This window comes from Macaca fascicularis, chromosome 8 (genome assembly GCF_037993035.2).
Source record: "Macaca fascicularis isolate 582-1 chromosome 8, T2T-MFA8v1.1".
Lineage (NCBI taxonomy): Eukaryota > Metazoa > Chordata > Mammalia > Primates > Cercopithecidae > Macaca > Macaca fascicularis.
In genome coordinates this window covers 118668998-118899821 of record NC_088382.1, presented here as the reverse complement: position 1 = coordinate 118899821, position 230824 = coordinate 118668998, and the positions used below count along the sequence as shown (strand labels likewise).

Here is a 230824-nt window from a genome sequence, read left to right as displayed (position 1 = left end):
TATACGGCAACTGAAAGCCATTTTTTATCATTTAATTCTAGTGATCCCAGGCACAAAGGCGAGGCATTAATGGATGTGATAAGCACTGACACCAACTCCTGTACTCAAAATTACTTAATGAACAACGCAGCACCAGGACTGCAGGTTCTACATGCCTTAGTTTATTGACGTTTTTTACCATTGTAATCAAAAGTCAACATTCATTCAGTGGCCACAGGGTTTTGGCATAATATAAGGCTCTATTCATAGTGTGTGTGTGTGTGTGTGTTTTGATAAAGTGATGCAGATTTTAAAAGGAAAATATGAATATTATTACCTTTAAAAAAGTCTATGAGAAAGGTACAGCAAGGAAAATAAACACTGAAAATTATTTTTCTTTCATTTTCATTAAGAATTTACTATGCTTTTTATTATTATTGATAAAGTAAGTGAAATAGACTATTTCAGTAGCAGTGTATGCTATTTAAATCATCTTCTTGCTTGAATTGCTGAATTGACTTCAGAAAACGATCCCAGCTAAACAATATCTACATCACACAGTAGCTTCATCTTAATTTATACAAGAAGCACTTTCTGAAGTCCTCACATTAAGTTTTAATTCAGTAACACTTTCATCTTGAAAAAGCTGGCTGGCTGGACTGAATTGGAAGCGGATCTGTTTGAAAGAATACACAATTCAGTTAGAGCCCCAGGGAGGACCAAAATACTGGCTTCAAGTGCCCTCTTGTGGCTGATGACAGTATAATCAAATATAATTTGAAGCCTGGAATAAACTGGAACATGCCATATTTTTCTCTTTTGCACACTTACTTATCAGAAATTTATTAGACATTGCAAATTCAAAGATAAATAAGATGCAGTCCATGTCATAGAGAACTTCATAACAGAACAAAGGCAAAAATGACTAAGTGCTCTACTATAGTGATATTTATTCTATTTCAATCAAGTTATTGTTCATCTTCATTTTTGTAGATATTATGTTAATTAATATTAGGCATTCCTAAAAAATAAAAGTAGCTATTTTCCACACAAGTGTAATTCACGTACTGTATCTCTGAACAACTAGAAAACACATTGTAAATAATCTTATATTTTTAAATTATTTATAAAATAACTTGAATCCATATTACTTTTTGTTTATTCTATTAATAATATTTGTTTTATTATTTGCATTCCTTTCAGGTAAGCACTATCAGACATATTATGCAGATAAGGAAACTGAGGCAGAAGGGTCGGTCTTACCTGGTAATTCAGTACCAGAGATGAGACTAGAACCTGCATTAATTGCACCCATTAGTTTCCTTGGCAGATTCATCCAATGACTTTTGTGTGATTTCTAATGGTAAACATGAGGGGTTTTATGAAGTCATTGAGTAACATGAGTCATTTACAAGATGGGTTTTACACACACACACACACACACACACACACACACACACACAGAGGATCATTTCCAACATCAGCTACTGAACAGCTGTCATAGCTCTCTTCAGTTGGATGGAGCTTTTGATCAAGTTATGAAAAGTCCCATATCCAATTACCAATCCCCAGTATCACCATTTCCTGGTTTGGCACTGCTCAACCAAATGATACACTTATAATGCCAAAGCAAAGTGATTACATAAACAATTTAGTCGGGTCTTCTTTAATCCTATACGAGAAGCTTACAGTAATCCTAATTAGTATTTTACTCACCTGGTACAGTCATTTAACAATAATCCTATTGAATTTCCAACACTGAGCATGAAAGGGTGCAAGAATTTAAAGAATATATTCCTAGTTTACAGAAATCAATCATGTGAGTCAAGATGTTCACAAAGTTGGTTTATTTGAAAGATATAAGTGATTCTAGATACAAACTAGAGAACATTTGTAAGATGTCAAAGAAGCCTATAGGTGGTGGGGTAGCGGTGGGGAGTTCTCAGCACTATCATTTTAAAGCTATGCTCCTTAGTATTCTAAATTGCTGTGATGTTCTCAATTCAGTTATTTTTAAATCTCATTTTAAAATATTTTCATAATGTTTTCATTTTTATATATTTTTGAGGTAATAAAATAGCATCTCTATGAGCAAATTTGGTTTATTTCCATATACAGTACTGTGAAATAAGAACTATCCTCTATTTCTCACCTTTCCTGTGTACTATTTGATTGTTTTCATTGTGATGACAGGTAGCAGAATGATGAGCATCCCTATCACTTACTTTAGAACACTGTTTTACAAGAGATGAAGTGAAACAAAAAACTCATTTGGGTAGGTTTTGAGATTGTGTGCTTGTCTCAGGCTCAAAACTTTACATAATTAAACCCAGTTGGTTCAAAGACTACACTTTAAATTCATCAGAAAGATGAAATTGTGTTTGGAACAGTGAAACAAAGATCAATTTGAATCCTTTTCTCAGCTCTACCCAATTTATACCTTTCAATACTCCCATACTGTTCATTCACTTGTTTGTTCCTTCATTTGTTCCCTTGCCCATTCATCCACAAATAAGCATCATACAGTCAGAGAAGCCATTTCCTCCTCCCCAGGAGAGGCCTGCAAAAGTTCAAGAACTACTGTGTTGAAGAGGAATTACGCATAGCTGCTTCCTATAAAAAAAAAAAAAAAAAAAAACCCAGCGGGGGCGTGGGTTCTAAGTCAGATAGAGGAATGTCTGAATGTTTTAGCAACTAAAGCTGAACTTTGAAGGGCAAACAGGATGAGAAACAAATGAGAAAGCGAGCTTCTAGGTTGATGGATTTTCAAAGGTACTTAGGGATGAAACAACTTTATAGTGGGGATTCTTTAGTCTAACTAGAGAAACAAGATGTCAGATCAAGAAGGGCCTAGGTGTTAATGCTGAATGAGTTTCATTCTACATTGAGAAATTCCAAGCAGGGGAATAAAATAACCAGACTTGAATTTTACTAAGGCCACTTAGGCAACAGGGTGGAACAGATACTGGAGCAGGCACAAATCAACTACGGCAAAGAAATACTAAGTCTACTGCAATAATCTGGACTTGAAGTAAGACAATTATGAGGGCACGCAGTGGATAATTTAGAGCCTTGCTATACTCAAAAGTGGTTCTCAATCAGCAGCATGAGCACCAGTTGGGTACTAGGCAGAAATACAGAATCTGAAGTCATGCCCCTCATCTTCAGAATCAGCATTTCGGTAAGCTCCTCAGATAATCTATATAGGGAGGAGGTACCATCCAGAAATACGGAATATAGCATGGGCAGTTATTGCGGGAAAAAGTCATTATTTTAGGTAAGGTCAGTTTGAAGTGAGGATATCCTAAAAAGCTGATCCATAGCAGTTGGGTCTCTGGGTCTGGAGTCTAGGATGAAGTTTGGTTTGGAGACACAAATTTATCAACCTGTATTTGAAGTCACGGTCTGACGCAAGTTTCCTGGGATTTGCCCAGGAAAAGTATATCCAGTTAGTGAGGCAGAGGGCCCTGGAGGGAGCCCTAGGAAACACCATTATCTACAAGTCCCAGACAGCAAAAGGTACTCCACAAGAAATAGAAGGAACTTCCAGTGGTAGAAAAAGCAATGTGAGGAGTGGGAAGAGAGTTCCAAGTGGCAGGATGGTCAACATTCACATTTTCCAGCAGAAGTCACATAAGAATAGACAAGAGTCCATTGGATTTGGCAATCCTGATGTCAGGATAAAGCTAATGGGTGGAGATTACTTCCCATTAAGTTCTTTCTTGACCTTAGTATGTGGGGATGCAATTTAAAGATTCTGCATTCAAAGTTCGGATGAGTAGAGTATGTGGAAGGAGCTTGATATGGAGTCAACTTGCAAATGTTCTCTTCCATTAGATGGTAAATTCTTTGAAGCATAAGGAAGGCACATAAAGATGAGTACGACCCAGTCCTAACCCTCAGAGTTTATAAACAATACGAATAAGACAACTGTAGTACAAGATGGGGCATTACAATTTATAAAATATTATGGGGACTCAAAAGAGGAATACACCATATGCAGTCAGAAAAGGTTGCTTACTTCTCAGCTGTTAACACAGAGAACTGTACATACTAAATACTTACACTACATTAATTGCTCTTGCTCTCAACAAATTTGGTGAATTAGTAATAAAGACAAAGTCCCATTCATTTCAAAATCCAAGCAAACTTCAAACTCATTCATGAGATATTTATTAAAATAACACATTTAGGGAAAAAAATCAATACAATGTATACATCATTACTGAAAACTGTATACCATCATACAAAAAAGGATTTTATTTTGGGAAATTGTTTTCTAATTTATGGCAAGTTTTACTTTCAGAAATAAAACCACAACAACACAATCTAATTCAATCTTAAAGGCTGGCATGCTGAGCAAGGAATGTTCTTATTCTTTGTAGGAGCTCCTTCTTTACACTGTCAGGTACCAGGGCTGAAAAACAAAAATAAAAAAATAAGAGTAAGAAGGTTCCAATTAATACATGTCACTTTAAGATCTGACATTTTGCTCAGGGTAAACAACATAAGAATTTCATAAATAACCCTCATGGTCAATTAAAAAAGTAGGTAAAGTTATCTGACAAAGAAAAGTGTCTTCTTGCAATTCATTATTTTAAATGAACTATCCAATGCCTAAATGCACTGCATGTTGATGAAAGAAAACAGGAGAAAATTCTTTTAAACTAGGAGTAAAGAAGACCATTTTTAAATACAGAGGCTATAACAGATGGATGAATTTGATTAAAACACAGTAACAACTTATGCTTAATGAAAAATCACCATAAGCAAGGCCAAAAGATAAAAACTGAGGAAATGTTCTTACAGAAAAGGGCTGATCTTTCTACTATACAGTTGTTTCACACCAACAAGGAAAAGTTTAAAAGGCTAACAGAAACGTGAGCAAAAGAGATGAAGAAAAGGAGAGTTCTTGAACACAAAAGTGTCTGAATCTCAGAAGAGAAAGGAAATTAAAACCACATTCATATAGCGTATTTTACCAATCACAGGAAAAAATACAAAGGTCAATAATATACTGTGTTGGTTGGGTACGATGGCTTATGCCTGTAATCCCAGCAGTCTGGAAGGTTGAGGCAGGAGGACTGCCTGAGTACAGTAGTTCAAGAACAGCCTGGGCAACATGACAAAACCTGTCTCCACAAAAAATAAAATTAGTGGAGCATGGTGGTGTGTGTCTGTGGTCTCAGCTACTTGGGAGGCTGAGGCAGAAGGATCACTTAAGCCTGGGAGGTCGGGGCCAGTAAGCCATGATCATGCCATTGCACTCCATCCTATCTCAAAAAAAAAAAAAAAAAAAAAAAAAGGGTATATATATTTTTACATATATAAAAGCATACATATATTTAAGTATATATATACATAAAATATACAAACATATAAGTATATACATAAGTAAAAATATATATATGTATACATACACACTGTGTTGGCAATACTGTGTTGGCAAGACTACGGGAGCACTCTTATATTAGCTGGAGTATAAACTGGCATATGTTTTAGAAGGTAATCTGTATTTTACTGAAATAATACATTTATATACACTCCAAGCTAGTAAAAATCCAAAATATTACAACTGTTATATGCTATACTTTTGACCCATTTGACTATTATCTATTCAAAATATTAAACCATAAATGCAAAAAAAAAAAAAAGTGAGGGGGGGCAGTTAACTACAACTTCTAATGTATTTACTTGTGTTCCGGGGAAATGGAAAACTTCAGATACAGTTCAGTATCTCCATAAAAAAATTATACAAATCAAATAAGGCAGATATTATTCTTTATAAACTGTTTAAGCCAACCCACAAATCAAGACTACATAATTACTTCAAGTCCACTGAAAATGTAATCAATATGTATACTAAAAATAATTTTAATAAAAATTACGATGATTGAGAACAGGATCAGTCAGTTGCCTTGAAATAAGATGGGACTATAAAGGAATACCATGAGGTAGGTTTTGGTGGTGAGGGAACTATTTATTCTGTATCCTGACTGGTAGCTACATGAACCTATACATATGTATAAAGTTCACAGAACTGTGCACTATAAAAACGGCAATTTTACTGTATTAAAAAATATGTCTACTTTTAACAACACTAAGAAGACTAAGAACATAAATTAAAACATCTACTTTTACTTCTCTTTTATTTGCTCATTATCTAGCAGGGGAGCTACAAGACATTGAAATAGCCAAGGTTTAAGTATTAAAGGAGAAGCAAAGGGTAGTTTCTAACTTGTATAGCTGGTTCCTAAATAATGTTAACAGACTAAGTGTAAGTCACAGAAGAAAACAAACAAAAAAAAGAATTTAGAGAAATTTAAAAATATAAATTCATAAGGGGAACAATAATTATTATTATTATTTTTTTTTTTTGAGACGGAGTCTCGCTCTGTCGCTCAGGCTGGAGTGCAGTGGCCGGATCTCAGCTCACTCCAAGTGCCGCCTCCCGGGTTTACGCCATTCTCCTGCCTCAGCTTCCCGAGTAGCTGGGACTACAGGTGCCCACCACCTCGCCCGGCTAGTTTTTTGTATTTTTTTAGTAGAGACGGGGTTTCACCGTGTTAGCCAGGATGGTCTTGATCTCCTGACCTCGTGATCCACCCGTCTCGGCCTCCCAAAGTGCTGGGATTACAGGTTTGAGCCACTGCACCCGGCCAATTATTTTCAATAATTATTTTTTCCTTTCCCTGAGACATACTTGAAGAAAAAGTCATGTTTTCCAGTTGTAAACAGGCCTAAAGAGATGGCTGAAAAGAACCATGGGATTCTGTAGCTTATTCCCAGCAGAGAAGAGTTCAAAAATTCATGTTCTGTAGTAATAATTTTCAAACTTATTTACTTTTTACACTTAAATTCTTTTCACAATTTCTGTGTGACAAAACAACTTGGACCATCTAATTTATCTTCCAGTTACAACTCCTTTATCAAAGTAAATGAAAATAATGTAGTTATCTCTAAGATAACAATGATGTAGGTCCTGACATTTACTACACATCATCAGTTTTAATATAATATTTCCTATCTTAACTTTGCCTTCCGTAAACAAGGCATTAAAGGGTGAACTTAAGTAGACAGACCTTCGTTAATTTTTAATAAGGAGATAGAGGAGCGATGACTCAGGGGTTGGAATAAGACTTTGAATTATTAAATATTTAAGTAGAGTCATGCCACATCTGATAAAGTTTATAAATCCTAGCTTCATGTAATATTTGATGCTACAGAATCCCGTATTTTAAAAATTATTTGTTTAAACAACTGTATCAACTTGCACTGGTGCACCATCCTAGAGTGCAAGAACACTGAAACCTAGTATCTCATTTGTTACTCCCAGACTATGCTAGGAGGCAGGTAGGCAATTTTAACTCTTTACAAGAGGCAATGTAGGTAGCGCTTTTCCTTAAAAACAGAAAGAAAATCTGAATCAGCAAGGGATTTAAAAAAAATCACGTCTGCAGCATGTTTCCTTTAAAACACTCTGTATTCCTTACCTCTGCCTTTTGGAGTGATTTCAGCCACCAAGTCATCAACAGTAACGTGTTCTAGTCCTTTTTCTTTAATTACCTCTTATGCAAAAGCAAAAAACAAATCATATCATTTAAAATCATTATCTGTAAGAAAGATTTTCATAGAGGAAGGGTTAAGATCATGTTTTTAGAGTGTAGACTGGTTCTTTTAAAAAAAGGACACTGAAAATTTAGTTCAACCTTACAAACATATCAAATATTCTTTAGATCTAAAAGATAAAAGTCTGTTCATAAGTCTGGGCTAAATAACCTGCAACTTAATACGTAATTGTGACACTTAAAATAAACGTAAACTGTAATATTCAAATCTAACATCTGTAAAATGCTGAAAACTTGTGTTATAATTAATATTTACTAGATCTCTACAAGGTGCTTTACAACATTTAATATTCACAATGATCTAATGGGCTAGGCATTTTCCCACTTCACAGGTGAGGCAACTGAGGCTTAAAGATTAGTCATCCAGCCCTGAGTTGAAATCCAGCTCTATTCTTCCAGTGATGAACATCTATATGACCTTAAAGTCTATGCTTTTACTAATTTGTCGCATTGCCTTCTTACAGTTAACATATAAATAGTTTATTATTTTTATTTGTAGAAACTATTACAATACAATGGGGATTCATTAAAAATATCCAATTCCATTATATCAAAAGCTGAGACAGAAAGGAGGCTCCCCTTAGTGACATGCGTAATCTATCAAATGGTATCATCAACAATACCCAGTAATTTAATAAGCTTCCCTTCTACTTTTTTTTAAGTGCATTCTAAGAGGTTTCATAGATGAATTTTTCAAATTTTCACTGTTAAAGACAGGAGAGAGATAATTTCTATAAGTCTGCCAACCCTAAAGTGTTCCATTTGTTAAGTTAAAACACAAGAAACAATAAAGTTGCTGAAAGACATGAGATTCCATATTCTGATACTAGAGAAAATCTTAAGTGCTCATGTTTCACTTGTTTTAACAGAAACAGATAAAATTTCTAAAAATTGGGAATTGGGTCTACATATGCCACCGAGAAGAGGAAACCATTACAGGATTAAATTCCGTATTTGTTTAAAATCATGCTTGAGTACTCAATATACCTTAAAATAAGCAACCCCCAAACCAATCCTGATCAGAAAAAATGGGATTAGTTTATCTTCCAAATGAAACTGATTACCTTTACAGTGTGCCTTCAACTGATCCTTCCAGCCACATTCAATTAATTTAGCTCTCAGCAACTCTTTGAGGCTGTTGAAAAAGAAGTATTTTCAAACTGAACAATGTATAACATCTTAGACAGCAATGCGTAAAACAAAGCTTCAGTGTTCAACTAAAAATTCCCTGCCTTCCAGTTACAAAACTTTAACTGTGGCCTAATCTTGGGTCTATTGCTAAATAGTCCTTTGATCTTATGCAAGTACTTAAATTCTGGGCCTTTCATTTCATCTGGGTCTCATTTAATGAGTAAAATTAAATGAAGTGGAGGGGCTAAAATACTTTTCAAGGATCTCTATTCTTTGGCCACGTTACATACTTTCTACTGTACTCTACCAACAGGAATATCATGGGTCTTGTACAACATCTAGAGAGTATTAACTGAACTTGGAGCAGCTGCACCTCTGAAATCTTCAAATTCCAAAATCCATTCTTTAACCTCAACTTCTTATCCTTTAGCTCTCCTATTTCCCCCATTACCTTTAACTTCACAGGCTACCCCCTTCTTTGATCTCTATCAGGCCCTTCTAAACTACAAAACGACAATGGTATTTCATTGACTGTAAGACTGTTGTTCCCCCCACATTTTAATGATTCAGTAATTAGCATGCCCCTCATAATTTAATTGGCAGTGTTTTCTTTTTCTCAATGGCAAAAATGTGGCAGTGTATATGCAACTAATGGCATCACAGGTGCAATCAAATATTTTCTTATTCTTTTGCCATACCTACTTTTACAAATCTTCAATCCTCAACCTAAATCATTTAACTTCTCAGCTTAAAAACGTCACATCCCAAACAAATTCTCTTTCCCTGCAAACCACTTTCACTATCCCTAGACATCCACTATGTGACATTCTCATCTTGATATTTAATTAGGTCTTTCAACCTAATAGGGCCAAAATTCAACTTTTGATTCTCTACCACTTCATCCTGTTTGTTCTTCTTCTGAGAATGGTAATTCCATTCTTCTGGTTTCTCAGACTAGGAATCTCTGTAGTATCCTTCTGCTCAGCTGCCTTGTTGACACTACACATCCTATCTATGAGAAAATCCTATTGGGTTCAATTTAAAACATACACCTAGAATTCACCTTTCTCACTATCTCTGCCATTACTACCCTAGTTCAAGCCATCATCTCTTCTCTAGAATATTACCATAGCATTCTAGGTTGTCTCCCTGCTTCTTCCCTTGTACACTTAGTTCTCCTGCTGCTCAAAAACCTTCAGTGCCTTCCCAATATACTCAGAATAAAACTCTGAGACTTTATTACAGCCCACATGATCCTTCATGATCTGCCTTCTCCTCAGCTATGCCACTGACTTTATCTCCACTCTCCCTCACCCAATTTACTCAGTCTCCCTAGCATCCCTGCGCTCCTCAAAAATGAAAGGCAAGTTCCTATCTCAGGAACTTAAGAGTCCCTGCTCTCCCTCATATCCTTCTGATTTCTTTTTTCTTCTTTTTTTTGAGACAGAGTTTCACTCTTGTGGCCCAGGCTGGAGTGAAGTGGCACGATCTCAGCTCACTGCAACCTCTGCCTCCAAGTTCAAGCGATTCGTCTGCCTCAGCCTCCCGAGTAGCTGGGACTACAGCCTACCATCATGCAAGGCTAATTTTTGTATTTTTAGTAGAGATGGGATTTCACCATGTTAGCCAGGATGGTCTCAATCTCCTGACCTCATGATCCACCAGCCTTGGCTTCCCAAAGTGCTGGGATTATAGGCGTGAGCCACCGCACCAGCCTCCTTCTGATTTCTTCTTTGTTTTTTTCTATCTAAAATATTACACCTCTTTATTTTCTGTTTTATTGTTCCTCTAGTGCTCATCACCATCTGACATACTACACATTTTTATCTGTCTCCTCCCATTAGAATGCAAGCTCCATGAAAACACAGACTCCATTTCTGTCCACTACTGTTACCTCCAACACCTTAACAGGACATGGCACATGATAGAAACTCAGTAACTTGAAGCTGCATGAATGAAAAAACAAACAAAAAAACAACACACAATCCGTATTCCTTAAAAGCAGTACTATCCTCTAAAGCTACCCAAGGCAGTTACAGATGCCTCTTTCCTCATTTTGAGGGTTGCTGTTTCTACACTTGATTAAAATTCTAAGATATCCTTTCCATTTTTGGAGTTTTCCATTTTCAACCCTATATAATCTTCTACCTCATTTTTCTGCCATCTATCTTGTCCCCTTCAAGTCCAAGTTCCGTTTCAACAGAGTAAGATTCCTAAAGAGTAAACATGATCTAGTTTTTCCCTTTCTTAAAACCTTTTAATGACTCCCATGATCCAAAAATAAAGTCAGCAACAGATGTACTTCTTATTATTCTGTGAGCTCTTACCTGACCACCGTAATGCCCAGGTCGAGTTGAAAGATTCCCACTCTTCCTTATACATATTTGTCTTACTCACTTTATAACCCTGGCTCTGGGAGCCTTTCTTGATTCCTCAGCCCCTTCTTTGTACTTTTAAACCTGTTCATTCTGCAAATATTTACTTGGCCAATTATGAACCACACAAAAAATTAGATACTGGGTATATGATGTTTTTGGTGTTAACTTAGATTATACTGGAGGATACAAATAAGCCAAGTAGATTGTTAGAATACAGTGTTGATTAAATGCTATCATGGAACAAGGTATTTGGGACTTAAAAACATTCCTTGAAGACACAATATATAAATGAGACCTGAGAGATGAGCTAGAATTAGCTCAAAAGGAAGAGAAGGAAGAGTGTTTCAGAGAGTGGAAAGAGCCCTTGCTGCTTCAAGGTTGAGAGCCTGGTAAATGAAGCTGGTTCCACAACGTTGTCTCCCTGTTAAAACCCAGGTAACATTATGTCTCCAATTGTAATTTAGGTACTTTTTCTTCTCTGTTAAATTAAGAGCCATTTCTTGCTCATCTTTCTACATCAACATTTCCCTCCAAGTCCTGCAATACTTAACACACCTAAATTATTTTTTCCAGATATTCGGAATAGAAACTTTTTATAATGTCAATTGTAATTCCTTCCAGTGACGTTTTATTTCTTGTTTAGATTCTTAGAAGTAACTATTAAAGATGGTAAAATGTAATTTACTAACACAATCTATTACTTACCGTTCTCTTTCTCCAGTTTCTATCAACTTTTGGTTAATCGCTGCTCTCATCTGCGCATCTTTGTTCATCTTGCTAACCTGGACATCAACATGTATTTTCAGATATAGAACATTTACAAAGCATTTTCTTCTAAATCCTCTAGGCAGGCATCCTAACATATTTGCCATTCTATCAACTGAAGGGGTGATACATTTCAAGTGTGTGAACAATATCATTACTTTTCATTAAACACTTATGTGCTTGGCACTGGGCTAATGCTGTGGGGGTTTGCTTTTTTTTAAACATCACATTTAATTCCCAGAACGTATTGTTACATATTTATATTAATAACATAATCTGTATTTTACTGATGAGGAAACTGAGGCACAGAGATAGAAAGTGGAAAGGCAGATTTTGAACTCAAGTACTTTGACCCTAGGAGCTCCAAAACTGAACATAACTGCCGAACACTTCTGCACAGACTGCATCCAAAAATTGGGAGAAGTCATATAAACTAAATATCAAAAAAGATTAAACAGTATTAGTAAAAAAATAAAATTACCAGGCCGGGAGCGGTGGCTCACGCTTGTAATCCCAGCATTTTGGGAGGCCCAGGCAGGTGGATCACGAGGTCAGGAGTTCAAGACCAGCCTGACCAAGACGGTGAAACCCCGTCTCTACTAAAAACAGAAAAATTAGCTGGGCTTGGTGGCAGGCGTCTGTAATCCCAGCTACTCAGGAGGCTGAGGCAGGAAAATCGCTTGAACTCGGGAGGCAGAGGTTGCAGTGAGCCGAGATCGCGCCGCTGCACTCTAGCCTGGGTGACAGGGCAAGACTCCATCTCAAAAAAAAAAAAAAAAATTAATTAATTAAAAAAATAAAATTACTAGATAAGGCTCTAAGTGCTTTGCTTTACTCTTCATTAGGATGAACCCACAATTACAAGTGGTAAACGTAAGTGTGTGGATGTGTTTGTTTACACACACATTGCTGGTAGGATAAGGAGAAAACAAATCTCAAACTAATTCTTAACTTACAAAGTCCTCAATTTTCAGTAAAAAGAGGCAACTCAAACCAAAATGATGTTAAAAGGAGAGGAAAGTTAGGTTTTGAAAGCATTCAAGCCACTTAAAAGTTTAAATAAAACTTGGTGTAAACTAACGTTTTCCCACCTAATCTGTCACTAACTTCAGATTACTTTTGTTGTCTTCCATCTGGCCTATTGAAAATTCAGACTGGCAATGAGTTTTCAGAGTTGATTTTTTTTTCTTTTTTGAGAGGAACAGGGAAAAGGAGAAGTTGAGTAAGAACTAGGAAATGCTTGCTTTTTTAATTGGAGGTTAACATTTTCAAAATAACTACAAGGTCTAGTCAGTACCATTCCTGGAATATTGAACTTGATCTCCTCTTGGCCCCTAAAATACGGATAGTGACCTTGGACAAGTCACTTAATTCTTAAAGGCCTCAGTTTTCTCACTGGTAAAACACGGGCGCTAGGGTATCCCTCCCAGTTCAGACATTCTTAGGGAAAATAGAACAGGGCGGAGACAGCGGGAGAGGCGGGAGGGGAGGAGCCAGAAAACAAAGCGAGGACTGGCTTCAGGCCAACTCCGGTAGCACGCCCTGTCGGAGAGCCCTACAGGCCCGCGAGCGCGGGTCGGGGACGCTAACGAAAGACAGTACATCGAAAGGAGCCTGGGCTGGGCCCGGGTCCCGGCCCTGAGGACCACAGGCATAGCTCACCACCATCACCGCGGGCGAGGGCCGTCCCTTCCCAGCGACGAAATGACCCTTGCGCTGACGACCGTTACCTACCACACTCTTCGGCTGCCCGGACTTAGACCCTCAGTAGCTCGGGCACCTAAGCACACAGAAAGCTAGAACACGCATTTCCGGGGCGGGGTCTCGCCACCCTGCCTATAATGTGAGAATTTAACCAGCGCGGGCCGCCTCCTGGTCGCTAGGGCCTCTGGGTAAGATAGTTCAGACCTTGCCGTCGCGCGGGCGGTAAGTACCAGGAGAACTACATAGCCCAGCATGCAACAACCTCAACTTTTTCACGGACACTACATTTCCCAGAAGGCAGTTCGCACCGCAGTGTTTTCTGGGATGGGAACCACGCTGCTTCCCAGTCTCTGTGCGAGGCGTGAAGCGCGGACCTTTCAACAAGGGCTTTATTAATTCTCACGCTGCGACCCTGGAAAGCGATGGAGGTGGCGGCTAATTGCTCCCTACGAGTGAAGAGACCTCTGTTGGATCCCCGCTTCGAGGGTTACAAGCTCTCTCTTGAGCCGCTGCCTTGTTACCAGCTGGAGCTTGACGCAGGTGGGAAGCGGCAGCGCCTTTAGTACTCAGTTCCTTTCCCCTTTCGGTTGCCTCTGGCCCGACCCTTCCCGCAATTTCTTTCTTTCTGACGGGCAAGCGAAGCCACCGTGGCCTTCCTCAAGGCCGGTCCGGCTTGGGTGGACTCACGGAGGCCGCTGCTTCTGGGGAATGATGCCCATCCCAGAACCTGGTGGGAGCCGCCTTTGCGCGCTCTTCGGTAACGGGACCCTGGGCCCCCTCCGCTCAGCAGCCCAGCCTCTGAGGACTGAGAGCTGAGGGCTGAGGGCTGGCGTGCGGTTGCTGCCTGGGGCCCTGGCCGCTGTGTGTTCACAGCCTGGCTCCTGTTTCGGGGGACGCTGAGAACGTTCCTTCCTCCTGGAGCTTCCCTTGTGAACGTGTGCGTTGAGAAACCACACCTCCTTGGAGGACCCACAGCTCCTGTTTCCTCTGACCGAGAGCCGTTTCTTAGAAGAGAAACTACATTCCAGTCATAGCATTTTTAATTACTCAGTTCCTGGCACATTAAGAACTCTGTGGTAGAGAACGGCTCTAGAAGATAGTGAGGAAAAGTCGATTTACTCCCACGCTGCTACTCCTTGTTTTATCTGTAGCGGGGTAGAATATCCTTACTCTTGTTTTTACAACTTAACGGTGTCGTCGTTGTGATAGAACCCAGAGATTTGCATTTTAAAATACACACCCCTGCTGATTCTGAGGCATGTTTTCAGAGGTCACGCTTTGAGAAGCAGTGATCTGCAGTTAATTATAATAACAAACATTTAAGTGTAAAACAAGTTTTTGCTAATTGATTTATTAAATTCAGCACTATTTACTGAGTGCATGTTTTGTGTTACGTGCTGATGATATCAACATGAGCAAGACACCTTCCATAAGAGGACTATTAACTCGTTAGGAAGAAAATTGTAAACAGATAATTGTAAAACAATATGGGAAGGCAGTGATAGGGATATGTACAAAATACAATGATAGTACTTGAACATCTTTCCTAAACTAGCTTGGGGATCTGGGAAGGCTTCTTGGAGGAGTTAATATCTAAGTTGAGCTTTGAAGGGTAGGTAAGAGTTGACTAGGATGAGAGAGGATAAGCTTGATTTTTCTTTTTATTTGCTTCCTTTTCCTCTTTGCCACCGTGTTTCTTCCAGTCACCCCATGTGTCAGTAGATGGTATCACCATGTTTAGTTAGCTAGTGCATTGGAAAGTGAAGCCAAAACTCAGTGTCTCAAAACAAGAAGCCGTTATTATTGCTCAGAAGTCTACGGGTCTGTCAGCTGAGTGGTTCTTCTAGTCCTAGTTGGGCTCATTGATGCATCTTTGTTTAGTAATGGATCTGCTAGGAAGCTCTGCTCATTTGGCTGGATTTCCTCATATGTTTGGAGGGTGGGGGTAGGGCCTCAGACTATAGGCTGGTTTAAGATTCTTTCACATGGTCTCGTCTTGACTCTTCTCCTTGTGGTCTCTTATCCTTTAGCCTACTAGCCCAGCTTGGTTCCAACAGACACTTGTGCTGGAGTCATTTGGGGTTTCTCTCTTTTAGCCACTGTCTACTTGGTAGCAAGTCTGGTCAACTCCACATTTTGATATCTCCAGGCCTCCACCCTAGTCCAAATCAGAGTTCTCTCTTACCTGAACTGTAGTAGCCTCCTGACTAGTCTTCCTGCCTTCACTTTTGGGTTTCGTCATTGCATTCTCCATAAGAGAGTATTTATTGGCCTTTTAAATTCTATCTTGATTTGTTGTCTGTTTCCTCCACTAGACTATGAGTTCCTTGAAAACAGTGATGTTTTCCTTTTGCTCACTACCCTGTATCTAGTGCTTGGCACATAGTGGGTACTCAATAAATTGAGTATATGAAGAAGAGAAGAAATTGTTGAGGGCATTCCATTCATGGGAAAGTATGAGGAAAGGAAAATAATTAATAGGTTGTATGCTGGATATCCTTGCACTCTTACATTGCTGGAGCAAAACGTCTGGGAAAGTGAGAGGAGATAGATCAGTGACTGCCCTGTTTGCCTTTTTATTTCCGGTCATTCAGTGTTTCCCTGACATCTTTGTATTGAGCCATTATAATATAAAACTCAGCTGCCATAGTTCTGTCAACTTTTCTGTTTACTAGGTGGAGATGTTTCTTAAAAACTATCATGTACTCACCCATCTTTTCATAAACAAAAGGATATTTTAACACCAAAAAAGCAGGAAGCAAAATCTCACAATAAACAATCCATTGAATACTTTAGAAAAAACTCACAAAGTTGTCCTTATTCTATACTCATTTCATCAGCGTTAATCTTAGATTCTGTGTTTGGGACGTACAACTGGAGGATATCAGGTGCCATTTGAACATTTTTTTTTTTTTTTTGAGGCTGAGTTTTGCTCTGTTGCCCAGGCTGGACTGCAGTGGTGTGATCTCGGCTCACTGCAACCTCTGCCTCCCAGGTTCAGGCGATTCTCCTGCCTCACCCTCCCGAGTAGTTGGGATTACAGGCTCCTGCCACCATGCCCAGCTAATTTTTTTGTTTGTTTGTTTTTGTTTTGTTTTGTTTGTTTTTTGAGATGGAGTCTCACTCTGTCGCCCAGGCTGGAGTGCAGTGGCACGATCTCAGCTCACTTTAAACTCTGCTTTCTGGGTTCAAGCAGTCCTTTGCCTCAGCCTTTGGAGTAGCTGGGATTACAAGTGCCTGCCACCAAGCCCAGCTAATTTTTGTATTTTTAGTAGAGACGGAGTTTTACCATCTTGGCCAAGCTGGTCTTGAACTCCTGACCTCGCGATCCACCTACCTCAGCCTCCCAAAGTGCTGGGACTACAGGCCTGAGCCACTGCTCCTGACTGATTTTTTTTTCTCTCTGAAGTTCCGGGGTACATGTGCAGGATGTGCAGGTTTGGTACATAGGTAAGTGGTGTGCTGCACCTAATACCATCACCTAGGTATTAAGCCCAGCATGCATTAGCTATTTTTCCTAATGCTCTCCCTCCCCCGCCACATCCTCTGACAGGCCCCAGTGTATGTTGTTCCCCTCCCTGTGTCCATGTGATCTGATTGTTCAGCTCTCACTTACAAGTGAGAACATGTGATGTTTTGTTTTCTGTTCCTTCATTAGTTTGCTGAGGACAGTGGCTTCCAGCTCCATCCATGTCCCTGTGTAGGATATGATTATTTTCCTTTTTATGGCTGCATAGTATTCCATGGTATATGTGTACCATATTTTAAGTAAAAGGGCCTTTTACTTAAGATTTGGGAGTTGAGAAGCTTACCTCAGACTCTGTGGAGATTGAGTTTGGAAGATGAGAGTACTGCAGACAGCAAATAGCAGGCTTTTGCAATAGTTCACGTGGTGAGTTTTTCGTTAAGAATTACTTGAGGATGGTGAAAAAGAGATTATTTATTTTAAAAACTGTCATTTCTAGAGATAGTGAAGCATAATTGAGGAGCTCCTGATAATTTGATTTCTTTTATTCTAACTGAAGGAGTTCACTTTAGTTCCGCAAACCTTTGATGGGCACCTTGGCTACAACAAACACTGCATTTAAGATGTAAAGATAACATGGTCTCTGGTGTCAAGAACTTGATGCAATGAAGCTTATTCTCTTGTCTTAAATAATGTTATTAAGTTGTAGCAAAATTTCCTTTGCTACGGTAAGCAGTAAATGTCACTGTCTTTCTGTTCCAAAGAACTAAACAAAAAACTTATTTTTAATCAAATTGTAATTGCCTTTTGATCTGGCAGTTCCCTTCCTAGGCATTTATAAGCATCGTTTTCCTAGAACCTTCATTTAGTACATGTCTTTTTATATGTTTTTATATGTTTCCCACCTATATTTCATCTAGCTAATTCGTATTTCATTCTTTCATGTTGGCTTACATATTCCTCAGGGATTCCTTTCTTGGCTAGTTAGAATCTGCACTATAGAATCTGTACTATATGTTGTCATAGTAACCAGTACTTCATAGACTTTATCATACTTCGTAGCATCCAGTATGTTTTCTTTGCTAAGATTATTGATTTTGTATTGAAGGGTCCCGTGCCCATCATTTTCAATGCTTTATCTCCAGGGTTGGAGCATACCTGGTTAGTAGGAGATAAATTTGTCTTACAGATTAAACAACTTTATGAAGACATAATTGACAATAAACTACAAATTTAAAGTGTACAACTTAACAAGTTGTGATATATGTATACACCCGTGAAATCATCACCACAATCAAGATACTAAATTTAGCTGTCATCCCCAAAGTTTCCTCGTACCCTTCTGTAAACATCTCTCTGCTCCTTCTGCATTCTAGGTTGACAGTTTTTCTTTCAGTGCTTTAAAGTTAATAGCCTCAGTCTTCTTGCTTGTATTGTTTCTGATGAGAAATCTCACATTACCCTATCTTTGTTGCTGTATACATAACATGCCTGTTTTCTTCTGTTTTAAGATTTTTCTCTTTTACATTGGTTTTTAGCAGTTTGGTAATATTGTGCCCAGCTGTGGTTTTCTTTATGATTCTTACATTTGGGGTTTGTTGGGCTATAAACTGTGAACATATAGTTTTTGTCAAGATCAATGGCAATATTTTGGCCATTATTTCTTCCAATTTTTTCCCCCTGTTCTCTCCTTTGAAGACTCCAGTTACACATTTTTAGATCACAGAAGTTGGCCTCAGCTCATGAATGCCCGTTTCATTTTTTCTTTATACTTTTTTTCTGTTTTATTGCCAATAATTTCCATTTTCATGCCTTTAGTTTATCTTTTTTTTTCCACAATATTAATCTCTTGTTAATCCCATCTGATATATTTTTCATCGTGGACATTGCAATATTCACATCTAGAAGTTTGACTTAAATCTTTTGCATCATTTTTGCTTCTACTTATTTGTTTTGAACATACATGGAGTACACTTGGGAGTAATTGTTTTTACATCTTGTTCTGTGAATTGTAGCTTCCATGTCAGTTTTATATTGGCTTCTATTGATTGGTAATTCTCTTCATTATGGATTTTGTTTTCTTTCCTCTTTGCATACCTGGTAATGTTTGATTGGATGCCAGACATTGTGAATTTTACCTTGTTAGATGCAGATTATTTTTGTATTTTTATAATGTTCTTGAGATTTTTTTTTTTCTGGGATGTAGTTGAGTTACTTGGAAACAGATTAATTCCATTGGCTCTTGCTGTTATGATTTGTTAGTCTGGTCAGGAGCAGTGCTCAGTCTAGAGTCATTTCCCACTACCGAGGTAAGACTTTCCTGTGTACAGAAATTAAGGGTTTTCTCCATTCTGCTTATTGGGAACAGTTATGTCGCCTCAAACACATGCCATTAGTACTCTTGAGTACTTGAGGCAGACTCTCAGATCTCTGGGCTTCTCTCTGCATCTGTCTTTTCTCTGCTACACTGTCTCATGAACTATAGCTGCCTTGATCTCCCCAGGCAGCCCAGTTTCTTCAGCTCAGGGAGGTTGAAATCAACTCTACATACAAGTACTCTGTCCTTTTTCTTTCTACAGAGAAGTGGGAGGAAAAGCTAGTGAAGATTTACACTACAGTTAAAGGGAGGGAAAAGCCATGTAACCATTGTATTTATGTAAGGTTGACTATACATCACTTTCCCTTCTTTGCGCTGTGGTCTGGAAACTCCTCAAGGCAGTAAACTAGGTTGGTGGTAGGGCTAACCTCCTAAGTCTCCGTTGTTGCTTGACGTCTTATGTCTTGAAAACTGTTGTTTCTTTTAACTGTCTCTGGTTTATTTCATCTTATTGGATGTTTCTGGTGGAGAGATAAATCTGGTTCCTATTCTTCCATCTTGGCTGCGAACAAAAGTTGTTCAATGTATATTTTTAAGTGAAAAAAGGATTTCTGTAGAATGATAGAGCTAGAAACGATTGAAAAGGGCTAATGAAGATAGTGAGAAATTGGATGTATAGACGGCCTTTTAAAGAACTTCGAGAAGAATAGGGTAGGGGAGAGCTCTGCTTTAGTGGCCAGGCAGAGAAAAGGAAACCTTTTTTATTTGTTTATTTTGCGAGTGGGGAGGTTTCAGCCTATGTGAGTGGAGGGGAAACACCAGTGGAGACTAGGTAACTTCTGGCAGGAGGAAGTTGAATCATAAACACCTGTGTGGGAATTAGCCTTGGATGGGAGAAAAGGAACAGGGAAATCAATGCTTAATCTTATGTGCCATGCATTGATAGTAAATGCCTTGCATATTTCAATTGAAGCTTGTCAATGCTCTTGTATAATTAGTATTACTAGCCTTTATTATAGATAAGGAAATGGGCAATAAGATGAGCTAACTTAACCAAGCTGTTCATCAGTGGCAAAGCTGACCCTAAAGCTCATGCTTTTTCTAATGATCTTTGTGGTCACTCTGGCCTTTTTCTTTCTTCAGAGCAGGGGGAAGAAAAGCTGGTGAAGATTTGCACTACAGTTAGAGTAAAGGGAGGGAAAAGCCACGCAACCATTGTATTTATGTAGAGTTGACTATAAAACTCCTCTCTACCTTTATGGAGGAAAAGATGGGGAAGATAGCCACATGAATGTGTTACCAGAGAAGTATTGCATAAAATAATTTTATGGGAGCAGTGCTGTTAACTCTGGTCCTCCCGTGTTCTTTAAGTCTCGCTTTAGAATTTGTGGACTTGTACTTTTACTTTTTTACACCTTCAAAAACAAATAGCAAGCTCAGTAACTAGGTGAAAAGAAGATTTATTGAATTGATTCTAGAAGATAAGTGGTCCACGAAGTGACCTTTGTAAGTTAATGTTCTTTGCCTCTTTCTTCTCCCTTTTTAAAAATTATTGTACTTTGCCTACGTAAATATTAGACTGCATCATATTTAACTGGTGTCAAAGAGTTAAATATTGGCAGTATCATGTGGTTCGAGTAATAGAGTATTTTGAGAAGCCAAGAAACAGTAATGAATATCATTGTTAGCACCATTAGTGCAGGAGACAGGTCTTTTTATTCAGGAGACAGGTCTATTTTATTCACCTGTGTGTGCCCAATGCCAACCACAATGCCTGGTACATGTAGTAGATAGTCAATAAATAATTTATGAATGAAAAACTATAGGTCTTTGAGGTCCCATGAGACTTTGTGGTTTTCACATGAAAAACTAGGTTTTGAGGTTCGGTAAGGATTTGGGCAAATGTTAAGGGAGACTCTCTTCTTGTGAGGCCTTAAGTTCTTTTTAGAAGACTAATCCATATTGGATTTTTCAGCAAAGCTCTTTTATTTTCAATGCAAGATATCATTAAATAATAAAAATATTTACTACACTGGCTTCTCTGTAAAAAGTTCCTCTTCTTCAACCCTTACAAAGATCTATGCAGAGATGAAAGCCTCGCTGCGCCCTACTTCTTTTTTTTGGGAGAACTCTGCAAAAGAGCTCTGCCAGTAGCTAAGAACTGTCACATTCTGGAGACTGCTTTTCTACTTTCAGTTGCTCTGCGTCCAACTTTTATAGACAAGATAATTGATGTGGTCATCATCATGTGATAACTTTTCCTTTCTCATTTAGGGCTGGAGTGGTGTCCTTTTTCTGTGGCCTACAGGGCTTTTACAAAATAGCATGTAATGTGGCCTAGACTCACATCTGTGTCTTAATAACATATAAATTATCTTGTTGGAATGAAACAATCATGAAGTGTTGTAATAAGGCAGATGTTTAAGAAGCCTCCAGGTGGTTCAGGATTGCCTGGAGGTCTTTGCACAGATATGAAGAAAATGTATTTGTTGTATCATTGTCTAATATTACTGCTTCAGGCCCTTTTGTTACCATGCACATTTCCTGCAGTATCTAGTTTCATCCACACAGTGGTGCTAGAAAACCAAGAAATGATGATTGTTTTCCTCCTAATCAGTAGAATACATATTTTCTAACTGTTCCTTGTAAATAAGTTGTGTTATATGTTTCCTCAACCTCTATCAAATCTATCATAATTAGGATTTTTACCTGTGAAATGTTTCCATCATCTCTCAACCAGATTGCAGTAGCTTTCTAGTGGATCTTCCTGGATTTACCCTGCTTTATTCCAATTTGTTTTCCATATTATAGTTATAAGTACTTCTTTATAAACTCAAATCTGAACTTTACTTTCCTGCTTAAAAACCGTTAATGAATTCTTTTAAATTGAATTTGTCAACAAAAATAAACACAGGCCGTTCATAATCCAGTTCTTGCCGAGTTTTCGTTTATTGCAACCTTTCCTGTACAAGTGCCCTTGTTGCTCTGCATTTCAGCGAGTGTGGCCTTCTTTGAACAGTGTGGACGTCTTTGTGTTCTTTGAACCCAAGTTTTTCTTCCTACTTTTTACAGATTTTCCTTCTGTCTGGAATCAGTAGAGTTGTGGGTGTGCATGTATATACATGTATTTTTTATTTTAAAAATATATTAAATTGATACATAATTATGGGATTTTGTGTTATATTTTGATACATGCATACAGTATGTAATGATCAAATCAATATTTAGGGTGTTCATCACCTTCAGTATTTACCATTTCTTTGTGTTGGGGACATTTGAAATCTTCTAGCTATTTTGGTACTCGCTGTTTTGAAATATACAATATATTGCTGTTAACCGTAGTCACCCAACTGAGCTGTCAAACGTGAGAACTTAATCCTTTTAATTGTATGTTCGTACCCATTAAGCAACCTCCCTTCATCCCGCCACCCCTATCTTTCCCAGCCTCTGGTAACTATCTTTCTACTCTCCCCGTCCATGAAATCCACTTTTTTAGCTGCATATATGATGCCTTTCTGTACCTGGTTTATTTTATTTATTTATTTATTTATTTATTTATTTATTTTTGAGATGAAGTCTCGCTGTGTCCCAGGCTGGAGTGCAGCGGCGTGATCTCGGCTCAGTGCAATCTCTGCCTCCTGGGTTCAAGCGATTCTCATGCCTCAGCCTCCCCAGTAGTTGGAATTACAGGCATGCACTGTCACACCCAGCTAATATGGTTTTCATATTTTAGTAGAGACGGGGTTTCACCATGTTGGCCAGGATGGTCTCGATCTCCTGACCTCGTGATCCACCTGCCTTGGCCTCCCAAAGTGCTGGGATTACCGGCCTGAGCCACGGTACCCGGCCCTGTGTCTGGTTTAGTTCATTTAACTTAATGACTTCCAGTTCTATCTGTGTTGCTGCAAATGACAGAATTTCATTCTTTTTTATGGCTGAATGGTATCTCAGTGTGTGTATATACTACATTTTCTTTCTCTGTTCATCCTTTGATGACCACTTAGGTTTCCTCTATGTCTTGGCTTTTGTAAATAGTGCTGAAGTAATCATGAAAGTGCGGATATTCCTTTGATATACTATCTTTTGTTTTGATAAATATTCATTTGTGGGAGTGCCGATTGTGGTATAGTAGTTATAGTTTTAGTTTTTTGAGAAATCTCTTTACTGTTTTCCATAATGGCTGTACTAATTTATGTTCCCACTGACAGATTATGCATTCCCTTTTCTCTGTGTCCTTGCCAGCATTTGTTACTTTTTTTTTGTATTTTTTTGAAAATAGCCATTCTAACTAGAGGAAGATGATATCTCATTGTGATTTCGATTTGCATTTCCTCAATAATTAGTGATGTTGAGCATTTTTGCATATGCCTGTTGGCTATATATATATATTCTTTTGAGAAATGTGTATTAAGATCTTTGCCCTCTTTATACTGGGATTTTTTTTTTTTTTTTTTTTTTTTTGCTTCAACAGCAAAAAAAGTTTTTCATTCCTTATAACTGAATAGTTTGCAAATATTTTCTCCCATTCTATAGGTTGTCTCTTCACTAGGTTGTTTCTTTTGCTGTGCGAAGGTTTTTGTTTTGTTTTATTTTTTGGTTAAGTATAATCCCATTTGTCTTTTTGTTTTTCTTGCCTATGCTTTTGAGGTCTTAACCATAAAATTTTTGCATAGACCTATATCCTGAAGCATTTCTTCTCTGTTTTCTTTTGGTATTTTTATAGTTTTTGAGTTGATTTTTGCATATGGTGAGATTTTATTTTTATTTTAATTTTATTCTTCTGCTATGGATATCCAGTTTTCACACCATTTATTGAAGAAGGTATCCGTTTCCCAGTATGTGTTTTCACACCATTTATTGAAGAAGGTATCCTTTTCCTAGTGTGTGTTCTTTGCACCTTTGTCAAAAATCAGTTGGCTATAAGTACATGGATTTATTTCTGAATTCTCTATTCTGTTCCAGTGACCTGTATGTTTGTTTTTATACCAGCACTATGCTGTTTTGGTTATTATTGCTTTGTAGTATATTTTGAAATCAGTTAGTATGATGCCTCCAAATTTGTTCTTTTTGCTCAGTATTACCTTGGCTATTTGGGGTCTTTTGTGGTTCCATACAAATTTTAGGATTGCTTTTTTCCTTCCTGTGAAGAATGTTATTGGTATTTTGATGGGGATTGCATTGAATGTATAGATTGCTTCGAGTAGTATGGTCATTTTAACAATACTAATTTTTCTGATCCATGAGCATGAGATGTCTGTTTGTGTCCTTTTCAATTTCTTTCATCAGTGTTTTGTAGTTTTCTTATAGAAGTCTTTCACCTTCTTGGTTAAAATACTTTTCCTTAAGTTAATTCTTTCTTATCTTTTATATCTTGGCTCAAACCCTGGAAAGCTTTCATTAATCTCCGCAAGTAGAACTCTTACATTATGTGTTCTCATGTTACCCAGTGATGATTATTTATCACAATTTAATTATATAAAATTTATTTCATAAAAAATGTATACAATTTATATGATTATTTGACTAATGCCCATTTCCTCACTGTATCATAAGTGCTAATTGGCAAGATTCCATTCTTGGCTCATCACTGTGTCATCGATGCCTATTGAAATTTTATTTATTTATTTTTAAATTTTTATTAGTTGCTGTATAAATGAATATAAGTCAGGCAGGACTCAAAGTGGTATTGGAAGTAGGAACCGGTGAGCATTTGGGGGAAGAAGGAAACAGTTGCAATCAGAATACAGTAAAATGAGTTTTATATTAGGGAAGAAGAAAACAGTTGTAATCAGAATACAGTAAAATGAGTTTTATATTAGGGTAGGATATTGGCCCAGCATAATCCATTTATATGTTTCCTGTTGAGGCAGAAATTAAATCCAGATCAGGAGCAGTTCTGAGCCATAAAAGTTTCCATCTTCATGAAAGGGCAGGAGGAGTGAGAGGAAGAGATCACATTTGCTAGATTTAAACTTAGGGAAGCAGCTAATGCTTAAGTGAAGAAATCCCTGTTCTCTAAGCAGGAGATCTTGTATCTAGTCCAACTGTGATACTGTTTTGCTCTGTACCCTTGGAAAAGATGTAGTATAACGTTGGAGAAGTCATTATTTGTGTTTACATTTATTTATATAACTGTATAATGAGATTTTAAAAGTTAATTTCTTAAGGTGTATTAAAATGAATGAGATAATAGTATATAAAAACATTTTTAAAGTATATAAACATTTCATAAATTGGGCTTAACATTTTCCTGGAAATGGGAGATTCTTCATTTTAGAATTTCTATTCTTTTTATTCAAAATTATTAGAGGTGCCTAAAAGAGGGTCATGACATAAAATGCCCTATTTCCTGTGGCCACTGTATTGTAAGTCTTGTAAGGACATGGGACTGTATCAGTTTTACTTACTGTTTATCCTCTGTACACAGTACCCAGAAATTATCTTTGAAAGAATCATATACTGAATTGTCCTGAAGGCCTTTGTGACTGGCATTCTGTGGTTTCTTTGCCTTCTAGGCATTCTACAGAAAGAAACTATCTGAGGCAAAACTCTTGATGTTTATGTTTGCTTTCCTTGTATTTCAGCTGTGGCAGAGGTAAAACTTCGAGATGATCAATATACACTGGAACACATGCATGCTTTTGGAATGTATAATTACCTGCACTGTGATTCATGGTATCAAGACAGTGTCTACTATATTGATACCCTTGGAAGAATTATGAATTTAACAGTAATGCTGGTAAGAGAAACATGTATGTAATAATAAATATATGTATGTAATATTAAGCAAATTTGATAATTAAGTTTCCCTTTTGAATCTAATATCCAGAGAAGTGAGGTGCACATACTTGTAGTATATGGAATCCTATCTATGTAATACTCCATTTCTTATTTCAATTTTAATTTTTCTCTTTGATCTTGTTATCTACACTTACCTCCACTCTCACCATTGGGCAACAACTCTCATGTATTTTATATATTATTAATACTGATGTAACTGTGAGGTATTGTCCCCAACTATAATGGTGAATTTGCTTTTGTTTTAGTTTTTACTTTATGTTTTCTTTAACTATCTTAATTTGTACAAACATTTAGGATTGTTTTGTTTGTACTGAATTGATTCTTTTAGCATTATAAAGTGTCTCTGTTTATCTCTAGGTTCTGTGAATAATTTTTGTCTTGAAATCTTCTTTGGTATTAATACAGTTATTTCTGGCTTTTTGTAAATTAGTATTTTTCTTCTATCCTTTTTCTATTTATCAGTGCTCTTGTTTTTAAAGTATGTGTCATAAAGAGCATTTGGTTGGCTCTTATTTTTTCCATATGACAATCTCTCTCTTAATTGGAGGGCTTACATTTATACTTAATTTAATCTAGTTCCTGATATTCTTGGGTTGATATTACCATCTTGTTCTTCTCATTATGCCCTGTTTGTTCTTTGTTTCTTGGTGTCTCTGTTCCTACTTTTTTGCGGGAGGAATTAATCACAGTTTTTCTTTTTTAAAAAATGTCTTTAGAACTCGATTTAATTTCCTCCTTTGGCTTTTTATTTAAACCTGTTTGTATTATTTTTTAAATGGTTGATACAGAGATTATAGTGTTTTCCTTGACTTACCACAGTCTGCCTCTAATTAGTATTCTTTTACTTTAAAAACAATGTGAAAACCTTACAACAATATAATTCCTTTCACTTACCCTCTCACTGTTTGAGCTAATTTTGTCGTATGTTTTACCCCTTCGTATGTTGGAAACTCCACAATACATTGTTAATATATTTGCTTCAAACAGCCAATAATCTGTTAATAGCTTCCTAAGTACTCTATTCCGTCTAGCCCTCCTGTGCATTGCATCTACAGAGTAGTCTATCTAATTTGCGTGTTTATTACTATCACTTGCTGAAATTCTTTTAATATTTCCTTCATGGCAAAATCCATGTTTTTAATATGTAATTTAAAAATAGGCAATGTGTTCATGTAATTTAAAAAACAAAAAAGTTTTCAAAGGTATTTAGTGGAGCCTCTTTGATCCCATCTTTTATCTATCCTGTCTCCAGTGTCCATTATATCCCCTGCAATTTCTTTACTGGTTTTGTGTGTCTTTCCAGAGGTGGTAGGTTGTTTGTTGTTGTTTTTTGCAAGTATAAACACAAAATGATATATATGCTTAAAATAAACTTTTCATCTTTGCATATACGTTTATATGCCAAGTTTTCTCCAACCTTGCCTTACAGCACTTTGTATACTGCATTCTAGCCATACTAAACTCTTGCAATTCCTGAGACATGCGCTGTATCCTATTTCTTCTGGTCCTTTTCTCATCGATTAACTATCTGGAGCATACTTTTAATTCAGTGTCAGTCTACCTTGCAATCTTTACTTAAGTCCCAGGTAACCATTTTGTCATCTAGCATGCTTGCCCTGACATCTTACCTCTATTCCCCCAGGAATATTCACACCATTGGCTCTCGAATATACATGTGCTATGAATTTCATCTAGTCTAGAGGTTCATACGCTTTTTTGCACAAGGCAAGCTAATTTAGGCTTTGTGGGCCAGACAGTCTCTTGTTGCTCGCTTTTGCTGTTGTAGTGTGAAATCAGCCATAGATGTTTATACGCAAATGAATGTGGCCGTGTTTCAATTAACTAACCTTTATTAACAAAAACTAAATGGGCAGGAATTGGCTTGTGGACTGTAGTTTACCAACCCCTGGACGAGGCCATGGGTTCTAGCACCCAGCAGAAGACTTGATCAATATATTTGTTGAATGGATAATAGCTGTGTAAAGTTCGTTATTACTGTTGGGAGTTGGCTTTGCATTCTGAATAGGATCTTCCTCCTGTTACTTCTAATCCAAGTATTTGTATGAGTTCTGTATTGGCAATGCAGTGTTTATCTCAAAATGTTCGGAAAGGAGTTAGACATTTCCTGGTAATGATAAATATTTTCCTCCAGATGATTCCTAAAACAGATAGTATAAAATTCTGATTGTTTCTTGTTGGATCAGAGGAGATGCAGTCTGGCCTCTTACTCTCTTAGGTATTAGTTACTTTTTCTTGCTAGCCCCATGTTCTACCAAGAATTACTATCTAGGCCTAATGTGTATAAGCCAACTAAAGTGATAGGACATGCATGTTTATGAGTGGCTATGCTCTGATCTCTCTGATCAAATAGATTTTAATGATCAAATAGATTTTGATGTAGAGTTCTGTGTGTATGTGCATGAAAGTTTTTCCTTAATCCTTTTTGTGTTGATGAATAGGGCATTTGTTCATAGCATTTGCTGTACCATAAAGTTTGCCAATAACATTTATTCTACCGATTTTCTGACTCAGGAAGTCAAGATGACATTATGGTAGATCTGAAAGTGTTAAGTTTTTTAGTACCATCCATATTCATAATTTATTTTCTTTTCCATAGGTATCTTGTGGCACATGTGATGTAGCTCTAATACTTGTTAGGGAGGTAGGGTAGTTAGTTGAAAAGGAAGTAGACATTTAAGACAGACTTACCAAATGAGTTCATTTTCACATGTTTATTGAAAATCTGCTCCGTGTAGGACACTAATGTATAGGTTGGTGCAAAAATAATAGTTTTGCCATTACTTTTAATATGTTCAAGTACTTATATGTATAGTTATACATATAAGTTCAGGTAACTTGTATGTTATACTTTTTACGTGCTAATATGAGTGTATAGGTAACTATTACATGGTAATATGTAGCTGACAAAAAGGGTACAGCAGTCTCTATATATCCTTGGCTTCAGTTTCCTAGTAGAAAATAAGCATAATGATAAGATTTTTTTAGAAGTTAAAGCAAGATGTGTGAAGATGCTTTGAAAAGTGGAAGGCATTATGCAAATATGAAGAGATATTACTGGCATATGCCTTGGGGTATCACTTTATGGGAGACAAACACTGGCTGGGATTTTTGCACATATTCCTTCTTTGAGAGCAGTAGAACTGTATGATAAGAATAAATAATGTCAGGTAACTTTTATTGAGTAGAGATTATTACATATCAGAAACAATTCTAAACACTTTACACATACTGTTTAATCCACAGAACCGTGGATCCTGTGGATCCTATCTCATAGAATAATATCCTCATATTATCCTGATATACAAGATACTATTATTACCTTATAGTTGAGGAAACTGAGGCATAGGGATATTTCTAAGAGTCTGGATTTAAACTCATTTATTCCAGAATGCCACAGTACTCTACCGGTTCTCCTTATTTCTTGTTAATAGAGACAGATATTATGTGTTAATAGACACAGAGTTTCACCATGTTGCTCAGGCTGGTTTTGAACCCCTAGGTTCTACAGAGCCTGCCTCAGTCTCCCAAAGTGCTGGAGGATTACAGGCATGAGCAACAGCTCCTGGCCTCTGTTACCATTTTCAGTGCTAGTTCTCTAATCACCTGTTCAGTTTTTTGTGCAGTAATGGGTTTATTCAAAGTGTGTTTCTAGGGTAATTTTGTAATATGTATTTTATAATTTATTATTTTATCAAGCACCTCAGACGGTTTTGCTTGCGGTCCAGGGATGACCAGGTATTAAGAAATTCTGTACCTGGGATACAGAAGAATACTGCACTTATTTCTTATTTTTCTCATCAGCACAAATGAAATCAACCTACTCTTGAGTTTCTGTCAGGTGCAGGCCTGTAGAGAATGTTGACCACTGCCTAGACTATTGTCTTATAGCAGAAAACAGCTCTTCCAATATCCATTTTATTGTTTAATACGTTGTTTTGTTTTCTTTTATTTTCATCAAAGGCACACATGCACAAATCCTAGACAGGCTCCTTTTCTGTGACTGATGTACAAATGACCACCTTAGTTAAACCTGAACTGTTGTAGTCAAAGTGAATGCTGTGGGACCCAAGACTTGAAAACCATGAGTTGCTTGGTCTTCAGACTGTCTGGAGCCAGCAGGTGGCAGCAGGTCTACATACTGGTTTATAAAGACGGAATACACTACTTACAAGAAAATTTAACTTGTAGGTTTACAGTAGTTAATTTTAGAGAATGTCCCTTGGGAGGAAGTGTGCCAAGGAAGTAGAAAAGGCCTTGGGAAAGCAAAAAAGTGTTTAAAATTTGGTTTTTTAATATATCATTATTTTATATGATATTATGGCTCATTTTAAAGTAATGTGTTTCGTTTCTTAATATTTAGGAAATTATGTCATAATTCGTTTTCTATTTACCTGAAAAGCTAATTTGTTTCTGCTACTAAAAGAGTGTCATCTTATATTGCCTCTTTAATTTGTACTTAAAGGTCTAAGGGGCAGTTACTGGATTTCATTTGTAAGAATATACGTGTGAGACTACATCTTGGAGTGACAGGTTACAACCATTTGTTAGAGGAACTCAGTCATATGTCAGTATGTTCATCTCTAGGCCTGAATGTCAGCTTGTTTTCACAGTTGAGTTTATTATTATGGGACTGCTTACTTTACCTGTGTAGAGACAAAGGCAAAGTGTCCCCTTTATTCTTAGAAGGTTTGCTGAAAATCTCTTGACAAAAGGCAGATTAATATGAGAAAAAGGCATATAAATATATTTTAACGTGTACATGGCGGAATCCAGGAAAATGACTACCCTGTAATCCAGTGGGGTACAAATGCTTATATACCATTATTCATACCCTTCTTGTGCTTGATCAGTAGGGGACATGGGGGAAATGCGGGATAGCAAATGATTTTTAGGAAGAAATGAATGAATGGGCCTAATGATCAGATGATGATTAGTTAATACTTTTCTTTGGAAATTGAATGGGATGGAGAGCAGACAATGGTTTGTGACTAAGTTCATCTGAGCTGTAGGTGGGGTGTTCAATTTTCAGCCTCTTCCTTGTGATAGAAGTTTTAATCTTCTCTGGTTAATGAAATTTCAGGGAAAGCAATTGTGTTTCTCTTTGGCAGTTCCAGTTTATAGGTAGATGAAGGAACTTCAGAGAATAACTTCATCCTGTGCTTGGGAGAGACAGGAAGAGAAGGGAGGCCAGAAAGACGTTGAGGCTGCTTCATGTTGAAGTGCTATTATTTCGGAGTAACATTTTCTGAACTGCAATACCTGATTAAAGAAAAAATAATAATAAAGAGTGGGGTCAATTCTTAGAATTGTGCATTTAATACAAAAAAAGAGAAAAGGAAAAAGGAACTTTTTATATTCTTTCTTCCAAATAAAGTTAATGGTTATTAATGATGAAAAGACTTTCTCCAGAAAAAGATCACTTCCTTTTAAAAGGGCAAAGTTTTAAATGTCATTGTCTCATAATACTAGTAAATGGTATCCAATAATACTAGTAAATGGTATCCCCACTTGCTTATTTCTTTAAACTTGAGTAGCCCTTTCTATAAATCTATATATATTAGAAAAATACTTTGTTAGTTCAAAGATTCTCTACTTGTAGCTGCAACTAAGAGGGCCCCAAAATCTGTTTAAAGATTTTTTTTATAAGTATAGTTTTTGTATTATTTGTTTACTGTTTACAGTGACATTTATATATAATATATGGGCATTATAATTTTTAATTTACATCTATATTGACTCAGGAATCTGCATTAAAAATACTGTGTAGAGGCCTGAAGAAAAACTGAATATAGTAGTTACATTCAAGGTTGGTTTGGGGGGTTGGGGATGGGTATACTAAAAATTGCATTGAGAGCTGAAGTATTAATTTATTTAGAAAATCTTGAGAAGTGGTTTATTCTCAAGCAAATGTGGAGTAGGGGAAAGAAAATCAACTTTTGGAGGAGGGTTTATCAGGATTTTAATCTTGGCCCTGTCATTTTCTAGCAGTGGAGCTCCAGACAAATTATTTAATCTTTTTGAAACTCTCTTCTAAGTGTGGTTAATAATTTTAACTTCATAGAGTTTGGTGATAAATACATGATGTGTTAAAAAGTCAAAGCACTTATTTAATACGATTCTTGTACATTATAGTGATTCAGTAAGTATTCTGTTCATCACTGAAATTTTAATCCTGCATCAGCTGTGAAATGTTGCCTTTGAATGATTTTCAGTGTTAGCTCTTGAACGTAGTTACATTAACTTTTTGTGAGGAAAAAGAAAATGATTATGTGAGACCTGGACATTATAGATGTAAGCCTATAAAGTGTTGTTATGAGGGCATGTAGTGAAATTGTCAATAGAGGTTATTCAGATATAAGTAAATACTGTGTTTTAGGATTTACAGAAAAAGGTATTTTATTGCTTATAGTCCAGTTAAAATTAAACTGTACTTTGAAAATTAGATCTAAACAATCAAACATTTAGGTTACTTTTACTTTAACTGTCATTAATGCAGGTAAGAGAGCCACTATGTGTTTCTTTTTGTGTTTTAATTTAATTTTCACATTTAGATACTCAAGTATCTTAATCATTCTGTTGGATATTGTACCCATTTATCTGATTGATAATTAGACTTCTAGCAACCTCCGTCATGTAGAACCACGTATTTTAAAGAAAATGGCTTAAAATGCTCATAATTGTGTATGAAATGAAGAATAGTAATTTAACAAGTTTATCTCAACATTCTTCCCGGTAATGGTTTATTAGATTAAATGCAGTGTGGGGCATGTAGTAGAGACAACTAGAAACCTTTACTTTGAAATAACTGTTTTGAGGAAAGCATCCCATTTTATCTTACTAATACCTTTAAAATTATGTCTATCGCCCACAAGTTGCTTGGTCTTAAAAAAGTAATGTATTTGAAGCAGAAGGGGAAAATTTTCTCATACTCCTGATCTCCCCAACCACTACACTTCAGTCTTATTTTCCTAATGGTAAACTAGTTCTTAACAGGTCAGCGTGTGTCTGTCTATATTTTGTGCTGTTGTATCATAATGTTTGTTTTGGCATATATGGATTCATATTGTATGTATTCTGCGTCTTTTTAAAAAAAAATCAGTATCTAGGAGATCTTTTTATGTCAGTATTATTAATCCGCCTCAGTATATTTAACAGTTACTTGGTATTCTGTAGGGTGGATGTTCCATAGTTAACCATTCCTGCCAATGCTCTCCAAAGATACCAGGCAAGCATCTGTGGTTGAATGAGTTGGATTTGTTACTTTTGCGGTAAGGGAGAACACATACCATGGGAACCACAGACTGTTCAGTAAAAGGATTTAGAAACAGGATACTGTTATAAGGTTGGTCTTCTCTGCTGGGTGATTTTGGAGGAAGGGTTAAAGGAAGTGAGGCTTTATTCTGGATTGAATACTGTCAGGAAAGTGGTTGTTTATGTAATGGGTATCTTAATAAGTCTTATCTAGAAGGAGAGAAGACTAGACTGAGGCTCAGACCATAATTAGTAAGGAAGCTGCAGCTGCTTATATTGGCCTGGTCATATTTGTAGCCTTGACAGTGTTCCTGTTGTATCTGTGTTCAGATATCACTGTGAAGTGCTGCTGTTTTTGTCCTCCTCCATCACGGTCATTCAGAGGCCTTATCTGATGTTTACATTTTGTGAAACTATTCCTGTTCAATAGAACACTTGTTAGTGCCAATCCAGCTCATAACAGAACAAAGGCCTGGCTGATAGTGCTAGGCCTTTTCCGTAAGGTCAGGGGCTGCTTTCTTCTTACCTACTTTATTGATAAACAACTAGGTTGTTTTTCCTAGTTTTTATTGGCACAGTTTTTCCTTTTCATTATTAAAATAAACATTTTTGTTACATGGATCTTCATGTACATATGCAGGTATTCTTATTGAATAAATTTCTGTAAGTGGAATCATGTCAAAAGGCATATAAAACAAAAAACTTAATAAAAACATAGCAGTACCTCATAGCTTTACATTATCTCCAAAAAGCCTATAGTTATTTTTACTCCCACTGACATGGCATTTTAGCTAACAATAGTCATTACTAGTGTAAGATTGTTTTCTCTGGTCAATGAGGTAATTATATTCTATTAATCCATTATTTTATAATAGTGATTTGGGTTTTTTTGTTTGTGTTTGTTTTTGTTTTTGTTTTTGTTTGATGGTGTCTCGCTCTGTTGCCTGGGCTAGAGTGCAGTGTTGCGATTTCAGCTCACTACAAACTCTGTCTCTGGGTTCAAGCAATTCTCCTGCCTCAGCCTCCCGAGTAGCAGGGATTACAGGTGCCTGCCACCACACCTGTCTAATTTTTGTATTTTTAGTAGAGATGGGGTTTCACCATGTTGGCCAGGCTGGTGTTGAACTCCTGCCTCAGGTGATTCACCTGCCTTGGCCCCACAAAATGCTGAGATTATAGGCATGAGCCACCGTGCCTCGCCTACTTCTTTTAAACTGTAGTTTTCCTGTTCAAATACTTTCCCCATGTAACATTTTTTCATTTTTGCTTTTTAATTTTTTTATTTCCCTAGGTGGTTGGGGGAACAACAGATGGTGTTTGGTTACATGAGTAAGTTCTTTAATGGTGATTTGTGAGATTTTGGTTCAGCCATCACCTGAGCAGTATACACTATACCCTATTTGTAGTCCTATTTGTAGTTGAATTTTACCCCTCACCCCTTCCCACTCTTTTCCCAAGTCCTCAGAGTCCATTGTGTCATTCTTATGCTTTTGCATCCTCATAGCTTAGCTCCCACTTACGAGTGAGAACATACAATGTTTGGTTTTCCATTCCTGAGTTACTTCACTTAGAATAATAGTCTCCAGTCTCATCCAGGTAACTGTGAATGCCATTAATTCATTCCTTTTTATGGCTGAGCAGTATTCCGTCATATATATACACCACAGTTTCTTTATCCACTGGTTGATTGATGGGCATTTGGGTTGGTTCCACTCTTTTGGAGTTGCAAATTGTGCTGCTATAAACATGCGTGCGCAAGTATCTTTTTTGTATAATGACTTCTTGTCTTCTGGGTAGATACCCAGTAGTGGGATTGCTGGATCAAACAGAGGTTCTGCTTTTAGTTCTTTAAGGAATCCTTATACTGTTTTCCATAGTGGTTGTACTAGTTTACATTCCCACTAGCAGCACAGAAGTGTTCCCTGTTCACAGCATCCACACCAACATCTACTATTTTTGATATTTTGATTATGGCCATTCTTGCAGGACTGAGGTGGTATCACATTGTAGTTTTGATTTGCATTTCCCTGATCGTTAGTGATGTTGAGTGTTTTTTCATATGCTTTTTGGCCATTTGTATATCTTCTTTTAAGAATTGTCTATTCATGGCTGGGTGTGGTGGCTCACGCCCATAATCTCAGCACTTTGGGATTACAAGGAGGCCGAGGTGGGTGGATCACAAGGTCAGGAGATTGAGACCATCCTGGCCAACATGGTGAAACCCCATCTTTACTAAAATATAAAAAATTAGCCGGGCATGGTAACGTGCGCCTGTAGTCCCAGCTACTCGGGAGGCTGAGGCAGGGGAATCACTTGAACCCAGGAGGCAGAGGTTTCAGTGAGTCAAGATCCCACCACTGCACTCCAGCCTGGCAACAGAGCGAGACTCCATCTCAAAAAAAAAGAAGAAGAATTGTCTATTCACATCCTTACCCTACTTTTTGATAGGATTGTTGGTTTTTTTCCTTGCTGATTTGTTGGAGTTCGTTGTAGATTCTGGATATTAGTCCTTTATTGGATGTATAGATTGTGAAGATTTTCTCCCACTCTGTAGGTTGTCTGTTTATTCTGCTGCCTGTTCCTTTTGCTGTGCAAAAGCTCTTATAGTTTAATTAAGTCCCAGCTATTTATCTTTGTTTTTAATCTCATTTGTTTTTGGGTTCTTGGTCATGAAATCCTGGCCTTAGCCAATATCTGGAAGGGTTTTTCCAATGTTGTCTTCTAGAATTTGTATAGTTTCAGGTCTTAGATTTAAGTCCTTAATCCATCTTGAGTTGATTTTTGTGTAAGGTGAGAGATGAAGATCCCGTTTCATTCTCCTACATGTGGCTGGCCAGTTATCCCAGCACTGTTTGTTGAAAAGGGTATCATTTCCCCACTATATATTTTTGTTTGCTTCGTTGAAGATTAGTTGGCTCTAAGTATTTGGGTTTGTTTATGGATTCTCTCTTTTTTTCCGTTGGTCTATGTGCCTATTTTTATACCAGTACCATGATGTTTTGGTGACATGGCCTTATAGTATAGGTTGAAATCAGGTAATGTGATGCCTCCAGATTTGTTCTTTTAACTTAGTCTTGCTTGGGTTATGCAGGCTGTTTTTTGGTTACATATTTTTTTTTTCTAATTCTGTGAAGAATGATGGTGGTATTTTGATGGGTATTGCCTTGAATTTGTAGATTGTTTTTGGCAGTATAATCATTTTCACAGTATTGATTCTACCCATCCATGAGTGTGGGATGTGTTTCCATTTGTTTGTGTAATCTATGATTTCTTTCAGCAGTGTTTTGTTGTTTTCCTTGTTTAGGTCTTTCATCTCCTTTGTTTAGGTATATTCCTACGTGTTGTGTTTTTGTTTTTTTTTTTTGCAGCTATTGTAAAAGGGGTTGAGTTCTTGATCTGGTTCTCAGCTTGGTGGCTATTGGTATATAGAAGAGGTACTGAATTGTGTACATTAAGTTTGTATCCGAAAACTTTTACTGAATTCTTTTATCAGTTCTAGGAGCCTTCTGGAGGAGTCCTTTAGGATTTTCTAGGTAAACAGATATCATCAGCAAACAGCGGCATTTTGACTTTCTCTTTACTGATTCGGATGCCCTTTATTTCTTTCTCTTGTCTGATTGCTCCAGCCAGGACTTCCAGTACTATTTGAAGAGGAGTAGTAAGAGTGGGCATGCTTGTCTTGTTCCAATTTTCAGAGGGAATGCTTTCAACTTTGCCCCATTCAGTATTATATTGACTGTGAGTTTGTCATAGATGGCTTTTATTACATTGAGGTATGTCCCTTGTATACCGATTTTGCTGAGAGTTAATCATAAAGCGATGCTGGATTTTGTTGAATGCTTTCTCTGCATCTGTTGAGATGATCATGTGATTTTTGTTTTTAATTCTGTTTATGCAGTGTATCACATTTATTTGCTTGTGTATGTTAAACCATCTCTGGTATGAAACCCTCTTGATCATGGTGGTTATGTTTTTGATATGTTGTTGGATTCGGTTAGCTAGTATTTTGTTAAAGATTTTAGCATCTGTGTTCATCAAGGATATCTGTCTGTAGTTTTTTTTTTGGTTATGTCCTTTCCTGGTTTTGGTATTAGGGTGATACTGGCTTCATAGAATGATTTAGGGAGGCTTCCCTCTTTCTCAGTCTTGTGGAATAGTGTCAATAGGATTGGTACCAGTTCTTCGAACATCTGGTAGAATTCTGCTGTGAATCTGTCTGGTCCTGGACTTGGTTTTTTTTTTTTTTTTTTTGATGGAGTCTCGCTCTGTCACCCAGGCTGGAGTGCAGTGGCGCTATCTCGGCTGGTTGCAAGCTCCACCTCCTGGGTTCACGCCATTCTCCTGCCTCAGTCTCCCAAGTAGCTGGGACTACGGGTGCCAGCCACCACACCCAGCTAATTTTTTTTTTATTTTTAGTAGAGACGGGGTTTCACCTTGTTAGCCAGGATGTTCTCAATCTCCTGATCTCGTGATCTGCCTGCCTTGGCCTCCCAAAGTGCTGGGATTACAGGCGTGAGCCACTGCGCCCAGCCTGGTCCTGGACTTTTTTTAATTGGTAATTTTTAAATTGTAACATCTCCCATTTTGTTACTTATTGATCTTATTTGGATTTTCTCTCTTCATTTCTTGATTAATCTTGCTAATGGTCTATCCATTTTATTTATCTTTTCAAGGAACTAACTTTTTGTTTCCTTTATCTTCTGTATTTTTTTGTTTGTTTCAATTTCATTTAGTTTTGTTCTGATCTTGGTTATTTCCTTTCTTCTGCTGGTTTTGGGTTGGGTTTGTTCTTGTTTTTCTAGTTCCTTGAGGTGTGACCTGAGACTGTCTATTTGTGCTCTTTCAGACTTTCTGACATAGGTGTTCAGGGCTATGAACTTTCCACTTAGTACTGCCTTTGCTGTGTCCCAGAAGTTTTGATAGGTTGTGTCACTGTTGTCTTCAGTTCAAATAATTTTTTAATTTCCATCCTGATTTCATTTTTTGACCCAATGATAATTCAGGAGCAAGTTTTTTTAAATTTCCATGTATTTACATGGTTTTGAATAGAATGTATATTCTGTGGTTGTTGGATGAAATGTTTTGTATATATCTGTTAAGTCCATTTGTTCCAGGGTATAGTTTAAATCCATTGTTTCTTTGTTGACCTTCTGTCTTGACCTGTGTAGGGCTATTAGAGGAGTACTGAAGTCCCCCACTATTATTGCGTTGCTGTCTATCTCATTTCTTAGATCTATTAGTAATTGTTTTATAAATTTGGGAGCTCCAGTGTTAGGTTGTTATGTGTTTAGGATTGTGATAGTTTCCTATTGGACAAGGCCTTTTATCATTGTATAATGTCCCTCTTTGCCTTTTTTAACTGCTGTTGCTTTAAAGTTTGTTTTGTCTAATATAAGAATAGCTACTCCTGCTTGTTTTTGGTGCTATTTGCATTAAATGTCTTTTTCCACCCTTTTACCTTAAGTTTATGTGAATCTTTATGTGTTAGGTGAGTCTCTTGAAGACAGCAAATGGTTGGTGAATTCTTATCCATTCTACAATTCTGTATCTTTTAAGTGGAGCATTTAGACCATTTACATTCAATGTTACTACTGAGATGTAAGGTACCATTCTAGTCATCATGCTCTTTGTTGCCTGTATACATGTTTTTGTTTTTTAATTGTATTTTTTTATAGGTCCTGAGTGATTTATGCTTAAAACAGGTTCTGTTTTGATGTGTTTCTAGGATTTGTTTCAAGATGTAGAGCTCCTTTTAGCAGTTCTATAGTGGTGGCTGTCACACGCATCCATGTAAAGAGACCACCAAACAGGCTTTGTGTGAGCAGCAAGGCTGTTTATTTTACCTGGGTGCAGGCGGGCTGAGTCCGAAAAAGGAGTCAGCAAAGGGTGGTGGGATTATCCATTAGGTCTTACAGGTTTGGGATAGGCATACAAAGTATATTTTTAAGGGCGGAGAGAATATTACAAAGTACCTATATTACAAAGTGCCAGGACAGGAAGAATATTACAAAATGCCTTCTTAAGGGCAGGGGAGAATATATCCTATCAGTTAGGGTGGGGCAGGAACAAATCACAATGGTGGAGTGTCATCAGTTAAGGCTATTTTCACTTCTTTTGTGGATCTTCAGTTGTTTCAGGCCATCTGGATGTATATGTGCAGGTCACAGGGGATATGATGACTTAGCTTGGGCTCAGAGGCCTGACATTCCTGTCTTTATATTAATAAGAAGACCAAAATATAATAGTGGCAAAGTGTTGGGGTGGTGAAAAGTTTTGGGGGGTGATATGTAGAGATAATGGGCGATGTTTCTCAGGGCTGCTTCGAGCGGGATTAGGGGCAGTGTGGGAACATAGAGTGGGAGAGATTAAACCGAATAAAGATTTTCCTGGGGTAAGGGGTGATATTGTGGAGTTGTTAGAAGGAGCATTTGTCGTATAGAATGATTGGTGATGGCCTGGATGTGGTTTTGTAGGAATTGAGAAACTAAATGGAAGACACAAGCTCTGAATAAAAGAAGGAGGAAAACAGGTATTAAAGGACTAAGAATTGGGAGGACCCGGGACATCCAATTAGAGAGTGTCTGGTGGGGGGTTCAATGTAATTATTTTCTTGGTTGGCGAGGTTTTGGGCTCTATCCTTGAGTCTTTTTTTATGTTGTCATATACCAGGCCAGATTGATTTAAGTAAAAACAACGCTCTTCATTAAAAAATTGTGCAAAGTCCCCTCTTCTTAGCAGTGAGTAAATAGAGGCCTCGGCGATTTTGGAGGAAAGAGAAATGCAAAGCCAGCAATGTTTGTTAAAGAAGGATTAGAAACTGCTAGGAGAGAGTGAATGAGATTGATAGTGTGCTGGAGATAGCTGGGGAGAGGTAGACGGTGGCATAAGAATGGGAAGAAGAATAAGAGTGAGTATAAAAGTAAAGAATAAGACTTCATCAGGGTGAAAGTATTGGAGTGTACCCTGTCAGCAAAGATCATCCATCCACTTCAAGAGGGAGTTAAGAGTGGTGGATTGGGGATAGTACCAGAAGATGTCCACTATGATGGTTTGGAAGAAAAGTGTAAACTGGCAGTGTAAACAAGGGTGGGGCATTTATGAGTAGTTGAGAATGGTGAATAGGAGTATGACTGGACAGAAGATAGTAGGGATGACAAGTTTTCGGGGTGCAGTCCAAGTAGTGAGAGTGACTGCGTAAAACCGTAAAGCCCTGTTGCAAAAAGTTGGGTAAGGACGAGTAGACCTAATAGAATGAAGGGATGTATTAGGCTTATAAGGGTAATTACTGTTCTTCAGAAATGCGAGTGAGTTTAAGGGAAGCAGGGGAGAGTACTTGCGACTTCCAGGAGGAAGAGGAGAAATCAGGCTGACTGTCTGATGGGCACAGTTTTACTCTGGAACTATGAACCTAATGGGGGGTCCTGCAGACGAACAGCCATTGGGATACTATAGATGACTAATGGGGTCCGGTCCACCGAGGTTGTAGAGTTTGAGGGGTCAGTTTTTTAATAAGATTTGCAGCCTGACGAATTTCCTGTCTAGCCTCCTGGAGGACTGGAAGATAGTTGCCTAGAGGGCTAGTGTTTGGGGTGAGGTTGGGGCTGAACAAGAAAGTGTGTCCATATAAAAGTTCAAATGGATTGTACCCTGTAGCATCTTGAGGGCAGGCTCTAATTTTGAGAAGGGCAAGAGGTAAAATTACTGTCCAGTCCTTTTTAAGTTGGAGGCTGAGCTTGGTGAAGGTGTGTCTTTAAAAGACCCTTAGTCTGTTCTACTTTTCCTGAAGATTAAGGACAGTAAGGGGTATGAAGTTTCCACCGAATACCAAGAGCCTGAGAAACCGCTTGGGTGATTTGACTAATAAAGGCCATTCCCTTATCAGACTGTATACAGGTAGGGAGGGCAAACCAAGGAATTATATCTGACAAAAGGGAAAAAATTACCGCGGTGGCCTTCTCAGACCCTGTGGGAAAGGCCTCTACACATCTGGTGGAAGTGTCTACCCAGATCAAAAGGTATTTTAGTTTCCTGACTCGGAGCATGTGAGTGAAGTCAATTTGCCAGTCCTGGGCAGGGACAAATCCCTGAGCTTGATGTGTAGGGAAGAGAGGGGGCCTGAACAGTTCCTGAGGAGTAGTAGAATAGCAGATGGAACACTGAGAAGTGATTTCCTTGAGGATAGATTTCCACAATGGAAAGGAAATGAGAGTTCTAAGAGACAGGCTGGTGGCTGGTAACCTACATGGAAGAGGTTATGAAATGACGACAGAATAGAATGGGCCTGTGAGGCTGGAAGGAGATACTTTCCTTGGTCCAAGACCCATTTGCCTTGTGTGGGAGGAGATTGATAGGTGAAGTTTCAGTGGGAGAGTAGGTGGGAATGACCGATTAGAAGGAGAAAAACTGGCGCTGAGGGACAGAAGTTGGAAGCTGGCTGCTTTAGCTACCTTATCAGCATAAGTGTTGCCCTGAGTGATCGGATCTGATGCCTTTTGATGTCCCTTGCAGTGAATGACTCCAGCTTCCTTTGGAAGTAAAGCGGCCTTGAGAAGAGTTTTTATTAAAGAGGAATTAATGACCCTTGCATAGAGAGGAAACCTCTTTCAACCCATATAACAGCATGGTGGTACAGGATATGGAAGGCATATTTAGAGTCAGTATAAATATTGACGTGTAGTCCCTTTGCAAGAGTGAGGGCCCGAGTTAAGGCAGTGAGTTAGAATTGCTGAGAGGTAGTGGAGTGGGGCAGAGCAGTAGCCTCAAGGATAGATGTGGAAGATACTATAGCATAGCCTACCTTTGCTGGTGAGTGGCGATTAGGCCTGGTGGAACTGTCATCAATAAACCAAGTGTGATCAGAGTGAGGAACAGAAAAGAAGGAAATATGGGGAAATAGAGTGAATGTCAGGTGGATCAGAGAGATACAGTCATGGAGGTCAGGTGTGGTATCAGGAATAATGTGGGGGCTAGCCCAGAACAGTAAGGTCAAGTTGTTTGGAAAGAAAGGCTACATGGTATGGCCCTGGCTCTCGTGTAAGCATTCCGACCACGCAGCCCTGCACTTCAGCTGTGTGTAATGAAAAAGGTTGAGATGAGTTAGGGAGAGTTAGTGTCGGAGCAGCTTTTAGGGCTGTTTTTTAAGGAATGGAAAGGGGAGTGGGGAAAGGATTTAGGATTTATGGAGTCAGCTAGGTTTGTCTAGAACAGAATAATGGGTTGTGGAGGGAGGTATTGAGGATAGGAGAGTATATGGGTTTGGCACTACAGGGTGGATAGGTAAGATAATTAGGTTGATAAGGTGCAGATCCTGAACTAACCTGTAAGACTTGTCTGGTTTTTGGACAGGTAAAGTGGGGGAATTATAAGGAGAGTTTATAGGCTTTAAAAGGCCATGCTGTAGCAGGCGAGTGATAACAGGCTTTAATCCTTTTAAAGTGTGCTGTAGGATGGGATATTGGCATTGAGCGGGGTAAAGGTGATTAAGTTTTAATGGTATGGTAAGGGGTACATGATCGGTTGCCAAGGAGGGAGTGGAGGTGTCCTATACTTGTGGATTGAGGTGGGGAGATACAAGGGGAGGATGTGAAGGAGGGTTTGAACTAGGGGAAAAGGCAGCAATGAGGTGTGGCTGTAGCCTAGGAACAGTCAGGGAAGCAGATAATTTACTTAAAATGTCTCGACCTAATAAGGGAGCTGAGCAGGTGGGGCTAACTAAAAAGGAGTGCATAAAAGAATGTTGTCCAAGTTGGCATGAGAGTTGGGGAGTTTTAAGGGGTTTAGAAGCCTGGCCATCAATACCTACAACAGTTATGGAGGTAATTTATGCCCTTGAAAAGAAGGTAATGTGGAGTGGGTAGCCTCTGTATTGATTAAGAAGGGAACGGACTTACCCTCCAGTGTAAGAGTTACCCAAAGCATCTGTGATGGTCCTGTAGGCTTCCAAGGTGATCGGGCAGTGTCAGTCTTTAGCCGCTAAGCCAAGAAGATCTGGGAAGCCGTCAGTCAGAGAGCCTTGGTCCAGAGTTCCAGGGGCTCTGGGAGTGGCTGCTGGGCAAGTTGGATAGTCCGATTTCCAGTGGGGTCCTGCACAGATGGGGCACGGTTTAGGAGGAATCCCAGGCTGCGGGCATTCCTTGGCCCAGTGGCCAGATTTCCGGCACTTGAAGCAAGATCTTTGGGGAGGCGATCCTGGAGGAATGCCTGGCCCCTGCAGTTTAGGCGTTTTGAAATTCTTGTGTGCTGGAGATGTGGCTGGGGTTTCTTTCACAGCGGAGGCAAGTAATTGCAACTCTTCTCTATTATTGTACACATTGAAGGTGAAGTCAGTTAAGTCCTGTTGTGGGGCTGATGGCCAGAATCTAATTTTGGAGCTTTTTTTAATGTAGGGAGCGGGTTGGGTAATAAAATGCATATTGAGAATAAGATAGCCCTCTCGCCCCTCTGGGCCTAGGGCGGTAAAGCGTCTAAGGGTTGTTGCCAAACGGGCCATGGACTGGACTGGGTTTTCATATTTGATGAAAACGAGCCTAAAAGCTAACTGATTTGGGAGAGTTCTGATAAAGAAAGAGGAGCATTATTAACCTTGGCTATGCCTTCAGCTCCAGCCACCTCTCTAAGAGGAAATTGTTGAGCAGGTGGGAGAGGGCTAGTCACAGAGGGAAACTGTAAGCCAGACTGGGTGTGAGGAAGGGAGGTAATAGGAAGGTTATAGGGTCGGGGAGCAGAGGCTGAAGAAGAGTTGGGACCTGGCTCGGCCTGGCGAGGGGCAGCCTGGGAAGGAGGGGAGAGGTCAGATGGCTCTGTAGAAAAGAAGGATTCACAGGACTCAGAGCTTGGGGTGGAGACTGAAGGAACAGACAGGAGAGAAAGAAGAAAGATTTGGGGCGAGTCTCACTCATTGGGAGCAGAGATTAGAAAGGGACCGATGTGTAAAAGAATGCCTGGACGTCAGGCACCTCAGACCATTTGCCCATTTTATGACAAGAATTATCTAGATCTTGTAGGATGGAGGAATCAAAAGTGCCGTTTTCTGGCTATTTAGAATCATTGTCAAGTTTGTACTGGGGCCAAGCGGTGTTGCAGAAGAAAATAAGATGCTTAGGTTTTAGGTCAGGTGTGAGTTGAAGAGGTTTTAAGTTTTTGAGAACACAGGCTAAGGGAGATAGAGGAGGAAGGAGGGTGGAAGGTTGCCCATAGTGAAGGAGGCAAGCCCAGAGAAAAGAGAAGGTAGAGACACGGAGAAGGGAGGTTGGGAGCAGCCCTGGCCTGCAATGTGGGTGAGCAGCCAAAGCAGGCATCCCTGCAATTGACTTGCCACCAAGGGAATGTGGGTGAATGACCAAGGCAGGCATCTCCGCAGTGATCAGACACCAATGGAGTGTGGGTGAATGATCAGGCAGGCGTCCCGCAGTGATTAAACACCAAGGGAAGGCTGTCTTCCTGAGTCTGTGACCGGCGCCAGAGTTTTGGGTCCATGGATAAAATGTGTCTCCTTTGTCTCTACTAGAGAGGAAAAAGATCTGGAATTGGAAGGACAGGGAGATTGAAGGGTAGCAAAAGAGGGAGATTGACGGGTAGCAAGAGAGACTGGAGAAGAGAGTGAAAAGACCGCTTACCTGATTTGAAATTGGTGAGATATTCCTTGGGCTGATTGGTCTGGGGACCCTAGGTCGTAGGTGGATCTCCTCACGGAGTGAGGGCGAGGACAGGGGATTGGTCTCCCAAAGGAGTCCTCCTGTCCTGGGTCTTCGGCACCAAATGTCACGCACATCTCTGTAAAGAGACCACCAAACAGGCTTTGTGTGAGCAACAAAGCTGTTTATTTCACCTGGGTGCAGGCGGGCTGAGTCCGAAAAAGGAGTCAGCAAAGGGTGGTGGGATTATCATTAGTTCTTAGAGGTTTGGGATAGGCATAGGAAGTACATTCTTAAAGGCAGAGAGAATATTACAAAGTACCTTCTTAAGGGGGGGCGGGGCGCGGGGAGGGGGGAGAATATTACAAAGTACCTTCTTAAGGGCCAGGGAGAATATCAGTTAGAGTGGGGCAGGAACAAATCACAATGGTGGAATGTCATCAGTTAGGACTATTTTCACTTCTTTTGTGGATCTTCAGTTGCTTCAGGCCATCTGGATGTATACTTGCAGGTCATAGGGGATATGATGGCTTAGCTTGGGCTCAGAGGCCTAAAAGTAGCTTGGTAGTGGTGAATTCTCTCAGCATTTGTTTGTCTGAAAAAGACTATCTTTCCTTCACATATGAAGCTTTGTTTCACTGGATACACAATTCTTGCCTGTTAATTGTTTTGTTTGAGAAGACTGAAGATAGTGCGCTAATGCTTTCTAGCTTGTAGGGCTTCTGCTGACAAATCTGTTCATCATAGGTTTTTCTTTATAGGTTACTTGGTTCTTTTGTCTCACAGCTCTTAAGATTCTTTGCTTCGTCTTAGCTTTAGATAGCTTGTGCCTAGGCAGTGATCCTTTTGCAGTGAATTTCCCAGATATCCTTTGTGCTTCTTGTATTTGGATGTCTAGGTATCTAGCAAGGTCGGGGAAGTTTTCCTTGATTATTCCCCCAAATATGTTTACCTAACTTTCAGATTTCTCTTCTTTCACAGGAATGCTGATTATTCTTAGGTTTGGTCATTTAACATAATCCCAGACTTCTTGGAGGCGTTGTTCATATTTTCTTATTATTTTTCCTTTGTCCTTGTTGGATTGGGTTAATTCAAAGACCTTGTCTTCGAGCTCTGAATTTCTTTCTTCTACTTATTTGATTCTATAGCTGAGACTTTCCAGAGCATTTTCGATTTCTATAAGTGTGTCCATTGTTTCCTAAAGTTTTGATTGTTTTTTATTTATGCTATTTCATCCAATATTTCCCCTTTCATTTTTTGTGTCATTTTTTTTATTTCCTTATGTTGGGCTTTGCCTTTCTCGGTGCCTCCCTGATTAGCTTAATAACTGACCTCCTGAATTCTTTTTCAGGTAAATCAGGGATTTATTCTGGGTTTGGATTCATTGCTGGTGACCTACTGTGATTTTCGGGGGGTGTTAAAGAACCTTGTTTTGTCATATTACCAGACTTGATTTTCTGGTCCCTTCTCCTTTCGGTAGCCTCTGTCAGAAGGAAAGTCAAGGGCTCAAGGCTGTTGTCAGATTCTTTTGTCCCATGGGGTGTTCCCTTGATGTAGTAGTCTCCCCCTTTTCCTATGGATGTGTCCTCCTCAGAGCTGAGCTGGAGTGATGGTTATCTCTCTTCTGGCTCTAGCCACCCAGCAAGTCTACCAGGCTCCAGGCTGGTACTGGGGTTGTCTGCACGGAGTCCTGTGTTTTATACCATTTGTGGGTCTCTCAGCCATGGATACCAGCACCTGTCCCTGTGGAGGTGTCAGCGGGGTGAAATGGACTCTGAGAGTTCTTAGGTTTGGTGATTTAATGCACTATTTTTATGCTGGTTGACTCCCCGTCAGGAGGTGGTACTTTCCAGAGAGCATCAGCTGTGGTAGTATGGGGAGGAACAAACAGTGGATGGGGACTGTAGAACTCCCAAGAGTATATGCCTTTTGTCTAGAGTTCCCAAGGCGGGTAGGGAAAGACCATTGGGTGGGGGCAGGGCTAGGTGTGTCTGAGCTCAGGCTCTTCTTGGGCGTGTCCAGGAAGAGCTGTGGGAAAAGGGGGTGAGGTTTCCAGGTCAATGGAGTTACGCTCCTAGGAGGATTATGGCTGCCTCTGCTGAGTCATGCAGATTGTCAGGGAAGTGGGGGAAAGCAGGCAGTCACAGGTCTCACCAAACTCCCATGCAATCCGAGGGGCCTGTCTCACTCCCACCATGCCCCTGCCAACAACACCAAGTCTGTTTGCAGGCAGTGGGCAAGCAGGACTGAGAACTTGTTCCAGCTACCCGTTTCCCAGCTGCTAAAGCAAATATGGCTTTCCTTCTTCACCCGCCTGTGGAGTCTGCCCACCAGATTCATGCCCTTCCCTGAATTCTGGGAAGCAGACTTTTCCAGGAGACTTCTCCATCAGTTCAAAATGTTACAAAATTCAGCTGGTGATTCCTTTTCCCTGTGGCCTTTCCCCGGTCCCTCTGGCTGCCCTCCCGAAGGACCCCTGTGAGGACAGGGAGAAATGGTTTATTAGGGAACCCAGCAAGCTCACAGGGCTTTCCCTGCTGCTTTCTCTACCCCTGTATTTTGCTCAGCTCTCTCAGTTGACTCAGTTCCAGGTAAGGTCAGAATTTTCTCCGGTAACCTAGACCTTCAGGTTCCATAGTGCGGGTGTGTGTTTGAGGGATCTCTCTTTCCCACTTCCACAGTTTGGGTACTAACAGTATTTGGGGTGTCTCCTGGGTCCTGCAGGAGCAATCCACTTCCTTCAGAGGGTCTGTGGGTTCTCTCGCCTTTCCTGATTTATTCCTGCGGTCATTCTGGAGCAAAACATCATGATGTGAGGCTCCACAGGCTGCTCTGTCCATCAGAGTTGGAGCTGTAATCTAGTCCTGCCTCCTGTCTGCCATGATCTGCCCATCCCCCTAAACATTTTAAATAATCATATGTTTCTTGTTAAGTTTTAAGGGCTCTTTTTATGTTATACATATTAGCCCTGAGTTATATTTATCTCCCTTCCTTCTACATGCCTTTTATTTACATGTAGAAAGACTTTTTCCATCCTGAGATTATAAAAACAGTATTATTTTCCTTTTCCTTTACCACATTTAGACACTTGATCTACTGGAATATGGTGTATTTTCGTTTATGGTATGAGGGAGAGAATAAGTTTAATTTTTCCCAGAAGTTCTCTGGTGTCCCAGTAGCATTTGTGGACTAGTCTATTTTCTTTTTTTTCCACTAACTGGAAATACCACATCATCCTCTAAATGATGTTACCTACAGTAAAATTTATCTTAATTGACCTCCACTTAACATACTGAATGGATTAATTGATAGTCTCTATTCTCTCTGTAAAACATACTGATGGAAGATCACAGTAAGCTTAATGTTTACTACTAATAGGCTACTTACTACTATACTGGTATGATTCTGTTTCTTGCTTGTGGTTTTAGATCACTGATACTCAGATTTGATCATTCTGCAAACTTAATGTGAACTCAGCTTGCCATTGTGTATTAATTTAATTTACGTAAAGCAGTGAAATATGAAAGGAAGGAAAGGTGGTGTTTTGGAGAAAGCTAAATTAGGTGCTTTAGAAAGAAAAAATGAGTCACCAAAAATTTTGTGGCTAGTAAGGACATTGTATACAGTTTATTTAAATATTATATATAGATCTAAGTTCTAGGAGCAGGGAATGAAATATGGATATAAAGGATTACTTTTCTCCTATAGAAAAACTTGTAGAGTTCAGCAACAAAAACAAATGGTTGAATTTGAGTACAGTTTGGTATATGAGAGGAAGTTTATTTTCTGAATTATAGACCTTTAAAAATGTATTCTCTTGTGAAACATTTTAATGATGTAACTGTTGTAGTCCATTTGTGCTACTGTAACAAAATACCTGAGAATTGGTAATTTATAAAGAACAGAAATTTATTTCTCTGAGTTCTGGAAGCTGAGAATTCTAAGATCCAGGTACTGGCAGGTTTGGTATCTGGTAAGGATTCAGTCTTTGCTTCCAAGATGATGCCTTGAACATTGCATTCTCCAGAAAGGAGGCATAATATGCCCTCACATGACAGAAGGCAGAGGGGGAAAAAGAGACAAACTCCCTCTTTCGGTCCCTTCTCTAAGGTTACTTATTCCCAGTCACCAGTGTGGAGCCCTAATGACTAGAAGCCCTAACTTCTAGACATCACTTTGGTGATTAGGTTTTAACTCAGCTTTTGGGGAGGATACAACATTCAAACCCTAGCATCAACTCATAGCTTTACATATAAGTACATAGACCCAATTAAAATTTGTTAACAAAAACCTAGATTCGTAGTAGGCTAAATGTAGTGTTTTCATACTGCAGACTGTTGTCTCTTTTGAACATGATGTGATATTTCTAACTAGTAAGTTAAAAATACTGATCTTTAACTCTAAAATAAAGAGAATGAAAACTAGATTACTGCATTGTATTAGTTTTCTGTCATTATACGACAACTTCAAAACTTAGTGACTTGAAACAATAACCATTTATCATATCAGTTTCTATGGTCAGAAATCAGGGAGTAGTTCAGGTGGGTGGTCTGGCTTATGATTTTTTCATGAGTTTATAGCCAAAATGATAGCCAGGGCTGCAGTCATCCGAAGCCTTGACTAGGGCTAAAGCATACATTTTCGAAATGATTAACTCATGGAATGCTTATTGTTGGCAAGAGCGGTCATTTTCTCCCCATGTGGGTCTGTCCATGGGGCTACCTTAAGCGTATTCATAGCATGGTAGCTAGCCTCCCTCAGAATGTGCGATCCGAGAGAGAGTGAGGTAGAAAATGTAGTCTTTTATGACCTAGTTCTTGAAGTCACATACCATCTGTCACATCTATGTATTTTTGTTAAAAGTGAATCAGTAGGACAGTTCACACTCAAAGGAAAAGGAATTAGACTGCAACTCTTAAAAAGGAGAGAAACCACCACACTGCAGATATTTGTGTGTGTGTGGATCAGTGAAGAGGAAGAGATTAATGTATAATGTTTGGTCTTCTTTTTAGGACACTGCCTTAGGAAAACCACGAGAGGTGTTTCGACTTCCTACAGATTTGACAGCATGTGACAACCGTCTTTGTGCATCTATCCATTTCACATCTTCTACCTGGGTTACCTTGTCAGATGGAACTGGAAGATTGTATGTCATTGGAACAGGTGAACGTGGAAATAGCGCTTCTGAAAAATGGGAGGTGAGGATTTGTTTGAGACTTATGCAAAGTCCAGAAAGTATATGTAAATTACACCCGACTTATTTTAAAATGACACTTTTCAAGGATGGTTTACATGTGATCTGTTGTTTGATATATAATGTTTTGGATCTCTTTTTAACTAAATTATAAAATGTATATTTTTCACAAACTGTTACATTAACCATTCCTGTTTTGATCTGGAGTCAGTGCAGTTGTCAAGAATTGCATTCATTTTTCAGCAGATATTTTATATGCGTAGAGTGCTTCACTAAGCGTTGACATTGCCTCTTCCTTTTTGAAGAGATGTTTTTCTCCTCTACCATTATGTTAGATTTGCTGGGATGTTTACATTGGTCAAATAGTGGTCAAATTACCAGAATATTCTCTATTTAGAAAAATATGTGATATAAATATATAGTTACATGCCAATTTCCAAGACAACATTTTTACTTTAATTTAAAAAGTTAGATATAAATCTAAAGAGTAGGTTGGGGTTTTAATAGTAATAAATAAGGAATTAATTTCTTTAGAACTACAGTTTTTGAAAGTAGAAGAAAATGATGCCAAGCAGATAATCAAAAGATTTAGTTTACTGCTTCAGCTCCTTTGAGTTATGCTAATAAGTGTATTGTAATATTGCTACTGTCTGAATCTCAGCAGGTAGCCTTTAGTTCTGGGTAAAGAGATGCGAGCTTAATATATTTATATCTTATAAAATAATTTCATCTGACCAACAGATGCCTGCAAAGACCAGGCTTTAGTTACTTGAAAAAAAACCAGGGAGGTCTTAGAACCAAATAGTTTACCTACCTTACTAAGTTATACTAAAAGTTATACTACCAAATTATAGTATGTTCAAAATACACAGTAAATAACCAGAACAGCAGTAGCCTATTTACAAGAGCCTGTTGCATTCACAGTTTCAAATATTCATTGGATACTGTGACAATTTCTGTTTTGGCCTTTAGTAACAACTTTAATTTTTCTGAAAAACAGAAGTAATGTGGTATGTAGCACAGCTACCTGAAACAGTTGGAAGGTATTTTGAGAATAATGGACAGGAGAGGTAGAGTGGGAATTTATATGGTATTGAGCTGTATGGATTCTGTAGATTTTGAACAAGACAAACCTACTTGGCTACTTTCATCTTAAAAATAATGCCATACATTATTTTATATGAACTTATACTTCTTTTGGTTTTGTTTTGTATATCCCCTTGGCATGTATCAGGACTTCAATAATATCTTTTAAATAAATTAAAAACTTAAATATACCTGTGGCTTCTTTAGTGTATACTGCCCTAGTGAGATAAGCTCCCTTAGCAGATGTTTTCAGCTGATAATAGTTTTGACTAAGTACTGGTAGGAGAGGGAGGAGACTTGGGCATTAATGGAGGTGGGAGGGATACTGTGTTATATTGGTCACTTTTAAGAAACAATTTAGGAGGGTTTTAGAACTTTAGGGTAACTAGTGTAAAAGAGAAGAAGCTGAAAGTGGAAGTGATTATGGAGCATGGTAAGGGGAAAGGGGGCCAAGGGTAGTAGTGGCGATTACTGAAGTTTAAAAAGAGAAATTAAAGGAGACAGCTTGCTTTCCAAATGTATTGCCTCTAATACCATGGAAGCGCTGTGTATCTGCGGTATCACAATTTAGATGCTGAGCTTGTTCAGAAAACTAGAAACATAAGCCTAACAATTTTTAAAAGTATGCCATCTACTCTTTTGGTTTCATTCCAGTTCCTTTCACTCATACTAGAAAGAAAAAAAGAAACAATAAACTAGCTACTTGTTCCTGCCAAAACTTGTCATTTTCTGTTCTTCCCTTTTGTTTCCACTGTTCCCCAAACAAAAGCAAAACCCAATCAACCAATAAAAACCTGCCTTCATCTGTCATCTCTGTTTTGAGTATTTAAGGATTTTTTTTTTAAGTTTTTGCTTTTTCAGTTTATGGAAATCTTAAGAACGAATTCTGAAGGCCCACTACTTGAATGATTCTGGCAGATGTTCAAATACATAGGGAAGTTGATGACATTAAAGCACACTTTTCTGTGTAAGTTTTCAAGTAGGCGTAGATATGTGGGGATTCCAGGTATAGGGTTTTTTGTTTTTGTTTTTTAAACCACCTTTTTTTTCAGTTAGGCTTTTTCTCAACTGTCCATATTTTATTTGGAAATCTTGTTTAGGAAGCAGCCTTAAAACGTTCTTTATTTTGTATTTACTCTTAAAAATATAATAGTAGTTGAGATCTTGTGTTTGTGGTATAAGAAAGAATTTGATAAGATTTTGTGTGTTTCTGTATGATGCTTAGGTAAGATTTTGTGTGTTTTTATATGATGCTTTTTTGCTTTTCAAAAAACACTTTAGGATTGTATTTTAAATAGAGTTTATTAACTTATTCTTAAATGCTAATAGGCTTTTTTGTTTTTGAGAAGAAACATGTTTTGGTGATTTATTCTTCAATGTTTTTGACTCTTGCCTTTGTAAACTTCTAGAGAATAAACAAACAGGAAAAAAGCGTACACACATGCACACTCATATACAGTATCTGGAAACTAAGAGGAAGCAAGGTAGCCAAGACTAATGATCAGTTTTTTCTTACACAAATAAATATTTTCTTAAAAGTTCTGTCCTCAGGGAACATTATCTAAACTCGCAGTCTTTATGTAAAGGCCTTTCTCTTTTTAAATTTCTTGTAATAAATAGTGTCCAGAGTAACTGTTGAATCACCAGAAACTTATGTATTCATCCTCTATGCTATCTGTGTTCATGTAATTATGTACACATTTTTGTGTGTCTAATTTTGTTTTGTAGATTATGTTTAATGAAGAACTTGGGGATCCTTTTATCATAATTCACAGTATCTCATTGCTAAATGCTGAAGAACATTCTATAGCTACCCTACTTCTTCGAATAGAGAAAGAGGAATTGGATATGAAAGGAAGTGGTTTCTATGTTTCTCTGGAGTGGGTCACTATCAGTAAGAAAAATAAAGGTAAAACAAAATCTGAATCTCTCTCTACTGGTTGCCATTATTTAGTAGATTTTGAAATGCAAAACTGTCCCTATAAATGCTGTTTGCTTTCTCTTGGGCATTGTGTTACAATTCTGGCACCTGCCACCACTGGTGGAATGAATATGTATAGGTAGTTTTTTCCTCAGGTATATTTTATAGAAAAAAAATACAGTGTGCTTCCACAGCCAATTATGCCTTTTATATAAAAGAAGACATTGTTATATAAGTTTTGAATAATTTAACAGGTATATTTTTAATATATACAAAAATATATGCATATATATGTGTGATACACAAAAATTTATACCTAAAACTAGATGTAAGTTAATAAATTATAGTATAATTTAAATATAAATAAATATAAATACTTACTTGGAAATGAATGTCTTTATTTCATTAAATTACAAGTATGATTTCTTTTAAATCTAATTGAACTTCATCATTTGTTTCTACATTTAAGAAAACTGTTACTGTGCTCCCATGTTTAGAATAGTCCTGAACCTTGGTCTGTTAGAAGCTGTCTGTCAAGCTTCTAACTTGACTTTAAAAATTACAATCTCATGAATTAATTAGGATTTTTTTTTAGTGGTATTAGGAAAGCTCTTTGCCTTTGCTTAGTTCCTACTGACTCATTGAGTGTTTTCTTTTTAATCGTAATTGAGTACTGAGAGTGCTTGTTTCCATAATGACTCTATGCTCTTTTTCTCAGTAGTTTTTATTAGCTGACTCATTTATGAGTAAGTTAATATAAATTAAATTATCTCTCATCACTATAGAAAAATATTTCTTTACCATAGCTACTAGTTTGCAATTCAATAAAGACATTAGCAGTTGTTTCCTAAGAGGGTTTTGCCTTTTATTCTAAAACAAACAGCTGTCTGTCTGTCTGTCCATCTATCTATCTATCTATCTATCTATCTATCTATCTATCTATCTATCTAATAGATATCTCAAAATAGTTTATAAATAAACTGAATAAGTCTCCTAGATTTATTCTTTGAAGTATTCAATATAATTTATTAGTTCTTTTTGGTGTTGTAGTTTTATCTCTGGAGGAACACAGTAACTTTAAACTTTAAATTAGATATTAGAAAACTTTTTTGAAGTCCCAGTTGGTAACCATAAGATCTATGTCACAGCTATCCAAGTATGCCGACACAGTGCAAAAGCAGCCATAGACAATATATAAATGAATGAGTATAGCTGTGTTCCAATCATACTTTATGGACATTGAAATTTGAATTTTATGTTTTTTTGACATATATTTAAATATTCTTTAAATATTACCATTTTAACAATTTAAAAATATAAAATTCATGCTTAGCTCATAGGCCATACAAAAGTAGACCTAGATTCAGCTTTGACTCAAGGGTCCTAGTTTGCAGAACCCCTGCTTTGGATAATGGAAACCTTAATTTTTTTAAGGTATATAATTCAGAATCTTACAGGAGACACTGTCATGCATATTCCTCCTCCTTTCTCCAAGACACTTGCTTCTGTAACATCTTTTTCTCAGTCTGTGGTAACTCATCAAATTGCCTCAAAACATAGCAGTACTCTGCTCCAGCTCTATCTTCTCCATCCCCTTTGTCTTCATTTCTTTGCCTCAACTGGACAGATACATTGAGACTAACCTTTTTTCTCCCAAGATTGTAGTTGTAGAATCATTAATTCTCTTTATTGTTCCCTTTATCTTTCTTTTATATCTTGTTCCTTCTCTCCCAGACTATTACTAATATGATTTTTTTCTTTTTCTTTTTCTTTTTAATTAACAGAACTGTGTTTTTGTAAACTATTTTGAATGAAACATTTCATAAATTATATTTATGGTCACATAAGTTTGAAAATGTGGGCATAAAATAACTCCATTACATATTAAGCATATTAAAGTTGCTAAAAATTGTGAGTAAAAAAAATTTAGGCTAGATGCAGAGGCTCATACCTATAATCTCAGCACTTTGGGAGGTCAAAGCAGGCAGATCACTTGAGCCCAGGAGTTTGAGATCAGTCTGGGCAACATAGTGAGGCCCTGTCTGTACAAAAATTACAAAAACATTAGCTCGGCATGGTGGTGTGCACCTATAGTCCCAGCTACTCTGGATGCTGAGGTGGGAGGATTGCTTGAGCCTGAGAGTTTGAGGCTACAGTGAGCTGTGATCGTGCCACTGCATTTTAGCTTGGGCAACAGAGCAAGGCCCTGTCTCAAACAAACAAAAAAATTTATGCTTAATTTTAACCTAGCATTTCTCCACATATTTAACCATGGAATCCAGTGTTTTAGAATTCCTATTCCTTTCTGTCCCATGCATGTTGGGAAAGGCCACCCTAGAAATATGTAATGTCTGTGTTTGGATCTTTAAAGTCGAGTAGGACTTTTGGCCCTGCTTGTATCTATAGGGGAAGTGTAGGAGTTTTGTTCATTCATTAAATTACAAGCCTGTCCTTAAATATGTGTGAATTGAATGTGTGAATGTAGGTGAGGATTTTGAGTAAAACCAATGAGATATTTTAGAACAGATGGTATTATTATGTAAAAACTCATAATAATATGACATTGAGTTGTGATGTTTGACTACTCAGTATGAAGCCTACAAGTACAACCCACTTTAAAGAGTAACAGTATAGGTAAAAGTATGGAGTCAGCTAAAATATTTGAGTACTTTTTAAAGCAAAAAATTACTGTCTTTATAGGAAAATAAATTCAATTTGTCAGAAACTTTTGGAATACAGTTAATTGTTTATATCTTAAAAGTAGCACTAATTTATGTTTAATTATAAGCATATAGATAAATGTCTTGAGTGGGTAAAAAAAATTATTTCTGCTATAAATTTATTTCATTGTTAAAATGCCCCTTATCAGGAGTTAGAGCAGGCAGAAAAATAGTCCACACTGCATGTTTCCCCTTGTCCTCAATTTGTGACTTTTCAGAAGATGCTTATCACATACCTGCTGAGAAGGCAGACAGGCTTTAGTCAAGGAGAGGTAGGTCATACAGAAGTTGTTATTCCAAGTAAGCCAGTCATGTTGGAGTTCTGGGGCACTGCTGTCTAATAGAGATTTCTCCAAGATGGACATGTCTTATATGTGTACCATTCACTGCAGTAACTACTAGCCATGTGTAGCTGTTGAGCAATTAAAATGTGGCTAGTGTGACTGAGGAATTTAAATTTTACTTAATTTTAAGTAGCCACTTGTGGCCAGTGACTACCACATTGGACAGGACAATCAGGAATAAATTTCACCAGACCCAGCATTTTAAAATAGGGACTTATTTACAGAAAATTAGGTTGTAAATTGTTTACCTTATGAAAAGACTCTTAATAGTATACCTTTTAATAGTACATTAAAAGTATTTAATTATAATTAAAATCAATATTTAAGTATCAGAATGTTTTGATAATAGTTTTTATTTGTAATGTTTTGTTCTAAAATACTTTTTCTTACAGATAAGAAAAAATATGAAATTATTAAGCGTGATATTCTCTGTGGAAAGTCAGTGCCACATTATGCTGCTATTGAGCCCGATGGAAATGGTCTAATGATTGTATCCTACAAGTCTTTCACATTTGTTCAGGCTGGTCAAGATCTTGAAGAAAATATGGATGAAGACATGTCAGAGAAAATCAAAGGTAATTTTTATTCTTAAAAGTACTTGTTTGTATTTGCGTAAACATATATTTGTCTTTTGTTTTCCCAGTTAATAGTTCTACACGGGCAAGATAAATGCATAATTTTTTCTTTATTTTCTCATATATTTTCCAGAAGTCTTTTGGAACGTATACCACCGTAATAGTGTGAATGAACTGGTTTAATTTGATCATTTTGTTATTACCAAAATGTTTTTTTAAAAATCGTTTATTAGCTTTCTTGATTAGATGCTTAATAAATAGTTATCAAATAAATAAATAATGTCTATTTGCTATTAGTATTGATGGTATTAATAGTGTAATATTGAAGATACTAATTTTTAAAAATAAATTAAGCTAACCTACCTGTTCTTACCTTTTATACTAAACTGAAAGTAAGTTCCTTGAGGGCAGAATCACATAATTTTATCAATGTTGAATGAATGCATGAAGGTTATGTTTTAGCATGAAAAGACTGGCCAGACACAGTGGCTCACGCCTGTAATCCCAGCACTTTGGGAGGCCTAGGCGGGCGGATCACAAGGTCGGGAGATCGAGACCATTCTGGCTAACACGATGAAACCCCATCTCTACTAAAAGTACAAAAAAAAAATTTGGGCACAGTCCCAGGCAACTGTAGTGCCAGCTACTTGGGAGGCTGAGGCAGGAGAATCGCTTGAACCCAGGAGGCAGAGGTTGCCGTGAGCCGAGATTGTGCCATTGCAGTCCAGCTTGGGCGACAGTGAGACTCTGTCTCAAAAAAAAAAAAAAAGATAAGACTAACAAGAAATTTCAGAAGAAATTTATATTTGTAAATAAAGAACAGACATTCTTTAAAAACTATTCAAGAGAACATTCCTCTGTAATAATTACTGTTCATATTTCTGATGTTCATAGCCAGAGAATAGTATATTTTACTTAACAGAGATTTTTACAATATTTAATACTTATACATATTTTTCTTTGAATCTACCTTTTTTGTTAAACAAGTTAATTATTTAAAAAAATTGGTTTTACCTTTTTATTTTTAAGTGAAATCACATTGATTAAGAAAGTAAGGAAATAAAAGAATGGCTACTCCATAAGCAGAGCAACCTAGGTTTAATATTTTTGGATGCCTTAAAAAATGAATTATTTGAAAAATATTTGAAAATATTAATGTAGTGTATAATTGAAAAATATTTTCCACAGAGTTTATAAATATATGCACCTCTGAATACAAATCTTGAACTTAGTAGGCCTTTAGACTTTTAACACCTTGGTTTCCTCATATGGGATTCGTTTTTTGTTAGATTATCTCTAAGATCCTTTCCTGAATAAATGTTACTATTCTGTCTAATTAGGATGCTAACCTCATCTAAAGCTTAGCCAGAATAGCTATTTATTTCTCTAGATCATGTGTCTTTAGAATTCCTTTGGTAAGCAATTGTGAGGGAGTAGAATGAATGCCTTAATCTTTGGAGCCATTCTGCCCAGATAACTTGGAACCATGTAGTTCCAAGAGAGATTGAAGCCTAAGTGGGACACATCATGTGTTTAAATTACTACCACAGGTATTGTTTTTCTTGATAACATCTCATGCTATATCTTGACTTCCCCCCAAATTCATTGTTTATTTTGTCATAGGATTTTCACAGTAATAAAGGAAAAGTGTTGTAATTTTTAAAAATTATGGGTAGTTTGGTCATTGATTGGCATGTGTAATACTTTCTGAATATTAATATATATACTGGTTTCCTTTCTGTTAACTTCAGGAAGACTGGTATTATCTATTGGCTGTTTGGCATTTTAATAATATGTTTTTAAAGACCTAAAACACAATCTCTAAAGGCATAGAAAGGTACTCAAAGAAACCAATAATTAAGAAAATTATTTCGGTGTTTGCATACATTCAACAATGTATACAGTGGAGAGGTGATTAAAAAATTGTGACTTTCCCTTTAGTCTACATCCATGGCCTTTAATTAATTAATACATTTTTAAAATTTCAACTTTTATTTTAGATTCAGGGAGTACATGTGAATGTTGTTTTACCTGGGTGTATTTGCATGGTGCTGAGATTTGGGGTACGATTGATCCTGTCACTCAGGTACTGAGCATAGTACCCAACAGTTATTTTTTAAACCCTTTCTAGCCCCTCTAGTAGTCCGTAGTGTGTGTTGTTGCCATCTTTATGTCCATGAGTACCCAGTGTTTAGCTCACACTTATAAGTGAGATCATGTGGTGTTTGGTTTTCTGTTCCTGCACTAATCTGCATAGGATTATGGCAACTTGCTATATTCATGTGTCTGCAAAGGACATGATTTTGTTCTTTCACCTGGCTGTATAGTATTCCATGGTGTATATGTGCCACATTGTTTTTTTCAGTCCGCTGTTGATGGCCACCTATGTTGATTCCATGTCTTTACTGTGGTGAATAGTGCTGTGATGAACATACTAGCCCATGTGTCTTTTTGGCAAAAAAATTACATATATATATATATATATCCAGTGTTGAGATTACAGGGTTGAACTGTAGTTCTGTTTTAAGTTCTTTGAGAGATCTTCAAACTGCTTTCCACAGGGGCTGAATTAATTGACATTCCCACCAATAGTGTATCAGCATTCTCTTTTCTCCACAGCCTTATCGGCATGTGTTGTTTTTTGACTTTTTAATAACCATTCTGACTGGTGTGAGATGATACTATCCTTGTAGTTTTGATAGTGCTGATGATTAGTGATGAGTATTTTTGCATGTTGGCCATTTGTATGTCTTGTTTTGCGAAGTGCTGTTCATGTCTTTTGCCTATTTTTTAATGGAGTTATTTGTTCTTTGCTTGTTCAGTTGTTTAAGTTCCTTATAGAGCCTTGATATTAGACTTTTGTTGGGTGCATAGTTGCAGATATTTTCTCTGATTCTATAATTTGTTTACTCATAGTTTCTTTTTCTGTGGAGGAAGTCTTTCATTTAATGAGGTACCATTTGTCAGTTTTTTTGCTGTTGAAATTACTTTTGAGTACTTAGTCATAATTCATTTTCAAGGCCAGTGTCCACAATGGTGTTTCCTAGGTTTTCTTCTAAGATTCTTACAGTCTGAGGTCTTACATTTAAATCTTCAGTTCATCTTGAGTTAATTTTTGTATATGGTGAGAGGTAGGGAACCAGTTTCATTTTTCTGCATATGGCTAGCCAGCTATCCCAGCACCCTTATTGAATAGGGACTCCTTTCCCTATTGCTTGTTTTTGCTGCCTTTATCAAAGATTATCAGATGAGTATAGGTGTGTGGCTTTATTTCTTGGTCCACTGGTCTGTGTATCTGTTTTTGTATCCTTTTTGGTTATTGTAGCCCTGTAGTATACTCCGAGGTCAGTTAGTGTGATGCCTCTGGATTTGTTCTTTTTGCTTAGGATGGCTTTGGCTATTTGGGCTCTTTTTTGGATCCATATGAATTTTAGAATAGTTTTTTCTAGTTCTGTGAAATAATATTGGCAGTTTGATTGGAATAGCATTTAATCTGTAGACTGTTTTGAGCAGTATGGACATTTTAATGATATTGATTCTTCCAGCCCATTAACTTGGAATGTTTTTCCAGTTATCTGTGTCATCTGTTATTTCTTTCAGCAGTGCTTTGTAATTCTCCTTGCAGAGCTCTTTCACCTCCTTGTTAGATGAATTCCTAGGTATTTTATTATTATTATTATTATTATTATTATTATTATTATTGGCAGCTACAGTAAATGGGATTGTGTTCTTGATTTGGCTCTCAGCTTGAACATTATTAGTTTGTAGAAATGCTACTGGTTTTCATACATTGATTTTGTATTCTGAAACTTTACTGAAGCCATTTGTCAGTTCCAGGAGGCTTTTGGTGGAATCTTTAGGATTTTCTAGCTATAGAATTATATCATCTGCAAAGTTTGACTTTTCCTAATTGGATACCTTTTATTTATTTCTTTTGCCTGATTGCTCTGGTTAGTACTTCCAGGACTATGTTGAATAAGAGCTGTTGAGAGTAGGCATCCTTGTTTTGTTTCAGTTATCAAGAGGAATGCTTCGTTTTCGCCTCTTCAGTATGATGTTGGCTGTGAGTTTGTCGTAGATGGCTCTTGTTATTTTGAAGTATGTTCCTTTGATGCCTAGTTTCTTGAGGATTTGTAAAATGAAGGGATGTGGAATTTTATTGAACACTTATTCTTCGTCTATTGAGGTGTTCCTATGATTTTCGTTTTTAATTCTGTTTATGTAGTGAATCACATTTATTGATTTGCATATGTTAAACTAACCTTGCATCCCCAGGAAGGAAGCCTACTTGATCATAGTCAATTAAGTTTTTGATGTGCTGTTGGATTCAGCTTACTAGTATTTTGATGAACATTTTTGCATCTGTGTTCATCAGGGATATTGACCTGTAATTTTTATTTGTTTGTGTGTCTTTGCCTGGTTTTGGTATCAAGGTGATGCTGCCTTCATAGAGTGAGTTGGGGAGGAGTTCCTCCTCCTCGATTTTTTTGGAATAGTTTCAGTAGAATTGGTACCGGCTTTTCCTTGTATGTCTAGTAGAATTTGGATGTGAATCCGTCTGCCCAGGGCTTTCTTTGGTTGATAGATTTTTTATGACTGATTGAATTTTGGAACTTGATATTGGTCTGCTCAAGGTTTCAGTTTCTTTCTGATTCAATCTTGGGAGATTGTTTTCTAGGGATTTATCCATTTTCTCTGAATTTTCTAGTTTGGGTAATACAGGGGTTCATAATAGTCTCTGGATTTTTTTTGTATTTCTGTGGAATTGGTTGTAATTACCTTTTCATTTCTGACTGTGTTTATTTGTATCTTCTCTTTGTTAATCTAGCTAACAGCCTATTGATCTTGTTTATCCTTTCAAAAAAAACCTTTTGGTCTCATGGATTCTTTGTTTGGATATTTGGGTCTCAATTTCATTCTGTTCTGCTTTGATTTTAGTTATTTCTTTTCTTTTGCTAGTTTTGGTGTTAATTTGGTTTTTTTCTTGGTCTTCTGGGTGTGATATTAGATCATTAATTTGAGATTTTTCTAACTTTTTGAGGTAGATACATAGCACTTTCCTCTTAACACTGCTTTTGCTGCATCCCAGATAATTTCCATGATATTGTGTGATTTTAGAGAGATCTTCTTGGTATTGATTTCTATTTTTATTCCACTCTGATCTTAGAGTATGATTGGTATGATTTCATTTTGTATTGAGACTTGCTTTATGGCTGAGCGTGTGAGTGATCTTGGAGTATGTTCTGTGTGCAGATGAGTGGGATTTATATTCTGTGGTTGATGGGTGGGGTCTTCTGTAGATGTCTGTTAGATCAAGTGTCAAATTTAAGTCCATAATTTTTCTTTAGTTTTCTACCTTGATGATCTGTGGGATGCTGTGAGTGGTATGTTGAAGTTCCCCAGTATTGTCTTGTGGCTAAGTCTTTCCATAGGTCTAGAAGTACTTGTTTTATGTATCTGGGTGCTCCAATGTTGAGCACCCAGATATTTGGGATAGTTCAGTCTTCTCATTGAATTAAACCCTTTATTATTATGTAATGCCCTTTATCCTTTTTTACCCTTGTTGGTTTAAAGTATGTTTTATCTGATGTAAGAACTGCGACCCCTTCCCTTTTTGTTTGCCATTTGCATAGCAGGTTTTTCTCCAGCCCTTTACTTTGAACCTGTGAGTGTCATTATGTGTCTGATGAGTCTGTTGTAGAATGCAGATGGGCCTTTTTTTTTTTTTTTTTTTTTAACTCCAACTTTCCACTCTGTGCCTTTCAAGCGGGATGTTTTGATCATTTACATTTAAGGTTAATATTCTTATGTGAAGTTTTGATTCTATCATGAAGTTGTTACTGGTTGCTTCGTAGTTTCTATCGTGCAGTTGCTTTACAGGGACTGTGACTCTGCCCTTGTGTTGTTGTGGTAGCAGATATTGTTCTTCTGTTTCTTTGTTTAGAACTTCCTTAAAGATTTCTTGTTAAGGCTGGTGTAGTGGTAACTAATTCTCTTAGTGCTTGCTTGCCTGGAAAAGATTTTGTTTCTCTTTCACTCATGAAGCTTAGTTTAGTGGGTATGAAATTCTTGGTTGGAATTTCTTTAAAAATTCTGCAAATAGGCCCTCAATCTCTCCTAGCTTGTGAGGTTTCTGCTGAGAAGTCTGCTGTTAGCCTAATGGGGTTCCCTTGTTTGTAATCTCTTTTCTCTAGGTGACTTTAAGGTTTTTTCTTTAGTGTTGACCTTGGACAGTCTCGTGCTATATGCCTTGGTGATCTTCATTTTGTATAGTATTTCTCAGGTGTTCTCTTGATTTCTTATACCTGGATGTCTACCCCTCTAGCAGGATTAGGGAAATTTTCTGAATTATTCCCTCAAATATGTTTTTCAGTTTGTTTAGTGTTTCTTCTCTGGAATGCCAGTAGTTCATAGGTTTGGTTACTTTATATAATTTCATATTTCTAAGAGACTTTATTCATTTTTTAAAATTCTTTTTTTCTTTATTTTTGTCTAGCTAGCTAGTTTGAAAGACTGGCCTTCAAGTTCTGAAATTCTTTCTTCTGCTTGGTCCAATCTGTTGATAAAGCTTTCAATTGTATTTGGAAATTCCATAAGTGAGTTTTTCAATTCCAGAAGTTTGTATTGATTTATTTTAAAGATGTTTATCTCTTCCTTCATTTCTTGGATTGCTTTAGAAGTTTCTTTGTATTGATTTTCACCCTTGTCTTAGATCTTGTTGAGCTTCCTTGCAATCCATGCTTTGAATTCTTTGTCTCTTATTTCTGAGTTTCTATTTTGGTTAAGGACCATTTCTAGAGAGCTAGTGATATTTTGTGTTGTGTCACTACATTCAGATTTTTTTATGGTGCCACAATTCTTGCACAGGTTTCTTTTTTTTTTTTTTTTTTTTCGAATTTTTTTGTATTATACTTTAAGTTCTGGGATACACGTGCAGAACGTGCAGGTTTGTTATATAGGTATACACCTGCCATGGTAATTTGCTGCACTCATCAACCCGTCATCGACATTAGGTATTTCTCGTAATGCTATCCCTCCCCTAGCCCCCCACACGCCGACAACACTGGTGTGTGATGTTCCCCTCCCTGTGTCCATGTGTTCTCATTGTTCAGTTCCCACTTATGAGTGAGAACATGCGGTATTTGGTTTTCTGGTTTCTTATCTAGAGATCCTGGCACTTCTAATTTTTATAATATTTTTGTGCAGGTAGGATTCTTTTTTCTTTCTTTCCTTATTTTAATATATATATATATATATAGGTTTTTTTTCTTTCTTCCTCTTTCCTTCTCTTGGGGGTGTGACTGTAGAGAATGCTGAGTAGAGTCTTTGGGCTTTCCTTCCATAGCCCTATGCACTTCTGTTGGCAGGTTGTATATTGGGCTATGCAGTTTAACCTACAAACCGGTAGATGGTGCTTATTAATAACAGCCAATTGCAGCCAGTGCAGCTGGGTATATACTTAATCCTTGTTTACTGGGAGAACTCTCTGTTGCCTCAGGCAATGGGCTGATTCTTGTATTGCACAGTTGTCTGAGCTCCCTGCTCAGCCCTGGGGATTGGGTGCCAAGATGAGCAGGATGAGACTGGGCAGATCTGCCTACAGATCCCCCCTGTGGCAGGTGTGGGCACCAGCGCTGAGGGAGAATCTACCTGGCAGCCACTAAATGCCCACAGGCGTGCCTAAGAAACACCCCCAGCCCCACGTTCTCTGGACAGGGTTCGGGAGATGGCATGAACTCCTAATTTAGGAGAGCCACCGGTGCCTGGAGCTCTGCCTGGGCAGGGAGCAGAGAGGGCCCCTCTGTATGAACATCTCTGCACAAGAAATGTAGGTTAACTCAGGCTGTTGAAATAGGCAAACAGGTGCTTTGAATGCCTGAAGGTCTGCCTGAGTGTGAAGCAGAGAGGGCCCCCCTACACCAGATCTACGCATAGGAAACGTGGGGCAGTTCAGGCTGCCAGTCTGGGCAAGGAGGTGCTTTGAATGCCTGGAGGTCTGCTTAGATGTGGAGTGGAGAGGGCCCTGCTGCACTGTGATGTATGCACAGGAAGGGTTGGGGTAGTATGGCCTTTAATTTATACTAAAAGTGCATGCGATTTTGCACATCCTTCCATTCCCATGATCTGGCAGAAGCTATCCATTGAGATATTATTATGTAACCGCTTTGCTAGCTTTTCTGGGTAACATATTTTGTGTTCTTTTGAACTAAGGAATCACTCTGTGTGTGTGTGTGTGTGTGTGTGTGTGTGTTTAAGGGAAGGAGTGAAAGAGGGATGAAGGGAGGGAGAGAGGGAAGAAATGAGGATAAAGGATTGCTATCATTAGTATTTTATGAGTGCTTTATCTCCTCAAGCATTAGGTGAGTCTGGAAGGGGAAATTTTCATGTTAATTACTACAAATCTGTGAGTGAAAATTCCTCAAAGAGATCTGTGCATGTTTGTTTATAATTACATTTTGTGAGATAATCACTAGTAAATATACTAAAATTCTTTTAGATAGGTTTTATGTGTGTGTATGTTTTCTCTAATTTCTTATTACATGATGCATTTTTCTTTTCCCAATAGAACCTCTGTATTACTGGCAACAGACTGAAGATGATTTGACAGTAACGATAAGGCTTCCAGAAGACAGTACTAAGGAGGACATTCAAGTACAGTTTTTGCCTGATCACATCAACATTGTACTGAAGGATCACCAGTTTTTAGAAGGAAAACTCTATTCATCCATTGATCATGAAAGCAGTACATGGATAATTAAAGAGAGTAATAGGTATTTTTATAATTTTAATATTCTATTATCTTTTTTTCTTTTTACTCTTTCCACAGTGGATACATCAGAGATTAATACAATAGTTCTGTCTGTATTACTGGTCACTTAAGATACATTAAAAATAGAATTACTGTGTCAAAGAGCATGTTTCTAGTTGAAATTAAAGATAATAGCATAATTATCACTTGGAGAATATGGTAGTGCTTTGTTTTACCAGCTCTGGATACAATAATAATCATAGTTGAAAATGGCTATTTATTTTAAATTGCACTTTTTCAAACTTTTTAATAGAAATAATTTTTTTAACTTTAATTTACTGGCTGGATAATATATTTCCATTCTTTAAAATTTAAAATATACAAAAGGATATAGAGTGAGAAGTCTACCTCCAACACAAGCCTATGGGTCACCCATCCTCCCACTCACAATCAGTGTTGTTACATTTTGCATACATTCAAGCACCAGACATACATTTTTCTTTTCTTTAAGGAAAACTACTTTTGATGGCTAGCTGCAGTGGCTCATGCCTCTAATCTCAACGTTTGGGATGCTGAGGTAGGAGGATTGCTTGAGGCCAGGAGTTTGTGACCAGAGTAGGCAAAAAGAGAAAATCCTGTCTCTAACAACAGCAAAAAAGTTTTTAACACATACTTTACACAATTATACATCTTGGTTTTGTTCACTTGCAATGATAAATCTTAGGGATCTTTCCATAATGAATATATAAAAATTATTAAATTCTCTTTTATGACATGGTATTTTATTCTATCAACTGCACCATCATTTTAGACAATGAATCCTCTATTGTGTTAATTTAGGTTGTTTTCAATAATATCTGTGTATATACATATTATTTCACATGTGTAGAAGTATATATGAAGGATAAATTTCTAAAAGCGGAATAATTAATATTTCTTTGTAAATTGTAATTTTTTCTTATGTAAATTCTCCATTTACATTTCTTTTGTGAATTGTGTGTTCAGTACACAGAGCCATAAAAGAAATACGTAAATGGTCAGGCACAGTGGCTCATGCCTGTAATCCCAGCACTTTAGGAGGCTGAGGCGGGTGGATTGCCTGAGGACAGGAGTTCGAGATCAGCCTGACTAACATGGTGAAACCCCGTCTCTACTAAAAACACAAAAATTAGCTGGGCGTGGTGGCGGGTGTCTGTAATCCCAACTACTTCAGAGGCTGAGACAGGAAAATTGCTTGAACCCAGGAGGCGGAGGTTACCGAGACTGGGCCATTGCTCTCCATCCTGGGCAATAAGAGAGAAACTCCGTCTCAAAAAAAAAGAAATACATAAGTTAAACTTCATCAAATCAGGAATTTTCTGCATGGCAAAATTAAAAATTTTTGTTCTTCTAAAGATACCATTAAGAAAACTAAAAGGTAAGCCATGGACTGGGAAAAAATATTCACAGTACTCATCTTAAACAAAGGACTTTCATTCTTAGTGTATAAGGAAGCCTTACAAATTCATAATAAAAAGAAGCCAATTTTTTTAAATGGTCAAATTATTTGAATAGACCTGTCACAATAGAAGATACGTGAACAGCTTGAACAGCTAGTAAGCCCATCAAAAGGTAATTATCATTAGACATTAGGAAAATTAAAACTAGATTGAGACACCAATACGTGACTAAAACTTTGAAGACTGACAGTATCAAACTTTGGCAAGGATGTGGGGCACCAGCAACTCATTCGTGTCTGGTGCAAGTGTAAAATAATAATACAATCACTTTCGCAGACTGTTTAGTAGTTTCTTATCAAGTTAAACATATGCTGATTTTTAATCTAACAATTCTACTCCTTGATGTTTAACCAAAATAAATGAATGTATATAATTTTTTGTTTTTTCTGAGACAGGGTGTCACCCTGTTGCCCAGGTTGGAGTGCAGTGGCACAGTCACTTAGCTAATTTTTGTGATTTTTTTGTAGAGATGGGGTTTTGCCATGTTGCTCAGACTGGTCTCAAACTCCTGACCTCAAGGGATCTGCCTGCCTCGACCTCCCAAAGTGCTAGGATTGCAGGTGTGAGCCACCATGCCCAGCTGAAAATATATATTAAAAAACAAAACAAAGCCAAAACAAATTTGCAAACATATATTCAGAGCAGGCACACTTACAAAAGCCAGAAACTGGAAACATCTCTAGTGTTACTGAAAAGGTGAATGGATAATGTGTGGTCTATTCATACAATGAAATGCTACTCTGTCATAAAGTGCTAGCAATAAATAAAAAGCAATATGAATGAATTAAAAACATGTGAGTAAAAGAAGCCAAAGACAAAAAATCGTACTGTATGATTCCACATATGGAGTTCTAGAACTGGCAAAACGAATCTATGGTGATACAAATCAAAACACTTGTTATCTATAGGGTGTAGGGAGATTGACTGGAGAAAGGTCACGGGAACTGCCTGTATGGTGGAAATAATTCAGTATCCTCATTGGATTACAAAGGTGTATGCATTTGTCAAACTCAGTAAATTCTACACTTAAAATCTGTAAATTTTATTTATAAATTATACCTCAATTAAGGGAGCAAAACTATCTTTTTAAAAACGATAAAGTTAAGTGTCTTATAAAACTATAATCCTTTGCCCCCCACTACTGTGCCATTTTGCAAATCTATTATTCCAGGCAATTTATTCCCCACTTATTTGGATTAATAAAATTATTTTCTTTTAATTTAAATCAAGTCTTAGTAATTATTAAATTCAGTGATGGATTAATGAATAGAGTTAGGCAGTTAATTTTTTAAATCGTCAGATTTGGTCAGAAATGAGAAATGGTTGATTTAAAATATGACCTAAATCTTGTGCTTTAAGTTGATGTTACATAGAGGATAACTTAGATGTTTTTACACAAAGTATAGTTCTTAATTAGTAGTATATGATCCATGTGAATCTGATACAAATCTCAATCATGAGCATCTAAGACAAATATATCTAGCTCATAGAAAGTTTGGAGTTGTAAAAGTAGGTATCTTACATTTCATTAATGAAGACATTTGGTGATTTTGTTACACTTTTTAATACATCAAAAATAATTGCTGGAAAGGTTCTTTTAAAAGTATTTTGTATCTCCACATACTCTATTTAAATTATGTTTATGTGTATGTGAGTCACATTTACAAATTGGCAAACCAACTAGAACGTATTGTTAAATGTAAGTTATCACGCGGTAACCCAGCAAAGGTCTAGGGGAATAGCCTCACTTCATGTAAGTAGTTCAGCATTCAGTGCATCAACATAGATCAGTATTATTTTTCCATTAAATTTGAGGTGTTTGATTATTATTTTGTGTTTAAAAAAGATAATTACAACGTGGTGTAGGTGGTATCGTTGGTTTAAAAACACACGATTTTCTGTACTTGAGTAAATTATTCGTACCTCTCATTTTCAAAAGTTACTGTTGTCTCACTTTTTAACTAATCTGTAATTATTATGTTTGGCATTGTGTGGGCTTTTTTTGCTTGGATGGTAGCATACAATACTAGTTTTAAAACGTATAAATGTAGTCTTACAAGAAGTCTGATTAGCTGTGCAAATTAGTGATGGTTTGGAAATTATAACAGATTGTATCAACTCTTTCAGACCTCTAGGTAGCAACTAGTTCACTGGGTAAATGTTCTTTAATAGTTATTTATATATATTTTTTCACTACTGCAGAATAGTGCAGTAGTGAATAACATGGACTTAGAGCCAGACTGCTTAAATAGCTTGTGACTTTGGCAAGTTTCTTAACCTCAATACTTTTTTTTTCTTACTTGTAAAATGGTGATGATAAAAATATTTCCAGTACTTTATTTGGTGGTTATAACCAGTGAGTTAAAACATGTAAAGTGCTTAAGACAGCACCTGACATATAGGTAAGTATAAGCTATTGTCATTATTACTATTACTATCATCATCATCATCATCATCATCATTATTATCAAGATTACCTTTATCCTGAGAAAATGTAACTAAATCTCGGGACCGGGCACGGTGGCTCACACCTGTAATCCCAGCACTTTGGGAGACCAAGGCAGGCAGCTCTCTTGAGGCCAGGAGTTCAAGACCAGCCTGGTCAACATGGCAAAACCCTGTCTCTACTAAAAATACAAAAATTAGCCAGGTGGGCATGATGGCATGGCCTGTAATCCCAGCTACTTACTTGGGAGGCTGAGGCACAAGAGTCACTTGAACCCAGGAGTCGGAGGTTGCAGTAAGAGAGATTGTGCCACTGCACTCCAGCCTGGGCAAGAGAGTGAGACTCTGTCTCAAAAAAAAGAAAAAAATGTAACTAAATTTGGGCTTTTATTGTGGTAGTAATTTTCAGTGCTAATGATAAGTACTCATATTATTATTTTGTATAGTCTCTTAAAATAGGTAGTTTCAGAAAAATGTTAAATACTGTAATTCATAAGGCAGTGATTATAACAGTCTTGAAAAAGAACGGCAGGTAAGTTTGAATGTCCTATTTGATAATTATAATAGTTATTATTGTATTCTTGCAGTTGTGTTCTAGGGCATGAGCTAATATGGTACACATGTATGAAAGATGGCACATGGAAAAGGTTGCTTTGTTGTGGAATAGCTATCACCACTCCCCTTTTCTGTTATAGCAGTGGGTGCTCCCAAAGCATCTTACTTGGGTTTTCCTTCCTATTCCAGAGGAACATGGGCCAATTTACTTCTCCTCCTATGTCCATAGTCTGCCTTGACTCTGCTCTCTTTCCCTTTCCTGCTGCATCAGTCCTTGATCTCAGGGTTCCCTGACAGGCCATTTTTAGTACACTTGGAATTATTTAATTGTTTACATGTACAGAATTAGATTTGAAATAAGTTAATAGAGAACACATTAACATCTTTTTTCCCTGTATTACCAAAGTTAATTTTTTTCCTTATTTCTACTTTTCAATTATTTAGCATCTGTATTTTAAAATTAAGATTTGCATTCATTTAATCTGCTTGATCTTTAGGTTAATAATCATATATTATGGTTCTTAGTTTGTGAAAATAAAGTTAATTATTGGCTCCAGACACAAAGAAGTATCCTTTAGTTACAGGCCTTTTCCTCTTTGCTTACATGCCCACATCCCCGACCATTCCCCAGATGTCTTACAGATCCATGCTTCTTGTATTTCTATTAAGTTCAGGAACATACTGCACACCAGTACTTTCTGGATGACCTCACTCTTTCCAGCCAGTTCTCTCTTCAGGCCATTTGATGTACCATTTCCAGTGGCACTTTCTTTGTTTATTAAATCTGGACTATTCGCCATTGGATTATAGGTTTTCCATCACATGCAAAATTTAAATGAGCAAGATTTTTGGTAAACCATCCTGTGGACACCGGAGGGTTCTTTCTATAGGAGATAGAAACAAACAGTATTTGTTACTGATTGTATAATTTGTATAATTGCTTAATGTAACTAGCTTGGAGATTTCCTTGATTAAGAAGAATGAAGGACTGACCTGGCCAGAGCTAGTAGTTGGAGATAAACAAGGGGAACTTATAAGAGATTCAGCCCAGTGTGCTGCAATTGCTGAACGTTTGATGCATTTGACCTCTGAAGAACTGGTAAGTGGTTGAAATACTAGTGTGACTTTCCAAGGGTCCAAAAATATGTTGTGTGAAGATTATGCCATGCTTTTCAAACATTATTTTGCTTTTCCTAATGTAAAAGATACATATCAGATACTACTGATCTGAGTGATGTTTGAATATGGCTTAAGTTCTAATATTTATTTCTTACACTATGTAAATACATACATGTATGTGTGGTCATACTATATAGAGAGTTTGCCTGCATCTGTGTATGTGTGTGTATGTATTGTGCACGCTCTCTCTCTCTCTATATGTATTTAGAAGAATCAACTGACCAGTGCTGGTAGGACAAAAATTATGTTAAAATTTATTTACCAAGAATCTACTTATCACTAAAATTTTTGAGGTGATTTTAGAATTTTGCAACGATATATATATCATATATAGTAATTTTTTCTTTGTAATGTAATTAATTGTGATGATTACAGTGACACCACAATACTTAATCATGAGGTTGAATATGTTCCCACTCTGATGACGTGTATGATCATGTTAAGAATGTGAACAAATACAGCAGTACATCAGAATTTTAAATTGTATGTTCATTTTCTAACAATGATATCTGCAGATGAAAGATATCTGGTTTATTGCCATCTTGAATTATAGAGATGAGGAAGACTGTACAAAGTATTGTTTATACTATAATGTTAATCGCATCCTAAGATAGAAAAAAAGGATTAGAATATTGAAAGTGAATGTCTCTATCAAAAGGAAACTTGGCCAGATAGAGAAACCAAGTTTCATGTTTGCCACTAGTAATTGAAAATTTCAGGAATCACTGAAACTCATATGTAGGACTTCAAAACTTTGATTTCATAGCCCTGTGTACAACAAACCATACAGGCTGCATTGCCTTATATTCACTCATTAAGCAAGTATTATTGTGTTAGGCTCTGGGTATTGGAGATGTGTTTTGAGATTGTAGATAATTGCAGTTAACTACTTTTTAAACTTGATGGTTTCAATTGAATATTAGTGTTTATGAGAAAGTTATTTATGCCTGAACACCAGTGTGTTTGTTACATTTTGAAAAGACAAACATACAATCTTATCTGCAGCTGAAGGCAGTTTTTTTTTCCAAATATTCATACTTGCCTTACTGCAGTGGTTAGAATGTCTGCTCCACAGCTATATAGAACTCTCAAATGGTAAAAGCAGACGTTCTTACCTTATTTGTGATCTTGGGGAAAATAATTGACTATTTTATCATTAAGAAGGATAGATTCTTTGTATTACATTGAAAAAACTTTCTTCTGTTTGTAGTGTGCTGAGAGTTTTTATCATGAATGATTATATAATTTTCTGCATTGGTGGGATAAGCCCTTCTTGGTCAGATTTTTTGTTTTGTGTTGTGTTGTTTTTTACCATCCTTTTCCAGTTTGGATATCTGGGTTATAACTTTGTAAAATGATTAGGGAAGTGTTCTATTTGTAGAAGAGAATGTATAGAACTAGTGTTATGTCTTAAAATGTTTGGTAGAATTTGTCAGTAAAACAATCTGGACCTCGAGTTTGCTTTTTTGGAAGGCATTTAACTATGGTGCCTTAGTTTTTAATGTTTTTAATTTCTTTTAACAGATATAGATCTGATGTGAGCATCTGTTTCCATTGCCTTTGTTTTTCAGTTTTCCATTTCTTAATTTCCATGTTACATGTATTATGTTCTTCCTTTTGTTTACTAGGAATTTATATTGCTTTTTTGTTTTCTATTTTTGAAGGTGATAGCCTAGTTGATTTTTGAATTTTCTGTTCCAATGAAAGCACTTAATGTTGTACACGTCCTTCTAAGCACTACTGTAACTGCATTCTCTAAATTTTTAGCCTACCTTAATTCCATAGGGATTGATTTGATTCGATGCTGGGCTTCAGTCTTTTACATGGCTGATTTATTCCATGTTTATTCTTACACCTAAGGCAAAACTTTTCATTTATCTCAACTGAAAGCCTAGGTTGTTTACCAGGGCTTCTCCTACTGTGTGGACTCTGAAGTCTAATTTTTGACTCCCAAGCACTTTAATACCCCAAACTCAGCTTTTTAGCCCCTTATTTGCTGCTTTCCGCTTGTCTTTTTCAACTCAGTTTAAAAATCAGTAAATGGTCTTTGGAAAGCAACATAGCATTTGCTATATTGAAGTTTGACCCTTTTCTCTGCAATTTCCTTTTCTCTCTAATCTTGTCCTGTGAAGCACTGGTGATCTTGATAGTCCTGAACTTTTAATTTTTTCTGCTTCTAAAGTATGGATAATTGGAAGGAGAAGGGAAGGAGAAATCTATAGGGTACTTTCTCTATTCTGTTGGATATAGATATCTCCTTGAGACACTGTGCAGAATGGCATCAGCTAACCAGGAGGTTGCTGGTGGTGCCGTTAACAACCAGTCACAGCAACCATAATTGTTCCCATTGATATTTAGACTATAGGCAACAGCCACAACTAGGCGGTTCCATATTCCAGCTGGGACATGGACACATGTTGAGGATGTAGATCTTCTAGAACTTCCATCCATTTAGTTTCAGATTCTCTCAGTTCATTTCATAAATGTTTAATAACATGAGAATTAACATAACTCTGTATCTTAGCAAACTAGATGTTTACGCATTTGGTCAGTTGTAGAATTGTATTTCTGCTATATGCAGATATTGTATAATTTATTGCTTAATTATTGTGATCCTGTTACTCTGTGAGGTATATAAGACCAGACAGTGACCCTTGCATTGAAGCAAGGGAACATTTAAAAATTGCTTTTATGAATTTATTTATGTCTAGTTTAGGCTTATTAACAATATTTCAGTATTTCTGTTTGGGTAGATATTTTTGTGTTTGTGTGTGTATTTTAGTGGTTCTAGAGGTTACATCTTTGACTTATCACCAACTGTCTTTAAAAACTATCACTTCATCTATAATTTAAGAAATTTATATTTTCTCTTCTGTTCTTTGTATTATTGTCTTACATTTTATATTCCATTAAAATTAATAATACATTGCTATTTTAGCTATAGTCAGTAATTCTCTTTTAAAAGAGATTAAAAATGTGAAATAAAGGTTTTTCATTTACTCTTATATTTGCCTTTTCATCTATTCTATATTCCTTTGTGTTGATTGACATTTTCATCTGATGTTATTTTTTTCTGGCTGGAGAGTTTCTTTTAGCGTTTTTTTCTAGTGTGGATTTGCTGGTGATAAATTCTCTCGGCTTTTTTCTGCAAAAATATTTGTCTTTTCTTCCCTTTTCTAAAGTTATTTTTGTTATGTATATAATTCAGCGTTGACAGGTTTTTTTTTTTTTTGTTTGTTTGTTTTTAATCTTACGCCTTCAAATATACACCATTGTATTCTGGCCTACGTAGTTTCTGATGAGAAGTCAGCTGTCTTTTACATCTTTATTCCTCTGTAAATAATGTATCTTTTCCTCCCCTGTCTGCTTTTAGGAATTTGTTTATTACTGCTTTTCAGAAATTTACTTATAATGTGACTTACTGTGGTTTTTGATTTTTAAAAAAAATATTTGTTGTGCTTGGAGTTCTTTGACATTCTAAAGTGTTGGCCATTACTTACTCACAATTTTTTCCCCATTCTTCTTGCCCTCCTCCAATTACCCATATGCTAGACCATTTGATATTGTTCCACAGATCACTGAGTTTCTCTGTTTTTATGTTTTGTCTTTGTGCTTCATTTTGTAGTCACTATTGCTATTTTTCAAGCTCACTGGTCTTTTGTCCTGCAATGTCTAATCAGCTGTCTGTCATATCTGTTTTGTTTTTCATTTCAGATTTGTGTTTTTATATCTAGAAGTTCAGTATGGTTCTTTTCTTTCATCTCTCACTTTCTCATGTTTATGTTTTCCTTTACGTCTTTGAGTATATGGAGCATGTTTATAATACGTGTTTTCATATCCTTTTCTGCTGACTTCGTCATTCTGTTATTTCTGTTTGTGTGATTATGATTTTATTGGTCATGGATTTGCAATTCATTTTTAATTACTGCTGTAACCTTAACATTTTTAAAGATGAAGAAACCCATTCCCTTGTTTATTTGTTTTACTTATTTGTTTTACTTATTTACTTATTTTACTTTCTGGATTAAGAATCCAAATCCAGATAAAGAAAAACCACCTTGCAATGCTCAAGAGTTAGAAGAATGTGATATTTTCTTTGAAGAGAGCTCCAGTTTGTGCAGATTTGATGGCAATACATTAAAAACTACTCATGTGGTAAGTTACTGTTATTAATATTTTTATAAAATTTTGTCAGTAGTTAGATGATGATTGGCCTGTATATGTTTTTCAAAGATACTTGATTAGCAGTTATTGGCTTTGATAAGTCTCATCACTCTGTCAAGTAGCATCTTTTCATACACTCAGTAAAACAGTGTTGTATAGTTTTGGTACCACTTTATATTGATATCTTTCAATTTGCGCTTTTCTGGATGGGTTTTTCATATATAATTGTGACCCTATAATGTATAATAACTTCACGTTTTTTTTTTTCATTCAACATTATGAACTTAAGCGTTTCCTCATGTTATTTAAATGTCTGGTTTAATGGTTGGATTATACTATGATGTTGGTCATGTCTGCATGTAGTGATTCTACCCATTACAATAAGTAATAGCTTTTTAAAAATACATTATGATGATGCTATTTTTAAAAATCTCTGCCTTTTCTATTTCCAGGGAAATGTATCTAATAAGTTACAGAATTCAAATTAATGAATCATAAGCCTCTGACAAATTGATTACTACTTATATTTTTATTAGTAATGATTGCAGTTATTGCCTGATTCACTGCATCTTCACCTTCATTTTTTGTTTGATCATTACTAATTGGTGTGCAGAATAAACTTGTGCCAATTTTTTTTTAACTGTCAACTATTTCATGTAATAACTATTTCTTTTGTGAAGAAGTTTTTATTTGTCTTAGTGTTTCTTACCAATTTGTATGACGTGTTTTAAATTTGAATAATGCTTCTATATCAAGTGAGTTAATTTTTTTCTTCTTTTTCTATTTTGGAATATTTTTATTCAACTCATTAATTCATCTGGAATTTGTTTTTCCTTTTCTCTCTTGTGTGCCATATATATATTTCACACCCTGCCCCCCCTAAAAAAAATTTACACTGTGTTTACAAGCTTTGACAGATTTGTATTAAGATACTGAAGAAGACTGCCTGGAGTGACTTGATGCAGTAGATGTAGATTTTTTTTTTTTTTTTTTTTTTTAATTTAGAACCTTATTAGACCTTCCTTCTTAGGGGAATCCTTAACCATTAGTTATTACTACTAAGTGTGTGTTTCATGGAGTTGTTTCTGTGAGCAGGGTGTCTCAGCCAATTGGTGGCTAACTTAGAGCTGTGCATATAGAAATTAGTGTTATTACTGAAACCAGAAGGAAATTTGGGAGACTCATTCCAAGCAAAAGCAACAGAGGAGATTGAGAGCAACTTGGTCTTTTGTTTCTGTTTTTAGACTTGTTAGTCTTTGATACAGGTTTCAAAGGCTCTGTTTTCAAGAAAACCCTGAAAAATTTCTGCCAAGTTTGCCCTGATGTTTCTTTGTTATGTAGAGGTTTGGGGGAAAGTGTATTCTACCAGAATTCATGTAACCGAAGTTAAAAGTGTCATGGGAAGCTGGTTTACCAGGTCTGAGTTCTGGCCCAACATCTTACTGACTGAAAGGAAATATAACTGTTCTTCTCACTCGCTGTCCCTTCCTGGTATTTTTGGATACTTACCAGCTTTCTTTAATGGCTGAATGTTAATTAGTACTCAAAGAAGTTGTACAATGAGCATTTCTAGTTATACCTATGTGGATAAACGAGGTGGAATGGCATAGGACCAATGGCTAGGCAGAAGTACCATTTGAAGCTGTATCAAAATTAAATATTTGCTTTTACAATTAATTTCTATCTCTGCATTGCTCTCTTCCTTACCATGCTTTAACACTAGTAAGTTCTAAAAAGCACATGGATGACATTTTACCAGTGTCCTCAACACCTACCAAATGTTCTGATTCATGATAGTTGCTTAATATATTTCTTTAGAATTATCTTTTAGTGACAGTCATTAAATTAAAAAAAATTGTTTTAGGTCCATCTTGGATCTCAAGAAATGACTGTCTTTCATTTTCTCCCTTCCTCCTCAATTAATCTTCTAATTGAAGAGTAAGCAGTATTCTTAGTCAGATTATTATATCCAGGCTGGGTACTGGTCAAAACCCCAGATTATCAGAGCTGTTTCAAGTTTTTAGGAGTTTTACTTCCTAGCTGTTGTTTAGTTTTGACATAATCTTATAGATGATTCCCTGAATTGTGATAAATAAGAGCCATCACATAGCTACTCTTCTCTTTGTTACCTTGGGTTAAATTTTAGAGAACCAATTTCAGGCGTGACTGATAGAAGCCTCTTGAATCTGACTAACTGGAGATTATTTGTTCTAATAATGAAGAATCTGGTTGTTCTTCTTAACGTTATACTTTTAGGTGCTGTAACTCTTAGATACTGTTTTCTGCCAAACTTTTACAGGGAAGGCAGCTGTATCTTAGGTGTCATAAAATGCTGTGGTTTAAACTTAGCTTCCCTGAAAATTTCAGTTCATCTTAGTACTCCTAAATCGTGTTGATCAGTAGTTTAATGATGGTCACTGAGATACTCCCAGTTAATGATACCTTTCTTCATTTCTTATGTTTGAGTATATTAATTAAAACCAAAGAATGGCAAAATAGAAGCATTATTACTGATACATTACAGTACAAAAGCTTAGTGGATCTACGTACTAAGTCCTAGAATTTAGCAGATTTACCTATAGTCACAGGCAATGTTAAATCAGCTCTGGCTGCCCCTAGAGGGACAGTTGAAAACTCTTGTTTCCTGAGGCCTCTAGCTCCTTATATGAAAAAGTGATAGAACTGAGAAGAATATACCGATTTTTCTTACATTTACCGATCAAATGTGACTTCACTCCTCAGGAATTTATAAAAGCTAGAATGTTATAGCAGTGGATCTTCTCAGTGTCGTAGATCAAGAGTGGGGAAGAAGTCTAATATATAATAAACAGGGACAATCTTTCCAACTTCAGAGAAATTCCATATTTCATCTTCTTCATTTTACGGATTTATTAAGACAAACTGAGATAGATGGAGTTTATATGGGATCAAAGAGAGAGTCAGTAGTGGAAACTAGATCTCTTGGGCTGCCAGTATGCTTTCCATAATTTTCCCTAAACCAACAGGATCATAAATTTCTCTTTGGGGATCCTAAGCTACTACAGTTCGTCCTTCCTTCTGAATAAATACAGTTAGTCTTACTTCTGTGTTCCTAAGGAATGTGAACAATAGATTTCTGTGCTAAGCAGTTTCTATCCTCAGAAACTTAAGAAATAAACAAACAATCCTTCATTGTACCATAGCTTTTATTTGATGAGACATTTCCAGCATTTTGTACATACCTTTTTAACTAATCACATTTCAAAGTTTAATTGCTGGTTTAACTTCAATTAGTGTATAATTAAACTAAAGATTCTTTTCTTTGTTTCAGTTGGATTTGAAACCAAACTTTCTTTTTATAATTATAAGCCCTTTATGGTAGAACAATTTTTATTCCTTTGGGTATACACACAATAATGGGATTGCTGGGTCAAATGATAATTCTGCTCTGAGTTCTTTGAGAAATCTCCAAACTACTTTCCACAATTGCTAACTAATTTACATTCCCATTAGCAGTATATAAGCATTCTCTTTTCTCCCCCATGTCACCAGCATCTGTTTTTTTTTTTACTTTTTAATAATGGCCATTCTGACTCATGTGAGATCCTAAACACTGAATACATATGGACACACAAATGAAAACAACAGACACCAGAGCCTACTTGAGGGTGGAGGGAAGAGGATGAGGATTGAAAAACTACCAGTCGTGAACTATGCTTATTACCTGGTTGGCGAAATAATCTATACACCAAACCCCCATGACATGCAATTTACCTGTGTAGCAAACTTGCACATGTACCCCGAACATAAAAGTTAAAAATTATAAGTATTTTGATTTTTATATTATTAATTTTATATAGAAAAAAATGCAGTGAAGTAAAAATGCATAAACATATATGTAGAATGGATACTCATGCAATGCTTGAAATTTGAAATTACCTTACATGGGAAGGTTAGTATATTCCCTAAGAGTTTTAGAAAATAATGCTATAATAAAAAGGTCAGAACTCTATGTTTTAAATGACAAATATCCCAAAATATATTTCCTTTAAAGACATGGACATTAGGGTTAGAATTGCCATTTGGAAAATAAAATGTTAAATAAATAAATGAAGCAGCACAATAAAAGAAATATTAAATATCAGAACTGAATATTTAATATTTCTCTGAAATATTAAATTGGTCACTAAAGTGTAAAGTGCAAATCAGAATTCAGATAGAATTGAAGATGAATTATTTTTACTTCTATCTAAGAGCTGTCAAAATGTTAGCCTCTGGCCATATGGTGACTATTGAGCAATTGAAATGTGGCTAGTCTGAATTGAAATGTGCTATAAATGTAAAATACACAACCAGATTTTGAAAATATGAAATACATAAAACATAAAATATTACTAATTAATTTTTATGTTGAAATGATAATCATTTGGATATGTTTGGTTAAATAAAATACATTATTCAAGTTAATTTATCCAGTTTCTTTTTATGCTTAAATATGGCTCCTAGAAAATTTAAAATTATGTATGTGGCTCCCATTTTATTTCTGTTGGACAACACTGATCTGTAGTAATCAAATTATATAGACTTGAATGACCAGAAGGTGATAGGATATTTTTAAGTATTAGATTATGGTGAATTTCTTAGATCGGATGATATTCATCTATTGCTTAAGACAGGGGTCCCAGCCACCCAGGCCACGGACCTTACAGGTCCCTGGCCTGTTAGGAACCTGGTCGCACAGCAGGAGGTGAGCAGTGGATGAGCTCTGCATCCTGTCAGATCAGCAGCAGCCTTAGATTCTCATAGTGGTGCTATTGTGAACTGTGCATGCAAAGGATCTAGGTTATGCAGTCCTTATGAGACTAATGCCCGATGATCTGAGGTTTCATCCTGGAACGCCCACACACCCCCGCCTTTGTCCGTGAAAAAATTGTCTTCATGAAACGAGTCCCTGGTGCCAAAAAAGTTGGGGACCACTGGCTTAAGATATAAAATTGAAGCACCTGAAAGAATATTTGTAACTTTTAAATAAACTCATCAAGACAGGAAGAAAAAGAGTTACAAACAGAAAATAATTAAGTTAATGTCATTATGAAAGGAAGTAGGAAAAGCAAGTGCGTATATTATTAATCCTTTCAAGAGGATATTAAGGATAGAATCAGAAGTTATTAGAGCATTTATAATAGTGTAAATAGTTATAATAGTTTAAAAAACGTTTAAAAAGTTCCTAAACCAGTGGTTTTTGGTCTCAGGACCCCTTTACATTCTTTTTTTTCCCTCCATATTTTATTAAACTATTTGGAAATGGAAATTTTAAATTATTATAAAAAACAGAATTATCCGTTACAAAAAAAGTCATTCAAAGTAATGAATAATCAAGTAATTTCATGTAAACGGCATTTTTATGAAACAAAATTGTTTAATTACAAACAGTTCATTTGTAATTAAAATTAGTATGTTAGAGGATTTGACATTTATTTTTTAATCAGGTTAAACTTTGTCCTTGCAGTTATGTTTGACTGATTAATTAGTATTCTTAGGAAGCCTTTTAACCACCCATTGGGTTTACTTTGCCTGCCCTTACCTCCTTCAGCTTTTTGGTGTACTTAGTTTTTATAGTTGGATTATATTTATCAAAATGTATCATATAAAAATTAAGAAATTTTAAAAATATTCATTTAAAAATAATAACCTATTGTTAACATAAATAATATTTTCTAATGAAAATTAGGACATTTTCCGGAATAATAAAAAAAAAGGAATGTCATTGTTTTACAGTTTTGCAGATCTCTCTAATGTCTGCATTAATATAGTTGAATCTTTATATCTGCTTCTGCATTCAATCTCTCGCGATATACTGCGGTTGAAATATATTCAGATTCCTATAGATATATAATTGGAAAGAGAAGGGTATTTAATTAACATTTGTAGTTAATGGTGAGTTTTTTCCTTTGATATTACACCAAAATTTGACGTGCCCGTTTCTTAAATATTAGTTGCAATGTAAACTTTTCATGCTCTGTTACTTTAAAATCAGTTGGTTTTTGAGACACTTTGAATGGATGTTTTACGCATGACGACAATTTGGAGATATTGCTTCTCTGAGTTATGCAGACTTTCCAAATGCTAATCTATTTCATTATTCAGTATAAACCGATACACACATAAGTGTTTGTTAATATACCACTAATCTCACCAGAAGAGTGTTTTAAGGATTGGCAGGCTGTCATCCTCATGGTGATAAATATGAGTTCTTCAAAATTCTAAGTTTTGTTCAAAAGCTGAAATTTTATCATTGGCAACAAATACTTTTGGGTGTTCTCCTTGAAGTGATAGACTTCAGTCATTTACTTTGGGAAAATGTTTGCCAAATCTCAATTCAGAATAGCCATAGTTTGTCAACTGTTGTTTCAGGTGAAAATACTGTTCCATGAAAAAATGGCCATTTCAGTGTTTGCAACTCAAAACGATTCCCAAGTGCTTTTCCTTGAGACAACCATGGTACTTTAGTATGCAGCAGAACTGCTTTATGTGTGCTTCCCATTTAATCATGCAGAATACTAAAAAGACATGTACTCAAGAGTCAAGATTTAATAAAATTAATCATTTTTCTTTCTCAAGGACATTTTAAAGTGAAACTGGCCTTTTCTTTACAGTGAGTACATGGCAGTGAAGAATGTAGCAACTTCAGGTAATTACTAGTATCTGGTGCTATTATTTGCAATAATTGATGCTATCACTCCAGCAATTTTACCTACTTTTTCTTTTGTACCATCCATACAAATTTAAAAATAGGGAGAAAGCAATTTACATCCTAGTATTATTATGAAAATAGTTTTAAGTATATGGACCCCCTGAAGGTGTCTCCCAGCACCCCCCTCCCCAACCCAATAGGGTTCTTCTGCATATCATACTTTGAAAGTAGCTTGTCTAAAAGAGATTGTGTGTATATACCATTCACACAATAACAGCACTAATTCTTAGAAAGTTACTTAAGAACTGTGAAGGTTCTGAGATTTTACCACATTTACAGGCTAACAAGTTAACCTGCCAGTTTAATGGATGCTGGTAGGAGACAGGAAATTACTGGATTGGAGACTCTATTACTTTGCACAGTAAACAGCATAAGCATTAGCATATTTGCACCAATTTCTCAAGTCTAAAATTCCCACTGGACAGAACAGATGGGTCCAGATGGATTCCCACCTACATCAGTAGGTTGTATTACAGGAGAGAAAACTTGAGCTTAGGGAACTTCAGTCTACTATAATGATCAGTTAGCATGTCTACCTGCTTATTGTCATAAACATTTTGCCTATAGTACTGGAGGGAGACACTCTATCTTCTAAGGCTATTCATTATGCAAACATCCGTGTGTGAACAAAGTTCTTTGAAAAGGAATTTGGAGGAAAGAGACTATTCCAGCGAACAGTTTGCAGACTGAGGAGATGTAGCCTTAGGCAGCTTTCAGTGTAAAATGAAGGTGTGTTCTAGAGAACAAAGAGAGGTTCAGTGTTTCTTTTCTTTGAGACAGAGTCTCACTCTGTCCTCCGGGCTGGAGTGCATTGGCATGATCTCGGCTCACTGCAACCTTTGACTCCCGTGTTCAAGCGATTCTCCTGCCTCAGCCTCCCGAGTAGCTGGGATTACAGGTGCCCACCACTATGCCCAGCTAATTTTTTGTATTTTTAGTAGGGACAAGGTTTCACCATGTTGGCCAGGCTGGTCCGAAACTCTTGACCTCGTGATTCGCCCACCTTGGCCTCCCAAAGTCCTGGGATTACAGGCATGAGCCACCGCACCTGGCCGGGTTCAGGTTTTATAGCAAAAGTTCCTGCCCAGGTTCCCAAGCAGATCTGTTTATGCAAATGAATGAATGGCAGCTTAGTTCTGATCCGTCAGCACAGCTGAGCCCCTTGGTCAATATAGCTGAGCAATGATTGATTGATTTACTTTGGAAAAATGTTTGCCAAATACCCAATTCTGAATAACCATAGTTTGAGCTGAATAACCACAGCTGAGCCCTGATTGACTGGGACAGGTGAACTCTGATTGGTTGGTTTTCAAGCATAAAACCAGAAGTCTCTGTCAATTGTTTCTTTCTAATAGTAAATGATGGGTGAGGGGATTCTGGCTGCAGTTTATTTTGGCACCAACAATAGGAACTGGTTTGGCTTGGTTGTAGAAAAGGAGGTCTTGTCATACTTTTACAAAGTCTTTCTGAGAACACAATAGGTGACCACTTCCTCACCCAGCCATGGCTGCCTGCTTCTGTTTTAACTTTGAGCACTTCAGCCATGGGAGTCCATTTGTCTATCAACTGGGGGCATTAACATTTGGAAACGTAGTAGAGAGTAAAGAGAGTCAGTATGTCTGCTTTCAAAACATACAGAAGTTAAAGAGACATGCAGAATTAACTTACAACAATACGAAGTAAAACCACATATAAAGGTATTTGAATTTTCTTTTTCTTGGTAGATTCCTTTAGCCCATAGAGAGTGGCGGAAGTGAGTAGTCTATTTTCTTGCCCTTATATTTTGATAACTGAAAGAAGTTTTTACTGTAAAGATACTTATTGCAGCAGTAATTGCTATTCATAATACCATGTAATGCAGTGCTCCATACCTGTGTGTGTATGTGCACTAGTATAGATGTGTATGTATAGGTATATATTATACTTCTTTATGGTATGTACTAGCCCTCACTCATATATAGTGAGGCCCTATGAGTCCTGAGGGCCTATGAGTCCTATTTGAAGAAAATTTACATTTAGAAAAATAATTAAACCATGTAAATTATGTTGGTATGAAGGCATCATTTTAATAAAATTTAAGTAGAAGTCTTTTATAAAAAATACATATTGCTTAAATAGCATTAATGTAAATCAAAATAAACAATCCATGTTTTTGTGTTTTATGTTTTCTAGATCTCATCTCCTAACTACTTCTCCTTATGCCTTTTTCCTCTTGCCCAAGAGAGCTGTCCTAAATGTCTAATATTTCATTGTTAATATTTATTACTGATATGTTTAACAGTCATTGTTAATTACATTGGGTATTCTTTTGTGACTTTTTTTCTTTAAGTTCGTGAGGGTCAACCACATTGTCATGTATAGCTGAGTTTCGTTTGTTTTGACCCTTACATAGTTTTCATCATGTATATATATGTAATGTATTCATTCTAGTGTGGATTTTTCATTTTCTTGATCTAGCAGTGCTAATGTTAACCTTTTTGAAACTTTCACCTTGTCCTTGTGTAATTTTTAGGTCTATAACAATACTGTAGGTTCAATTTATAGCCTACTGTTTAAAAATTAATATTGCCATAAGCATTTTACCTATTGGTCCATATTTTTGAAATACTAATATGCTGCATGCTGTCATATAGGCTTATACCACAATTTAATCAATTATCTAATAAATTTGTTTCCCCTAGATTTTAAAAAATATAAATATAATCATTTAAAATACCCCTCTCCATGTATTTTTTTCATTATCTTAGAGTCTTGGGCTTGGATTAAAGTGCTTTACAAATATTGCAGAAGTTACCTGTCACCACTTTTAATGTAACCATGCCAACATTGAGCAAATAAATGTATACGGTGCTTACATTCAATTTTGGAGACTATTGGTAATCAAGACAGTCTCTACTTTTAAAACATACAGTCAAGTGGGGAACAAGCATGTAAATAAGTATTTATAACAATAATTATAGTGTACGAAAGTGAGGAAAGAGAGTTGTATCAAACGAATATTGCAGTTTATGTGATATCCCAGAGATGATGGTTCTTTTGAAGAATCAGCACTAATTTGGCATTGCTGGAGTATAGAGTCTCAAAGAGACGTGTGTGTGTATGTGTGTGTGTGTGTGTGTGTGTGTGTAGAAATACTACTTAATATTATTTCCAACTTAATGGTTATGAATTGATATCTGAGATATGTGAATTATACATTGAGTTTCTTTGACTCATATTGCAGTTGATTTCTTTTTTTTTTTTTTTTTGAGACGGAGTCTCGCTCTGTCGCCCAGGCTGGAGTGCAGTGGCGCAATCTCGGCTCACTGCAAGCTCCGCCTCCCGGGTTCACGCCATTCTCCTGCCTCAGCCTCCCGAGTAGCTGGGACTACAGGCGCCCGCCCCTGCGCCCGGCTAATTTTTTCTATTTTTAGTAGAGACGGGGTTTCACCATGGTCTCGATCTCCTGACCTTGTGATCCGCCCACCTCGGCCTCCCAAAGTGCTGGGATTACAGGCGTGAGCCACCACGCCCGGCCGGAGTTGATTTCTTTATGCTTGTTTTAAATTCTGTTTGCTCCTGTTGTACCCATTATCTATTTTTTAGCTGTTTGAATAACATATGGGCCAGGCACAGTGGCTCATGCCAATAATCCCAGACTTTAGGGGGCCAAGGCTGGAGGATCACTTGAGGCCAGGAGGTCAGAACCAGCCTGGGCAACATAGTGAGACTCCACCCCCACCTCTTGTCTACAAAAAAAATTTGCCAGGCGTGGTGGTGCAAACATTTAGTCCCAGCTACTCGGGGGCCTGAGGCCCGAAGATCTCTTGAGCCCAGGAGTTGGAGGTTCCAGTGAGCTATAATGGTGCCTGCACTCCAGCCTAAGCAACCTATAACAGTGAGACCTTCTCTCGAATAAAAGAAAAAATAGCATATGATTTGATTTTGGGTCATAATTGTTGTGGACATTTCACTTTGACTGTTTTTGGTTAATATTGCTTACTTTTTCTCACTTTAATGACAGCTTAAGTGTTTATATCTTTGAGTAATGTTTATATATTTGCCTTCTTGCACTTAGATTATTGCCCTCATAAAAATCTGATAAATATTCATACTGTTTTTTGATATTTTTATTGTGTCCTAATCTTTTGTGTGACTCTTTGAGGTTTACTTTTTAGTATATGGAGAAATCTTTTGAATAGTAAACTATTAAAAGTATGAATTAGCAAGTACTTGATTTGCCCAGAAGAAACTTATTAAATGAGGTAAATTTGTGTTGCCCCTATTTTCGAGAAAGTGAAACTTATGAAAATCTTTAAAAAAAAAGAAGATGGTGATATTTAGTTTATATCAAAACAGAAATTAAAGTACATTATGCTTTAATTAAAGTACTACTACCAAATCAGTGAGAAGGTACTTTCTTCTGGAAAAGAGTTAGCAATAACCAGGGCACTATTCAGGCAGCTGTCAGCCATCTTCCCAGTACTGAACCTGCCTTTCCAGCTCCTCATTAATAGGCCATGAAGTAAAGGACATTTATTGCCTTATTAACCAGATAATCCCATAGACACATCTTTAATGTTGTTAATCAACCTATAAGGCTCTCATTTTTCTCCTCCAGAGAGCCCTTTCTCTGTCAGCATTCCATCTTCTTCCCCAGAATGACAGTGGGTCTGAGATTTTTAGCCTATTTGCAAGCTAACAAGTTAGCCTATCACAGTTTCATAGATGCTGATAAAAAGACATGAGGACTCCTGTGTCAGGCACAAAGGATAGTTTATCACTGACAGCAGTATCATTAACCCAGAGTATCAGCATTTGGACCACTTCCCTGATCCTCAATTTTCACGGGGAAATAGGGAGATGACCAGTAAGCCTTCCTGTACTTTGCTTAGAAGAGACATTATTCTACTGAACTTTAAACAAATCTGCCTTTTACTTTAGAAAGAGATACTATATCTTCCTAGGTTATTTGCGTTATTTGCTTTACAGACATCCTTGAAATAGTAGTCCAGAATATATTTCGTGCCTCTGCTTCAAAGATATGCAGAAAATGTATTTAGGATAATTGTCTCCCAACACCTTAAAGTTCAGGTATCACAGTAATGCTGACCTCATAATGAGTGTAGTTTTATTGGAGAATTTTAGTTTCTTTCAGGATTGTGAGAGTATAATGAATAATGTTGTTAATTATTGGTTGCCAGTTATTATTATCTATGATGGACTTGTTTGCAGAAGTCTTCAATTCCTTTTTTGCCTTTCATTCTCCTCTGAAAAGATGTAATTGTAGTTACAAATCTTGTATTTTTTGATTCTTAAAATTCTGTACAGTGTCAAGCCCTCAGTGCACTAGAATTCAGTTCGTTCCTTGGGATAGCAATGAAATGCTTTCTTAACTGATACTTGTTTTTTTCTTAGAATCTGTGTTCATACATACTGAGCCTTTCTCCAGGAATATACTCTTCCTAGAAGCTTTTGTTTTAGCTAGGATATTTAATTATTTTCCTTCTAGAATCTTAAAGGGCAAAGCCAATTTTTACCAGCTATCATAAATTACTATCCCACTTGGAAGAATTTTTATCAACATACAACTTTTCTTTCTTCCCCAACCTTTTCCTAGGGAGACTGCCCATCACACACTAGATGAGATGAAGTCTCTATGTTCCTGTCTGGAGGGATTGATAGATAGTTGATAATAAATACAGTTTGTTTATTATTATCATTTGCTATACATTTTGTGGATTTGGCAGTAATATAAATAGTAAACCTGACACATGAATACAGTTACCTTATTTGTGACAAGAGTGACATAGCAGTGCAGTGGGAAAAGGATGGTCTTTTCAACAAATGGCACTGCATCTGTTAGATATCTGTAAGGGAAAAAAAGTATTTTGACTTTTACATCACACCATATGCAAAAATCAGTTACACATGGGCTGCATATGAAATAATAAACTATGATAATAAACATGAAATAATAAACTAATAAAGCTTTTAGAGGGAAACACAAAGTCATCTTTGTGGCCTTGGAGTAGGCAAAGATTACTTGATTAGGACATGTAAAAACACTAACTCCAAAAAAAGAAAGTGAGCAATTGGATCAAATTTAACATCTGTTTTTCAAAAATATGTCATTATGAGAGTAAAACAGAAGCTACAGAGAGGGGAGTGAATTTGTAATACATGTATTTGACAAATGATTCATTATCTGCAAGACCCAGTGGGCCAGGTACCTGTTTTTATAAATAAAGTTTTATTAGAACTCAGTCATAGACATGTATTTATATGCTCTCTATAGCTACTTACAGACTACAACAATAGAGTTTAATAATTTTAACAAACACTATGACCTTTAAGCCTGAAATATTTACTGTCTGACCCCTTAAGTTTGCTGATTCCTTCTGTAGATAGTACTATACTGGCTTGATTACTGTAGCGTTACAGGGAGTTTCCTTTCAGATGGTATTAGTCTTGATTTTTGTTTTCCTAAATAGGTTTAATTCTTGTAAAAACTTTACAATCAGCTTTTTAATTTGCACAAAAATGTCTATGGGGCTTTTAATTGGAATTGTGTTGGATCTGCACCTCAACTTAAGGAGAATTGATACTTCAATGATAATTGAATCTTCTGATCCATAAACATTGTCTCTTCATTTATTTAGATTTTCCTTAATGTGTCCTCGCAGCCTTTTGAAGTGAAGTCATATTTAATCCCAATATTTTGTATTTTGGGATTCTAATATAATGAGTATTTTTTAAATTTCCAGTTTATTTTATGTATTATGTAGCAACAGTGTTACTTGACTTTATATTGTAACTTCAATAAATTATCTTTTTCCAGTTACTTTTTTGTAGATACTCCAAGATTTCAACGTACAGGGTAATATCTGCGAATAAAGACAGTATAACTTCTTATTTTCCAATCTGCATACCTTTTATTTCTTTTTCTTACTAGCTAGGATGTTAGATGCAATGCAGATGTCATTGGTGAGAATAGGAATTCTTGTCCTGTTCATAATCTTAGGAAGAAAGATTGAGTAGTTTATCATTAATAGGACATTAGTTCTGGAGTTGTTATTTAAGTAGGAGTCATGTTTCGTCTTAGCTTGCTGAGTTTTATTTTTTTGTCATGAAGAGGTGTTGAATTTTTAAGTGCTTAGTTATGGTGTGTCTTTAATCTCCTGTAATTTGGAATAGCAAGTTAACCAACATTTTTTAGTTTATTTTGTACCTTTTTTATAGATTATCTTTGAATTGGATTGTATATCCTCATCAGGTTCAGATGATGCATTTGTTTTGTCAGGAATACTACATAAAAGATGTTTCCCTTATAGTGTATCACATTAGGAGGAATTTGGTGTCATTTTTTTCCTACTCTTGTGGTGGAATATGTGATTATGTGGTGTCTACCAGGTTTCTATACTCTAAAGTTATCTTTCATTTTGAATTAATAAGTACTTCGTAGGAAGATCAAAGTAATCTTTTTAAAGGATTTAATAGATTATGTAATTTCTCTATTCTTGTTCTCCCTATAGTAGGCTTCCTATGTGTTACATTTAGGATAATTTTCAGTATCCTTACCATGGTCTACAAAGAGCCTTCCAAGTTTCTGCGACTCATTGTATGTGATACTTGTTTAATTGAGACTCAACACATGCACACACATCTGATGCAAAAGTTTCACAAAACAGTACTATCCTTATTGTATGAGATGTACTCTAATATTCTTCTGTGGTATTTTAATGAAATCAAATAGAAAATCCAGTTCTTGATCTTCCAACTTGATTTTGCTACCAGTATGGAGACATAGTTTAAAAGAACACTGCCATCCAGTCCTGATTATCTTATTTTTCACCATTTTTTCCTAGTTTGCTTTTCTGGATTGTGTTTTGCTTTGTGTTTTGAGACAAGTGTCACCAAGGCTGAAGTGCATGCTCACTGCAGCCTAGACCTCCCAGACTCAAGCAGTCCTCCTACTTCCAGCCTCCTGAGTAGCTGGGACCACAGGCACATCCCACCACGCCTAGCTCATTTTTGGATTTTTTGTGGATATGGAGTCTCACTGTGTTGCCCAAGCTGGTGTCAAACTCCTGAACTTTCAAGTGATCTTTCCACTTCAACCTCCCAAGTGCTGGGATAACAGGTATGAGTGACAGCATCCGGCAACTAGTTCACTTTTCTTTAGCTACACTGGCCATTATGCTGTTCCTCAAACCTACTGAAACATGCTTTTCCCCTAGAATCTTTGCATTTATTATTATCTCTGCCTGAAATGTTCTACCTTTTCTCACTGTTTCTTTTATTCCTCTTGTTCTCTTCATTTACCTCTGCTCACATTGTCTTCTGGCCCCTATTAAAACACAACCATATTATCTATCTTCTCACCTGCTTTTTTTCTCTTTTTTTCTGTATAGAACTTTCTATTTTCTTATATGTATCTGTGTATTTCTTCTATCTGGTAACATTTATATGTATCCTCCACTGGAGTAGTCAGTAAAATGTTATGATACATCATAGTTGAGACCTAATTTGATAATTTGCAAAAAAAATGAAAAATACCGGTTTTAAAAGATATTTCTAAGTAATAGTTATTGTGGCTTTTTAAAGTAGAAATTTAAGTGCATTTCCACCAATTGTATTTTATACCACTTAGCTAAGATCTGACGTCTTCCTATGCTTCAGTCTCTAGTCAAGGTAAAGAAATACTTAAGTATATAGGTAATTTAATGGGTGTTCAAACAAAAAAATGCAACCCAGGATTTTATAAGACTTCTTTTCCATATTTTTTTAGACATCAATTTTATACACAAAACACACAGAAAACTTATCTACACAGCTTAATTGACGAAACTAGACTATAAGCATATTTATAGTATGTGAGTTACCACATCTGAACTAGTGCCTACCCAGGGACGCACACTCTGGTGGTTAATAGTTGCTTTAAAATGGACTTTGTGAGAACATGCAGGTGGTGGTGAAGAACGAGTTTGGAAATACATCTGAATTTAAATTCCAGCTACCAGTTGTTAGCTTCTTGACTTAAATCTCTGAACCTCTCAAGTTTGAGTTTCCTCTTCTGTTAAATGGGATCATATTCTTAATTCTCAGGTAACGAAGATTAAATAAAGTAGTAAATACAGATCAGCTAAATACTTCATGCATAGTAAGAACACAGTAAATAATTCTAACAATTTATTCTATGTACAGAATATGAATTTGAAATTAAAGTTTCAATCTGGTATCCTAATACACACTTTATTTCTGAGTAGATAAAACATTTTTATTAATATTTTTTTAAATTTAATTTGGTATTAGAAGTGATTAAAAGTCGTCTAAATGTCTTCACTTTGACATTTAATCTTCAGAAGTCTTTAATTGCTAAGTGTTCTACAAAGAGAATAATAAGACAATGAATTGACTATTTGAAATACATGTCAAATTTTCCCTAGAGAATATTTTACTCTAATTGTAGTCTTCATTCAAAGACTACAAAGGTAATTCAAAGGTAAATATGACCTTTTCTATAGTAAATGTAAGAGAAGAAATGTGGAAGTATATTTTATTGCCCAAAGGATTTATGGAGTTCAGAGCTGTTTTCCTTTTTCATGCAGTAAGATATTTAGTTGGTATTAACAAGAAATGAATTTTCCAAATGAGTAAATTGCCTAAATAAGTTATTTTTTTCTGTTCAAATGCCAAAAATATTTGAAGCCTTCTTTTTCCCCTTGAAATCTTACTAAAATGTATTATTTGCCCAACATCTTACATAAAGCATTCTGAAGAGAAAGTAACATTTTGTTGATGGTTACATATCATCAGGATGAACATTAATTACCACACTGTGTATTTCTAGGTAATTACCATTAGAGGTATTTGAATTAAATGGGAGTCTTTACCTACTTCATTTTAAAAAATGTCTTTTGTGTTTGTTTCCACTGCTCATAAGCTATTGGCTGCTTCATCTCACCTGTGGCAGTGCATGTACCCAAAGCAACCACCGTTTTCTTTCTTGTTTGCTGTCCTGTTTTGCTCTTGGCTACCAAGTTGTAAACTCGATGGAATTTTGTTCACAGTCAGAATATATAGTTCTCTAGTGAAAAATGGGTTTTGTTTCACCTGTTCTTGACTCAGGAACCTTCTGAACATCTTGTACTTTTTTCTTCCAGGTAATGGCCCATGCTAGATAGTGGATAATGTTTTACTTCCCGTTTTATCCACTTCAAATTATGATGCAATATCTTTTTGTTCTTCATATGTTTTTTTCTTTTTCTCATATTGGTATTTTCTGTGTTTATAGGATTATACAGTAAGTATACTTTGTGCTTTTTATCACACTTCATTTTAATTCACTTAATTCACTTAGCAAAACTAGTTATTTTAGTCTCTTTACTTTTTAATCTTAACTGTACTTTGCTTTTGTTTTGGAAGAATTCCTGTTACCTAAACTTGTAGAGGTTGCAGGCAACAGAGAAAACCTTTGGTTATCTCAAGTCACAATGTGAGCGTGTATGGAGCCTATGAGGAACAGTGGAAACAATCTCTTCAGATCTCATGGATAGCTAAGGTCATTTAGGAAACAAATGCACTGGCAAGTCAGGCCTAAAGGAAATGTGAAACATTGTTTAGAAAATAGCACAAGTTCTGATGACCAGGCGATCTACTTGCCTCTTGATAATCAACTTGTTCTCTAAGTCAGTTCTGTGCCATTATGATCACATTGCCATCTTCTGCATTTGCTTCTACTGAGCATACTTCTACTTATTGATAACTCCCTTCCTTTCTACATCTTATCATGGTTTCTGCTTACTGTACTCTCTAGCTATGTCATCTGCCTGTCTTCTTAGCTTGAATTGTTTATTTTTTGGTATTTAAACTTCCTGATCAAGAGGACTTTATTGTTTTGGGTAACCACCATCCAGTATGAGAAAACGCTTCATCATAACCATTTTATAAATCAGTGGATTAAAGATGGTTAACTGTCGATTAGATACCAACCCTTGATTCTGTTAGCAGAAACCAGGGAAGTGGGTTCCTATGGTACATGGGTTGGCTACTTGTATATTTGGAACCTCTTGTAGACATTGAATTGTCACCAGTCTGTTGATTATAAGTTGAAATCCTAGGCCTTTTAGGCAAGTTAATAAATAGTGATCAAGGAAATTCCTGCTTTTGCCTAGAATGTAGAAAGTTGGAAAGATTGTCATGCCCATTGTAATAAAATAATGCTGGATTATCTATGAAATCGTAACTTTTTAAAGACTCATCAGAAAGCTGAGCTTACAGGGCAGCCAACAGCTTAAAATCTAAGGAAAAGTAAGTGCTGTCAAAGAGGGATGAGATAGGGACACTGGTTCACCTGAACATTGGAGGGAGACAGGAGGACTGCCATGTAAGTGGGTAAGAAGGATTCAGCTAACAGATTGCCAGAGACATGGTGTGACCCGTAACAGTCACCTGGCATTCACATACATAAGGGATGTTGCTCACACTTACAGGATCTTCTTTATGGACCTTGACCAGGTGCTAACAAAAAAGACTGGAACAGGGAAAGACATTAGAGAAAGCTATCTTGCTGGTTCACAATTGGATTAGAGGGGAGTGTTCTCTGCTGTGGGAAAAGTACGAAGTCTTGCCTGCACTGTTTTTTGTAAGTATCAGCAGCCTAAGCTGCTGAGGGAAGAGCATCAAATCTTAGCTTGCCAAGGGTTCAGAAGAAGACCCACTGCAGCTAGAGGAAAAGATAAAGAAAAACCTCAAAACACCATCTCTATGCCTTGAGGAGGGGCAGAAAATCATCCTGGTTATTAGAAGTCTCCTACCACTGAGGGAGGGCAGTATCACTGAAAAAGCTCAAACCCTGAAACTGAGGTCACAGAGTACTGAGGCTGAACCAGACAGCAGAGAATGCTTTTCCTTGACTCCCCTACCCACCTCCCCCTCACCATCAGGCTAGGAAGCACATCAAGCAACAAGTAACCGCAGCCTACCACTAGAGAGGGACTAAGAGCATAGACTCTCTCTGAGGTGAACATGCACAGTGAAGGCCTAAAGCTTGGGATGGAACAATACCATTGAGGAAAGTACTCAAGCAAAACTGAGTAACCTATGAATTACAGTGGAACTCAAAAAGAAAGTTAAAACATATTTTGTATTGAATGAAGATGAAACATGATGACACACGTGGAGTACAGCTAAAGCTTAGGGGGATATTTACAGCATTACATGTTACACTAGAAAAGAAAAAAGTGCCCCAATTTAGTAGTTTAAGCTTTCACATTAAGAAACTAGGAAAAGAAGAGCAAACTAAATCTAAAGCAAGCAGAAGGAAGGACACTGTAAGGATAAAAGTGGGAACTAGTGAAATTGAAAGCAGGAAATAATAGAGAAAACTAATAAACTAAAAGCTAGTCCTCTGAAAAGATCAAGATTGATAAGTCTCTAGCCAGACTGAGGAAAATGAAAACACAAAGTATCAATGTCAGGAATAGCACTTAGAATGTCAATAGAGATCCTAAAGACACTAAAGCGTAACCCATGAAGTCTTACGAACAACTGCATTTCCATGTATTTGACAATTTATATGGAACAAATTTTTTAAACCGTAAAATTACTGAAGTTCACTTAAGAAATAGTTGAGACCTAGCCGGGTGCGGTGGCTCATGCCTGTAATCCCAGGGGAGGCCGAAGTGGGTGGATCACGAGATCTGGGGTTCAAGACCAGCCTGGCCAAGATGGTGAAACCCCGTCTCTACTACAAATACAAAAATTAGCCAGACATGGTGGTGGGCACCTGTAATCCCAGCTACTCAGGAGGCTGAGGCAGAGAATTGCTTGAACCTGGGAGGCGGAGGTTGCAATGAGCTGAGATTGTGCCACTGCACTCCAGCCTGGGCGACACAGCAAGACTCCATCTCAAAAAAAAAAAAAAAAGAAAGAAAGAGGTGAGACCTTATTAGTCATATCTGTTGAAGAAGATTAAATTTATTTTTAAAAACTTTCCAACAAAGAAATCTCCAGCCCCAGATGGCTTCCCTGGTTTATTTTACCAAATGAAGAAACAATACCAATTCTCTACAAACTTCTAGAAAGTTAGAAAGGAACACTTTCCAACTTATTCTATGAGGCTAGCATTACCCTGATACCAAAGACATTAAAAGATGTGAAAACAGGAAGAAAAAAAAACTAATATCCTCCGTGAATACAGACACAAAAATTCTTAATAAATCCACCAATAAGTAAAAAGGAGAGTTACATTATGACCAGGTAGGGTTTATTCTGGGAACTCAAAGCTGATTTTGTTATTCAAATATCATCAATCAGTATAATTCACCATATCAACAGACTGAAGAAAAATATTTGATCATCCCAGTAGTTGCAGAAAAAGAATACGAAAAAAAAAAAATCGTTCGTTTATGATAAAAATGCTCTGCAAACTAGGAATTGAAAGAAACTGCCTCATCAGAAACCCAGGAGTTAACACCATACTTCATGGTGAAAGACTGAAGGCTTCTGTAACAACTGGGAACAGGCCAAGATGTCTGCTCGCAGTACTCCTGTTAAGCATCATGCTAGGAGTCCCAGGCAGGCAATGAGGCAGGAAATAGTAGTGAAAGGCATAGTTATCAAGAGATTCTGATACCACCATGAAAAAAATGAAACCAAACACCTTTTAGGCATTGTCTTAAAATAATGCTCATGTTCAGTTTCTTTATCCACTCTTAGCTTGGACTCTTTGAAAGGAAATGTAAGCTTGTTTTCCTTTTGTGGCATCTGTCCAACTTAAGAAGTAGCAAACATCTGGCAGTGGCATAATCTTTATTTTATTTAGCTGTATGAAATACTCAGTTTTGAAGTTAAAAATAGGGAAGCTAGAATTTATTAAGTGAGTTTCACATAGTCTCTTACTACATACAGAAAGAAGTAGAGAATTCAACAATTCTTGCCAGGCACCAGTGGCTCACACCTGTAATACTAGCACTTTGGGAGGCTGAGGCAGGAGGAGTGCTTGAGTTGAGTTCAGGACCAACCTGGGCAACATGGTGAGACCTCTCATTTCTACAAAAAAAAAAAAAAAAGAAAATTTAAAAATTACCTGGGCATGGTGGTGTGTGCCTATAGTCCCAGCTACTCAGGAGGCTGGGGCTGGAGGATTGCTTGAGCCCAGGAGGTCAAGGCTACTGTGAGCCATTTATGTGCCACTGGACACCAGCCTGGGTGACAGAGTGAGACCCCATCTCAAAACAAAACAAAAAAAACCACAATTCTTTACATATCTCATTTTTTAATGGGATTCTTGTGTCTCACTGTAAATTATATGTAGTTACTGCCATCAAAAAATTGACTAGTTTGTTTACTTTGGACTTTAAACTTTAAGATACTTGATTTTGAGTATATGTTAAAAATCCAAATCTTATTTGAACCATGACTTTGTCCCTTTTCAGGGGCAGATCCATTTACTGAGGAATATATGCATTATAGGAAGATACAAAATTGAAAGCAATAAGCATACATTTGTAACCACTGATAAAAATAGAGTTTATATGACAAAATGACGAGTAGAACAATGAATTCTGTATTTCTCATTTTTGAAATGGTGCACGAGTATAGAAATTTGTCTCCAATATGCTGGGATTAAGTCGGAATAACTGTATGTTATTTTTATAGCTGTTTACACATTTCTGAGACATAAAATTGTATAAGAACTGTGAGCTACAGGAATATTGCTTGAAAGCTGCTGTGCTTTCCTGTTAGTGTTACTCATCTCATTATTAAAATTTGAAATGCCATTAATATACAAAACAAAATATTTTAAGAATGCTGGAAGGGTAATAATTAACATTAATACTTATTAAGGGCTTTCCTAGACAGGTAATAATCAACGTGAACACTTATTAAGTTCTTTCTAAGTGCCAAGCTTTGAAATATATTGTTTACTCGTCATAACAATTGTGAAGTGAGTATTATTATTACCGTATTTATAAGGTGAATAAAATGGTTTAAATATCCTACCCAAAGTGATAGCTATCATCCTCAAAGAGCATATAAGTGAAATGAAGAGACAGACTCTATGGGAAAAGTATAAATAACTAGTTGCAATACATGATTTCTTTTTATTAGCATTAGGGAAAACTTCTTGGAGGAGAAGATGCCATTCACATATGGCATAACGTATATAATGGACAGGATATGCAACGGGTTAAAAAAAAAACATGAATAAAGGAATGGGGAAATAGGGGAGACAGTTTTGTAAATTGCGATCCAGTTTTCCTAAATGTTATGTTTTAAGCAAAGTAATAGTGAATATTGAAAAGTATGCTGGGGTCAGTTGTTGAAAAGCTTTCAAAATGCCATTTAAGGCAATTTGGACTTTTTTTTTTTCAAACATTGGAAAGGTATAGGGGGAAATTGTTGAGAAACCAAGATTTCTGGAAGTGAGAACTAAAAGGCACAGAGAACTATGTACTTAAAATCTAGAAGCTCTTGACCCTAATTACCTTCCGTTAGGTTAAGAACCTAATTGTGAGATTTTTGCCTTACAGAATCTTCAGCCAGTTATTCTAACTGTAAAATAGATAAGTCCCAAATCTAAAGATAGATTAGCCTTGGTGAAGATATTACAAAAGTAATCACTTTTTACATAACATTCATTAAAAAAAAATTTCTCTACAATATGGAGAAAAAAAGGCAGACTTCTAGTTCTCAAGAAGAATTAGCATTGTGAGATGAGTGGTATGTTAGGTTGCTGATGTTGCTGCAACAAATTGCTACAAGTTTAGTGGTTGAAAACAACACAGATTTATTCTCTTACGGTTTGGGAGGTCAGAAGTCCTAAAATGATTTGTAGGGACTACATTCATTCTGGAGGCTCTAGGGGAGAATCCATTTCCTTGCCTTTTCTAACTTCTGGAGGCTGCCTCCATTACTTGGCTTATGGCCCCATCCTCCATCTTCAAAACCAGCAGTATATCATCTTATAATCTCTGTGTGTCCCCTTGATTTTGTTGTTATCTCACCTTCTGTGTCTGTGGCCCTCCTCCCTCCCTAAGAACTCTTTTTAATACATTGAGCCCACCCACATATTCCAGGATAATCTCTCCATCCCAGGACCTTGAACTTAATCACATCTACAAAGTCCCTTTTGCCATAGGTAACTTATTCACAGGTTCCAAGGGGTTTAGATGTGGACATCTTTGGAGGACATTATTCAGCCTGCCACAGGTGGTATGCAAAAATATTCATCTAATATGATTAGTAATTTGATAGGAGTAACATATATGATGCTGGGGTTCTCAGAATTAAAGCAGCTCATATAGCCATGAGAGTGGGAGAATTCTGGGAGCAACTGATGGTTGAATTGAGTCTTAGAGGATAAGTGGGAATCTTATCAGGTTAAAAAATACAAGGAGTCCAAACAGAATGCCATGTCAAAGGTATGGCAAAGACAAACTGTATGAAATTGCTAGTTTCATAATTAACAACACTTGACACAATAACAACACTTGACACAATCGTCATAATGGAAATATGTGTAAAGTAAGTGGCTGCTGAAGTGAAGAAACAGATATCTAAGTCAGAGTGAGGGACTCATAATAAGGCACCTACCTTCATTCTCATCCTCTTATTTTCATGATTGATCTCCCGTCGTGGTCACCTTTCACTTGGTGGCTCAAGGTCCTCTGTTCTTTTCTCACTGCTGTCTCTTCAAGTATGGATGGACCAGAGATCATTCAGTTATATCAATCCTCGTAATATTCAGTACATTCTTTAGGCACTTGGCTGATGAAAGTAGGTGTGTTTTTGTGAAAATATTATTTTGACTTTTATTTTAGCTGTTGTTTTTCTTCTGTGAAAGCCCTTGGTTAAAAAAAAATGGACTATCAGAGTTGGGGTACAGGGAAGAGAGCTGAAGCAGTGTAAGGTCCATCAAACCTTGTAATAATAAAAGCCCAGTTAGGTAGTGGTGACTCTGAAAATAAACCTCTTCTATCCACTGATCATCAGGAGTAAGGAGAGAAAAGAAATAGTCTGTGGTCTCTGTGTGCTGGCCTTCTCCCCTTGCTTTGTAGAGAGCTAGCACTGGCTCTACTCAAAAGCCCTATTTCCCTGACGTTGCTGGGGGAGCAGAAGGTGGGTTGCTCTGACACTGTATTCTCCTGTGACCAGTAGCTTGTGTTGTCACAGCTTTACCAATAATAGGTCCTCTTGCTGGAGAGCCACTTCACAGCTTTCCCTATCGAATTCAGGTCAGGTCTCCACTTCTTACTTTTTACTCTTCATTTTACTCTTCTCCAGTATGCTCGCAAACTCGTAGAATCAATTCAGTATTTATTAAATACTGCACGTATTTTATATTTTCTACATTTGATGTGATTTTCATTGATATTCTGTTTCATATTTTCAACTCTGATAATAACATTTCTCATAAAGAAGACTATCCTTACAACATATCTTCATTTAGAAAAAGTATTTCTATAAATGAAATTCAGTAAGTTTCAATTTGATAATTTTGTATTAAAATGAATTTCTGTAGGCATCAATATTGCAATAACAATTATTGATGTGTTACAATAACAAATGTTGACATTATTGACATATTGACATTGATACCTTAATTAAGCAATATGTTAAAGTAAATAATTTATAAACAGATGTGAGTGTGAATTCCAGCATTGTGATATTTCTCTTTAGCCTAGGACAAGTTACTCAAGCTCTCCAAGCCTGTTCTTTTCATCCTTTAAATGAAGATAATAATAACCTTGTGTGTTGTTGAGAAGATTAATATTTATAAAATGCCTGGCATGTAGAGTGTGCTCATAAATTCTGGTAGTGTCATTATTCCTAGTGATTATTACAAGTAAGCATTAGTAAACTTCATGTGTATATTCTATGGTTTAAAAATAGTCTGCTTATAAAATTGGTGCTTTATATCAGCAGTCCCCAACCTTTTTGGCACCAGGGACCAGTTTTGTGGAAGACAATTTTTCCATGGGCCTATGGGAGCTTGGTGGATGGTTTCAAGATGAAACTGTTCCACCTCAGATCATCAGGTATTAGTTAGATTCTCATAGGGAGCACACAGCCTAGATCCCTTGCATGTGCATTTCACAGTAGTGTTCGCGCTGCTATGAGAATCTAATTTTGCTGCTGATCTGACAGGAGGTGGGGCTCAGGCTGTAATGCTCCCTTTCCTGCTGCTCATCTCCTGCTGTGTGGCCCAGTTCCTAAAAGGCCACTGACTGGTACCAGTCTGCGGCTCAGTGACTGGGGACCCCTGCTTTATATCATGTTTTAAACCATTTACTAACAGGTAAGAGGTAGTATATCGCATGGTGATTAAGAACATATTAGACTCTGAATCCAAATTTCAGCTCTATGACTTATTGCCAGGCTGATCATCGACAAGTTACCTAAATGCCTTGTGCATCACTTTCCTCAGCTTTAAAATGAACGTAACAGTAGCAAATTTATCTCAGGGATATTATGAGGAGTCAATCAGATTAAGCATATAAAAAGTATGAAACAGTTGCTGACACTTAATGCTGGCTGTCAGCCTCTGCCATTGTTATTGTTGTATTATTATTGTGTTGTTGGGTAAAAAAATTTTTTTTTAAATCACTTTTTAGGTGAATCTTGGAAGCAACCAGTACCTTTTCTCTGTCATAGTGGATCCTAAAGAAATGCCCTGCTTCTGTTTACGCCATGATGTTGATGCCCTACTCTGGCAACCACACTCCAGCAAACAAGATGATATGTGGGAGCACATCGCAACTTTCAATGCTTTAGGTATAAAGCAAACTCTTTGACATTTTCCATGAAATCAGAACTATAGTCATCATTCATTTAAAGTTCATTCCTTTTTTTTTCTTTTTAATTTGAGCTGTCCTGATTACATTTAGATTGATTTGTGCTATGATTTGTTTTCTTGTACTAGCGGATGAGTGTTAGCACTGTTGGAACATTTAGACTAATCTGTTTTTATGCTTATACAGAAGATCAAGACAATAGAAATGAAAGTGGTTATCTAACCATTTGAATTATTCTAATAAGTCATTTGCTTTTTCTAATTCTGTAAACCATATAATACTGGAGTCTGAACAAGGAGCTTGATAATACCCTACATGGAACTTGTATTCAAGTTTCTTCAGAGTAATCTTCAAAAACATCATAGAATTCCCCTAAGGTATAATGCACATTAGGAGACATCTTTTGTCAAAATTAAGACAAAAGAGAGCCATTATAATGAAAACACTTATGGAAAGCGGTGATAAGCAGAAATTAAATTTATTTGGTAGGATAAAAGGAAAAAAATCAGCTTTAAAATTAGGGCTTGAAAATGTTTAAACTACTTAATTGTAGATGTATGCAATCATTGATTTTTTTGTCAAAATGCATTAGTATTGTGTGACAGAAATTTTTTATGTGAATTAGCCACAGTTATTGCTTTATTGAAAGGTTATTTTAAACTGGCAGCAAGAAGTGAAAGTATGTATTTTGATGGCTATATATGCACAACCCTAATAGTAGAAGAAATTTATTAATTATCCCTTGTAGTTAATAATACAGGCTGCTAAACTGGTTCAGACACCAAATGGATTTTTATGACCTGAAGTACAAAGTTTGGTTGACTAATTTAACCATATAATTTTTAGCCTCCCTACTATAATGCTATTTTTTAATTATCTATACTTTAGTCAGAAGAAAGCTCTATCATATTATCTTTAGATGCTCAGATCTTCTATTTGTATCCCCAGATCCCCTATTATAGAGGAAGTCTATGCTTAATTCTAAGTTAAATCAACGTTACATTAGATATGTACTCATGAAATATATACATTATTCTGTCAAGGTTAGCCTGGATAGCAACTTTAAACTATTTAAATAGGTATCTAAATCTTCACTTTTCCCACTTCAAACCCTGCTTAATTAAAAACAATATTGATCTGCATGTGCTCAGTAACTCCTTTGCTTATTCATTGTTTGATGAGATCTCAATTTTAATTAGTGTTTTTTTTTTTTTGCTTATTCATTGTTTGATGAGATCTCAATTTTAATTAGTGTTTTTGTTTTTTTTTTTTTTTTTGAGACGGAGTCTTGCTCTGTCGCCCAGGCTGGAGTGCAGTGGCGCGATCTGCGCTCACTGCAAGCTTCGCCGCCGGGTTCACGCCATTCTCCTGCCTCATCCTCCCGAGTAGCTGGGACTAGAGGTGCGTGCCACCACGCCCGGCTAATTATTTTTTGTATTTTTAGTAGAGACAGGGTTTCACCATGTTAGCCAGGATGGTCTTGATCTCCTGACCTCATGATCCGCCCACCTCGGCCTCCCAAAGTGCTGGAATTACAGGCGTGAGCCACTGCGCCCGGTGTATATTTTTATTTTACATGATCTTAAATACCTAACATGTACTAACCATGTCACAATCTGAAAATCATAATTTATATTTCGGAACATAAATGTTGTTTTAATCCAAAAAGATACTTTTTAAATGTGTACATGAATTAAGATAAGATTAAGGATTTTTTCAGTTTAGAGACTTGAAATTATTTTTTAGGTTATAGTAGTCAACATTCTACTTCTGGGGGCTGAAAGTACAACAAAATCCGGTTACAGTGTTGGTATTGTTGTGTAAAAATATCACTAACATTTTAGGGATAATAAGAGAATGCATCACAAATACTAGTACATTCAGGGATACATTATGAACAGAAACCTAAAATAACTTTATGATGGTATCCTATACACATTTTCCAATTTATTTAAGAGGAAAAAAATGATTCTGTGATGCCATATCTGTAATTCATGAAGCTAAATATTAAATTGGCACTTAAAGATATTTGTCATGTAGTTAGTGTTTTAGATTTTAGAATTTTAGTGTTCGAATTATTCATGGAAATTAAATGAAACTATATTATGCTTTTCTTGAAGAGAGAAAGCCGTATCTGTTTTGTTCCTTAAGAATTAAAGTTGTATTTTTGTACCAGTTGGGAGAGACTGATTGTGGCTAATCATTAATGATTCAGAATTATATACCTTACGGTATATATTTTACTTGGGCATTTTAATTTGTAATAAACATTGCAAAATATTAAATGTTAAATCATGATTTTTCCCCTTCTGTTTAATATATAGTTTTTCTTTTGTTTGTCTCATATTCTTGGCAGGCTATGTCCAAGCATCAAAGAGAGACAAAAAATTTTTTGCCTGTGCTCCAAATTACTCCTATGCAGCCCTTTGTGAGTGCCTTCGTCGAGTATTCATCTATCGTCAGCCTGCTCCCATGTCCACTGTACTTTACAACAGAAAGGAAGGCAGGCAAGTAGGACAGGTTGCTAAGCAGCAAGTAGCAAGCCTGGAAACCAATGATCCTATTTTAGGATTTCAGGCAACAAATGAGAGATTATTTGTTCTTACTACCAGAAACCTCTTTTTAATAAAAGTCAATACAGAGAATTAATTATTCTAACATATTGGCTTCTTTGTACTGGAAAAGTTTTCAGTGGTACCTGGAGGTCTGGACAATATACTATAACCTCTTAAGTTTTAATGTGCTAAATATATCTTGTATGATTTTTTATTTTTTAAATAACATTGGAAATATATTCAAGAGATTATGATTCTCTAAAGCTATGGAATGAAACTGCAGATTTAGAGAACATTGGTTTCTGTAAAAAAAAGATAGTACTAGCAAGTATACTTTTTAAAATAGGCTAGAATCTCATGTTTTATATGAAAGATGTACAATTCAGTGTTTAAAAATAAAAATATTTATTGTGTACTCTGTTCATTGATAAGTTGCTATAATCTATACCTATAAAATGTACAGGATAATAGTTAAATGTTGAGTATTGTACATATGTATTTAAATGGATTGAATAACTGAGTCTACATGGAGGGAGAAATGTTAGAGGACAGCAGGCCTAATATTTTTTAAGTTTACTGAGAGACTTCAATTATTATTTTCAAATTAAGTGCAGCTTTATGTAACTTTCAGCCAGTTGCTCTGCCACAGACATAGACAGAGAGAGATAAGATTTCACATTATCCATCACTGCGAAACAAGCCACACCAAAACTCAGTGGTTTAAAACAAGGACATTTATTATTTTTCACAATTCAGTGAGTTGGCTGTCTCTGCTCTACAGGGCCTCTCAGCCTCCAGTAGGCTAGACGGGTGTTCTTTCCATAGTAGAGAAAACATCCTAAGAGAGCAAGCTCCAATATGCAAGAGCTTATCGATCCTGTACATCTATCATGTTTACTAATGTTCCATTGGACAAAGCAAATCACATGGCCAAGTCTAGAATCAGTATGAGAGGACTACACAAGCTGGCAGATAGCAGGTGGTATGATTCATTGAGGGCCACTGATGGAACAGTCTACCACACAAGGACAAATTATAATTTATCCTTGTAGCTCTCTTTATTTTTCTAACAATTTAAACAAAATAATCCTGTTTATATGTTACACTTTTTTGCCACAAATTTTGTTTTTTCAAACTTATCTTTCCAGGTTTGTTTTAGTATATATGTACCTGGAAAGTTTTATTACTTTTTATAACATTTCAAGATATGTATCTTATATAAACCTCAAGTTGGATTTTATATTTTAATAAGGAAGTTAAGACCTTAATTTAAGAGGCAGAAGATTAAGATAAGAAATATAAGATAGAAAATATTTTTGCTAACATATCTTTTGCCTGTCTGGGCAAGTATTTGACTCAACTAAATTTTAATGAATGAATGTTTGAGAGACAGAGAGGAGGAAAAGAGATGAGGATTACATACATGTTCTAAACCCTTTGTCAGAATGCAGTTTCCTAGAGAGTATTGGGGTGCTAGGTAAAAAGTTAGGAAAGGTCCTGAGAACTGGTATTGACAATTGGAGTCCTAATAGGAAAGAGAGACTAGGTACCAAACGTCATGAGATCATAGACATAGAAAACTGTATAGTAACCAAAAACCAAACAGTAATATTTCCAGAACTTTTTAGTATTGTTGTAAAACTTCATGAAACAAAAGACCATTTAAATAGTGAATTATTAAAAATCTTTATTATGGGAAAGTAGACCTACATTTTCGCTAAAATTTTCCCCAAAGATAATAAATATCTTCTTAGGGAATGTAAGAAAAATGTATAATAAAAATGTGGTGCTTAATTAACCATGACTATGTATATATTGCAAATATTAGTAATCAGTATTCTTTGTGCATGTGATTTTTTTGCATGATTAATGTTGAATTGAAAGCTCTCAGGATAATTAATCCTAAATGTTGTTGCATGTTGACGTATTTTAAAAGATGAATAGGCCTAGAGCAGTGATTTCAAGCTATTTTCTTGAAATGCTTCAGGGATTCCATAAACATTTAACTCAGCTTAAACAATGTTCTAAGATACATATACTTAGAACATTGAGGTATATACTACAAGTGCTAAGAATGTAGTATCTTGTATTTTTGTTGATTTTTATCATGTTATAAATAGGAATTTATAAAATGTGTATGATAGTAATAAAGTAGTATTTTATGTGTTTTGCATATAAGAGTCATTTAACAATATTTGCTCTTTTAACACATTTAAGCATCAACTATGTACCTTAGCATGATTTTTTCAGTATTAAGGATAATGTATACTAAGGATAAGGAGACAATTTACATTCTAATTATTTTCAGGTAAAATTTCTTTTTAGGGGAAAAAAGAGGAGAGGGTAGCATAGAGTGGTTGCTTTCCTGCTAAGGAAGTCTGACCAAAGCTGGAACTTTGGAGACTACCCACAAGAGTCAGGTAGAGTAGTTGCCAATGGGAAGAGTTAGAAAAAAGAATCAAAGTGTCAAGAAATTAGGAATGGTTAACAGTGTTAAAACAAAAATACTCTTAAAGTACATTCATCACATTTCTACATAAAAGGGAAATGACTGTACAGAACAAGTTAAACCATCATTACACAGGAATTTCAGACATTTTGTGTTATTAACTACAGAAAAGAACAAATGGTAAGTTTATGTATGGCAAGTCATATAAGAAGGCAAAACTTTTACTCATCACTTATTATTACTGGAAGAATATTCTAGTTACTTCTTAGTAGTAAATGTGTCTTACTGAACAGGTAATAATAGGTGAGCTGGTAAAAAAAAAAAAAAAAAAAAAGGCCTAATGATGGAAGTATAGAAGTAATAAAGCAAAGAGAAGGAAGGCCTTCTAGAATTGGTAAGAAAGAATAAATGCACAAAAAGAGCCAAAGTAAAAGGTACCCAACCGGATATCAAGATATATCATGAAGCAGTAAAAAGAGGTGGCATCATTGCATTAGTAAACAAAATAGACAAACATTTAATCATCCTATACTTACAAGAAGAAAATATCTATATTCTCAAGGTTGAGAAGGCTTCTTAAGATCCAGAAGGCAAAAATATAAGAGAAAGGATCGATGAATTTGATCATTACAAAATGTGAAATTTCTTTATGACCTACTTTTGGTAAAAGATAAAGCAACAGACTGAGAAAAGATATGTGACTCATGCATAATACATGAATATTAAAATCTAGAACAAAGAACTATCATTTAATAAAAAAGCAAACAAATTATACAAAAGGAAAGCAGACAAAAGATATGAACAGTTAATTCACAGAAAAGAAAATAAAGATGGTCAGTAAAGCTACAGTAATCAAGACAATGTGGTATTGGCACCAATTCTGACAAATAGATCCATAGATCAGAATAAAGAGTCCAGTTAGAGACTCAGACACATATGGTCAGTTAATTTTAGTCAGAGATATTTCAATGAAGAGGTAATACAAAATGCAGAGATAATTTGATGGAGAAAAGATATCTTTTCAACAAATGGCGCAAAAACAGTTGAGTATTCATTTTTGCCTTTATGATAGCTTAAATAGTGGCCACCCAAAGATATCCAGTTTCAATCCCTGGAACAAAAAAATAGAACCTTATGAAGACAATGAGTCTTTGCAGAAGTGATTATAATGAGGATCTTTACATGGAAAAATTTTCCTGAATTATCTGGGGTGGACCCTAAATCTAATTGCAGTGTCCCTTATAAGAGAGAGGCAGAGTGCAGTTACAAGCACAAAGAGGAGAAGCAGCTTATGTGAAGATGGAGTTTAAAAGGCCACAAGCCGAGGAATGCTAGAGCATTCTGGCAGCCACTGGAAGCTGGAAGAAGCAAGAAATAGGTTCTCCCTCAGAGCCTCTGGATGGGGAATGGCCCTGCTGACACCTTGAATTTGGTCTTCTGGCCTCAGAACTGTGACAGAATGCATTACCACCAAATTTGTGGTAATTTCATTACAGCAGCTGTAGGAAACTAACACAGCCTTGTATCAGAATTTACTTAAAATGGATCATGGACCTAAATGTAAAACCTGAAACTGTGAAACTTCTAGCAGATAACATAAAGGAAACATTTTGTAAGGCTGGGTTAGGCAAAGATTTCTTGCATGTGACACCAAAAGAGAAAACTGATAAATCATACTTCATCAAAATTAAGAAATTATGTTCTTAGAAAGGCAGTGTTGTGACAATGAAAAGCCACAGACTTGGAGAAAACATTTATAAATCACTATTTGATAAAGGACTAGTATCCAGAATGTATAAAGAACCCTCAGAACTCAATAATATAATAATCAAATACATAAATTTTTTTTGGGCCAAAATATTGAACAGATACATCATACAAGATGAATGGCAAGTAAGCATGTGAAAAGGCACTCAACGTTATTAGTTACTGGGAATGTGCGGATTTAAAGCACAATGTGATATCACTACATAGCTATTGAAATCCTTTAATTGAAGACTGACCATACCAGATGTTGGCAAACATATGGAACAAATGGAGCTCTCAAACACTGCTGTTTGGAATGTAAAATGGTAGAATCACTTTTGAAAAGAGTTTAGTGGTTTTCTAAAATGTTAAACATGCATCTTCCATGTGACCCAGCCATTCCACTTACCCGTTCTTTTACCTAAGAAAAGTGGAAGTATATGTCTATTCAAAGATTTGAACAGAGCAACAGCATTCATAGCAGTCAAACCTCAGAATAAATCAAATATCGGTCAACAGATGAAGGGCTAAATACATTGTGCTATGTCCATGCAATGGATTATTACTCAGCAATAAAAAGTATTAATATACCCAACATAGATGAATTGCAAAGTAATTATGCTGAGTGAAGCCAAAGTACATACTGTATGCTTCAACTCAAAATTCTAGAAAGTGCAAACACATAGAAAATAGGTTAGTGATTGCCTGAGTGGGAGAGATTTGAAAGATTATAAATGGGCAGAGAAACATTTTAGGTAAAGAGAGATCTTCATTATGTTAATTATCATAGTTCGTGAGTGTATACACAAGTTAAATTTTATTAAAAAGTATACCTTAAGCATTCTGTTTTGCACATCAGCTCCTCAATAATGCTTTTTAAATTTTTTTAAAGATTATTGAATCTTACCAAAATTTTCTTATTGATTTAATTTCTGCTTTTTAATTTTTTTTCTTGTACTGCAATGGCATTTTAGTGCGTGTTTCCTATATTACGAGGATCAGCATCCCTTCCCTTTTATCTTGGAAGTATATCCATTCCCCTTATTTTGGAAGTATACTGTAATTTCTTTCTAAGCCCATATATTTGTGTGTTACTGACTCCGTCCTTGGCATCGTGTATAGAGAACATTATTAAGGCTAAACCAATCAGTACTTTTGAGAATGCAGAATCCCTGGTCACGGTGACTGGTTCATAAATGGGCACTTGACCCATTTAGAAACAGTGATTCACAGTGAGAATTTGCAGTGATTTCTGGGACAAAGCCTTACCACTGGATGTAAGAATAAAAGGATATAAACAAAACCACATTTGTCACTGCAATAAGGTGAGAACTTCTCAAAATAGGGAGCCAGCAAAGGATGGCACTAAGAGACTGAGAAAATGGACCTTGATAATGTCATCTAGTCCTACCAAGCAATTCTTAAAACTAGCTGTTCTTAGAATTTTGGATAATGGGAATCATTAAGTTTTCTTTTTCCCTAAGTCAGTTTAGGTCAGATTTTCTGTTACTTGTACTCAGAAGAGGCCTGATTCCATGATGGAAAATTCGTTTAATGTATGACTATACTCTTCACATTGAGACTTTATTCTAGATTTTTATATCATAGTCTATGGATGAGAATTACTGATATTTTAATCCACATAGGGGTTCAATAGATACGTTACAAACGATTTTTAAATGGGGGAATTTTTTTCGCTTTAAAATAGTTTAGCAACTCCTCAAAAATGTATATTAATGAAAGGAAATTAGAATCTGTTTCTTTGGTACCAGGGAGGGAAGATAAAATTAAATGTATGCGATCTTTCAATCCTGAAGCTGTGTTTTCTGACTTCAGTATTTTCCATGCACCCAGTCTACAAATTTTTTACTCCAAACAGGAAAAAAAGTCTGTAACATATTACATTTTTAAGCCATTTAAATTTTTTCTACTTCTTCAACTGACGTTTTTTTAAGTGTTTGAGATTCACTTTTAATGCTTGCCAAAATATCCAGTATGAATCTCTTAATGTAGGAAAAAATGATATCAGGTGAATATTGAAGAAGATTAAACATACTCTTGACATTGGAATATTGTTCTCGTATCTGCCGTCTGTTTTTCACAAAGAAAATGTAGTTTGACCTACAAAATTAGTACAGTCACTGAAATTTATGGAATGAAGAACTCTCAAAACTATTCTAAAGTCCTTTACTAAGTAGTAAATAAACATTCTGTGTTTTTTTATCTGCAAATATACGCTTACTTAGAGGAAAAAGAGAAGGATGAAGATTATCTTAGTGGAGGCAGAAGGTAATATAAGCATAAAGCATACCCCTACATAGGTTGATATAATAGGAAGTTAACTAGTGGTACCTCAGGAACCCAGCTGAAATCAGGTGTGAGGAAAAATAACTAAAATTTCAGACAGTATGGAAAGCTGCTTTGTAAGAGTCTGGCAGTTTTTCGAAAGGTTGACAGTTAACAATATAACCCAGCAATTCCTCACCTAGGTATATACCTAAGAGTAATAAAAACCTGTATACACATGTTTATAGTAACATTATTCATAGTAACCAAAAAGTATAAACAACCCAAACAGCCATCAACTGACCAATGAATAAATAAAATGTGGCATATCTGTACAGTGGAATATTATATAGCAATAAATGAATGAAGTACTGACACATACTACAACATGGATAAACCTTGAGAACATTATGCTAAGTGAAAGAAGCCAATCATAATAGGCTACAGATGGTAGGATTCCATTTATATGAAAAGGCAGATCTCGCTGGGCATGGTGGCTCACACCTATAATCCTAGCACTTGGGTAGGCTGAGGAGGGCAGATTAGAGACCAGCCTGGGCAGCATGGCAAAAACCCCACTTCTACCACAAAAATAACAAATATTAGCCAGGTATGGTGGCACATAACTGATGTGGTAGGATCACCTGACCCCAGGATGTCGAGGCTGAAGTGAGCTGTGATTGCACCACTGCACTCCAGCCTGGGTATCAAAGTGAGACGCTGTCTTAAAAAAAACAAAACAAAACAAAACAAAAAAAAAACAGATCTGTAGAGACAAAGTAGATTAGTGTTTGCCAAAGGCTTAGGGGCTACAGTGGGGGAGGAATGGAAAGTGACTGCTAATGGGTATAGGGCTTATTTTGGGAGTGACAAAAATTGATTGTGGTGATGACTGCACAACTCTGGTTATATTAAAAACCCTTGGATTATATACTTCAGTAGGTAAGTTGTTTAGCTTGTGGATTCTGTTTCAAGGAAGCCGTGTGGAAACAACAAAAGCATGAGATAAGAGCTAAAATAAAAAGATTGAGGTCATCTTCCATGCTAAATATGAATGGGTTTCTAAAAATGTATTAGTATTTTTGCCTTCAACTTTGTTGAAACATCATATTTTTAAAGAAATTTGAATTTTATGGTAGGGAAATTATCCCTACAGTTTTATTAGGGAAACCAGATAAAGTGGTGATTCCCTCTCTTGCCAAAAACTCTCAGAGGAAATACTTTTCCTATAATATTAGGAGGAGTTATTTGGACAAAACATTTTCTTGATTTTTGTTTTTATTATTCTGATATTTACGTGTCATTTAAGACTATGTGAGTCTGTAGGAAATGATTTTAAGCTATCAGCATTTTTGTTCTTGATAACATGCACAGTCTATGAAAACCACAGAAAACACTCTACATATCTTGTTTAGGAGTGCATTCAACAAAATTGCAGTGATCCTAGAAAAATGTATCTACTGACTTCAGGACCCCTATGAGACATGTGCCATCTAAGGGGTTTTAGTGTTGGAGTACATTTTGATATTTAAAGTTTTTCTGAACATGTTATAGTTTAAATTAGCACCTCTGAGTTTATCATTTATACATGTTCCATAATGAATAATTTAAACCAATAATAAGAATTACGAGTGCTTAAATGTCCACAGTCTAGTTGAAAATCATTGCAGTGGGCCCGGGAGAAATATCACAAATTATACTTAAGGATATGAGGCCTATTAGGGCATTGGAACAGGGGGAAAGCATTAGTGAGAATGCATGTACTCGAGTTTCTCATGATCTAGAACTTACAATTTTCTTTGTCATTCTCTTCTTTGCTCCCTCTCTCTTCCTCCCCTTCATCCTTTGTACTCTCGTCTCTCCCCCTCCTCCTTTTTCTCTCTCTTCTCCACTTATCGCTGGCAGCTACTGCCTTGGCAGAGTTTTCCCCGTTCCTTAACCCGGACACTCATCTGCCATATACCTACCAGGAAAGATCTACGATACCATCACTAACAGAAAAATAGTGTAACGAGAATGCATTTGACTGCTGGTATCTTCAGATCACCTCTTTACTACATAAAGGGCAAAATATACCTGTTTATACTTGTGTTAGCATAGAGAATTGTTAGCAGGGAGAATTCTTTGTTACCAACATCACATGGCAAAACGACTGTAAAAAACTAATACTCCTGTAACTGAGGGTGAAGGTCTTAGATAATGAGAGATGCTTGACAGGTGAGCAGAATATGGGGAAGCAGTTTGAAAGAGGAGATTGGGCATCAAAAGGGCCAGATCTCATAGTTACCTAGTCGGCTTTATTACCAATATTACAGTATGTGTGGGAGGAAACTGTATTCAGATTATTCTTGTGCATAATTATGGATGTATTATACATATACATATGTGTATATACATCCATAATTATGCACATAATATATGTGTATGTGTGTGCATATATATGTATATACATTCATAATTATGCGCAACAAAAATCTGCAGTTCAGACCTCCTGGGCTCCTTGTATATGTAACTATATAACTATAGTTATATATCACTCTAACTATATATATAGAGATATACACACACGTGTATATATATAATCTGGAACTGAGTCATGTTGAGTATTATAGCTATTATTTGTGGAAAAATAACCAAAATTTCTTCAAAGACAGTGGCTGTTCTTGATTACATATTTCTTTTTTTAGCTGAAGAATTGCTTTGTTAGATTTCAGTAGGCACATTTTACACATCTTGAAGAGAAAAAAAGACTTCAGATTTTGTAAACAGGAAAAGCAGAATGTTACATGGTCAAAGGAGAGAGCTCAAAGTGTTTTAAGCTCCTTGTATAAAACACATCAGAAAGTAAAATAATAAAATACAGGCAGTGCTTCCTTGTATTGCATTTCACAGGTATTGCATTTTTTGCAAATTGAAGGTTTGTGGCAACCTTGTGTCAAGCAAGTCCTTTGGAACCATTTTTTCAATAGCATGTACTCACTTTGTGTCTCTATGTCATATTTTGGTAATTCTCATGATATTTCAAACTTCATTATATGTTATAGTGACTAGTGATTGGTGATCTTTGATGTTTCTTTTTTTTTTTTTTTTTTTTTTTTTGACGCGTAGTTTCACTCTTGTTGCCCAGGCTGGAGTGCAATTGCACGATCTTGGCTCACTCCTACCTCTGCCTCCTGGGTTCAAGCAATTCTCCTGCCTCAGCCTCCCGAGTAGCAGGATTACAGGCATGCGACACCACACCTGGCTACTTTTGTGTTTTTAGTAGAGACGGAGTTTCTCCATTTTGGTCAGGCTGGTCTTGAACTCCTGACCTCAGATGATCCACCCACCTCGGCCTCGCAAAGTGCTGGGATTATAGGCATGAGCCACCACACCCAGCCCAGTCTTTGATGTTTCTATTCTAATTGTTTTGGGACATCATGAACTGCACCCATATGAGACAGTGAATTTAAGCTATAAAGGCTGTGTATGTTCCGACTGCTCCACCAACTGGCCCTTCTCCATGATCACTCTTTCTTTCTTTCTCTCTTTTCTTTCATTCTTTTTTTTTGAGGAGTGGGGGTGCCCTGGACAGGGAGATAGGGTCTTGCTGTCACCCAGGCTGGAGTGCAGTGGTGTAGTGGTTCAATCACAGCTTCATGGCTCACTGCAGTCTCAACCTCTAGGGCTCAATCTATCCTCCCACCTCAGCCTCCTGAGTATCTAGGACTACAGACACATGCCACCGCTCCTGGCTAATTTTTTTATTTTTTGTAGAGACAGGTTTCGTGATGTTGCCCAGGCTGGTCTTGAACTCTTGGGCTCAAGTGATCTGCCTGCCTCAGCCTCCCAAAGTGCTGGGATTACAGGCATGAGCCACCATGCCCAGCTCATGATCACTACTTCTTAACAACTGTATGCTCCTGTGTAACTTCGCTAGTGCAGAGGAGGATCAAAATGTAAACACAAATCTTTAAGGAATTTTGTTTTCTAAAATGAACATGATTTAGGGAGTCAGACTTCCCCCAATCTGACTATGTAAAATGGGGACAATGCTACATTCCTCATAGTTGTTACGAGGGTTATATGTTACATAGCGTGCCCAATTTTTAGTACATGGTGATTTCCTCAGAGGAGTTTATAATGTCTTAAAGAATATACAAGTGTTAGATCAATGAATTGTAACAGCATGATACTGGGTGTTAAATGAGTTTTTTGCCCTGTAATTGACCATTAAAGCTTACAGAAAGAAGTTTGCTAAGCACCCTACCCTGTGGCCTTGGGTAACTGCCCGATATTGAAGGCACCAGGGCTTGCTGAGAGGCCATCGTTCAGGGGAACCTACAGTGATGGTTACATCACTTATACCCCTAGTCCCTCCAGATGATTTTAGAGGACTGAGATAAATTTGCCATTTGGTGAGAGTGAGAGGAAGTGCCTGAATATTTTTCTTCTGCCAAGAGATGCTGAGAGATTCTTAGAAAGTTTGGGGATGTTAAGAAGGGTTGACTGCATTTATTTCCCAGTTGGATGTCTGTTTAGCCGTCAGGCTTTCCCACCTACCCAGTGGAGCAGGGTAAATGGCAGTGTGGACAAATGGTTTGGTAGTGGGGCAACAATGAGGAAGTGGGGTAAGGAACCTGGAATGAGTTCCTTTTGCCTGAGAGGTATGGGGATGGTTCTCTTCATGCCCACAGGTACCAGTGTTGGGGATAAAGACAGTAGATGATACTGGAGCCAGAGGCTCTCCAAGGGCCAGCACAGTGTGTAAGAATAAAGCACTGCATCTGAGGGGAGCTGCAGGTTGCTTCCCTATTGGAGTAAGCTACTCTTTGTGGTTGAGTCTCCCAAAGGTAACTGTCAAAGGCAGAAAGCACAATTCTGAAAGTTTCAGGGATGAGGCGGGGCAGGATGAAGCAGCTAGGTAATCAAGGGTTAGTGATGACAGCAGTAAACTGTGACAATGGTTGAGCACCTAGCTACCGCATAGGCTACTGCATAGGTTCAAGTCCCAGCTTTGTCATTTACTAACCATAAGATTGGGTGACTTTGTAGCTTCTCTTTGTTTCCTCATCTGTAAAAGGGAGGTAATAATTGTACCTGCTCTATAGAATTATCGTAAGAACTAAATGAGTTCATACGTGGAACAATGTTTGGCACATAGGTAGCACTCAAATGATAGCTTTTTAATCAAATTATAATTATTATAAATCTTGAAAAAGATTTATAATACTTGGACATGCATGTACAAGAAGAGTAATTTAGGGTCTTTGAGATTCTGAGCTTTAGGATAGGGAATGGCTTGTTTACCTTTATATCTACAGGGACTGTCATATGGTAGATGCTCAATAAATGAACAGATGATAAAGTAATGTCGGAGAATATATCAATTCCAGGCAGAAGGAGTATCGTTGGAAAAATAAAGCACAGAAGCAGGAAATTTTAAGCAGGTATATGAAATAGCGTTTACATTTGGCTCAAGCAGGGTTTCTCACACTCAGCCCTATTGACATTTTTGACTGGATAATTCTTGGTTGTCAGAGGTTGTCCTAGGCATTGTATGACCTTTAGCAGCATCCTGGCCTCTACCTACAAGATACCAGTAGCATACTTCCTCAGTTGTAACCAGGAAATGTCTTCAGACATTGCCAAATGTTCCCTGGGAGGCAAAATCATCCACAGTTGAGAACCCATTGTGATAGAGTATTGGCTTTATGAGAAAGGAGTAGGACAAAATAAGGTTGGAACATTAGATTGAGGCTGTATTGAGTACAGCCTTAAACAAGGTAAAGATCTCAGAGTTTATTTTGAAGACAACAGGGAACTGTGGAAAGTTTTGGGCTAAAGAGTAGTGAAATTAAAGTGGTGCTTAAAAGTGTTCATCTGTAAAAGTATGTAGACAAAAGAAACATGGTAATAGTCTTTACAGTCAAAAAGAGGACAAATAGACAATAGTAGTAAATAAGCAAAAAGAAGGAAGAAAATATAGTACAGATTTATCTTTTATCATACATTCGGGATTAGGAACAAGTTATAGAAGGGGAACATTTTCTTTAATTTGGGATATTTTGTGTTGAAAGTTCCAGCCTTTCAAATTTCTTTGAAAATTTTCTGCAAGGTCAGAACAGAGAATTCTCCTTTCAAAAACAAAAAACCCTTGAGATCTTGAAACATAAAGTAGACAATACCATCTTAAATTTACACGTTTATCTAAATGACAGGTTGAAATCTTTGCCTTAATGTGCAAAGAGCCACAGACATTTCAAAATTCTATTTCCTAGTAACAATTACAGCTAATACATAGATAGTAGCTACTATATACCAGCCACTGTTCTAGCACTTATTAACTGTTTTTTCAAACCAACCCTATTTTACAGAGGAGGAAACTGGGACATAGAGAAGTTAAGTGATCTGTCTGAATTACATAGTAAATGGCAGAACCTGGATTTGAACCAAGGCAGCTGAACTCTCAGCCACTTTTAAAACCTGCTTTGTTGGGAGGCCAAGGCGGGTAGATCACAAGGTCAGGAGATCGAGACCATCCTGGCTAACACGGTGAAACCCTGTCTCTACAAAAAATACAAAAATTACCCCGGGTGGTGGCGGACGCCTGTAGTCCCAGCTACTCTGGAGGCTGAGGCAGGAGAATGGCATGAACCTGGGAGGTGGAGCTTAAAATTAGCCGAGAAGATCGCACCACTGCACTCCAGCCTGGGAGACAGAGCAAGACTCCCATCTCGAAAGAAAGAAAAACAAAAAAACCTGCTTTTCACACACAGGTAGTAAATTGTTTACATACTTTTTGGTAATTGTAGTGATGACTTAAATATGTGTCCCAAGTCTCTAGAATTTTAGGCAAATGGAGTTTGGGGCACAAATGTATTTCTCAATCATTGCTTTTCTTTTGCTGTTTGGTTAACTTTTTCTGCAATTGTCAGTATTTAGTATCTTCAGAGACAGAGGTTTTAAGAAAATAAGTAAAAATATTCAAATCAATGGGAAAACTTTTGTATGATTTTAGAAGCTGGTGATTTTCACCTGTGCTTTGTGGGGTGGGTCAAGATAATCTCTACTGTGATTTTCATGGCACTGTTTTTGAATTCCTTCCAAATGAATACTTTTGAATGGTTTCCCCTCACTGACAGCGTGACTCATCCCAGCTGTGTGATAATTCCTAATTAGGCCTAAAAGGGTTATTATAACTTGGTACAAAGAGAAGGAAAACTGCCATTCAGCTGTTCATGAGCAATCTTCCTTTAGACTATACCTCTTTCATTTTTTTTAGTCTCTTTTTTCCAAATCTTGGTTGTTGGTTTGTTTTTTTTTTTTTTTTTGAGACGGAGTCTCGCTCTGTCCCCCAGGCTCTGGAGTGCAGTGGTGCGATGTGTGTGTGTGTTGTGTGTGTGTGTGTGTGTGTGTGTGTGTTTTAACCTCCCTTGATGTGTTTTTCTTAAGGTATCATTTTGACTTTAGTTGAATCCCAGGCTAAAAGTACTTGTTTACTTACCCAAATATCTTGTTTTACAAAGATAGCAGTGGGCTAAGCTCTCTGATCTACCTGGTGTCCATCATGAGTCATTAACAAAGCAGGAAAGTTTGTTGACCTATTTGCTGAGTCTGCCTAGTGTGGAGACAGTTGCGAAGACAATTTTTTTTTTTACATGAGTGAACTCCAGTAGGGGTTTAACCAGTGTTTTCCATTGCATTTCTGCTAGGACTTTGGAATCATGATTCATAAGAATTGACTCAGTGTAGAGTTAGAGAAAGGAATAGTGCAAGCCATCTGTCCCCTACCAAATGTGCTCACTTTGGTGTTAACAATTTCTGATCCTAGGTCTGGCAGCAGTCTAAAGGCAAGTGATGCAAACTTTTCAAACTTACGTGGAATTAGAAACTCCAGTAGTCCATGAGACACACCAAAATACCATGGATTGGGTTAGAAATGTTACTTTTAACAAATGAGATAATTCAACACTGCCATACACATTTAAGGTTGCTTGAAGAGAAGCTTCTGGCAATTGTCTTCTCAGTTTTCTTCAAGAATTGTATTTGAAAAACCACATTAAAAAATAAAAACTATTATGTATTGATGCCATTTTTTTCTGTTTTCACCCAGACGAAGTTAGTAAGTGCTATCTAAAGATAGCACCAGTGCCAAAAGACAGCATTGTCTACATTGTACTCCATATCTGGTTTTGTACATTCTAGACTCCAGAATGTTAATCTCAGTAGTAATCCTGGAGAGATTCTTTAACTTGGCATATTTATTGATATCTTAGTTTCCGAATGTAACAAATTACTAAAATAATAATATACCACAAACTTGATGACTTTAAACAACACAAACTTAATATCTTAGATTCTGGAGGTCAGAAGTCCAAAATCGGCCTCACTGGGCTAAAATCAAGGTATTGGCAGGATAGCATTCCTTTGGGAGGCTCTAGAAGAGGATTTGTTTCCTTGCCTTTTGCAGCTTCTAGAAGTTGCTTATATGGGTCACGGCACTCTTCCATCTTCAAAGTTAGCTGGTCAGATTTTTCTCATGCTGCATCTTTATTCTGACACTGATTCTTCTGCCTCCCTCATCTACTTTTCAGGACCATTTTGATTACACTGACATTGGGCCCACACAGATAATCCAGGGTAATCTCTGTATCTTAAAGTTATCAGATTAGTAACCTTAATTCCATCTCCAACCTTAATGTTTCTTTGTCATGTAATATAACATATTCACAGGTTCTGGAGATAAGGATGTCAACATCTTTGTTGGAGGCATTATTCTGTCTATTACTGCTGTCTGATTGCCTGCTATCTAGAATATATGGATTCCTAAAGTAGTGTTATAGAATGGAGCTTTTAAATACATCTTAATTTCATTGTTTATTTTTGTTATCCAAGTATATGTATCTTAAAAGCAATCTCTACCTTAAATTCTGTTTGAAATAAGACAATGTATAAAAAATGTATATTTGCTACAATTATGACAAAAAGTCAAATATGAAATGATCATACAAATGGAAAGTAAAAACCTAAAGATCACCCTCAAAATAAATAGAAAGATAGCAAATTAAGCATCTTTCAAAATAATTTCTGGAAGACAGAAGTTGGAAGTCAGTTGATGATGAAACAAGTAAAGAAAAAAATAGCTGTAATACACTAGGAGAGGACCACTGAAGAGATAAGAGCCAATTTACCAAAGTGGAACTCCAGGGAAACTCTGGGCTCAGATTCAGTCAGGTAGGAAAGCTAATGAGGCTGAAATCAGAGGGATTGATTAAATAACTCGATATGGGCCAACTGTATCTGTATATGGGTGCCCGTTTTTTCCTCTACCCTATTCACGGATCACAAGAAGATGGCATTTCTCCAAGGCATGACTTGTGTTGCCTTTATTATTAATTTAAAAACAAAAAAAGACTATCTGGAGACAACTAAGGCTTCCAAAGATTTTGATGCTTCCAAGAAAAATATTTCTCGTTCCAGACTTTGGGCAGATGTGTAGCTTCACAATAGTTTCTCTGTTGGCTTATAATGAAGGAGATTATACCAATGGCCATACCCTGAATTTCCTCACTGGAGTTCCTGGTCAAATTGTTTATGCCAGAGGGAGACCTGGTCAGAAGAAAGACCAGGATACCCTATACCACAGAAAATTAACAGTGGCAGCTTCCCATTTATTTTAAACAAAAATGAATAAGTTGGGGTAGTGAAGGTGGTGGTGAGGATTAGCCAACCAATTACAGAAAAGAATTTCCCAGAATTGAAGAAGAGTCTTCAGGCTAAAAAGACCCACCTATAGTCCAGCATAAATAAGTACAGAAAGATTATATTAGTCCATTTTGCATTACTGTAAAGGAATACTGGAAACTGGGTAATGTATAAAGAAAAGAGGTTTATTTGGCTCACAGTTCTGCAGGGTGTACAGGCATGGCATCAGCATCTGCTCATCTTCTGATGAAGAAGCTTTTACTCGTGACAGAAGATGAAGGGGGAGCAGGCTTGTCACATGGCAAGAGAGGGAGCAAGAGAAAGGAGGAGGTGCTGGCCTCCTTCAAACAAACAGCTTTGGTGTGAATTACCAGAGTAAGGACTCACTCATAATCATGGGGACAGCACCAAGCCATTCATAAGAGATCCACCCTTATGGCCCAGACACCTCCCACTAGGCCAACGTCCAACATTGGAGGTCACCGTTGAAGGGGACACACATCCAAACTATGTCAAAGACCACACCTAGATAGTGTCATAAACTTTCACAATATCAAGATTAAATACTGATTCTAAAAAGTTCAAAGACAAAAAGTCATTTACAAGGAATTAAGAATCATATTGACAAATTTTTTCAAATGGAGAGTGGAAAATAATGGCATAGTAAATTCAAAATTCTGTCTTAAAGTTATTTCCAATCTAGAAACTTCTGTTCCAACAAATTATTAATTTAATATGGGGGCAGAATACATATATTTTCCTACATGTAAATTTTCACAAAGTTGAATATTTTCATTATAAGGATATAGTCCAACAAAATGAGAAAATGAACCAAGAGAGAGACACACATGAAATACTGAAAACAGTAAGCCCAAACAAAAAGTAAAAAAGGTCTCATGCGGATTGCAGTATAGTGGATTAAAGAGCAACCAGTCCAGTTAGGAACAGAAGTACAGAAGGCTCTAAGAGGGAGAGCTTTAGGATAGAGGAAGACTTTATAGAATAAAATCAATATTTGAGCTTATAAAAAACTCAGAGTATGCTAAATAAAATTAATGCAAAGGAATAAATTTCAGATAGAATCCCTGAGAAAAATTATTGGAGAAGAAAGGCATGGTTCAATACTATGAACTATGGTTCAGTACATGCTTGGTGGCACCTAGCATGAAGTTGAGCCTGTTAACCTTAGTTTTCCCTTTGAGTGGCATTAGAACAAGCTATTGTACTCACAGAGGAAGAAATGCAATCCCAACAAACTACTTGGGTTTTTAATGAAAAAAATGCTGATATAATCATAAATATGAGAGAGAATAAGCTATGGGGGAATGGGAGAAAATGAAAAGGCCCTGTGGTATGTGGCATGGCTGTATTGTAGGACTCCACCAAATCTTCAGTGTAGCCTGCTAAACCCTGTGTGCTTGAATGAGTGAATTTTCTGTAGGCTATCCACAGACAGGGTTGTCCAGTTGTGTGGTCTGTTCATCACGTAATACGGGTAATATGTAAAGAGGCTGGGTCCCAGTCACTAGAGTGGCAAGGATAACACAAACTTCCCAAGAGTTAGCTAATGTCTTTGGCGGAAGAGGTGGAAAGTGAGGAGAAGGAGTACAGCTTTGATTTCTATAGGCAATGGATTTGGAGAAGGAGGGTTTAAAGATGTTTCCCCTATATTTGAATCACCAGCATTACACCTGCATGACAAACTAAGGACTTGGGTTATAAGTGACAGAAGCACTTGTTAAAAGGATCAGAGCTGCATGAACTGTGGATCATCTGGGACCTCGACGTTTCAACCACAACTTAAGCACCATTGTCACTGGGTCCTCTCTCCTTCTTAGTATATCACCTTTATTCTCTCCTGCTGCTCGCTGGATGTCTCCATCTGCTGGTAATGTGACTAGCAACAGTCTACAGTGCTACTTTGTAACAGCTTCATAATCTGCTTAAATCTGAAAAATCCCAGTGACAGCCCTCAGATGCATTTGCTTTGTGTGCCCACCTTTGCAGTCATTGTGCCTTAAGGAGCAAGGCTCTCCAATGACTCAGCTGTGGAATGGGGGTTAGGCCTGTTACCAGATGACAGGAGACCAAACAAAGCCCATCGGAGAATTCTGAGCTTTGCTTGTCTCCACAACACAAACAAGCAAGCAGTACAAACTCCAAAGCTAACACAAATACAAAGAGTACCAAAAAAATCATAAATCAGGAATTTAAACTCTCACTTGGCTCCAGGGACAATAACCAAAACCATGGACTGAGGTTTTATTAACCTATCAGGCTATGGAGATCAGAATGTGTGGATACTATTCTACAAGCACCAAAGAATAAGAATTTTGTTACTTAACCCTTTATTTATTATTTTTTTAAAATTTATTTATTATTATTATACTTGAAGTTGTAGGGTACATGTGCATAACGTGCAGGTTTGTTACATATGTATACTTGTGCCATGTTGGTGTGCTGCACCCATCAACTCGTCATTTACATCAGGTATAACTCCCAATGCAATCCCTCCCCCCTCCCCCCTCAACATGATAGGCCCCGGTGTGTGATGTTCCCCTTCCTGAGTCCAAGTGATCTCATTGTTCAGTTCCCACCTATGAGTGAGAACATGCGGTGTTTGGTTTTCTGTTCTTGTGATAGTTTGCTAAGAATGATGGTTTCCAGCTGCATCCATGTCCCTACAAAGGACACAAACTCATCCTTTTTTATGGCTGCATAGTATTCCATGGTGTATATGTGCCACATTTTCTTAATCCAATCTGTCACTGATGGACATTTGGGTTGATTCCAAGTCTTTGCTATTGTGAATAGTGCTGCAATAAACATACGTGTGCATGTGTCTTTATAGCAGCATAATTTATAATCCTTTGGGTATATACCCAGTAATGGGATGGCTGGGTCATATGGTACATCTAGTTCTAGATCCTTGAGGAATCGCCATACTGTTTTCCATAATGGTTGAACTAGTTTACAATCCCACCAACAGTGTAAAAGTGTTCCTATTTCTCCACATCCTCTCCAGCACCTGTTGTTTCCTGACTTTTTAATGATCGCCATTCTAACTGGTGTGAGATGGTACCTCATTGTGGTTTTGATTTGCATTTCTCTGATGGCCAGTGATGATGAGCATTTTTTCATGTGTCTGTTGGCTGTATGAATGTCTTCTTTTGAGAAATGTCTGTTCATATCCTTTGCCCACTTTTTGATGGGGTTGTTTGTTTTTTTCTTGTAAATTTGTTTGAGTTCTTTGTAGGTTCTGGATATTAGCCCTTTGTCAGATGAGTAGATTGCAACAATTTTCTCCCATTCTGTAGGTTGCCTGTTCACTCTGATGGTAGTTTCTTTTGCTGTGCAGAAGCTCTTTAGTTTAATGAGATCCCATTTGTAAATTTTGGCTTTTGCTGCCATTGCTTTTGGTGTTTTAGACATGAAGTCTTTGCCCATGCCTATGTCCTGAATGGTACTACCTAGGTTTTCCTCTAGGATTTTTATGGTATTAGGTCTAACATTTAAGTCTCTAATCCATCTTGAATTAATTTTCGTATAAGGAGTAAGGAAAGGATCCAGTTTCAGCTTTCTACTTATGGCTAGCCAATTTTCCCAGCACCATTTATTAAATAGGGAATCCTTTCCCCATTTCTTGTTTTTGTCAGGTTTGTCAAAGATCAGATGGCTGTAGATGTGTGGTACTATTTCTGAGGACTCTGTTCTGTTCCATTGGTCTATATCTCTGTTTTGGTACCAGTACCATGCTGTTTTGGTTACTGTAGCCTTGTAGTATAGTTTGAAGTCAGGTAGCGTGATGCCTCCAGCTTTGTTCTTTTGACTTAGGATTGTCTTGGAGATGCGGGCTCTTTTTTGGTTCCATATGAACTTTAAAGCAGTTTTTTCCAATTCTGTGAAGAAAGTCATTGGTAGCTTGATGGGGATGGCATTGAATCTATAAATTACCTTGGGCAGTATGGCCATTTTCCCGATATTGATTCTTCCTATCCATGAGCATGGTATGTTCTTCCATTTGTTTGTGTCCTCTTTTATTTCACTGAGTAGTGGTTTGTAGTTCTCCTTGAAGAGGTCCTTTACATCCCTTGTAAGTTGGATTCCTAGGTATTTTATTCTCTTTGAAGCAATTGTGAATGGAAGTTCATTCCTGATTTGGCTCTCTGTTTGTCTGTTACTGGTGTATAAGAATGCTTGTGATTTTTGCACATTGATTTTGTATCCTGAGACTTTGCTGAAGTTTCTTATCAGCTTAAGGAGATTTTGGGCTGAGACAATGGGGTTTTCTAAATATACAATCATGTCATCTGCAAACAGGGACAATTTGACTTCTTCTTTTCCTCACTGAATACCCTTTATTTCTTTCTCTTGCCTAATTGCCCTAGCCAGAACTTCCAACACTATGTTGAATAGGAGTGGTGAGAGAGGGCATCCCTGTCTTGTGCCAGTTTTCAAAGGGAATTTTTCCAGTTTTTGCCCATTCAGTATGATATTGGCTATGGGTTTGTCATAAATAGCTCTTTTATTTTGAGGTATGTTCCATCAATACCGAATTTATTGAGCGTTTTTAGCATGAAGGGCTGTTGAATTTTGTCAAAAGCCTTTTCTGCATCTATTGAGATAATCATGTGGTTCTTGTCTTTGGTTCTGTTTATATGCTGGATTATGTTTATTGATTTGCGAATGTTGAACCAGCCTTGCATCCCAGGGATGAAGCCCACTTGATCATGGTGGATAAGCTTTTTGATGTGTTGCTGAATCCGGTTTGCCAGTATTTTATTGAGGATTTTTGCATCGATGTTCATCAGGGATATTGGTCTAAAATTCTCTTTTTTTGTTGTGTCTCTGCCAGGCTTTGGTATCAGGATGATGTTGGCCTCATAAAATGAGTTAGGGAGGAGTCCCTCTTTTTCTATTGATTGGAATAGTTTCAGAAGGAATGGTACCAACTCCTCCTTATACCTCTGGTAGAATTCAGCTGTGAATCCATCTGGTCCTGGACTTTTTTTGGTTGGTAGCCTATCAATTATTGCCTCAATTTCAGAGCCTGCTATTGGTCTATTCAGGGATTCAACTTCTTCCTGGTTTAGTCTTGGAAGAGTGTAAGTGTCCAGGAAATTATCCATTTCTTCTAGATTTTCTAGTTTATTTGCATAGAGGTGTTTATAGTGTTCTCTGATGGTAGTTTGTATTTCTGTGGGGTCTGTGGTGATATCCCCTTCATCATTTTTAATTGCGTCGATTTGATTCCTCTCTCTTTTCTTCTTTATTAGTCTTGCTAGTGGTCTGTCAATTTTGTTGATCTTTTCAAAAAACCAACTCCTGGATTCATTGATTTTTTGGAGAGTTTTTTGTGTCTGTATCTCCTTCAGTTCTGCTCTGATCTTAGTTATTTCTTGCCTTCTGCTAGCTTTTGAATGTGTTTGCTCTTGCTTCTCTAGTTCTTTTAATTGCGATGTTAGAGTGTCAATTTTAGATCTTTCCTGCTTTCTCTTGTGGGCATTTAGTGCTATAAATTTCCCTCTACACACTGCTTTAAATGTGTCCCAGAGATTCTGGTATGTTGTATCTTTGTTCTCACTGGTTTCAAAGAACATCTTTATTTCTGCCTTCATTTCATTATGTACCCAGTAGTCATTCAGGAGCAGGTTGTTCAGTATTAACAGCTTTCTAACAGCAAATCCAATACACTTCCTTAGTCAGTCCAGCATTCTTGAGGTAGCCTTTATCTCTTTGCAAGGCAACTCACCTTCCTTCCTTTACCCTTACCCACCACCTCTTATTAGCCTTCATAAAAACTGTTTCTCCTGTGCCCTTCTACTTGTCTTCAGGCTCTGCTTTTCATTGGCAGTAGCTTATCACATAAACTCATCTCTGCTAATGTGTTACATCTCCCAGGTAACAGAGCTCATTGTTGACTACCAAGGATAAATCTCCTTTATATCCAGACTCTGTCCCCCTGAGCCCAATTACTTTCCTCTGAAATACCAGTGTATTTTTCATTAAAATGCTTGCAAATCCTCAGGTTATTAGGTTTATGGCAGCCCCATTAAGCAGAACAATAATGATTTATGTAAGAAGTTAGACCAGAATCTTTGTTTTGTTTAATAAAAAGGTTCACAGCCTGCAGCCAGATGCTGAGCTCTTGCAAACTTGCATCTTTCTGTCACATAGACCATCTTTCTATTTTGTTTCCCAAGAGAATGCTAGTCCTGCTTAGAGTTGCTTTTCCAAACTTATAAACCAGAAAGCCTAGCTGTGATGTTCAAGCCTCTGCTGAGGAAGCAGCAGGGGCTTTAGATCAGGATAGAACTTGGTAAAACTTCTAGATCTGCCCCTTATGGACTTTGTGACTTTGCACAAGTCACTTAACTAACTCCATGAGCTTAAGTTTCCTCAGGTATATAATGGGTGATAAGACTTTACTGAGTATTGCACAAATTCATTAAGATGCTGAGTAAACCACTCTGCTAGGCTATAGTATCTCCAACCTCAGATCCATGCATTTTCTCTGTTCTGTGTTGCAAGTAACGAGATCCCTTGCAGGCTGCATTTCCCAGGTTTCCAGCTACTAGCTGGGTTCCATCAATTAATGATACTGGTGGGGGATTAGGGGTGTAGGGGAAGGATAAGCCAAGAAATCCCCACAATCCCCAGTCTTCTCCAACTTAGGTGGCATATCTTGCAGCAGTCTGTCTCCTTTGTGGCCCCAGTTACTGCTGGCCAGGTGCACCATGATGTCAACTTCTGCACGTAACCCTGGCCTCTTAGTTAGCTAACGATGGGGTTCTTTGTCCCACAGTCATGAAAATTCAGGCTCATAGACAATTTGAATAGTGAGTAAACAGGATTTTATTGGGTAAAAAGGAAGAAAATGGGGAAACAGGGACTCTCAAAAGGCCAGAGTCCCAACTAGAGTACTTCCCACCCGGCCGTTTGAATCCCAGGTTCCACAGGAAGAAGAGGGACCAGGTTCCTTCCTGCTGCAAACATTGTGAACTTCCTGAGGCTCTACTCCAGTATACAGGCTGGTCAGAGTTTCTGTGGGGACCCCTCCCACGTGGCTATCTCATTCCTCCATCTAAAGAAGTACATCTAACTGCCATTATAATAAGGACTAAGACCAATCGTAACTGCTTCCTGCCGATAGGGGGCGCTGCTTTGGGGAAACAGCAGTCAGATCTATCTCCCTCAGAGGCTTATTTAAGGGTTCCCAGCAGAAGGGACCATCATCCCAGGCTCTGGTTGTATGACTGTTTGGAGTTTGATGGCCTGAAGGCAAGAACAGACAAACCAGGTTATTAGAAAACATGTATCAAAATGAAATAAGGGGAGGGGTAAGGACAGCTCAAAAATTCCGAGGCCCTTTACCAGTTTGCACACGGAGAAGGAGGCCAAAAGCCCCAATGGCAATAAAAACCTTACCCTGGTTGGGCGCGGTGGCTCACGCCTGTAATCCCAGCACTTTGGGAGGCCGAGGCACGTGGATCACAAGGTCAGGAGATCGAGACCATCCTGGCGAACACGGTGAAACCCCATCTCTACTAAAAATGCAAAAAATTAGCCAGGCGTAGTGGCGAGCGCCTGTAGTACCAGCTACTTGGGAGGCTGAGGCAGGAGAATGGCGTGAACCCGGGAGGTGGAGCTTTCAGGGAGCCGAGATCCACCACTGGACTCCAGCCTAGGCAGGACAGAGCGAGACGCTCTCTCAAAAAACGAAACAAAAAAACCTTACCCTTTTGCTGGCATGTTGGGCTTCTGAGCCCAGTCCTAAGCCAACCAGTTTAAGGTTTGGGAAATCTGAGGGGAGTGTACCATAGTATGGAGACACAATTACCTATCAGTGAAGAGAGGATAGAGGAGGAGAAAGGAAAAAAAGGCGTTTTTTTGTTTGTTGTTGTTGTTTTTTAAAGGAGTCCAAGAGTTCAGGATGCTTTCGAAAGGAGTACAGACTGAAGATGAATGGCAACCTATCTAGAAAGAAGGGAGCAGGCATCCCTGGTTCCCTTCTCTTCCTAGCAGATACTCAGGGTATGTTAGGGAGAGAGGGAAGAGCGTCCTCTTTTCTTGTTCCATGCTTGCATCCCCGAGTCCTGGTGACCTTGGCAGGTCCTCCCATGAGTGCCAAACCATGAAGCAGTGAGGGACTAGAGAATAGGCATTATCATTCTCTCCTGTGCCTACAGGTGACCCCTGTGCCTTCCCCATTCTGTTCTGTCAGTAGCCTTGGAGTTCCCTAGACTTCATTTATGCTATGGATATTAACATGGCCTTTATCCATGAAACAGGAAGTATAGGATTGGCTTAATCTGCAGGAATCAGCCACGTTCACCTGAACTGTGCCTCTTAACCTCTGTTGTCATTTATCTCTGGATCCCTCAGATCCAGTTTTCATTCCTGGCCTTTGACCCAAAGCTTAGAATTGAGTCTGGGACAAAAATGTGTCTCAGGAGGCATTGGATGGACTCCTTATCATAAGCCAATGCTAATGTGAAACTGTGGGACTGAGTCCTCTTCCAATGAGAGAGGAAAGGATATCTTGTGACACACCCAGATAACTGGTGGCTACAGTTATGCTTGCGAAGAGTTAGTTATGCATGGGGCTTGGCTTTGGTTAGCTCCCTTGGTCTTACTTTCCCAAAAAAGGAAACCTCTGAGTGATGAGAATTCTGTTCATTCCCATCACCTGGCAGGATTTGCAGGATAATTGCTCAGAACTAGGATATTGATCAGGATTTCTACATTATCCATCCCCTCTTGTTTTTTTTTTTTTTTTTTTTTTTCTTTTTTTGAGATGGAGTCTTGCTCTGTTGCCCAGGCTGGAGAGTAGTGGCAAGATCTTGTGGCAAGCTCTGTCTCCCAGGTTCACGCCATTCTCCTGCCTCAGCCTCCCGAGTAGCTGGGACTACAGGCGTGTGCCACCACATCCAGCTAATTTTTTGTGTGCCTTGGTCTTACATTTGACCTGATTATTTGCATAAAATGCAGCAAGAATAATTATTTCTACATAGGCCTTTTGGATTGGTTTGATGGAACTCTGTCCCACAAAGGATCTCAGATAAGACCTTTTAAAGCTGAGCCTAGTCATGGGTCTGCATCATCAAATACCTGTGAGTTGGGTGATTCTCTCCTCTTAAGGTCCCAAGGTAAACTTGGAGCTCCTAGACCTGTTAGAAACTGACATTCTTTACTGACCACGGATCAGGAATCCTGTTCAGGGAATCTGTAAATAAGGGTAGGAGGCCAGTTTTCCCCACTGAGTTTTTTATTGGCTCTGCAAGTCAAGATTGACTCCTTAAAAGGAAACATACCCTTCCAATCAGAGCCTTGGTAAAATATCCAGTTTTTTCTGTTGCATTCTGTTGCAAGAGAAAAATTGATTCTTACTGCACTGATGCAAACAACTATATTGCCATAAATTAAGAATACTCAGATAGCTTCTAAATTCTGGAGGAGCCAGGCCAAGAGAAACAAACATGCTCCAAATTTTGATCATAGGAATATATCTTGCTTAATTATTAAAAACTGTAAATAGTTCAAAATAAGTTTCCTTGATTCTCAAAGACAAAACAAGGATCAGCAATATTCCAAGCAAAAGTCAAAGTTTGCTCCAGCTTTCTGAGTTCAGTCCATTTAGTTAACTCTTGTTTTGCTTGATATTCATAAGCATTTCAGCTCTTCATGAGTCCTCTACATTTTCCTTTATTCCAATGTCACAATCTCCAAAGTTATCAGAAACCTGATTGTCTCAAATACAATCAGAAATTGTATTTGAGAGCACCTGTTACAGTTCTATAGCTTATTATAAACAGTCTTTTAAAAAGGATTAAAACAAGACAACAATTGTCTGTGAATACCAAAATGGTCAAGGTAGTTGCAGTTAGAAACATGATTGACAAAGAAGTTTGGTTATCTCCATGGTTTACAATAACTTAACCTTAATTGTGATTGATAGCATATACATTAGATATTAGAATTTTTAAAATTCCATACAACTTTGGAACATGTATTAGCATTATTCACAAAAATATAACCTAAATTGAACATTTTGGCAATCCCGTGTACCAAAGCATGTCAAATAATCCTGTTTACATCTCTTTTCTGGACACTTCAGGGGCCCTCTGAAGTATTCAAAAAACCAGGTGCCAGAGAAGACAATTTTGAAACTGAAGTTTCATTTGGGGAAGGCTGTTAAATATGTTTAAAGCATTTGATATTATGAAATAGAATGTCAGATTACCATAAGTTATTTATTTTGCCAAAAAGATGGCTCAGAAATTTTAAAGAAGCAAAATCCTTTTAGAACTCCTTTGAATTTAGTTAATATGTTCACATTAGTTAATATGTTTAGTTAATATGTTCACAGAGAACCTCTTCCACAGGATTAATTTCCACAATGCTTCCACCACTTGTTTGAAATTTCAGCTTTTTCTTAATTTAAAACAATCCTTTAACCCCAGGCAAAAATTTACATTTCCATGCCTTCTTACAACTTATTACTAAAAGAAAAACACATATTGTACTGTTCTTACACACCTTGCATGTAAATCTTGTTCTAGTAGTTTCAATTAACTCCTAGCAATTTTTAACTTTAAGGTAAAATTTGATAAGTTGCTTTGTGTGCTAAGTGCAGGCAAGGTTTGCCATCTTAGTCAAGGGTGTGCTAAGTGCAGCCAAGGTTTGCCATCTTAGTCAAGGACATATGAACATAGTTCGTATGTCCCATATGTCCGAAGGCCTTACCAGTTGTGAAGCCAACAAGTCAAATAGTTCTCAAAACCCACAAGTCAGTTTGTAACCTCAAAACACTTAGCAAATCTTGCATCTGACCTGCATTTTACTAACAGTCTGTAGGGCTGTTTTTATTTCTTAAAGATTAAAGTCATGTGAACTGAAAGGTACCACAGATTTTATCTTCCCTTTAAAAAATACTAGATCCAAGTGCATGTCTTTCTTTAGGCCAAATTAATTAGAGCTCTTTCAACAGACATTACACACAGTACGCACACAGACAGGCGGAAGAAAACCCAGTCGCTGGAGCCCTTTAAGAGACAAGGCTAGGAATCTGGCTAGAAGGCCAAATAAGAACAGCTCCGGTCTGCAGCTCCCAATGCGATCAACAGAGAAGGCAGGTGATTTCTGCATTTCCAACTGCGGTACCCAGTTCATCTCACTAGTACTGGTTAGACAGGGTACAGCCCATGGAGGGCGAGCTGAAGCAGGGTGGGGTGTCACCTCACCTGGGAAGCTCAAGGGGTCAGGGATTCCCTCCCGTAGTCAAGGGAAGCCCTGAGGGATTGTGCCTTTAGGAACGGTGTACTCCAGCCCAGATACTACACTTTTCCCACAGTCTTCGCAACCCACAGACCAGGAGATTCCCTCCGGTGCCTATACCACCAAGGCCCTGGGTTTCCAGCACAAAACTGGGCGGCCATTTGGGCTGACACCCAGCTTGCTGCAGGAGTTTTTTTTTCATACCCCAGTGGCAGCTGGAATGCCAATAAGACAGAACCATTCACTCCCCTGGAAAGGGGGCTGAAGCCAGGGAGCCAAGTAGTCTAGCTTGGTGGATCCCACCCCCACAGAGACCAGCAAGCTAAGATCCACTGGCTTGAAATTCTTGCGACCAGCACAGCAGTCTGAAATCACCTTGGGATGCTCGAGCTTGGTAGGGGGAAGGGCGTCCACCATTACTGAGGCTTGAGTAGGCCATTTTCCCCTCACAGTGTAAACAAAGCCACCATGAAGTTCCAAATGGGTGGAACCCACTGCAGCTTGGCAAAGCATTGTAGCCAGACTGCTTCTCTAGATTCCTCCTCTCTGGAAAGGGCATCTCTGAAAGAAAGGCAGCAGCCCCAGTCAGGAGCTTATAGATAAAACTCCCATCTCCCTGGGACAGAGCACCTGGGGAAGGGGCAACTGTGGGCACAGCTTCAGCAGACTTGAGCGTTTCTGCCTGCCAGCTCTGAAGACAGCATTGAATCTCCCAGCACAGCGCTCTAGCTCTGCTAAGGGACAGACTGCCTCCTCAAGTGGACTGACCCCTGTGCCTCCTGACTGAGAAACAACTGCCAACAGGGGTCGACAGACACCTCATACAGGAGAGCTCCAGCTGGCCTCTGGTGGGTGCCCCTCTGGAATAAGGCTTCCAGAGGAAGGAAAAGGCAGCAATCTTTGCTGTTCTGCAGCCTTCGCTGCTGATACCCAGGCAAACAGGGTCTGGAGTTGACCTCCAGCAAACTCCAGCAGACCTGCAGCAGAGGGGCCTGACTGTTAGAAGGAAAACTAACAAACAGAAAGAAATCGCATCAACATCAATAAAAAGGACAGCCACACCAAAACCCCATTCAAAGGTCATCAACATCAAAGGTCAAAGGTATATAAATTCACAAAGATGAGGAAAAACCAACACAAAAAGCCTGAAAATTCCAAAACCAGAATGCCTCTTTTCCTCCAAAAGATCACAACTCCTCAGCAGCAAGGGAACAAAACTGGACAGAGAATGAGTTTGGTTAATTGACAGAAGTAGGCTTCAGAAAGTGGGTAATAACAAACTCCTTCAAGCTAAAGTAGCATGTTCTAACCCAATGCAAGAAAGCTAAGAACCTTGAAAAAAGTTAGAGGAATTGCTAACTAGAATAACCAGTTTTGAGAAGAACATAAATGACCTAATGGAGCTGAAAAACACAACCTGAGAACTTCCTTAAGCATACACAAGTATCAATAGCTGAATTGAACAAGCAGAATAAAGGATATCAGAGACTGAAGATCAACTTAATGAAATAAAGCATAAAGACAAGATTAGAGAAAAAAGAGTGAAAAGGAATGAACAAAGCCTCCAAGAAATGTGGGACTATGTGAAAAGACGAAACCTACGTTTGACTGGTATACTTGAAAGTGACGGGGAGAATGTAACCAAGCTGGAAAACATACTTCAGGATATTATCCAGGAAAACTTCCCCAACCTAGCAAGACAGGCTAACATTCAAATTCAGGAAATACAGAGAACCCCACAAACATACTCCTTGGAAAGAGCAACCCCAACACATAATCGTCAGATTCACCAAGGTTGAAATGAAGAAAAAAATGTTAAGGGCAGCCAGAGAGAAAGGTCAGGTTGCCCACAAAGGGAAGTCCATCAGACTAACAGCGGATTTCTCTGCAGAAACCCTACAAGCCAGAAGAGAGTGGGGACCAACATTCAACATTCTTAAATAAAAGATTTTTTCAACCCAGAATTTCATATCCAGCCAAACTAAGCTTCATAAGCGAAGGAAAAATACAGTCCTTTACAGACAAGCAAATGCTAGAGATTTTGTCACTACCAGGTTTGCCTTACAAGAGCTTCTGAAGGGAGCATTAAACATGGAAAAGAACAACCGGTACCAACCACTGCAAACCGTACCAAAATGTAAAGACCATCGACACTATGAAGAAACTGCATCAAGTAATGGGCAAAATAACTAGCTAGCATCAAATGACAGAGTCAAATTCGCACATAACAATATTAACCTTAAATGTAAATGGACTAAATGCCCCAATTAAAAGACACAGACTGGCAAAGTGGATAAAAATAAAGACCCATCAGTGTGCTGTATTCAGGAGTCCCATCTCACAAGAAAAGACACATATAGGTTCAAAATAAAGGGATGGAGGAGTATTTACCAAGCAAAAAAAAAAAAAAGAAAGAAAGAAAAAGCAGGCGTAGCAATCCTAGTCGCTGATAAAATAGACTTAAACCAACAAAGATCAAAAAAGACAAAGAAGGGCATTACATAATGGTAAAGGGATCAATGCAACAAGAAGAGCTAACTATCCTCAATATATATGCACCCAATACAGGAACACGCAGAATCATAAAGCAGGTTCTTAGAGACCTACAAAGAGACTTATACTCCCACACAATAATAGTGGGAGACTTTAACACCCCACTGTCAATATTAGATCAATGAAACAGAAAATTAACAAAAAATTAACGAAGATATTCCACACTTGAACTCAGCTCTGGACCAAGTGGACCTAATAGACATCTACAGAACTCTCCACCCCAAATCAACAGAATATACATTCTTCTCAGCACCACATCACACTTATTCTAAAATTGACCACATAATTGGAAGTAAAACACCCCCCAGCAAATTCAAAAGAACGGAAATCATAACAAACAGTCTCTCAGACCACAGTGCAATCAACTTAGAACCCTGGATTAAGAAACTCACTCAAAACTGCACAACTACATGGAAACTGAACAACCTGCTCCTGAATGACTGCTGGGTAAATAACAAAATTAAGGCAGAAATAAATAAATTCTTTGAAACCTATAAGAACAACGACACAAGGTAGCAGAATCTCTGGGACACAGCTAAAGCAGTGTTTAGAGGAAAAATTATAGCACTAAATGCCCACAGGAGAAAGCAGGAAAGATCTAAAATCGACACCCTAACATCACAAGAAAACTAGAGAAGCAAGAGTAAACAAATTCAAAAGCTAGCAGAAGACAAGAAATAACTAAGATCAGAGCAGAACCAAAAGAGATAGAGACACAAAAAACCCTCCAAAAAAACCAGTGAATCCAGGAGCTGGTTTTTTGAAAAGATCCAAAAGATACATAGACTGCTAGCCAAACTAAAAAAGAAGAAAAGAGAGAAGAATCAAATACATATAATAAAACTGATAAAGAGGATATCATCACTGATCCCACAGAAATACAAACTACCATCAGAGAATACTATAAACACCTCTGTGCAAACAAACTAGAAAACCTAGAAGAAATGGATAAATTCCTGGACACATACACCCTCCCAAGACTAAACCAGGAAGAAGTCAAATCCCTGAATAAACCAATAATGAATTCTGAAATTGAGTCAGTAATAGTTGGCTTCATCCCTGGGATGCAAGCCTGGTTCAACATACACAAATCAATAAACGTAATCCATCACATAAACAGAAGCGATGACAAAAACCACATGATTGTCTCAATAGATGCAGAAAAGACCTTTGATAAAATTCAACACCTCTTAATGCTAAAAACTCTCAATAAACTAGGTATTGATGGAATATATCTCAAAATAATAAGAGCTATTTATGACAGACCCACAGCCAATATCATACTGAATGGGCAAAAGCTGAAAGCATTCCCTTTGAAAACCAGCACAAGGCAAGGATGTCCTCTCTCACCACTCTCATTCAACATAATATTGGAAGTTCTGACCAGGGCAATCAGGCAAGAGAAAGAAATAAAAGAGTATTCAAATAGGAAGAGAGGAAGTCAAGTTGTCACTGTTTGCAGATGACATGATTGTATATTTAGAAAACCCCATCGTCTCAGCCCAAAATCTCCTTAAGCTGATAAGCAACTTCAGCAAAGTCTCAGGATAGAAAATCAATGTGCAAAACTCACAAGCATTCCTATACACCAATAACAGACAAACAGAGAACCAAATCATGAGTGAACGCCCATTCGCAATTGCTACAAAGAGAATAAAATACCTAGGAATACAATTTACAAGAGATGTGAAGGACCTCTTCAAGGAGAACTACAAACCACTGCTCAACGAAATAAGAAAGGACTCAAACAAATGGAAAAACATTTCATACTCATAGATAGGAAGAATCACTATCATGAAAATGGCCATACTGCCCAAAGTAATTTATAGATTCAGTGCTATACCCATCAAGCTACCATTGACTTTCTTCACAGAATTAGAAAAAAACTACTTAAATTTCATATAGAACCAAAAAAGAGCCCGTATAGCCAAGACAATCCTAAGCAAAAAGAACAAAGCTGGAGGCATCACGCTACCTGACTTCAAACTATACTAAAAGGCTACAGTAACCAAAACAGCATGGTACTGACACCAAAACAGAGATATAGACCAATGGAACAGAATAGAGCCGTCAGAAATAATACCACACATCTACAACCATCTGATCTTTGACAAACCTGACAAAAACAAGAAATGGGGAAAGGATTCCCCATTTAATAAGTGGTATTGGGAAAACTAGATAGCCATATGCCAAAAGCTGAAACTGGAACCCTTCCTTACACCTTATACAAAAATTAACTCAAGATGGATTAAAGACTTAAATGTAAGACCTAAAATCATAAAACCTTAGAAGAAAACCTAGGCAATACCATTCAGGACATAGGCATGGGCAAAGACTTCATGACTAAAACACCAAAAGCAATGGCAACAAAAGCCAAAATTGACAGATGGGATCTAATTAAGCTAAAGAGCTTCTGCACAGCAAAAGATACCCTCATCAGAGTGAACAACCAACCTACAGAATGGGAGAAAATTTTTGCGATCTATCCATCTTACAAAGAGCTAATATCCAGAATCTACAAAGAACTTAAACAAATTTGCAAGAAAAAAACCTCACCAAAAAGTGTGCAAAGTATATGAACAGACACTTCTCAAAAGAAGACACTTATGTGGCCAACAAACATATGAAAAAAAGCTCATCATCACTGGTCATTAGAGAAATGCAAATCAAAACCACAATGAGATACCATCTCATGCCAGTTAGAATGTCAATCATTAAAAAGTCAGGAAACAACAGATGCTGGAGAGGATGTGGAGAAATAGGAATGCTTTTACATTGTTGGTGGGAGTGTAAATTAGTTCAACCGTTGTGGAAGACAGTGTGGTGATTCTTCAGGGATCTAGAACAAGAGATAACATTTGACCCAGCAATCCCATTACTGCGTATATACCCAAAGGATTATAAATCATTCTACTATAAAGACACATGCACATGTATGTTTACTGCCACACTGTTCACAATAGCAAAGACTTGGAACCAGCCCAAATGCCCATCAATGATAGACTGGTTAAAGAAAATGTGGTACATATACACCATGGAATACTATGCAGCCATGAAAAATGATGCAGGACATGGATGAAGCTGGAAACCATCATTCTCAGCAAACTAATACAAGAACAGAAAACCAAACACTGAAGTAGGAATTAAACAATAAGAACACATGGACACAGGGAGGGGAACATCACACACTGGGGCCTTTCAGCGGGTGAGGAATTAGGGGAGGGATAGCATTAGGAGAAATGCCTAATTTAGATGGCGTGTTGATGAGTGCAGCAAACCACCATGGCACATGTATACCTATGTAACAAACCTGCACGTTCTGCACATGTATCCCAGAACTTACAGTATTTTTTTTTTAAAGTACAGCTTTTTGAAGCTAAAGCAGCACTTAGAAGAGAATCTGTTGTGTTCAGTGCTTCTATTCAAAAAGAAGAATGGTGTAAAATAAAAGAATGAAGCTTCCACCTTAAGCTACCAAGAGTTGAGGGAATTGAACCCAAAGGAAACAGAAAGAAGAAAATAATAAGAAAATCATCAAAGTCAAAATGGGTCATTGGAAAGATCGATAAAATTAATAAACCCTTGCTGCTTCTCAAAAAAATGAAAAAAAGAGAGAGACAGGGCTAGGAAAAATATGCAAATATCCCACCTGCGAGGGCTCATCCCCTAAGGCAAGACTGCTAAACAAATCCTTGCCAAGCAGTTACCAGTGATGCCCTAAGGATGTAAAACAAGATAGAGGCTTGATTTTACAACCAAAACTTTGCAGAAAATATAATCAGTGATAGTTGACGGGCCCAGCCTAGTGAAAAAGTCTTCTAAAAGAAAAAAAAAAAAAACTTTAAAAGTGAACTTGCTGATGGTGTAGAGAAGGGGAAAGAAAAGAAACAGTTTTAAAATGCCTGGGGAAGAACCCCTTATTCTTATGCAAGTGGTTCCTCCACCAGGGAGACAAGTTTAATTGAGTTGGGTCAGAGCTGGCCTCCCTGGAGCAAAGAGGAGGAAACTCCATGGGGCTGTGGCAGAAAATACCAGCCAGCAGCCTGCAGCGCCTTGGGCTGAAGACCTAGCAGAGTCTTACTCTATATTACTAAACAAAATATAATATATAACCAATCTCATTCAATTTTCCTGATTATCCATTGTCACTTTACTGGTAGGAGCATCACAGCAATGAATGGGATAGAAACATATCAGAATGTGTCATTGTCATCTCTACAAAACATTGCTTCACTTGCTCTCATTTAAGGGCATCAATGATCACCTAAGCTCCTGGGATAGCTGCTGCAGAATCTATGTGGCTCTGTCTAATTTTCTTACCCCCACATCTAACCCATTTTAGAAGGTTCTCTTTAAAAGGTTTTTAGTTCCTGAACTCACAGCTGTGATCTCAGACTAAGATTTCTCAACTTCAGTACCACTCACATTTTGGACTGGAGAATTATTTGTGGTGGAGGCTGTACTGTGCGTTGTAGGGTTTTTAGCAGCATCCTTGGCCTTTACCCTCTAGGTATCAGTAGCATTCCTCAGGTACCGATAAACAAATGTCTCCACATATTGCCAAATGTCCCCTCAGGAGACAAAATTTCTCCTAGTTAGGAGTCACTGTTTTAGGTTAGAGTCTGGAGACTATTGTAATAGCCATTTATCAGAGACCTCTTTTATCTCCCTGTTGTTTCTATGATTGAGTTTAATCTCTGTAACACAGCGTATTAAGATCTTGACAGCATATTAAGCCTTTTGCAAACTAGGCCAACTTCTCTGCAGCTTATCTCCTGCTCCTATGTACCAGGTACCCTATCTTCAAATCACACAGAAAAGTGTACTCTTCCAATACTCCCGCAGAAGCGGTTCCTTCAGCAGGTATGCATGGGATGCTCTTCACTTGACAAATTTCTGCCCATCCCTAAATGGTCAGATGAATTGTACCTCTGTTACCATTTCCTGATGTTCCTAGGAATAACTACTGTCTCTATTAACTGAGCTCTAAAATTATTCCTAAATGACCCTATCTAGGTCACATTTGATGGGTCACGAGCTTGGATACAACCTGAGATTCTTCCCTTATAGTTTTGGACTTTGGAACAGATCACATCACATCAGTTATTCTCCAGTGACTGAAGCTGGACCCTATAAATCTTGAGAGTTTTTGTTAGAAAACTTATTATAAGGAGATTTAAGAAAATAACATAAATATATGTGAAGGAAAGACAATATCAAGATTTCTAATGAATTTCATTCCCTAAACCCAGTACCTTCCTCATATTGGTGAGATCCCCAAACACCCTTATAATAAATTTTTCTTTTTGCCTTTGCTAAGTTGAGTTCAGTTGCTGGTATTTGCTAGTAAGTATCCTAGTTACGGCACTGTTAGGGCCACTCCATCACAGAAGAAAAGAAAGAAGAGGCCGTTTGTTACTGGTCTCAAAACAAACAAGATCAAAAGGCAAGATAGTGACTAAATAAGGTCTATTCTTTGTCTCACCAGGCATATTCAAGCAGAAAAGAAAATTTGGAATTTTCGAAGTCTCTTATGAAACCAGGAGGCTTAAAAAGAGTTTTAAAATTTTCCATTACTCATCATATGACATCTCTGTGTTTTTAAATCAATCTTGAAGGATTTTGTGAAATTTTAAACATTTACCATCACTGGTTCCCAGCTTCTATCTTTCCCTCACTCTCCATCCATTTCTCTAAATAAACCTGGCTTATTTCCTCCAAGTTGTAACAAAGTTGTTTGACAGAGATTTATGTTTTCTAAGCTCTTTCTACCTTTACTAATAATTTGGCAACTGTAAAATAATGAAGTTACTTGCATCTTTGGTAGTGATAAAAATGAATGAGTCAGAATGTGTGTGCTTTCCATTTAAAAGCTAAACTAAAGAAATAGGACGTGCCAAAAACAATTAAAACTGCTGGAGATGAGATAACACAGTGCACCTCTTGACACTGATCTGTGGGGTGTCAAATGAAACACTGGATTGGAAAACAATTTTGCAGGTACTTAATCTGTCTACAGTTGGCTCTTGATAACTCTGTTCTTTATTACCCACATATCAGGGAGTGCATTGTTTACCTTTTATTCCCAAGGCCTAGTACAGTGCCAGTCTATTTGTAGATGTTCAGTAAATGTCTGTTGAATAAAGTAGGGCAGAGTTGGGGTCCCCTTGCAGCTTAGAGCAGAGGCCCTGAGGAGCTGATGATCAGAACTTTGAAGATGGCACTTCCCAGTTGTGGCTGCCACGGATGTCCCTGAGGGGGCATAATGAGGTCAATTCTGGTATTGCCAAAAGATGCTGGAAATGAGAGCAACTGCTACCACTGAAGCAATACTGACAGGAATGGGAACAAAGTACAGAAGTCCTTCTCCGTTGGTCCAGTTTCCCTCTAGCACAATGTTTCTCAGCTAAGGTGATTTTGCTCTCCAGGGAACATTGGCAATGCCTGGAGACTTTTTGGTTTTCACAACGTGGGTGGAAAATGTTGTTGGCATCTGATGGTAGAGGCCAGGGATCCTGCTTAGCATCCTACCACTGCACAGGATAGCTCTCATCGACACACAATTATACAGCCCAAAATGTCAGTAGTGCTGCCACTGAGAAACTTTGCTTTCAGAGAAACTGGAAGACAGATGACAAGGCAGTCCTGGAAGCCCCACAGTATCAGAGTGGAGCACAAAAGAACAAATTTGGAGCTCAGATACAATATATAAATGACTGGCACAAGCATCTATCAGGGAAAAGCTCGTTCCTGAGTACAGAGAGGGTGTGAATGTCCACGGACCTCTTGATCCAATCTCTACGTTTTATAGACAAGAAGACAGGTTCAGGGAAATGAAATGACCATGGTAAAAAAATTCCTTTCTTAGAGAACATACAGTTAAAGATGGTGAAGGATCGTTTGTATTTGTCTCAGCTGCTAGTTTTTTGTTTTTGTTTTCTATCAGGGAAACAAATGAGCACATGAAGAGCATGAACATAATCCTCCCTTTGAATGAGTTAAATGTATAGAAATGTATATTAAATGTTTTTGCCTTGGTCTTTTGAGGACTATTTGAGGTATAGAAAAGAGATCTGTAAAAAATATAGAGTCAAGTTATTTGGTGAGAGTTGCTATTCCTAAGTTTTTTAAGTGTTCGTAAAAAATGTAAAATTGTCTATAAAAAAAGCACAGAACAAATTTAATGAAACTTTCTTACTGAAAAGTGTAATAAGCCAAACTTAAGGCACTTAAATTGGCAGTAACTTAAATCACATTAACCCTTTCTTTTGAAATTTATTTATACTTTATTATATTTTATTACTTTTCACTACAAACCAATTGCAATGTATAGGCATTTTGAAAGGACAGAAAATAGAAAAGGAAATATGTACCTTTAGGTGATGCATTACTTAATCTTTATATTGGAGAAAGAATTTTCATAGCCTTGGCATATTACCAAAATACTAAGGTAGTATGAAGCAATAGAACAACTTCAGTAGGAAATCAAACATAAAATAGGAATTATTCTAAAGCCTGTTAACTATAGGAAAACCACTATGCATTTTATATTGATATTAAATAATGATACGGGGTTAAATGATGCCAGGAAAAACTATTCTTTTTCAAAAAAAATCTAAATTATCTCAATTATAATTGTTTTTTCATAGTTTCATTGGTTATATGTAAAATAATTGAAAGCTGAGAAAATTATTTTTTATATAAAAACATATACCTCATTTTATCTATTTTTTTCCTACCAAGTAAAGCTTCCAGAAGAAATAACAGATAATTGCTATTTCTATTTCTTGTTTTCCATTTTCCTCTTCATACATTGTTCCTTGGTTTCTCTCTCCAACCCACTGAAAGGCCTCTCACTAAGATGACAGATTATATCCCAGTTCCCAGTCCAATAGTTATTTTTCAGTCCTCTACCCACCATATTTGACACTGTTGAAAACTCACTCCTTGAAGCTCTTTTCTGTCTTCTTTTCTGATTACCTCCTAGTTCTTTCTCTACCTCTCTATTTCTTGATCTCCTTTGTTGGAATATTTTCCTCTTCCCCCCTCCCCCTTTTCTAAAATAGAAACAATTTACATACCATAAAATTCACAGTTTTCAAAGTGTATAGTTCAATGGATTTTAGTATGTTCACAAGGTTGTGAAACCATCATCACTATCTAATCCAGAACATTGTCATCACCCTAAAAGGAAACCCTATAACCATTAGCAGTCCTACACCTTTTCCCTCCTCCCTACATCCCCTACTGCTCTACTTTCTGTCTCTTTAAACTTGCCTGTTAAGGACATTTCATTTAAATAAGTTCATACAGTATGTGGCCTTTTATGCCTAGGTTCTTTCACCAGTTTTCAGGGTCTGTCTGTGTTGTAACATGTGTCAATATTTTGTTTTACGGAGAAATGAACAGATCTTCAAAGACCACTGAAGCACTACCAAGCATTTCAATATATAGGTAATCAGGGTCCCAGAAGAAGAGAGAAAGAAAGGAGCTTAAAAATATTTGAGAAAATCATAGGTGAAACCTTTCCAAATTTGGTGGAAAGCATCAGCTTACAGATCCAAGAAGTTCCATGGAATTCTAGCAGAATAAATAGGAAGAATATATGTTGGTGTATTAGAGTCAGACTGATGAAAGCCAAAGATTAAAAGAAATCTTGGAAGTAACCAAAAAAAGGTGACATTTTACAGACAAGGAAACAATAATATCATTAATGCCTGGGAACCAATCATTTTTTGTCTTGTGAAACTAACCTTCAATAATCAACATAAAATACAGAAATTTTCAAGTAAACAACTCAGTTAGGAACCAGCAGATCTGTACAACAAATACTGAAGAAAGTTTATCAGGTAGAAAGAAAATAACTCCAGATAATAATTCAAATATATGAGAAGAAATGAAAAATACTGGAAATGATAAGCTGGTGGTGAAATGTAATTATATATATATTTAGCTTTTCTTCTCAATTTTTTCAAGGACTTATAACATTAAAATTTTTTTTTTGCTTTTTTTGTCTTCTTTTTGTTTTGACATAATTTAAAACAAACATTATAAAGCAAACATAACACTGTACTGTTGGTTTTGTAACACACATGCACACACATCTGTATCTATATCCACTGATACATATGTATAACAACAGTACTAAAGATAGGGGTACGTGAAATTATAATTGTTGTAAGTTTCCTGTGTTTCATCTGAAATAATTAAATATTAACTCTAAGTAGATTGGGATAAGTTAAAGATGCACATAATTCATAGAGCAACTAAAAATGAATGCAAAAAACATAGCTATTTGTGATGGTTAATATGGAGTGTCAACTTGATTGGATTGAAGGATGCAAAATATTGTTCCTGGCTGTGTCTCTGAGGGTGTTGCCAAAGGAGATTAATATTTGAGTCAGTAAGTGGACTGGGAAAGGCAGACCCACCTTCAACCTAGGTGGGCACAATCTAATCAGCTGCCAACGTGGCCAGAATAAAAGCAGGCAGAAGAACATGGAAAGACTAGACTGGCTAAGTCTTTTGGCCTTCATCTTTCTCTCGTGCTGGGTGCTTCCCGCCCTCGAACATCAGACTCCAGGTTCTTCAGCTTTTGTACTCTTGGACTTACACCAGTGATTTGCCACGGGCTCTCAGGCCTTTGGCCACAGACTGAAGGCTGCACTATTGGCTTCCCTACTTTTGAGGTTTTGGGACTCCGACTGGCATCCTTGCAGTTGGCCTATTGTGGAACTTCACCTTGTGATCGTGTGAGTCAATTCTCCTAATAAACTCCCCTTCATATATATATATCTGTTAGTTCTGTCCCTCTAGAGAACCTTGACTAATACACCAGTAAACTAATAGAAAAATTAACATGGAATACATCTATAAAATTTTTATAGGAACACAAAATAGATCAATGGCTGCCTATGGTGAAAGTGGAGGGAGAGAATGATTGCAAAGAGGCATGAGAAAACATTTGCAGTTGTTAGAAATGTTCTGCATCTTGATTCTAGTGCTGGTTTCACAGGCATATATATTTATCAGAATTCATAGTTTTTTTATAATGAACATTTTATTTCTGAATAAATCTGAATTTACAGAAAAGTTGCAGCATACAGAGAGCTCCTGTAAACCATTCACCCAGTTTCCCCTGGTGTCAACATCTTACATAACCATTTGGTATATTTGTTAAAAGTAAGACAGTAACATTGGTATATTACTAAAACTACGGACTTTTTTGGGTTTCATCAGTTTTCCGTGGTATTAGTTTTCTATTGCTGCTGCAACAAACTATATCAAATTTGGGGGCTTAATATGATATAAATTTATTATCCTATAATTCTGTAGGTCAAAAGTCTGGCAGGCTTAGCTGCTTTCCTGTCACAGGGCTAAAATCCAGATAGCAACAAGGTGTGTTCCTTTCTGGAGGTTCTGGGAATATATCCACTTCGAAGCTCATTCAAGTTGCTGTCAGAATTCAGTTGTAAATAATGTAGTTATAGGACTGAGGTCCCTTTTTTCTTGCTGGCTGTTTACCGGGCACTGGACATCGTTCTCAGTTTCTAGAGGGCCTCCTGCATTCCTTGGTGAAAGCTGCCTTTCTCCATATTCAAAGACAACACTGGCTGTTTGAATCCTTCTCACAATTCAAATCTCTCTGATTTTCCCTTATTTCTCACCTCCTCTGCCTCTTCTTCAAAAAATTTTATACTTTAAATAGGTGCAGTTTAGTTTTTATAAATTAGACCCTGATAAGGTTAATTTAAAATATATCTCAGTGAAGACTATAAAATTTGTAAAACCAAACATGATATTTTAAGAACAAAATATTAAGATAAAATAACCAATTTTAAAAATCAACAACTTGAAGCATATTTTACGGAGTTAAAATCTTAATTGTCTTATTTATGGTTAGTCTTTTTTCTTTTTAAAATTTGTCATATTAAAATGCTTATTTATAAGGGAATTTTTTGGGTGATAGAAATATTTTGTACCATGACTGTGGTGGTGAACTTAAAAGTCCATGCATTTGTCAAACCCTATAAAAACTGCACCATAAAAAGTGAATTTTATTATATGTATACTTAAAATCAACAAAAGATCTGTATGTAGGAGGAACTTAAAAGGAAACATAGACTAAAAAATAATCCTATTTTTTTCATTATAAAAGATTTGTTTTGGGGGAAAAAAGAGCAAAGAAACGTAACTGAGTTATAAATGAATGTAACCATACTGAGAGATGGAATAGTAAAGAACTAACCTACTTTGCAAAACAGAATTTCAGCGGGATAAAAACAGAAAGAATTGTCCACAAATGCATGGGTTGGCAATTCACAAGCTATGTATATAGTAAGGTTTAATTAATAAGTAAATATAGCTTAGATATCAAGAGCCAGATTTCCCACTGTCAGAGAAAGAAGTTACAAATAAGGAAAGGGAGAAGGATAGAAATCTTTGAAATCTGAGGTATTGGTACAAACTGATTGTTTTTTAAATGTATGTATTGAGATAGATAAAGAAATTTGCTATGTATGTGCCTGTGTGTGTGTGCGTGTGTGTGTGTGTATTCTGTGTTCACTAAGTGAGCCTAGAACAAATGACAGCCCAGTAAGAATGAGTACACCAAGATAATGGTTCTATTGGAGCATGATGTACAATTCTCCAATAAGAACCAGGACTTCTTAAAGAAGCGCTTGATTGCAGGTCTGGGACATCAAAAATACAAGATGAGTCTGGAACATCTTAGAGTACCTGAAAGTTTTTACAGATTCAAAAAGGATCAGGAATGGGTCATATTGGGAAAGCTCGGAGCCAATCAGAAAGATCTCCCAATGGCCAAGGCTGGAACAATTTGAGCAACAACAGCAACAACAACAAGAAAAATAGTTATTAGATTATAATTTAAAGAATAAAAGAAAAATGCATGAGTCCATACTGATATAAATACATTGTATGAACAAATTATAAAGGAAGAAGGCACAGCTCTTCCTTACAGAAGAATTCCAATTAATAAATGTAGGCAGAATGAGGAATATAGAAAGTCACCAGGAAAATACCAAAATAATAACTGTTGCAGGCAAGAACCATCAATCAATGCTGAAATTTGTGATCTAATGTTTGAGGAGAAATGGAATGTTTGCACAGTCTCAAAATATCACCCCCCATGATATTAATTACAGAGGAAAAAATAAAGGTACATCCATTCTGTGGTAGTCTTACCAAAAATGTACAAGCTCAATCTAATCAGGAGAAAACATCAGAAAATCCCAATTTAAGAGATATTGTACAAAATAACTGATTAGTACCTTTCAAAAGTATCAAGTTCATAATAAGCAAGGAAAGACTGAGGAACTGGCACAGATTTTGTGGTTATATGGTTCTGAGACAGCCAGGTGGGAGGGGGGTCCCTGGAGAAACTCCAAATAGCCTGCCCGCTGCAGTGGAGCCTCAGGAAATTCCAGCACTCTGCAATGGGGGAGGAGCCTGGCCTCTCTTCTTCCTGTGTGGAACCTCAGGTTCTAAAGGCCTGACGGGAAGTGCTCTAGCAGGGGCGCTGGCCTAGCAAGAGTCCGTTTCCCCCTTTTCTTCCTTTTCACTCAATAAAACCCTGCTTTACTCACCCTTCAGACTGCCTGCAAGCCTAAATTTTCATGGTCATGAGACGGACGAGGACCTCATCTTTAGCTAAACTAAGGAAAAGTCCTGCCACAGTTCTTTATATTAAAGTCTTTTACCCACTTAGAATTTATTGAAGTATTGACAAAACCACAGTCATAGCAGGAGATTTTAACCTATCTCTTTCAATAATTGATAGAGCCAATAAAATTTTTGTAAGAATTGCTTGTTGGAGCATTTTTGTAATCACTGCTTTGACGGTTTTTTTCAGACAATTCCAACATCTATGGCTTGGAATTGGCATCGGCATCAAAATATTGACTGTATTTTTCCCAAGTGAGGTAATAGAGAGTAGAACTCTTTTGCAGATGGAACCAACACTTCTTGGTGATTATGTTTGCATTTTATCAGAGGTGTTGAAATGAAGGTAGAGATGGTGAAGAGTGAAGTCTTAGGAAGCATCAACAAATTTATATGGCCTCTGGCTTGGGTATCTGGGTGAATTTTGGTAGCATCTAGTGAAATTGGAGCAAAAGAGAAGGTAAGAATATGAGGGATTTGTTTGTTTGTATGCCCATAGGACAAGTACACTGATGTATCCAGCAGGCAGTTGGATATTCAAGTCTGAACTCACAGAAGGGGCAGATCTAGAAATACAACTTGTACGTTAGTATTAGTATTGCATAAGTGGTGTTTGAAGCAGTAAAATATGGTTTAGAACAGTTGATTATAGAAAATAGAATGAGCAAAAGTATTTTAAAGAGCAGACAGAAGTAGGAGACTCAGGGAATAATTAAAGAGAATATACATCAAAAGTCTGGGAAGTAAAGAGTGTCAAAGAACAAAATTTCAACAAATTGAGTTGAAAGATCTAATTAGCTTTTATTAGCCATTCTGACCCTTTTCAAAGTTAAGTTTGATTACATAGCAGCTAGTATGAATGACTCCATTCTGGTTTGGTCTGATCTGTTGGGGCCTAGTACAAGAGCTCAGTCCAAAACAATGACCTCAAATAAGTTCTATTTTAAAAGCATTTCAAGAAACATAAATCCACATGATCAGAAACAGGAGAACAAAGTAAGATAAAGACTGAAAAGGGTATTGGTCACTGGTCACATTTACCAGTTTCTGTGTCTTGGTGAAGGTGGACAAAGATCAATGCAGGAATGAGGGAATAGCAAAGAACTGGATTAAAAGGTGGGGACCACTGTTTTTAAATTATGGCTAAGGAAGGAAGGAATGAGTGAGGCATATGGTGAAGAAATATGTGGAAGAAAACCATGTGATTCCGAGACTTTGTCAAAATACCTTTTTTAAGTAATCATTTGTATTTGATTCATCTCATATGACTGAAACTTCATCTTGGAAAGCAAGAATTAACTCAGACTATTTTAGTAACTAAAGTCCAAGTAGTACAAAGCCACAAATAGATCTTGAAGAAGTCCAAATTCCCAGAGCTGCTGCTTGAAAGTAAAACTTACCCATTAATTTCAACCTGCTGTTGCCATGCAAAAGGAGCCAGAGGTAGCTAAGGCTTCGTAAATTAAGCTACCTTTTGAATGTCTTCTACACACTGTGGGATATGGGTACAAACTGCTTCCTTGTCTGAGCTCATTACTGAAACTAGGCTGCTTCCCTCACTTTCTGCCATGTCTCTGATGGCCATCATATGCTTAGAACACTAAATAGACCTTCTGCTAAGCAGAGGCTTCCTTTTTCCCACCACCTGTTAATAATAGCAATTATACATTATGCTTGCTTTCCTCATTTCTTTCTACTTCTGTTCTCAGTGTTGTTTATAATGTGGGTTTGATTAGTTTCCTTGACCCTACTAGAGGGAAGCTGATTGGCTAAGGATACTTTGATCATCAAAAACAGAATTACTGCAGCACAACTCCAGATCTGTAAGAAACTGTTTTCCAACTCAGAGACTTTTGTGCAATAATTTTTCTGGTTTTAGAAAAATCATAGTATCATCAGACAATTTTTTTTTGCTTTGCAGAGTGATAAATTCAACCTATGAAAGTGAAAAAGAAAATGTCTATTTTCTATGTTCCATTCTTTTGTTGTTTCAGCAAAAAGTTTACTTACCTCTTGACTCAGCAAGGTTGTAGGTGAGAGTGTTCCCAATACTGATTATGACCCCAAAGCCAACAACTCTCTTTGAGGGAACCAAGAGTGAAACACGCTGAACCTGGACTCTGAGTTTTACCTGATAACACCACTAGAGATGTCATAATTAGATAGGAAGGTGAGCATGATGGCTCCAGTATTGTCTCCCTCTGTACCCCCCAATAGCTTAAAAGGGAACTAGGGTAACAATTCAAAAGTTAAAAAACAAAATGGATGAGAAAATAAAAGGATTTAGGTTATTTAATCTGTATAACAGTAATATAATGGGAAAAATGACTGAGAATTATAACCAACTCTCCCCAAAGTAAAGTAAAAGTCAACTGTAAGTTGACTAGTGGAGACCCCAGAGAAAGCCTGTGTAATCACTTAACTTTCATGTGTTTAACATTATGTTGGATAAATTCTTGTCTCTTGAAAAATTATCCTTTTTGGAGAAGCAAATGAGCTAGACCACTAAAGGATCCTACTTACTTCCAATCTTTGATGTAGATTTTATGCGAACTTTGAGTTCATAGAAACAGCACTTTAAATATTGACTGCGTTTCCAATAAACCATAAAGAATTTGGGTGAATAAACTGGGAGAAAAAATGAAGACTTGGGGTAAACTATCTTGGACAATTTTGAAGAGGTCTGTTGCAAGATGATACATTTTAAAAATTGTTCAGACTCAATTTTTTCAGTTACTTGTAATGAATGGGTGTTGATTTTGTGGGATAGGCAATATATTCATGTCTTCACAAAGTGGTTCAAAAAAAATTTCTAGAAAAAGCTATAAACTTTGGCAATACTGAGTCCACATTCCTGCCTGGCAACATTCAGCTGGAGCAGGCTGAGGAGCAGGCTCTCGTGGTTGCTTCATGCATGTATGTGGTCCTGGTAGATATTTGAGTTTGAGCTTCTGGTTCACTTCCTTCCCTTCTATGCCTACCCCTGCCTTTATTCTCAGCAGTTTCAATAACCTCTGAGTGACCCATCCAGCATCTTGGCCCACTTTTCTTGACCTTCTCCCAAAACGATCTTTGCTTCCATTTTAGTTTCACAATTCTGTGTTGCCCCTTAATACCTTATCCCCAGTAAATGCACCACTTTCAAATTCTTCAAGTAGTCCTCTCTCATTCTCCAGCTGCCTCACTGTATTACTCCTACTGAAACTCTTAATTTACACCATCTAGACTTTTAATTTTTTAATCCTATCATTTTTCTCCCATCTAACTACTCTTACCATCACTGCTGCCTACCCAGCTTACATTTTATGACCAGTCATTAGAATTTCTCATTTGAAAGTCATCTGCTGAAAATCCAGCCAACCACTGCTTGAACTCAGCTCTCCACCTTCTCTGTGCTTATACCAGAATAGCTGAATGCTATTTGAGAAATTATACAACTGGACCAATTAGCCATACTTTAAATTCATTTAAAACTCAAATATATTCTCAATGTAGCATCAAAACTTCATATTTCCCTAATTTTTTTCCAATTTTTACTCTCCCTTCAAGCCTTCCCTAGCTTCTTCCTTACCTATTTGCCTCACCTCAGACTCTCTAGAATGAGACCCCAGGATAGCAGGGATTGTGTATGGTTCAGTACTATTGTTTAGGCTAGGGGCACCTAGTATGATGCCTGGCACATAGTAAGAACTTAATAAATATTTGCTGAATGATTATTTCAAGGTGAATATTTTCCCACTAACAAGTCTACCAGCCTGCCTACATGTCCCCATTTTGCCCTGCCTTCCTTATTGTTCAATGGTTGTATCCCTATTCACATTTATGTGTTCGCAAATCAGGCTTTCCACATTATTTTGAAGTACTTAATAAAATGTTGAATTCACAAATCCATCCATGTTATCACAAGATAGTTCAACATTACATTTGTCCAATAATACTAATAGACAAGCCTTATATAGAATGTTTTATTATGATGATTATAATCCTGACTAGCAATTATTGAGCACCACATTATTGCTAAGTACTGTTCCAAGGGCTTTCATGTATTAACACACTTAATCTTCACAATAACATGATGTAGGCACTGTTTTTTTCATCTCTGTTCAACTGAAGTGCAGAGAGGCCAAGTAACTTGCCACATTCTCACAGTCTAAAAACAAGAGCATGGCTCTCATCCATTATGCTCTACTGCCTCCTTTAAAAAGTAAATAGAAAGGGAAAACATTAGTCCAAACTCTCATTGTAAAGAATATTGCTGAGATGGAAAATGAATGCAAGGGTAAAGGAAGGAAGAGAAATTTTATGGTATCTGCTTTGTTCATTACAGTATCTCCAGGAACTAGTCTCTAGTAACTAGAAAAAATGTGTCACAGATAGTAAATATTCAAGAGGTACTGTTGAACTTTTGCCTTCCATCAATTAGCACGTTTAAAAAGTTAAATGCTAATCTCCTTTAATTTAGGGTAAAAATAAGTCTCAATCATTTTTCCATTTTATATCCATCAAAAACCCACACAAGACCATTTTTTAGATAACTCAGAGAAATCAAAGCGTTCCTCTTTAAGCATTTAAAAAAGTTTTTAGATGCTTATTCTGAAAGTTCTGAGACAAAATCAACTTTAATTTGTCACTAATTGACTCTATTGGATAAGAAAACTCATTTCTTTCCTCATTCAACAGTATTTCTTGAACAAAGCGATAGTTTATAATTTCCTGAGGATGGGCATGAGGAATGAGAAGATAGATAAACTTATAAATAAATAATTATTTTCAGGTGATGGATGGTAAGTATTATGATAAAACAAAGCAAATTAAGGGGCTAGAGAGTGATGGAGGGGAGCAAGGGGAAAGCCAATTTTGATAGGATAATGAGAGAATAATTTCTAAAGGGGATGACATTTAGGTAAAGACTTGAATGGCATGAATAAGTATAAAGGTCTTGAAACACAAATGAGTCTAACATTTGGAGGAGTAGGAAGAAGGTCAGTGTGGCTGGAGAGTGGTAAGTGAGGTAGGTAGGAGACAAGACTTGGAGTACTTTTGTGTGCCATGTTAAGGACCTAGACTTTATTATGGGTGTCATGGTAAGATATTGGAAGGATTTAAGAAGGGGAATGATATAATCTGATTTACATTTTAAGAGATCAGTTTGGCCATGTGTGGAAATTGCTGATAGAGTTTCTATATGTTTCCCCTCTAAATCTCATGTTGAATTATAATCCCCAATGTGGGAGGTGGGGCCTGGTTGGAGGTGATTGGATCATGGGGGTGGACTTCTCATGAATAGTTTAGCACCATCCTCTTGGAACTGTCCTTGGGAAAGTGAGTGAGTTCTCACGAGATCTGTTCATCTAAAAGTGCATGTCCCCTCCCCTCCCAGCTCTCTCTCCTTTGCTCCTGCTCTGGCCATGTAGCCTGCCAACTCCTCCTTTGCCTTCCACCATGATTGGAAACTTCCTGAGGCCTCACCAGAAGCTGAGAAGATGTTGGTGCCTTGCTTCCTCTACAGCCCACAGATGGAGATTAGGAACTTGTTGGGAACTGGAGTAAAGGTGACTCTTGAGATGTGATTTGGAAGTGGAACTCATGTTTAAAAGGAAAACAGAGCATAAAAGTTTGGAAAATTTGCAGCCTGACTATGTGATAGAAAAGAAAAACCTATTTTCTGAGGAAAAATTCAAGCTTGTGGCAGAAATTTGCATAAGTAATAAGGAGCCAAATGTTAATCGCCAAGGTAATGGAGAAAATGTCTCCAGGGCATGTCAGAGAACTTCGTGCAGCCCCTCCTACCACAGGACTGGAGGCCTAGGTCTCCAGGGCATGTCAGAGAACTTCATGCAGCCCCTCCTACCACAGGACTGGAGGCCTAGGAGGAAAAAATGGCTTTACGGGCCAGGCCCAGGGCCTTGCTGCTTTGTGCAATCTTGCGACTTGGTGCTCTGTGCCCCAGCTGTAGATTAAAGGGGCGAATGTAAGTCTTATGAAATCTGATGGTTTTATAAATGAGAGTTCCCCTGAACAAGCTCTCTTGCCTGCTACCATGTAAGACATGACTTTGCTCCTTATTCAACTTCTGCCATGATTGTGAGGCCTCCCCAGCCATGTGAAACTGTGAGTCAATTAAACCTCTTTCCTTTATAAATTACCCAGTTTTGCATATGTCTTTATTAGCAGCATGAGAATAAACTAATACAGATAACAAATAAGCATATGAAAAGATGTTCTACATCATATGTCATTAGAGAAATGCAAATTAAACAACAATAAGATACCATTGCACACTTATTAGAATGGCCAAAATCCAGAACACTGACAACAGCAAATGCTGGTTAGGATGTGGAGCAACAGGAACTCTCATTCATTACCGGTGGAATGCAAAATGATACAGTCACTTTGGAAGGCAGTTTGAAGTTTCTCACAAAACTAAACATACTCTTACCATATGGTCCAGCAATCATACTTCTTGGAATTTACCCAAAGGACTTGAAAATGTATGTCCACACAAAAACCTTCACACAGGTGTTTATAGCAGCTTTATTCATAATTACCAAAACTTGGAAGCAACCAAGGTATCCTTCAGTAAATGAATGGATAAATAAACTGGTTCATTCAAACAATAGAATATTATTCATCACTAAAAGGAAATGAGTTATCAAGCCATGAGCAGACAAGAAGTAACCTTAATTGCATATTACAACTGAAAGAAGCCAATCTAAAAAGGGAGCATACTGTGTGATTCCAACTATATGACAATCTGGAAAAGAAAAACTATGGAGAGAGTAAAAAGACCAGGGATTGTCAGGGTTTGGACACTGGAGGAGGGATAAATAGTTAGAGCACAGAGGATGTTAGGGCACTGAAAATACTCTGGATGATAATATAATGATGGATACATGTTATACTTTTGTCCAGACCCACAGACTATACAACAAAGAGTAAATCCAAATGTAAACTATGAACTTCAAGTTATAATGATGTCTCAGTGTAGGCTCACCCTTAGTAACAAATGAAGCACTTTGGTGGGGGATTTTGATTTTGATAGCAGAAGGCTATGCATATGTGGAGGCAGGGCATATACAGGAAATCCCTGTACCTTACTCTCAATTTTGCTGTGAACCCAAAGCTGCTCTAGAAACCTGTCTTTAAAAAATAAAGAATTTAAAAATTTTTAATAAAACAAGAACTTAAAATATTAGATTTGGAGCTTAGAAGGAAGAGCTTTTCTGCAGACCCAGCTTGCTGAGAAAGCTCAATTTGGACTTGAAAGTGGAAAGAACCATTAAGAAAGTGTGATTACACCAAGAGTGAGGCCCAAACATAGGGCCTTCTGAATGGAAAGGAATAAAACAGAAAGTATTTAAAGAAGTTTATGTTCAAGCTCATTGAGTTATGGAAGGCCTATAGCAAACCTAACTTCAGTGTTATCCAAGTCTTAGAGAATATTATTCTTCTCTTTAAGGTCTTGGAAGGTTAGCTCAAATACTCATCACAAGACACATGGAAAGTTTCACTGCTCCATGTATGTTTCTGCACCTTGTCAGGACACTTACATTCTCATGGTCCTTTTTTATTTTAAGCTCTGCAGCTGCTAGAGAAGTAATTAAATAAAGGAGTTGTAAAAGAATATGGACTCCAGAGACAGATTGCATAGATTCAAATCTTCCTCCACCACTGATTAGCTATGTGTCCCCAGGCAAATTACTTAACCTCTCTTTGCCTCAGTTTGCTCATTTGAAAACTAAGGTCTTCAAAGAGTTGTAATGAAGACTCTGTAAATCAATATATACAGAGCTCTTAAAGCTGTGCCTTGTGCATGTTTTTACTCAGTTTGTGATGGTCTTCCCATATCACATGTGCTTCCTTGATTTAATGCCTTTTTGTGTCTCACCAAAACCTACTCACACAAGGTGTGTAGCAGGCTTTATTGAAGCAATACTGTCCAATAGAAATATAATATAAACTACATATGTAATTTGAAATATTATAGTAGCCACATTTTTAAAAAGTAAAATTAATTTTAACAGTATATTTTATTTAACCCAACATATCCAAAATATCATAATTAGTTGTGATCAATATAAAATGTAATTATTAATGAGATTTATTTTACAGTCTTCTTATTCAAATTAAGTCTTTAAAATCCAGTGTGTATTTTACATTTTGAGTACTTCTTAATTCTTTCTAGTCATATTTCAAGTACTTCATAGCTACCTGTAGCTAGTGGCTACCACATTGGACAATGCACTTCTAGAGTGACCGACAACTTTAAATTTAGTTATTAGATATTTTCATTTGCAAAAGTCTTTTCTCTGAGCAATTTTTAAAGGCTCCAACATTCTATGGGACATCCTGGCATCTTATTGTCTGGTTAGTTTTTCTCTCTTCCCTCCCTGCACTCTCTGGAGCAAAAGAGAAAGAAATTAAATGGAAACAAATTTATTTTATTTGAATATGTAAAGTAAGTTGGCATTCTCCATGCTTCAGCTCAAATCTCAGCCTCTGCTTGAAATACAGGCAATTCTTGATTTGCATGGGCACTGTGTGAACTCAAATTTGTGCATCTCTGAACTGTACTCACTTTGTACATATTTTCAGATAATGAAGGACTGCCTATAGTACTTTAAAATTTTGAGTTTTTAGGCAAAGACTAACCTTATTGCTAGTCCTTCACTCTATGTGGTGAGTGGGTGGTAACTTCTGGGGTTTTTTTGTTGTTGTGTTGGTGGTGGTGGTGGTGATTTAGGTTATCTATTTGTTATTTCTAACCTGAGGTTTCTGTGCATGGATTTCAATGTTATTGTTCCCATGTGTTGATTTAGTGTGTTTTGTTATTGCTGGAGAAGCACTAGAAAAAGGATTTCATTCTGAAGGAAAATAGTTAAATTCTTCAAGTTTCAGAGAAATGTTCCTTTTCTCCTAGAATGAAGGTTGCAGAAAGTTGCCCAGCCAGTAGTGATGAGACCCATTTAGACTTCCTTAGGTTTGCCAATTTTATCACTTTTTCTTTTCAAAGGGAACTTAAGACTGTAGAACTAATTTAAAAATCTCTATTTTTATACCTGAGATATGTTTTTAAATGTCATATATTTTAATCAAGAATACTTAAGAGATGCTTAAAAACACAATGAATGATCAATCAATCAAATTAACAGTAGTCCCGTACTAAGAGCTTTTGCATTTAATGGGGGCACCAAAAGATGCAATATTAAAGTGAGTGACAGCATTCTAATTATCATACTAAATAGATCTTTGATAAGGCAAAAGCTAACTCCATTACAAATGTGTTTCTTTTCTACAGGATTCATAATGGTACCTATCCTGAACATTTTTGTGGCCAGGCTAATTTGTCCCCTTGGCTCAGATACAGAATAAAAGATGAGCTAGAATTTTTAATATCAGAAAATCCAATGAATCTCATGCTTTGACACATTCCTAGACCAGTGAAAATTTATGGCCTCAGTGATTACCCTGAGGAATTCATAATCCTACTTTGCTTTTTGAATTATCAAGGAAAGATTAAATGGTATTTCTTATGTTTCTTATAAGTAATACTTTGAGATTTTTATAGTTCTTTTAAAATTATTAATCCATGCATATTGTACATATTATATTTCTCTGGAATGGATGATTGGATAACTAGATCAGTCCACTCTGTTATCATAATATATAATCAAGTTTGTTGTCAAAATAAGAAGATTAAAATTGAGAGAGCTTATTTTAAAACAACAATATTCTTATTATAACAGAAAGTGGAAATGTGATTTTAAGATTTATAATTGAGGATTTGGGGGAGAAAATATTTCTGGAGGGAGTACTTTGTTGTTGCTGTTGTTATACTCATTATCTCTCAATTTCCTCATTTTCTCCCACTCACACATTCATCTGAGCCTCAAATGCAAAAGAATCCATTTGAGATAAAGAGAATAACCGGGCCTACTGTGCTCTGACATTTTAGCAGAAATCCACAGGGAAGCTACATGGTTAAACATTTTTCCCTTGAAGAGCTTTTTCAGGTTCTTTCCTTCTCTGATCCTCACTATGTAAACAATTCCTAAGCAATAGCTCCAGCTCTGACAGCTCTCGTGGGCTGAAGTTCTTCATTCTCAGCTGCCCAGTGAAGATTTGCATTTGGATGTTCAGTGGCCACATTAAAGCTCAACATGTCTACAGTTGAATTCTCATCCTTTCAACCTAACATCTCAATGGTACCATGATCCAGCTTACCTGGACTTGAAATTGCAATTTAATCTCTGAATTCTTCATTTTCTTTCTCACCTCTATCCTGCAGTCAGTTGATCCTGTTGTGTCTTTGCAAAGTCTTTAGCAACTTCCTATTCACGCTGCCATCATTCTAGTTGCAGCTCCTGTCTCGCATGTGAACGACAGTAATTTCTCATCTGGTCTTCTTGTATCATGTGTTTTCCTCTTCCAGCCTGTTCTATAACTGCCACCAAAGTTAATATCCTAAAATAATCAAGGTAGAATGAAGGCAATTTGAGACTAGCAAGGATAATCCAGGACCAGAAAGGGTCTGGCTGATCAAGGTTTTAGGGCAGCAAGGTGAGCGGTCAAGTTTGAAGAGGCACAGACTGGATGTAAAGATCAGTGGCTTTTATTGGCTAAGCAGGAAAGAAGTTGAAATTGAAAAGATTCTGCTGAGTCTGAAAGGATCATGGTCAGGCTCACTTAAGTTCTGGAAAAGGAGGCCATTGGGTCTTGATGTTAGAAGTATTACAAGTGACCAAGAAGAATAGCTGTTGTATCACAGATGGCTAGCTCTCTCAAGGCTGGAGCTATCTGGGAAAGATCTTGGCGTTCTTCTCTCTTATCTAAGGCAGTGCCTCCCACACACAGAGAGCTATCATCCCATAGCAGAGAGTGTTTGTCTTAGCCCTGTTTAATTCTCCCAGCTGGCGCTGGATCACCCCAGATCTACTGTTCATAACCATTACCAGAAAGCAGTGAGAGGGCATGAATTTTGCCCATAGACAGACTAACTCTACTAATTTTACCTAGAAGCCATCCTATAGGTGGGAATTTCCAGTTAACACTTTTCAGTAGCTTCCTGTTAACAACCAGATGAAATTTAAACTCCTTATCTCAGCATTCCAGGCTCTTTGGAAATGGATCCAACCTAACTCTCTAGCTGTTAATTTGGCTCTACATTAGCTGCTACTTTTGCCTAAATGCTCTCCTACTCTGCTTTGTCTGTCAAGGCTTATCATGTTGATAGAAAGACTGCATGGATTGAAATCTTTATTTTCTTTACTGTTAACTAGCTGTGTCATGTGGGAAAATTACTTAACCTGTTTAAGTGATGATTGACTTATCTGTAAGAAAGAAATGATAATATTATCTACTTCGTAGATTTTTTGTACTGAGACAACAAATAAAAATATTAATTATATTATATTATACTATTACATATACCATATGTTATAATATTTATATTATAAATATTAAATTTCTAGGACTCAGTAATAATGTTAAGCTTTTATTGCCCAAGTCTCACTTATCTTTCAGAGTCCAAGTAAACACTACTAGATAATGTAATGTGCTGATTAACAGTTTGGGCCATCGGGTTGACTCCTAGCTCTGCCGCTTAAGCTAGCTATGTAACCTTGTGCAAGTTTTTTTACCACTGTAAATGGTGATAACAGTATGGATTACACAGGATGGATTATGAAAACTAAATGGGACATTGTGCATAGTGCTTGACACATAGTAAACATGTGATCTTATTATTTTACCTTATAAATAAGATCAAGGTTTCTTAGTATACTGTGGCTTATAAGATTTGCAAACTGTGGACTCTGGGTTTACCATTCTAAAACTATGTTATCTTTTCAACTTTCTGTATTGTTGATTTCATGGTGTTTTTAAAAACTTTGTGACATGATTTACTTTTCATATGTTAAAATATTGTCTCCCTAACTTGACATCCCCCTAGGGGCTGGACTAATTTTTACATTGTATTTATCTCTTCCAAAATGCTCAATGCAGTACCTTTCACATAGTAGACCTACATAAGTACACAGTGCAGATTTGGTTAATGAACATGGTAAATTTGGAGGGCAGGTTAGGTTGCTAGTGTTAAATAAAATCTATGGAGGTCATTGATTTGGACTGAACTTCTACTCTAGATCCCAGTAGACAAACCCAAATGGAGTCACTCATGCTAAGTTCCATGTCATCAAACTGAAACATAAGCTGTTTGCTTGTAGGACCTGACCCTCCAAGAAGTTTGGAGAAAGATAATAGCCAAATCCCATTAAGCCAACAAGATTTTGTTTACACTCCTGCAAGGGAAATAACCCGATGATAACCAATCCACTTTTTGCGCTATACTGTTTACTTGTTCCTGCTAAAGCTGCCTTATAAAAGCCCATTGTTCTGCCTTACCCAGTGGAGCACCTTTCTGTTTTGTAAACTGAATTCTGCCTGGTTCATGAATCACAAAATCCAATTCGATATTTAAAACTTAACTTGTGGAAATTTTGTTATATGACACCCAGAATTCTATCAAGATATACACAGATCTTTAAAAGAAGATATTTTCTTTAAACAAAATTCTGGTTTTAAAAATTAATTATAAAATGACATTTATTTAAGAAGCCATTCATCTCTAAAATGTAACTCATGTTATTTCTATCTATTGCAATGTATATTTTAAAGTAGACTATCAAAATGATAGATGTTAAGTATCATCCCTTTAAAACATGATCAGGTTTGAGGCACTGCAGAGAATATGTGTGTTGCCAAAAAACTAAGTTTAAGACATATCTAGTTATTAAACTATAATAGGAGCAGGTCTCCTAAGTGGTGGAAGCATGGCTAAGACTGAAGTAAAAATCACTACCTTTGTCTTCTATTTTATTTAAGTTACTTAGAAGTTTTTAAATGTTAAAGTATTTAGGAATTCCAGTTTGCTATGTAATTATTACTGTGTCTTTTACCTGTTTATTCATATAAATATTTATTTTCAATGAGGTGAATACCAACAATGTAAATAGTATATGGAAGGAGAGACTTCACATTTATTAGACTTATCTCTACTAAGGACTTTATGTACATTAAATTATTTTATTAAAATACTTAGATGTAATGCATAGAAAAAGTGCTGGAGAAATTCTGGCTGTTATCTTCATAATAATTCTTCAGTTTACTATGGAAAATGTAGGGAAAATCTGTGTCTTTAGAAAGGATTGGTGTGTACATGTTAGAGTCGTGAAGAAAAGACCTTTGGTGAATATTGTGAATTATTAGCTTATGTACTTTTCTCTACACAGTTGCTTATATGCAATGGTTCTTCCCCCACCATAGACAGCTAGAAGAATCCATATTCACTGCTGGAAGAAGAGGTAGCCATAGGACAGGAGAACAATAGAAGTGACTTTTTGTCATTTGACATCAACAGTGGAGATTTTACCATGAAACGTAAATGTGAAAGAATATTTTCCAAGCCAAACTTATTCCCCTTCCCAGAGGCTATAAAATATCCCTGACACAGAATATTTAAGAAAGTTAGAAATAGAGATATAAAATTAGGTACAGATGAATGTCCCCGATAAGAGGCTTGACTGCCGCACTTTCACATTCCCCACTCTTCACCTCTCATCCCCCACAGGTAGGAAGCAGAATGGTGGAACTCCAGATAGTGCCACAGGATCCCTTCCATGGAGTCCCATGCAAGAGATACCCATCCATCACTTTCTGTGTATAACCTGAAAAAGACATTCACTCTCAAGGAGTACTCCCTCACTCAGTTCCTATACTCAGTATGGCTCAAGAGAGGCAGAATGGAGAGGGCAGTGTGGTATATCTTTGTCAAAAGGTCCCAAGGTAGACCTATCCAATTTACTGCCACCTAGAGCAGTGGAACTAGAGAACTGCAAAATGTTTCCATGTCTCTCACATGTGAGTGGAAATGTCTGAGTAAGAGCCAGAGGACCTAAAGGAGCCTCAATGTCAGGACAAAAGTGTTAAAACAGCAAAGACGAAAAGAGATCTGGATGCCTCATAAATTATGAGTATGTTGGGATGTTGACTACTGAGAACCAGAGAGAATGATATTCATCTCAGCTGATAACAGCTTATGCAATGGAGAATGTCTTCATGTTACTTATACTAAGCAAGGACAAATGACAGTGCAGTACTAGGAAATACTTTGCTCTAAGCTTTGTGGATACATACTTCAGATAACTTTTTTTTTTTTTTTTTTTTTTACCTCTCTGAATCTATTTTTCACAACCATCTCTCTACCCTGCTGTGTGCCTTAGAAGGCTGAATTGTATGGAGTACATCATCAGGTTTCTTGACTTCTGGTGTCCAGGGAAGTCTGTTTAGTTGAAACACTGGTACGAGATTGAAAGGAAGAGAATGAGATTGAGGGACTTTTTTGCTATTTCCCTGCCTGTGATATTACTTCAGTCACTTGACTGAAGATCACTGCTTCTGTAAGGGAGTCCTCTCCATCATTCTCTTTGTCTCCAGGTTTCAGTAATCACTCCCTCACCTTGCTCCTCAGACCTAGGGCTGGTAATAATCTACTAGTAGAGTTGTACAAGGCAATCGTGTGCATATAGTCTTTTGAACACTTCTTGGCCTCATAATAATGGGTGTTGGACCTTTTCTTAGTCTGTTTTGTCCTGCCATAACAGAATACCTGAGACTGGGTAAATTATAGTGAACAGAAATTTATTTTTCAGAGTTCTGGAGGCTTGGAAGTCCAAGATCAAGGCACAGGCAAGTTTGGTGTCTGATAAAAGCCCAGTCTCCATTTCCAAAATGCCAACTTGAATGCTGCATCCTCCAGAGGTAAGGAATCTCGTTCCTCACATGGCAGAAGACCAGAGGGGAGAGAGAGAGTGAAAGCCAGCTCCCAACCCTTTTTATAGTGCCATTAATCCATTCCTAAAGCAGAGCTCTCATGACCTAAACACTTCCCATCAGCCTTCATCTGAGGGTTAAGTTTGCACTGAGGATTAAGTTTCAACATGAATTTTGAAGGGAACAAAACACTCAAACCATAGCAAGCCTGAAACACTTCTTTACCAGGAATTAAGACTACTCACAGCTTGTGCTAAGCTTATTGCCTTTTGTGGGAATATTTTTCCCTGTTTCAGACTCAACATGTACTCCTTTGTCCTGTTTAATATCAGTGGGCCTCAGGCACAGTCCAGATTTCTGTGTTTTAGACCCAGTGGAAGAGCAGGAGGAGTCCTTCTACTGCAGCATGAAGTGGGGTATGTGCAGGTCCATTGCCCGTGAAGGCTCCAGAGAAGATCTGCTAGTCACGGGGGACTGACACATTGCAAGGGGCTGGATGTTGTATTATCTTTTCTCTCCTCTGGCTTTGAGTAAATGCTGTATTACTTGAGCCTACTGTGCATGTTGTTCATTCTCAGTGACCTTAAATCACACGCTGTTCTTTTTCCTGGGTGACACTTATCTGTCATGGCTGCACCAGCTGGTCACTCAGTGAACGGTGAAACAATGTTCTGCTCCTTGCCTTAAAGTGGGATTCTAGAATTCAGTCGTTCACATATTTTAGGAATGGAAAGATAATTTTCTTGCTTAAGGGAATGACACATGGGTAAATTGTAGCATACAGTGGCATCAGCATTACTCAGTCATCACCAGTGATGGCAAGTGCAGGCAGATAAGGTGCAAGTAGAGGACAAGACATTGGGAGATCAGGAGGCGGAGTCATAACAATTTAGTTGTTATGTTGAAAATATCGATGATAAATCTTGTGGATTCATCTGGTTTCTTGTGATTGTCCTAGAAAACATACATTTGAAACAAGAGAAACTAGAAACTGTGATATAAAATTTAAAGCATGTGAAGAGCCAGAGTGCCTCCATGGTCACCTTGAAATAGTCCTTCTTATGCTGTGGACATTGTTAGAGTGACTCCAATGAGGGAGACAGAAATACTTAGATTTTCCAGATGATATTATCTAGTGACTGAACTACTGCTGGTCTCTGGAAGGATAAAATGCCACCTTAATTGATGGGTCAGATGGGTGGCTTATTCCATGAAAGATGGAATCTTGTCTTAAATTTATAATACAATGAGGCTCATCCTTTGTTTATGTCCCTTGGCCTGAAATATATTTACATATATATGTATATTTATATATGTATAGTGTGAATATATGTAACATATACATGTTTTACATACATATTATATAAAGTAAATATATAAATGTAAAATATATTTACATGAATGTAAAATGTATGTATAATACACCATACATGTATTTTAAAATATATACAAATGGAAGAATGCCCATATTAGTTCCTTAATCTGTGGAGTACAGGCTATTATGGTGGGAAAGTCCAAGTAGAAGCTCCTGAAATTACTCTACTCTACCCAGATAGTATTTAAAAGTGAAAGGGCTATGCAAAGGCACATGAGTAATGGAAAGTGTCAGCAGCTTATTATAAAAACTTACTTAAATAGTAATGCCAGTTGCAACTAAAGTTCCAAGTGTAGTATCTTTATTGGAATAATCACAGTCCTAGAACTTGGTATGCAACTAATGACTTAGCAAATGCTTTTGGCTCCGTCTTTATCACTAAAGAAAATCATAAACAGCATATGTTTATGCAGCAGGGTCAACAGTGTATACTTACAGTTTACTCTAGGGTCATGTCAATTATCTTGCCTTTCTCATAGTCCAAACGGACCATGATTGTCTTGATATCCTACAGAACATTATGCTGACTCATTATATGGATGATATTATACTAAGTAGACTTTAACAGGAAGCACAGATGCAATCTTTATTCCTTAGTCGCATTTTTGTCTGAGTATTAGAAATTATCCTCTAAGAAAGTTCAAGTGTCTACCAGATACATGAAATTTCTGGAGGTCTCAGTATGTTGAGATATGCTTTCTGAAGTAAGAGACAGATTTCTGTACCTTGCATATGCACTAAAAACAAAGGAACAGAACATATATTGGAGCTCATTGGATTTTAGAGACAATGGGTACCATATCTATAGACAATGTGTATTATATTTAGATATGCTGCACTGACCCATTTCCCCCAAACCTACCAGTTTTGATTGGAGACTGGAGCAGGAAAGAACTCTGCTAAACTGCAAGCCACCAGTGACAAAGCTATATTTGGACCTATGGCACAGCAGACCCAATGGTGTTGTAAAAGCCTATGGCAGACAGAGAAGCTGTATGGAGCTGCTGGAGCCGCAACAGGAGAATCACAGTAGAGACCCCAGAGTTATGGAGTAAGGCCACAGCTTCTTCTGCTGACAAGTATTTTCCATTTTAAAAACAGTTCTGTCATCACTTTCCAGCAGATGTGGATCTGTAAGCAGGAATGCAATGAATTGAGTATTGCCATTGTCTACTACAAATTCTTCTAAATGGACTGTTACCAGATATGGAGCAGTGGCCACATGAGTTATGTTGAAAGGTATAAATTTGCCCTGATAAATATATACCCGTCATGGCAGCCTCTGGAATGAAACTGGAATAAGTCTGTGAAAAATAATTTGCCCTTGAAGCCTATATCTGATAAAGATAATATATGGCAAATGGAATGTAGAACGTCTTGATTTGACCTTGTATTTCAGTCAATGATTGCTGTGATATATGTATACATGCATATACAAATACATATATGTAAACATGTATATATAAAATATACATATATACACATGCATATCCTGTACATTTCCTTGATTTAAACTCCTATGAGATGTGACTTAATTGTTTCATGACTGAGGTGAAGGAAAGATAGCATGTTTACAGGAGAAAAAAGCCATTGACTTAGGAAGAGGAAAGACTGTCAATTTTCTGATTTGTGCAGGATATTAATGGTTTGACTTTCAGTGTGTAAAAGCTAACTCTTTCAAGATTTCTCTAGAAGCTGGCAAGAGTTCCGGAATCAGTTATCATTTCTGTCTCACCTGCCAGAATAGTTTGGAAAAATTCAAGTCCTAGCACCTAGTTTCTTTTCTTACCTGATGTTTTTCCACCAGAACATCATATATTGTTATTTACCTTGAGTTGAGAAGTGATTTGCATTTACGCCCATAAATTTGTTTATCCTTTTAACTCATGTAAAGTTTTGCACATAATTCAGAACTCTTTAAGAGAAACATTTTGTTTTTGATTGCTATTAAGAACATTAGGCCCCAGCAACACATCATTGTGTAAGAAAAAATATAAGTGCTACCTACAATAAATAGCAAAAACCAACACAACAGCAAAGGAGGAAAAAACAAAAACAGCACAGTTCCTGGCTTGTTACTGGGCTCTGGTAAAGACTGCAGCCTACTATGGAACATGATGTTACTATTTCCCCAAACTACACATTAACTAGTATTATCAGATCTGCTGAATTATAAAATTGGACCAATATTACCAACATTTTACTATAAAATAGAAATGGTTAATAGATATTGGATCTAAGTTGACCCAGAGGCACAAAGAAACTGCATAAGCGGGTGTTCAGACTCATGTCCTCTTCTTCTGCTTTGCTGCTTCTCTCCCAACTGGTATCTTTTGCCTCACAGAGAGTTTCTGTGGCTGACTTGTTGAGAAGGAAAGAAAGGTGGACCTGGCCTACTCATGTATCTGCATGGTATACTGGCACCAGTCAGGAGTGGATGGCTGTTTCACTATAGTCGACTTAAGAGAGACTTTGAAAGATAGTGGCGAAAGTGCATATCATGCCAACAGGCAGAACTTTAGGTGAGACATCTGGTTGCTCACTTTTTGTGTTAAGATAAAGAGCTTGAGTTACCGATCTGCAGTGATTTGTAGGCAAGGCCTAATGGGCTGGCCAAGTGGTCAGGGACTTAATGACACAAATGGAAGATTGAAGATAAGGAAGGATGTGTAAATGTACCTCCTGGAATGGCTTCTTCCCCTTTCTGGAGTGTTCTTGCCCATGATCTTCACATAACTAGGACTATGTTTAGGACCTCAGAGGTTCTCTTTGATGCCTGTTAACATTACCTTGTCTAATAGTTCTGTCAAATGGAAAATAGCAAGAATCTCAAGATGACAAGACAACCAACCACTTTGGTCATACAAATAACCCTTCCAAGTAGAAAGCCCTTTGCAGCCAAGGTGCTTGCTAAGGGTAAAAGAAACATGAACTGGGTAGCGGAAGAAGGCAGTTTAGATCTCCTAACCAGCTACCAGAGTGGGAACTGAGCACCTATATTTTATGTAAATTAACAACTTCATGATCTGTCTTTTCCCCCCGATTATCAACTATGAAAACTATTGGTGATATTTAATGTTTTAAATTTCAGGTGGTAGTGTAACCAAATTAATGCCAGCTTCTAATGGGAGTTTAGTCACCTGGATTGAAGATAAGAAGTTTCAAACGGGGTGAAGGAAAAGAATGAGTGCTGAAGGGCAAAAGCAGCGGGCTTTAAGGGATATCTTCTAGTTTTTCTTCCAAAACCATATCCTTTTGCTCCCTGCTCTATATCTGAGGAGAGGGACCTGTACAGATTACATCCACGGCCAGAGCTGTAAGTAACAGAGTTCAAATTCATTTTATCCACCATATCTTCAGTTGCTTCCTTTGAACAAAGATGCTTTTGCTCCATCAGCTCAAGGACTAGAGACCCAACTTTGTAATGGTGGAGCAACTGCAGTGTCTAGCAGCAGTGAGAGCATCTAGTGGCAGTACTGGTAAGGTACTGTGTTGGTTTCAGGCAGTTGTGCTGGGCAGCTATGTCTGGTGATGATGACCTGAATTATTCTTCCTGACGTTTAGCCCTCAGAGCCTCTTTGGTTCCAGCCCAATTTCCCAACCTGCTTTCCAGCTTTCTATAAATTATCTGAGCTGCTATCTTTCAAATTGGATCCAATTATCCATTTTTTGTTTTAGACTACCAGATACAATTTCTATCTAGTGGTTGAAGAAGCAGTGTCAATAAACAAATAAGCCAAACAAACATTAGAAAATGACAATTGTGTATAGAAGATTGAAACAGGGTTATTGAGAGGTTGTTTTATGTTTCTTGTTCTGGGAAGACCTCAGTGTGGAGACGACATTTTAGATGAGATCTGAAAGACAGGAAGGAACCAACTGCATGAAGATTATGGGGAAGAATGTTTCACAAGGAGGAAGTACCTACTGCCAAAGCCCCAAGGTGGGAAACAAACCCAGCATGTTTATGGAACTAAAGATAGAGTAACAGGGTCAGAGAAATTAGAAACAGTAGGGACGGCAGGACTACAGAGCTTTGTAGGCCATGGTGAAGAGTTATTCTAAGTGTGATGGGGAATGAGTGGAACATTTTAAGTGGAAGAGTGATGTGATTGCATTTATGTGTTCTTCCCCTCTGTTCTTCCTGGCTATCACAGCTCTGCTAAGAGGTATCTCTCCTTAACTACAGTTCTTGTGGAGCAACCCCTCCTCACAGCTCCTCATGGTTCTAACTCTCGTGGAGCTCTGGATGTGTAACTTTTCCTCTTCCTCTTTCAGGCCTAGGAGAGATAACAGCTTTCTGCTGTTGCCAGTCTTTGGGAGTCTTAATATCATTTGTGGATTCCCTTGAACCTGCCTGCTCCTCTATGAATAATTCCTTCATTAAAGTTTATTAAAGCCTTCTGAGTAGTATCCATTAGACACTACTAGATAATTGATAGAAAGTGGGAGAACAGGTTGGAATATTGGGTTGGTACCAAGGAGGCTCTGAGGGCTAAAAATCAGGAAGAATAAGCCAGGTCGTCATTACCAGACACGGTGCAATCACATCCTGCAAATGCAACATGATGTGATTGCATTTACCTGGCTTGGGCTACTGTGTAGAGACTGGATTGGAAGCAGGTGGGAGTGGAAACAAGGAGACTATATGAATTAGGGTCATGATCTAATGAACATTACTCAGAAGGCTTTAATAAATTTTAATGAAGAATTATTACAGAGGAGTAGGCAGGTTCAAGGGAACCCACAAATGATATTGAGGCTCCCAAAGACTGACAACAGCAGAAAGCTGTTATGTCTCCTAGGCCTGAAGGAGGAAGGGGGTGAAATTATGCATCCAGAGCCCCATGAGAGTTAGAACTGTGAAGAGGGGTTGCCCTACAAGGAATGTAGTTAGGGAGAGACATACCTCTTGCCAGAGCTGTGGTGCCTAGGAAGAACAGAAAGGAGAAGAAATATCTTGACTTTTATTCTTCACTTCTTGACTGTATTAGTCTATTCTTACACTGCTGTGAATACCCACGACTGAGTAATTTATAAAGGAAAGAGGTTTAATCGATTCACAGTTCTGTATTGCTGCAGAAGCCTCAGGAGATTTATGATGATGGTGGCAAGCAAAGGAGAAGTAGGCACCTTCTTCACAGGGCAGTAGGACAGAGTGAGTGCAAGCAGGGGAAATGCCAGATGCTTATAAAATCATCAGATCTCATGAGACTCATTCACTATCTTGAGAACAGCATGGGTAAAACTGCCCCCAAGATCCAATTCCCTCCACCTGGTCCTGCCCTTAACACTTGAGAATTATGGGAATTACAATTCAAGATGAGATTTTGGGTGGGGACACAACCAAACCATATCACTGACTTCCTGCTCGTGCCTCCTTTCAGCCACACTGCCCCGGAATCTGACCAGCAAGGGAGTCTGGATGAGGCAGCCTGTAAAGTCAGACTTCTGGGATGCAGAGAAGGACACACAAAAGATTGACACTGGATCTGAAGGAGGTGGTGGGGATAAGAAACAGAAAATAACTAGCACAGGGACCAGTTAGAATTTGTTGCAGCAGTCTAAAACAGAATAACAGTAGCTTTTTTCTCTTAGGGCCTTCTAATTAGTAACAATAAAGAGAAGTAGACAAATCAAAAATATTATCTGGAGATAGAAACAATGAGACTTACTCACTGATTAGATATGAGGGTGCTGAGGGAAAGAAAGGAATAAAAAATGATTAACCAATACTGTGTTACTATGAAATATGAGCCCACTAGGGAACACTTCCTGGGCTAGCTAAGACCAAAAAGAGTTTCCCTAAACATTTTCCATAGCAATGGGCATTCCAGGGGTTTTCAGAGTGCAATTGCTTAAATTAGAGGCACTGAATACCCGATAAGAATTTCTTAGAAAGAGTATTAGCCCATGTGGCAAAGCAGGGTGGTACAGCTCCTTCCTCAGAGGATTTAAAGATGATGCTGAGATTTTTAGCTCAAACTGGAGTATTAGGTTTAACACATTTCATCATAATTGTATGAATATGTTTCTCTTACTAGCTGAATAAGGGCAGACACTAAGTCTCATTTATTATTTTCTGTCTAGTTCTTAACCCACAGTTAGGGGACATAAAGTAGGAATGGAATAAATGCTAAATAAATGATCCCATGTTTAATTCAAATAACAACAACAACCATAATAAGAACAACTATCCCTATCTAGCAGTAAATGCAAGTAGTAGAAACCTTTTAAATATCACTTTCTCTTTTTCTTATTTATATTTTCTCCTTTTTCATTACTTCTATCTGTGTAAATCTTTTTTAGGTGTAAACATGATTGAATGTGGTAGAAGAGAAGAAAATTAGATATTAGATGTAGGAGTAGGAGTTTGTTTTTCCTTTTACAGCACTTTTTTGTTTTGCTAGTATGCTTTCTTCTTTTGACAGAATAAGATAAAAGGCAATAAAGATGGGGAGGAGGGAGAAAAGAGCAGTGAAGTGGAAGTTCAATCTGAGGGTATAGAGAGGAGAAAAATGAAGATGAGAAAAACCTGGGACAAAGAGCTGAGATGAGAATAAAAGCAACCCAAGAGGATGCGAGGGCCTGGCAAGGTTAGGTTATGCAAACCTTCTCTTCCTGTCTTTCACTTCCCATGAGCCTGTTCCTTTTGCTGCTGGCATACATACATATACACCCTCAAAACACAATTTGAACATGATTCCCTTAATGGAAAAAGAGACTCTTGGGCTCATACAGGTAGCATAATCTGGATGAAATGACTAAGTCAGAACTAGCAGCCTTTCAATTTTGGTTTCATAGCTTCAATTTAAATGCTCCTGCAGAGAATGAGTCTTGAAAAAAAAAAAAAGAAAAAGAAAAACCACCTGAAACAGAAATTACCAGAAGCAAACAAAAGAAATAAACTACTGAATAACCTTTCAAAAGCATCTTTGAAAAGTGAGAACATGTAATGCCTTCCTAATTCATTAATTTGGGCAAAAGCTCTGGATAAACTTACATCAATTATCGCAAGGCATTCTCTATTCTTACTGCATTTTAAAAACAAAGTCCTCCCCTTAAAGTTATGAATTATACAAAAGCTTTAGGAGGAATTTTAGTACTCCTTTACCCAAAGTAAATGGCGGTAAATTTCCTTTTATTCTTAGCTCTGAGTTTGTATTTATTTATAAGTCATTGTGATCACGTATACTCATATTTATAATACACTAATTGTTTATAAATGGGATTTGTATTCTGATTTTAAAACAATACATCCTCATTGGAGAATATTTGGAAATGTAGCATACAAAGTAAATCATATTACCATTGTTCCATTTTGATATAAATTCTAGGTATTATTATATATAAAATAAATTTTAAGATATTATTTTATATATGATAAAATTAACCAACTTAAGTATATAATTTAGTAAATTTTGTCAAATGTATAGTCATGTAGTTACCACCACCACAATCTTGATACAGAACATTTCTATCACCTAAAAATTTCCCTTTTTCCCCTTTGTAGTCAATCCCTTGCCCCTGCTTCTACCCCCTGGCAACCATTGATCTGCTTTTTGTCACTTTCGTTTTGCCTTTTCTAGAATTTCAAATAATCAGAATCAGATATAGTCTTTTGTGTCCAGCTTCTTTCTCTTAACATAATACTTTTGAGATACTGATATTGTTACATGTGTTGGTCATTAGTTCCTGTTTTATTGTTCAGTAGTATTTGCATTGTATGGTCATACCACTGTTTGTTAATTCACTTATCAGTTGACGGACATTTGAGTTATTTTCAGTTTTCTTTTGCTGTTATGAATAAAGTTGCGATGAATCTATATATATAAATAAATAAATAAACAAATGCTCCTGCTGTGCTTCGTGAGGTCTAAATATAGTCAAGATGTATGTTGCATAGCTTCTCAGTTAGTAAGTTTAGATTTGTTCCCACGAAGCTATGTTACCAACTTCCTCCCTGGGTACTCTGTAAAGAGGTATATTTAGTGTATGGGGGAGCGGAGAGAGACATGCAAGATGTGGAGGTATCACGGTCATATACAACTTGAACTCCTATGAACCACAACCAGAGAGAAATCCTTTTTCTCCCACAAGTGTTTATTTCTTCCACTGTAAAAAATAAAAGCAAAAAGGATACTTACAATTCATGTAATAATGCTAGTGGCCATATTGTTTGGCATTCAGTTGTTGTGGAAAAAATAAATTATTCTAGCAATGTAGCAAACCCACTCTAGCTAATTTATATAAGAAGGTATTTATTCTAGGTCATTAAATGGCTTACGAAATTGTTGGGTGGGATGAAGCAACAAATTCTATGTTGAGCTTTCAGGAATGAATCCCAAAGCCACATGCAAAATTGGACCTTTAAAAATGTTGCTGCCGAACTAAAAACCAAACACTGAATGCTTTCACTTATAAGTGGGAACTGAACGATGAGAACACACGAACACATGGGGAGAAACAACACACAATGAGGCCTGTCAGTGGAATGGTAGGGGAAGGGAGGGCGTCAGGAAGACTAGCTAATGAATTCTGGGCTTCCTACCTAGACGATGGGATGATCTGGGCAGCAAACACCACGGCATGTGTTTGTAACAAACCTGCATATCCTGCACATGTATGTAACAAACCTGCATATCCTGCACATGTATCCCTGAACTTAAAATAAAACTTGAGGAAAAAAAATTAAAGAAAAAACTCCGTATAATTCATTAACTATAAAAGAGAACTGAAAATAATTGCACAAATAGTATCTATCTTGATGTGTAAGTGCTCAGGTAAAATGACGATGGAAGATGAAATGAAGTCACCCAATGAGCAATCTACTTATAGAATCCCCATGAATGGGACAGCTAAAAGGCCCACCTATGAAGATGTGTTGTTTCATAATTCAAATATTGAGAGTGGCCTTGCCATCCATGTCACAGTGTCCCAAAATGGTGGGCAACTTGGTAAAATTCCCAGCAAAACAAAGTACAATCTTTGCCCAGTTTACTAGATAATTGCATCCCTGGAAAAATCAACATGTCTTAACACCACCCCGAAATATCTCATGTTTATGTGTGAAATGGAGTTATGTTATACTGATGATTGGAAGCAGATTATTTTGTCTATGTGAATGCCCAGAGGACAATAAACAGGGTGAGAAACGGGGACATGGCTTCATTGCTCAAGACCATCTTGTGTATTGCAGGACGCTTGTCACCTTCTCCTGAGCCCACTAAATGCCAGTATTCCCCCCACACCTCATCACTGTGACAACTAAAAACCCTCATGCCAATATCCAGATTGCCTCACCTCCATGAGTCTAGACTGTGGGAGTTACCTCCAAAAGAACCAAAACAAGAAATAGTTAAAAGAGGTTGCCTCTGGGAAGGAGGCCACCATCTAGGAGGGAGGGCTGAGGGACTCTTGTTTTTTATCATGTTTTTTAGCACTTGTGTTCTTTTTAATTTTTACCAAGTGTATGCATTACATATACATATAAATTTTATTCAAAAACTAGCAGAAGGCAAGAAATAACTAAGATCAGAGCAGAACTGAAGGAGAGAGAGACACCAAAAAACCTCCAAAAAATCAATGAATCCAGGAGCTGGTTTTTTGAAAAGATCAACAAAATTGACAGAATGCTAGCAAGACTAATAAAAGAGAAAAGAATCAAATAGACGCATTAAAAAATGAAAAAGGGAATATCACCACCAACCCCACAGAAATGCAAACTACTATCAGAGAATACTATAAACACCTCTATGCAAATAAACTAGAAAACCTAGAAGAAATGGATAATTTCCTGGACACATACACTCTCCCAAGACTAAACCAGGAAGAAATTGAATCCCTGAATAGACCAATAGCAGGCTCTGAAATTGAGGCAATAATTAATAGCTTACCAACCAAAAAAAGTCCAGGACCAGACAGATTCACAGCCGAATTCTACCAGAGGTATAAGGAGGAGCTGGTACCATTCCTTCTGAAACTATTTAAATCAATAGTAAAAGAGGGAATCCTCCCTAACTCATTTTATGAGGCCAACATCATCCTGATACCAAAGCCTGGCAGAGAAACAACAAAAAAAGAGAATTTTAGATCAATATCCCTGATGAACATCGATGCAAAAATCCTCAACAAAATACTGGCAAACCGAATCCAGAAGCACATCAAAAAGCTTATCCACCATGATCAAGTGGGATTCATCCCTGGGATGCAAGGCTGGTTCAACATATGCAAATCAATAAACATAATCCAGCATATAAACAGAACCAAAGACAAAAACCACATGATTATCTCAATAGATGCAGAAAAGGCCTTTGACAAAATTCAACAGCCCTTCATGCTAAAAACTCTCAATAAATTCGGTATTGATGGAACGTATTTCAAAATCATAAGAGCTATTTATGACAAACCCATAGCCAATATCATACTGAATGGGCAAAAACTGGAAGCATTCCCTTTGAAAACTGGCACAAGACAAGGATGCCCTCTCTCACCACTCCTATTCAACATAGTGTTGGAAGTTCTGGCTAGGGCAATCAGGCAAGAGAAAGAAATTAAGGGTATTCAGTTAGGAAAAGAAGAAGTCAAATTGTCCCTGTTTGCAGATGACATGATTGTATATTTAGAAAACCCCATCGTCTCAGCCCAAAATCTCCTTAAGCTGATAAGCAACTTCAGCAAAGTCTCAGGATACAAAATCAATGTGCAAAAATCACAAGCATTCTTATACACCAGTAACAAACAGAGAGCCAAATCATGAATGAACTCCCATTCACAACAGCTTCAAGGAGAATGAAATACCTAGGAATCCAACTTGCAAGGGATGTAAAGGACCTCTTCAAGGAGAACTACAAACCACTGCTCAGTGAAATAAAAGAGGACACAAACAAATGGAAGAATATACCATGCTCATGGATTGGAAGAATCAATATCGTGAAAATGGCCCTACTACCCAAGGTAATTTATAGATTAAATGCCATCTCCATTAAGCTACCAATGACTTTCTTCACAGAATTGGGAAAAAACTACTTTAAAGTTCATATGGAACCAAAAAAGAGCCTGTATTGCCAAGACAATCCTAAGCCAAAAGAACAAAGCTGGAGGCATCACACTACCTGACTTCAAACTATACTACAAGTCTACAGTAATCAAAACAGCATGGTACTGGTACCAAAACAGAGATATAGATCAATGGAACAGAACAGAGCCCTCAGAACTAATACCACACATCTATAGCCATCTGATCTTTGACAAACCTGACAAAAACAAGAAATGGGGAAAGGATTCCCTATTTAATAAATGGTGCTGGGAAAATTGGCTAGCCATAAGTAGAAAGCTGAAACTGGATCCTTTCCTTACTCCTTATACGAAAATTAATCCAAGATGGATTAGAGACTTAAATGTTAGACCTAAAACCATAAAATCCCTAGAAGAAAACCTAGGTAATACCATTCAGGACATAGGCATGGGCAAAGACTTCATGTCTAAAACACCAAAAGCAACGGCAGCAAAAGCCAAAATTGACAAATGGGATCTAATTAAACTAAAGAGCTTCTGCACAGCAAAAGAAACTACCATTAGAGTGAACAGACAACCTACAGAATGGGAGAAAATTTTTGCAATCTATTCATCTGACAAAGGGCTAATATCCAGAACCTATAAAGAACTCAAACAAATTTACAAGAAAAAAACAACCCCATCAAAAAGTGGGCAAAGGATATGAACAGACACTTCTCAAAAGAAGACATTCATACAGCCAACAGACACATGAAAAAATGCTCATCGTCACTTGCCATCAGAGAAATGCAAATCAAAACCACAATGAGATACCATCTCACACCAGTTAGAATGGCAATCATTGAAAAATCAGGAAACAACAGGTGCTGGAGAGGATGTGGAGAAATAGGAACACTTTTACACTGTTGGTGGCACAGTAAACTAGTTCAACCATTGTGGAAAACAGTGTGGCGATTCCTCAAGGATCTAGAACTAGAAATACCATTCGACCCAGCCATCCCATTACTGAGTATATACCCAAAGGATTATAAATCGTGCTGCTATAAAGACACATGCACACGTATGTTTATTGCGGCACTATTCACAATAGCAAAGACTTGGAATCAACCCAAATGTCCATCAGTGACAGACTGGATTAAAAAAATGTGGCACATATACATCATGGAATACTATGCAGCCATAAAAAAGGATGAGTTTGTGTCCTTTGTAGGGACATGGATGCAGCCAGAAACCATCATTCTCAGCAAACTATCGCAAGAACAGAAAACCAAACACCACATGTTCTCGCTCATAGGTGGGAATTGAACAATGAGATCACTTGGACTCGGGAAGGGGAACATCACACACTGGGGCCTATTGTGGGGGGAGCAGGGGCATAGCATTAGGAGATATACCTAATGTAAATGATGAGTTAATGGGTGCAGCACACCAACATGGCACATGTATACATATGTAACAAACCTGCACGTTGTGCACATGTACCCTAGAAATTAAAGTATAATAATAATTTTTTTAAAAAATGAAGAAAATGTTGCCGCCTTTCCTATGGTCAGGAAGTTATTGGCTTCAGCTCAAATTACCATTGCCACAATCAGGCTGACACTACAGTCAGGAAGCTGTTGCTACTGCTGCCAGAGTTAGAGCCATACCGCCTCTTATCATCTGTATCTGTGCCTGTGAAATGGATGTGCAATATGTTGCCTTTCAACATGCATGAAGGTAGTGACTGGACAATGAGACCTTTTCTAACACAGCCAATGAAAATACAAATGTCTCCACAATCTTAGTTGATCCTGTAAACAAAAGCAACAGCAAAGCAAAGGAAGAGACTAGCATCCTCCTCACTTTTGCCTTTTGAATTTTAAAAAAGTTCATCTTATTTCCAAAACTAAATCATGCTCAGGTCTTGGCAATGATTTCTTGGATTGGAATTATATCATCATCTCTACTGGGTCTCCTGCTTTCCAGTTACAGGTCTTGGACCTCTCAGCTTTATAAGTGTGAACCAATTTCTTATAGTAAATACACACACACACACACACATTTCTTATATACTATTATAAATTATAAGAATATACATTATATATATTATATATTATATTGTATATATTATAGTATGAGGATGTATATTATGTTATGAGGATGAGCTCAGGGATTTGAATTCCCACATCAAGCACTATATTGATAGCCTGAAAGTTTCTGTTTATGTACTGAATATATATATATATATTGCATATATTATATATAATACATATGCAATATATTATATATGCAAGTGTGTGTGTTCTGTTTGTCTGCAGTACTATTGGTCTGTTTCTCTGGAGAACCCTGACTAATGCAGATTTTGGAACTGAGAGTGGTTCCACAGATACAGAATTTTAAGGATGAGTTTTCAGAATTGTTTCTTGGGTTTCTGGAGTTGGCTCTCTGATCTGAATAGATTTAACGATGCCAATGACTCTATTTCCGGTAGTGAAGGGAGTACCAATAGTCCATGTCATGATCTGGCAATGGAGATACGTAAAATATCTGCATTAGATATTCTGAATCAACCACTTATAAGAAACAAGGTACTGAGTGATTATGTATATAATACTTTTGAACATCTTTTGAAATCTAAGATAACTACATTGTGTGATTATAATATCATGTAACATTACAGTGAGGTTGACTGGTTGCTACTAATATCAATGAACGAAGTGATAGAAGAAGAGGATGAGCGCAGGGATTTGAATTTCCACCTCAAGCACTACATTGATAACCTGAAATTTTCTGTTTATGTAGTGAAGGAGACCATTATCTCTTGTAGCCACAGTGGTGGTTGCTGAAAATCAAATGCAGAATCTCACCATGTGATTGGCTGAATTACAACACAGTTTAAATTTTCAGGCTGAAAGAGTATCTACTGTCAAAGTGATCACATTGACTGGGGGAGAAGGGGTATCTTGTACATTGGAATGGAAATGTGTAGGAAGACTCTGATGATGCTGAGGACATTAAGCCTCCAAATTCTTTTTTTCTCTAAACTAGATGTAAACTTTATTTTTGATAGATAAATTGATATCTGCCAACTGCCCTGAAATATGTCAATAAAATAAATGAATTATTGAAGGGATAGATAGTGATAATGCAAGTATAGTATAAGATTAATGACAACATAAGCCTCTAAATTCTGTGTTTTCTTTTTCCCCTCTTTTTGAAACCAGGTCTCACTCTGTTGCCCAGGCTGGAGTGTAGTGGCATGATCTCAGCTCACTGCAACTTCTCCATCTCCTGGGTTCGAGTGATTCTCATGCCTCAGCTTCTTGAGTAGCCAGGACTACATGCCCAGCTAATTTTTGTATTTTTAGTAAAGGCAGTGTTTTGCCGTGTTGGCCAGGCTGGTCTCGAGCTCCTGACCTCAGAGGCGATCCATCCACCTTGGCCTCCCAAAGTGCTGGGATTACAAGTGTGAGCCACCGTGCCTGGCCCATAAGCCCCTAAATTCTGATGAGTCTTCTTTGCCAGTAAAAGAGATCCCCTCAACCTCAGCAGAGGTGGCCTTTTCATGCTCAGTAGAATCAGCCTCCCCACCCTCAGTAGTAGTGGCTTACCCTTTACATATGGAGATTATTACAATTCAAGGTGAGATTTGGGTGGGGACACAGCCAAACCATATCGGTGAGTAATTAGGTTTTGGTTTGACAGGGGCCAAGTAGCAACACTCAACTATCAAAGGCAAGGTGGATGTGGTTACTGCATTGAACAGCAGAGTCAAAGCAGCAATTGGAATAGTTTGACTTGCAGACCTCTGGCATTGGCTAGTTGATCATGGTGTTCCTAGAAGTGAAATAGATAAGAAACCTCTAAAATTCTTACTTGATCTGTATAAACAGAAAAGTTCTAGCCCAAGTGAAAAAAAGTCTAAACTGAATGATAACAACAAAGCCACAGTCACTCAATTAATTTCTATACTTGAGCCAGTTTACAGACCCTAAACTCCTTCAATGAAGAGGAGGTCCCTTTGAGGAAGGGCCCCAGTACACCACCAAAAATGTATACTGTTAATCTTCCTTCCAACTTTCTACAAAGGCACCTATAGCCTTTTAACTGTGCAATGGGGAAAAGGAAATAATCAGAACTCTTGGGAACTGCTGAACACTGGGTCTGAGCTGACACTAATTTCAAGGAATTCAAAACATTACTGTGCTCCACCAGAGTCAGGACTTAGATCTGTCTCACAGTAGGCCAGTGGGTCTCTGAACCCATCCTGTGTTTTATTTTTTCAGTCCTGGAATGCATAAGTTAAATTGACATACTAAACAGCTGGTAGAATTCCCATCTTGGTTCCCTGACCTGTGGGGTGAGGACTATTATAGTGGGAAAGGCCAAGTGGAAGCCACTAGAACTGCCACTACGTAGCAAAAATGTAAACCTAAAGCAATGCCACATTCCCGGAGCGATTGCAGAGATTAGTTCCACCATCAAGGACTTGAGGGATAAATGGGTGGTGATTCCCATAACATCCCCATTCAACTCAACTCTTGGTCTGTGTAGAATATAGACATAACTTGGAGAATGACAGTGAATTATTGCAGGCTTAACAAGATAGTGACTCCAATTGCAGCTACCACACCAAATGTGGTTTCATTGCTTAAGAAAATTAACACATCCACACCAGGTCCTAGGGGATAAATTTTTGCATCTGCATTCCCCCAACCCCCACTATAACCAAAAAGGAAACACAACACCTACTAAACTTCTTTGGATTTTGGAGGCAACATGTTTCTTGTTTGGGTGTGTTACTGTAGCCCATTTACTAAGTGACCCAAAAAGCTGCTAGTTTTGAGTGGGTTCCAGAACAAGACAGCACCTGGCAACAGGTTCAGACTGCTGTGCGAGTTGCTCTGCCACTGGGTCTATCTAATCCTACAGATCCAATGGTGCTTGAAGTGTCAGTGGCAGATAGGAATGCACTTTGGAGTCTTTGGAAGGCTCTAAGATTTTGGAGCAAAGCCCTGCCATTTTCTGCAGATAACCACTTTTGAGAAAAAGCGGTTGGTTTAATATTGGACCTTAGTAGAGACTGAACACTTAAACATGGGCCATGAAGTTACCATGCAAACTAAGCTACTCGTCATCATGAACTGGGTGTTATCTGACCCACCAAACCATGAAGTTGAGCATGCACAGAAGTACTCCATTGTCAAGTGGAAGTAGCATATCCATGATCAGGCCCAAGCAGGCCCTGAGGGCACAAAAAAGTTACATGAAGAAGTGGCCCCCACTTCTGCTACATTGCCTTCTCTCTGTACCTTTGGGCTCATGGAGATTTCCCTATCATCTGTTGACAGAAGAGGAGAATACTTGGGCCTGATTTACAGATGATTCCGGAAAATACACGGGCATCCCTGAAGGACATTGGTGGAAGAAACCAGCGGACAGAACTTTGAGCAACACATTTGGTCGTTAACTTTGCTTGGAAGAGGAAGTGGCCAAATGCATATGTGCAATTGTATATTAATTCATGGCCTGTGCCCAATGGTTTTGTTGGATGGTCAGGGACTTGTAAAGAACATGATTGGAAAATTGATGACAAGGAAATCTGGGGAAGAGGTGTGTGTATAGATCTTTCTAAATGAGCAAAAAATGTGACGATATTTGTGTTTTGTGTGAATGCTTACCAAAGGGTGACATCGGCAGGGGAGGATTCTAATAATCAACTGGATAGGATGACCTGTTTTATGGATACCAGCAGCTTCTTTCTCCAGCCACCTCTGTCATCGCCAGTGGGCTCATGAACAAAGTGACGATGTGGCAGGGATGGAAGTTATGCATGGGCTTAGTAACATAGACTTCCATTAACCTGGAATGATATGGCTACAACCACTGCTGAATGTCCAATATGCCAGCAGTGGAGTTCCATAGTAAGTCACTGATAAGGTACCAGTTCCCAGAATGATCACCTAGATGGCAGATTTGTTACATTAGGACTGCTTTCATTATGGAAGGGGTAGCATTTTGTTACTGGAATAGACACTTTGGATATAGATTTGCCTTCCTTATAAGCATTGATTCTGCCAAAACTATCATCAGTGGGCTTACATAATGCCTTATTCATCATTCTTTCTTCCTTCTTTCTCTCTTTTATGCTTTGCTTCCCTTTTAAACATGAGTTCCAATTTCAAATCATCTCTTTGTGAATGCACATGACTGTATGCCTTCAGAAAAATCCAGGTGACCTCTTGAATGCTTTACTGCTTAGAAATTTCTGCTGCCAGATACTCTAAATCATCTCTCTCAAGTTCAAAGTTCTACAGATCTCTAAGGCAGGGACAAAATGTGCCAGTGTCTCTCTTAAAGCATAGCATAAGTGACCTTTATTCCAGTTCCCAGTAGGTTCCTCATCTCCGAGACCACCTCAGCCTGGACCTCATTGTCCGCATCACTATCAGCATTCAGCAAGTCTCCAAGAAGTTCCAAACTTTCTCAAATCCTCCTGTCTTTTTCTGAGCCCTCCAAACAGTTCCAAAGTCGTCTGTTACCCAGTTCCAAAATCCCTTCCATATTTTCATGTTATCTTTATAAGAGTACCCCACTCTGCCGGTACCAATTTCCTGTATTATTCCATTTTCGCACTGCTACGAAGACGTAATTGAAACTTAGTAATATATAAATAAAAAAGGTTTAATTGACTCACACCTCCGCATGGCTCAGAAAACAATCATAGAGGAAGGCAAAGGAGAAGCAAACACCTTCTTCACAAGGTGGCGAGGGAGAGAGTGAAGGGGAAGTGCCACGCTTTTAAATCATCAACTCTCATGAGAGCTCCCTCACTATCGTGAGAACAGCAAATTTGATATCTTTTGAAGTGGCAGATGTTTAAATGTTTGTATTTTTCTACATAAAATTGAAAAAATCCTCTAATTTTTCTACAAAGTATCTGCACCTATAAAAATAAGATATCAGATGCAATTGTAAATTGAAAGCTTGAACTGCCAATGTAAGAGCATGCTACATTGTTATCACTATCAGTTGATATAACAAAGGAATAAAAATGTTATTTTATTATCTTTGTAAACTGAATTGAGATAAATACTGTGTTTGGGGACAACTATTTATTAAGTGTCAACCAGGCATTGTGCTTATCATTGGAGAGGAAGAGCTTAAAAGTCACCGTTTCTACCCTCGAAAAGTTTTCATTCTGGAAGGGGAGACAGACATGAAACCATCCAGATGAAATTCCTCTATTTTAAACATTTCTGCAAGGCTATGTGGCTACTTTGAATGCTTTTTGCACACTTACTTTGCCATCATTGTGCCTTTTTCTCAATATCTTGATTGCAAGTAATTTAATCTCATTGATCTAATTTTCAGTCCTAGGTTGATGGTTCAAAGAAAGAAAGGTTGCTAGAAGTTTGACTTCACAGTTCTTAGTGCTGTGAGATGGTTTCCTGACTTGTGTCTGGGTACTCCCCAGGGTTGTCACTTAAGGGTAGATTCAGAACTTTCCTTTGGCTGCACTCAGGCTGTGTTTGGTGTCAGGGGCTGGACACAGGGAGTACTGGAGAATAACAGAAGCATATTGTAAGTGTGGGGCTCAGATCTCGAGGAAGTTTGTGTGCATGTGCACATGAATATTTCTTGAACATTTCACCTTGGTTGCTTGGCTTCAATCTACTCATAACTGTGTCTCAGCTACAAAGTCAAATTTACTTATAAACTGTTATTTGAAACTACTGGATTGACTCATTTGTTTATGAAAAACATAGCAATAACAACTACTCTTATGTGTTTCCTGTATGCCAGGCATTTTAAAGGCATTATTTTAGTCCTCTCAATAACCCTATTAAGACATGATTTTTTACATGGGGAAACTGAGGCAGAGAAGGGTTTGGCCATTTGTTTCTGTTAATAAAGTTACAAATCTGCAGAGGCAAGAATTTGTGTACATAAGACATGCTTGCTCATGGATACCCACTAAATATATATAGTTTTAAATGATGTCCCTTCTTGAATATTTTTAGTTTTATACTTATTTTTAATTTAGTAATTAATTTTTAATAAATTTTATTTTTAAGAAATTTTATATTTACAGAAAACATTCAGAGTAGAGAGAATACCTATAATCCCATACCCAGTTTTTTATTATTATCATCTTACCATTAAAATGGTACATTTGTTGCAATTAACCAACATTGATGCATTATTATAAATTAAAGCCAATACTTATTTAGATCTCCTTAGTTTTTACCTAATATCCTCTTTTGTTTGGGGATCCCATTTTAAATACCAAATCACACTTAATCATCACACTTCTTAGTTTTCTATTGGCTGTGACAATTTCTCAAACTTTCCCTTTTTTTCTTTTTTTTTATAATTAGATATATTTTACTTGCTATGTAACATATATAAAAATAAAATTAACATGTAATTTCTATTTACTTATTTAATCATTATTGAGGTATAATTTACATACAAAAATGTGCACTATATTTAATGTATGCATTTTGATGATTTTGGACAAATATATACACCCATAATACCATCACCACAATTAAGGTATGTGCTTACATTGATTACCTATGGTACGTGCACATAAACCTATCATCTCCAAAATGTCCTTGTGTTCTTTTGTGTGTTTGTGCTTGTGGTAAGAACATTTAACGAGCTTTATCCTCTTAAAGTACACAATACCAAAGTGTTAACTATTAGTATTATGGTGTGTGGCAGAGTACCAGAAATTATTCATTGTGCATAACTGAAACTTTGTACTCACTGATCAACAATTGACTTTCCTGGTTTTGAATGACCTTGACAGTTTTGAGGACTATCGGTAGTGTTTTGTAGGATGCCCTTCCACTGAGATTTGTCTGATGTCTTTGTTACACTAGGTAGTTAATTTTTAATTGTTATTTTTAATTTTTAAATATTAATTTAAGGAAATGCAGAGATGCAATTTCTGAAAGATTTCAATATTAATATTTTAAATGAAACTGTTAAAATGCTCTCTTAATTGTATCTAATCCAATCTAAATACCTTAGCGATTTGATAGCCATCACCATTCATTTTAAAAATACAACAAACTTTTTTAATTGTAAGAAATTGAACATCATGTACTCCTTGAGTTCTACATTTTATTCTACTTTCCCCATAGAGTTTTATGTTAAGAAAACATATTTTTATCTTTAAAATTATTTTATTGATTCCCCTATCACACTTGTTTTTAACAAAGCTATGTTTATAAATGTAAATTAAAATGTTTTATTATATTAAAACATATGTGCAGGACCATATTATCATTGCATTATGAGTATGCAATTTGATTAAAATAATATGATAATTATTAAACAAAGACAATTTAATTAAGCACTTACTGAGATGAGTGGCACCTTTTTTCAATTAGTTAATGCAACTCTAGATGAATGTTACTCATTGCTTCAGTGAGATAGGGGACGTTCAGCATCAATTCACATAGATAAGTAGATGGGAATAGAATGGATTTTGTTATGCTGATTTTCCTTAATTTTTTGAACACTTTCCAAGTTACATGACAACCATCTCAAAATGGTCTAGCATTAAAAAGCACATCTGATGATTTATTAACTGAATATTCTATTAGGTCCGCCTTCAATTTTGTTGAGAGCAAAGAACTGAAAATCAATTCACTTGCAAAGATTTGCTACAGAGTTGTTGGAATCATTCATTTTCTCGATTTCTGGGAACTGTACCAGAAGGGCTTTACCAATACTTTTCAGATGGGTATTAATTATATTTGCTATTTTTGCATTTAGAGGCATACAGTTTACTCAATACACTCGAGAAAGAACTAGGACGTGAGGTAGTAATAACTTCTACATACCTTTGCCATACATTTGACAAAATGCTGTCTCTCCCATATTCTATATGCTTTAAACATATTTTATCAAAAAACTTGGAAATTCAAATTCAGTTCATTCAATTAATAGAAAATTTCCATTCTATAACCAAATTAGCAAAGTCAGCACTCATTAGTAAACCAGTCAACCAAATCAAGTATACTCATTAGAAAAAGTCTAGCTTTATTCTTTAATTCAAGTAAATGGATTAACATGTGTTTCACTTTCACTATTATGAAAGGCACTGAAAACCAAATAATGGATTGCATCTTGTAAGATAGATCCCCCAAAACAGCTGAGTCTCATTTAAGATGATGTAGGATCTAAAACAATAAATGTTTTACTTTTTATGAATCATAAAACAAAATATATAATATGTTTTAAAATTTCATGTTTAATAATGTAATATTATACAATATCCAGTATCTTATGTGATGGATAGCTAAAATAAGTAGCTGTGAAATAAGGAGTATAATAAATCAACCGTGACATTCCTTTCCTAAATGAGTTTGTAGACATTTGTTGACCTCTAGTATCATATCAGATTTTGGGAACTACATTAAACAAGTATATTATATAAATATTCATAATATCATCAATTTTTTGACAAAATTATTTTCTATGAATTTTATGAAAGAAAAATGTTTTTATTGCTAAATTGATACGGCAGCTATCATGTAATTGCATACTGTATAATAGAAAATAGAAGATATTAACTACTTTATAAAATGAACTAGTATATAATTACAACAAATATTTTAAGATCTGATTTGATAAATTACACTTTAATGACTTTGTTTAATAATGCATACTGAATCTAAAAGACATCACATAAAATCTTCATCTGTAGATGTAATTTCCACTAAAAGGAGAAAAAAAATTGAATAGTCCTGGAAAATATAGTCTGTTTTTTTTTAAGAGTAAGTATTGTTTACTAAACTTTGGTTTTATTTAAGTATATATCTACATACTATGTCAGTGAGAAACATTTCCCAACAGAAAATATACTCTTAAGAAGAGTTAGTGTCATTAAGCTGTAGTGTTTTTGCAACAACGTGTCTTTCATTATGAATATTATAAATATCTAAAAATTTGCTGATTTTAGAAAAGGAGTTTTTAGGTTTTAATGTTTCTTGACAATGCTTTCTTCAATATTCTGTCCTCAAATTCTCCCTCAGGGGCAAGACATTCTTTGAAAAGGGTCTAAGGAAAGGAAAAGGTGAAGGCTGCCACTGTATATCTAATTTTAAAACATTTTCACATGTGTCAATATACCCTGATTTCTAATGTTACATGCTTCAGTTTTGTCAGAAATACAGATAAGACAGAGAAAAACGGAAGACAGGGTCTTGACATATCAACAAAGGAGGCTTTCCTGCATACATTACATTAATTACCTTTTGCTGATGCCCTAGATATTTTTATACCCTGGGATAATGGCATAATTAGATTCCAAATGAGTCATGGGGATGTCTTTCTTCTGTAAAATGGGAGAAGAGTCATTTTGAAAGGGAAAGTGGGGAAGATAATCTACCTGATGATGGGAAAAAGGGCATATGAAAGTTGAAAATCTGAAAATGAATGCTTTTAAAATTATAGCCAGTGTGACGACTACATCTACACCTGACCCATCCAAAAATGTAGCTTTTTTTTTTTCTGCCACAGAAATATTGTTATTTTGCCATTGCTTTCTCAGTATGATATTCAAACTCTGCTCTATTTCCTTCTTTGTATATTTTAACTTCATCTTTGGAAGAGAAAGGACAAAAGAACCACTTTTAGTTATATCTGTCCTTCAAAGATAATGTTCATGACTTCACAATCAAGGTCTCTAGCAATATTGCTTACCAATACCAAGATACCAATGACAACTGGAAATGGCAACAAACCAAATTATGGTACTAAGATAATGACTATATTTGAGTACATCTTCTTTTTTTTTTTTTTTTCTTTTTTTAAAATTTATTTATTATTATTATACTTTAAGTTCTAGGGTACATGTGCATAACGTGCAGGTTTGTTACATATGTATACTTGTGCCATGTTGGTGTGCTGCACCCATCAACTCATCAGCACCCATCAACTCGTCATTTACATCAGGTATAACTCCCAATGCAATCCCTCCCCCCTCCCCTCTCCCCATGATAGGCCCCGTGTGTGATGTTCCCCTTCCCGAGTCCAAGTGATCTCTTTAAAAAAACACAAAATACATCTATATAATAGAAAACAAGAAAATATAGTAAGAAAGAAGGAGATAAATATATTCATTTAGAAATAACTTGTGAACACTTTTGGAGTATCTATCAATCAATCATCTTTTTATCTATCGTTTATTGTGTCAATAAATCCATTTATTTGAAATTATACAGTGTAAACTGTTTTGTAATTTAATTTTAACTCCCCAGCACATTAAGAACATCTTTCTATGTTGATAAATGCACATCTACAACATAATTTTTAATGGCTGTAGAATATTCCATTGTATGACTGAATCACAATTTAATCAATCTAGTACAGTTGAATAAGTTGTTTTCAATTTTTTCATAAGTCTAAACAAATATATGGTTAATATCTATGTAGCTAAATCTTTTAATAGCCTGTTAGTTATTTCCTTGGAAGTTTTTTTTCCAGAAGAGGTATCTCTGTGTTAAAATTGAAATCTTTGGATACATAATCTCCAGAATGGTTACATCAATACACATTCCTACAAGAAATATATGAGTCTCATTAGAGGCTTATATACTTTACTTGAGAAAAGTTAATACACCCAGCTTTGGAAAGTTAAGAGAGTGTTTAAGTAACATACTTCTTTATGCATGTGTAAAGAAAATTACTGTAGAAGAAAAGGAAAATTATAGAGACCTTTGGTTTTCCTGCCTTGCTCAGTAATCTCTTCATAGCTCTTGTATTTATAGGCTTTACAAATAGAGTTTTAAATATCAACTGATTGGCCGGGCGCGGTGGCTCAAGCCTGTAATCCCAGCACTTTGGGAGGCCGAGACGGGCGGATCATGAGGTCAGGAGATCGAGACCATCCTGGCTAACCCAGTGAAACCCCGTCTCTACTAAAAAATACAAAAAATTAGCCGGGCGAGGTGGCGGGCGCCTGTAGTCCCAGCTACGCGGGAGGCTGAGGCAGGAGAATGGCGTGAACCCGGGAGGCGGAGCTTGCAGTGAGCTGAGATCCGGCCACTGTACTCCAGCCTGGGTGACAGAGCGAGACTCCGTCTCAAAAAAAATAAATAAATAAATAAAAAAAAAAATAAATAAATATCAACTGATTGGTGGCAAACAAATCAAGAAAATTATTCCACCACACATGAAAACATGTTTTGCTCTCAGCATCTGTATAATTTAAAGCTTTAATTAGTTGCTTAAACTGCAGAGTCCTGAAGGTTGGCCTATTTCCTCATTCAAAGAAAGTTTGTTATGTCAGGAACTTTAGACATCAGGAAATAGCAGAGGCAGATTGAGAGAGGCCAACTATATGGTGTAGAGGAAAACTTGATTTTATATTCTTTAGTTAAAATCATTATGAGGTTAAAGCACCAGTGTTCCCAGTAAGTCCAGTAGGCAGTTATTGCCTGAAAAAATTCTTGGCAATGATGATGATGAAAATAGGATCTAGAAAGAGTTTGTGATATTTTCTTCCCTAAAAAGGCATGGAATGAAGACTTAGATTGTCACTAATAGAGAAGTTGTAAGTGTGACTGAAAGGGACACTATGAAATAACCAAAATGGATTAATAAAAAAGACTGCCTAATGGCGTAGGGCCAAGGAAGCACATGTGACATAGATGAAAATTTACTGGACTTGTATTCAGACTTGAGATATCCATTTGTCCATTCATTTAACAAATATTTATTGAGTGTTTACTATATGTCAGAACCTAAACTAGGTAATTGAACACAATGGTGAGCAAAACTGACATAATCTTACTCTCACTTAACACAGAATTTAAGGAGAAAGATGGACATTAAAAAGTGAACACAGTGTTTTTATCTTCAACACGTACGGACCTTGGAAATCTTCATTTCTGTCTTTAAAACAAGAAAAGAATGGAATAAACTGAACATTAATGACTTTTCTTGGACCCATCAGAGAACTGAGTTCACAGGGTACCATATTTCAATCTGGAAAAAAAGATAAATTTGAGGAGTTATAGCAGAGATATGCTTAGCTGGAGCAGGAATTAAACTGGTAAGAACATATAAATGATTATGTTGATAATTCTTGACATATGCAAATTTTAAAGAAATTATTTAAAAGGTCAGCAGATCCCAGGATGGAATTCAGAATCTAACTGTATTACAAATGTACAAAATAACCACTGCACTGAAGTTACTGGGGAAAAAAGTGCCAACCTAACTAACACTGGAAATGAGTGGAATCTATAAGACTAAAGGAAAAAGAACTGCTTATAAGTACTGTACTCTAACTGATAAAGTTGTTTCCCATAGGAGTATGAGGTAACAATTTGATATCACTATATGTGTATATCAGAATTGAAAAACCAAGCAAATGGATGTAAATGATAGGTTTCTCACTATTGGAATGGGGGAATATAGATAAACAAGAGGAGAATGATCCATGTGGTAATGGATTAGAATTGGAGAAATCAGTATAAGTTCATGTTTAGTCTAATATAAATACTCTCCTGATGAGACTGAGAGTATGGAAGAAGGCCAGTACACTTTGAGAGGAGAAAGAGTGAGGATCCATGGTGGACCAGGCTGTTGAGGCCTGCTTGAGGCAGACCACACAGGACCTTGTCTGCATACCAAAGCATTTTCATATGTATCCTTAGAGCACTGAAAAATCATAGAAGGGTTTTAACCAAGGCATTGATGACATCTTTTTGAAAAGATCTCTAGCTAAAGTATAGAGAATGGATTAAAGGAAGGCAAAAATGTATGTAGGTTAGAGCATTTATGAGGCTACCACAATGGACAATGTCAGAGGTAATAGTGGCTTAGTCCAAGGATGGGGAGTGGGTGAGAGTAAATTAGAATCTCAGCTCTACCTAACTAACAGTTTGCACAAGAGTAAGTTACTTTAATTTTCCTTATGAAGGAAAATTAAAAACATGGCAATTTGTTGTCTTATTTAGTTTTACAGATTTCAGGCATGGACATCCTACAATCCATGCTAGTATTTATCACATGTGTAGTTAACAATATTTCCCAATTTCTTCCCAGCAATTTAAGCCATTTCTTCTCATTAAAATCCAGTTAAAAGAGAGAATAATTTGCTAAATTGTTTTATATACTTTTTCTTTAACTGGAAAATAGTCATCAAAATATATAAATCTATGTACATTTTTGCCTTCATTTAATTTATACTCTATAAATTTAAAATTGATTGACATTACCTGTCTCAATTTTCTCTCTTGTTAAAAATACTACATTCAGGACAGATCCAATCACAGTTATCTCTTAAAAATATCAACTTTCTTACATTAGCAATGTTTGAGTGTTGTTTCAAATACTAATGCTATAGTTTATATCATAAAAATTGAGTAGTAATTTCAATAGTTAATAAAGCATCTTACTCTGTTTTGATCATCACATTTCAAAAGAAGTTTTTAGTGCTGAGTCTCAAAAACAGTGACATCTTAAAAAACATGACAGTGAGTGAACAGGCAACCTACAGAATGGGAGACAATTTTTACAATCTACCCATCTGACAAAGGGCTAATATCCAGTATCTACAAAGAACTTAAACAAATTTACAAGAAAAAATCAACCCCATCAAAAAGTGGGCAAAGGATATGAGCAGACACTTCTCAAAAGAAGACATTCATACAGCCAACAGACACATGAAAAAATGCTCATCATCACTCGCCATCAGAGAAATGCAAATCAAAACCACAATGAGATACCATCTCACACCAGTTAGAATGGCAATCATTAAAAAGTCAGGGAACAACAAGTTCTGGAGAGGATGTGGAGAAATAGGAACACTTTTACACTGTTGGTGGCACGGTAAACTAGTTCAACCATTGTGGAAGACAGTGTGGTGATTCCTCAAGGATCTAGAACTAGAAATACCATTTGACCCAGTCATCCCATTACTGGGTATATAAATTATGCTGCTGTAAAGTCACATGCACACGTATGTTTATTGTGGCACTATTCACAATAGCAAAGACTTGGAACCAATCCAAATGTCCATCAATGATAGACTGGATTAAGAAAATGTGGCACATATACACCATGGAATACTATGCAGCCATAAAAAAGGATGAGTTCATGTCCTTTGTAGGGACATGGATGAAGCTAGAAACCATCATTCTGAGAAAACTATGGCAAGGACAGAAAACCAAATACCACATGTTCTCACTCATAGGTGGGAACTGAACAGTGAGAACACTTGGACACAGGTTGGGGAACATCACACACTGGGGTCTGTCATGGGGTGGGGGAAGGGGAGAAGAATAGCATTAGGAGAAATACCTAATGTAAATGACGAGTTAATGGGTGCAGCACACCAACATGTCACATGCATACATATGTAACAAACCTGCACGTTGTGCACATGTACCCTAGAACTTAAAGTATAATAATAACAATAATAATAATAAACATGACAGTGAGGAAAAGTTAAACGAGTTAAAATTATATACCTTACATGAAAAGAAAATGAAATTGTGATTTTATGACTATTTTCCAGTAAAAGAAAAATTATATAAAAATATTTAGTCAATTATTCTTTTCACATGGGTTTTAATGAGAAGAAATGGCTTACATTGCTGGGTACGAATTGGAAATATTGTTAACTAAGCATGTGATAAATACTAGCATGGATTGTAGGATGTCCATGCCAGAAATCTGTAAAACTAGGTAAGACAACAATTTGCCTTAGGTGTTTTTAATTTTCCTTCATAAGGACAAGGTGGTTGCAGCAGAAGGTCCCTGGAAGTCACTTTCAACCCTTTCATTCCATGAGAGTAGGGATTAGTATCTACTGATTCTGACTTGGTGACAGCTGCTTTTATCATGTTCCTTAATCCTTACAGTTATCCTGTGAGGTTGGGTAATTAATACTGCTTTATCCATATCAAACACTTTTTTCCTCTAATTCTTTCTCTGTGCCCTGGAAAGAGCATCTTTGTGGATGTGATCGAAGTGACAATTGAGCCTCCAAACTGCTTGTAAATCTTTTTTATGTGTAGTAGTTAAACTGTTTATAGTCACAGACTCAGGTGCAAACATGAAACTTTATTCCTCATTTCTGCTTGGTGGTGTAAAACATCATTTTGCTGAGCTAAGGAAACTCAGTCACTGCCAGTTTAGAGCTCAGGCTCTGTACCCTCCCTCCTCCCCTTTCTTCCTGTTATCTCCTTGAGTGGTGTCTGGAATTGGGGGAGATTCTGCCCTATGTAACTTCATGAAGTGGGTGACATGAAAATCCAAGATCATCTTCTGACCTTGCTTGCCTGTACTGATGGGTGCCTTGTCCTCGCAGGTCCTGAGGCTTCGCATCTGGGACTGCCGCATCTGCTGACAGTGTCATTTCTACCACAGCCTTTAGTTAGCTGGATACCATGGTGTGTATTAGCCTTACCTCAGGCATGAGCTTTCTTTTGGCCTACTGTTAATTTCTCTGCCTCTCTTGGAGACCTGAGCAATGGTTAGATGCTTTGCATCTAGCTTTAGATCTGAAGGAGACTTGGAGGGAACGTATCAGGTCCACACCCATTGCTCATCCACTCTCTGGTGTTGTTTGAATGCAAGGCTTCTTTCAGAGACAGGCATTCTCGTTGGGCTAAACTTTGGAAAGAAAGGCTATATCCTCTACACCCTAGGGTGCCTCTAAACTGATCTGCCACCTGGGATTAAAATAGAGTAGGGAAGTGTGGCAGAAGCTTTCTCAGGTGCTCCACATTCGTATCTCTCTTTTGCTTATCTTTTTAAGTTCTTGTCCTCTGTCTCCATAGCCCATAATGGGTTTTAACCACCTGTCTGGGTGTTAAGAAAGATATTCTTGTGCCATCACACATTCTTCTCTGCTCTATGTTTTGAGTTTTCCAGTCTTTGCTCTTAATCAATAAAGTCAAGCTTTTAGAATTCCCCCTAAGTCCACCAGAAACTTCCCGCAGAAAAACCAAGCAGCATAAAACTATTATCTCTTTCAAATGCCCTGTTCTCGCACTGGAAAGTCACTACTTTCAAGACATTTTGGAGCAAAAATCCCAAAATTTGACACTGTTTTCTTACTGGATTCTTTATATTCTGTCTTCTAAAACAGTAAATCTTAGCTTAATGGTCTGTTTTTGTTTTGCTTTTGTTTTAATTAACTTTGATATTGAAATATAACATACATACAGAGGCATGCAAAAAAATAATAAGCATACAGCTTATTGGCTTACTGCAAAATGAATACTAGTGATACCATCGCCCGTATCAAGAAACAGAATTTTACTAGTACCGTAGAATTCCCTTAGCCCCCTTCCTTCCTTAGATACCACTCATACCACTCAACCTTCAAAAGGACCACTGGTCCAATTTCTTTTTCTTTTCTTTTTTTTAGACGGAGTCTCTCTCTTTCGCCCAGGTTGGAGTGCAGTGGCTTGAGCTCGGCTCACCGCAAGCTCCGCCTCCCGGGTTCACGCTATTCTCCTGCCTCAGCCTCCTGAGTAGCTGGGACTACAGGCGTCTACCACCACGCCCGGCTAATTTTTTTGTATTTTTAGTAGAGACGGGGTTTCACTGTGTTAGCCAGGATCGTCTCCATCTCCTGACCTCATGATTTGCCCACCTCGGCCTCCCAAAGTGCTAGGATTACAAGCATGAGCCACAGCGCCTGGCCCCAGTTTCTAAAACTATAGATTAATTTTATCTGCTTTTGAATTTTATGTAAATAAAAGCATAGAAGATGTATTATTCGTGTCTGACTTGTTTAGCTCTATATTACATTTATGAGAAGCATTCCTATTGTTGTTGAGTAGCAGCAGTTTGTTCATTTTCATTGCTGTATATTCCATTGTATGATTTTCCACAGTGTGTTTATTCATTTTATTGATTAATATTTAGGTTGTTTCCAGTTTTTGGCTATTGTAGATAATACTAAAATCACTCTTGTCCATTTCCTTTGGCACACATTGTATGCATTTATGGTAGATAAACTCTTTGGAATGAAAATATTCATCTTTCAATTGCAGTACTTAGTCTAGATACAATATTATTCTTTTAATAGCTCCCTATCTTGACTTCTTGCCTTTCTCTAATGCATTCTCTAAACTGTAGATGGAGAACTCTTGCTAAGATCAAGCCAGATCCTTTAATTTATGTTTTTAAACCACTTCAATTGGGTCGCCTTGCTTGGGAATGAATTACACACCCCTTCCACGGCCCACACGCCTTCTGCGCGTTGGCTTCTGCTTGCTGCAGCTTTCACTCTTTGCTCTAGCTAAACCTTGTTTACCTTTCCTAAGTGTGCTCCTTCACAGATGTTTACTCTACCATAAACTCAGTTTTCTTTCACTCTTTGCCCATCTCCGTCCCCACTCCTTTCTATGATTTTATCTGGCTAACTTCTACTTACTTCTCAAGTCGTAGCTCGTCATATCTGAGATAACATGGAAGGTTGAATTGTCAAATTCTGGGCATATGGGAAATCACAACACTCAAGTGAAACATGGAGAAGTCTGAGCATATCGACAAAGTCACCCAGGTCTGTTCTTCCTATACTAGGATGTGCGTTAGAACACATGAGGACCTGAATGAAGCTTAAGTGATACTACTTGCATAAAGGGAGTAATTTCAGCAATGGAATATATCTCGTTTATTAGACAGTTTACATGACATTTCCTAGTGAGCTATGTTTCATAAACTCATAATTATAATAAGCAACCTAGATAGACCACAGTTAGGACTCATAGAAAGGACTCTCCCCTTAGAAAATACTATCAGCCCTATCATTAGTGTGACTACAAAGGGTTTGACTGTGGCATCTCTTCCTAGAGGTTAATTCTTGGCAATCTCTTCCTTTTCCTGGAGGAAGAAATAGATTATAGACCTGCTGTTAATCCTTTTCTTCCCACTTTCCTAATGTAAGCACTTCTGACCCTCTAAATCTGGACAGGTATCCCTACCAATATTTCTGTAGTTTTGAGTTTCTCCACCCGAGTGACTGCCAATGTATTATAACTTCTTGGTCCGTTGTTGCCTGTAGCCTCCTCAATGCTGTGAACTCCATTAAAATGATGATTATATGTAATTGTTTACCATTGTATGCCTGATGCCTGGCAGTGTGCCTGAGACATACAAAAGACTCAAAAACGTTGATGAATTGGTATATCTGTTCCTTTAAACTAAACTCATTTGTTTACTTGGTATGGAAACTGGCATGTTGCTTTTTAGGCTTGTTTGAACAAAGTTTATATTGACTTTAGTAATTTTAGTATAGCAGAAAGAAAAAGATTCATGAGTTTCTTGTACAAACCTTGTCATAATAATTAGATTTTTATATTCTCATCAAATATGAGGCATAATATACGTCTTTGACCTTTTTGGAGATATATTGTTTATTCCCAAGCACATTTCCACTGACTTAACATTTTTCTGTTTCCTGATCCTTCTGTCTTTTTTTTTTTTTTTTTTTTTAGTCATTTTTCTCACTCTTCTCCATTTCTCTTATTTTCCATTTTTACCTATTTGTGATTTACATTTTCCTTTTGTCTTTTAAAAAATCTACTCCCTTTCCTTAGGTTTTGTCACCTGATAGAATTTTAAAAATTAAATTTCCCATCTGTTTGATTTCAATATTAAATAGTAAGATTCTTGTTCTTAAAATAACTAGGAGTTTAAAGCCAGCTTTTTTCCATGAAGGCTTGTCTCCAGTTTATCTAGGAGACTGACTGATAAGATTATGATAAGCCTGCTAACACTAAGTGAGAGTTCCTAAATTATGCTAAAATATCTCAATGAAAAGTGATACATTCAATCATTTATTTGCATTAAAACAATACTCTAATACATTCAATAGTAAGATTGAGTTTACGTGATACCTAACATTTTTCTGAAACTAAAGCATCATTCACACAGGGAATGTAGCACTGACTGCTACCACATGGGTTCTTTTGAATTGGACATGCCATTGCTTTCTTGTGCGTTGGTTCAATTGTGCCGATCCTTTTTCTCTAACATGTTTCTCTGTTCAAATTACTGCCAAATCTTTATTCAGATAGCATTCATAATTACAATGAGTTTTCACTGAGTATGAATACATCATTTATGTAATTAGTCTACCTCTGTTCTTATCTCATTAGCTAGTTTATTATCAACAATTAAAGTAGTACTACTTGACATCAATGAAATTATAATCATAAATGCAAACATAGGCACTGAAATTATATTACAATAGTCAGCAATATGCTGCTTATCTAGCTGTTTTAAAATAAGTTTGTATTAATTTTGTTCAGATTATTGTCAAAACAGATACACAAAAGTTAAAAATTTCATAAACAACTCTCAGGCCCTTGATACTATGTTTTGGATCCCCAGAGGGTAACATACATTAGTTTGAGAGATAATAGCACCTTCCTTTAATTCTTAGACCAGTGAGTCTCAGAGTTTGGTTCCCTGAACAACAGCATCTGCATCACGTGAGAACTTGTTAGAAATGCAATTCTTGGGACCCATCCCAAATCTCCTCAATCAGCAGCTTTGGAGATAGGGCCTAGCAATTTATGTCTTTCTGGTAATTCTGATGCACAATAAAGTTTGAGGACCACTGTCCTAGGCTATAAGCAGATGCTATTTGCCCTGGAAAGAAAAGGTAAGTAAGGCAGTATAGCTGTATGTATTCTAGGATATGCATGTGACTTGATGTACATAGCATAAATCATTAAAAGGCTAGTGTTCATATAAGAGTAAGTGACTATAGTAAGAAATAATTTTAAGTAAAAGGAATTTTTTGAAACACAAAGGATAAATGTGTTTTATCCTTTTGAATAGTTTTTGAAACACTGGATTTTTTGAAACAGAAAGGATAAATGCTTGAGGTGACCGATAGTCTATTTACCTGATATGATTGTTACACATTGCATGCCTGTATCAAAATATCTGATGTAAACTATAGATATACAGACCTACTATGTACCTGCAAAAATAAAAAATATAAAAGACATTCCATGGGGAACTATGCATGCCTCAGTAAAAGTTGTCAGAAAAAACTTATTAAGTTGATCCTTGAGCAACATGGGTTTGAACTTCATGGGTCCACTTCTACGCAGTTTTTTTTTTTCTTCAATAAAAGCTACACTGAATATGCCTGCTTCTCCCGCCTCCCCTTCCACTCCATCTCTTCTACCTCTGCCACCTCTGAGACAGCAAAACCAACACTTCCTTTTCGTCCTCCTTTTCCTCCTCAGCCTACTCAGAGTGAAGACGATGAGGATGAAGACCTTCCGATGACACACTACCACTTAATGAATAGTATGTTTTCTTCCTTATGATTTTCTTAATAACATTTTCTTTTCTCTAGCTTACTTCATTGTAAGAATACAGTATATAATATCTATAACATACACAATATGTGTTGATTGACTCTGTTATCAGTAAGGCTTCTGGTCAGTGGTAGACAATGAGTGGAAGTTTTTGAAGAGCCAAATTTCTCTGTCGATTTTCGACTGCATGTAGGAGGTGGGGGTGGGTTCAGTGCCCCTAACCCCCACATTGTTCAAGGCTCAGCTGTACAGGACTTGGGATTATGTCAGTTGATTTTTGGAAGGTGTAAAGAGCAGGATTTTGCTTTGGATTAAATGCTGTCAGGAATCAGGGGTAATTCTATGATTCAGTATTTTTTCAAATCTTATTTAGAGAAGAAGAAACAAAGGTTAAAGCCATGGTTGATAAAGAAGTTGTGATTATTTATATTAACTGGGAGAAAAGGATGTTTGGTATCTTGTGACTTAGACAGTGTTCATATTTTGTGTGTTCAGATATAATTGTGAAATGATCCTATTTTTGTCTTGACCCATATTAGTCACAGAGTGGCCCTGTCCAATACTGATGTGTGAAATTACTTATGTTCAACAGCAGAACAACAAGGCCCAGCTGGGAGTACCAGGTCAGCTCCTGCATGTCAAGGGCCATTTTTCTTTTTCTCACCTCTATAGCTGACATGGAACTGATATACAGCACAACTGATACTCATTCAGGGACAGTGTGAAGAAAGTGTGTTCCGACAGAAAATTAATGTTTTATTAAACAGGCATATAAATTTAGACCTTAGGAGGAATACATATACTAAAAGAGAGAATTTATAGACAAAGAAATCAAGAGTTTAATGAGAAAATGCAACAAAATTGTGCTAACATTATTGACTGTTTTGGGAGTCAAAGTTTTCTTCTTTGTTTCTATGAACATTATTTTTCCAATCCCAGAATCGGTTACAATTCAATTTTGTGTCATTAATTGTGTGCAAAGTGCTTTCACACTGTAATTAATTTGATTCTCATCAATTATTAACCTAATTTTTTAGAGATTAATAAACTAAGGCTCAGAGAGGTTTAACAGATTTGTCCCAGAGCACAGAATCAATTTAAACCAACAAATGATAGAGAACTTGACACCTGATACCAAATCTCATGTTCTTTCAAAAAAAGCACCCAACTTTCATTGAGATACACTTATTTTAAGTTTCAAATAGTTTAACAAATGGAATAACACCTTTCTTGGGTCACAATACTGGTACCCACTTACACAGCACTTCCTATGAATCAGAGACTGTTCTAATCATTTCACATATATTACCTCATTTAATTCTTACTATGATTCAGAGACTGTTCTAACCACTTCACATATATTGCCTCATTTAACTCTTACCTCCCCTAGGAGATAGATGTTAGTGTTACAGAAGATGAACTGGAAGCACAAAGGATGAAACTGAAGAAAAAGGAAATAATTTGCACAAGGTCACACAGATAATGAGGGATGTGAAATAAAAAATGAGCTTCTAAGTCCCCAGCTGACTGAACCAACCCCTTGTGGCCAAGGAGACCCCAGAAAAATCTTAAAAAGTATGTTTTCTGCCCATGACAAGATGGGAGGTGGGTCATGCCTCATTATATCCCCTCTCTCGCTAACTGCCATTAGACTTTTTTCCTACGAATTAAACAGAAACCATAGAGGGAAAGAATGGAACAGAAAGCAAACAATGGAAGGCTCACTCCACTGACTTCAGCCAACCTCCTAGTGCTGCGGCAACCAAATTCCCCTTCCCTTTTGAGGTTTCCACACGACAGCTGACCAGCATTTCTTCCTGATAAGGGATCACCAACCACAGACTGTATCTGGCTGGTCCATCGAGACTGGACGCAAGCTGGCTCTGTGTACTCTGTTTCACCTTTGGTTGTATAAAGGTGAATTTTACTACTTTTTAATGAAATAAAGTTCTCTTTTCCAAATTTATAGATTTCATGATTTTAAGTCAACGGAGAAATGCTGGAATTTAACCCCCAGTATATGGTCTCCAATGCCCATGATCTGAACTGCTGTGATTTACAGTCAGCTGTCTCTGCCAGATGTTCAGCCAGTGAGTGATTAAACTGCTCCTGGCCTGTAGAAATCATGGATCTCTCTAAGATCTCTCATTATTCTTTGGCTATCTCCCATCTTCTAGGGTTTACTTGCATCAAAAATAGCCTCTGCCTTTATTAGTGCTTCTCATGCACTATTTCGATGAGAAATATTTCCAAACTGTTCACCTCAATCCTGGCAGAAGGGGAAGAGAGAGGGAGAGAGATAAATAGAGGGATAACCTCAGGCCTATTTTTGTAATCTTGAGCACTTTGGCTTTCATACAATTTTTCTGCCCAACTTCACATTCTTTGTCTGTGTCACTGTTCCAGCTCCATGCTCATCCTTGACTGTTGTGATTGAACGTGGTCTTCCTAATTTAAACCCTTTGTTCACTAAGTTCTGGGCCTGGACTTACTCCTGAATCTTGGTTTTTAAGGTTTTTCTGGGTGGTTATGAGGGACCTGAACTCATTCCTGATTCTGCCTTTCCAGCTCCAGACTACAGGAGGCATATCCTACAAATATACCTTTCAAAGTGTTCCTTCCCATGCACTCTGAGACGTGATTCAGATTCTGGGCCAATAAACTGTTCATCCCATGGGGCCTCCAGTGCCCTTTGCCTCCAGTAGACTTGTCAGCTCTTACTCCCTTCTCTGCTTCTGCTACCACTGCAGGAAAAACCACCTTCATCTCTCACAGAAGTCACAGCCGCAAAAGTTTCCTCTCTTCTTCCTCTTTTGCATCACTGTAATGATTCTCCATACAGAAGCCAGAATGATCACTGTGTAATATAACTCTGCTCAAAACCCTCCAGTGATGTCCTCTTAAACTAAACATAAAATCCAAAGCACATAAAAGGCCTAACAGGCCCCATGTGATCCTCACCCTGGCCTCTAGAGCCCATAGTGCTCTCTGGGCTTCAGATACACTGGTCTCCTTGTTATTTGTTCAACACATGCCAAGCATGTTCTTGCCAAAGGACCTGTACATTTGCCATTCTTTGGCTTGTAATGCTCTTCTTCCAGATGGTTCCATGGCTCAGTGTCTCATTTCCTTTAAGCCTTTGCTGAAAAGTCACCATATTTGTGAGACCTTCTGTGGTGGCTCTAAAATAAAATTCCTGATATCATCTCATAATCCCTTTGTCCTGCTGCATACTTTATCACCGTTATGACTATCCAGCATTATTTTGTATATTTATTAATTTTTATCCCTCACCTCTAGTAAATTTAAGTTGCTAAAGTGTCAGGAACTATTTCTCTTTCATTCTCCACTGTCTCCCCAGTAGCCGTAAAAGTGTTGGCATATAGTGATAAAAATTATTTGTCGGATATATTAATGAAAAAGTTAGTGAAGTTGGATTTTTTTGTTATTTCCTTTGTTTTCCCATTTATTATCATACTCTGGCACAGCACCTAGTGATTCTGTACTTCATTCAAACTACATTACATGGAGGATTGACGTTAGAAATTCCCCTCGTCACAATTGAGAACTCAGAAATCATTCCCCAGCACTGCAGTAGTCACCAAATCGGACTTGATTGTCACAGGCATCTGTGCGCCCCAGTTTAGTTAACTCACTGACTATGTGATCCATAAACCTTGGTTTCTTCATATTTACATGGAAATATTCACAATATCTTTTTCATCCTATTCTAAAGAAGAGTGAATGAAACTACATATGCAGGAGATTGAATGAAAAAATATGTGCAACCCATAGTAAAAGCTCAATAAAGACAACTTCGTTATTAATATCATGAACTTTTCAGGGTGACTTGGAGAGAAAGCTCTAGTTTAAACTGTTTTATAGAAAAGACTTTATGTTTCAAAGAAAAGCAGTGCAGCCTGGAAATTTAACATCAAAAGTTGTTATATTGTGATGTGTGTATGTGTGTGGGGAGGGATCTGTGGGTGTGGGGGGGGGGTGTAAAATAAAGGACTAAGCAGAATTACTTGATTTTTATTAACTGTTCTTGGTCCCATCTGTGGTATTCTAAGCACTGGAGTGGGGTTGATTGGGTATATAAAGAGCTGCCCTGTTTTCTGAACAATAGCCACAGTAAAGCTCTTTCCACTGTCTGCCTAATATAAATTTACCAAGTCAGCAGTAGAAGGGACAATCTATTTTTTTGCATTGTACATTAAGAAAGTAACAAGACTGGCCAGGTGCGGTGGTTCACACCTGTAATCCCAGCACTTTGGGAGGCTGAGGTGGGCGGATCATCTGAGGTCAGGAGTTCAAGACCAGCTTGACCAACATGGTGAAACATCGTCTCTACTAAAAATACAAAATTAGTTGGGCGTGGTGGCACATGCCTGTAATCCCAGCTACTCGTGAGGCTGAGGCAGGAGAATCGCTTGAACCTAGGAGACGGAGGTTGCAGTGAGCTGAGATCGTACCATTGCACTCCAGCGTGGGTGACAGAGCGAGACTCTGTCTCCAAAAAAAAAAAAAAAAAAAAAGAAAGCAACAAGACTTAAAATCTGTCTGAGATAATTTTTATTCTTTATTGCAGGTTCCCCAACTCCCGGGCCATGGACTGGTATCAGTCTGTGGCCTGTTAGGAACCAGGTCTCACAGCAGGAAGTGAGCGGAGGGTGAACAAGCATTGCCACCTGAGCTCTGCCTCTTGTCAGATCAGCGGCAGCATTAGATCCTCATAGGAGCACGAACCGTATTGTGAACTGCACATTCATGGGACCTAGACTGCACTATCCTTATGAGAATCTAACTAATGCCTTGATGATCTGAAGTGGAACGATCTCTCCTGAAACCATCCCCTCACCATCTGTAGAAAAATTATCTTCTACAAAACCGGTCCCTAGTGCCAAAAAGGTTGGTACTGCTGCTTGCTTGCTAGGTACTGTACTAGGAACTTGTGATAAAAAGATGGGTAGGATTTAGCTTCTGCCTTCAAGGAACTTATACTTTAGTGATTAAAACAGGCATGTGAACAAACAGACTACAATATGACATGCTAAGTGGAAAAAAGGGAATTTTGTTCAATTACAGAAACAGCATACACAGGAAGAAGTTATTCTCTATATAGAAAGCCTTCAATATGAGGTCGTTTCTTTCTTTCCTTCCTTCCTTCCTTCCTTCCTTCCTTCCTTCCTTCCTTCCTTCCTTCCTTCCTTCCTTCTTTCTTTCTTTCTTTCTTTCTTTCTTTCTTTCTTTCTTTCTTTCTTTCTTTCTTTCTTTCTTTCTTTCTTTCTTTCTTTCTTTCTTTCTTTCTTTCTTTCTTTCTTTCTTTCACAGAGTTGCACAGGCTGGAGTGCAGTGGCACAATCTCGGCTCACTGCAACCTCTACCTTTCGCGTTCAAGCAACTCTCCTGCCTCAGCCTCTGGAGTAGCTAGGAGTACGGGTGCATACCACCATGCCTGGCTAATTTTTGTATTTTTCGATGAGATAGAGTTTTGCTATGTTGGCCAGGCTGGTCTTGAACTCCTGACCTCAAGTGATCTGCCGACCTCGGTCTCCCAAAGTGCTGGGATTATAGGCATGAGCCACTGTGCAAAGCTATGGATCCTGTACTCTTCATCATTACCTGACACTGCAGCATCTTGAATAAGTGGTTCTTTCTTGTGAACCACTGTGTTCTTGTGTGATCCTCCCCCTCCAGTTCCCAAATTTTGGGAAAAAAAAAAAAAAAAGAAAGATACTATGACTGGAAACAGATTCATGCCTAACTCAGTTGAGGGTTTCTAAACTGGGTTTTGAGGGAGAAATAGGAATCTTCCAAAGGAACAAAGAGCAGGCATGGGCGTGGGGGTAGGAAAGAATTAAACCAGGACCCTGGTCATAATTAAAACCACAAAATAGGGGTTTCCTCTTTGAGCAGTATTGTGGGCTAAGGTACTATTTAGCTATCTCTGCCACAGCAAGACACTTTGAAAATGTGTGTTAAGTTCACAAGAAAGTATGGAAATCTTGAAGGACCAGAAAATGAGAAGGAAATGTTAAAATCAAGGAAGCAAATAAACATAGACATGGAACCTGGTGTTGCTCTGGGGGTAAGAAGATTTATTCATAACCCAGGGCTTTATGTATCAATGACCACTGGAGTAAAGACTAAGTTTGGACACTTGACTCTCTGTTAGGCAATACTCACAGATTGAAAAATGCTGAGAAAAACTAGATAACAAATACTAGATATTATCTTTAATGCACAAATCTTTTAGCAAAATGTGGGCTTGGCTAAGCTGATGTATAACCAGCCTGCAATGAAAATGCCATGTGATTGATTGTGAGGGTGTATTCAAATTTCTGCTTCATGTGATAGTCAATGCTTTAGGAATTATAATGGAAAGCATAAGAAATAGAAAATATGAGAGAATTTAACTAGGGAAGGAAGAAAATTGGAAAGGTGAGATAAAGCTAACCTAATAATTCTAGTCCCCAGTCACTGTTAAGAGCTTGGATAATAATGAATTTGTACTTAAAAATGCCACAGCCTTGTGCTAAGAGTCAAAATCCTTCTGAAAGCCAGGATAAATAGTAGTTCCCAAGACAACTCTCTGAAGCTGTACAAGCAGATCCTTTGAGGAATTTCCACAAAATACAAATGACGACTGCAAAAATAAGGAGTTTGTTTGAATCTGCAGAAGGACATAAATAAAAATAAGCGAAATGATGTCAAAAATGATAGAAAGTAGTTGCAGAAGTAAGTCACTAAAAGGGAGGAAAGAATAAAATGCTTTGAAGCATTTTCATATTGCAGTGGAATGGATGAATTTCATAATGAACTCTGTTTGAAAGATAGTCATTTATGTGTGCTTGCATTCATTCACTTCGTAAACATTGAAAGCCAAGTACGTGTCAGATACTGTGTCAAAAGCTAAAGATACACAAAATGAATAGAACTCAGTTCTTGCATTCTGGAGTTCATGGTCTAAGGTAAGTCTTCATATAATAAATGATTGCAGGACGGCGAGATAATGGCTATAATAAGATACAGCAGTGACACAACACAGCATAGGGTGGGGAGTGGGGAGGGAGATATATGATTTTTTTTTTTAAAGAGGGAGCTTGAAGAACTGAGCTCCTCTCAACAAATATGTTTAAGTGCGTACTGTAGAATGACAAAATAGAGCCACACTAAAAACTCTCCCAGAGGACTAAATTAAATTTATTGATCCCTGGGGTGAGCACCGGCTTGTTCTCAGAATCTTCTTTTTATTTAGTGTGCAGTATACCAAATCAGTGAGCAAAGCTATTTATGATTCCTCAAAGTGAAAAATCTGTCTTCTCCCTCGGTCAGAGTGAACCTGCACACCTCCTACCTGCCATTCATTCCAGAGAGGATTTTGAAGTTAGGAAACCTGGAGAAGATTTCGGTTTGGGGGTTTGTAAATCCCTTTCTGAGTTTACAAGTCAGATTTCATACAAGTTATGTTTCTGCCTGTGTATATGCATGTCTATGTATATTCCAACCAGTGTATATGCAACATAACAGCAAAATAAAAACATAAAAAAACAGCAAACAACCGCACATTCAGGTGTAAGGGAAATAAATTACATGATATAAATTTTTACACATGAATCTGTTTCGAGTATCTTTTTTTTTTTTCCAAAATTTGGGACCTGGGCAGTCACACAGATAATTATTACACAAAGAACCACTTATTCAAGATGGTGCAGTGTCAGGTAATGATTAAAAGTACAGGATCCATGGCTTTACACAGTGGCTCACGCCTGTAATACCAGCACTTTGGGAGGCTGAGGCAGACGGATCATTTGAGATCAGGAGTTCCAGACCAACCTGGCCAATATGGTGAAACCTCGTCTCTACCAAAAAAGACAAAAATTAGCTGGGAGTGGTTGTGGGCACCTGTAATTCTAGCTACTCAGGAGGCTGAGGCAGGATAATTGCTTGAACCCAGGAGGCGGAGGTTGTAGTGAGCGGAGATCTCACCACTACACTTCAGCCTGGGTGACAGACTGAGACCCTGTCTCAAGAAAAAGAAAAAAAAGAAAAAAGAGTATGGGATCCAGAATCTGTGTGGCCTGGGCTCCATGTAGGCAGGGGCACTGACTCCTTGGGGACTCCAGGCACAATACTACATTTAGCAAAGATTTTGTTTCCTCGTCTGAAAAACTGGGGTGTATTTGCCATTCTTTCTTTACAATGTCATTGTGAGGATTATGTGATGCTTGCAAACAGCTTAATACATGTGATGACAGTGATGATGATGAAGAGCCAACCAAACTATCAGAGTGGGGCTTGGCCACGGGAACCCTTTGGGCCACTGGTTTTCAAAGTTTCAGCATACTGGCATCACGTGGGGCAAGGCCAACTTCGTGGGTATATGGTCTGTGTAATCCCACAGGGCCTCATTCAAAAAAGGGCCCTGCACTCAGTTTAATGGTCTGCTGTTACCACCTTTAACGCTCTTAAAATTTTAATATAAGAGCTCCATATTTTCAGTTCTCAATGGAACCTACAAATCTTGTAGCTGTCCTGCCTGCAGAATGTTTAAAAATTTTCATACCTGAGTCCCACTTTCCATCAGTTAAACCAGAATCTCTGAGGTTGAGACCACAGATTCTTATTTTTTAAAGCTTCACAGGAAGCCTTACATATAGCAAAGTTGAGAAGCAGTGCCTTAGTTTTCTGGTTCATTGATAGCAGTCCAGGAAATTTCTTGCCTCAGTGACCTATATAACCTTGGTGGGAGAAACATTGTTTTGATATGAGTTTCTCAATGCAAGAGAATTAACATAAATTATCCAACTTTGAAACCCATCTAGCACTAAGCTACACACACTGGGATGCCCACCATTCGCCACCTGGTGACAGATCTTAGAAAACTTTACTCTCTTTAATCTGCGAAATGGGTCTGTAACACCTACATCCTAGGTGGTTGTGAGAATTAAATGAGATAATGCATATTAAATGCTCACCAAAAAACCTGACACATAGTGTGTTCAATAAATGTGAGCTATTGTAAATGTTATGATTCCTACAGGTTTCTTTTGGTTTGATTTATACACAGATCCTTGGATGACCTAAAGACTCCTATCATGGGAATATCAAGATTATTTGTTTCAAAGGACATTCTTAATTATTCATCAGAGTATAGAAGTATAGAAGGCATTTAGTCAGAGGAAGATGTATAATGGTCCGAGGCAAGCCACATCACAGCATGGGGGCAAGTTGTGAATAATTTACTTATGCTGCCAAGCTGTCAAATGACTATAGGGTTTTCCAAGGCAGCATCGGACCTAGTTTCTCAGACCCTCCTCCTTTAAGGAAGACATGGCTAATTGGAAGGAAAAAAAATGTCCTCAGTCCTCATGCTCTGTGCACATCAGCACATGCCATCTGTCACTCTTCTTCTCTCAGGCACTACCCCAGCCAACAACATCTATCCGTCATCAACTGATGCACGTACACTTATTCCTTGATCATTATTTTCCTGTTTATTCTTAAGTTCTTCATTTTTAATGATAAAACAACAAAATGGATCCTATAAGTCACTTTGTTTAGAGCCTCAACTACTGCTATGATGCACATAGATAGGTTTTAAGCCTTAGAAGGGAATGAGGACAAAAGGAAATAGAAATATTATTGTCTCAAGGCATAAACAAGCCATAAACTTATGGGCTTAATTTTGCAGTAGGAAATTTTAATATCCTATTTCCCTCCATTTGAGAAATAACTGGCATTTTTTGAGTACCCTAGGGAGAAAAAAGTTATGAATGACTTTTACTGGAAATTATAAAGAGCTGTGTAAACACTAATTTAATTAGAATGCAATAAGAAAGCCAAAATCCAGAAATTATTTGCCTGACACCTGGTTGACATGTTTATTTGGCATGTTAATTCTTAAGCTGGCAAAACTTCAGAATGACTTGGCAAGCCTTTAAAAAATCATTTAAAGCGGTGGGTCTACCCATGATCAATTAAATTAGAACCCTTAGAGATGAAGTCTGGGGCATCAATATTTCAAAAATATTTCCCCAGTTGATTCTAACATGTAGCAGGGTTGACGACATGAAATCCCCACTAGAAATGAGAGAGGTCCTTGTAGAAACATCCGGGGGTGCTGCATGCTTTAAGAACCTAGGAAAGTACAAAAGCAGTAAAAACAAACAAATGAACCAACCAACCAACCCAACCAACCAACCAAACCAAAGAACCTAACAATAAAAAATAGCCCTATTTGATATTATGGTTGAATTGTATCTGTAAGCAAACAACAACGGTTGTATTTGGTTTCAAAAAATATATACATGAATGTACTTCCAACCTTGTAGGCACAAATAAAAATCCTTTCTTAGTGGAACTTTCTCATACTCAAAGCAACTTCAGGGTTCCCAGCTCCCTGACCCTAAGGGTATCATGACCTTAGAGAAAATTCAGGGCAAAACACATTGTGGCTTTGATTATTCATAACTTTGTCTCACAGTACTAGACTTCCTCCACTTAGCTAGATGTTTAGAAATCCCCTTGCGTACCTCAGCTAGACCTGAGCTTCCCTGAAAAGCAGCTTCATTAATCCTCCTTTATTTCCCAGCCAAGCGTGGGATGCTTTTTTTCACTGTTTGTGTAACACAACCCCCCACCCCAACTCACTGATGCATTCATGTTCCTGGGTGACACCATACTCCTCCCAGGGATGTAAGTGTGTAGCATGTTCTTCTGAAGGAAACTCTTGCCCTGAGTCCCTACCTTTAGAAAACTGCCTGTACATTGTAGAGGGGATTGCAGAGGACACGCTTACCCTAATTCCTCAGAGTTTGATCAGTCTAGAACCTGCCAGCTTCATCTGCTGTGCCTTTTCTGGCCCCTGTCGGATTCTGGAACAAAGCAGTCCCCTAAGCTGCAAAGGCAGCCCTTCTAGGCTGACTCTATATAGGGAGACATTATAAAGGGGGAGAGAGAAGGGAGGAAGGACAGAGGAGAAAAAGCATTTAATCACTCAGTAACCCCTGACAGTGGGCTACCCAATATAAACAATCAGATTAACACTGTTTGAAGTCTTTTCATTCAGGAGCGAATGATGCTTAGTTACTTAAGTCAGATCATGTCACTCCTCCTCTCAGAAATCCCCAATCGTCTCCCAACCCACTTAGAAGACAGTCCAAAGTCCTTACCATGGCCCACAGACTCCAGGGAGTCTGTACTCCCTGTTTCTTGGTTTTCATCCCTTCAGCGTCCCCGGCTGTTCAGTGAAATTCAACCTTGTTGGCTTCCGCTGTTCCCGGGAAGCGCCAAGTGCTTTGGGGCCTTTGTGAGTGCTATTCTCTAGGTCTGCAAGGATTATCCCCCAGAATTCAGCAGGGTTTCTCTTTCCCTTCCTTTAGGGATAGAGAAGCTGAGCCTCCTTTATTTTTAAAACTATTTTTTGGCTTTTTATTTGCAATAATTATAGATTCACAGAAAGTCACAGATAGTGATTAATTAAATTAGTCTCTAATAAAGTTAAATATGATGTGTCGGAAGATCTCTAAAATGACACTCCTTAGCAGATTTTTTCTCTAAAACACCAAGAACAGCTGTCCTACATTTCTGCTTGAATATCTCAGCATAGTAATTGATTGTAAGATCCAACAGGGCAAGGATTCTATCTGCTGTTTTCCACGCCAATTTCTCCCCGCACCCATTTCTCCCCAGCACCCAAAGCAGTGCTCAATATACATTTGTTGAATATATGCAAAATTGAAACCTTCCCCCTTCTTCAGCCAACCATCAATTTGGAAGTTAATCCTGACTTTTCCCTTTTCTTTATGACATACATGGAATTATATAGCTATCCTTGTGGATTGTATACCATTGATATCTATGAAATCTGTCTCTCTCCAATCCTATGGTCATCAATCTAGGTTAGGCTTTGAACATCTCTCACTTGAATTATTACAAATATCTCCTACTGATCTTCCTACCCTGAGTTTAGCTCCCCTCTAATTCGTTCTTTAGCTTGCAGCTAGAGTTAAGTTTTTTTTTTTTTAAAGTAGATCTGATTGTATTATTTATTTATTTATTTTGGCTTAAAACCTGTTAAAGACTTCCTATAAAGTCCAAACTCTCTAAGATGGCTAATATGAATTGAATGATTGGATGAAATACTATAAATTCAATACTTTTCCTTTCTTGCATCAAATTCTGTACTTCAGACATACTGGCATTGAGCTCTGTCTTAGCTTGGAACCTTTGCAGAGTGAAGTTTTTCCTGCTGTGTGACGAGGCTTATTCCCTCGTCCACATCCATACGAGTAACTACTACTACTTGCTCTCATCCCCTCTTCAAGACTGGGCTATGTACCTTGTTGAAGTGCCTCCCCGAAACATACATATTAGTTTGTAATCCCGGTGAAGGTAAGGGTAGTGTCTAACTTGTTCTCCATTGTCTCACTAGCACCTAATACTGTCCCTGGTACATAGCAGGGATTTAGCAAATGTTTTCTGATCAATTGACCCTTGTTCAGGTATAAGGGAATGATTAGGGTATGTGGTGCCTAGGAGGGCACGCTGTGTTGTTTAAGTTTAAATACTGATACGGTTTGGCTCTATGTCCTAACCCAAATCTCTTCTGGAATTGTAATCACCTGCCGAGAGAGAAAAGTGATTGGATTATGGAAGTGGTTTCCCCTGTGCTGTGGTCATGATAGTGAATGAGTCTCACGAGATCTGATTATTTTAAAAGTTGCAGTTTTTCCTGTGCTCATGCTCACTTCTCTTCTGTGGCCTTGTGAAGAAGGTTCCTTACTTCCCCTTTGCCTTCTGCCTTGATTGTAAGTTTCCTGAGGCCTCCCCAGCCATGTGGAACTGTGAGTCAATTAAACCTCTTTTCTTTATAATTTACCCAGTCTCTGGCATTTCTTGATAGCAGTGTGAGAATGGGCTAATACAAATACCTAGCACTTAGAACAAGCCCTAAATATACATAACAGTTTGTTTCCTTAGGCGACTGTGTAGACTGCATGCATGTATCCCCAGGGCCTAATACTGGACCTAGCACATTGTAAATGCTTAGAAAATGTTTGTGAAATGAATGTTGTATATATTATGGCAGCACTATTTTTAGCCGCATTCTAGCTCAGTTCTGATAGAAAGACAAAATAGTGGCAAGAATGAGAGCTTATATAAAGGAAAAATTCAAATTATTTTGCTTTCTTTAATGTGGACAACTGATTGTAGTAGAAATGGTTTTAGTACCTCATTTACCAAGTAATCTCCAGTTTTACCAAATTTTCCTTTTCAAGATATCCTAAGTATTTTTTAAGGGACGCACAATGTAAATATGGTATTCGCAGGTAACACACACACACACACACACACATACACACTATTCTAGAGTTTTAGAAAGGTAGTATGGTATAGTGGTTAAGAGGCTGAGCCTAGGAGTCAGACAGACTTAGAATTAGATGTTGCTTTTATCAATTACTAGATGTGGAAACTTAGTTAAATTACTGACTTCCCCAAGTCTCATTTTATTAAATTGTAAGATGGGAATAATAATAATATTACCAAAATTTTAAAAGGATCAAGTGAGATAAATGCTATACATAGCACTTGGTATATTAAATACATAGTATTTCAGTAATTGCACCTCATATTATTATTTTCATTATTATTTAAAGATATTTCAGTTACCCTTCATGTAATTGAATTCCTGTTAAGCAATAGCTCATCCTTTGTGTTTCTGGGTTTTTGTTTTGTTTTGTTTTGTTTGAGATGGATTCTCGCTCTGTTGCCCAGGCTGGAGTGCAATGGTGTGATCTCAGCTCACCGCAACCTCCGCCTCCCAGGTTCAAGTTATTCTTCTGCCTCAGCCTCCCAAGTAGCTGGAACTACAGGCATGCACCACCATGCCTGGCTAATTTTTCTATTTTTAGTAGAGATGGGGTTTCATCATATTGGCTATATTGGTGTCAAACTCCTGACCTCATGATCCACCTGCCTTGGCCTCTTAAAGTGCTGGGATTACAGTCATCCTTTGTTTTAATACCTCCCTGAAGCTATCTAGGCATCCATTCATTCACTTTGAATTGCCTTAATACCAACTTGCAAAATGTCTAAGATTTTAAGGAAGAAAATGTGAAGAACTGGCCTATAATAGTCCTAGTCAACAGAACTTCTGATGCAGAAACACAAAGATTATGCATTCTGGAAACAGAAACCCTGTGGAGATATCTGTAATGGAAACTTTAAAGTTATCAATATTGGAAACTTTATGGTGTGGGTTTTAGCTGTTTTCACATAAACAACAGACTAAGATTTGTTTTGCTATGGAATAATTGTGTAGATATTTTATGAATACTACCTCAGAAGATGAATGCTTAGGAATGACCAGTGGATGTATTATGCATGAATGATGACAGAATGCTACACACCATTCTGTCCCTTTCACTCTCTTGAGAAAAGTGGAAAAAGCCAAAACTCGCCACATAAAATGTATTAGATATATGCATATATTCACACTATGAAATTGTATACATTAAATATACACAATTTTTATATATCAATTATATACCAATAGGGCTGTTAAAAAAAAAAAGAATTTTCACCAAATTAAATTTTAAAAATGTGTCAACTGATGCTCAGCAAGAAAGAGTAAAGAAACTGACTTCCCGAAAGGCATTCTCTAAGTATCGAGTAATGAATCATTTAGAAGGAACATCTGTTGCATCTTGAAATGGACTACTGGGAGAAAAACATTCTCTGGAAAACAGAGAATTTGAACCTGTGTCAGAGAGTTTTACAAACAGTTTCCAAGACTACAATAAAAAAGAGAATTAGATTTAGCACTCATGGCTACCAAACCAACATTCTATGCCATCATGGCAACGTTATGGTTTTTATTCTATGATGAGTTCTGATCTTTAAAATTCTCCTGAAATAATCAGAAATGAACGTTTAATATTATCTTGTAATTTTTAAAATTATAATTAAATGAAATCTCCTGACAAATGCCCTCGAGTCAGGACAGAGACAGAAAGTGTTATGGGTAGAAATGCATCTTGCAGTGGTCCTTTAAACTTGTGGGTGGCTAGTGTCAAATTCTGTTTTCTGATGAATGGTATTTCAGAAGGGATCTAGCGTACTTGAATGATCAGCTTAGGGGAAAAAGTTCATTAATCTTTTGTTTGACATTTGATTTGTCTGTAAATAACCAAATGTGTAAACATAATTAAGCCTGTTATTTATTGACACTTCCATGATCCAGGCACTTTTTATACACACTATTTCATTTTATCACCCCTAATTTATAGATGGAAGCTCTGAGATGAAGAGTTGGATTTTAAAACTAGTGGCAGAATCAGGGTTTAAGTCCAGCCTGTTTGATTCTAAAACCAGGCATCACTTTGCTTCCTCAAATCATTCCTTTTTCACATGTGTGAATGTTCAAGGCTATAGCATTATTTAACAATTGCTAATCAGTATATTCATATTATAATTCTACATATTTACTTTCCTTTGCTTTGTCCTATGTTCATTTTTAACACCTGCATAGTGTCTTTAGAAGTATACATTAAATATCTACAGCTGTATATATCCTATGTCAATAAAATGGTTTACAGATTACATAATTAGAAAATGTGATCCGATTTTATGTCTAAGTTACCCAAACTCATGTTTCTAAGTTATATTCCTCTCTCCTTCCCTTCCTTCTTTCTTTCCTCCTTCCTTTTCTTCCCTCTTTCTCTTCCTCCCTTCTTCTCTCCTTCCTTTGGTCATTCTGATCCATTAAATGTTACATATGCACGTACAAACATGTATGTCTAGAAATGTAGCAAAGCACTCCAGCTGTGCATGCTTACAAGTGTTAAAGTGTACCGTGTCATGGAAGGACACTTTCCAAAAAAATCGCAGGTTCGTAGAACATGAATAAATGATACATGGTTGGCTGGGTGCACTGGCTCATGCCTGTAATCCCAACAGTTTGGGAGGCTGAGGCAGGAGGATTGCTTGAACCCAGAAGCTTGAGATCAGCCTGGGTAAAATAGTGAGACCCTGTCTCTGAAAAAGAAAAAGAAAATAGCTCGGCATTGTGGTGCCTGCCTGTAGTCTCAGCTACTCACGAGACTGAGGTGGGAGGATTGCTTGAGCCTAGTAGTTCAAGGCTATAGTGAGCCTTGATCACACCACTGTACTCCAGCCTGGGCAACAGTGAAATGCTGTCTCAAAAAAATAAAAATAAAAATAAAAAATAAAGGAAGGAAGGTTGAGTTCAGAGCTTGGCTTGGAAGGGAAAGTAGATAATTGCCTATAATATGGTATAGGACATTGGAGAGCCCATCTAATTGCCTCCACATTTGAAATGTCTATATTAAAGTTTTTCTCCTTTCGACTAAGCTGTTGCTGAATTCTAAAGCAATTTAGTGAAACAAATCATTCTGAGAATAGTCTTTGTGGTGCAAGGAGTAAAGCCCCATTCATTTAAAAAGGCCTGAAATCTGAAACATTAATTTTACAAATATTTATGGAGCCCGTGCTATACAGTAAACACTGAGTATTCAATGACAGAACTGATCCCTGTCTTTATGGAGCTTACAGTCCAATTGAAACAAGTATTTTTAAAATTTAGTCAGAGGGAGGAACCAGGGTGAAACTAGAGAGCTATTGTATTAGTTTGTTTCCCGCTGCTGATAAAGACGTACTCAGGACTGTGCAATTTACAAAAGAAAGGTTTAATTGGACTTACAGTTCCATGTGGCTGGGGAAGCCTCACAGTCATGGCAGAAGGCAAGGAGGAGCAAGTCCCATCTTTCATGGATGGCAGCAGGCAAAGAGAGAATGAGGAAGTCACAAAAGCAGAAACCCCTGATAAAACCATCAGATCTTGTGAGACTTATTTGGTACCATGAGAACACTATAGGGGAAACTGCCTCCATGATTCAATGATCTCCCATCAGGTCCCTCCCATAACACATGGGAATTATGGGAGTACAATTCAAGATGAGATTTGGATGGGGACACACAGCCAAATCATATCAGTTATCGTGGTTGGATGGCCATGGTTGGGGTCCCTTTGTTGGCATGGACAAAGAGAAGGAGCAGAGGGGAGGGACTCTTGGGGGAAGATAGCAAACTGATGCTAAGACGAACATGGCCTTCTTCCTAGTTTTACCTGTTACTAGCTCTGACCATGTGACACACATAGTATAAAATACGAACATGCATCTCTGAACCATGGTAGACTGGATCAATACTGCTTCCTTGTTCACTCTGTGGTTGGGCACTCCTGGGCCGGGCCAAGAGTAAAAAACCCTTCTACTTTTAGATGTGTACTATCTAAAGGAAATAAGTTATGTCTAGTAAGTTGACTGGAAGCTCTTTACTCCTTTTCCTTCTGCAGAAGCAGATATTTATTATTGAGATAAAATATACATATATAATTTACCATCTTTATTACTTTTAAGTGTACAGTTCATTGGTAATAAATACATATATATACTCCCCACTCCATCCTCTCTTCTTCTTCCTTTCCCCAGCCTCTTGTAACTGTCAGTATACACTCTATCTTCATGAGATCCACTTTTTATAGCTCCTACATATGAGTAAGAACATGCAAGATTTTATCCAGTTTTCTATTTGGAAACATTTCACTAGCCATTGAACTAGAACCTTTAGGGCTTATTCATGACATACCACATAAACAGTTGAAAAATACTCTCAAATTTCTGGAAAAGGTACAAAGAGGGAGAGAATTGCAATGGAAAATGGAAAAGAAGGAAGGGTCAACATATGTACAAACTAATTGTAAAAAAAGCAAAATGAAATGGATTCCAATGAAAATGGATTATCATGGATATCTGTGCTCTGGTTCTGGGCTAAAGTTTTAGAAAAAAGAAAAATAACCTTTTTCTTCTGATAAATAATTAGGAGGACATACGTTAAAACTTGAAGAAATTAAGGTATTATTGAAAGGGAATTTTCTCTTGCCTTTTTCCATTAGAATATCTGTGTAAAATGATTTCCTAGGATCACTGGTACAAAGGGTTCTGATTCTTTGTGTTTGGTTAGAAATTTCTTTCATTCACATAAATATCACCTGAAAACTAAATAATTAAACTTTTATGCAATAAAAGACATCATAAAGGCCAGGCATAGTGGCTCACGCCTGTAATCCCAGCACTTTGGGAGGCTGAGGTGGGCGGATCACCTGAAGTCAGGAGTTCGAGACCAGCCTGACCAACATGGAGAAACCCAGTCTCTACTAAAAATACAAAATTAGCGGGGCGTGGTATCATATGCCTGTAATCCCAGCTACTAGGGAGCCTGAGGCAGGAGAATCACTTGAACCATTGCACTCCAGCCTGGGCAACAAGAGCGAAACTCCATCTCAAAAAAAAGAAAAAAAAAAAGATATAAAAGCACTTTAAAAGACTACCAAATAAAAGAAAATATGCTACAAATATACAAGGGATATTTAAAATATACCAAAAAAAATTCTATAAAGTTTAAAAAAATCTCAAGCAATTAAAAAAATGGACAAACGTCGTGAAAAAAAGTTACAGAAAATATACAAGTAGAGGATAGGGAGAAATAAAGAAGCTGCAATTTAGAATAATGTGCAGTGGCTCATGCCTGTAATCCTGGCATTTTCAGAGGCTGAGGAGGGCAGATCACTTGAGGTGAGGAGTTCGAAACCAGCCTGGCCAACATGGTGAAACCCAGTCTTTACTAAATATATTTTTAAAAGTTAGCTGGGTGTGATGGCAGACACCTGCAATCCCAGCTACTCAGGAGGCTGAGGCACGAGAATTGCTTGAACCCAGGAGGCAGAGGTTGTGGTGAGCCTAGATCACACCATTGCACTCCAGCATGGGCAACAAGAGGGAAACTCCATCTCAAAAAATAAATAAAGTAATGTGACTTTTGACCTTTCATTTAGAAAAATCTTAAAAGACTGATACTATCTAGGATGGGTGAAAGTATAGAGGAATGATTACTCTCATGTATTCTTGGTTGGGGGTATGAATAGATGTAGTGTTTTTGGAGGTCAATTTGGCAATAAAATTAAAAATGCATATGCCATTTGATTCAGCAATTTCTTTTTTAAGGCTTATATCCTATAGGACTGCTGGAAGAAATGCAAGAAAACACAACAAACTTCATGAAAACGTTTACTGAAGCATTGTTTGTGGTAGTAAAATGCTAGGATAACCCATGTGTCATTGATAGATGGATGTAAGTAAATCATGGTGCATCCACACAATAGAATAATATGCAGTTGACCAATGTTCTTCAACCTGAGTGATGTATGGATCTTCTCTAAGAGATTTTTAAAAATTATTTCCAAAGGAAGCATGAAGACTATCTTTAAGTACAGACATTAGATACTATAAAATTAACTTAAATAAGAAAAATCAAGTTACAGATTTGCGTGTTTGGTACAACATTCTTTAACAAAGCAAACAAGCTATATATCTATTCTGTTTCTCTCTCTCTGAATATATAGAAAAGGCTAAAAAGTGCATATCACACTGTTAATAGTAATTACCTTTTTTTGCTCTACATGAGTCTGATTTTTAAAAATTTATTTCAATAATATTGTGTTCCTCACCTACTTCTTTAATTAATTAACCAATTTTTAAAAATTAGAGATGGGGGTCTCACTATGGTCTGGTCTCGAACTCCTGGCCTCAAGCGATCCTCCTGCCTCGCAATCCTCCTGCCTCAGCCTTTCAAAGTGCTGGGATTATAGGCGTAAACCACCATGCCAGGCTGTTATTTAATTTTAAAAATGAAAATATTTTAGAAAAAGAAACAAAAACCCTCTTATTGTAGGATTTATTTTAAAAATTTACCTTGGAATGAAATTTATGGAATTTAAGAAGTAGACCAAGCCATACTTAATCCAAATACATAAATGTAAAATGAATTTTTCATTAGTGATCTCTGAAACCAAGTATGACTCAAATCAATGTGCACGAGAAAGTCAAACATTCTTTGTTAGTTTTTTTGAGGCATTGTCATGCTAGCTTGCTCTAAAATATTTATTCATTCAGCAATTTATCTGTATTACATTTCATGTAGTGCTGTGGACAGAAAATGTTCAGCATTTGCTATATTTGTATAGGAAAAATGCTCCATGAGATAGTTTAATAGTAGGAATCAAGGTACCTCAAAACTCAATGTAGTTCAGGCCCCAGGAATAAACCAGAGTAGAGGATAGGAAGGGTTAAATCCCATGTGAGCCTTTGATTCTGACATCACAATTAAATTATACAAATTCCTAACTTGTGTTAGATTTTGGAGTTTGCAAAAACCTACATACACGTTATTCCTGTTTGTGTTCCTTGCAATCTTTTAAGATAAGGGGCGCAAGAATTAATGTCTCCATTTTACAACTGAAGCTGAAAAATTAGAGGACGTCAATGAATGAAAAATCTGAGTAGCTTATCCTGCCAAGTGGCAGATTAGTCAAACACCAGGAATCTGGGAAAGAAGTGAAGTGTACTCAAAGAAGGATGCTTGGACCAATCTGAAAAAAAAAAAAAAAAAAAAATCAGTTCAACTGAGTAACATTTCACAGTAAGAGTTATGTTATATCAAAAATTCAGTCAATTTTTCAATACAGACAAGGTTAACACTAGTAGTGGTAGTGATGTGGTGGGCAGCTATCAACTTGTGAAGGGATCAGATTTGCCTGCCCAAGGAGGTTTCTTCTTTCATAGTTTCTGAAAATTCCCTTGGAGTCACTTATATTGTCATTGTCTCCAGGTGGATGTGACAAATAAATTAATGGCTTATTGGATGGTATGAAACCTTAATCACCTTTTCTCCTTTTTAAAATGGCATTTAAAACTTGTAGAAATATTGCAAGAAGAGAACAAGAAATTACTGTACCCATTTGAGAGTATGTTGAAGACATCATGCTCCTTTACCCCTAAATATTTCATCATGCATTTCCTAAGAATGTAAATTGTCTTAAATAACCATAGTACATTTGTCAAAATGAAGAAGTTTAACATTGATACAGTACTTTTAATTTTCTGAAGTGCCCTCAAACTGTCATACAGATTTTTTTAACCATGTCTAGGATTCAGTCAAGTATTACCTTTACCTATTTTTGTCTCAATAATAAATCAGCTATTCCAAAAATGTTCCAGTCTTTGTATCCATTGAGTATTTGTACAAGGTATCATAACACATAAATACAGACTAGTGTCCAAATCCCTCCTCACAGTAGATGAAAGGATGGCTGGGACTGGTCCCACCAAGGTACCCTCTTAGGTGCCAGTGTCACAGTTTGGAGAATCAGTATTTGCTAAATCTTAAGGCAAGGATTCTACCTGCTACAGCATGGTCAGCAATCATTTTGTGAAGCAGTTAAGGTAGATTAATATCCATCATCTACAGTTGAAGAGAGACCTAGATATTAAGTGACAAAAAAAAAATTTCAACCCATGTTTTTAGTATCTCAATCCGGTTGCTTACTGATTTCCACATCACCTGTCTATTCCTTTCCTAAAAATATCTTAACAAATTTTCTACCCATTAACATTCTGTGAAGTTGTTATACTTCTTTATATTTTATGCTTTTGTCCATGAAATTCCCTTTTCCTGAAAATACTTTCATTTGATTCTTTTCTCTTTCTCGAGATTTTATTCATTTTAAAAACCTTTCTCGAACGTTGCTTTCTCTGTAAAGACTGTCCTGGCATCTTCAGAAAGAACGTACCACTTAGTCTGCATGGCTCTAAAGCACTTTGCAGATCTCTGTGTTTAAAAAAATTATTTCAGTGTTAACTATATATATGTCAATTCACAATAGAGAATGGAATGGCCTTGTTCTAGTACAGTGCCTGGCATATCATAGGTGTTTAATAAATTATTACTTAATAAATGAACTTTCATTATTTATACATTCACTGACTCCAGTTGGTATGGGTCTATGAACTGGAGAAAGTGTAATCTAAACTAACCCTCAGAAGCTAATACTCTCAGGCAGCTGACATCTGAAAGATTTATAAACTAATTCATTGCCTTAAATCACAAAGTCTTATAAGAAACTGGCCTTTAAAGTCCAGCATGGCATGCTTTAATCAGATGACATCAATTTGACCATTTGGGAAATGGAGTTTAGCTTGAACAATCATTTACAATAATTTAGACTTGGTTATATGCAGTCTATTGAATCATTCAGATTCAATTCTATTTTTAATGTTGGAGGCTGCTAACCTAGTGGGGGTCCTAGAGGGAAACCAAATCTGTGTACACATGGGGAGTTAAGTTCATGGACATGCAGCTGTGACAGGGTAGAGTCACCAGCAATTGATTTTCATGAGGGAGGGGCCTAAAAGCCTCATTGTAGTCAGCTCACACACAATGAAGGAAAAGTTAAAAGATGAAATCTTTGTGTGAGTGCACTGGGAGTATTTTGAATTTAGCAAGAGTGTAACTTTTGGCTCAACACTACTGACACTGATTCAGTAATCTGTAAACTCAATACGACCATTTTTTTTGGTCATACTACTTCTATACTGATGACAGAAATACTTTTATACTTTTAGAAAGTTGCTCTCCCAAGTTGCACCAAATATAACAGTGACTCTGCAATTTTCTACATATGTAAGCTACTCCCAGGTAATTCTTAGGCCACTACTGTTACTGATGTAGGAACGGGCTCCTGACTTTAGTTAACTCAATCAGACTAATGTGAAAGACATATTCCATCCTTGAACAGTGATTCCTCTCTCCTCCTCTGGATATTAACAAGAGACCATATTATTCCAGTGGCTGCTGGTTGCCATCTTATGAGTCAACCACTTCAGACAGCAGACAAGAGAGCAATCAGGTAAGAGAAAGGAATAAAGAGCATCCAAATCAGTAAAGAGTGAACTTTCCAAATCAGTAAACAGCGAACTTTCACTGTTCGCCAATCATATGATCACATACCTAAAAATCCCTAAAGACTCATCCAAAAACTCCTAGATCTGACAAATGAATTCAGTAAAGTTGCAGGATATAAAATCAATATACACAAATCAGTAGCACTGCTATACACCAACAGCGACCAAGTTGAGAATCAAATCAAGAACTCAGCCCTTTTTACATTAGCTGCAAAAATAAAATATTTAGAAATAATACCTAGCCAAGGAGATAAAAGACCTCTATAAGGAAAACGACAAAACACTGCTGAAAGAAATCATAGATGATACAAACAAATGGAAACACATCACATGTTCTTGGATGAATAGAATCAATATTGTAAAAATGATCATGCTGCCAAAAGCAATCTACAAATTCAATGCAATTCCCATCAAAATACCATTAACATTCTTCACAGAACTAGAAAAACAGGCCTAAAATTCAAATAAAACAAAAGAAGAGCCCTCAGAGCCAAAGCAAGACTAAGAAAAAAGAACAAATCTGGAGGCATCACATTACCCAACTTCAAACTATACTATAAGGCTATAGTCACCAAAACAGAATGCTACTGGCCTGAAAATAGGCACATAGATCAATGGACCAGAATAGAGGACCTGGAAGTAAATCGAAATAGTTACAGTCAGTTGACTTTTGACAAAGCAAACAAAATCTTGAAATGAGGAAAGGATACCCTGTTCAACAAATGGTGCTGGGATAATTGGCAAGCCACATGTAGAAGAATGAAACTGGATTCCCTTCTCTCACCTTATACAAAAATCAACTCAGGATGAGTCAAAGACTTAAATCTAAGACCTGAAACCATGAAAATTCTAGAAGATAACATTGGAAAAACCCTTCTAGACACTGGCTTAGGTAAAAACTTAATGAGAAAGAACCCAAAAGCAAATGCAACAAAAACAAAGATAAATAGATGAGACTTAATTAAACTAAAAAGATTCTGCACAGCAAAATAAATAATCAGCAGATAAAACAGACAGTCCACCGAGTGAGAGAAAATCTTCACAAACTATGCATTTGACAAAGGACTAATATCCAGAATCTACAAGAAAGTCAAACAAATCAGCAAGAAAAAACAAGTAATCCCATCAAAAGGAGGGTAAGGACATGAGCAGACAATTCTCAAAAGAAGATATACAAATGGCCAACAAACATGTGAAAATATTGCTAACATCACTAATTATCAGGGAAATGCAAATCAAAACCACAATGTGATACCACCTTACTCCTGCAAGAATGGCGATAATTAAAAAATGAAAAAATAACATGTTATTGTGGATGTGGTGAAAAGGGAACACTTTTACACTGCTGGTAGGAATGTAAGCTAGTACAACCACTATGAAAAATGATGTGGAAATTCCTTAGAAAACTAAAAGTAGATATACCATTTGATCTAGCAATCCCACTACTAGGTATCTACCCAGAGAAAAATAAGTCATTATATGAAAAAGACATTTGCACATGCATGTTTATAGCATCTCAATTCACAATTGCAAAAATACAGAACCACCCCAAATGCCCATCAGTCAACGAGTGGATAAAGAAAATGTGTGTGTGTGTGTGTGTGTGTGTGTGTGTGTGTGTGTGTGTGTCTGTGTGTATGTATACACCATGGAATTCTACTCAGCCATAAAAATGAATGAAATAATGGTATTCACTGTAACCTGGATGGGGTTGAGACCATTAAGTAACTCAGGAATGGAAAACCAAACATTATGTATTCTCACTTGTAAGTGGGAGCTAAACTCTGAGGACACAAAGGCATAAGCATGATACAGTGGACTTTGGGGACTTGCGGGCAGTGTGGTAGGGCGATGAGAGATAAAAGACTACACATTGGCTACAGTGTACAGTGTACACTGCTTGGGTGATACATGCACCAAAATCTCAGAAATCATTACTAAAGAACTTATCCATGTAACCAAACACTACCTGTTCCTCAAAAACTATTGAATTTTTATTTTAAGCAGTGGCTATAGAGTCATTCAGAACTGGCTCAATTGGTGCCTCTGCTGGAGCTGGCCAGTCCTAAATTGAAAGAGCAGATGGCATGCATGTCTTTCATATTCTGCTTCCTCTAAATTCTACACTTGGATTCCCAAGGACTATTGTCTTAGCTAAGTCAATGTTCCCGAGTGCACAACCACTGTATCCCAAAGGGGTGGTTCCAGAGAAATTTACAAAATCAGCAGCATGCAGTGTTAGAACCAGCCTTTCCACATAAACTCTTAGGCTGTGTTCTTAAGACTGGGTCAAAAGCCTAGACAGCTACGCTTTTTGTCAAAGTAAATTTATTTCAGGTGCCCTGTTCCTATTTCTTGCCAATGAAACCGGATTGGAGCAATTCCAGAAAGCCCCATCAGACCTTCTTCCTAAGTTCTTCTTTCAGGCAACAGTGTTGAGGCTGTGTTCCTTTGACTTTCAGAAGTTCTCTGGGTTCCCAAGTAACTCTTCTGAGACCATGATCTGCTCCAGTTGCAAAAGGTTTTGGTTTCCTACAGCATAACAACCGAAAGGGCTAAGGGCTACTCAACTGAGTCCTGGTTTGATAAAAATAAAGGGCTTTAAAAATTTCTATACAAACAATACAACCTCAAATTACACACATATGCATGTATTGCATGTATATAAAATCAGAATATTACACAAATGCTGCTTTATATCTTAAGTATTACTACTATATAATTTTAGTGATCCCATAATTTTCCATCTATAGAATTATCATAATTTACTAATCTTCTAATGTTGAATTTTTAGATTATTTCTAATTGCTATCTATTATAAATATTCCTCCCAATGAACACCAGAGGCATATGTTTAAATGCTCTTAATTGTATCTTCAAAGACCTCTTTAATTTGAAAGACTGAACTCAAGGAAATCCAGAACATTGCAAAATAAATTTGAAGATTGGTTTGGAGTATGTCACCAAGTCTAACAGGGAAATTGTGAGCCAGAACCATGCAACTATTCCTCTTTGTTGCAAACAATACCCAAGTAAGGGGCCCTAATTCCTCTTCCTTGGCTGTTCATTTTCTCCTGGTATGTTGGATTCCATTTGCCTCTCAAATCCCCTTTCTCAGCCTTTAGTTCCTCCTCCATGCTTTCGCCAAGGGGGCTCTTGACCAAGACCTTCCCCATTTCTGCCAGGTAGGCATGGGGCATTTCCGAGAGCCCAGTTCAGTGCCTCCCTGCTTCTTTCTCAGCCTTTTAGAACTTCCAATTTACACCAGCCCTGATTTCTGGAGAAGCACAGAAAGGTGAACACAGAGAAATTTGTAAATGTTCCTAGTAGGGTAGGAGTTAAGAGCAGGATCAAGAGCAGTATTGAGGTCAGGGAGTTGACAGTCCACTTTCACAGTAGAGATCCCACACCTTTCCTATGCACCTTCCAGCCATGACAGTTTATTTCCTATCTCTGACTCAGGCTATGCTTCAGCACCTGCCCCGGTGCTGCACATTTCATTTATTTTTATCTTCTGTTTGCAAGTGTACGGGCTCCTATGTTTTACTGAGATCAATTGGATTCTGACCCTATTCCTCCTTCTAACCCTTCTCAGATCTCCTGAAGACCCAGGAGCCTGTTCTGTCTCTGGCTGTCTTAGTAATGAAGAGGCTGTGGTGTTGCTCAGTCATTTATTCAGTCATTCATATTCATAGAAAAGCATAAAAACAATTTTCTTAATTACAGTACTTGATGCTGCGATGTGTCTCCCAATTTTCTGTGTGCAGTTTCCTCTGTGTAACAGGCACTCTGCATGAATTTGACACCTTTAATTGCTGGAGAAATTTCTCCAGGAGAGGTAATAAACAAAGAGGGAAATAAGCTTCCAGGATTCCATTTAAAGAATGTTTACTTGACTCTGGTCTTACTGGGTTGGGGAAGCCTGGCTGAGCTGCTGCTTTGTGATTTGCATATACAAACTTAAGTTTTTGGTTTGCATTCTTCATTTGCTTATGAAAGTTCTGTTTATTTACCTGCAGGTGGAGATTTAGACCTTACTCTCTCCTGAGATCACTGTGAAAGGAGGGAATAAATAATTTGATGGTCTCTAAAACATGGAAAGAGAAAGGTTGCAGCCTTTCACCACAAAACTGAATTTTGTGAATCTATCAGTTAACAGCTGTGGAAAGTGGAGTGTGGGTTCTGTGGCTTCCCTCCAAATGCACTAAAAAAAAAAAAAAAAAAAAAAAGTCAACAGGTCTAGGTTTGTTGGGTAGAATGGTTTGTAATCTCAGTCCAGTCTACAGGATTTCAACATAATATCTGGAAGGCAGAATAAAGACCAGTGAATACGTTTGTTTTTAGGATCTTAACAGTTAAATCTTCCTGTTTGATTTCAAAATTCCACCTCACCTTTATCAGATGTTAGTTGGCCAACTAAGTAGATTACTTTTCTTTTTAGTCATTTGTAGTCTAATGACAGCCAAATATGTTTTGTTTCATTTTGGCTCTGCCCCTCACTCATGTCATCTGAATGCTTGAGGCTGTTGCTAATTGAAAGACATTCTGAAGTCATAAGTGATGATGTCTGATGTTAGATGGTGTTAGTACTTCTTGTTTGGGTAGGGTTGAACTCAGATTTGAAGTAAGCTAGGGATCCCTTGAGTTTTTCTTTCCTTTGACATTTACTCTTCTTCCAGGTTCCAAAAAGAAGAGGGAAACTAGCACATCTACTTTGTTTCTCAAACAGCCTGTTTTCAATACAATTGTAATTTTCACTGAACCAATACTGCAATTCAGTCTGCTGTTCTGGCGAGCCAGTGCCTGCCATTATTTACCTTTGTGAGTTGACTTACATTAGTGGGGAAGATATGCTAGAGATGGAAGTTTTTTGTGAGTGAGTGTCTGAGAGCAGAGGTAGAGGAGGCAGAGGACAGGGTGGACCCAGGCTGGATTCGGTCTTCTAGCAAGAGAGCATTTGTAGGTGGAAACTGAGAGCCTATTTTCATAAGAGTCATTCTTATACACAGTACAAAAGCAGTGACATCAGGACCAAGGTTATGACAAAAGATGGTATAACATAGAAGATAGGGGATATTTACATGGAGCAGGGAAATAAGTGCAGTTCTTTATGACAATGGAAATTTTTGCAACTTTTGAAGTCAGAAGAGATGATTCCTTGGGCAAAGCTGCATTATCATGAGGGGAACCAGAAACCATGGCAGCAAGAAATGCTGTTCTTTTGTGGCTTTGAGTCAAAGAGGAGGCTGAGGTTGAAGAACAAGATAAGCCCTGAGCAGTGTGATACCCACCCTGTAGGAAATACCTGAAGGGGGGCTGGGGTTCTCTGTTTTAGGTAGGGAGGTTAGCCACCCAGTGAAATTGCACGTTAACCCTAATGTGAATTAGTTTGTGTCCATAGGCTGGTGAAGTCCAGGGGAATACAAACTACATTTCCTCCTATTTCACACAGTACAAATACACATTTGGGGCTTCAGATTTCAATTCACTTGAAAACAGAGGCATTAGATTTTGCCTTAGGGCACTTTGCATTAATGCCAAATTATTGGCAGAGATCATTCTTTTTTGCTGTATTTCCATTATTTCAGCACATTTGCATCGGATGATTTTTTCTAAAGTCTGACGAGATATACTTTTCTATTTTGTGTTGTTTCAGAAATGGAAGCTTGCAGAATGTGAAATCCTACTGGGGTAATAAACAAATGCAGAAATTGCTTCTGGCAGATGATAGTGTGTGGAATGAGTTAGTTGCCTTTTTTTAACAAGATGGGTGAGAGTGGAAGATGAGGGATGTCTAAAAGGCAACTTGTGAACTTACAGAAATTTTGATGAGACTTCTAGAAAGTGAACTTATAGTGAGAACAGTAGGGGGGAAAAGTGTGCCAAGAGTAACCCTAAAAGCATTTTTAAAGAGCATTTAAGTCATTGTTTAGCAACTTAAATATTCAAATAATATCTGCTTATCTGTCTGGCTGGGTTGATCTGTTTCTCTAGCTCTCTATCTGTTCATCAATATATCCATTAATCCTCCTTAAATATATAAAGTCAATCTTTAATTGAATAAAGATCTTTACTTCAATCTGCAATAACAGATATAGAGAAAGTATAGTTTTATGTTTCTGCATTTTTAATGTTAAAAATTGTAAATTTAAGTTCTGACATAGATTGCTTTTTTTTTGGTCAAAGCAGTGATAAATTGAATAAACTTTTAGAATCTTTTCTGGGAAATATTCCCTAATTAGGAAAATACTGCTTGATTAAAGTAAGAAGAATCTCTATTAATAAGCCCACTTTGTCCCTCCCTGATGTTTTAGGACTATGTTTTAAATAACGCTCTGTGAAGGATCAGAAAGAGAATGAATAGGAAAAAAATAATGATAGAGAAGGAGGTAGAGAAGAAAGAGAAAAATAATGAGAAAGATCAGAAGACATTTTAAAGCTGCCTTGAGGCCATGATGGTAAATAAGCTTGTAGCTCCTGTGACATTTTGATGCAGCAGCTTGTCCCAGTAGTTTTGGAGCAGGCACTTTTGACTCAATCTAAGAAAAGAAAATTATTAAATCATTGGTATATTTTATTACCAAAAAAAATGTTTGAAACAAATATTCTCACCGCATCTTTAAGTTTTACCTCTTTGAGTTGTGTATTGGGCATGAGTTAGGGGTTGAGATGGTTTGGAAGAGGAGAATAAAACTCAAGGCTGAGGAGAGGAAGAGAGGACTATTAGACATCACCTCTATACAAAGCACATAAAACCAAGACAGAAATGCTTATTAATTTTCCATTCTCAGAAGGCACAGTCATTTGTTTTAAGCACAGACACGTTTTAGTCTTGGAGAATTCCCTAGAATTATAAATGGTCTCCATCTGACTACTTATTTGTTGCCTTCAATTGATTATGTGTTTGACGTTTTCCCTACTGGATTGAATTCTTTCTCTGCTTCCACAGATAGATGACCATCACCTCAACACTTTCCTTTTAGTGTCTGCTTTACGTAGGCAGCAGTTTTGATGCTAGGTCCCAAATCCTGTAGCTCTTCTGTTTGACTATATCTTGTCAATCATAATCCATGGCAATGTTAATTTTGATAAAAATCCCAAACATGCAACTGACATAAGAAATTAAAGAATAGCATTTTATACTAATCATCTTCATTGCCATTTCTGATCAACAAGCAGAATGGCATTGTGAGATACAGCCTAGATGATCAATAAGTGATGGCAAACTCAGCAACCACCCAATTTGCCCAAGTTGTAGTTTGCCATCTGGCCATAGAAATCAGTGTCTTCACATCCTTCATATCTTGGCATTAAAAGATGTGTTCAATATTCCAAGCAAAGGGACAGATTCTGTCAATTGTCTCAGATCCTTCTGGTGGCCAATTGCATTCCTCCCCAAGAAAATGACTGATTGCGAATGAAATAATGGTATTCATGTGAAATATTTAATATTAAACTCTTAAAAACCATTCCCCCAATAAATCTAACCCAGAATATGCTATTTGGGAGACTTCTTATTGATCTTTTTTAAATTCTATTTTTCTTCTCTTTATCTGTCTGCTGGGATAATGTCTCAAAATAGTTTTGTACACATCTATCCAACCATAACAAATAGGACTTAGAAGCTAAACAAACAACTATTCTAATTGTTGGATTATTGCCTGTTTTTCAGGGTTTTTTTCAGCTCAAGAGTTAGTCTTCCTTAAAAGTTAGAAGTTGTCACAACCATGTCAACCTGTCGTAATAGCCAAGGTCATGAGACATTTAACATTCAAGGTATGGAGTATGGGGTGAAAGTTGAAATCCATTTAATTATCAGTGATAGAGTTTCTCTGAGGATAACTTGGCAAAGCCAGAGTCATTAGGAACTGTTAATGAAATGAAATTAGAAACTGCTAATGAAATGGGGTCAATTTGTGTCCATTTCATATTGGAGAAGCATAACCAAAGTCATGCATGGTAGGTAAGTTATATATTTTAGTTGATGAGTAAATGTGTGTATGAAGTGAAGAAAGAAAGATGTTTGTGTTCACTCTGTGCTTCCTATGATTTAGAATTCTGAAAATTCTGTAATTTGGTTGTGTGTGTGTGTATATTTGGAGTTGAGATGGACTTTTCTGGCTTTTATTGCTACATAAGAAAATATGAAACTAACTGACTTCAGGGATAGTCATTCAAAAAGATCCTTGCAATAAAAGCCCTGCTACACTCAAATTATGGTTTAAGAATTATGAACATTGTTAGTCATTTTGAAAAGAGAATTTAAACAATTTTGCCATTTGGTTAATTAAAAAAAAAAACTTTAGTGCCAAAACAATCTGGGGCCTTATCAGAGAAATATTCTAGATCAAACTACTTTTCTTGTGGACTTCTATTACCAACATTTATTTATTTAGTAAACATGTTCTTTTGGAACAATTTTAGATTTATAGAAAAGTTGCCAAGATACTACTACCATTATTCTAAACCAGAAAAAAAGTTAAGCAAAATAGTGTTATTATTACTATCATGCTTTATATTTTCAGAAAAAAATTCTTAGTTTGAAAACAAGACATAACCCAGCTAAATTTATTTCTTTCTTAATTTCTTTCTTTCTTAATTTCCTTTCCTTTCCCTTTCTCTCTCTCTCTTTCTCTCTTTTTGTCTTTCTTTCTTTCTCCTTCCTTCCTTCCTTCCTTCCTTCCTTCCTTCCTTCCTTCCTTCCTTCCTTCCTTCCTTCCTTCCTTCCTTTTCTTTCTTTCTTCCTTTTTCTTTGTTTCTCCCTCCCTCCCTCCGTCTCTTTCTTCTTTCCTTCCTTTCCTTCTTTCTTCTCACTTGGTGGCCCACACTGGAGTGCAGTGGTGCAATCATGGCTCACTGCAGCCTCAACCTCCTGGGATCAAGCTATTCTCCCATCTCAGCCTCCTGAGGAGCTGGGTCTACAGGCACATGCCACCATACCTGGCAGCTTTTTAAATTTTTGGTAGAGATGGGGGGGTCTCACTATGTTGCCCAGGTTGGTCTCAAACTTCTGAGCTAAAGTGATCCTCCAGCCTTTGCTTACTAAAGTGCTGGGATTACAAGAGTGAGCCACTGCACTTGGCCCTAAATTGCCTTTTTGAATGAGCATTGCTTGACTTTAGCGCTATTCCACTCTTGATATTCTATTGTAAACAAGTAAATTTTCCAGTTTCTATCTCACTTCTCTGTCTCCACACAATCTTATCCCTTCTCATTACTTTAGCTCAGGCATTTTTTGAATGTCTCCTTTCTGCCTACTCCACCCCATACCTTCTCTGCCCTTTCACATTTCGCTACCATTTAACATTCAGCACATATCCCACTGCCTCCTCAAAGTCTTTTCTTGCTAGCTGCTATGATCTGAAGATTTGTGGCTCCTTACCACCACCAAATTCATACGTTGAAATCTAATTACCAGTGTGCCAGTATTAGGAGGTGGGGCCTTTGGGAGATGATTAAATCTTGAGGATAGAGCTCTGATGAACAGGATTAGTGTCCTTATAAAATAGGCCCAAGGGAGCTCCTTTGGCTCTTCTGCCATGTGAGGACATAATAGGAAAACACCATCTATGAACCTAGGAAGCAGCCCTCACCAGACTCCAAATGTACCAGTGCCTTGGAGTTGAACTTTCCAGACTCTAGAACGGTGAGACATACATTGTTGTTGTTTATAAGCTTCCCTGCTCTAATATTTTGTTGTAGCAGGTAACAAAATAAGATACTAGGTTAGACTGGAGTAATTTATCTCTCTCTTCTGAAATTTCATGACCATTATTGTTTACGTTAATAATTGGGGAGTTTATCAGGTACTTCCTTTTTTCTTCTCTTGGTGTCTTAGACTGCTAGTTAAACCTTGTACTGTCACCTAAATTTAAAATGTTTGTATTTGGTCTCTTCAGCCAGATTGTAAGATTCTTGAGGACAGTTCTTATTTCCTCTTTTGTCTTATTGTAGCACTAAGGAAGGTGCCTTGTACCCAGCATTTATCAACAAATATTTATGGCTTCAGATGGTTGGAATTCTTTTTATTGAGTTTAATTAGTAATTGTTAGGAAATGTTGAGTGCAAACTATGGGCCTTGTATCTTATAACTACTTTTAAAAGTAATTTAATTTAATTCTCATAATTCATGAATTAGATGTGTTTTTATCTCTATTTTACAGATGAAATTACTACATTCTAAGAGTAAAATACTTATAAATTACACAGGGGAGAATTTGAACAAAGTTGAGCTGAAATAAGAAGATCCTTTATGGTTCAGGGATATGGAGAAACAACTATATTTCTCTGCAATTCATAAAATTTGTTCTATATTAAAAGTGTTTTAGCTGACATACATATGCAATGTTACCTCTTCAATAGTTTAGAAGGCAACTTCTTATTGGAAATGCAAATGGTCCCTGATTTTCCATAGTTTGACTCATAATACTTATGATTTTTTGACTTTACTGTGGTATGAAAGCAATACAGATTCAGTAGAAACTGTACTTTGGTACAATATCCAATAAATTACAGGAGATATTCAGCACTCTTTCATAAATAGGCTTTGTGTTAGATGATTTTGCTTAACTATACGCTACTGTCAGTGTTCTAAGCATGTTTAATGCAGGCTAGGTTAAGCTACGATGTTCAGTAGTTTAGGTGTATTAAATACATCTTCATCCTAGAGTATTTTCAACTTTGTGAAAATGAGGAAGTTCAAATAGTGGGACGAGAAAGAAGGAAAAGTTGGTGAAGGGTATATGAGTTGGCTTCCAGTATGAAGAAATAGGGGCTCAGTAATGCTGAGGACCTTTTGAAGAATCATTTTGAAGATGCCTCAGAAATATTCTATTAGAAGATAAGAGCCTGGAACATTTTTCTATTGGTTTTTATTTCCCACTTTTTGATTGGTGTCCCTAGGGGCATTAACTCCCTTGAAGTCCTTGGCTACCTGTCCTTATACTGAGCGGTGTAACACAGCTTGGGAGAACTCTGCCACTTCAGTTTGCTGAAGATGGGAGACGACAATGCATATGGAATGATCTACCACAGCTGTGCTGAAATCATGGGACCAAAGAGGAGATGTGGCATGAGGAGCCACAAGTGGCTACTACCATTGGTTTATTTGTATAGATTTGTCTACATTATCTCGGCTTTTAGAATAAATGTATCAGTAGAATGGGAAGTTATGTGGAGTGGATGGGATGGACACATTCAATTTATTATTAAAATTAAAATGTCTATTTGCATATTACTTACAATTATTTCGAAAAACCACCAGTGGTACATGTGGATGGCACTGAATTAAAATGAAGTCTTTGGGGAAAGTGGTTTAAGGCCCAATCACACCAAAAATGAAATAATTTGGAAGAAAAAGAAAGCTAAAGAGCCAGGTCTTTCAGTTTGATGCTTTATTGCTCACCATACAATATTGGAACAGACACACAGTTTCTCACAGTAAAGCACATAATACTGCACTTTCTTAAAAAAGAGTGTTTGCCCCACAAGGACACAACGATTAATTCCCAAATGATGAAGTGAGTCGGCATACAACTTTCTAAAGCTGATAGAAGGAAGCCAAAACATTCCAAGGCACGTTATAAGCAACATGCAAGTCAACAATGTTATCACAGTAGCCTGAAGCTAATCACTACGTGTTTCTCAATTTCATGTTTAATGTTGAAGTTTACGTTCATGAAGAGCCTAGGTCCCTGAGCTAGCTCTGATCTCTATGTGTAGCGTAATTGGATAAATCCAGAGTCATTTAGGACCCCTGAATAATATACACATATATAAATATTTTAAATATATGATGACAATATAATATAGAAAAAAGATAAATATATATACATATATTTTTCACTTGGAAAATTAGGACTATAAGAATACTTTTAGAATTACAACATAAGACAAATAGTATACTGTATTTTCTATAGATAATGAGATTCACAAAGGTTAGAAAATATACATAGCAGATGTATATACATTTCTACTTTATATTCTTGTGTATGAGTGAACATTTCCTCACCACATGTAAGTACGGGTTGGCCCCTTACTTCCTTTGTCAGGTTTTTTTTTTTTTGGACTAGCTGCCTTCCTTAATCAATCCCTGATGAATGGATTTGCTCTGGATACACAATCTTAATATCAAGAGCCTTGCTTTAAGATT

The 230824-nt window shown here is 37.2% G+C and overlaps 2 protein-coding genes and 2 long non-coding RNA genes across 7 annotated transcripts; 2 read left to right on the top strand and 2 right to left on the bottom strand.

Annotated features, from left to right (window-relative positions):
- Window positions 1-4129: 4129 nt before the first annotated feature.
- Window positions 4130-13694, bottom strand: ENY2 (ENY2 transcription and export complex 2 subunit). Of its 2 annotated transcripts, none has more exons than XM_005563930.3 (5): window positions 13544-13694; window positions 11822-11898; window positions 8672-8742; window positions 7473-7547; window positions 4130-4396 (listed from the first exon to the last, which is right to left on the bottom strand). In XM_005563930.3, the coding sequence occupies exons 1-5, from the start codon at window positions 13547-13549 to the stop codon at window positions 4320-4322; spliced, it is 306 nt and encodes a 101-aa protein (XP_005563987.1). In that variant the 5' UTR covers window positions 13550-13694; the 3' UTR covers window positions 4130-4319. The 2 variants fall into 2 exon arrangements, with proteins under 2 accessions (XP_005563987.1, XP_005563988.1); XM_005563931.3 differs by having other exon boundaries at window positions 13616-13694.
- A 236-nt stretch (window positions 13695-13930) lies between these two features.
- On the top strand, window positions 13931-152402 carry NUDCD1 (NudC domain containing 1). Of its 3 annotated transcripts, XR_010577455.2 has the most exons (12): window positions 13931-14125; window positions 25953-26107; window positions 50087-50272; window positions 53083-53263; window positions 56732-56914; window positions 65481-65685; window positions 71117-71261; window positions 75371-75496; window positions 100841-101000; window positions 103377-103527; window positions 151638-152066; window positions 152128-152402. XR_010577455.2 is itself a non-coding variant. In XM_065519536.2 (11 exons), exons 1-11 carry the CDS (start codon window positions 14008-14010, stop codon window positions 151669-151671), a joined length of 1644 nt encoding a protein of 547 aa, XP_065375608.1. In that variant the 5' UTR covers window positions 13931-14007; the 3' UTR covers window positions 151672-152402. The 3 variants fall into 3 exon arrangements, 2 of the variants coding, with proteins under 2 accessions (XP_065375608.1, XP_045254532.1); XM_065519536.2 differs by having other exon boundaries at window positions 151638-152402; XM_045398597.3 differs by lacking the exons at window positions 151638-152066; window positions 152128-152402 and having other exon boundaries at window positions 103377-105748.
- Window positions 152403-199203: 46801 nt separating this feature from the next.
- On the top strand, window positions 199204-203351 carry LOC135964803 (uncharacterized). The gene is made up of 2 exons (XR_010577453.1): window positions 199204-200698; window positions 203126-203351. It is a non-coding gene; the product is annotated as an uncharacterized lncRNA (long non-coding RNA).
- A 2447-nt stretch (window positions 203352-205798) lies between these two features.
- On the bottom strand, window positions 205799-207083 carry LOC135964802 (uncharacterized). The gene is made up of 3 exons (XR_010577452.1): window positions 206965-207083; window positions 206592-206718; window positions 205799-205930 (listed from the first exon to the last, which is right to left on the bottom strand). It is a non-coding gene; the product is annotated as an uncharacterized lncRNA (long non-coding RNA).
- Window positions 207084-230824: the final 23741 nt, after the last annotated feature.

Bases quoted from the DNA above. Each gene is read 5' to 3' on its own strand.
- ENY2 (XM_005563930.3), bottom strand. The intron at 8,743-11,821 runs GTAAGTAATAGA...CTTTTTCAACAG, and splicing joins GAAACTGGAGAAAGAGAACG to CCTCAAAGAGTTGCTGAGAG. The intron at 4,397-7,472 runs GTAAGGAATACA...TTTGTTTTTCAG, and splicing joins AATCACTCCAAAAGGCAGAG to CCCTGGTACCTGACAGTGTA.
- NUDCD1 (XM_045398597.3), top strand. From the start codon at position 14,008: ATGGAGGTGGCGGCTAATTGCTCCCTACGAGTGAAGAGACCTCTGTTG. The intron at 65,686-71,116 runs GTATTTTTATAA...TAATGTAACTAG, and splicing joins ATAATTAAAGAGAGTAATAG to CTTGGAGATTTCCTTGATTA. The intron at 101,001-103,376 runs GTATAAAGCAAA...TATTCTTGGCAG, and splicing joins CGCAACTTTCAATGCTTTAG to GCTATGTCCAAGCATCAAAG.